The sequence below is a fragment of the Ctenopharyngodon idella genome, chromosome 7, assembly GCF_019924925.1.
Source record: "Ctenopharyngodon idella isolate HZGC_01 chromosome 7, HZGC01, whole genome shotgun sequence".
In the NCBI taxonomy this organism is placed as follows: domain Eukaryota; kingdom Metazoa; phylum Chordata; class Actinopteri; order Cypriniformes; family Xenocyprididae; genus Ctenopharyngodon; species Ctenopharyngodon idella.
In genome coordinates, this window is record NC_067226.1 from 22,958,844 (window position 1) to 23,205,326 (window position 246,483).

Below are 246,483 nucleotides of genomic sequence, written 5' to 3' on the forward strand. Positions count from 1 at the left end.
TCCACTGTCGGGCCTAAAGTGGGCGTGCTAGTGCGTGCCAGGGCCAGATGCGTTTCCACTGTCACTTCCGGGGCTTGATCGTGCCTCGTCGGGGCTTCCTCGGGGCCAGCGGCCAGGGTTTTTTGGCCTGCCGAATACCTTGGTCCAAAGTGGGCCAGCTCGGGCTTGAGGGAGTGGTTAATCTGTGTGTGGAGACGGAGGCGCCATGGATGATTACATGGAGGTTACCAGCTAACATCAGCATTAAAGACTTTTAAAAACATTTTAGCTCAAAACTCACTTTCAGACAGCAGCAAGTGTTTGAAATAACTTCTGTTTGTGATCCGATGTGGATTCTGATCACCAAGACTATGCGTGCTATTACCACAGTAAACATGGTAAATACGACGGCTTGAAGAAATCAGACAAATCATATACATAGGCTATCACAATCATGTATTTATTTTATCTGTCAGCACGTCTCATCTCTTAACGGACTGTCTGATATCCATATTTCATAAAATAAAACAACTCCAGTTTTTCGGGATTCCTCTGTTTCTCAGACTGAAAATATAACTGTTGGGACTGTCACTGGAGAGAGTGCTTAAGCTCCTCAGGTCGTATTTTTGGTGGAAAATTTGTATAAATTATCATTCTTAACAGAAACAGAAACAGAAACAGACGCGACTGAATAAGTGTGTGTGTCCTCTTTCTTTTGTGAAATAACAGTAAATACCACTTTATTTCTGTGACTAATGTTTAATCTTGACACAAATGAATTCATTATGATCAATTTGTTTGGTAAAACATCGATGCTTGGGTTTTTAAATCTTTAAGTAAACAACAAAATGCCAACAAACGCCTGCTTTTATCATGTTCACTTTACAATCTCGCTAGTTTCCAGTGATTTCTTTCTGATTATTTTTCTGATAAAACTCCCATTTGTTTGTGAAATGACAGGTTTGTGTGACGTTGTTCCAGAGAGGCGTGTTACGGGCGGGTTTTAGTGAAGCGCTGCGAGCTTCTGGCCCGACGGTGGAAATGCAGCGTGATTTGGGGCTCGGTGCTACAAGTCCGGGGCTATTAGCCTAGCCTGGCCCACTGAAAGCCCTGGCTCACACTGGCCCGACAGTGGAAAAGCGGCTACTGATGGAGAGACTCAAAAAGAAGTGATAACATGTAGAATGCAACAGGACGTTTCTTTTTTGTGACACTTTGCAGACTCTGCTCTGGCTGCGCACGTATTTTGGAGGAGGCGTGGCTTTGAAGAACGCTCTGAAGGGAGGGTAGGATCTTTTGTTTTCAAAGCTAGCTTGCTATTGCTAGCCTCTGCGAAACTGCACACCCTAGCTTTAAGATGAGCCTGGAGCACCTTGGCATTTGGCATGGGTAAGCTCTCTCGGAAAGAGTATAAATATTACAAAGCCAAGCAAACTTTCAGTCTACATTCATTACATGCAGAACTTCAACATCCACAAGGTCTGGAAATGGTCCAAGCATTTATTAAAAATAAATATGTTCTGCAATCGACCCTTTCATGCTTTACAGTATTTGTTCAATCACTAAGACTCTTATAAAAACATATAAATCAACCCTCCCCCAACACACCACAGCCCTTCATGAGGACATCAAGCAGTCAAAACATCCTTGCAAAAACACAACCATCAGCTTCAAAGACTCAACTCCCTCTTAGAAGAAGCGGAGCGCAAATAAAAGATAAAGCCTTTAGCCATCCCTGTTTATCATCGTAGCCTTTGATTCAATCTGGGAGCCGACTTTGGTGGGGGACGCAAGTCACCGGGTTTCCATAGAGATAGTGTTCTGGCTTCGCCTCGGAGGAAGTGACCTTTTTAGGAGCTGCTTAAAAATGCAGAGCTGCTGACCTGCGGCGGAATTACTGCATCCCTGTGGCCGCGGACAGCTTGGCCTCGCCTGGGCGCTGCTGCACAAAGGCTCTGCATTAGGGAACAGTGCTGCTAATCTACCCAAAGCTCCAGCACAGAAGCTTTCAGCCACAGACTCAAGGGTACAGCCACACTCCAGGGGTCTCTTTTGGCCCTTGATCAGACAGGCAAGGGGTCGGCAGGGGCCGCGCTGTCCTGTGTACCTTTGCCCTTGCACCAGATGCTGTTTTGCCCTTTGGGGAATGGAGTAGCTCTGGAAGGGGGCACCAAAACACCAAAACCAGGGCGAGAGAGGAGATGGAGGATTGAAACGTTCCACTGGGGGGCCGCTGACATTTTAGAAAGTGCTTGAGAGGGACTTACTGAATGATAGTCCCTGCTTCTCCTGTGCCTGCGACAGGTTTACAAAAGGAAGCACAGGCAGAGATTAAAAGCCCAGCTGGAACACCCAGGGGAAAGGTTGAGGGATTAAATCACAACAGATTTTTTGCAACTACTTTCCTGCTGTTTTGCAGCGGAATTATTTTAATCTGTATATTTGAAATGTAGATAGATTTGACCCACAGTGATCTTCTATCTACAGAATATGTAAATTGATGGTTATCTTGTTTTTCTTCTTTAGCTAGGTATTATTTTTTGAAAGAGGTGAGACAGTTGTGCCCAGCTGTATTTGATCTTTCAGGTTTCCTAACAGGTAACACATTTAGCCCCAGGGATTTAATTTCTCCTCTTTTAGGCTTGATTAATGCTGTGTTTATTTTGCCAAGCGTAAGACTTATGCACCTTTAGTTTGCTTTAAAAGGGAGATTTGTAGGTCTTTTACATACTGTAACAAATGACTCAGGCACTTGATAACTTAGCTATTATAACAAGCAAGTTGTGGGAGTTTGGGAATATCAAGTATGTTATACGCATTGCATTAGAATGACAAGTGAAAAGTTAGGTCAGTGCCTTACTCTTGATGATTTTCTCTCTGCCAGTACTTCAGCAAAGTCCTGTGTTAAACATCTGTTGAGGAGCAGTTGGGACTAACGCACTCAGAGGACACCTGGCTCTTGTATCTGCTGATTGGCAATCACTCCATGCATTGTCCTTAGCATTACAAACACTCAGCATTAAGAGGACAAACCATTAGCAACATGTTAATGAAGAGTGCCATTTACACTAATAAGAGCTGTGTGAATCAGTGCACTGTTTGTGTCTCATTTGAAACCTGCTTTAACTCTGGAAATGTAGTTCCATGCGACTCATTTCAATGCATTTGGATGTGCTGGTGAGCGTAAAGGCAGAATGGGGGGCTGAGAGTGTTGGGATCCTGCTGTTGTGGACTCCGTTTAACGGCTTGGTTCTTCCCAGGCAGGAACCCCAAATCAAAGCTCTTCTTACCAACCGGAGGTACCCCGACAGCGGCCTTGGCCCTTGTTGAGGAGGGTCACATATACTGTACACATGCAGGGGGATTATGGGATGAAAGAATGCCACTGGCTGTGAAATTGCCTGATTTTTATTAGGGTGCAAAGGGGAAGCAGCTGTGTATAATTCTGGGTATTAATCCCAGGGACAGGGACTAGAGTGCATTTTTGTGTGCAATTGTTTTCGTGGACCCATGGGCATCTGTTACACAAAAAACTGCGGGAACTAGGATTTTACATAAACTAGCAATTGCTTTTTTACCACAGACATCTGGAAAGGTTAGTTAATCAAATCAAATCACAAATCATAAAAAAGGGAATGGCTGACAAATGACGGAGGTAAGGTCTGGGTTTACCATCGGTTTTGCAGTCGACAGTGAGCCTCAGCTGGGTTGGATCTCTATCAGTTTGTGGTATTATGAGAGTATTGTTGGTGCATTTGAATCCTAATCCTGCCCTTCACTCCCCCTGATAAAGCTCTATACTTCAGGGAAGACTTAATCCTTTGTGTAGGGTTTATCATCTCTCTTCCAGCTTGAGAAAAGTGAGAGCTCCTGATGTTAATTTCCATAAGAGGCCAAGGACTAGCGGTATAAATAATCATATTTATTTTGGCAACTAACAGTGGTGATTAGATGCTGCCGATTGATATTTCTCTTGCAAGAGAACTGAATGAGATCTAATGTCATACAAGATGGAGGGTCTGCGTTCATCCCTTTCCTGTTCAGGCTGGTGGGGCATCTTTTATACTGAATGGAATGCTCTTATAGTTGAAGAAGGAATGTCAAAGCTTGATCCAGCCGTGGATCAGAAAGCCTGTCTCTTTCCCAGAGCAGCAGGTGACAGGCAAACACACGGCACAAATGCCACCAGGGCTGCAGGAGCCGAATCATCTCTGGAGGCAGAACTGGCTCATCCAAGCACTGCGGAGCAGCAAGGCTTTAATACATATTATTCACAAAGAGCATGATTGATAATGCAAATGTGTCCAGCTGCTAGGGTTGGCAGGCAGAGCGGGTTAGCAGCGCCGCTCCCGGGGTTTTGCCTCGAATCGCAGATCCGCATTAGATCCGTGTCCCCTGACACTGAAGCGGCGTGTGGGAAGACCTCACTTCTGTAGTTGCTTTCTCCCAGACGCTTGTTTGTGTCCTTACTTACAATCAGTGATCCGTATGGTACTGAGAGGTCCACTGGGACAATGGGATGTGCAATGGCTTTGTTTTTGTCTATCAAAATGCCCATCAATACAATATGAGAGATCTGCGTATACCGGAACACCGATTGCTATGCTTAGTAGCACAGCACCCCCTTAGGACCAGAACATGCAATGTAACAAAAATATCTTTAAAACCATGAGACAGAAAACATTAAAAAGACATGATCCTCATCATTAATAATTGTAGAATCTAAAGTTGAATGTTTTTTATTGAATATAAATTATAAATTTGACAACATTTTAAAGAAATTATAAATATATTGTGTAAATAATATTAAGTAAACAGTGGTGGTGAAGGCTACAAAAAGATCTTATATATATATATATATAATGCTATTAAAGCCTTGATAATTCAATCACCTTTAATGTTATAAGGCATTCAGTAAAAAAACAAAAAAACAAAAAGAACAAATAGTGGGATAGTAAAATAGTGCACAGTGGGATATGACTAAGAGTCTGACAGACTGGATATTAACCAACCCGATCTCATGAGAAAATGCAACTGTTTTACATGGTGACACTTTGAATTTGTACGAAGTGATTCATATGATAACGTATGATTTTTAGGAAAAAAAAAAAAAAAGTATGACGTTCCACCCCTAACCCTAAAGAATTTGGGATTGTACGCATCCATACAAATTAGACACAAATTGCCGTGAGATTGTTTTAATATTAACTACAATGTATCAGTTCCTGTTTAGTGCATTTCTTCAGAGCAGCATTCAGTGTTTCCTCAAACAGGATAACTGAAATAAGACCAAAAACAAAACAAAAAATCAATAAAGGACACATTGTGGCACTTACTGCATTACAGATGTGTCATGTTTTGGCTCACTATTCAATAAAACTTACAAACTCACTATGTGCATATTTTTATTTAAAGAAAATTATAAATGGTTTGTATGATACTTACTTTTACTTGTCTGCCTTCCTGAATAAATATAACTATTAAAAAAGAGCAGATGAAATATAAGTCAACTTACTGGGTAAAACAATCTGCTAGCTCAAAGTATTATAGTATAGCCTACTTGAGGAACAGTACATGTACAAAATGTCCCTCATACACTCACATTCTGTCCTTTAAGAGGTTTACTGTAGAATTCTGTGTCCAGTTGCTGGCTCGATCTTCGACACTCATTTGCAGACGCAGCTATACAGAATATATATATTCATATATACACACATACATTCAGCATCACAGGGAAACTTCCCCACCTCAGCCCTTCACTAAACTATCAGACACTTTTATCATGAGTATACAGAGCTTAGCAAGGGGTGGCTGGCTTTAGATGATACTCTGATAGTCACATAAATTGCAAAAACACTAGTACAGTAGCATAGAAGGTAATGTGGCTTCTCAAAGACTTCCAGACACAGAGACTAAAGGACTTGTGTATAAGCCATTCTTCTCACTAACAGGTCCCCTGAGACACAAAAGCCTCATTGCCACAGATATGGAGGAGACAGATACAGAGATAAAGTAACAGCAACAAAGAAAGTTTTTTTGCTTTCATGGCAGGGCACTTACTTGGCGTGTGATGAATGATGCTGATTTTATCTGATGGAGAGGAAAAAGGCCTGTTAACTCACATACTATACATTTCCATTCCGTCTTGCTTTCTTTTCTTCTGTTGTATTCTTACTGTAGTCTTTACATTAAGGTAGCTGATCCATGAGATGTTTTCTCAACTGATTGGCTCTGGCTCTATTTTGAGATTGATTAATTATTGTGCAGAATGAACAACACAAGCAGAGAAACAGGCTTTTGATGTCTGTCCAGTCAGAACTTATAATAACATATTTTTGTAAACTCTTGGAAGCATCAAAGAGAAATTTCTGGGGCCTTTGTATCAGACTTGAAGTCTTTTTATACACATATTTTATGAACGATTTATCTCAAATTTATCGAGCAGATGCAATAAACCTACCATAGACACTTTCATCATCCTCTCTGTTGCTGACGATGCTTTCCCTCAGTTGCTGTATTTTCTCCTGTGGAAAACAATTTGTTGAACAGGCTTTAATATGCACTTTTTAGGCACAAGGCACTATTCATGCCAAGAGGATTCAAAAATTAATTTGTAGGTAGTTTAAAGTAAATATAATGAACTATTATTTTGCAACTCTCATTAGAGTATTAGTAGACTGTTAGGTGTTATGGTTAGTAGAATAAGTTGACATGTACTTGCATAGTTACACTTAGTTGGTAGAATGTCTTTTGCGGGAACATCAAAATAAAGTGTTAGCAGCACATTTACAGTCCTTGTATATATTATATTTGTACCTGCTATATGTTGCATGCCTCTCTGTTGTCAGGTAGAAATGTTTTATTCCATTCTTTCCTTATGTTTTAACTTTAATATGACAATACAATTGTTTAAATGCAATTTGATTATAGTGTTTCTTCACCTACAGGCACTTTTATGTCGTAGAAGTGATTTGTATTAAAGGGTAAGTTCACCCAAAAATTAAAATTCTGTCATTAATTACTCGGATTCAAAGCTTTACGAATCAGTTATGTGATTTCAGTAAACGAGGCTTCGTTACGTCATAAAGCTTTGAAGCTTCATGAAGCAGTGTTTTGAAATCGCCCTTCACTAGATATTGTTGAATAAAGTCGTTATTTTGTTTTTTTGACACACAAAAAGTATTCTTGTCGCTTCATAAGATTAAGGTTGAACCACTGCAGTCACATGAACTGTTTTAATATGTTTTTAGTCTTTCTGGGCATTTGAAAGTCTAAATTAACTTGCTGTCAGTGCAGGCATCAAAAATATCTTAATATTAACGAAGGTCTTACGAGTGTGGAACAACATGAGGGTGAGTAATTAATGACAGAATTTTCATTTTTGGGAGAAATAAACCTTTAAAAGTTATTATTTTTTTGTTATATGAAGGTCTAATTAAAATTATCTAAGAAACTCTTTCCCAAGAAATTCAAGATAAAAATATGAATATATTATACAAGATTTAATATGTGATTGAAATGACATTTATTAAATATTATTATATTACTATAATACACAAACTAGTTATATTGTGATGCTTTAAAGAGAGATATTTTAAAAGACCACAGGGTCAAACGTATTGAAGAAACACCTAAATATGTTTTTGAAATAGATTTGCTTTCATCACCTGTTGGACACTGTCCGTTCCTCTCTGAAGCCTTTGCCAGTCATTGAATCGGTCCAGAGCATCATCTATACTTAGAGTGCCCATCTTTACCTCCTCCTGAAGTCTGATCAGCTCGTCCAGTCCTGGTGGCTGACTGGGCACAAAGGTGTCATAAGTGGACGAGATGCTATCCCTTTGCCTCGCTGTCACAATGAAGACCACAAAGCAGTTAAAATGTTAACTGTGTGATTTAACAATATTTAGTTATTTAAACACAGTAAGAAAATTAAAGGCTTACAGCACATGAAAACCATGAAATCTCATGTCATTTTATAGTGTATATAAAACTATTCCATTTTCAGACAAACAAATCTCACCCTGTCTTGTGGGAAGAGAGTATAGTGTTTCAGCATCTCCTTGGGACTTTTTCTTTTGGAATACTGTTAAAAAAATCACATAAATACAGAACTATTATAGTTGCAGTTATTGCTTCCACACTGCATCAGTGTACCAAACACATCTGAGAATGAGTCTGCATTATCCTGGAAAGTCCACAAGGTGGAGGCATGTGTTCAAAAACATTCAGCTCTCCCAGTATGACAACAAACAGCATGAATTCTGTTCCAAGATATGAGGCGTGACAATATTGGATAATAATCAAATGTTTAATTCTATGCCCCCAGATCAACATGAAGCATTCTCACAACTCTCATACGAATAGAAATAAGGCCCAATGAGATCAATGAGGGCAAGCACATGGAATTAAAGTGAAGGATGCTGTCATTGATGAAACTGATCAATATGCTGCATGCTTTCTGTGTCACACTGCTGTACAACTTCGAACCTTATCTTTTTGTCATGGTTCACGGTGGTTCTCAACTCAGCTGCTCTACACATTTTGTATATCTTCTTCATTTAACACACCTGATTCAGATCATCAGCTCTTTAGGAAAGAGTTCCATGAACTGAACTGAGTGTGTCATATAAGGGAAACATACAACCACAGAACCACTGCCTTATAACATACTAATGAAGAGCACCACAATGTCCCAGCATCCCATTCAACATAGATTTCAAAAGTAGCTGCAATAATGGAGAATTTTATGCGGCAATCCTGCATACTTGGGAATCCTTTTTTTTTTATTCTGTCATCGTCCCCTGAGAAAACCAATGGTGCTGGCTTTCATTCTCTGTTATCATGGGTTTCGTTACACTTGTGAAGTCCAAGTTGCTGTAGTTTGAGTCCAAAAGCACAGCACACACTGGCCCCTCCCCTGGAGGCTCTCTACCTCCTGAGTAGGCGAAGAAATCTGATCAGTGCGTAGGCGAAAGACCCTCTGTAGAAATGGATGGAAAAATCTTGCTTTCTTGCCCTTAGTATTTTCATGTTGTGGAATAAGAGAGATGGAAAACATGTGTAATGCGCAATGCTGACCCTACTTGGCCCCTACTCTGATTGGTTGCAGATGTTGTCATAGTGGTCTAACTGGTGGGTGGGTGTGTGTGTGTGTGTGTGTGTGTGTGTGTGTGTGTGTGTGTGTGTGTGTGTGTGTGTGTGTGTGTGTGTGGTGGGGGGGGGAGTAAATCCTACGTTACGTTTTTTCATCCCAATTAGGAAAACAGATTATAAATCATACAGAATGGTGTTTTTTTGAAAATGTAAGAATGCAGAACGTTTTCTGTGATGGTTGTGTTTAGAGGTAGGGTTTGGGGATAGAATATACAGTTTGTACAGTATAAAAATCATTATGTCTATGGAAAGTCCCCATAAAACACGTAAACCCAACGTGTGTGTGTGTGTGTGTATGCATGCACATATGTTGCAGTGAGCAGAGCTTAACCCTGATTTATCTTGTTATTACAATAATAATAACCTCTTTGTTATGTCCATTATTTTTTTGGACAGGTGAATGAGAGATGTGCATCAAATGGAGCTGTCACAATGCATCAGATCCTGTCCCCCATCCTCGCTCTCAATGTAAAGACCAGCTCATTATGACAACAGTATTCCCAGCAGAGAGACTCACTGATAAACTCTTCCCAACCCCCACTGAACCCAACATACACACACACACACACACACACACACACACACACACACACACTCATCTTGCTTACTGCAGCACTGCCACACAGCATAACGACAGGGAAATATGACTCTAAAACAGTAGCGGTCCGTACACCCTAAAGACTTGTGGCCCTTCAACAATCTGTGAACAGAGTAAATGATGTACTTGGTTTCTTCAGTTTCAACCACTCATGTAATGGGTTTAATACATGGTTTATGGAAAATAACATGCCTCGAGCTGTTTAATTTTGCTTTGAACATTGTGCACACTGTATTAAATGTGCTCTGATTATATATGTGAAATATATTAGGTAATTTAAACTGGTCCATGCTATTCTTTCTAATCTTTCGCTAAACATAAGTGGTAAAATGAACTATCAAGACTCCCTTCATGATATAAATATGAATGCCCTGTCAATATGAATTTGATGTAGGCCTATTGTGACGTCTGTGTCAGTACAAAAGGAGTTTGTTCATCAGAAGGAGGGGATTTCAGAGAGAAGCTGATAATAACTACAGTATACTGCAAAAATAGCACATATCTTTGACCTCCTTTTTTGTCCATCATTCCTCTTTGATGAAGAGGCTTTTCAATACCTACTTATTTATTCTCCTCATCTTTCAGTCGAACATGAAACCTTAGCCGAGATTTTGATTGTCAAAAAAAAAAAAAAAAAAAAATCAGTACTGAACTTCTAAAACAGATAATTCAAAATCTGAAAAAAGACAAAAAGATAGATAATTGTAGACAGACAGGCAGATAGGGACACTACTATAGATAGATAGATAGATAGATAGATCTGAATGTGAGTCATTGCAGTGCATATGTTTTCATCTACTCTGCATTAAAATATGAAATACGAGGCTATTACAAGACAGCCATAGCAACACTAGCTAGTTACCATCTGTTTCATGTAAAATAGCCTCTGATAGTGTTGTAAATATATCTTGTTGCTTTGCCTTACAGTGTCGTCCAAATGACACATACACTGGCTCATACTCACAGATACAGTTAGCTAGAGACATGGCTGTGGACACTTGTTAGAAGCTTGATGTGTCGTAAGTTTTAGTTGCTAAGCAATTGCTCCTCTGTGAGCGCTGGTCAAAGGTGATGTAGGAATTGTGTGTTGTATTGTTTCACAAAAATAAGGCATGAGTGCTTTCTGGAATCATGCTGTGAATTTGTAAGGAATGTCTAACAAGGATCGGATACTGTTGTTCATGAGATCAACGGATGAAGCTGAAGTGATTGTGATCTAGCAAGAGCACTGCTTATTTGATGCTTTACGAATACAGCTCCAGGAGTGCGTAAATGATTTATAAAGCTCTAACAATACAAGTCACTTGGCACCTTCATCTAATTGAATTATTAATGAAACTAAAATTGAACATTTAAGATTGCTGCCTGTGATGAATGGTCCATATTAAGGTCTCTTTTCTCTCAGTATAATAAAGGATTAGAGAGCAAATAACAGTCTGAAATGTTATTAAGTATTTATAAACACTGAGAACTGACTGAACTGGGCCAGCACAGCGACACCGTCCATTGTAATGGAAGCTCTGTGTTTTTATTGAAGAAATCATTTAGACCAGCTTTAGCTTTTAATACGTTTTAATGTCACAACAGACACTGATGTTTGTTAAAATGCTCACAAGTGCATGAAATAAGTGAATTTGCTGTCAGTATCTCCAATCCATTAAAGGTCCTCAACTGGCCAATGATTAGTGTTGGGGGTAAAGCATTACAAGTAACGCGATTTACGTAATCAGATTACTTTTTTCAAGTAACTAGTAAAGTAACGCATTACTTTTAAATTTACAACAAAATATCTGAGTTACTTTTTCAAATAAGTAATCCAAGTTACTTTGTTTTCCCATTTATTGACTGACAGCTCTCCTGTCCCCATGTTCAGAGAAATCGGGAGTAAGTGCAGAGGTGTTGTGTGCGCTGTATAAACATGATGGTTATTGTAGTTCTAGACTAAATGTGAGCATAAATTTACTCATTTACTTCTTATCCTGCATCCTATTCTTCTGTATTACAGAATAGCAGCACAGCTGAAAGGCTTGTTTGAACTGCGCCCTCTACTGTACAGGTGTGAATTTGCATTTCTTTCAGCCTGAGGCTTATGCTGGGTACACACTAAAAGATTTTTGAAAACTTATAAGATTTTCAAAGTGTGAGAGACCACACACATGAGGACAAAAAATCCTAGATTTAACCGATTTGCTCCTATAGTGTGTGGTGTGCCATGATGTGACAAACACAGCACACCACACACAAACAGATTTTTCAACCATAGTCCCGACTGTGAACATGAGAAATCTCGCAAAATCTCTCGAGACTCTCTTTGTTATGCTTCTGTCTTTTATCAGCTCGCTTTCTGATTGGATATTGTTTCGTTTCACGTCAAAATCTAGATAGCGTGCACGCGTTTGTCCTCGGGGTTCCCCCCACACTTCAGGATTCATGTTGAATATATACGATTCGCGATCGGGGCGCCTCCGACATTCTTCCGAGCAGATTCAGCCACTCTTAACACACCTCACACCACAGGAAAATCTGATAAGATAATCTGTAGAGCCATCAAGATAATCGGGACATACCTAGGAATGTCAGAAGGGGAGAAATCGACTCAAAATCAGCCGATTATCTTGCAGTGTGTACCCAGCATTATTCATTTCACTTTTGGTATAAAAGGGCCTTTACATTTGCCAAAAATAGGACTTTTTTGTTGTTACAAAAACAAACAAACAACCCAGATGAGAAAAAGTAACACAAAAGTAATGTAATGCATTACTTTTCATAAAAAGTAACTAAGTAACGCAATGTTACTTTTTTAGGGAGTAACGCAATATTGTAATGCATTACTTTTAAAAGTAACTTTCCCCAACACTCTGCCAATGACGCACACACACTGCCCAGAAGTCATAATTCAAATTGAAAATTCAAACCTTGTGCAATGAAGGGAGTCTTGTCCTCTGGGGTGGGAAGTGAATCAGGCCGTGGGGTCGGTGCAGGGGGGCGGTTCACTATTGCTACAGAGCTGCTGGATGTTAAGATGGTGTCATACTCTTCCTCATCTTTACCCAGAGGAGTATAGACATTCTCATCTTCACTGTTTTGGTGTTCCTCATTAGGATAAGCCACCCGAAGATTATCTGTGTAAAGAACAGCAGGGGTCAATTTCTTGTCTGTGCTTGCGTGTTCCAGACAGATGGTCAGTCTGTGCAATAGTGGTGGGGATTTCAACTCTTTCTACAGGTTACAAAGTAACACCAGTGGGTGTGGATAACTGACTTTATCTCTTCATTCACTAAACCAATTTATTCAAAACACTGATTCAATGGGCACACCATGGGGGTGCTTCTCATTTGGAAAACTGCATCCTATTGAGGCTGCGTTCTTCCTAGTCCAGTCCAGAGGCTTCTAGGCTAGATTGCTTCTCAGCATTTAACACTAGATTAAGACAGTGTAGTAAGTCCGCAGGCTAAAGGTTTATGCCACCCATGGTCACGGTGCAAAAACACTATTAAAAATGCATTTTGAAAAATACTTTATACTAAAAAAAATCTTTATATTATCTGACTTTCTATTAATATGATACAGTGAATGACAACCCAACCATCTGCCGTCTTACGGTAATTTACAAAATGGGTAGTTTAGCATTATGATTCATTTACAACACAGCAAAAGAACATATAATGCATTAATCTCTGAAAACATTTATTGACTGGCATTTCATAATGAACTTGGGCCAGCTGACTCCACAAATTCTTTTTCGTGACTGAAAAGTGTGTAAAGGATTGTGGGTTTTTTGAGGATGTGAAGGATACACTTCAAAATATACAGAATAAAGGAAGTGAAATGAAGGCTTCCTTTCAAGGACCCTCCAAATTGAGAAGGCCTTCTATGACTCTTGATTTTATGGCAAATAAGATATGCAGCCTTACTAAGACGCAGTCTTCCAACAGAGAAATACTCAAATGTCTGTCTTAATGAATGAGCCATTGAATCACTCACTCTTTCAATCTGTTCAAAAACGCTCATTCATGGTGAAACACCACTACTGTGTGTTGCTCAGAGATGAACAGCAGCTGTGGCTTCTTTTTTAACTATTTTCTCTGACAAAGCAAAAATAAACAATGTAACTGGCAATATTATGTATAAAAAGTGAATCAATTCTCAATTGAAATTTTCTCAAAACAATACGTTTCTTGTTTTGAACGTTTAGTTTCTTGTGTGTATTTTCTCAATAACTAAATGCACATGATTTTCTGATCAAAACTGACAAGTTGATTCTCAGTGAAATTGTCACATCTTCTAAACATTCTTTCGAGTGAGTCATCATCACATGCAAAATGCACATCCATTTAGTTGTCAAAATCTGTCAACATACATGTATAATCTATAAATATCTATGACATGGAATGTTTATGGTGCAAAATTGGCAAATGACTTGCTATTGTAATAAAATAGGAATCACAATCTTACCAATCAACCAATCAAGTCAATTTCTGACAATTTTTTGTTCAATACATGTAAAAGTAATACATGTATACAAATGTGTAAAATTGACATGCAAATGGGAATGTTCTGTGTACGTGTAACAAAGTAAATACTGTATACATACAAATGTGCATATTATTTTTATGTGTACTACAGTATTGACTTTTCCCAGTAAACTTTTACCTTCTGTTGTGATGCACAATATCATTCAACTACACGAAACTGACTACTTAATATACTATTCAAAAATATCAACAAAAAGTTCAACAAAAATTAAAGTTATATCTAAGAAACATTTCCAGGGTTGACTGCCATAGTGAAAAACCATTTTAACATTTTGACAAGTAAGAATCACACAATGACGACAAAAAACAGTTGTGACAATTGCATTGATAGTTAACTTTAGAGAATGTTAAGAAAAAAATATTTAAAAAAGAGCCAAAAGCAATTAAGAAAAACTAACTTTTTATTTATGGAACTGTATAAAAGCAATGTTACACTTGCTACTTGTCTAAGTATTGTTTAAGTATCAAAATATTCATCATATATTCACTAACATACCTGCTCTGCCCATCAACTCATATACACCGGTGTCAATGTTGCCATCATTGTCATCCAATACCTATGAGAACATTATTGATGACACGTGAATGAAAATGACAAAAATTTTAAATAGCATATATTTGACCAAATAGATAATTTTAAAATTTTAAAATGTTTAAACATCAAAGTAACATACTTTTTTTTTGCAAATGCTTTAGAAATCTTTAGAAGATAATCTGTCTAGTTTACTGAAAGACTGTAAAGTTGGTCTGTTCAACCAATTTTAAACTATTCAAACAATAAATACAAAATGATGAAAGTAGGCACACTACAAAGTGTTAACTTAAGTGTAATGCACACTTCTTTCTTACTGCCACTCTCTGTGTTCTGTTCCTTAGCAACCTGCTACCATTCACTTGTGATAATAGCCTCCACTTCTTCCCCTTCAATATTGATTATGCACATTATGCATTCAGTGTTATGAATATATTCATTAGAGTAGAAAGGGAGAATTAACAGATAGACAAGACAAACTAATTACGCATCACAAGTTGAGGGGTTGTGAAAGACAGCTGCTTTGATGTCGGACATGAGTGTAACATCATCATTTTTCCACAAGTGCTCTCTTGTTGTGATGAATAATTTAAATATTTTTGTGTCAAAGAAATAATCTGACATGTCAACGGACTGATTGACAGACAAGCAATTAAAAAGACCAAGCTGTGGGTTAAATCACCATGCTGCTTATTAAAACTATACTTTGGAAATGATTCAGATTCAGTGTTTAATAACCATGTTTTCAATTGCATGTTTATACCACTGCTCTTGTCCTAAAGTTACACACCTGATCTAGTGCATGACAAGAGTATAAGCTATAAAAATATGTCAGCTGAGACTCTAGGACACTAAATCAATCAGCAAAGTGTGTATAAGACAAATAAGAACATTCCTCCTAAAATTTAACAGATATAGATAATAATGTTTCAGTTTTGGCAAAAACTTTAATCCAAAGCAATTTATAGTGATTTTCCATAGGAATCAAGTCAAGTCATCTTTATTTATAATGCAGGTTGTTTCATAAATCGAAAAATCAAAGCCATAACCTTTGCATCAGTAGTACCATTCTGGGGTTAAATGGGATTTTTTAAATCAAAACAAACTTCTTTTACCATTTCTTTCAACATAAATCATGTTGTGTCACAACCCCTAAAACTTCATTTAAAGACCTCATTGGCATCACATCACACCAAGTTACACAAACTTATTCTGTTTCTCAACCTGTCATGAGTGCTTTACTGAGAATGAAAATGTATCATAATAAAAGCGCAGTATATTTATTAGCATGCACAAACGGTCATATTCAAGATCCCAATGCATCAAAAAGCCTACAGCTGAATTTTGATTAGACCATGTTAATATTGATTAGAACAGTCTGTCTATTTTGTGAATACGTCATTTGAGTGATTTGACTGCTATACACTAAATGAAAACCCCCACTGTTAAACATTACTGTGGAAGATGCTGTGAGGCTGTTATTCAAATATCAAACAAATCTCAGTGCCATGCCAGTATCCTGCTGGTAATAATGCATTCATTCAATGACTGTGCTCAAGCTGGACTAAAAACTCAATAAAATTTAATGGCTGTTTGATGAAGGATCATTAGTAAAGATGCGAAACACCAAGGATATTCAAACGTAAAGGGAAACGGATCTTTCTCTGGGAAAGTAGAGGATGTTTTTTTCTGTTCTTTTGTACCTATTTCTTCTTCTTGATTTTTTAAGGTGACTTCAGTGGATTTTTTTCACATTTCAAGGTTTAAATATTATCAATAATCATGGCGATGAAACGGTAACACTTTAAAATACGGTATACTAATATGCAATAACTGTATGACTCACAAAGAAGTAATTAACACTTAGATGTTGATAGGGAATTAATCAATGATGACACATTTAATTAAAGTGTCCCTATTATGCTATTTTAAAAGTTCTTAATTTTGTTTTGGAGGTCTCCTATGACAGGTTTACATGCATCAAAGGTCAAAATACACATTCATTTTCTCATAATATGCATTGCACGTCACCTCATTTCTTAAAGACTCATCCAAAGATTCAGTCTCTCTAAATCCCTCCTTTCCTCGAGCCTGCTCTGCTCTGATTGGTCCAACATGTTCTCCAACCAATACGACCATATAGGTCGTTTGTCACTTCCCTGAAATACGACCCATAGGAGCGTTTGCTAAAGTTGCGCCCTTATCGACAACAGGACATTTTCATTTTAATGCATTGTTCCCTTTTATCTGCATCATATTTCGGGTTTCGCGTAGCTTAATTGGCAGAGCATTGCAATAACAATATGCAACCATGCGATCGTGGGTTCGATCCCAGGGAATGCATGTGCTCATAAAGAGTATATGCACTATAAATCACTAAGGTTAGGTTTAGGGATGGGGTGGGTGTATTCGTTAAAAAAAAGTGAGTTTTGCTAAATGGAAATAGGAGAAATGGTGTAAAAAGTCCACACATTGCATTTAAATGAACATGCATTTTGATTGGTAACGACAGTCATACGTCATTTCATGACGACAGACGTAACACGACACTGTCATGATTTTTACGCCAGCTAGAGGGCGCATGACTTTAAAACGTAAATATAGGTCGTAATAGGGTGCTTGAAAAACGACCTATAGGTTTTTTTTTTTTTGGAGGACAGTCTCGATTGGTCAGATGGCCCAGTCTGTTGTGATTGGTCTACCACTTACAGCACGTGTCAGAAATGAACCGCCCATCACCATAGCTTAACGTCAGCTCTATCAATTCGAGCGTGAGTCTGATGATAAAACATTGGAATAACTAGTTATTCAAACCAAACCTCCATTGCAAGGATGACTTGAGCAGGACATTTCTCAGTGATAAGTGTTTGTTGTACATTATAAGATGTTGCAACTGTAATTCTTCTACATCAGCATTAACAAGTTTATGTTTCTAATTTATTGTGGTGCACATGTGGGAACTGTATCATTATCAGTACGGTGCATACATTAGCTAAGCATAACGTGAATAACTGATGTAAGATTAAAGTTTGTAAAACAAATCTTGCTCCATCCTTTATTATTACTCAAAGTAGTAAGAACAACAGACAATATGCATTAGTTGACACAGTTGTAATCGTGGGTCCACAGCTGATTAGCAGAAGTATTTCAGATTGTAATAACGTGAGTTAGCCGGTTAGCCAGAGACCTACACAACATAAAACACAAAATGACGTATTTTGAACACCCGGTAGAAAATATATACATCAATAATTAATCATACTTACAGACTGTGATTCTGAGGAGCAAGTGGGTCCAAATAAAGTGGGTACTGTCCATCTTTAATGGATAAGCATTTGGCAAATCCCGCATTGACTTCGCAGAGAGTTGAGTAGCAATTGTCAAAAGGGTATAGTACAGTTGTATCACTGTGGTAATTTTAACCACTGATTCTTCACATCCTCATCCTTTGGAAGTGTTTACAAAGAGAATTTGCCTTTGCAAAGCGGAAAACAGCATCTTCTCGACATGTACACAACAAAAAATAGCTATAGTGTTTCAGGACGGGTCAAAGTAGACATTGTTCGTGGGCAGCCAATGAAGACCATAGGTGGGCATTATGCAAATGTGTTATTGTTACGTGTGAATGTTATGGAAGTGAGACTGGAATTACTGACGACTCATTTCGGCAGTTCAGAATCGATTCTTTCTTTTGGGAGACATCCTATTTATCATGCACTTTGATCTATGAAATTTTGCAGACCTTTTACATTCACAAACAGCTATATTACACACTGCATGAAATGTAATATCTGAAAAAGCATAATAGAGGCACTTTAATAGTAATTCATATATGACAATCTATTAAACAGATAGACTCTTTATTAGTTGCTGATGCAGTAATCATTATTGAAAGGTGTAGTACTTCATGAGTCATACAGTATCTCAAGATTATCTATTCGTTAGTTAAGCATGAATTAATGCGTATTACTGCACCCGTATGGTAAAGTGTTACTGATGGCACTAAAGCCAGTTTTGTGCAATGTCACAAAACTCCAACACAGCAGTATTGATGGTTAATTTTATATATAAAAAACAAGGGTAATATATAACACAAAGTATATTCACATATATAAACATTCAATAGTGTGAATTAAAAGAGATGCAAATTTAAAGTGGAATGAAAAAATCAAACTCCATAACCTCCTGACCCCGTAATTCATATCACATGACTGAAAGTGAAAGACTCCACTAGTTAGGATGCTGATATGATCTGCCAAGATGACTTATGCTTCCTTTCAGAGTGCACACAGTAAAGTGATGTCAACCATTATTTATAAAGGGCCCTTAGAAATCAATCCAGCACTCTGATCAATACACCACAAACATTAAGCAATTCTCCTCCTTCCCCCTTTCCATTCAGGATTATTGAGTGCATGTCAACCCAAAGCTATGCTGGATTCCTGCAAAACATGACCACCTTATAAAATTGATAATATTCTTTTAATGGCAGCCTTAAACTTTAACTAGAGGTTATTCAAGATTTCTGATGTTCTTGGTTCTGTAGGTCTATCAACACTGTGGGAGTTGCACTAGTGTGGGATGTAGTGTTCTAGATGTGACATGCTAATGTAAAGCCCACACAGACTGAGCTGTCAGTGAAAGCTTACTGAAGTTAATTTAACACAATTTATATTATGTGGTGCATTAAGGGAGCTAGCACAGATAACACTTTCTCTAGTCATAAGAGACTGTCTTAAGCCATAACACTCCACCAAATGCAAAATGGAAAAATGTTGATTTTGTTTAAGCTTATTAAATGTGAGTAGAAGCACTGTGTTTGTTCATTTCTGGCTCATTTTTGAACAACACTGGTGAAGCTTACCCTGAAGGGCTTAAGTGCTTGGCCTGGAAATGGAGCTGACCTGATGTTTGTTTATGTGAAATGTGTGATGATTTATACAATTTGTGTACGAAGGTTTACCAACTAGAATGTCAAAGATATCTGGGAACCAGCCCTTGATCTATGGAAAATATGACAAGATAACAACAGAGCATTTGCATGGGAAAAATAATTTCTCAGCTTTTTCCCCAGTTCAAGACCTCAACATAACCCATACAGCACTGTATGAGAGAATTAGAGGGAAACACTTTAGAATACTGTTATTAATGAATAACTACACAGGAACAAATGAGTAACGCACTATTAACTAACAAGAAACTCTGTTTAACAAATTAGTAAGTAATAGCACTGCAGTAGTTCATTATTAGCTAAACAGTAACTGCTATTTTCATACCTCCCAGAGAACTACTAAGATACAGTTTCTTAATTAACATGAAACTTATCAATAACATGCCAATTAACATTTTAACCACTTTAACAATTAAGCACTTACATAATCAATACTTAATAGCAGACTTATGATTAGGGTAAGTTGTTCATTTTGTTCCATTTGAGTACATCAGTCCTGTTACAGACATTTTAACTATAGATAATTTGAAAAGAAATGGCTTTTTTTTTTTTTTTTTAGGTTTTTGGGACCTTAATCCTGTGTCCAATTTTCGAGCCTGGTCTCATTAGAAAAACATACCTGTGTTTTTCACGAGTCGCAAAATACGTACCAATACATATCACTGCTGTTTCAATGTGAAATGTCCACTGAGTGATGCTAAAAGCGTGTTCATTTTTTTGCCAGAACAGATAAACGTGAATATGGTATGTTTTTATGACATTGGTTTTATACGTATCACCGCAGTTCTGATTTGAAATTTGTCCGGTGAGTGACGCTAAAAGTGAAATGCGTACCACCAACACTACACCTAAATCTACCCGATAGTGTTAACAAAAGCAAATGTGAAGCAAATGTGAAAAAGCATCCATAATCGTGCCGTTTTAGCTTGTTTTGATCTCTCATCTTTGAGCTCTTTTACCGTGACTCGTTTTTCACAGGATTCGTACCCAAGGCTTCCTCGTCCTAAGTAAGTACAACTCCATACCAGCCGAACTACCAAGCAAGATTGTTATGTTGGAAAAGCGAAACATATGGAGCTAGTTCACCAATGCAAAGTCCAAAATATATGTGTTTACAAACCATGCACTTTGATAAAAAGCGTTCTGAAGTCATAATATAATATTGTGCAAGGAGACGTGACAACAAGTCTTTATTAATCCATAATCTGACCCTGTAATCATAGCTGTGTATGAAAACAATTAAAAGCGCTTGAAAATAAGTCTAAGTGACTGGGTTGTGGAGAGCTTTTCTGCGCAAAAACAAAACAAAAATAACGACTTTATTCAACAATATCTTCTCTCCCCGTCTTACTGCTATGCTGTTTACATCCAGCGCTTCCAGGTTCTACGTCAGAACGCCAACTTAGTATTGGACGAAGCTGTAACTGTCACGTAACGTATAGGATAAAGCTCACGAAGACGAGGAATAACAGGAAACAGGATCTTTAATGACGAATCTCAGGAAACTCTTTACAAACACACGTACACATTGACAAGATCGGACAAAGAACTGAAAGACACAGGGAGAATATATACTAGAGCACATGAGGAGTGATTAACGAGGCACAAGTGAGTGACATTACAAATTAGACTGAATGGGGAGAAACTAGGTCACGGACTAAACCAAAAACACAATGAAGGAGGGAGACACCGACTAAACATGTAACAGTAACACGTGAGCTGCGCCGGCCAATAATGATTCTTTGTGGCTTTGACCAAAGATCATCTGTGCACATTTTGGAAAAACATTACAAAATGTATGAGAGGATTAGTGTAAAAACTGTTTTGCATATAGTTAAAAATGGTGACTTCAGGGAATCATTGGAATCACCATAAATTAAGGAACATACTGACATCAAGAAAGTGAATATCGGACAATATTTTCAAAAGTTACCTTATAACTTTATTATATGAAACCTTATATGTTCTGAACGCTATGTCAAACTTTTCAGGTACCTTAAAGACATGCTGGAGATAATGTATAAAATTGTGTGCTGATATGTCAAAGCATTTAAAAAATATATCACACTTTATGACAAATTTCAATTATAGGTGATTTGTCCAATCCTGGCAAAATCGATATCGACGGATTCAGCATGAACCATGGAAAACGAACCTGTTGACACCAAGATTTTCTGATACACACCACTTCATGGTGCTGATGAAGTATACCAAGTTTCATAAGATCAAAGTTTTGCTGACATCTCTAATTTTGGATTGCACCTAAATTTCATATCTTAATAACTTCTTCATAACTTCATAACAAAAAGGAACATCGAAATTCTTTTCAGTCATTTCTGTGCGGCTCTGTCCAATGATCATCTGAGCCAATTTGGTTAAGAATAAGACAAAATTTGATGGAGGAGTAGCAAAATAACTACTGTAATGGACTGAGTCTTAATGTAAGATATTGAATGTGATCAGCAATAATCAGATGTACTAAGAATTTTGGGTTACACTTTATTTTAAGGTGCCCTTGTTAAAGTGTAATTATACAAATAAGTACTAAGTAATACTAATTAACCACATGTACTTACTGTATAATTAGGCTTAGGGTTTAGTTTAGGGTTAGTAGCTTGTAATTATGCATAATTTACTGTTATTACTATAGTAAAGTGCTACATGTAAGATAAGTAACAGCAACACTGAAATTAAGTGTTACCGAATTTTGTTTCTAGGACAAAAGGTTCAAAAGTTATAACCAAAACTGGTGGTGCCACTAGAGTTGGCCCTAGAGACCGCAAAGTTGATAAGATTTCTATTCAGGGCGATCCCAATGAGTGAGCCAAATTTAATAATTTGAAAAGGTATGGTTCATAGGGCTGCCATAAACTACAGTTGGAGAGGAATAAGGGGGGTTGGGGGGTACATAATGGGAAGAAAGACAATTTTAAGATTAAATACTAAAGAAAATAATTGTTAATGTGGTGAAGTTCTGCTGGCTCACTCTCACATTCTCACACAGCGGTGTAGAAGCAATTTGAAATTACAGGTGACATATTAAAACATGGATCTTTTGAAAGTAATGGAAATTTCTGGGTCCCCTGTAGCTATAATGATACATACACCCCCGGTTTCCCACCATCAGTCATGCAGAATGGCTTAAATGTTCAGTTGTCGTTACACTTTATTAAATCAATTTCTCAGCCATAAATGCTGATCAGATGCCACCCTGGAGACATTTAAATATGCTTTGTTGGCATGACTACCATTGACTTGTGGCTAGGTAGAGTAACTCCCAAAGTTCATCTATTTATAAAGTGTGTGATCACACTAGACTTTCACTGTCCCCTCTCCATTAACACAAGGCATTAGCATTATAAGTCTCAATTCTGATTCCCATACTTCTGCTCACAAGTTGCTCATTTCCTTGAATTAACATTTGTGTTGTAACATCTGTCATTTAAGCCCTAATGTCCAGACATGATTCAGCCTGTCCCATCACAGAGGCAATGACATGTTTATGAGTCTAAGCTGAAATAAGATCACATGGCAAATGTAGTTTGCTCACAATAGAACTGGAGCACACTGACCTTTTTAAATGGGTCTCTTTGATTTGCTTAAGAGTATGTCATTATGAACGGTATTCTGTATATTTGAACAGGGAAACTGGGAGAGGCTTTATTATTTATTAATAATGCAAAGTACTTACCATTATCGTTAAAGTCTACAAGGCTGCAATACAGCATATTTAGCCTTCAAAAGAATCAGAAATTATTTGCCCCACTGCAACTGACAAGAGTCACTGTGGCCTGAGGATACCTTCTCAAACTATTTCCTTCTACTGCGTGATGCTGACTAACATAACTGCATATAGTAAAAGTCCTTAGTTTGCTGATATTTTTGACTGTTTTTACAATGGAAAGCTTGTTATTTAGACCAGTGGCATTCAACTGATGCTGCTTCAGGACATCATGTGGTGAGCCAACACAGTACCAAATGTGTTAATTGTACAGAAATAAACAATTATGTCCTTAAAATCAAACACTGAAATTTATATTACAATGAACTTAATATATAAAATGGACTTCTTTGTGTGTCTCTTAAAGGTTGATGGTTTCATGCTCTTGACAGCCAATAATTTCCAGCACAAAACATATGGTTGGCATAAATCATGTTTATCCTCATTGCAAGTAAACCTTTATTAAATGTAGTCTGGGTTGTATTTTTTATTACCTTGTGTAGGCATGCCAAGAAACATGTCCATGTAAGCGTCTGGCTAATTTGGATAGATAAATTCAAGTGATAGATAGATTTGCACCAAGAGTTTGATTGGCCACATGGGCAAAAAAGAAAGCATTTTCTCTTCCCCAAAATTTGATTAATTTTCTATTTCTATTCGCCAAAATTTGATTGATTTTCTATTTCTAATTGCAGTTCTATTTATTTTTCTATCCCCATCTATGCAGATAAGAAGTATTTCGTCTCTCTAAACCCCTCCTTTTAGAGAATCTACTCTGCTCTGATTGGTCAGATGGCCCAGTCTGTTACCACATCTGAATTTCAGCTCCAGAGGATTGCTTAACAGTTGTAAAAACAGTGATACAAACAATAATGATTGTGTTGGTTTCACCATATTAATTCAAGCTCACGTCCACATACTTTTGAAGTGCATGCAAAGAGGAATTGCTTTCACAGCGCAGAAAGCAGCATCTTCTCGACATGTCAACATCACGAACCAAACTCTTCCAGGCTTCAGCTACAACTGCAGAGTTTGAGGGCAAGACAAAGCAGACATTAGCTGTGTCTCATTTTATTTAATTTCGAAGGCTGCATCCTCCAGAGGATGCATCCTGTGAAGGATGCGGTATACGTGCCGGTATAAGTGTCCTTAACCAGAATTAAACGATACGCCCTTCGTAGGACACATGGGCAGGGAAGGAAACAGGAAGTAGGCCTATCACGTTGCTTTGCCAATGCGTTCACATCAGTGTCGTCGCGCTCTCAGCAAATGAATGAAAATTATTTATAAATTTGTAAATTACGCCTTTCCTATTCAACTTATGGAACGAACGCGGCACCAGTTTCGTTTTTTTCCGTAAGTAGAATAGGAAAGGCGTATGACATTTAGCGTAAGCGTTTTGAAGAATGCGAAACCGGAAGTACGTTCAAGGCGATATTTTGTGTTTACAAAACATATACAGTTGTATTTTTTTCGAAAATGACAGATCGTTTCGCTAGATAAGACGCTTATTCCTCGTCTGGTATCAAAAACCTTAATTTCTTTTCGACTGAAGAAAGAAAGACATGAACATCTTGGATGACATGGGGGTGAGTAAATTATCAGGAAAAGTTTATTTAAAAGTGGACTAATCCTTTAAGAAGAACAAAGTTTAAAACAAAAATAAAGCTTGAAACTACTTACATTTAAACACATCTTCGCTTGTACGTACATCTGCCGGCGTCGCCATTTTTTTTTTTTTTCAAATAAATGACGGTTGTTAACAGCGACGAAAAGAATTGTGGGCTATCTGCAGCAGCAAAGGATACACCTCATGCATCCTCCGAATTCCTGTGAAAGAAGGGCGCATTCAAAGGTCGCATTCGGAGTGTCCTACTTACTTTTCTGAAATGATACAGCCTCAATGACGTATGCAACCTTCGAATGCGACCTCTGGAGGACGCAGCCTTCGAAATGAGACACAGCTATAGTTCGGGGGCAGCCAATGAAAACCATAGGTGGCATTGTGCAAATTTGTTACAAATTTACCTGCATGTAGGTTCAAGCATGAAAGGTGATATCTGAAAAAGCATAATAAGGGCACTTTAAATAAATCACGCAACACAATTTTCTACGATTTGCCATAGTCAGTACTGATAATGGGCTCTATTGTTGCCACAAAATGACCAACAAATGGCATGATGGACTGAATCCTGCAATGAACCTATTATGAAGTCAATACTCTTCATCAAACAGATTGACAATCTGAGGACAGCATGATTAATAGCTTGTTTTCGCAAGTGGATGACACCACTAATTGCTTGTCTATGAACAGTATATGACACACTGACTCAGCCAGCTCATGTTTCTTAGGTGACAATTAAAACTGCAACAATTGACAATGCACTATGGATATTATAGAGACACACCTGTCCCGATGTTTATGAAATAAAGATAACCACATGCAAGGTTTTACATAAATCAATGAATTAGCTGTCCATGTATCATAGAATGTTTATTAAAAGTCTAGAGGCAGAATACTGATGAGAATAGAAAGAGAGGGTAAGGGTATAGAGATGATGCAGCTGCCAAAAAAACAGAACTCAGTTAAAGCAGAAACACTTTTTAATAAGCTTTCTGTCTCAATGCTGTGCTGTTTGCAAAGCAAAACAAGTTTAATTAGATGGGTAAAGGCTAACGGGAAAGCCAGGGAGAAGCCATTTCTCTTTGACATTACTCTGGTATAAACCTTGATGGCAAATTAGCAATCAGCCCTCTAGAATCATTTTTGTTTTCTCTTGCATGATTAACCTCTATTGATACATTCATTAAATATGCATTGTAATATTGTTTTTTATTGTTTGAATAATGCATGATGGCAACAATAAAGGGAGGAGAGATTTGAAAGAAATGCCCTGGCTTGTCATTGTGGTTCATCACATTTCTACAACAAATCTGTTATTCTATTGCCAAGATTAAATTAAATTAATGTATTCTCATTGTTACATGATGGCAGGGATGAGGAGAGGCAAGAATCCAAATGCAAGCACAGTTAATTAAAAAAAAGGCACATTCAGTCACGGTATTGGACTCTTATTTTGATATTCTCTTCTGTTTCCTTCAGTTCATGTTTTCCTGCTTTGTTTAGTTTTGGTTTCCTTGGTTTTTGATCATATTCCTGTTAGTTTCTATGGTTAATTATAATCATCAGGTGTGTCTTATTTAGTTCATTGTTATCTCCTACATATACTCCCTGTTCAGTTCAGTCCTCTATCAGCAATTGTCTTTTTGTAATGTGTTTATCTTCTGCGTTCATTACGCAGTTTTGAATATTCCTATTTTGTGCGTGTGGCCTACTACACCAACATGTTACACAAACACAGATAATCCAGTCCCGGAACAGAACTATAATCCACACAAGGGAATCAGGAACATAATAAGAGAAACAGAGAAACCAAAAGCACAACTTAGAGCACACACATACAGGAACAACAACCAACAAAACACAACTCAAACAACGGGGTATAAAAACACAGGGATCACAAGGGCTAACCAGGGACAGGTGAAGGATATTAGTAACTATGGTAACAAATGAGGGTAACTATAGAAATTAACAAGGTAGGCAGTGAAAACAAAGGAAACATGAACTAAAAAAAGGAAAAAGGAACAATTAAACAATTAAACAAGACAGGGGAACACAGGCCATGATCATGACACTCATTATATAAAATATCACTAATTTAAAGATTTTATAAAAGTCTTTTTATCTTTTAGAAAAAAAAAAATTCTTATATTTTCTTATTGTGCTGTTTAATATTTTGTGGAGACTGTGATGTCACCTTTGGTCAAATGCATCATTGCTGAATAAATGTATTTGTAGTAGTAGTAGTCAGGATTATGTTGTGTTTAGTTGTCTTTTCATTCCTATGTCTTTTGTTTCTTGTGCTTCAGTTCAGTTTAGTCTTGATTATGTCCTAGTTAGTCTCCTTGGTTACTGATTACATTCAGCTGTCTATCATTATGTTTCCCCATGTATTTATACTCCCTGTTCTGTTCAGTTCATTGTCAGTTCTCCTAGATACTTAAAGAAGTTTTTTTTTTTTTTTTTTTTTTAAGATATTCTGCATCATGCGTTTACTTACTACCATCATATACTGTATGTAAAATTATTGTTATTATTATTAAAAATATTACTGATCCCAAACACTAGTGTGTGTTACAATATCAGTTTAGAGCAGCTTGAGAACTGCTTTTATGTTTAAAAATAAATGGCAGGTTCACAGCAAACCACAAGTAACCAGATTTTTAACAGAAGTTAACAGTCAGAAGTGAATAGTGAATGAATCACCCCACCATGAAACAGCCATCTGTGGCACACATATGTTTCTAATGCTACACTGGGTATTTTCTACAGCAGCACAAACCTCTATAATTTCATCATTATTGTTTTCATCAGTTGTCTCTAGGATTTAGAGTTTAATACCTATTATTGAATGAGAAGGGATTTAGAAACATCACTGTGCTTTAGACACTGATCATCTCAATAACATGGCAGTCATGGTGGATTTGCCCGTATGTGTGCTGTGTAACAGATTGTTGTCTTGTACATTTTAATGGGATTATGTATTAAGAGAGCCCAGCAGAAAAAAGGGCTTCCGCTCGGTTCAGCTAATGGATTCCTAGATACACATTTGGATACATACTGAATGAGGGTTGTGTCATTAGAAACTAAACGCTCCATGCAACACAATCCTTTCCTTCATCTTAGTCATATATAGAGGGTTAAACATAACTAAGCTTTCTGCATATTAGCATAATGATGGGAAAAAAAACACCATTAGTGAAGGGAAATCTATGCATTAGCATTCTCCCAAACCCCCCTCCGACCCTTTTAGCCAAGGAGTACAACATTCAGTGCAGCCAGGCATAAAGTAACCAATGCTGCAATGCACTGGGTATCTTTTTGTCTTTCTTCAAACATCTGTTTGAGGGGTTTTACTAGAGGAGAGACATGTAGAGAATGTTAATGAAATATGGATTGTAACCTTAAAGGGCTGCTTATTTAAAATATGCTTTGTACTTGAATACATTCACTAATATGTGGTCAACTTGAATGCTAAAGTAGAATGGAAAAAGAAAAAACAGGAAATATAATCTAACCTCACTGACCCTTATTTCAGGAGTCTTCTATCTGGTTTACTTGTAATAGCATGGATACATGCTCTTATGTATGTTAATGATCTCTTGTGTTTGATTTGTCATTTCACAGTAATTTTAACTTTGGCTTGAAAATAGTGCCATGGTTACAATAGTGTATGCAATTTGTTTCATGTTCATGGTTCATGTCTTTTAATTTGCAGTCATGATTCCTTTATTTCCTGGTTTGTCATGTGATTCCCTTGCTCTCATGTGAACCTGTCACATGCTTCCCTTGATTCATGTGTTGTGTTAGGTGTGTTCGACATCTGCGGCTGGATGTAAACGATCGGCGAGAGTTGCCGCTTGCAGAAAACGGAGACGTGAAGTCGGACACTTTCTGCTTCCTGTAGTGACGCTTACGCTGTGTTTGCATACTTTATCACAGCTGAAATGAAATAAATTTTGAAAAAAAAAAATGTCATTCAATACTTTATGTACTGCCTAATACAGCATTTGTTTGTACATATAAAGAATAAAGATCAACATAAGCCTATACTATTTAAATACCAATGCAGTGGGGTCTATACGTTTCATATCAGTTTTATTTTGATAAACATGACACAATATAACATTGTGACTACATGACAAGAGCTTTAACTGTTATAAAAATACAGATTTGTGAGCATTACTACTTTGATGCCTTACGTCGCAGTCACATGGTGTCGGCTCTGTCTCAAGTCAGACAAAATAGGCTTGTTCAACTTCATGCAGAGCTGCACACACTGATCGGTGGCTGACTTGAAGCAGTGCATGCCGGTAAGAAATTTTGTCCGACTTGAGACAGCGGCGACGCCAGGTGACTGTGACTTATGGCATCAAAGTACAGTGAGAGCAATTCAAGAGCAGCCGGCTGAGTCAGCCAGCGCAGTTTCTCAAGAGCAGCTGCACAAGCTCTGATGACGACACAGCTGTTCCACGATTGGCCGGATTCACCACATGACAACAATCACGTGTGTTTCGTGTTTATTCTCACACCTTCAGTTCCACTAATGCTCAAAAATCTGTATTTTTATAACAGTTAAAGCTCTTTTCATGTAGTCATGATATCAACGTATTGTGTCATGTTTATCAAAACAAAACTGATAAAAAACGTAGACCCCACTACATTGGTATTTAAATAATATATGCTTATGTTGAACTTTATTCTTGTAAAAACAGACTCTGTAAGCAGTACATAAAGTATTGAATGAAAATGAAACATCTGAAACATCTGTGTATTAGTCAAATATTGCATTTATTTCACTTCAGCTGTGATAATATGCAAACGCAGCGCGAGCGTCACTACGGGAAGCAGAAAGTGTCTGACTTCACATCTCCATTTTCAGTTCCTCAGTTCAGTTCCATTTTCGTGATTGGCTCATAAAAATTCACAATATTACTGTTTTCACTGTATTTTTTATCAAATAAATGCAGCCTTGGTAAGCATAAGAGACTTCTTTCAAAAACATTTAAAAAAGGTTAATGTTTCCAAACATTTGACAGGTACTGTATGTTAGACCCTATTAAGCTATTGAAAGAAATTCTTCCAGAAGTTGTCGATTCTCTTCTTAGCATTATTTATTCATCATTGTCATTAGGATATGTCCCCAAAACTTTCAAGCTGGCTGTTATCAATCCTCATTAAAAAACACAATCCTAGAGAATTAGTAAACTGCAGACCAATCTCAAATACCTTTTCCATCAAAAATATTAAATCACAAAAATATCCTCACAACTATGTTCTTTTTCAGAGAAAAATGGTATTTGTGAGGATTTCCAGTTTGCTCTCATCAGAGTTACAAATGATTTTCTTTTGTCATCTGATCGTGGTGTCATATCTCTATTAGTGTTACTGGACCTTAGTGCTAGCTTTTTAAAACAAAGGTTTTAATTATTGGACCAAAAACCTCTGCATGTAATTACCTAGAATACTGTCTAACTCTTGATGGCTGTTCTGTCAAGACTTCGTCATCAATTAGGAACTTGGGTGTGCTCTTTGATAGCAATCTTTTATTTGAAAGCCAAATTTCTAGCATTTGAAAACAAGACAAGCCTGACAAGACAAAGCTGCTTTGAAACCATTTCTATTGTATAAAGTGCTAAAAAAATGAAGGTGACTTGACTTGACTTTTGCCTTCTTTTTTGTATTTTTCAACAATGAGTTTTTGCTGTGGTCGGACTGACCCCAAACCAACATTAACCATGTTACTATATTGGATAACGGTTGCTTTTCTGAAAAGTGGCTTTACTTTGTGGCTGTGTAATATACGGCTGAAGCAATATCTAGTTGCTTTCTAGTAGTGCTTCTAATTGTATGAGTCAGTTTGGTCTGCTTAGATGACTAATACTTTATAATGTGGAAGACTTTTTCCTGTGAATCTGCAGACGTGACCTCTGTAGGTTAAAAAAATGTAGATGATCTTATGTTATAGCAGTTTCACTCACCAATGACTCCTGTAGGAGGATGTAGAGCTCCTTGTGTTCATGTACATGTGCAAGATCCAGTGGTGTATATCCATGACTGTCGGAGACCTTTAGGGCCTGCTGGGATCCAGGACACTGCAGCAGAGCACTGGCCAGATCTCGCAATCCATGCTGGGCAGCAAAATGCAGGAGAGTAGGAATGTCCTCTGAGCTACACTCTGGGGGGGGATCAACACAGTTTTGTCAGGTAATCTAAAAAATGTGCTCCATGTTGTAACATTTAATTTTACTGGTTTTATTTACTCTAACTTTGTCTAACTTACTATTTTAGGTTAAACCAAAGAAAGTCATTTACGAGGAATACATTTCCAAGTTTTACAGTGTAGATCTCATTAAAAGAGCTCCATTTAAATGAGTTGACATTCATTAATTAAACACAATGGCAAAGGTTAGCTTACTTCATGGTGTTAATAGCTCATCACTTCAACCTAATGAATAAGTGTCTTAAAAACAACCAACATGCAATGTTTATGTTCTGAGTGGGCGTTAGAGAACAAGAGGATTTGTAGAACAAAGCTAAACAAAACAAGTGCAGTAAATTGTATCATTTTTTAGGTAGATCTCTAAGATATATATAAGAATATTCATGTTCTTTTATTACTCCTAATGTGCGTTTACATCAGGATAATCTGAATAACATATTTGCTTATACAATATTACAATAACCAGGCTGTACAAGATTTAAAACAATCAAGAATCATATGATCTAACTGGCATGTGTATAACTGAGACTGGAATTAATAAAGACAATTAAACAGACAGGAAGTTTGAAGGAGATGTTGTCTCATAGGAAAGGTAATGCAAATTTCAGTCAAGCAGAATCAAAGGTCAATTTAACACTGACTTTATTTCCCTCAGCAGATAGATACCGCTTTCATGACATACCAGTGGGAAATTGGAAAAACTAATTATTCATAGAGCTTTTGAGAAAGAAAGACGGAGCAAGAAAGAGAGACAGAGGAAAGGCGTAGTATTTTTTAATTATTGAGTACAGAGAGCAAAAACCAGAGATAAAGATGAAAAAAATGGAGCATTGTGACAAAAATTATTATTATTAATAATAATAATAATAATAATAATAATAATAAAGGAAAGGCGCAACATGGGCTAAGTTTATAACCATATTATAACCATAATATACTTAAGTCTGCTTACACATAACAAACCAACAAACAAATAAACACTGGCTCAATATCAGTAAAAACTAAAATTTATAATAACAGTCTTCATAACACGAGGTCCAGAGACACATTTTTAAACGTTGAAATACTTTTAACTTGAGCGCCGCATTTTTAGAATGTCGTGCCATGCATGAGACACTGCAAAAGACATGATACACGAGCACAACAAGTTTACTTTAAAAAATAATGGAAAAGTAGTGCAGTGGAATAGAAAATTGCGTTCTGTGTGAACGGCCCCTTACTGTCTCATCAACATCGTGAATAGGATGTTAAAGTCAACATGCAACGCAGTTCACATCCCATTTAGACATCCCAGTTTACATCCCACTAGAGAATTCCGTAATCTAAAAGGTTCAATAAGAAAACATGTATGAGTTGAGCTTTGGCAGTTATTGAAATTAATGTCTTTAGAAGTTAAAGGTACAATTACATTAGTGAAATTTTGGTAAAAAATTGCCAGCCAAAAAAGGTCCATTCTCAATAGTGTAGGTTTTTTAAACAGTATTTTCAATGCACTGGTTTGAAGACAATATTTTGTGCACACACAATAACATTGCCAATTGCTCCATGTTAAACTGCAGTGGATCTGGGTCATGCTGTATTTATGTGGGCAGGGAGGCACATGTCGAAGGAACAAGTGCACAGTAAAGCACTTCTGTGGGCTGTGGCGGCTTCCCTCCATCATTTATTCATGCCTATAACAGACTGTAAAATAAAGTACTGGTAGCATTAGCCTTTTTGTGCTGATCTAGAAATTGCTGCCTGCAAAAGGTGGGTGAGACCTAAATTGGGTTAAAAGAGCTAAACAAAACTAGAGAAGCCCTTACCCCCAGCAGGAGACTGATCACAATGCAGGCCCTGGAAACCTCCTGTCGGCATTTTCTGCATCAGACAAGAAGCTAGAATTTGATCCAGCTTCTCCACTGAAGACACCTGAAAGGCCTTAATATAAACATAAGACATATTATAAACCTCAAAAATTCTTCAAAGCCAAAGAGTGTGACACTATATAATTCCCAAACACTCCACCATCTGCCATTGGTCAAATACTGACATGTTGGATGCTCAAACAAACAGACAAAAGTTTTTATAGCACAACAGAGCCACTTTTCAGGGGATTCTACACGTAGTAAAACGGTCTCATTTATAGTTCTTTCAACATATTCGGCTGGGATACAAGAAAGTATTTTAACATTAAAGAAATTATACACCTTTAAAATAAGATATACCTTTAAATTAAATCTGTTAAACTTTTAGAAATACAGTATATGCTTGTGAGTTACTTAAAAATATCAACCCAGAATACCAATAAGCATAAAATAAAAATTTATAGTTAAAAGATGACAGCCATCCTTAATAAAGTTACTTCATCAGTCAATACAGTCTAACATGCTTTACCATCCTTTAATACTATTCTGAATGTGTCTATATTGCATCCATCTTATTTCTAATGTGCAGTCAATTAGGAACATGGAAAAAGTGAATGGCTTAACCCCTAATATCCTGAAGACTGCAAAAGTAAAAAGGGAAGAGAACCTCTTAAATACACCCTAGAGATGCTCACATAAGATTAGAGCTTCAAGGGATTAGAGCAGAATATGTAATACAGGACTGATAAAAGAAAAGACTGATGATAATGGATGGTGTTCAATATTTTTTAGATATTAAACTGTTTTCTAAAAAATAAATGTAATAAACAAGCATTAGAGCTGTCATTTAGCACTTTGTATACTAATTTATACAATGGTCATGGGGCACAATAAACCATCTGCATGACTATAAAATTGTACATAGGCTTGCCAGCAACAGTAAATGTTTCTTTTAATTTGTTGTGGAAAACCCCTGTAGCATCGTTAAACCCTGAAAACCAGCAGTGGACAGAATCTAAACTGAAAGTGTGAAGTTTTCAGTTTTATAAATTATAAGTAACCTTTGCTGCAGTCTGTAAGTTTTGGCTCTTTGTCACCATCTCTGTTTGAAACCTGCAATTGCAGTTATTTGCGGAGTTATCATCTTTACGTGGGTTGTGCATCGGCAATAAATCGCGCTGTCAATGGTGATTAAATCTAACGATCGTTTAGCTTGGATCATGTCAAACCGTGCAAATTATTATTATTGTTATACTTTGTTCTCAAATTGTTAATGTTAACAATATCAGCATTGCGTGACTATGTGTATTTAGTGTGTATTAGCGTTACCTGTAGATTTAAATTTCTGTAGCCACTCCGCAATCCAAAGTCTTTTGCTTTTGACTACGGGTTAATCTCCAATTTTCACTGATGGTTGTCATTTGGACCTTTCTGGATTACAATCCGCCATCAAAATGATAAGTTTAATTATTCCAGCTGCTGTGAGAAAAGGCTATAAATGATCCGCTACCAGCTGCATCCTCACATGCCGTATAGCCTACTAGCTGGGACTCCTTCTTTACAGACGTGACGTAATGACGCAAAGACGAATGGCTGCATGCTCGAATTTCCCACGGAAACTTACCAGTACCGATTTTATTATAAAACATTATTACAAGCTGTAAATCGGGCTAAGGTAAGGAGAAAGTTTTAAACACTGGCTGGTTATGTACTTTATTTAAAATTTTTTTTTTTTATACATTTTAACCAAAAAAAGTTACGGACTGCAGCTTTAACTACAATTATATCTAAATCATTCACCCTAATAAATCCTGATTCACTTAATGGCAGAAGCTGAACATATTATTATGAATCAGTTTGTTTAAAGCCCAAAGTATACTTCTGCCGTCCGTGTTCTGCGATGTTCTGCGCACTGTCCAATGTCCGCATGAGGTAATTTTCGTCATTTGGAGGGTCCGCAGATGCCTGTGTGCAGCCCAATTTTTGTGTCTGCGCAGATGGTGCGTGCACAACAGCGCATGCGCAGGGTGAATGTTGAGACAGAAGAGTCCACTAAGTGGCAAAACGCAGTTGTGATTATTGCGCAGAAGTTGAAGAAGAGTAATACAAAACACGCTGTTCCAAGAACAGTAAACACAGCAGCATATCCTTCGCCATCATTTTTATTTGATACCCAGCTATACTTCCTTTTGAAAATGATGACATGCAGTCTTTGTTGGACTGTCTTGCAGAGGGGAGATGCTGGCTGGCAGCTAATTTTCTTTGGACCACCAGCATCTATTACACAGATAAACAACAATCTGGGTCCTTTATCTGTGAATTCTTATGTTCATGCTAGAAATCTGGGAGTCATTTTGATAACGGTCTAAATCTGATTAACAAATCAATTCAGGGTTGAAGAGTGGCTTTTATCATTTCAGATCCATTGTAAAATTGAAAGCATTTTTATCAGTAAAGGATTTGGAGACAGTGATTCATGCCTTTGTTTCCTCTCGGCTGGATTACTGTAACTCACAGTGGCTCGGTCCTCTTTATCCCACCTTCAAGTGGTACAAAACAATGCTGCCAAACTTCTTACTGGAGTTAGAATAGAAAACACATTTCTCCTGTTCTGGCTTAACTACACTGGTTGCTGGTTGAATATTGTGTTAAATTCAACTTGTATGTGTTTAAGGGGTTAAATGGCCAGACCCCACAATACATTAGAGATCATCTTCACCACTAATGTTCTAGGTCTTCAAATAGGTTGATGCTGACCATGCCAAGGTCTCGTTTGAAGTTAAAATGTGATTGTGCCTTTTCTGTTGCTGCTCCACACCAGTGGAATGATTTGTCGGTACACATTAGGCTGTCTTGTGATGTTGAAAGTTTTAAAACCTCACTGTATGTTATGTATTTTATTGTTTTATTTTGTCATACTGTACAGCACTTTGGTCAGCACTACATGTTTTTAAATGTGCTTTAGAAATAAATGTGCCTTGCCTTGCCTTGGTGCTTGTTCTAAACTTTGCATGCAATGGCTGCCATGAGTGATCCGCTAATTTTCTTTTTCTATCCTTCCGAGCGAATGTCCTGTAACTGACACAACTCAGTTCTGTCCTCTGATGTCTGGTCGAGTATATTATATATATATATATATATATATATATATATATATATATATAAAAATAACAATTGCACTGCGCATGTGTTGAACTCGTCCATCTGTGCTCATCCGCGGTTGAGTATACTTTTAAAGCTGTGCAGGCATGACTGTGTGCAAGTATACCTGGGCCTTAAGTATGTGGGTTAAAGCCTAATAACAGATTAATAGCCTTTTTACACCAAGACACAACATAAATGTGGTTACCTGGCACATAAACTTCACAGGATCTGCAGCCTGCTGGAGAAATTGGGCAACATCCCCCAGGTTGGTGTAGTACTGTAAGCAGGCATTGCCTTTAACCAGGCCTTTACTGTAAAGTGTCACAAGCACGTCTCCAGCAGTAAAAACTGCAAACACAGGTTATATTACTACCAAAGAATAATATTATGAATACTGTATATATATATATATATATATATATATATATATATGTATATATAGCCATTTCTTCAATGAAAGTTCACCAAAAACATAAAAAAAAAAGGATAAATAATTAAATTAAAAACTCTCCGTCATGTTAACAGATTGGTCATTATTTTCTGTGCAATTACAACGCATAGGCTTCAGACTTGTGCCGCGTGAGTCATAGGACGGTTCAGTTGTGTTCAGACTGTCAGTTTATTTTTTGTTTTGTTTTTTATTTTAACTTGAAAGCTTGAAAGCGTTATTTTCAATGTATGGTAATTGCACTGAAAATAATAAAAAATAAAGTAATACAGGTTTGGAATGACATTAAAGTGAGTAAATACTGACAGTCATCATTTTGCGTCATCTATTCTTTTACAATGCCAAGTCATGTCAAGTCAAATTTATTTGTATAGCGCTTTTCACAATATTCATTGTTTCAAAGCAGCTTTACAGAAAATCATAATGTTAATATTTATAATATCTTAACCCTCTGGTATTGTTCATTTGGGGGTCACACTTGTGTTGTTCACGGTCAAAAGTGACCTAACATCTGAAATGTAACTTTTTTTTTTTTTTTCAGTAAAATCAATGTAATATATTTTTGTTCAATAATATTTTTTCTTTTTTTCTTTTGTATTTTGAGAGAATTTTATGGTACTACTTAATATTTATGCATTAATTATGATCAATTTTTCCCATTGAAAATAATGGAAAACCTTTTTTTTTTTTTTTTTTTTTTTTTTTGCTTTTCAATTAAAGCTGTATTTCATGATAAAAGAGACAATGCTTTTACAATCAAATTTTTGAAGGCAGATTAGTGCCATCTGGTGGGAGTAAAAAAAGAAAAGCATCTGTAATGCCATGGTGTAACAACTAGATTCCTATATAGCTCCATATAAAAAGGCTTATAATTTTCTAGTTGTTTTTAGACATAAATACTTTTATCTATTAAGTTGTGGATTTGTATATAAATTTAGACATTCTCAAAGACTACTTTTTGCCAAGGTTTAGATTTTTTTTTTTTCTAAATGTTGATTTGAAGTGTCAGTTTTTGCATTAGCGACTGCCATAGGGACTACCTTAAAAGTCACAGAGTTTCGTACCATTCCAATGCAATTTTTAACATTTCCAAACATTTTTTTTTTTTTTTCGGTCTAAAATGACCGAGCAACACCAGAGGGTTAATATTTTCATGCAGCATAGTCACATTCAGCAGATTAGAGCTGCAACCATAATATTTTCTACACCCTTTCATTTAAAGAAACAACGAACAACAAAAGAAAACATCTATGTAGGCCATATTACCAGGTGCAGTGACACTCAGTGTGCTTCCATTCCAATTCACAGGCTTCACTCTCACTCGCTGCTTGTTCCCACTGAACTCCACCTCTGCATCTTTGCTGGCCATGACCTCCTGCAGAAGAATGAATATCTCCCCTGGATTCTGTGAAAACACACAGCATGGCAATATTCAGTCTATCTAACCTACATACTGTGAAGAACTCTAGCTCAGTAGATGGCAGTGTTAAGCATTCGCAAACATAGAGTGCTCGCAGAATTTAGGCTCAGCTGTATGAATCTTATCTAATGCTTGAGTGACAATTTAAAAGCCCCTGCTCTATCTGCCCTTGACGGATAGACTGGCTATGAATGACTTGTAAGGTACATAATAGCAGCATTTCTCAAACATTGCAACCCAGCATTTTTGAGTGCTCAAGATTCATATATACAATACTGCCAATGCAGTTTTATTATGGTTACCTGCGAAATGATTAAATGTAAATGCTTAAAGGGATAGTTCACCCAAAAATGAAAATTCTATCATCATTTAATCACCCTCACATCATTACAAACCCATAAGACTTTCATCTTCAAAACACAAATAGAGATATTTATAATGAAACCTGTAGACAGAGAGATTTCTGTCCATTCAAAGTCCATTCCATCCAAACTTTCAAGCTTCAAAAAGTGCTTAAAGACATTCTAAAGACGTTGTCTTCTGAAAAGACACAATCTCTTTGTATGATTAACATGTTTAACTTAGCCTTTTATTCATCAACACATATACATAGAGCACAACAAATACAATGCTGCGAAAAACAACGTGTGAGCCGAGGAGTATGTCTGAATTCATGGTGTTCATAAAACAGTAGGAGAAAAGTACCCAGATGACCTACTACTTCTGGTGAGATTCTGCTCATTCAATGGACACATTACTATCCAAAGAGGCCACAAGAGAGGATTTGTGAATGGAGGTGAAGTGACGCAACTGACACAGCAGGTCACGTGACAATGACAATATGGATGAAGTACATCCAAATTTTGTTCATACTACACACATTAATCCTGTATAGAACATACTTTTTTAATGGTCACGAAGTGAGTTTCAAACCAAATGTAAGTTTGGAAGCAAGTTTCAAACCAAAACCATGTAGCACTTGCTATATAGTATGCGATTTTGAACGCATTAATATTAACTATATGAAGCTTGAGGAATATAAAATCTCTCAGGTTTCATAAAAATATCTTAATTTCTGTTTTGAAGATAAACAAAAATATTAAGGGTTTGGAACGATATGAGGGTGAGTACTTGATGACAGAATTTTCATTTTTGGGTTAACTGTCCCTTTAAGAAGCTGAAAATATTTCAGGATTCAGAGAATTGTCCATAAGAAGGTAATTAAGTAAAAAAAAAAAAAAAAAATGTATGACTCACCTCACATGATACACGGCTGGGTAGGACCAATAAAGTCTGATTAGCGACAAGAGCACCACCTGACAATTTCTTCTCTACTTTCAGCTCCTGGACTGATTTTCCATCCGCTGCTGCTGCCTGTCCACCTGGAGAAACATGCTGTATTAATGAACTACTGCTGCTGATATAAGCTGAGGAAATATGAAGATGCTCACAGATATCACTTAAGATATTTAGTGCAATTTTTTCCTCTGTGGCAGGTTATGAAATTAATTTCTGTTATTGAACACGTTGCCTTACATCTAGGCTTGACTACTGAAATAGTCTTTTGGTTGGCTTGCCAACAAGCTCTATCAAATACTTACAACAAAGGATTGAGCTGTATAGAAGGCTGACTTGTTCTACACTTTAGAATCACATTATTCCAGAATTTAAAAATACAATGAAATCAATGGAATATTCATTATAAATGATTTATCCTTGCACGTCATTATTATTTTAATTTTTTATGTGTTTTCGTTATCTTTAATCAAAATAACCTGCCCTCCCACTTGCAATGACATCTCTTCTCTGATGACATGTTCACTGGCGTGAGGGTGGGACAACCTGTCACTCACATAAGATCACAGCAATAGCAAATAGGTGTTTGACTTCATGCAGTGCTGCGCAGACCGATCGGTGTCTGACTTAATGCAGTGCGTGCCGGTTAGAAATTTTGAGACAGCACTGTCACCACATCACTGTGACATATGGCATCAAAGTACCGGATGAGACAGCAAGAGCAGCTGCACGATGATGAAACAGCTGTTACATGATTGTATTGATTCACCACATGACAATGATCACGTGTGTTTGGTGTTTATTCTGACACCTTCAGTTCCACTAATGCTCACAAATCTGTATTTTTATGACAGTAAAAGCTCTTTTCATGTAGTTGTAACCCATCCTGTTCGAACCGCACACTCTAAGCGGGACTCGAACCCCGGGTCCGTCCACATGGGAGTCGGATGCTCTATTAAGGAAACTAAACACCACAGTCTCTAGTTGCTAGAGCGCCTCTTGAGGTTTACACACACAGCTCTTACCAGCCTACATCCGTTACATAGTCGCGATGTAATATTGTGTCATGTTTTTCAAAATAAAACTGATAAAAAAACAATTCAACATAATGCTTAATACAGCATCTGTTTGTACAAGAATAAAGTTCAACATAAGCCTATACTATTTAAAAAACTATTTCATTCACACCTAATGTCAACGATCCAACTATCCAATTTATTCTAATGGACAAAATCAAGCCCCTCCCTACATTTTTTCTTGTTCGAGAAGCTGTTTCTATTGTATATCACAGTAGGTACAAAAAGACTATCCAACTTCCATGTTGACTTTAAATCTCCTCACTAGTGACCTCTTATTCTTTTTAAAAAGTCTTTATGGTGTTTCCCCATACCTCTGCAATATGATTAATAAATACAGTATACTCCAGCTAGATCATTCAGATTGTCACGATCCCAGTGCTGTGGCTCTTGTTTTGTATAGATTTTATGTTTGAAGGGTATTCTCTGTTCTCATTGTTTCTGTGCTCTCTCCCTGCATTTGGTTTCTGTTTCTCTTGGTTACCGTGTTAGTTACCATCATTAGTTACACCTGTCATTAATTATCTCTGATTTCTCTGTGTACTTAATCTTGTGCTTTTCAGTGGTGTTTTGCTAGTTGTTGTTTGATCGTATCTGTGTACTAGAACAGGGGTTCCCAGATGTTTCTGTTTTTTCCCTCCTTGTTCTCTGGATTATATTCCTTTTTTTGTCGTGTGGACTATTTTCATGGTTTTCTGGTTTGGAAAACCTGTGTTTTTGCCTTTCGTCATTAAAGCATTTGATGACAAACATGATGCAGGGCAACAACTCACTATGTGATGGAGCCTATAAAATGAAGTTAGAATGCCTCTAAAATTCAAGATATCAGGGTAAAAATGCCAGTGTAAGTTTTTGTGTCGTATTATATCATATGATATAGTTCAGCAATATCACAAGAGTAACGAGCGCAATATCACACAAGTGCTGTTTTGTCCTGAATAGCACAAGTACAAATGTGATGTTATTGATTTTATACAACAGTTCAATAAATAAGATGTTAATATTGTGTTATTTTAGACACAATATTGTCTGTTTTTGCTCAATTTTGCCAACAAAAATATTACCTATAAAGCCAAAGAGAGCAGAACTGTGAGTCTCCAACCAACACACAGCGGTGTTTCGTTTCTGAATGAATCTAACTCTTTATATATATGAGCTAATCAATAATAATTTGTAAATTACAGTGACAATGAATGAATAAGTCACTATTTGTATATAGGCTATTATTATATGATTATATTAACAATGTAGAGTCTACAATATACAAACTATGAATTCATTATAAACTAATTGTTTACAAATGATTTGTAAGCACTGTACTATATACTTTCTATAAAGATTTTCCAATCTTTAAATTAAGTTTTGCTCACTAAACACTGAAAACTTGCAGGTAGTTTCAAGTACATTGTAAAATTTCTTTACCAGCCCTGTAATCTGAGAAATTAGTTTAAAAGCAAAAATGTACACTGTAAATAAATAAATAAAATCTGTAAAAAACAAACAAACAAACAAACAAAAAAAACAGATAATGTACAGGCAAAAAATGACCAGTATTTTTACGGAAAACACAACAAAGTTCAAAATTCTAAATAAAACACCTGTAAAAAATAAATACGGAAAATTCTGTCAGATTAATACAGTACATTGTGACCTATTTTTACTAGGGGTGCAACAGTTCAGATTACTCACGGTTCGGTTTGTATCACGGTTTTAGGCTCACGGTTTCGGTACGGTTCAGTATGTGCTATGTTCTGGTAAAAAATTACTACTGTCAAATTAAAATAAAGAAAATAAGAACAAATAATTAAACGGCACAAACAAATACAGTAAAGCAAAGATAAAAATAAATAAACCTTTTCAGGTTTTTCATATATCCAGTTTTCAGGTACAGAATTTGAATAAAGAAGCTAATAAAATTTAAAACAACATTGCATATAATCTTCACTGTATAAATTAAATAAAGATCAATCATTATTAATTATTAAGTTACTATTCAGTCATGAGCAATGAGTGATTTCCTTATATTTTGTTGTTTGATCAACATTAAAACACATTCAGACAGCAGGAATGCAAGGGCTGCTGTCTCTTTAAGACACAATGCACGGATCAGTACACTGATACTGAACACATGCGTTCTTTCTCGAGTGTTTAAGTTCACTTAAGACATAACCGACTATGCTTGCTAGGATACTCCCCAAGACGGGCATGTTGACATAATTTTGTGTGACTTGAAAGAGACCTCAATATTTGCATGCTGTACACGCGCCTCCGCGTGCGCGCTTCGGATGAGTGCACAAATCTTCTCACAGCGTAAGTTCTCTTTCGCGCCTTGCACTCGAATGTTTAAATTAGCAAGGCTTAAATGAGTTTAGTTTAAACGCAGATAGCAACGTGTGCTGTTCATGTCTCACCTATCAACACACGGGCGATGACGGCGTAAATGACTGGTCATATAGAGCATACGGCACTCGCATTGAACAAAGTTTAGGGGAAACCAGAATGCGTATCGACAGAAACATACATTAGTCTAACTCTGTCTGTCTGTTTTATTTATTTTATACAAACCATATTATAGATGCGTATGCGTCGTCAGATATGAGATGAACCGCGGTGCAAGTGAGAACCGTTTCACCCCTAATTTTTACGGATGTTTTTTTAGAGTGTATATATACATATTTACATAATTTTTTCAAAAGCATTTGTTAGAACTGCTAAAGAGAACCTTTACCTCATTGCAAAAGTGACCATTTTCACAGCAGAGTAAATTACTCCCAGTGGAGGCGATCAAGATTTACATATTCAGTGATAAGTACTGAGTTTGACGCATGAGGAAGTGCACACATTTGCATATTGTTTGCCCTGTGCTGAAGCATCCATCAGCAAAGCAGCACTTCTCATCACATGAAGCTGTTAAAGAACAGTGAACAGGCACTTTGCTGCATTTCTGTCATTATAATCTGAAAGATGTGTAAGGCTATATTTTATGAGTTATATGGTATGCAAAACTACAGCTGAAACTTACCACTTTGTTCTTTGCGAGATATCTATTCATTTGCATAACTGTTTTTTAAGATGGAGCTTCAAACAGCTGTACAAGCATTAAATGTGGTAAAGCTCTCATCTCCTTTACACATGAATCCCTGGTTTAAAAAAGGGTCTAAGTCTTCAAACTGATATAGCAAAGACACTATAATTGCACTCACCACTTCTCCCTCGGTGGATAATACAGTACACAGTGTTCTCATATCAACAAGTGGCAGACTTTGCACCGGTTCAGGTTCATTAATAGTAACCTCATGAGAGATGTGTTCCACTATTCGGTAGTACTATCAAGTAAGGAGCTGTGTGTAATACGCCCTGTAATTCATAGCATAGTGAGATAGTAAAGATAGTTTAAATCCAATCTCAGCGTCTGGAATTTCAGGTTGTGTCTAATGGTTCATCCAAATTGGCTAGCTAGACAGAAGTAAAAATGTACATTAAACAACAATGGGCTGTCTGTACTGTATATATGCCCAGTTCTGAAGTGTGTCAACTACATTCTCAAAAGAACTGCAGATTGTGATGTAGTCAAGGGATGATAGTAATTGCCTGTCAAGCTCTAGGAGGGATAATGAAGTCTCACATTTGCCAAGAACAGCTCAGTCTCTGGTCCTCTCCTCACACTATTCCATAATTACATTCTCCAGGACCACCAATTATAGCAGGAAAATGTGATGAAACTCCCCCCATAGGTGCTGCTTAACCTGCAACAACAAGCTATTTGTCACAATGCAGCTTCTGCATGGGGGGTTAATACTTTCAGCTGGGTAGACCTGCAACTCAATGTGAGCTTTCTTAGACAATTCTCTACAGTGTAAGTCCCACTACTATTATTACTAAATTGGAACTCCTTATGTCACACAGCAGGAATTCTGAATGCCACAAAATGAAACAAAGTCACAGCAGATTTACTATTGAGAGTTTCAATGGCAGAGCATTTACCTGTGAGATAATTAAGGTCCTTTGAGGGAAACATTTATTCATTTAGTATTAATTATTCAGTGTGACTGATGATACTTTTTACTACAGGGAGAGCCCCCTTGGAGCAATACCAAGCAACTTCTAAAAGCCCCCAAACCTTCACCTCCTCACCTTTGCGTACAATCTCTGCCACAGCCAGTTGATAATCCCTGGGCTCCTGCTCGCTGGAGATCTGGAGGCACTCCTCCCCCTTCAGTGGGACCAGCTCCAGCAGAGGATTCAGGCTCTCCACCCCACACAGGAGAATTATGACACGGGTCTCCGGTCGCAATACACGAGCCAGAAAGAACCGCCGGAGCTGGCATAGCCCCTCCAGCATGCCACGCGACAGGATAAGCAGCTTACATTTGTACTTTCCCAGTCTCAGTAAGTCATCCTGGCGACTGGTCACCATAGCAATATCATAACAACAGATGCCAGTCTCAGGAATGGGGCCTGTCAGGTGGAAGCGCAGGTACGATGCCCACTGCTCTGCCTCTGACTCATAGATGATCAGGAGATCTTCCGCTAAAAAAAGAAATGTAAATAAAATATGGGTCAATAATTCTGTTAAAAATGTAAAGAGTTTCATTTAGATTCTGAATTTCTAAACATTTGTGAAACATGTAATTATGTGAAATATTTAATTACTTGTGTTCTAGTTGGTGGTGCTTGCGATGCAAAGCATTATTATTATTATCCTGCATACTTCTTCCAGACAAAATTTCAGCTCCTAAATCGTCCCACACATTTGTCATACAACCATGAATGAGGTATCAAATATTTCGGCTTATAGAGGAGAGATGTGCTATGACTTTTATAAGCCATTGGGCGTACAAAGTTTATAGAGACATGGGGGTTGGCTTATTTGATTCACCTTGACAACTGTCTAGCCACACCCTAGCAACATGCGCAAGCCATATCTTGGCAACAGAACTGGACACAGTAGTTGGCTCTATTGTAATCAGGTCACCATGATTTTGCCAAGTAAGACATATTTTGTTGATCCTGGAACAACATTCCTGTCCAAAAATTTTGTCTTAACCCTATCCTGACCCATAAATCTAACTCTACCTATAACTTATCCCTAAAATCAGAGGGAAATGATAGGTGAATAACACTGATGTAGAAGCACCTAACCCTGTTTGAAAGCCTAAACTTGACATAAACTTGACCCTCAAATCTGATAGGTTGATTGGAATGTTGTTCCAGGATCAACAAAGATGTTAATCCAGGAACATGTAATTGGTCAAATCCCATTCACCATTGTAATCACTCAGAGCAACCAGTGCCAAGGGTTGCCATGGAAAGCACAACTCACATTTTCTTCAGAAAATTATTTTTAATTATCTTGTTTAAATATACTTTATAAAAGTATTTAGCTATTATGTAGATCATTTATATATTTTAAGATGCAGCTAGATGTAGTAATATAATACAATTTACAGCTTAGACTACTTTCCCCCCATTTTTAAATAGTTTAAAACAAGTGTCACATTTGTTATTTAGTTGTAAAGCATGTCATATCTGTATGAAACTTCTTGTGAGTAACAGACATTTACAACATATTTGTGAATATGTAAAAGTGGTAAAAACAAACAGCTGAACAAGTTAAAGACTAAAACACTATAAAGAAAAATAGGTAAACTTACATGTGTTGCTCATCTCTCTGTCTCTGTACCGATGTGTGCTGCTGTGTCCTGTGATGGGGAAGGTGTTTGATCAAACAACAGCACCATTGTGCCTTCTGACCAATCTCTCCACGCTCTGCTAGTTTCCGTGTAATGGAGGCACAGGTGTGTGAATAGTAAAGTTTTCCTTTTGCTTTCACACGCATGGTTATTTAAATATAGGAAGTCGAAGTTATAAATATATATATTATATATATATTTATACAGCATCTCACAGAAGTGAGTACACCCCTCATATTTTTGTAAATATTTTATTATATCTTTTCATGTGACAACACTGAAGAAATGACACTTTGCTACAATGTAAAGTAGTGAGTGTACAGCTTGTATAACAGTGTAAATTTGCTGTCCCCTCAAAATAACTCAACACACAGCCATTAATGTCTAAACCGCTGGCCACAACAGTGAGTACACCCCTAAGTAAAAATTGGGCCTAATTAGCCATTTTCTCTCCCCGGTGTCATGTGACTCGTTAGTGTTACAAGATCTCAGTTGTGAATGGGAAGCAGGTGTGTTAAATTTGGTGTTATCGCTCTCACTCTCTCATACTGGTCACTGGAAGTTCAACATGGCACCTCATGGCAAAGAACTCTCTGAGGATCTGAAAAAAGAATTGTTGCTCTACATAAAGATGGCATAGGCTATAAGAAGATTGCCAAGACCCTGAAACTGAGCTGCAGCATGGTGGCCAAGACCATACAGCAGTTTAACAGGACAGGTTCCACTCAGAACAGGCCTTGCCATGGTCGACCAAAGAAGTTGAGTGCACGTGCTCAGCCTCATATCCAGAGGTTGTGTTTGGGAAATAGACGTATGAGTGCTGCCAGCATTGCTGCAGAGGTTAAAGGGGTGGGGGGTCAGCCTTTCAGTGCTCAGACCATACGCCGCATACTGCATCAAATTGGTCTGCATGGCTGTCGTCCTAGAAGGAAGCCTCTTCTAAAGATGATGCACAAGAAAGCCTGCAAACAGTTTGCTGAAGACAAGCAGACTAAGGACATGGATTACTGGAACCATGTCCTGTGGTCTGATGTGACCAAGATAAACTTATTTGTTTCAGATGGTGTCAAGCGTGTGTGGCAGCAACCAGGTGAGGAGTATAAAGACAAGTGTGTCTTGCCTACAGTCAAGCATGGTGGTGGGAGTGTCATGGTCTGGGGCTGCATGAGTGCTGCCGGCACTGGGGAGCTACAGTTCATTGAGGGAACCATGAATGCCAACATGTACTGTGACAGACTGAAGCAACATGATAACTTCCCCAAACACACCTCTAAGACGACCACTGCCTTGCTAAAGAATGTCTCCAGACCTAAACCCTATTGAGCATCTGTGGGGTGGAGGAGCGCAAGGTCTCTAACATCCACCAGCTCCGTGATGTTGTCATGGAGGAGTGGAAGAAGACTCCAGTTGCAACCTGTGAAGCTCTGGTGAACTCCATGCCCAAGGGGGTTAAGGCAGTGCTGGAAAATAATGGTGGCCACACAAAATATTGACACTTTGGGCCCAATTTGGACATTTTCACTTAGGGGTGTACTCACTTTTGTGGCCAGCGGTTTAGACATTAATGGCTGTGTATTGAGTTATTTTGAGATTTTCAGTATCTCAGAAAATTAGAATATTGTGAAAAGGTTCAATATTGAAGACACCTGGTGCCATACTCTAATCAGCTTATTAACTCAAAACACCTGCAAAGGCCTTTAAATGGTCTCTCAGTCTAGTTCTGTAGGCTACACAATCATGGGGAAGACTGCTGACTTGACAGTTGTCCAAAAGATGACCATTGACACCTTGCACAAGGAGGGCAAGACACAAAAGGTCATTGCAAAAGAGGCTGGCTGTTCACAGAGCTCTGTGTCCAAGCACATTAATAGAGAGGCGAAGGGAAGGAAAAGATGTGGTAGAAAAAAGTGTACAAGCAATAGGGATAACCGCACCCTGGAGAGGATTGTGAAACAAAACCCATTCAAAAATGTGGGGGAGATTCACAAAGAGTGGACTGCAGCTGGAGTCAGCGCTTCAAGAACCACTATGCACAGACGTATGCAAGACATGGGTTTCAGCTGTCGCATTCCTTGTGTCAAGCCACTCTTGAACAACAGACAGCGTCAGAAGCGTCTCGCCTGGGCTAAAGACAAAAAGGACTGGACTGCTGCTGAGTGGTCCAAATCTCTGATGAAAGTAAATTTTGCATTTCCTTTGGAAATCAGGGTCCCAGAGTCTGGAGGAAGAGAGGAGAGGCACACAATCCACATTGATTGAGGTCCAGTGTAAAGTTTCCACAGTCAGTGATGGTTTGGGGTGCCATGTCATCTGCTGGTGTTGGTCCACTGTGTTTTCTGAGGTCCAAGGTCAACGCAGCCGTACACCAGGAAGTTTTAGAGCACTTCATGCTTCCTGCTGCTGACCAACTTTATGGAGATGCAGATTTCATTTTCCAACAGGACTTGGCACCTGCACACAGTGCCAAAGCTACCAGTACCTGGTTTAAGGACCATGGTATCCCTGTTCTTAATTGGCCAGCAAACTTGCCTGACCTTAACCCCATACAAAATCTATGGGGTATTGTGAAGAGAAAGATGCGATATGCCAGACCCAACAATGCAGAAGAGCTGAAGGCCACTATCAGAGCAACCTGGGCTCTTATATCACCTGAGCAGTGCCACAGACTGATCGACTCCATGCCGCGCTGCATTGCTGCAGTAATTCAGGCAAAAGGAGCCCCAACTAAGTATTGAGTGCTGTACATGCTCATACTTTTCATGTTCATACTTTTCAGTTGGCCAAGATTTCTAAAAATCCTTTCTTTGTATTGGTCTTAAGTAATATTCTAATTTTCTGAGATACTGAATTTGGGATTTTCCTTAGTTGTCAGTTATAATCATCAAAATTAAAAGAAATAAACATTTGAAATATATCAGTCTGTGTGTAATGAATGAATATAATATACAAGTTTCACTTTTTGAATAGAATTAGTGAAATAAATCAACTTTTTGATGATATTCTAATTATATGACCAGCACCTGTGTATATATATATATATATATATATATATATATATATATATATATATATATATATAAATTTATATTTTATAGAGCTTTGAAAAAGTTTTAAAGAAAGTTTCATAGATAGTTTCATAGATAGATTCCAGCTGCTTGGAGCACTAATGAATATTGAAAGATATAAGAGTTAGAATGAGTGAAGGAGAGTTAATCAGAGTGGGCACAAAATCCTCTAAACACATGGCCAGCAAGTGAAGTGGAATAATCACACACAATAAAGCAAGATAACAAAAGAAGTGATGACATCCCCTCCTACAACACTTGTGTTTTCTTGCCCACTGCTCTGCCTCCGACTCATAGATGATCAGGAGATCTTCTGCTAAAAAAGGAGATGTAAATAAAATATATGCCAATAATTCTTCAATTTTGTTAGAAATGTAAACAGAGTTTCATTTCAATTCTGAATTTCTAAACATTTGTGAAACATGTAATTATGTGAAATATTTATTTTTTTGCATTCTAGTTGGTGGTGCTTGTGATGCAAAGCATCATTATTATTATAATTATCCTGCATACTTCTTCCCGACAAAATTTCAGCTCCTAAATCGTCCCACACGTTTGTCATACAACCATGAATGAGGTGTCAAATATTTCTGCTTATAGAGGAGAGATGTGCTATGACTTTTTTAAGCCACTGGGAGTACAAAGTTCATAGAGACATGGGGGTTGGCTTATTTGATTTGCATTTACATGACTTTTTGCACTATAGACTAACCTGCACACTGTACCCACCCCACAATTTCGAAAATGTTTAAGATGACTTTACATCTATGTGAAAGGCCTGAAAGCTTTAGTCCCCATTCTTTGTAATTATATGAAAATAAGCAACAAGCACAGTCTTCAGAAATTCGGAATTAGAGAGAGAGAGAGAGAGAGAGAGAGAGAACCTCATCTCAGCAGACAATGTAATTAGTTAAATAAAAGTCCCTAGAGTCTTTAGTTAAACTGAGCTGATCTCTTATACACACTAGCTAACTCTGCTCGGTTACACCTCAACCGTCTTAGCTTAATGTGCAGAACAGAGTAAGTTTTCTGGGGCAGAACCACTTGGCTCTCAAAATGCTGAGGATATTCAAATATTCTTGTCATCACTTTCTCTCATTTAGTTTAGCAACCTGGAAGGGAAAGTAAAGGAAAGCTAATTTGTTTGTCATGTCATTCTATAACATATTTATCTGGCTATTCTTTCACAATTTTGAAATAATGAGAAAACTTATTAGACAATTTCTCATAGTTTAAACATGGTAAACATGACAGTATTTTAATTTTTTACTTTGTTTCATCAGTATGTAATCAAAATCAAAGTTTCAGTCAGACTAAATAAATGCATGGTTGCAAGTAAAAAATGCTAATTTATTGATTTAACTGAATATTTTAAAGGGACAGTTCACCCAAAAATGAAAATGTTGTCATCATTAACTTACTGTACCCCCAGGTTGTTCCAAACCTGTATAAATTTCTCTCTTCTGCTGAACACAAAAGAAGGTATTTTAAAGAATGTTGGTAGTCGACGGTAGCCATTGACTTCCATAGTAGGAAAACACAAAAAATACTATCAAAGTCAATGGCTACCATAAACTGTCTGGTTACCAACATTCTTCAAAATATCTTCTTTTGTGTTCAACAAAAGAAAGAGAATCATACAAATTATTAAGTTTCTCTAACTCAACATAGATTGTTATTTCATTCAAAATTGTCATAACTAAAAAAAAAAAAAAAAAAAATGATTGCAAACTGCTGCATTATGTTTTATTTATTTATTTATTTGAGCCAACACATTATTTTTTAGAGTGATGGACCTTGCTTTGTGCATAGAGGTATTGTTATGCTGTATAGAAAAATGACTGTCTTCAAATTGTTGCAACAAATATGCAAGAAAAAAAACTCTAGTAAATCGTATTGGTGTATAGCATTAAGATTGATTATTTTTATGAATTGTAAAAATATCTCCATTTTTTTAAATCAGAATGTTTCTAGACACATGCAGACCAGAACATCTGTGACAGCACACTTTTTATTTTGCCATGTGTGCCTAATAACAAGCAAAACTAATTAGCAATGTGCTTTACTGCACTTCTCATTTAGACATGTTTGCTGTTCTGGCAAAATGGAACTTACGGGTTGTTTAATAGAAACTGTAACAGCTGTCTACATGCTAATTACACTTCGGGTTAGTTTCAATTTGATTGTTTTTGTTTTTATTTTTATCTCCCACTTTGATAATTATTTGTTGTCAAACTAGCATCATAAGGATGAAAAATTACAAAAAGTTACAATTACTGTTTTAAATTCTCAGAGATGGAATCCAACATACAGGAGAGTAAATAAAAAATGCAACATTATTTACAATACAAGAATCTGCACTGTAACCATTTCATTGCTAAAATGTTAAAAATAGTGAACAGCAGGCAGACATGATGAAAAGGACAGAAAGTTTGAAAGGACTCTCAACTCACATCTCCAAAGGAGTTCCACAAACAAAAAACTAGTTATCATTTGTAGAGGGGAAAAATGATGACATCAGCATCCCATTGATCACAGACTGATCACATCTCCATTTTTCCTTTGTTCACTACATCCTTCATTCCCTAGACCTGTGTGATTGACCACCGATTCCCTGAGGCTCACCAAACCAGTTTTGTTGATTGGCCTGGTCATGTGGCAGGCACGACTGAGCAAGGAAAGGTCCAAAAGGAAGACAGTCTTTACAAACACAAACTTGAAGTCACTAATTGGACAGAAAACTGCAAGGAACACATTCTACACACACACATATATGCATCCAAGGAATTGTGCACATTCAGTGGAGACTGTTCCTGGAACGACAATCAACATAAGTTCACCCATCAACACTTGAATGAACAAACTGGGTGATACTTCACTGATTCCACCACATCATTTTTGGACTCTATGTTTTCAACACAATGCATCTGGGGGAAAAATGGATTTTACTGTCTAAAGGAGTCATTTTTCAATGTTAAACAGTATTGCAGTTGTGAACATATACATACTGTGTAGTAGAGTGCTGAAATTACCCTCTCAAGTGTGACTTCATCTGGAGTTGCCATGGCAATAGCTTCACTTTCTGTTACTCTAATGGGCTAACAGCTTCACATCTGTTGCTTCTTTTATTTGCAAATGATAGTAAATTTTAACAGCTTTAATGCACACAGATGCATTGGAAAAGAAAAGTGCAGGGGCTATTGCCTTTCCAGAAATTTGCATAGCACCGGCACACTTCACCAAGAACAACAGCGCGAACTTCAGACACATCTTAGAATAGCTCAGAAGATAACAACAAACATATTGTTCTCTTGTAATCTGCTATTGGTTAGTAGCTACTTTGGTGGCTTAAGCCCCTGATTATTGTCAAAGGCCCCTGATATTTGTGAAGATTCACTCATGTTATAAAGGTCAAATATAGATTTTATTATAAATTCTTGCACTTAATATAAATTCTTCACCCTAGCCTAGTAGTGATGAAAAAGAAGCTGTTTTCGTCTTGACCGTTGCACCACAACTGGGTTTTTTAAAATGGCATATCAAGTTAAAAGTTCAACTTTTAAAAACATGTCTCGACACCCTGCGCTCTTTTTCATTATTTTTGCGTTTATTAAAGCACAAACATGTTTGTTCATTTAGCTCACTGCAGTTTTAACTCCCTCATTATCTGTTCCGGCCAGTAGGTGGAACCGTCCATAGATATAATAAAAACATAGATGCCTATATGTCTATGGGACTTTCAGTCTGCAAGTTTTAATAAACAATTATTGATTCAAAGTGCTGATAAGGCAATAATAAAGATGTTCAAAGTAATTGATAATGTGCTTATAATGGTACAGTTTACAGTGTGACCTTTTAAATGTATAGTTTTAAGGTGAAATGGAAAATAAATAAAAATCAATAAAAGCAGGATATTTAAGTTACTGTATTGATGCACTTCTTAGCAAATTCTTAGCAACCCCTCTGAACTGTTAAGCCCCCCTTAGTGTAAGCTAAGTGTATTCTTCAATGTATTCAAAAAAGTGAGGCTGATATTCAGACTGAGCCTCAATTGCCTACAGCCATAGCTACAGTTGGCAAGGAAATTACACAGTAATAGAACACATTTGCATCTTGTTAACAAGTTGTTGACAAGTCAAAAATAACTATTATCATCTGTAACTTGCCTCTGCTTTCAGACTTCTGGGACAGTTTAAAAATTGCATTTAAAATGGATAATTCCAGTCCTGGTTACTTACTGGTTGATATAACCATGTTAAAAATCCCCTGTAATAGTTATGACATGAAAGCAGCATATCACCAATAGCAGAATAGCAGTGTTCCATTATAAACCATGACAACCATGTGGCATTCAAAGGTGCTATAAGTGGTTTAGCCATTCTACTTTTGCTAGACTAGCCAAATTACACACGTCCCTTATTTCTCCACCAATTTGACATAGTAGCCTACCTGTCAAGCATGCAGAAACCAATGCTGCATTCCAATTTACATACTATCCATACTAAATAGCAATTGAAAGAAAAATATCTGTCTCTGTAAGTCCATATAAAGTAAATGTACAGGACCTTCAAAGTTGATGCTTTAAAAACCACACAAAACGAACAAGACGGTAATTCACATGACCCGTTGATAAATCTTCTGAATAATACATAATAATAATATGTTTAATTTATATAGCGCCTTTCAGGCTCAAGGACACTTTACAAGGTACAATGATACAACAAATAATCAATACGAGGTAACAATTAAATGAAAGATGGACATTTGCCCAGTTTAGAAGTCATGGATAATGCAGTTGCATGATATAACAGAAGTTGTGTAAACTTTAAATCATAAAAAAGAAACATAACATTGTGTCACGAAGACAACACAGGCGGTAGGCAAAATAAACCAAACAAATACACAGTGCGATTAGTAGTATTGCCTACATTCTTGGTGATATCAGGTGAGAAATATAATTTAAAGAATAATACACATTATAACTGATAGTGTTGAGTGAACAAATATGTTTTGAGCTTTGATTTAAATTCACTGAAAGAGGTAATTATTCTGAGCGCCAAGGGAAGTGAGTTGCAAAGTTTGGGTGCCGTGACAGAAAAAGACCTGCCGCCCATTGATGATAAACGAAACCTAGGCACACAAAGAAGTTCAGAACTTGAAGACCGGAGTGAGCGGGAAGGAATATAGGGAGAGAGTAGGTCAGAAAGATAGGAGGAAGCAAGACCAATGAGTGACTTAAAGGTGAGCAGGAGAATTTTGAATGTAACACAAGATGATACAGGCAACCAGTGCAAATTTAATAGGATAGGAGTGATGTGGACAGATTTTTTAGTGGAAGTTAATATTCTGGCAGCAGAATTTTGAATGTAATGCAGACGAGAGATGGAGTGAGCTGGTAGACCAGAACAAAAGAGCGTTACAATAGCCAAGGCGACAGGTAATGAATGCATGCACTAATGATTCTGCATCTTTCCTACTGATGAAAGTACGAAGTTGCACAATACGACGAAGCTGGAAAAAAGCTGCTTTGGAGAGTTTGCTGATGTAGACCTCCAAGGTCAGTGATGGGTCTGATACCTACATTTCTAACAGTAGCAGATGGAAATATGATGTGGCATCAAGGTCAAACCTAAAAACATTTGGGGTTTTTTTTGTTTTTATTTGAGATGGGGAACCAGTTATTAAGATTTCTGTCTTACTCAAGTTCAAGTTAAGAAAATTAGAGTGTAGCCAGACTTTTAACTCACTGACACATGAAGATAATGAGGCAGTCGAGTGGATGGAATCTGTCCGGCAAGCAGTATAAATCTGGATGTTATCTGCATAATAGTGGTAGTTAAAACCATGGCGACAAATTATTTGGGCAAGAGGCTGAATGTAGATAATGAATAATAAAGGTCCTAGAACTGAACCCTGGGGAACACCCTGTTTGAGTGAGACAATGGAAGATTTGGAATTGTGCAGAGAGATGTAGTAATGCCTATCTGTAAGATATGCAGAGAACCAGGATAATACAGAGCCTGAGATGCCACTTTCTGAAAGGCGAGAGAGTAATATCTTATGACAGACAGTATCAAAAGCTGAGCTGAGTTTGAGTAATAAAAGAATAGAAAGATTGCATGAGTCACCAGAGAGTAAAAGATCATTGATCACCTTTACAAGAGCAGTTTTGGTGCTGTGCTTTAAGCGGAAACCAGACTGAAAGATAGCAAACAGATTGTTGTGGGCTAGAAATGACTGCAGCTGAGTGACGACAGCCTTTTCCATGATTTTTGAGACAAATGGCAAGTTAGAAATTGGACTGTAGCAAATTTGCAGGTAAATTTGCAGGATGGAAAGTAGGTGCAGGGTCTAAAGAGGGCATGAAGAGGAATTTGATTTCTGTATTATATCGCTAATTAAAGAAGGATTTGTCAAGGTAAAATTAGTCAATTGCTGGCTAGACTGAGTTTGCTCACAAGTAGAAGTAGTCGGCTCTCACATCTATCGTTTCGCTTTATGTGCTTTATGTGGGAAAAATATAGTATTTTAAACTTTTTAAACTATAATCCATTGCTTCCAGACAACTGTCATACACGGGTCATACTGTTCAGAAGTCAACTTGGGTCGTATGGATTATCATTGTGTTCACTTTTGCGATTGGTGTAACATCAACTTTGAGGGACCCATATACTTGCACTACATGGACTCAAAGAAATTGATTGATTTTTCTAAAAATCTTTGTTGTGTCCATGAAAGAAAGTCATATACCTGGTAAGACATGATGGTGAGTAAATGATGAGATAATTGTCATTTTTGGGTGTGGAGTATCCCTAAAGCAATAAGGAGCTTGAGAATGTACTGTACACAATTTAGCAAAAATGTACACAACATTTATTTATACCACTTATACTTGGCCTACTGCTTAAAGGTAGGGTAGGCAAATTTGGAAAGGCAAGCTTTGAAAGCATGAGATCCCACCCTCCCTTCAGAGAGCTCTCCAAAGCCACGCCTCCTTGAAAACATATGAACGCACACAGAGAGACAGCGTTAAATTACTTCATGTCTCAAAGCACATAAAATTACAATAATAATGAACGTATACAACTTACAGAGCTCTTACTTGTACCACCTGACTGCTGCAGATCAATTTCGGCGTCAAAAACGAACCATAATAACTTCTGGACCAACGGTCAGGAACCTATGGCTTACAAACCACACATGGCTCTTTGACAAAAAGTCATGTGACTTGCCAGGTTTCTCACCCATCACCAACATATGAAGAGTTTGGTTCCAAAATGCAATAAACGCCACTTAAAAAAAGTTCTTGCCAAAATCAGTATTGTATCTGGTCGGTATTGAAAAGTCAATTTTTAATTGCGATATCCGCCGTGTTATTCTGTGATGTTCTCTCCCTATTTTTCCAAACTGCGACAAACGCCAGTCTCCCTTCTCTGCAGAATGCGATATATCCGCTCAACCAATCACAGCGCATTGTAAACAGTAATGGCAGTGCTCTGAATACACCCGGCATCCTAGTTTTCCTTATCTACTTTGTACTTTGTTATCAACAAAAACAGAAAAATGAATCATTTTGACGGCATTGACGAACATGTGGTGGTTTCTGCAGTGGGTAAGAAATGTAAGCCATCGAAATCTAATCATTTACGTGAGGAGATTAAGAAGATGAGGCACTCGGGAGGAGGAAAAATGCTGGCGTTTGCTTGTTCCACAACAGAATCAAACTTCTGTCACGGTCCCCGAAACTGAATCATGAACAGTTTTTAAAAGCAGTTTGACCAAGAATGATTAATTCTCAAATCTGGCATTGCTAGTTTTGATTCTAAACATCTGATAGAAAAAAAAAAAACAAACAACAAAAAAAACATAACATGATTGCTATTTGAATGTTTGCAGTTTAGCAACGCCCCTGGGTAGTTGCAGTCAATTCCAATCTACTCTGCAAATGTGTTGTTTTTATTTTAACCGTGCGGTGGCGCCAGATACTCTTTAATCAGTAATGACAAACAGAGTCATAATTAATTTATAGCATTAGCAAGATGACCCGTTGAATGCATTTTGGGAGCAATGACTGAATGTATTTTTAGTCCAGTGCCTGTTTATATAAGATTAGTATTGACCAAGTTCAGAGGCTGTCATATATGTGGATCAACTTACTTTGTTGTGTATTTTCAACAGTTTCAATATGAAAAATAACTTTTATATTGATTCAATGGATTAAATGCATTTTAATTGCATTTTGGAAAAAAAAAATGTGTCATGGATTTTTTGGATTTTGGGAAAAAATAATCAGTTTTTATAAAAAATCTTTGAAAATCAAAATCTGGATTTGAATTTTTAATGTTATTATAACCTAAAGATGCTATGTTAAAGTTTGAAACAGACAATAGTGGTTTTCATCTTGCCACTTTCTTGGTAAAGAAAACACATTTTTACTCAAATTAATCAAAATGGATTTATAGCATTTTGGAACCAAACTCTTAGATCAGTTTCCTGCAGAAAACATAAAATTAGTTACAAATCCTTTGTTGTAAAAGCTACCGAATTAAAAGTCAATTTACGATAATATTTCAAGTTGCTCTGACAAATTTGCATATGTAGTGGCTGTGCACAACTTCAAACAATTGCAAACCACTTACGTTTCTATGGCTACGCTCACACTGTTTGGAAATGACAACCGCATTTACTTGCATATCTGGTTCTCAAAATGTTGTGTTCACACAGCAGCTTACAGTAGTGGCTGAAATACTTTCTGTATGACAAAAACGTCCATAAAACTGAAATTATTATCACCGTCGGCACAGCATGAGTTCACCATTCAAATCTTAAACAGCAGCATCTTTTATACCTGAGTGGAGAGCGAACGCAAGGACCACGCATTATGCAGCTGATGGAAAACTGAGACTGAATCTAAAACCTTCACATGACAGACACAGCTTATATATCCATCTCTGTAAGTGAAAATGAAAATGCCACACACACGAGACACATTTGTGTGCAGCACAGAGCAAGGGTGGGTATCTGCAGGTTGGAGTACGCTAATAGGCATGAGAAAAGTTTGGGGTGTGCCGAGAGGTAGTGGCATGGAGAAAGGTCTTTATCATTGGTCGCGAAAGTTGTCTGTCAGGGTGTGGGGTAGGGTTAGGGTAAGCCTCTCTCTCAGTGGCTCTGGGTTAGGGGTTAATATCTGTTGTAACAATTCACCTTGCCCATTACACGAACTTGCAACTATCCCTGTCTCGTGCAGAATGGTTCTTTCACACTGAATGACGTGGCAGACAACTAGTTGTCTAGTCCGGTTCACACAGCGGGGGTTAGCAGAGAATGTGGTTGTGAGTCCCAAAATTTTACAGGTGTGAGTAACTAAACTGTGTGAATGAAGCCATATTAAGGAATCAAATACAGGACTCAACCATATTCTATTGCTGTTTGAACATAGCTGTTGTAACCTATGGCACTCAGAGCAGCTGCCTAGCTTGTGGAGTTGGCCCCACCTGTCCACTCCACTCCAGTCGCCTGGTGGATAATCACTTGTTCATCAAACCTGAGAAGTGTGAATTTCATGTATCCACAGTGCAGTTCCTAGGATTCATCATCAACCCGGGCAACATTCAAATGGATCCTAAGAAAGTCCAGGCCATTACTAATTGGCCCACCCCCATCTCAGTGAAGGACATTCTATGGTTCCTTAGGATTTACGAATTTTTATCTCAAGCTTGTGTGCAACTTTAGTGCTGTAGCAGCTCCTCTTACATCTCTCACTAAGGGTAAATATTCCAACTTCATTTGGATTTCTGAGGCTGAGGATGCATTCCAAGATCTCAAGCACCATTTCACCTCTGCCCCCATCTTGACTCTCCCTGACCCAGAAAGGCCTTTTGTGATCAAGGTGGATACCTCGAATATGAAGGTTGGAGCTATTCTCTCTCAGCCAGGGGAGGACAAAAAGCTGCACCCCTGTGTTTCCTGTCAACACCTGGTGAGAGAAACTATGATGTGGGAGACCGGGAACTGCTGGCCGTCAAGCTATCACTTGAAGAATGGAGACAATGGCTTGAGGGAGTTCAACACCCATTTTTAGTCCTCACTGATCACAGAAATTTGGAGTATATCCAACAGGCTAAATGGCTTAATGCTCGCTAAGCTCAGTGGTCTCTGTTTTTCAACTGGTTTCAGTTTACTCTGTCCTACTGCCTGGGCTCCAAGAATCTGAAACCTTACACTCTGTCTCAAGTCTACTCACCAACTAATTGTGAACTACTACCTTTTTGGAACTATTAGGATCTTCTGTTTGGAATTACTTCATCATTTTGTATCAACTCCTTGGAACATTTGGAGTTTCAGTTTGGAATTTCTTTATGGATTGTTTTGGAAGTACTTTCTGGACTAATTAAAGAGATTTTAACTAATTCATTAATTGTATTCCCTGACTGAGCTCTCATTTCTGCAACTGGTTCTCCGCCTTCTCCTGTATTCAGCTCTCACAGTTCTAACCTTGGTCCTTACAACTACATAAGTTGACTGAGAAGGGGCAGAGCTTCAGGTTGAGTGAGGAGTGGCAGGTAGCCTTCAACCTAGGGCTGCACAATTGATCAAATTTCTAATCACGATTACGATTACGGATGCCACCACTACGTAATCATTCAAAGGTGCGATTACCAAAAAATAAATAAATAAATAAATAAATCCAGCCTATATACACAGCCTATATATTTACTCCACAAACTAACTCTACAAACATGGAAAACAGTGATAGATGGACCTCTCTACCTTACGCTAAGGAGAAAATCCAGCGTGACTTTGAGCGAACCAAGCGAAACATGACTATGTATTTCTGCTCAGCTAGCGACATTGGGCATCAACCACACAGCAAAATCTAATAGGCCTACTTTTTCATATACTGTCTATTTTCTTTGTATAACGGTTATATAATAACATATTAGACAGGACTGTTAAACAGATCATAAACTAATGAAGTCACATTAGTTAAAAGTCACAACAACAAACGCAGTTTACGTCACAGAGTTCCTACTTCCGATGCAAATGCAATCACGAAAATGCCCCATTTGTTTTTTGTTTTTATTATTTTAATTAAAACCAAACCAATGTACAGTTGACATTTGAGGCTTAATGCTATAAAAAAGCAATAAAAATGCTGGAATGGGTAATAGCCTATGCAAGTCAGGCCCTTACTAAATGAAAGCATACAGTAAATATGCAACTACGAAGAGAGAGCTACTGGCAATGGTGACTTTCACCAAGTACTTTAAAGGGTTAGTTCACCAAAAAAAAAATGAAAATTATGTCATTTATTACTCACTCTCATGTCGTTCCACGTCCGCAAGACCTTCGTTCATCTTCGGAACACAAATTAAGATATTTTTGATAAAATCCGATGGCTAAGTGAGGCCTGCATCGCCAGCAAGAACACTCCTTTTTCCAATAGGGGTGTAAGACAATACTGATACGCGTCAATATTGCGATATTATGTTTGGCGATACTGTATTGATTCTCAAAAACACTGTACCGATATTTATTTATTTACATCCAAGATTCGTGGCTTTGTGTTCGGTTTAATCCCAACCGCTAGTCACTAGATGGCAGTGTTATCTCAGTAAACTGACGCGGAGAAGCACAAGGCGCGTGCATCCCTAGCATTAGCAAACCCAGCTCACAAGACGATAGAATTATTCCGGCTCCCGCCACGGTGTACAAAGCTCATGTGGACTCATTTTGGCTTCAACTATAAAGAAACCAAAAGGAGATCGACAAGAGTCATGTTGTTTGCAAAATAGACCATGTTAAAATCCAATACTCGGGAAACGCATTGAATCTGACTGAGAGCTCATTTAACATCCCGACGCCATCCACGCGGCTGAGAGGCGTTCGATAGAATATGTAATGTGCACTGCACGCTTTCCTCTCAATAACAAAATAAACACACAACAAAAATGACAGCAGAAAGAAAGCATCTGATCATAGCTATGTGGATATGTCTGCACCAGCTCTGTTCAGCACTTCAGTGAAGGTACGTTTATTTAAATAGCACTTTATACAAAAGACTGCTTCAAAGCAAGCAGCTTTACAGTATCAAATATGAAAATGTCATGCAGCCATGGAATGGACTATGATGACTTTCTGTTGTTAAATACTTTAGAAATTAAAAACTGCTATTCTGTGAACCTTTAAAACGTATACCCCTAAATAATCCTGCAGTCACTTTACTATTTTCCCTTTACTTAGATTGCACAAAATAGTGATTTGTGATATAAGTGCAAATAATACTATCTTGATTAAACAAAGTTTTTTTTTTTTTTTTTTTTTTCAAAAATTAGATGATCTTTCTAAAAAAAAACAAGAAATACCGCAATATAAAGCCTTTCTTACAGTATCGCAATATACCACAATATATCGTATTGTAACCCCTGTATTGTGATGCGTATCATATCGCCAGATTCTTGGCAATACACAGCCCTATTTTTCAATGCTCAGAAATATGTGACTACAGTGGTCCAACCTTAATATCATAAAGCGACGAGAATACTTTTTGTGCGCCAAAAATAACAAAATAGCGACTTTATTCAACAATATCTAGTGATGGGCGATTTCAAAACACTGCTTCATGAAGCTTCGAAGCTTTACAAATCTTTTGTTTTTCGCCTCATTTACTGATATCATGTGATTTTGGTGCTCTGAACAACTGATTCGAAACAAAAGATTTGTGAAGTTTCAAAGCTTCATGAAGCAGTGTTTTGAAATCGCCCATCACTAGATATTATGGAATAAAGTTGCTATTTTGTTATTTTTGGCACAAAAAAAGTATTCTCGTCGCTTTATAATGAACCACTGTAGTCACATGAACTGTTTTAAATATGTTTTTAGTAGCTTTCTGGGCATTGAAAAAGGGAGTGTTCTTGCTGGCCATGCAGGCCTCACTGAGCCATCGGATTTTATCAAAAATATCTTAATTTGTGTTCCAAAGATGAACGAAGGTCTTACGGGTGTAGTCGACATGAGGGTGAGTAATTAATGATATAATTTTCATTTTTGGGGGAACTAACCCTTTAAGCATTTTTTGGTAAAGAGTTTGTGATGCATATGGACCACAACTCATTGAGATGGTTGCATAACTTCCAGGGCAGCTAGCTCGATCAGGGGAGCAATTGGCAAGTTTTCATTATAAAATTGTACATCGTCCAGGAAAGCAGCATGGCAATACAGACGCCTTGTCACGGTTACCAGCTTATGTGGGAGGCAAGGATCAGGAAAAATCTGCTGGCCATATTCTGAGGCCGATGTTCACTGTATGTACTGTTAGGGGGGGCCCCCAGGTGGTGCAGAATGAAGTGCACGTTGGGGGGAATGATTTGGTACAGACAGAGAGGATCCAGAACTGGCCCGCCTGCGATGAAGATAGACAGCTAGTAGGTACGGGTTGAGTGTGGGTAGGGACAGAGCGGTAGGAGTGCCACAGTTCCTCAGTGTGCAAGACACTATTGAACTGCCAACGTGTGCACTACTGGACTTTGCCAGATCTATTTTTGCACTATTGTTTGTTGATTTTTTCTTTTCTTTTCATTTGGCTACTGACCTAAAAGTTATTATTGAAATGTTATTGAAAAAACTTATATTCAGTCAAATAATAATAATAATAGTAAAATATTAGGTTTTTGCATTGGATCTTTTAAAGAAAATGCATAAACGAAAAAAGGTTCCCCACCCCTGTTCTAGACTTTCGTTCTGGCTCCAACTCAGCCATTTTCCTGAAACTCATTCCACTATCTTCACCAAGACAGCTGTGTCCCCCGAAGCTCCTGGCTGTATTAAGAAAGAATATACTATAAATACTTTAGATACATGAGCATTGTGTGCATGTACTTATTCCTAAGTAGCTTCAAATGAATTCTAGTATCACATAACCCTGGCTAGGTATTCCACAGTTCCCAGTTAGAGTTCAGAATCAAATCACCCCACAGATCAAATTTTCCAGTGTGGGTAGAATAATATGACTTGTCAACCACTCAAAAGGCAACTGCTGCTGTGCTAAGCCTTTAAATCTCTGACTGGATTATTGCAACATCTGACACTCTATTGAAAAGTGAGCTAGGCAACACTGTTATATCGAAAAAGCATTCTAGCATACTGTGGAAAATAAGGACAATGTCTTTGGACAATGTCCATACAGTAGTTAATGTTATAAACTATACTTGTTGCTTTGCTAGAACACCTATGTGAACTTGAAGGGAACTAAATTCATATATTCAAGTGAGTCTTGAGAAAAGCTCTATTATCATGCAAAGAAATTTATATATTTTTTAAATGTCTTTTAAGTGTCTAGATACGTTTTAGAGACACTGTAGATGGTCTCCCAGAGAAGAAATCCACTGGCTTCAGAATCATCTTTTACATTCCTTGTCAAATCAGGCTATTGTGGGTACAAATTACAACTCTAAATAGGAAAAAAGTAACGTTTTCAAGAGTTATATTTAAGTTTCAAGAACAATTTCAGTTTTCATAACAGACTCCTACAATCCACATTTTCTAAACTGGCATGGAACCTCTGCCACAGCTTACATTATACCACATCAGATTACAATGTATGCTTGACTTCAGTTACAGACACCAGGTCTCCCAACAGGAGAGGAGAGAAACACTCTGGCAAAACGTGCAGCACACATCCAGACATCTCTCCTTCTTCACTTCGCTGGTTATACAGTAGTCATAGTGGGGAGCCTGTGGTTTACTGCCACTCGCCCACGGCAGCACATCCATCTAAGAACCTAAATTTGCTGAGTAAAGGGGATATTCCACATCATAAGTCATAGTCATCACACAGCAGACACAAAACACGAGAGAGTTTGGGTGAGAGAGGAGATGATGTATTATGGGGCTCACATCAAGTTTTTGAGGTTTATACACAAACAGTGAAAGTAGGTTAATGTAATAAAATGGAATAAAAATTCACCCACTACTGACAGTGTTTGAACTTACATTGGTAAAGAAAGGGTGTACCCACACTAGGCACGAGTACACTTGTACCGAGCCAGAGCATGGCTATTCACCTTCCCTATTCGCCCGCTGGTGTGCACTCAGATTGCACTTTACAAATTACACGATTTTGTTAATAAAGCTTGCAGTCTGATTTCAAATCAAAATTTGATTCAATATCATTTCATTTGGATATACACATGGTACATGCTAATATTCTTCAAGGAAAAAATCTCATGTTGTAAACCATACTTTCAGCTAGTACATTATTATTAAAGGCTATAATTAACAAATGATTTGTAGACAATTGCATATAAGGTTGTTTTTATATAAATAACATTAAGATGTATATCTTTTTAATGATATAAGAGTAAAAATGTAATGAATATGAAATATAGTGCTTTTTTTCTTCCAAAATGCTCCTCTCTAGAGTACATTTTTCTCACTAACTATAGAGTTTATGTACATTGAATGGCTTTTCTGAGTTAGGAGGAGCAGGGCACAACCTAACCTATCACCTTTAACATACACCTTTAAAAAAACACTTAAAAGCGGTTCAAATGTTGACATCTTATCAAGATGTGATTTTGTAGGTAGTTTATAGGCCTACTCTTTACCATGTTTATGCTATGTACCAAGGTGGACATATTTAGACAGGCTGTGAACCCTATTTTGAAAATAAATCACAAACCACAGTGGGCCTGTTAGGCTATTTTGTACAGCTGTTATAAAAATAATATTTATAGAATAATTTCGAACTTTAATAAAAAAAATTCGGAACATTTCAGAAAAGGATTATTTCAATCAATTTTTGTGAAAATGACGTGACGCTAATTTTTTTGTGTCCATATAGTTTAATTACATTTAAAAGGGTAAAAATTGTAAAATAAATTTGTAATGATGGGTCGGCAGAGCGGGGATCCATTTGCAAGCTTTATTAAGAACAGTATTTACACAGGTAGACAGGGGCAAAGGCAGGAACATAAACAAGGACAGGCAATGGTCGAGGCAGGCAGCAGACAAGCAGTATCGGGTCACAGGCAGAGATCAGGGCAGGCGGCAAACAAACATAGTCCAGTACACAGGCAAGGTTCAGGGCAGGCAGCAGAGAATCACAAAGAATAAACAATCCGACGGAAACCAGGAAACAGTCCACAAGAAAACGCTTAGTAATGATCACCGGGGCAAATCAAGACTTCGCAATGAGGTGGTGTGTGTGTAAGTCCTTTATAGTCCAGGTAGTGTGCTAAGCTGTATGTGGCAACTGGTGATTGGTGTGGAGTGTGCATGTGATTGGCAAGGAGGATTATGGGAAATGGAGTCCAGGAACTGACAGGAACAGACAGTGATCGTGACATAACGCCCCCCTTCCGGAAGGCGCGTCCTCGCGGCGTAAATGGCACAGATAGGGAGGGGGGGGTGGGTACATTGGAGACCTGTTGGCAGACGGGAACGGGGTCTCCAATGCAGGTCCAGGAACTCGGGCAGCCACGGGGGGTCAGGTGCCACGGTCAGCCAGGGCGGGTCAGGTGCCACGGGCAGCCAGGGCGGGTCAGGTGCCACGGGCAGCCACGGCGGGTCAGGTGCCACGGGCAGCCACGGCGGGTCAGGTGCCACGGGCAGCCACGGCGGGTCAGGAGTGTCGGGAGGCCACGGCAGGTCAGGTAGCTTGGGTGCCCACGGCAGGTCAGGTGGTTTGGGCGACCACGGCAGGTCAGGGTCCGTAGCCGGCCACAGCAGTTCACAGGCGGTTGAAGGCCGTGGGCGTGTAAGGTCCCCACCCGCAAGCTCAAGCAGTTCGGAGGCCGCTGATGATCGCGGCCGTGCAGGGTCCCCACCCACAAGCTCCCCACCCTCAGGTATATAGCCCCCCCCCCCAAAAAAGTTCTTGGGGATTTCTACGGTGGCCATGGTGGGTTCGTGGGCAAGGAGCTCGAGCGACGCCGGTAGGGCAGAAAGCTTGGGTGGCGCCGGCAGGGCAGAACAAGGGGGCTCCATGACCATATCAGGGAGAGCGGGCTGCTCGGGGACGGCAGCGGGCTGCTCGGGGACGGCAGCGGGCTGACAGACTGGTCCAGGGTCAAAAGAGCTCGAGTGCAACCTCCAGGCACGCAGGACCGCCAAAACATAGAAGGTAAAGACAGCCCTCTTGGCCATGACAGGACTGACAGGAAGAGCATGCAGGGTTGGAGCGGATTCCCGGGCTGGAGCGGGCTCTGGAGCGGGCTCTGGAGCGGACTCACTGGCTGGAACGACCCCTATGTTCCCCGACACTGGAGGGGCGGCCATCTTGTCCATAGCATCCAGAGAATTTGAGGGCGTCGCAACCGGCGAGCTTGAGGGCGTCGCAACCGGCGAGCTTGAGGGCGTCGCGGCCGGCGGAGGCTTAGGAATGCCAGCCGCTCGTGCTGAAGTCAGCGGTGGATCAGCCACACTGGAACGCAACCCACTCCGCTCCCAAACAGATCCAGAGACGTAACGTGACTCTAGAAGAACAGCGGGGACATGACGTTGTTCTGGAAGATCAGAGGAGACGTGACTTGGCTCACGGAGGTCAACTGTGACTTGACTTGGTTCAGGATAATCAGCGCTGACTTGACTTGGTGTTGTTATTATGGTGGCCGCCATTTTGTGAGCGTCATCTGGCGCGGCGGCCATTACGTGAATGGATGAAGTGTCGCATTCCTCCACGACACCCACAGTAAACGGAGAGCCAACAGTCAATAAAGCATAATCCAAAAACAGACTTAGAGATGAGTTGTTTTTTAAGTGGTTGATTGATGCCCTCACAGAAAAAGTCTATGAGCACGCAGTCCGGCAGATCTGACCAATAAGCAATGTTCAAATATTCAGTGATATAATCCTCTATCGATCGTGTGCCCTGCGTGAGTCCTAATAACAATTGTGCGATATTCCTACCGGGCCATTGTTCTTCAGGAAAGCCGCTGGATCCATGTGTTGGCGAAGTCTTCTGTAATGATGGGTCGGCAGAGCGGGGATCCATTTGCAAGCTTTATTAAGAACAGTATTTACACAGGTAGACAGGGGCAAAGGCAGGAACATAAACAAGGACAGGCAATGGTCGAGGCAGGCAGCAGACAAGCAGTATCGGGTCACAGGCAGAGATCAGGGCAGGCGGCAAACAAACACAGTCCAGTACACAGGCAAGGTTCAGGGCAGGCAGCAGAGAATCACAAAGAATAAACAATCCGACGGAAACCAGGAAACAGTCCACAAGAAAACGCTTAGTAATGATCACCGGGGCAAATCAAGACTTCGCAATGAGGTGGTGTGTGTGTAAGTCCTTTATAGTCCAGGTAGTGTGCTAAGCTGTATGTGGCAACTGGTGATTGGTGTGGAGTGTGCATGTGATTGGCAAGGAGGATTATGGGAAATGGAGTCCAGGAACTGACAGGAACAGACAGTGATCGTGACAAAATTAGCAAATTACTTGCATACATTCTCTATTTTGAGGACCAAGTCTAAAATTTCTGGTTTTAATCAATTTTGAGAGAATATTTGGGGATTGATTGCAAAAATGTCAATGTGGTGTAACTGTAAAAACTTAGTACCAAATAATTGATCTTGTTTAAAAAAGGTGAAATTCTCAATAAAACACCATATCAGCTAGTTTGGCATCAGAAAAATTTAATAGTAAATAAAAATAAATTTAACACCATTGTTCTGAATATTATAAATAATTTGGGGAATCATGTGAGTCAAGTCAAATTCTTGAAGTGTCAAGGTGGTGTAACCACCATTCAAGGAGCCATTTTGTTAATATTGTGCAAGAAAACCATGTGACAGGAAATTATATCACAGAGAAGGACCCCTGGTGACACTAACTGCTGCATGCAAAGGTTAGTAACTGTCTTTAAAATATGAGATAATTTGACATTTTTAGGGTATGGTCAGGTATTCTTAGGTATACATGTCAAATGGTATGACCCCATGAATACATTGATAATTCATCATTATTATAAAAATGTGTATTAACTTTAAAAATTACATTTGAAATATTTCCACCAAGGCCATGTGCTTACATAGGTGCCCATGATAATACCTGTCAAATTTGATTTTAAATTGAAATGTCAAATGGTGTAACCGGTTATACCATTTGACGTCTATTACAAGCCTTTCTGTTAGGGGCAAATTTAGTCAAAATCACTAGTTTATGGTGCTGATTAAAGATGTAATATAAACTAACCTACTATTGGAACTATTTTCAAATGTTCAATGTTTTATTTTATTTTTTGTGGTGCTTTATCCACAACATTATTATTAAAGCTCTGTAAGTCAGTAAAATAAAATATAATTATGTTGCACAACATTAATATTTAGAACATTAATGTTTAACATTGAAATGTTTAGCTTCAATGCATATTTCTATTCCATTCACTTAAAAATGTAAGCAATATAAAATCATGGAGTGATTGCTAATGAGAGACAAGTGCGACAAACGTATCGAGAGCAGCAGAGCTTTTATTATGCCGCAGTCGCTGCTTCTGCTTCTTCAAGTCAAGCGTATGTGAGGTAAAGCCGCTCTGTTTTATCATATTAGACACATTTGTGTGTTGAAATTTGTTACAATGCTACACTGTGCGTTTGCTCGGCAGCTGCTATGAGACACTTGTTGGACACTGAAGTCAACTAGATCCATATTAGGCATGGTAAAACTTACTCACAGTAAATCAAGAAAACAAGATTTAAACAATAAGACTAAACGTGTTTAAACATGATTAGTTTTCTGTCGATGAATGTATCCAAACAGTTGCTCACCTGTCTAATGAAACACATAATATATTAAAGCGTCTTTGGTGTTTCCATGGTTTCTACAAAATAAAACCAGAAACCGAGGGTAACGCTGGTATGATGTCATTGATAGGCGACGCACAGACACGGCTCGTGTCCTGGTTATAATTTCATATTTCTCTAGGTTTAAACATTCTTGGAAACATCTGGCATAATATAAGTACACAAGTCAACAAAATATATAACATTGTTCAAGTGGTTTTTGGATATTTGAATCCAAAAGTCTTACATATTGTGCATTTAACCAAAGACTACAATTCACATCTATAAAATACAATTCATTAAATTTCTAGTATTTTATAATTAAAATGACATAACAGAGCCCCTTTTCTCCCAATAGATAAATTGATATAGTTTCAAGCAAGGAAACAGTGGCTCATCACAGAGCACAAGTGAATTCTGATCCTGCTATCAGATATTTTTTCTTAATTGTAATAACAATGCGAGACATGAGTTCACTATTCATCACTTTGATGATTTCTTGTTATCAGATATTGTTCCTTAAAGGGTTAGTTCACCCAAAAATTAAATTTCTGTCATTTATTACTCACCCTTGTGTCGTTCCAAACATATGAGACCTTCGTTCATCTTCAGAACACAAATTAAGATATTTTTGATGAAATCTGAGAGCGTTTTATTTGAATCTCCCATAGAAAGCAACAAAATGACCACATTCAAGGTCCAGAAAGGTTGTAGAGCCATTGTTAAAACAGTCAACGTGACTGCAGTGTTTCAACCTTAATGTTATGAAGAGACGAGAATACTTTTTGTGCGCAAAAACAAAACAAAAATAATGACTTTATTCAACAATCTCTTTTCTTCCTTGTCATCATCTTCACGCAGGTGACGCAGTAAGCACAGTAAAGGCTTCCTTGTTTATGTCCGAATGCCGGCTCAGTATTGGCCAAAGCTGATCATGTGATCAGCACAGCACATGCGTGTGATACTGACGCAGGACCCGGCCAATAACCTGGAGTTGCTGCACTGTGTTTACCACGTCAACAGCATAGGAGAATGACAGGGAAGAGACAAAATAGTTTAATAAAGTTGTTATTTTTGTTTTGTTTTTGCACACAAAAAGTATTCTCGTCTCTTCATAACATTAAGGTTGAACCATTGCAGTCACGTCGACTGTTTTAACGATGTATTTATTACCTTTCTGGACCTTGAAAGGGGTAATTTCGTTGCTTTCTATGGGAGATAAAAATATCTTAATTTGTGTTCTGAAGATGAATGTTGGTCTTACGGGTGTGGAACGACATGAGGGTAAGTAATTAATGACAGAATTTTCATTTTTGGGTGAACTAACCCTTTAACTGTAAAATATAGGAGACATGATTTCACTGTTCATTACTATGATTATTTCTTTTTGCCAGATGTTGTTTTTCATCACTGAAACCACTTAACTTGCTGACTGTCATGCTTGATTTTCAGTGTCAATTTGTTCAACAAACAATGGCCTTTTGCTGTAGAAGCAACATGGTCAGGTGGTGTAACTGGTTTGTGTCAATTGGCGTAACCAGTATTTTTCATAAAAATATAATTATATACAGAAACATTAATGTGGAATAAAATATAATCATCTAGTTTAGTGTGATAACATGGTTTTTAACAATTGTTACATAATTTGTCAAAGATTATTTAGAAAACAGATGTGTTTTCAGCATATGTCCCACCAAATATTGCAAAAACACATTAAAATTTACATTTAGAGATAACTAATAAAATTATTTTTCATTTGATATTTTAAATTGAAGTATATATTTCTATAAGTACGCTTACAGGCCATCTAGGTGGATAAAATATTTAAGATTTCTCATTCTTTGGCAGTTACACCATTTGACATTTTCAGGTACATTCATTCTTAACTTTAGTAAAAAATTATGCAAATGTCATTTTTATTAACATAAAATCAACATAGATACATTATATACATTTTAACGTACCTGATGCATGCTTTTAAAACAGGTTTTTAAAAGATTTTTGAATTTCTCATCTTGCCGCACCATATTTGTCACTGACCCTTTTACATTTTAATTAATCAAATATTTTAATTATCAGCATTGGCTGATATGTTTTTCTGTTTGGTCGATATGTTGGAAGCAGGACTTTTAATTTGACAGCATGTGGGATGTTTATTTTGAAAGCAATGAGAATGCCGGTGACAAAATATTGTCTAAAGTAGTCGTTAAAAGCACAGCACTGCTTTGTGTACAGTGGTTACCAGGGAAACAGTTCTATTTCTGCTCTTCAGTAAGCAAAATCTACTGTCAGAATGAATTTACATTTTCATTCTCTGATAGTAGCATACACACTGCTTGATTAGCCTATAACCGATCAAACAGCTAATAATTGTCAGTAAACACTGCAAAATGACAGTCTCAAAAGATATTAAAAATGCAACAGCATGTTTATTTACGTTTTAAGCAAGACGTTTTTGCTGGGAAAATCAAAAGGATTTGAAGTTTATTCATGCTCCCGAGAGCTTCTCTTCCATTCTCTACAGGACAAAAGTTGTCACAAATGACGCACTATACACTATATACTTATACACTATGTACGCAACCGTGTAGTGTATGAATTTTATAAGGTTATTTTGTCATTCAACATTGGCGTCTGATAGTCCCTTCCCCTCAGCTTTTACGTAATTAAAGTTGCGACAGTTGAGTGCATAAAGTGTCCAACATTCCACACATAGTTTTTTTCTGTTAATTAAAGGTAGGGTAGGCAATTTCGGAGAAGCTAGCAATAGCAAGCTAGCTTAGAAAGCATAAGATCTCACCCTCCCTTCAGAGCGCTCTCCAAAACCATGCCTTCTTCAAAACACAGCCAGAGCACAGTCGGCAAAGCACCACAAGTAGTGTTGGGAACCGAGAAGCGGTTCTTATCCAGAGCCGGTAGTATTTTTTGAAAAGTAACGGAAGCATGCAAAATTTCTAAGTTTCGGTTCTGAAAACAGATGGGTGTGCGAAGTGCGAGGAGCGTATCCTTTAATAGAGATGTCTCACCTCATGAATATAGCAATGAATGCACTTAAAAGCCCTCGCGCTACTCATATACGTCAGATATCAATGCAGAGAGAGAGAGAGAGAGAGATGCACAAAGCTGCACGATTAATCTTTAAAAGACTGTGTTCTCGATATCAACACTCACGCGATCTTATTCCTAAATGACAAACGATTCGCCCGTGTATATTAAACCTTTGACAAAAACAATATTGTGACATTCAAATTAAATAAACATCACTAATTTGGTCAATATGGAGTGTGCGCACGAGTATGAGCAATAAGTTAAAAAAAAATAATAAATTGAAAAAAAAAAAAAGTTGAAAATACCCAAAATGGCAATGGTGTGTGTAAATGTGTTTCGCTTCGTTTCTTATTGATCTCTTATCCTGTTTTTTAAGTTCTTCTATCCTGTTTTTAATCTGTTGTAGTCACGTACACCTTTAAGAAGTATTGTTATTTCCTGTAAGAGCTACACTGTTCTATTCATGCCTATAAGGAGTTATTCACTCCTTAATGCTTCTTTGATATGTATGATGAGACCATACATGAATTTAGCTTTCCTTTGTTTTAAGTTGGCCTAATGCCCTATATAAGTTACAGCGAGCTCAATAAACTTTGACTTTGAGTGAACAGCACTTCTCGTGTTTGTGTCATTCTTGGTCTCTAAAGATATTTTAAGTAAACATATGATAATCCATAAGTTTTTATCCGAATGAGCCCAGAGGGATGTAAATATAATAAAACACAGAAAGGCGTCATTAGTTAACAGGTTAATGTAACATTTCCCGTTTCAGGACTAGCAAAATAATGGCAACTTACTCTCTGTGGCCAAATCTGAAAGATAACGGAGGTGGGTGAACAGGTTGGTGGTTTTGCCAAGCGGCAACCTCCCGCGGTCTCTCTTGAAGCCAACACAGAAGTGACTTAAACTGCAATTCATCGACTGGCCGCTAGAAACTGAGAAATCTGTGTATCTCCCTGACGTTAAATCTCCCCCATGTTAAAATGCCCAAGTTTACAGCAGAAAAAATAAAAATAAAAATTACAGCCTGGTACAAAAAGTGGTTTTGGTACAACTAATTTTGCCTTTTATGACAACTGTGAGGGGGGTGATTTTTTTATTTTATTTTTATAACTCATCCGTTTAAATTATATTAAGTCTTAAACTTCTGCATAATTAAGCCACTTGAGTAACAGGTGGATTGCCGCTGCTGTCAGTGAGCTGTCATTACCTCAGCTAATTCCAGCCGCTGAACTTGGCATCTCTGCCGTGTTTTTTTTTTTTTTTTTTTCATACAATTAGCAAATAATATGGCTTGCTGTGCGGTTAATGGTCGAGACAGATGTGCGTCTGTGCACATGTGTACACATGCGGACGATAAACATAGAATATGCCTCTCAAGACAAATCCGACAAATTCCGACAGCACTGCTTGGATTATAACTAAACCTGCTGCACTATTTTGAAAAATTATTCTTTGGACGCAGGCTCATTTGTTTGTGAGAGTCCAATGTATATGATCGTATACAGTTTTACAACATAAACAGTGCTCAGATTGCATAATTTCTTGAAGAACGATGATGGAGAGCAGATCGTTCAGAAGAAATGTGATTCAAACAATGGACAATGTATCAATATCTCATGGATTTAACGCTTTTGTGGACAAACAGTGCTGTTGGATGTTTTTCAATGGACATTTTACCCAAGTGCAACGGATTGGATTCATCTCATGATCGCTAATTCATTACAAAGGTATGAAGTCCCATTTTGATTTTGCGTGTTGTCATTTGCACAAACAATACGCGGTGACGTGCTGCTAAGGTGGCGACAGCCGGCTCCACCCACTTTAAGCTTCAAAAATACTCTTCAGAAACCTACAGGTGATGTCACAGGCACAATGTCCATATTTTTTTACGGTCTATGGGTTTTGACCACTTTTGCGCTCACTGTTGATCTGCAAGTCCCGCAGACTAAGCTGATTAACAAGTAATTTTAACGGAATCCAAAAAACTTCCACACTGGTGACAGGGCTCTGAACCGGTTTAAGGAATGAAAACAAAAACTGAAAGCAAACGAAAGTTTAAAGATCCACTGAAGTGCCTTGAAACGTGCAGCATTATTCAATGTGTTGATGTAATTTCAACTGTAACAGGAAGACAGGGCATATCGAACAGCTCCCCCCCCTTTTTTAAAATAGCCAATAACATTTTGTTTATATCACAGCTCGGCCAGAGCCAATGAGCTTGGTAAAACCTCAGTTTCCTTCTAATCTATATTTTTGTCATTGTTTTGGAACACACCAGCTTATTCATGACCTTAATGCTAACATATTCATACTAAAAGCTAAAAAACGCAAATTTTGATTTCAGGGGGACTTTAGGAACATAAACACAACGAAAACGAAATCAAGTTTAATCATTCTGAACACAAAAGCTTATTTAAAATTTCCTTTAAACAGTTAACGTTATTTTAGTGTTGTTTAAAATTTTAATTTGGCCGTCAACCAATCATGAATTCAAATACGGCCTATGCAAATGTGAAGGTGATGCATCCAATGTGAGTGAAATGCCCGCACTCAGCTGTCAAATCATCGTAAGTCGCAAGGCAATGCGCTGGCATTAGCTGTTGGATCTCAGGAGTTTATCCGAGAATGTGTCACCATGGCAGGTTATATCCAGCATGGTGTGTTTTGAAATCAGCGAAAATTGCAGGTTAGTGTAGAACCTCCTAATATTCAGAATTTTTTTTTCTTTAAAAATGTTTTTTTTTTTTAAATGACTAAACAAATATACAAAGAAGGTACTCTGTTTATGTTCGCTGATCAATATTTACTGTATGTGTAAATAAAACTAAAGCCTAAATTAAATCTGTTCATCATATAAAGCGATTGAGTCTCTTCAGAAAATTTGGACTAAACCAATTCATATGGATTAGTTTTACAATCTCTTTACGAACTTTTTGAAGCATCAAAGTGTCAGTTGTGTAGCTGTCTACAGAAACAGAACACAACAGAAAGCTCTTAAATTTCATCAAAAAGATCTTCATTTGTGTTCCGAAGATGAACGCAAGTCTTATGGGTTTGGAACGACATGAGGGTGAGTAGCCTAATTAATGACAGAATTTTTTATTTTTGGATGAACTAACCCTTTCAGGTTAATCTTATATTCATAATAAAAAATCAGTTTGAACATACTCTTTTAAAAGTTAAGGGGATTTCCCATGACAGCTAGTCAATGCATTTGTCAGTAGCGTCTTATAAAGTGTTGATTAATGTAAAAATAATGTCCTTGTTTGCAACCTTGTTTCAGTCCCTTTCAATATTAGTCTTTGCTACTGACTCACTCATAAAGACAGTCTTTGCCACCATCTAATGGCGTAATAATGTAACTTTCACTGAAGTCGAAATCACAATCACTGACAGAGCCTTTCTCAATACCAAATACGGTATATTATTTATATAAAATACAATTTTATTGAACAACAATATTTACATTAACAATAATAGCCTTTTTAAAAGTACAAGAAGTTTGTACAATAGGAAATATACAAGCAAAAAATCCAGTCAAAAGTGCAAAAGCAGCACTGGTTAGTACAGGATTTAAGTTAAAAAATATAAAGTTACGAAACTTTGCCCTTAGCCAAATCGATTTGCTCTGGAACAAGTACCATATTGTTCCGATTCCGAATATAAGATGACCCTGATTATAAGACGATTATAAGCGTTCTATTAATGCCAGTGAATACAGTGAATGACAGCTGTCTGAGGACTCCCAGTGGCTTACATTATTGGCAGTTTAGTGTTAAATGATTAATTTACAGCAAAACAAAACATAACATCTATATTTTCATGTCCGAAAACATTATTTTTGTTTACATTTCATAATGAACACAGACGAGCTCAGTAGGCTACGGACTCTTTTCCGTCAGTTTATTTTGTTGAATTTAAATTTGTGCAAAGGATTGTGGGTCATTTGAGGCCGCAAAGGATACATCCGATGCGTCCTTAAAAACAGGCTGAAAGAAGGACGTGAAACGAGAGGGTGCTTCTCAATACTCAAACTTCCTCGTTTCCTTGCTCTTCCGTTCTCCAGCTCGTGACCTGGAAACTGATTGAGCTCAGCCATCTTGAAGGACATCTCAATTTTCTAATTGCACCGCAAGGAGGCGAGGAATGAGGAGCGAGGAAGCTTCCTAAGGAGTCATGAGCGAGAACACACAGGTGTATCCTTCCCTCGCATCCTAAGGGGGTGGAGCTAAGACTCAAGGAAGGGAAGCGAGAAATGCACAAATTAGAAATGAGAAGCACCCCATGGCTGCCTTCCAAGGATCCTTCTGTTTGAGATGGCCTTCAGTGACGTTTGATGACAGCCGGGATATGCAGCCTTTCGTTTGAGAAGCACCAATACTGAACGGATCATTGAATCAGTGAGTTGTTGACTCGAGAACAGCTGCAATCATATCAGGGTGCTTCTCATTTCTTATTTGTGCGTCCTCGTTTTCTTTCCTCGCGTCTCAGCTCCACCCACCTCATAGAATTTGGGTGCAAGGAAAGAAAACGAGGACGGAGGAATCGAAGGAAATGTTATTTGTATATTGGAATGTTCTTGATCACTCAAATGTCACTTCAAAGCGTCTTCAGCTGCACTCAAGGCATCTGCCCTCATGTTGTGAAAGTTTGGTTATTTAAAAAAAATCATAATAAATATTAATAATGCAAGATGCCCCTTTGAAATATGTGAGATGTAAAGTTTATTTAAACCACAAAAGTAAAGCACGTTTAAACTATTGTGACAAATATGAAGGGGAAAGAGAATGTATACGTGCGTCAGGTTTCTCGACGAGAAAGACTTCCACAAAGGATACACCTGTGTATCCTCGCACATATCTCCTCAGGAAGCTTCCTTACTACTCGTTCCTCACCTCCTTGTGGTGCAATTAGAGAATTGAGATGTCCTTCAAGATGGCTGAGTTCGATCGGTTTCCGGGTCACAGGCTGGAGGATGTGGGAGCGAGGAAATGAGGAAACATCAATTTTGAGTATTGAGAAGCACCCTCAGTCCAATTCGCAAATGAATAATTTAGTGCGATTTGCGAACCGGTTTAACAGGTTAATTGAAAATACGTTCGTTCAAGAATCGCACACTGCTATTGCGTCTCGGAGCACTTGACGATTTCTTCAATTCACAATAATGAGTAACGATATGTTTTTATGAAATGTAGTGGAGGTTAAAATTACGATATTATGCTTTGGAATGTAGTGAAGTAAAAGTAAAAGTTTCTCAAAATAAAAATACTCCAGTAAAGTACAGATAGCCTACTTGAAGTAGGCTACAGTAATGAAGTAAAAATCCTTACTGTCTGCCACTGGTTACCCAAAATGAATTATCTCTCATTTTTAACCACTATCTATGTAAGATCCAGTGGGAAATTCCCAAAGTACTGGCTGAGATAAAGCTGAGTTGGAGTCCACAGTTTCTACACAGTCTCTGTGTCCCTGACACTAACAATCAACGACTGCTAAAGAAAATAGAAAAAGAAAAAAAGGTTTTAGAGGACTAACTCTTGCATTTTGCGTTGCTAGGAATGTATCCATGGAGACCTTTTCTGGGAAGAACATTTCTTTTTCTGCAGTAAAGCTGCCATATATCTGGGATAACAGGTGCAAAATGTATAGGAATAGGTTATGCCTATACAGTATACAATTATTTATTCCTACCTTTCTTTTTTTGCCTCCCTATGGAACAAAGTGGTGTTCTTTTCATGAGGCTTTATAACCATGCAAATGTTTAACAACTGCTGTTTGAAACACACACGATGGCCATGGCTTTAGGGACCTTGATGACAAGTCTGTGATAGTGTCATTGTTATCAGTGTTTTCACAGCTCTGTGTGTGCAGGTCAGCTGTGATCCACGGTAACGTTCAGAGCATCCTCATATCTGAATGACAGTGTGTGCAACTGCAGGTGATCATGCTAGACCCATGTAAGCCACTTGCAAATTTTCACCCTGAAGTCAGGCAGGTAATAGGCCATAATTTACCTATACAGTGGTTTCGGAGAGATCTGCATCTCTATCTATCTATCTATCTATCTATCTATCTATCTATCTATCTATCTATCTATCTGTCTATCTGTCTATCTGTCTATCTACCTACTTACCTACCTACCTACCTACCTACCATGCACGCAAGTTTGTGTCAACAAGCTGTCTACTAAAAATTTTGAATGTGACAAGTTATAGGAGATAGATTAATGATAACCTCTGGGTTGAAAATAACAACCATATACCATTGTTTTTTAGCAGAAGTGCGTTTATAAATCCGTAACATTGACTTACATGATAGCTGCTGCATCATTTTATATATTTATATATACATTTTAAATTTACATTTTATTACATACATTTTATTTAGCCCTTTGAAAATTAAAGATAAGATAAATTATTTGTTGTAACTTGTTTTGTTAAGTAGAGAAAACCTAACGTTTAATGAAAATATATGTCGCTTTCTTTTTGACACACACAAACACATACACGCACATCTTTATTTTGTGGTGGGGCAAATCTGTTCAAATCTGAACTCGTTCGTTCAGTATTGTGGACCCTTCTCCCTGTATATGCAGTTTTATAGGCGGGTTATATTTGCAGTGACAGCAGAATGACTTATCAAGATAATACAAGAGATGGACGTCTGAAAATGTGCGTATGCAATACACTGATAGATTGCGTATTAATGCAATGCACTTATCTGGACATTAAACGTAAAGCTAACGAGGAAAAAAAAATATCCGCTGAGTAGTCGTACACATGTTAAATGAAACACTGTAATTATAGTCCCCTCCTCAGAGTCCAGTTCAGAATTGTAATATTACAATAATTACACAGACACTTATGAGTGACATCTCAGCAGACCATAGGGGAAGCGCATTTTCAGAGCGGGAGGGTCCTCTCCACCAATAAGTGGCGCTGTCAGAGTAGTGGGCGTGTCCTTTACTGCAGTAAGGCTTGGTTGTGTTCGCTGAGAACTTGATACAGTGTTGCAGTAAATCAGACAGAGCTACAGTAACAGCGTTGAAATTTGTCACCCTGTTGCAAGTATTTTTGGCCAGTGATACAAGCGATCGATATCACTGCCGTCTCCCGTTTGGGGAAGAGTTGAGTTGTTGAGCAAGGAAGTACATCGGATCGTTTTCAAAAACAGTTTCAGAGAGAATCGACACATATTTGACTGGAAATGTCTGAAAACAAACCGAATGATGATCCGAAGTTATCCACGACGGACAGAGTGGTTAAATGTAAGTAGAAATCCCATGCCACTCAAGAGCGATCGGGCTTATGGACTATTTGAAGTGAGAAAACCTTGAGATTTGAGTGTAAACGTGTACCTGGAATGAACAGTAGTCCTATGGTTTGGTAATGCTCTATAATATGAGATCTGCCCATGGACAAATGGGTGGTAGCCGGTCTGTATTGGTAAAAAGTAGGAAGTAAAGGTAGTTGTTATTATGACAGAGTTGGTTGCATGGCTTATTTGTCCAAAGAAACGCAATATAAAACCTAAATTTTCAAGTCAACAAACTGTTTATATATTCGCAACAGTTCGTGAGTTTTAATGGACGTGTTATTGCGCGCATGTTCTTTCGTACAAAATGTAGATATTGCACAATACTGACAGCTTGAAAGAGCCAACGTAACACGTAACGGGTTTAGGAATTTTGCATGCTCGTTTTTACTGCTTGATGATCATTTTGGACATGAGGCAGCATATGACAGGTTGGGGCCCCTGACTGTTTGGAAACAATCCCTCTCAGTGTGGCTCCTCCGTGCATTCAGTTCACCAGACACACTTGCCGTCATGTCCCATTTGTTGTTCCTCATCAAGGCAATTGCTATCATTATCATTTTGTTGTTACTGTCACTGCAGTGGATCTAATTTTCTGACACATAGCACTCTGCTGTACTTTGGTGTACCAAAACACACGAAGAGCAACATTATTGCACATACCCTATGAATGGCTATCAATGTTTTCATCCAAAATAATGAGCATTGAACTTCTGGCTTGTAATGGCTTTTGCAAACATCAGGCATAGCACTGCAGCAGATCCAGCTGTAAGGGATCCCACGACTCAAATGCTCTGACAACTCCCCTCCCAGTCATAACCATACAACAGCCTCCTACTCCCAACAAACATGTCCTCACTGAAGTAATTCAGTAGCCAGACTGGGGTTTTATAAGTGTGGGGATCTGATATGAATTGATTGCTCTCATAAAGGAGCCCGGGCTTCTCCGATAACTCACTTACTTTTTTTTCCTCCTATCAGCTTTTAGCGTGGCCCCTGTGAAACATCAGTTTCCTCTCACTGGTTAAAAGAAGGAAAGGCGAGGGCTGGGAGTGCCTTAGGAAGGAGTTGCACTTAAATGTTTAATGAGATTATTGCACAATGTGTCAGCTTGATAAGGGAAATCTAAGTAATGGGAGCTCCAGAAGTCCTAAATGTTCAGCTATGGTGTTAAGGGGTTTAGGGTGGTGGGTTTTAGATTAGGTCAGGACCGTGTTATTATCTGCAGCGCTTTAAGAAATTTATCCCTATAAGACTGTATGAGAAATAGTGTTTTTTTTTCTAATATACAATATGTTGTTCAGTCTTATATAGCCTATAGGTGAGATAACACATTGCATAGCACAGTTATTTCTCATTCTTTTATTCAACATATCATTCGACTCCTATACTTTAGTTTTAGTGTTTTTGTTGCTTGGGAAAATACAGTCTCGTATTGTAAGCGCTGCATCATTATTCAGATAATGTTTATTCAGCTGCCACAGCTTGGCTTTTCTCTTGTTTATGGTTTTGTTTTGTCTATTGACAATATCTTTAACATGTTCACAGCATTAACAAATCCTAGTGTGTGGATTTTTTTCTTTTTTTTTTCCTTTTCTAACTGTAATACCCTAAGAAGGGATTCTGGGCCAGCTTGATAAGATAGAGAAGCTGAATTTGAGTGAACAGTTTAGCGCTGATGATTTCTTTTGTAGCTTCTGACAGAGCAGTGCTCAATCAGACAGATCTATTATCTGCTATTCGCTCTAAGCTGTAGAGAGATGAAGCTTTTAGTCGGGTGTCCTTGGTTTTAAATGATCCTGACCAGGCAAGGAGCTTTTATGTAATGTTGTGTACTACCTTTTTTCACCCACTCCTAATGTTAATAGAGCCTTTATGTGTTCAGAAAGTGACTGACTGACAAAGAAAGAGGTACAGAGACAGACGGACAGTGGGAAAGACACTTCCACGTTCCTTGGGTTTGACTCAATGGGACGAATCGCAATATTTAAGCTTGTTGTACCTTTAGACTTTGTTTTTGCTCTTTCTTTTTAGCCCATTTCCACCTAAATGGTGATGGTTCTTGTACTGCAGTGCAAACCCCCCTGTTTCTATTGACTTGAGATCTAAAAATGACATGACTGACTGCACAAACCAAGAGAATACGTTTTAAAATCCAGAATAATTTTATTCACTATCTTTGTGCAATTGTCAGACTTTATAATGATTAATATTCCTAGCAATCAATTCACACATAGGATATTTGCTATAATCATTTTAGACAAACTGAGAAAATAAATTGGATGTTGCAACTGCATCGTATTGCCATATCTAGGCATGCACTGATATTAAAATTCTGTCCAATACCAATAAGCCCATAATGTTTGAGTGACCAATAACTGATAAATGGCCAATATTAAAATTCGATACTATTTTGTTTATATATATCAAAAATAAAACCCTAAAATCTAAGATCAACTGTATTAAATGCTACAATTAAATTTGGGCATCCCAACAATATAATGTATGGAATGAAAAATGGATATTTATTTTAAGATTTAAATATAACATTTAACAGTTATTACACTTTTTTTTTTTTTTCTAAGTAAGCATTAGATTGCGGTTCAGGTAATCTAAATGTAAAAATGGGAAATACTGATAGAATGAAATATCGGCTAATACCAGTAAATTACAGAAATACTCTATCAGCTGTTTATGGTACAGATATATACATTTGAAAGTTTAGGGTAAGATTATTATTAGACTGGTTTCTGAAGGATCATGTGACACTGAAGACTGGAGTAATGGTTGCTGAAAATTAAGCTTTGCTAACACAGTAATAAATTACATTTTAATATATATAATAATTATTATTTTAAAGCTGCATTACAGCACTTTAGCCTCTTTATCTCCATCTTGGTTTGAAACCTAAAATTGCAGTTACTTGCAATATGTTTTTAGAGTTTTTTTTTTTTTTTTTTAAACATGGGTTATGCTTCAGCACTGCTCCTCTGTGCGGATGAATCTGTGATCACCACATCAGAGAAGATCTGGCATTGTATATCTACATGACAATATGAAGTACGTCCTACTTGACATATATCCAAAGAAAAATGTGATCTGAAGAAGTAACATCTGCCGCTTTTGTTTTGACCAAATGAAAATGTAAATCTTTACAATATTGATGTATAGATCACGTCAGATCACACATTGCAAATTAGCTAGCTACATATTGAGCCACTGAAATGTCTTACCTGTTCAGCAGTTGCTTGCAATTTAAAAGTGTGCTTCAGTACAAACAAATCAGATTGTTTCAGGAGTATCAGGCACAGCTCTTACTTTGTGTTTTCAATGATCAGTGTTTTTAAGCATTCCCTAACAACAGTGTACCATGAAAGGACAATATAAGATGGTGCCTTGTTTACTTTTCACATCTCTCTTTACTTAGGTCAGGACTGTATTATTATTATTATTTTTTTTAGAGTATTCCACTTTTGATAAGGTTAGAAAAGGCTGTCTGGAAAGTAGACAACATAGTTTTTTACTTCTCCCTGTGAAGTCCATCTAAACTCAGCATGAGACCATTGTCTGTTGGTTTTATGCTGCAGTTAAAGACGGATAGCATGTGACATTTGACTCTTGAACGGAGGCGCGGGCACTGCACACAGCGAGGGGGGAACCACCATCTCGGTAGCTGATCCCTGCTGGATAGCTGAGTCATTTTTAGCAACTGAACCTTAAGTTCGACACGACATAGCTCAATGTTTAGACACCTGTAGAGTGACTCTCACTCACCTACACAAATACAGTTGTGCTATCAACTTTTTATTCTGCATCTTTAATATATGTAATCAAACCACTTTTTACTGTAGAGAAGAGGATGTTATAAATATTTTTTTTCTATCTTAAACCCCTTGCAAACCATTACCAGTACAATCCTTGGTTAGTTTGCCATGTATTCTGACTATCAGTATGAAGTTAGATTCTCTTTTCAACATTTTTACCCTTTTTTATGGTAAATGTCAGTGTCACGTCATTCATTTTTGCATGATTATGCCACTTCCATAAATAAAGAGCATGTGCGTTGGGAGGTGTGTTAGTTCTGGCAGCTTATAGCTTTAAAGGTGCAATAGGTGATTCTCTACAGAAATGTTTTTTGTTATACTGGTTGACTTGAAAGTTTCCTCATATCCTGATAGCAATCACTATGTTAAACAGTCTAAATGTATTTTTATAAATAAAAGGCGTGGAAGGCGTAGGACTATAAAATGTTCATCCAATCATTATATTCGGTCCAAATGAAATAATATGATGTCCTACCTGCCTGTCCATGTTTTTACATACCCTCATGTACCCTGTTCTCGCAGACATCATACGTCATAAGCGTGTTTCATGCTGTCAGTCACAGAGCACCGCAAACAAACAGCAGCCACCTTTTACAGTTCCCACCAAATCAAAACAATGAGCTTATGCTGCGTTCATGTCATAACTACCGTAATTAAGAGATGGCAACCCGTGACATTCTAACTGGAGTTATTCAAAAAGGCAACCATCTGAGAAATCACTCATTAAATGAAAGAAACTTTGTTCAGAGAAGAGCTTACAAGCAAAATGGGAAAGTAACGAAGTACAAAATACAACTGGTGTCAGTGTCGGATTGACTTTTCAGAGGTGGCGACTACTCTGAGACTTGAAAGGAAATAAAACCGACCCAGTTTTTATTCCCATGTCCCTTAACAGATAAAATATCTAACAATTCCTATGTTGAATGTCAGCGTTGCCTAACTATTGTAATATTATTTATTTTAAACTGACTGTTTTCAATGTGTTGAAAAGACATTATTTAGCCTATATACGGATATTCATCTCTTTATGTTGTCTTTTGAGCTTAACTCATTTGAAATGTTCCTTCGCAAGTTTTACACCTCAATTACCAACACAATCTCGTGGCAAAATTATGTTTTAATCGCTGTAGCTGCATATCTGTTCAAGCTGCAAAACAGAGCGCACGTGAACAGATGATCTCCTTGCCGCTTTACTACTAGTTATAGCATGAAATAAACATGAATGAACATCAGAAAGTATGTCGAAAGATGCAACTTTACTGAAATGTATCATGCCTAATGTAATTGTATTTATTTTAACTGCAGGAATAAAACGACTTGTGAACAACATGTCACGTAATGCTATTCACCTCAGAAAAGTCCACAAACTTGTTACTTCGCTAGAGAAATTGACTCTAGAGAGGACCATTTTTAAAGGAGTCCTATTATGCCCTTTTAAATTCTTGATTTTGTTTTGGGGTCTACTAGACTAGGTTTTCATGCTTGATTGTTCAAAAAATGCATTCTTTTTTCACTTATTTTACATTATTGCAGCTCCTCTCAGTCTTCCCAATATGGCTCAAATGCTCCATTTAGTTCCTGTTTTGATGAAGCCCCTCCTTCTGAAATACATAATATGGTCTGATTGGTTAGCTGGCCCTGTGTGTTGTGATTGGCGAACCGCTTAGAGCGTGTTCTAGAAATGTCACTCCCGTTACCATAACCACGAGTTTCATCTGCTCGGGTATAAATATTAATGATGGTGTCAATTTTGCCATACCAGTTTAACCCAGATTCAAACCCTGTAAATGTTTATGAATAAGAGGATCATGCAGAACCTTTGCTAGCACAGACGTTTCAGAGTGGTAAGTTCCTAAGAATCGGTGAACAGTCTTACAAAAGCGAGAGCCCCATAGCTAAACACTACATCAACACTGTAATGTTAGTGAGCAGGCTAGCAGAGCCAAACAGTTTGCCCTTTGTTTACATCGTAACAACAACATAAAACTTTTAATTGGAACTGTTAATAGAAAACACAACAACAAATAATAAATACTTACAGGTCATGATCCATAAACAACTGATTGTACTGACAAAATGGGAATTGCTCTTTCTTTCAGGAGAAGCTTTTTTGCACAGCCGGCATTGTACTCTCGTAGGTTCTGGAAGCTGTCCTTCGTAAAATGTGCAGCACACAGATAAAATAATACATTTTAACCACTGTTTTCTAAGTTCGGCCGCCTTAGGAAAGCCAAACAAAGGGGTTTTGGTACCAGGGTGGAAAAAACAGCGTATCTTCGACATGGCAACAACACGCTACTAAAGCTAGTGAATATCTCTCTTTGGAGTGGATTTTAAGCTTTGTAACCTTGCAGACATTTTTTTTTATGCTCAAACAGCAACATTACACACTAACTAAAGCTGAAAAAGCGTAATAGGACCCTTTATATATTCATTCATTATATTTTTTTTTACTTTTGGTGTCTTAATATATGTGTGAATAAATCTGTCTTGAAAATATTTTTTATCATACAGTCAAAAATTCACATCGGGACATCCCTAGTTATGACTACTCTTTGTATTGTGATCTTTTTGACGTATGGCATGTGTTTTATACTAACAGTTGTAGAGGAAGAGCCTATGGATGACAGTTGCTCAGGTATATGCCAACAGAATGTTTGACTTGTAAACACATTGCTCAGAGGCTTCAGGTGGGTAGGTATATTACTGGAGGTCTCCATTTACCTAGCAGTCAGTGGCAGGACATTTTCTCATAGTGTAGTGTCACAGCATTTTCATGTGGTGGAGGTGTTGGAAGTTTGTAACACTCTTCCGCTGCTGCCAAGATGCGAGGGCTAAAGCGACAGGCATGCGGAAGTCTTTCTGTCAGAGATCCACGGGCAGAGAAGGAGAGAAAAGAAAGATTTCAGAGCGAGCAGCCTTTTCTGCGTTGACACTTTCACCTAATGACAGTTCTCTTACTCAGTCACTGCAGTTCCAAAACAGTCCAACCTCAGCTGTGTTTCTCTAAAATAGATATGTACCCTCTCCTCACCTCTATCACAGCTCCACCAGAGTGTACTCAACACGAACATGGTGACCTTAGCTCACTCCCACTCAAACCAGTGTGCACTTTTCCTCCTGAGCCCTCTTGTAGAGCTGTACATAGTACTGTACCTTTCATCCTGTTTTTGGCCCTGGACAGAATGCATGAGGAGGTTTTTCCTCAGGCACTACATAGTCAGCCCAGGGGTCCTCCAGCGAGAGGAGGTTAGTCCATCTGTTCAGGCTGGCGGGATGGAGAAGTGTGTATCTGAAATTGCATAGCTGCAATACAGAATTCAGAGAAGAGTGCTTACGGTCACCAGTGTCAAAAAAACGTGTTATGTACCTTCCAAATGAGTTTGTGTTCTCAACAATGCTTGCGATACTCATGAGCTGTTATGAAGTATGCAGCATCACTGCAGATTTCAAAGCATTTAATGCTTTTGTTTCTTCATCCCAGTTCATATACTGTCCACTCAAAATAGTATCCGAGTTTAGAATTGATGGATTTCGTATTCATTCAGCAGATTAAAGCAGCTGCTTGAATACATATCTGTATGAATGAATTCAAAATCAGGTAACTGTAGCAACAGAATCAAAGATGGCGATGTCCACCGGGAAGTTTTATTGCAAATGACAGTGTATTATTAAATAAATGAGTCCAATTGAGGCATGAGTTCATCCATGAGATATTTAAAAAAAACAACAGCAACAAAGACTTTCAATGATTTGTAGTTTCTTCGTCTCTGTGAGTAAACTAAACCCCTTATAACCAGTGTTGGGGAAAGTTACTTTTAAAAGTAATGCATTACAAGATTGCATTACTCCATAAAAAAGTAACTAATTGCGTTAGTTACTTTTTATGAAAAGTAATGCGTTCTGGATTAAAGAAGAATAGGATACAGGAGAAGAAATTCTAAATCTATTCTAAAGTAATTTTTCCTTATTAGTATGGTTGAATTAGATCATTGAAGGTCAGCAGCAAAGACATTGGTTAATAAAGTGAGATTAAATACATAAAGTGTATTTATGTAATTTAATATAGTTAATTATTACAGGTTTGCATAAAATTCTGAGATTGCATTTCACTGTTTTTATTTATTTTGAGGAATACTCAATCTTTTCGTGCAAATGAGATGAGTAAATGCATGTTCACATTTAGGCCGTGTGTCCACCAAAGCGTTTTTAGCCAGCTAAAAACGCTAGGCGCTCTGCTTAAATTGCCTATCTGTGAGCACTTGAGAGCGCTTCGGCAGCGCAACGTTTTTTTTTTTTTTCATTTGAGACGCTTTGTTGATATGATACAGAATATCCGTGGCACTGTTACTTATAACTGATTTTGCAGGTAATTTGTTTCAGACTTAAAATGTCGACACAATGTAGAGTACTTGCTATGTATGTTTGGAGACCAGCAATATTAATTTCTCATCCATTTTGTTCCGTTCTCTGCTTGTTAATGTCATTGTACAGCAAGAATGTTTTGACAGTTGGTCGGTGTTGTATTTGTCCCGCCCCTCCTTCACTCTGATTGGACGGCTGGCTTAAAAGTGACAGTGATGAGCACAGCATTTTACTCAAAGTTGAACATTCTTCAACTCAAGGCGACCGGTAAAAAACGCAGAGCTCTCAGCGCTTGAGCGTGAAAAAGATGCTCAGTGCCTCGTTACACTCCTGCCATTTAAAAAACGCTGTGCTCCCATTGGAAACAATTGGAAAAGTACGTTAGCTGCTGGATAAAATGCTTTGGTGGACACACGGCCTTAGTCTAGAACTACAATAACTATCGTGTTTACACAGCGCACAACGCCTCTACGCTTTATTTTTCTCAACATGGGGACAGGAGAGTCGGTCAATAAATGTGAAAAAGTAACTTATTTGAAAAAGTAACTTAGATATTTTGTTGTAAATTGAAAAGTAATGCGTTACTTTACTGGTTACTTGAAAAGTAATCTGATTATGTAACTCAAGTTACTAGTAATGTGTTTACCCCCTTATAACACAGGACTTATAAACAACTTATTAGCATGATTTTTTTAGTTCAGTTTAACCTATTCGGTTGTTAAGTCCGACGTCACGCTGCAGCGCTTCCGGGTTCTTCCTGGTCTCATACCACAAGAAAACAACAAATGGTGCTAATATACACACACGATGTGGTGTAATACTTCCAAAAAATTATAATCATAACCTTTATCGCCATACCAAAATCCCAGATGGCCAGACAGTGATTCATCTTTTATAAATCGTTAAAATATTAATGTCTGTGACGCTGTGAGCACAGAGACTGTTGTGTAGACTGTAAGTATTTTAAATGTTTAACTTTAAAATGTTAAATGTTTAATATGAATAAATAGCACTCATAAACGGCCGTGGAGATGCCATTCTCAAGTGAGACGAGCCGGGGCTTGGACCCAGCAACGGCATTCCTTACGTCACGACTTAACAAGCGGATTGATGTCAGACAAAACAGCTTCAAAAGGATCCTCCTTTGTTTATCATTCAATTACTTTTTTATTTGCTGTTTTGATAATTTCAAAACTAGTGCATCCACTACTATTTACATGAGTTTTTATTTCTTTTTGGACTAAACTGTAACTTTCTACTTCATACCATAAAGATTGTGTACTCAGCCTTGTTGTTCAACCTATTAGTATGTCTCTGTGAGCTTAGCATGGCTTTAACGGTTGCAAGAGGTGTGGAATGTGTGCTAGTTTATGCATTTCAGCCTGAGGCTCTTCATGGTGGTTTGTGTCGCCCTGCAAATGACATCAGCAGTGTGCTGGAGCCCGCCTGTGGTACTGAAACCCCTCATGACCCTATTCCACACCCACTAATAGTGCCTGAGCATACCAGGAGCCCTTATTAGATTATGTTGCCATTACTTTAGCACAGGTTGTGGAAATGGAGCAGAGGAAAGCAGCAAGCCTCACAATATTATGGACCGTTTTAATGAATGAGAGTGCCTCAACTTCACTGGATGTAATGGGACCTATCTCCCACTAGCATTTACTAGCATTACCCTGTGTTACCCTGTTTTTTTACTAATGCTACTCTGATGATTGCTGGAAATTCTGGGTAAATGGGGTATATGAAAATGTGTCCTCATAGAGCTTGATTTGATATTGCAGAATGATGTAAGCCTGATAGACTATAGCTTCTTTTAAAAGTCTGCACCAGCTCTACACACAAATGGTTCATGCAAATGATTTCAAAGGAAAGAACATTTGGTTCAGCTCTGTGAAATATGATTTGTGCCCTGTGAATGTGTGCGAGTGTGCGTGCGTTTAAGACCCATCTATTTCTGTCATCAATCCACTATCAGTGGTGTCTTCGTCTCATAATCACTGAAGTGTTTAGGGCTTCTGGTAACTTGTCAGCTGCTTTGTAACTTTTCAACTAGTGGCACCAGTTGTCACCAAAATCCACATCATAAAGAACATAGTGTGATCAGCCCTGGTTCAGATGTGAACCAAGAATCATATTCATAAATATTTCAGCTAAAATTGCTCGTTTCCTGCAGGTCACAGTACATTGATCTCCTTCAGAAGAACCTAACTAAATTGACCTTACTAAATTACATTTATAGTAGATCTAGACAATATTGAATATCTGCAATTAATGAGGCACTGAAAGGAAAATCTTTGCAGAAATGTAAAATTCTGGACACACACACACACACACAATCATAAAACGGACGCTTGGCTAATAGAAGCACATATTGTACCCTACAACAAAGGACAAAATGCATAGTTTTATTTTCTGAATTAGTTCAGGGTTTAGTAATAGAAGTTCAGCAATGTGCCTAGTCAGGTTGAGACAGTTTCTCTTCTGATGTATTTTGAGATTTTGTGCAAAATAGTCTCTAAAAGTCTGCACAGGTGCATATTTGAGCTAATAAAGTGATCGCTTTTGGGAATAGGACACTTATAAAACTAAAGAGTTTTGTGAATACTGTGCTTTTGATTTTACTATTAATCTTCCTTGTGTTTCAGTGTGAAATCATGCCTTGGTTATTATGAATAACTACATTGTTACTTTTTATTTCTTATGTTAAATTGGGTAACACTTTAGTATAGGGAACATGTATTCACTATTAACTACAACTTTTCCTACAATAAACTCCTAATTTACTGCTTATTAATAGTTAGTAAGTTAGTTGTTAAGTTTAGGTATTGGGTAGGTTTAAGAATGTTGAAATAACTCATGCAGAATAAGGCATTAATATGTGCTTATTAATTATTAATAAACAGCCAATATTCTAGTAATATGCATGCTAATAAGCAACTAGTTAAAAGACCCTAAAATGAAGTGTTAAATTAAATTGTTTTAGAATTCGGGCTGCACGATTATGACAAAAATCATAATTGTCGAATATTTCCCTTGAAATTGTAATTGCGATTATTAATGGCGATTATCACAATTTACATTGAATAATGTTTTGAATGGCTTATACCATTGTTTGAAGCAACTGCATGCCATATTTTTATATGAAAATAAACAAGCTTTTATTGCTTTTCTATAGCATTAAGCTTCAAATGTCAACTATACATTGGTTTGGTTTCTTCTTCAAATAAAAAAGTAAAAATATGCATGGTATTATAATGGTACACTAAAAACAATTGAAAAACCCTTAAGATAACCTGTAGAAAGAAAAAAACAACACATCTTAAGCACGCAGAATAATGTAAGTGGTCTTTTTTGTGTGTGCCTTTGAACGATTATGTAATTGTGACATCTGTAACTGTAATCACGATTAGAAATTTGATTAATTGTGTAGCCCTATTTAGAATCTATTTGGTAACAATGACTTTTATTTGATTTGAAAAATCATCTTTTTAGCCATTTCATAGCAAATACATATTAGAAAAATATGTCAGTGTATGACTTTTTTGTGCAATTTTAAGGTTTAAGGTTAACATTCCTTGAAGGCTTTAGGCAAACATATTTCTTTCATAAAACTGGGCTAGGTTAAAACAGCCAGAATGGCTTTGAGTGAGTGGTTTCTGGCTGTAGGTTAATTCATGTTAGGACATGTTTGTTAGTGTGCAGTTACATTCCGTTTCAGCACACATAAAGAAATCATGTCACTGTTAATTATGGTCTGTTTTAACTACCTTAATTAATCTTTTAATTATATGCATATGTATTCTATATTTTTTATGTAGAGTGTGTGTGGTTTTTAATTTTTTGAGTTTGTGAAGGGACATTTCACGATAACAGTATAAATCACAGTATATTTATATAACTAACATAAGTAAAAAAAAAAAGTAGAAATAATAATAACTTAAGCTTACTGAAGACAATTAAACAGTCAGTGATAAAATAAGAACAAATAAACTAATTAGAAACGATAGGCCAAAATTGTCTTTATATGAAAAAATATGATTCCCAGTGTGCACAAACTTACTTCCTTTTTATTCATACATTTTCTTTATTTTTGAAGTACTGTAATATGATTACATAATAAAGAAGTTGAATCTAAAGTGTTTGTTTTGCAGATTTAATTAATTTTCAAATGATTTCAAATTTTTTAAATATTAATTAAAATAAATATAAATTATTATATAAGCTATATATCGGCCATCAGCCACCCTCCTCTCTAAGATATCAGCATCGGCATCGGCCATAAAAAAATAAAAAATAAAAAAAATCAGTCAACCAGTAGAATAATTAATGAATAAATACAACATAAATTGTATAAAGTAATCAAATGTACAAAAAACACTGCATAGTCTTCACTGTGTAAATTAAACATAAATTTATTATTATTAAAGTTACAAAAGTGATTCAGTCATGAGCAGTGAGAAATTATCATCTCTGGTATACTCTGCTGTCACTTTAAGACTGAATGCACAGATCTAATATACTGATTTACGTATTTTCTTTCTTAACTGTTTACATTCACTTAAGACATAACCAAATATGTTTTATGGGGATTTTGACACATAAGTGTGTGTATTTGACCTTTTAAGCCTAATAAGGTGCCAAAAACTAAGTTCAGTACTCACGCTCTGTCTGAGCTGCAGCTTTATGTGCGCGAGTTTCAGGTGTGTGTGCTCAGAAACCATCTCTCAGACAGCGCGAGCATATAACAAAATGAGTTGTCCTTCGCTGCTTATTGCGCTTGAACTGCAAGGCTTAAAAAGGCATTCAAATGATAAGCTTTCATGACAGTGCAGCACAGTAACGTCACTTGAGCATAACCCAATAGAGACGGTAATCCAAAATCTCTACCGGTTGGCAAATTTCTTTCAGTTTATCGCATCTACTGGTATATCGCCCACTACTATTTGTAAGTTCCAGAGCGTATTGTCTTGAGCAAATTATTATTTGCATGTAATATGCTTTTTGACGATGGCACTAATGGTTATTGTTGTTACTGAATGTATGATCTCTTCATGCGTGTGAGGTGTGTGTTTAGTGTGTGTGCGTGCAGTTCAGCTGAAGGTTGTCATGGCAGCTGTAGTGGGGGGAAGGGTGAACAGCTCATTCACATTTAGACAGACAGCAGAAAATTTACAACCTGAGGATCTGTGCAGGAAAAAAGATGCTGTTAAAGTAACTCGCATTGGACCATGAATTGCTTCAGCCGTGCACAGGTAAAAAGTTGCATGCAGTCATGCTACTAATGCTTTGATTAGAATTAAATTCAGATTTATACTGCCAGTGTAAATTAGGCATGAATGATATTGGATTTTTGCCAATATCCGATATGCCGAATTTTTGTATTAATTTTTTTTTTTAATTCTTTTGGCTGATATCCAGTGCTGATACCAATATACATATCTTTTGTCCTTTGTTTGGAAACAATACTTTCCTGTGCAGGAATTTATAAATTAATTATTTTTCATTTCAGTTAGTATTAAGCATAAACGATTTTTTTTTTTCATTCTGGTTTCAAGGTTCTGCAGATCTTACCATAAGGTAACTTGTAAGAGCTAAATAAATGTTCATAAAGTTCTTTTTTATAATAATAGCGCATTGAAAGCTTTGAAAATAATAATAAAGTCAATCACTGCTGACAGATGCAGTAGTAACCTAAATATTTTATTTGTGGATTAATATTTGTAGATGGTTTAAAGTATACTGGTATCGGTAGCGGGCCCGATACTGCGCTCATATGACAATGACAATGGCAAAAAACATGATAAAGGGCATGTAGGATGCTAGAGTTCGTAGTCTTTTGTGTGTGGCGAAACACTGCAGCTGGCTATCTCAGAGGGTCTGCTATCACAGCGCAGCATTGCGGTGGCTCTGGGAGTCGAGCACAAAATAATCGGCCACTTTAAACATCCCAACCTGGCATACTCTCAGTTCCTGAGTATTCAGATACTGCTTGGTCTCTGATTGAGCAGAAACGGGCCATTGGAGTATATGTGTCTGAAAATGAGCTCCCTGCCACTCTAACTGCAAACCAGTGGAATCTTATGGAGATGATGCAAATTATCTTGGATCCCTTTGAAGAAATGACTCGTCGAGTGAGTTCTTCAGATGCTTCAGTCTCAGATGTATTTCCTGCTGTCAATGCGCTACACAGACTGTTATTGAAACAAATGGATGGGGACCATGGGAACAGAACGATGAAGAGTACTTTGCTTGCTACTTTGCAGAAGCGTTACTGCATCACAACTTTACTCGATCCTAGGTAATTATTATTTGTTTATATATATATTAGGTTTAATTTGCTCATAATAATAATATATATATATATATAAAGATAAATTAAATCTATTAATGATCTATTGAAATTCTAAAATGTAAGAGTAATTATTATTTATTCATTTTTTTTCTTACTGCACAGAACGAATGCTTATATCATGTTTTTTTTTTTTTTTTTTTTTTTTTTTTTTCTCTCCAGGTATAAAGATTGATTCATCTCCAATACAGGCACTGCCAGGGAGGTCAAAGAAATGTTGATGCTGGAGCTGCAAAAAATACCTGTTGGAATGACAGCCACACCTGAGGAGCATGGGGAACCAGCTGTCAAAATGTCTCACAGTGACCAGACAGGTACCAGTCTGGGCAGTGTTTTTGAAGAAATTGCAGATTCTACATCTGAGAGCAGTGCTCCAACAGCTGCTACCACACAGCTGGGAGCATACCTTGGAGAGACCATTGTGCGTCGTTCAGACAAACCCTTCAAGTGTTGGGCAGTAATCTGCGATTTCAAGCTCTGGCTCAAATGACACAAACATATCTTTCAGCCCCATGCAGTATTGTGGAAAGTAAAAGATTGTTCAGCTCAGAGTGACATTCTGAATGAAAGCAGAACAGGCTTATAGCTGAGCATGCCAAGATGCTTCTGTTCCTTAAAGGGTTAGTCCAAAAATGAAAATGATGTCATTAATTACTCACCCTCGTGTCGTTACAAACCTGTAAGACTTTCGTTCATCTTCGGAAGGCAAATGAAGATCTTTTTTGATGAAATCTGAGAGCTTTCTGTCCCTCCATTGACAGCTACGCAATTGAAACTTTGACGTTTCAAAAAGTTAATAAAGAGATCGAAAAACTAATCCATATGAATTGAGTGGTTTAGTTCAAATTTTCTGAAGAGACTCGATCACTTTATATGATGAATAGATTTAATTTAGGCTTTTACTCACATATAAACATTGATCAGCGAACAAAAACAGAAGCTAAATGGAAACTGAATGACGCGCAAGAACAAACCTTTAGCGGAAGCTCAAACGTGCTGCGTATGACTTTTATACTTTTCATTCTCGCAAAATTATCAGAAACATACTGTACAACAGCTCTGAGAAACATCCTTAGCTTATATAGCTTAATTCCTATATGAACACTCCTACAATTACAGTGTCGCTCCACTTGATTAAACACTAGTCATATTTAAATTTATTACACTCTTGGTTGTTATCGTTACACAATGTTGTGTTATAAGCATTTGTACTGTTAAATTTGATCAAGCTTTTTGAGAACTTTGTGACAGACAGATAAAAAAATGATTAGATGTTTTTTTTTTTTTTTAATGCCCTTGGTTTGGTAGTGGAGGTTATTTAACACTGTGAAATTTGTTTGTGCTTTGACAAGAATATAAAATTGACTTTTAAGTCTTTTGAGTTACAGTTGCTCATAATCATAAAGAAATGTCCTGAAATCATTAGTCTCACTGCATTGTATTTGCAGGTATCGGTTTTGGCAAGTACCAGAAAGAAAATCGGTGCTCATACTCAGTCTTCGTTGGTGCATCCCCAACAAAAAGGCTCTTTGTTGTTGATGTTGCCCTCAGTCATCTGTGTTTATCACGTCTTTGCTGTTTTGGTTTGTTTTTGCTGATATGTAGGAAGTAGGAACACAGGGAATCCCTTGCACACAGAACAGTGATTTTCTGTTTTGCTCCAAACAGTCGTTCATTTCAGCACTACCACACACACACACAAAAGTATGCTTTTATGCCTGTATGCTTTTACACAATGGAATGTTTGAAAAAGAAAAATCTTTTTTCATTTTTTCATCTCTTTTTCATACATTTTTGGACATATAAACTGCAATTATAATGAAAAGAGCTTTGTCTTTTAATAAGAGTTGGGACAAAAAAATTGAGGAAGAGAGTGTTACAGTATATGTTATAGTTCCTAAAACAGACATAGAGCTGAATGAATCAGATCTCCTTCAGAAACTCCACTGCTGCAGGTTAGTCTACTACAAATGGACAGGGAATGTGACAGACGCCAGCCCAATGAATCAAGGCCTTAATGCCTCAAAAGAGCTTTTAAAACCTGAAGTAAAACAGAATTTTTAGCCCTGCCAGCTAATTCCTTTGTGAGTGAGTGAGTATGTGTATGTAAATCAGCAGAGAGCTGTTTGGAACTCATGCCAAACCACTACTGGTGTGGCAGCAGAAGAGAGGGTGGGCAGCTTTGTGCTCTGCAGTTTGTCCAAATTAGCAAGAGTCAGCAATTTATAATGGTAAAAGGGCAGTCAAATATCAAGTTTTAAAAGCACATGCCGGGAAGATACAAACCTATGCTTGTTTGAGTGCCCATTAGAACCCATATTCAACATAAAAAAAAAAAACTTTTCTCTTTGCTTATTTCCTGCAGAGGTCCAGTTGATTTCTTTTCTGTTGTTCACAAACAAACTTTGTGTTTCTCTTTGTGTATCTTTGTGTTCTGTTGAGTGTGGTAAATTGTGCTATTCTGGGCCAAGCTCCTGTTCTCAAACAGTGTTGCAACATGTCCATTCTGAGGCATTCCAAATGCTTCCTAGATCAGAATCTCAGATTTCCATTGAAGAAGTACATACTGAGCACTTTCGATATCAGTTTTTTGAAGTTTGCAGAAAATCTTGAAGTTTCATATTCTGAAAGAGGCATGTGTCTGGAGTTGAGTATAGGCTAGGGCTGAATAATTAAATTAAATAAAAGTGCAATTGCAATATGGTTTAGTGTGATAGTGCAAAGGCTATGATTTAATTAAATATGCACAGTGTGTTTTAGAAGGAAGGGCAGCACTGTGTTCATTAACACACACCCAGCTCATGATCCAGGGAAGAGCTCCCTGCAGTTTTTAGGCAAAATAAAAGCTTGACGGTTTAACGTTTGAAAATGAAGAAATTATGACATAATTATTAGTATTGTAATTTAAAAATACATTTGAATATTATCATTTAAAAATACATACATTTTAATACAATAAGTGAGTGTGTGTGTGTGTGTGTGTGTGTGTGGATGGATGGGAATGGCACATCGCTCTGACAGCATATCTGTGGAATGCTGAAGAGATTAGACTTAATGAGCATGTCATCATGGCTCAACTCAGAATCTGATCCAATTTAGATCACGTTTATACTTGGCATGAACATCTTTTTTTGTGATCAGATCACAAGTTGTCAGGGCTAAATACATGTGTAAATACATCCTGTAGGTCTAAAATGTTTGGTGATGATTGGATCACTGAAACCACATGATCATTCTGGGACGTGTTATATGAAAGCACAACAAAACAAGTGAATCAAACATTGTTGCATTTAATAACTATGAATAACCAATTTAATCATAAACCATTGATAAAACAATGTTCTTTGAACCATTTGGCCATTTTTCAATCATAATACTAGTATCTTGCCTTAGATAAAGTAGGTTGAATGATTTTTCTTGTTCGCAGTAAAATATTGAGCAGTTTCAATTTAATATACACTGATAAAAATGATTCTGTGGTGAAGTAAATACTGCATAAAATTTTTCATTTCTGGATTAAGTTCAGGCAAGAAATAAAATATATATATATATATAAATTCTATTTTAGTAGACTCAATTCAAGCTTGTAGAAACTTTTTTTATATTTTACTTTGAATTTTTTGTTTACAAAGATTCTTTAAAAATGTAATTAAGCAAAACATACTCAATCATGTTCCCATCATGCACTGGGGCATGAATAATTAATAAGGTTTCATTTTTCACTGTTTTCTATTTGTATTTACACTGTTTTATTGTTGCCTTTGTTGTTAGTTTTATAGTAAGTTGCTGTATTGTAACATCTGGACTTTGTTTTCTACTTAAAATAACCCATTCATACTCAAATTATCCACTGATTGTTAACGATATTGTGTATTGTATACCAAGTATTGAGGTCTCTTTGTTCGGTTGGGTACCTCATATTGTGTAGATATGTTGTCTTACAACATTAAAAGCATGGCTTAATTCAGTGCATTGTTTGAGTAAAATTTACAAACAAGAAGTGAGTAAAATGTATTTGAAACTGAGTATTGCAAAGTAAACTTCAAATGAGTAAGTAGAATTACTTAAACTGGCCAAGTTTATTTATTTATTGCTTTTTTCAGTGTACATAAGCCTCACTAAAAATGGCTTTTTGATTTTTCTCATTTTTTTAAGGCAAGTGGTTACACAAAATTAATTTATCTTCATTTTAACTTTTTTTTTAACTTAGTCATTGTTTTTTAGATGTGCGAGTTCAAATATATTGAGTAGATTCCAATATATTCAAGTCTAGTTTTTATTTATTTATTTATTTTTAATAAATGGAAAAGACCTGTTTGTATTTGATGTTCAGTTATGTTGTACAATTAGAAGACTGTCTGCAGCTCGCACAGCACAAGTAGGAAGATGCCTGTTACTGCAGTGGCATTAGCACAGCTATTGCTCATTTATGCGAAGCAACATGTATGATATTTATACATGCAGAAATCCATAACCTAACCATAAGCTGCTTTAGCTCAATTTAAGTAATTTGAACAAGCAGCAAAAATCTTTTTTTTATTTTATTTTTTTTTCAGTGTAGAAAAAGACAATGAATTTCAGTGAAAAAGTAAAGTTCCCAAAGCCCTTTAAAATATTTGGTAAATCTTGGTAAACCTAGAGGGACCAGTGAGCTGAAAAAAATGAAAAAGAAAGACGCACTGGATAGTGAGAAATAATCTGCATTCTTATATATCCCTTCAAGTCCTCCATTTCTTTTACTGTAGATCCAATCTCACATCCACAAGTCTCAGAAAGATATACAGCTAATGCCTGAGCTTTCAGCAGTGTGTCCATGTACAGTCATTCAAATTTTAGTCTCTCCAGTCTAATTAAGTTGCTCTGAAATGCCTAGTTTCAGTATAACAAGATGGCAGCATGCAGCTCTCGTGGATGTCAGTTGTACTGAATTCTTGTTGGGTTTAATGAGTGTATTTTAGGTGTATATTCATAAATTCACATATGTTTAGTTCATTCCTAGAGGATTATTGCAGACCTTGAGACCAATCTGACTACTTCTTGATTTCTCTTAAGTGCTGCTATCCTCTCACACACTATAAATTAGCTAAATCTCGGTGAAATTTCACAGGCAAGGGATGTATGAAGCTTAGGTCTCTCAAATCAAGCAGCTTCTGAATCCGCTTGACCAACTTGAACCCGTTGTGAAATCTACTTGTGGAAATCGTCACCTCGCAAAATTCACAATTGTGGGGATTCCCATTGAATTGACTGGATTTTGCCACTCGAAAATTTGCAGAACAACAGTAAATTTGACCGCATCCTTAAGAGTGTCTGTAAATCTGAAGCTCGTCGACATTGACATAAACATCTGACCCGGCTTCAGTTTTGCAGTGTGTGCTTGGCTTTGGACTACCCTTCTGTATTATTTACAACTGAGGGAACGAAATTAATACACTTAAACAATTTTAAAAATTCAGTACAATGATCTGGATTATTTGTGCTGTATTGTGAGAAAAAGACTGCAATGTATGATTGCATCAGCGCTAGAGATGTCAAAAGTACCAGTACTGTGGTACAGTGTTGATATTTAAATAAAGTTTTATGCTGCTTTATAAAATTCTCATGCATATTTCAAGAATCATGAAATTTCCCTATTGTTGGTATTGAGTACTGAAATTTATATTGTAACCACCGAACCGATTACAGATGTTATACATCTGTTGGTTTCCACATTCAAGCTTCCAGAGCTACATACTTCCAGTCTTCCGTCACCTCTAACCCTCAGAAGCTTATATTATTCTGCTCCATTACAGCTTTGTAAATACAGCTTCTGAGTCATATGTTATTTTATAAATTTTTATTGCACTGATTGCAACTTGATTGGCCTTTGTTTACATTCATTACACCTCTAGATGTGTGAACAGGTGTGCGCCTGCTTTCTTCATTAAACCACAAGCAGGATTGAGTCCTTGAAGGGAGCTTGCTGTTATAGTTTTTTTTGTATGCTTATGAATGTGTCTACATTGCAGGTTTTCACAGTTTGGTTGCTGTGACATTTATCATGTGCCAAACCCAACCAAAGTTGTTGCATTATTTTTTTTAAATGTCACTGACATGTTACGGGTTCTTTATGAAGGGCAACTAATAAAAGGCTGTACAAAATTGTTGGGCACACTTCTATGGCTTAAACTTCTAGAGGGTTATTTGGCTGATTTTTCAGGGCCATGTCTAGATTATTTTGAGCTTTAGAATTTTGGAGACAGCGTGTTGCTTATGGAGTTTGTTGACGCTTAAGATTTCAGGGTGATTATCCACAGCTAATTAAACTCTGAGAGTTGGCATGGAGTGAATAGAGCTGTTATATATGCTCTGCAGCAGAAATCTGTTCATATATTAAAACAGGTTTGAAAGTCAAACCTCAGTTATTTTGTATGCCTTTTAACTCTGTATAACCTTGACTAAATCAGCGTCACCCTTACTGAAGGAGGTGAACATTCACATCTCATCCTGGCATGGCAGTTAGCAGCAATGAATGCTGTTATGTATTTGGGCTTACTGAGAGCTTCTTTTTAGCATTTAGGACCTACCCTGGCAGACTCGCTGCATATCCTTATAGTAACATGACTTGTGGATTGTAAGTTTCTGTGAAGAACTTACAGTAAAAATGTGATAAATCAGGTGGCCTCTCTGGGAGTGTTAGATGTTAACCCACGCTAAAACCTTTGCCACAAAGTTGCATCTCTAATTTTGTTTAGTTTAAAACAACCCAAAGATAAAACTGTAAGCAAAAGTAGTCAACCTCACTAATTAATAGGGGTGTAAATCGGACGGTTCATCACGATTCGATACAATATCGATTCTCATAGCCATATGATTACGATACGATTCGATCAATATTTCGATATTATGAGCCTGTTTTACAAAACCAGTTAAATTTTTATTAACTCACAACTGCAACCAAAATATATAACAAACATTCATTTCAAAATTTCACCTGAACCCTGATTGGGACATCTACAAATAAAAAATTCACACAGTAATATAATGACAGCTTATGACATGATATCAGCTTATGATAACAGTCAAGAAAGTATTTTAATTCCGTGCTAAAATGTGTAATGTAAAAAACTGATAAACAAGGAATATATATATATATATATGCACACACACACACACACACACACACAATTAAAAGACATTTCTTTCAAATGTATATGAAGCAACAACATATTATAGGTAGGACAAAACAAGACAGGCTATTAATATTCTTTCATAGTGCAAATTAATTATAAAGGCTCCAGTACAGAGCGTTACAAAGCACTTATGCGCATCCCGTGTGCAGAATGATGCGCTTGAAGCAACACAGAGTCACAGCGCGCGACGTTCCTACGTAGCAGTTTATTGAAGTGTGTGTGAAGAACGATTCATAGCGCTCTGTTCTCCAGTGTTGTGCTCTAACAGACACTGTTTGAGATGTGCGCGCGCTGCTTTTTGCAAGGCTTTAAACACGAGCAAATTATAAACTTTCGTGAAGATTCAGCACTGGCCCGATCGGGACAGTGACAGTTCCATCTACTGTCCCGAGCGTCTTTCACAAGTTCGGAAAGGTAGTTTAAACGAGAATGCATCGATGCATCCTATCATTAGACGTTAGATCGATGTATCAGTCTATATCGATGTATTGTTACACCCCTACTAATTAAGTGGTTAAATGTTGTACTATGTGTTATCCATTATGCCCAAAGTAAACTTTGTTTTTATATGCAGTGGTTCTCAACCTTTTTTACTTTTTCATGTCTGTGTTTGGAGTGTCTGATGCCCATATGTACACCACTGACCCTCGCAAACTCGTCCAAAACACACTACTTCTGCGAGTCCTTTATAAAACACTCGCAAGACATTAATTTTGACAACTATGCAAATATATTGAAATGTATTCGTTCAAAAATACGATGTTATAAGGATCAGTGCACCAAGAGCACACATACTGTACATGGTTTGTTGGCACATTAATAATAATGAACACACACATGCCTAATGTACGACTCCCGTATGTGACTGTACTCATATTTACCTTGATTACAACCGTCATCAATCTAAACTTTACTAGCGTGACACTGGTTTGCTTTCTCCAACCGAGAGTTGTAGTTTGCGTACAGTGGTTGGATGTTTTGAGCCGCCATACAGTCTGTATTTCACACATTGTGATGAGAAACAGCTTGGGCTGATCTGAAATGATCAATCACAGAATACGAAAGAGGTTGTGTTTTGTTAATTTTTATCTTAACACATTAATAATAAAAGTAATGAATTATAGGAATATGGGTTATTTAAATTAAAGTTATCTTGTAGCCCCCCTGGAGGATCACTGCGGCCCCCCGGTTGAGAACCAGTGCGATAGGGTATGTATTAGTGTTGTCAAAAATATAGATTTTTCGATACCTATCAATACTGAAATATCTGAAACGTTAGGAAACTCATTTTTCACAGTATCGATACACTGACTGTACTTTCTCACTCTCTCTTTTTCCCTTTCGACAGCAAGTTGACATATAACCTCCCCCTCTCACTTGTTTCATTTGAATAGTGATGGTGTAATAAGGCCTGAATTTCAGCATGGGTATTGCGCATTATTTTACTCATTCCCACAGGTTTCACACTTACACCAAAAGCGTGCACACTGAATGCCACCTGTCAAACAGTTTGCGAGTACCAAATTGAGTTCTTTTTTACGGCTTATTGAGCTTAAACAGTCAAATACACAAATCATTTAAAAATTCCCGTCTTGGCAAGTATTCACCTACATGTGTTTTAGCGAGTGTCTGTATGATACATGTCACACTGGTTGTCCTCTGTGCCCTGGGACTATCGTGAGATCACGTTAATGTCTGCGTCAAGGATCATCTGATTTGTTATGAATTTTGCTACAGCAAATTAACTGTTTTGACCCCATGACCAGCCGCCTCCACAGCACATTTCTTAAAAGTAACCTACTCACTTTCAGCTGGGGTGCATTCCAGAGCTGTTGATTTGGGATGCCAATATCCTTAGAGATAACATAGTTGTCCCCAGATGCAATTCATGAGCCAAGCAATCCAGTGCTGTTGATTGAATGCCCACACTTGGGAGTTATGCATTTCATACCGGTCCAATCTGTGGTCTGTAGAGGATCATTAAAAGAAGGAGCTGGATATGTAATGGTATTCTGTGAATTCTGGCAGTGGCTCTGGTCTTAGTAGCAGAGGGAGAATAAGAGGCTGGCTGTGTGCTTGAGAGCCACAGAAGGTGAGATTGATGCCTGTATGTCTGTCTTCATCGATTAAACACTGCAGGGACTCAAGGGACCTGAATTCAAGGGACTTGAATGCCTCAGCTTGGGCTTTAGCCAGCTGCCTCCTGAATTTATACTAATGTCCGTTCAGGTCTGAGACACTTCTGAGACTAGACTGTAATAAATTTTGTTTGTGTTAAGGCCATGTCCCTATACAGCTGTGCAGCAAGCTAGAACTGAACTATAAATTTCAAATTTTTACACTGATAGACTAAGCATAATTTAACCATTTTATAATATTGCAAAGATAGTTTAACTCATAATTAAAACTATTGTGCTTTGTTTCATTCCAAAGTTAACAGAACAAGGGCCTGATTAATGCATTAAATGACATGACGATTAATGAGCAATATATTTTAGTGTTTATTAGGGGTGAAACAGTTCTCGGTAAAAAATGGAACCGTACCGTTCTGCACACTCGGTTCGGCACGCATTTGCACCGCGGTTCATCTCATATCTGACGACGCATACGCATCTATAATATGGTTCGTAGAAACTAAATAAAACAGACGGAGTAAGGCTAATGTATGTTTCTGTCGATGGATACGCATTTTGACTTCCCCTAAAGTGCCGTATGCTCTATATGACTAGTCATTTCGCCGTCATCACCCGGGTGTTGATAGCGCGCGAGCGCAGGTGAGACCTGAACACCACACGTTGCTATCTGCGTTTAAACTAAACTCATTTAAGCATTGCCAATTTAAACATTCGAGTGCAAGGTGCGAAAGAGAACTTGCACGCGCGCTGTGAGAAGATTTGTGCACTCATCCGAAGCGCACACGCGGAAGCGCGTGTACAGCGCTCAAATATTGGGGTCTCTTTCAAGTCTTGTGCTTGAATGGACAAATTCACACAAAATTATGTCAACATGCCCCTCTTGGGGAGTATCCTAGCAAGCATAGTCGGTTATGTCTTAAGTGAACTTATACACTCAAGAAAGAACGCATGTGTTCAGTATCAGTGTACTGTACCTTAAAACTGGATACATGAAAAACCTGAAAAGCTTTATTTATTTGTATCTTTGCTTTACTGTATTTATTTGTGCTGTTTGATTATTTGTTCTTATTTTATTTAATTTGACAGTAGTAAATTTTTACCTGAACATAGCACATACCGAACCGTACCGAAACCGTGAGCCTAAAACCATGATACAAACCGAACCGTGAGTAATCTGAACTGTTGCACCCCTAGTGTTTATGCTGTAATGTAATGCAATGCAATAAAAGCTGTAGAAGTTTTGATCATTGTTAGTTCATGTTAACTGTTTTTAACAAATGAAACCTTACTGTAAAATGTTACCTGTTTTATTTGATTTTTCTACAAGGTCTCTCAAGGACTTTCTTTTTTTTTTTTAGAAAACAAAAAGGTTCTATCTACAAAGAAGTATGGAATGCAAAACTTTTGAAGCTCAATATCTCAACTGCTCAGAATGCAGAGAGAACATTATAATTCCAAGGTGGCGATTAGTTAATGCATTACGTAAAATGAACTATTAATAAGCTGTACATTTTTGCAGCATTAATAATTATTATTATTAATCTTTGTTAATGTTTATAAAAATACAGTTGTTCATTGCTTTTTCATGTTAGTTTATGGTTTATTTATTAACAGATGCAATGTTTGATTTAGAAAATGTATTAGTAGGCTAAATGATTGCTGTAGAAGTTTTGATCATGTATATTGTATATAGTTCATGTAAATTAATGGAGTTAATATTAAAAAAGACCTATTATGCTCCTTTTTACAAGATGTAATATCTCAAGTTGTAAGTCTCAGGTGTCCCCACAAATACCCCGCAGATTATTTATTATACCATTTTGTAAATGGCCATTTTTGAGAGGAAGGAAAAACAATGATGTTTTCGTGCATGTATCTTTAAATGCAAATGAGCTGCTGCTCCCCACCCCACTTTCCAGAAGAGGGCGGAGCCATCTGTTTGGTTTTGATTATCTCTATCGTGGCCACGCTCACATGACATTGCAGTTCTTTATCATCATGAAAGTTAATTATTTGCATGCATTTTAAAGTCATGCAGTTTAAACTTCTGATATATGGTTTTCTGAGCGCACACATCCGAAGCACGTGCAAAGAAAGCTGGCTGTCAGACGGCGCATTCTGCGAGTATTAAACACATTTCTCTTACGCATCTTATTGCACTTACGTAAGAGTAGGGGAAAATCTGGACTGTTGAAGAGACCGTTTATGATTTATGGGGATTATAAAAAAAAAGGTGGGTGGATTTTTACCATTATAGCCTGGTTGTTTACACACTGTAGACACATCTGTTCAAACACCTTATGAAAATTGAATTTTGCATAATGGGCCCCCTTTAATAAATGAAACCTTGTCAAGTGATACTTTTTATTTTATACTTTATTTTTGTAGTTTTTTTTTTAATCAGAATAGTTTGTAATTTTAATTTGTATACAAGACTTGTATTTTTATCAAACACCAGTGCATTGAAATTAAAATATTGCATTGAATTCCCCATCACTAATCAAAGAAAACAACCTTTAGCTTCATGAGAAAATACAGTGCTTTATTTTAGATCCCCCTGAGAAGTAAAAATGAATTGTACAGCTTTGTGTTCAGGTTCCATGAGGCTATGAGGAATGTTTTGTGCAAGAACTCACAGTTAGAAAGTAGTATTGATCCACCAAGTGAATAGATCCAGTGCAAATTAAAATGATAAAATATAAAGCCAGATTACCTCTTTTTGGGACCATTGTTAAAACTCAATAGCTGGTTGATAAAAGAGAAAATATGTTATAAAAAATTATCCAAAACAGGGCTCCAGACAAACTTTTTCACTGGTTGCACTGGTGCTACCAACTTTCTTAGTTGGTCGCACCAGCACATGATTTGGTTGCACCTTTTTTTTTTTGCTACAACATGGGATTAATCAATGCATGCTAATGAATAGTTGTCTTAATCTGCATACCCTAGTCTTGAACTGATGTAAAAAGACTGACAGTGACATGAGACCTCATGTTGGCAAAATGTTTTAATCTTTTAACTGTCAAATCAAAAAACTATCGGTCAAAAACAGAACGGTCTGACTTTATCTTTGTGAAATTATATGCTACACACAAAAAAGCAGTAGACAGGCGGAATGTGACGCAAATTCACTCTCTGACAGCAGGTGGCGCTTATGGAAGAGAGCAGTGACACAGCGTTTCCTTGGTTACCGCTGTAAACAAAGCACTGCGTTTATAAATAGCAACTTTATTTGGAGGTAAGACGAAAATAAAATGCCACTGCCATCAACTTTTCTGAAGACAGTAAGTTCCCTTAAGAGATACATTCATATAACCCCTCACCCCCAATTCAATATCTATATTTTCTTCTTATATTTCGAGCATCATGAACAGTGAGCTGCTCTGCCTGCTACAGAATTTTCTCATCTTTGCGTCCGTCTTCAGCGTCTCTGGCCTCTTGTTAACGGCAGTTTACAGACTCGGGCATGATGTGGGCTATTTACCTTTATCACTGTCCCAGTAGCTCCCGAAAATAACAGAAAAATAAATACAGTACAGACACTGGAGAAATGTAATATATTTTTGTACTCATATTTCTGTTATTTTTGGGAGCTACTGGAACAGTGATAAAGATCTACCAGTTGATCGCGATCGACAGGTTTGCGACCACTGGTCTAAGCCATATAGAGTACCTCAGAGATTACGTGTTTTTGTATGCAAAACCGGAAGCGAGTTAGCATTTTAGGACTTCCGGTTCCATTGCCCTAAAGTCTATGGGTTTTTTGAATGGGTTTTTGCTAAACCGCCTAAAATAAGGTCTGTGGTTAACAAAGCCTCTAAATATTTTCACGTTTTGATATATGACATAAAACACACCAGTTATAACCCGCTTGTGATTTATTTATTTATTTATTATTATTATTTTTTTTATAAACCTTTATTGTGTCTTAAAAACGGCGGTTGCTAACAAGTTGCTGAAAGGGACTACTTCCTTTGGCGGGGGCTTTAGACGTCATCATTTTTGTTCAAATTTTTTTCATTCTGAACACCAAAAATTTACAGACTGCAGCAGCTGCTGATACAATGCTGTCCTGTTGCACACGCACGAATTTAACTGAGTGCATGACCATGCACTTGCACAAATGCTACCACATCAAATTTTAACTCGCACATTCTCAAAAAATGGTCGCATATGCCGCAGTCTGGAACCCTGCAAAATAATCGGCCTTGTAGTTTTTGTTATACAAGGTCGACAATGATTTTGTTTATGTCTGGAAATTCTTCTTGTGGTCGAATTCTGTTAAAGTTTCCGGTAATATATTTGGATGAAAGCATAAACATCTTGAAAAAGAGCACATTACTGTTATTTTCAGCCTGATTTCAGAGATAATTAGCAGGTCTATGACTGGAACTATGGGGTCTCAGCCCCCTTTACCTCCTCCATAATTTGAACATGGCTTATGGCTTTGCTATATATTTACATCCCAGTTATGTCTGACCCTTTGTTTGCCAGTAGGTCTGTGTAGAGATTTGTTGCGTTCAGTGTAATTAATGTGCTTGTCACAGATTAATTAGCTGTTCACTGTTAGCTGTGGGACTGGCAGGGTTGTGATAGCGGCCACTAGTCCATATGCTGAGATATAGCGGAGTGATTCGGCCTCACAGTGAGCGTGGGAGGGCTGCCTATAGTGAATGCAGAACAGTGTGGGCAACATCAACACTGTAGCCCAGCCTAACGCCGCAACACTCACTACAGAGATGCTTAAAGAGTACTTGATTCTAGTTCATTTTCTGGGAGCCCACGCTAGAACTGCAATTGATAGTATCGTGCAACAGTGCACATTCTAACAGTGCAAAGGCAGATAATGGATTTTACAGATTTTACGTTCACAGTCTAATATCATATGGCACACCCCTACAACAGGCCAAACAGATTTTATTCTTTTTAGAGACTGGAACGCTTATTCTGATTATGGTCTTGGCTCTTGGTCTTTGTAAATATTTTAAACACTTGTATGTTGTGATTGTCAGTCAAATAAAAGATATAGAGGTAAGTATAAAAGGGGGTAGTAAAGAACACTGTTTTAAAGAGATAAAGAAAGAAAGATTTCAAAGTACTGATTTGATCTGTTCATATGTGAGGATTAAGTGAATAAATAAGTGAATAAATATTTGCAGCAATTTACAACATTATAAGTGCAGAACTTACAGAAATGATTAAAAGTATGTGCTGCACATGCAATCCAGCACTGAAATTCAGGCCCTTTAGACTAATGCTACATTTACACAGTCAGTGCTTGGGATTGACAACTGTATTTACTAACTGGGGGACTTTTGATTTATCTTGCACAGGTCCTGTTTGGTTAAACCGCACCTGCCCTAAACCCAAGGTGCTTAACCACTCGTTATTCGACAGCTGTACTAATTTAATTACGTACGTGACCTGACCTGCTTAACATTAAGACCTTGATCTGATCCACACCTAAAATAAAATAAATCCACTACATCCAGTGTACAAAAACAGATATGAGGGAGCCCATTTTGGAGGGCTCCTGTGCAGTGTGGGTATCAAAAAAAAAAAAAAAAGAGGCAAATGAATACATTTGAGCTGCATAAAAGGTGTGCATAATATAAATTTAAATAAAAAAAATAGCCTTGGCTGTTTGACTCGTAGTACCCCCATGCTTATTGACTCCTGATCAGCACCATAAATGACAATGTAAACTTTTTTCCACCCGTTACAGCAAATATTAGCAGTTTACCTATCTGGTGCCCACCTATTTGCAGGACTCTGGCTTGAAGATAAATGATGATCCAAAGTTAAGCCCCATTTCTATTCTTTCTAAAGCCGTGAATGACGCCTTGTAACCACAATGACAGTTTTCATATTCCAAACAAGTTCATCCTTCAAGTCTTAATAATCCAACACCATCTTTACTTTTTTTTTTTTTTTCAATCAAACCCATGTTTGCGCACATTTGTGTTGTGCACAGACCGCACAACTAATGGGAGAAGCTTCAGTGGAAGACAGCTAAATTTTGTTTGACACAAAGATGATATTGCAACTTACTAAAACTTCATATAAACAAACATAACACACAATATTCTAGTTATGTGTACTAGGGGTGTAACAGTTCAAATTACGGTTTGGTTTGTATCATAGTTTTAGGGTCACGGTTTCGTATTGTTCGATATTTGCTGTGTTCAGGAAAAATAAGGAATACTGTGAACTAAAAATAAAGAAAATAAGAATAACAAATACACTAATAAATACAATAGAGCAAAGACAATAAATAAATTAAACAGTGCTTTTCGGGTTTTTCAGGTACAGAAATTGAATAAAGTAATCCAATGTAAAATAACACAGCATATAATCTTCACTGTCAAGAGCATTGTGTGATTTATTTGTCTTTTTGTTGTTTGATTAACATTAAAAACAGACAGCAGCAGGAACATTACACTGCTCTCACTAAGACTAATGCATGGATCCAATATACTGATACTGTACACACAACACACAGATACTGTCTTTCTCGACTGTTTACGTTTATTTAAGACATATTCAACTGTTTACTAGGATACTCACCAAGATGGGCATTTTGACATAATTTTTGTTTGAATTTGTCCATTTAAGCTCAAGATGATGACAGTGCAAGTGATTGTTCATATTGGAGCATATGGCACGCGCATCGAACAAGGTTAAGTGCGACTGTTTTGTCCCCATTTTTTTGCCCATCACTATTGTAACGTACTGGGAAGCCAGAATGTTCCCACACAGGAGATGTATATAATGCAAGCAGTGGCTCTATCAGAGACTTGTCTCCTTTGCTTGCCATGCTGAACTGCAATACACCAACACGTGAGAAACTGTGATGTCAACAACAGATTTACATACTAAGAGTTAATTGGACAGATACTCTCACGTGAAACGCATGCGGAGAATATCCATCGACAGAAACATTAGAGGAACTCTGTCTTGAATTAAAGCAAATGCTGAGGTAATCTATTCTCCAGGCCATATCTGTCAGTTTGACGGTGACCGCTCTTATTCCTTAATTGAGTTCTTCATAGCAACATATAACACAGGGGTCCTCAAATGCAGCCCTGGAGGGCCACTGCTTGTCAGATTTTAGCTCAAACCCTGATCAAACTAACCTATCTGTAATTTTTGATTAGCTAATCCTTGATTAGCTTGCTCAGATGTCTTTGATTAGGGTTGGAGCTAAACTCTTCAGGGCAGTGGCCTTGAGGAACCCTGATATAGTGCATCTGGGGTGAGTCCTAGATTTATACATGCTTACCAAACAGCTTCAGTGATTTGTAGGCAGTGGTTAATTGCATGATATAGTTCATATCTGTACTGCTTAGCCAAGCTAGTTCATTGCCACTGCCTTTTTTAGCATACAACCATGTTACATCATCCTGCCAAAAGGCTGTTACCCCCTTGCTAAGCCTATCCAGTGATCCTGCAGCTTTCACTTGCTTATTAATCTCATGTCTTCATGTCTGGATCTATAATCTTGAAGTTTGCACTCGCTAGTAACCCTTTAGTGTTTTGCATTTGGTTGTCAAGAGACTTGGCTTACCACAAATCTTAGTATTCCACAAATCTTAGTAAATCTTAGTATATAAGTTCAATGCTATTTTATTTTTTTTGTACTTTTAAAGTTGGCGTTTTTGGAGACAATGGTAGATATCGTTATGTCTAGTAACCCTTTTGTAGCTCATGACTGGTTACATTGCTGCTCGCTGGAGCAGGTAACTTGAGCTGTGGTTGGTATGTGTCAGGCCTGTGGGACGGCCAAATCCAGTTTTGGACTCTAAACTGAAGGATTGGATGTCCCTCTCCGCAAATGAACTTGCATACGTGTAAGACCACAGTAGGACAAGACACAAGCTCAGTGTTTATCAGAGGACACCAACCAACTTTATTTATAGTGCAGGGCTCGACAGTGTGAGCGTTTCACTCACATTTTCTACTAAAAATAGTAACCCTATAAACATGGCAGGCTGCGCTACTTTCTGTTTCTGAACAGTATTTAAATGTTTCAAACAGCCATTCAGATTTGTGTATTCAGTTTGTTGTTCATCTCAGCACCAAATACTTAATACTTAAAGACTTAATCGGCAATTTATTTTAAAACTTAAACATTTTTACATTTTATTATAGACTAAAACATGCCCTAGATATTGATTAACAATGTTCTGATTCTTTATTGTTGTTCGGTAACACTTTGCAGTAAGGTTATAAGTATTAGTTAACATTAGTTAATACATTAGTTAGCATGAACTAACAGTGAAAAATACTTCTGAAGCATTTATTAATTTTAGTTAATGTTAATTTCAACATTTACTAATACATTAAAATCAAAAGTTGTCTGTTAATATTATTAATTAGACCTGAGCTAATATAAACTAAATATGAACAGCTGTATTTTTATTATCTAATGTTAACAAAGATTCATAAAAATAGTTTTGTAACTTAATACCGTGATAAAAGCTTAAGCAATCATTGTGATATGAAAATGTTATGCCATCACATGCCTAATATATATTCAATTTAAAGTAGGCCTATGAATAATTACATGATTAAATACAATTTGAAGGAGAAATATTTGAAAACCTCTTTGTATACTAATAAATAAAATATTTTTGCTTGTAAATGTCTCCTTGTATACCTTTTATTAAGGTAAAACACATTTGATAAATGTGCATTGTCACATTAATAAATATGCAACTTTTTTTAACGCACTCCTAAATTTTTCAGTTTACAAGTACATGTGCTCCTTGGGGAAAAAAGTAAGCGTCAAGCCCTGTAGTGCACAATTCTAGGGGGTTTGAGGAAGGTCCACAGGGTCAGCTGTAAGGGTAAACCTGCCTTAGATCCTCTTCTTTCATTTAGCCTTGAGCATAAATAGGAGTTCAAGAATGAGACCAGTTACCGTCACACAGCTATTTGATCTATCATGCGTACCATTGTAATTTCACACATGTACAGCCATAAGACGGTGAAGGCATCGCCTATGTCAATTCTATAAAGTGCAAGAAATGCATTTAACCCAAAAAGCAAATCAACTGTGGGAGTATTAGTGTGTATCTGCAGTATGTGCATTTGTGTGTTTTATGCCTATGTCGCTAGCTCAGAAACAGTTTATTAACATGGCCCTTGGCTTAAGGATATTGTAAAGGGAGTCAATTTACATGCTGCCTTTCTTTCGTTTAAAATGCAACTTAATAATGGCGAATGCCTCTAGCAGTGTGTCAGGAGCCTTTAAATACTCTGCAAGTGAACTCATTTGCTGAGTCAGAGTAGAGGTCTTGCTGAGAGAGATTTCTCTCTCTCTCACCTTCAGTCTAACCTTCTATCTCTAACTGTCACTTTAAGTAAGCTTTTTAAGCCTAGCCATCTCTTGTTAGTCTATTTCTCTCGTTCTGGGTTTAATTGCTTTGGTTGTTTTTGTATCTATTCTCCTTTCTCAAGTTTTGTTAGGTTTTTTTTTTTCCATATATAAATACTAGAATTACCAGAAATGCAGCAACTTGAACGGTATCAACAGTGACTCCATCCATTTTGTTTAAAACCCTGAGTTAATTCCTGTGGTTCACATGGTGCTGTTCATCAATTATAGATTGTACTGGCTGTACCTACCTGATGATGTTTCTACAGAACAAAAGGTGCCTTGTCTGTTTTGGTTTAGTTCAGTAATTATGTACACCATACACAAAGCTGCTCTGACAGACATATTGTACAATATGTAGAATCTTTGGAACGTTTGGAGCACAACCTTGGAGCGGTAGTTGTGTTGGATCTCTGTAGAGGGACAGAAACCTCTCAGACTTCATCAAAAAGATCTCTCTCTCTCTCTCTCTCATATATATATATATATATATATATATATATATATATATATATATATATATAATGTATATATATAAAATGATGCCTGTCATCACTGTCAGCAGTGACCAGAGTCTGGGTTAAGAGTCATATATTGTACAGTCTGATATTAAAGACTTTTCTTTTAATTTCACACAGTCAGCCGTAGGCTTTAACCAAGATCTTATTGGGGTTATATACAAGATCAAAGGACATCAAAAGCACATAATATACTTCTGGCATAATATGGAAGAGATTTTTATAGTGCCTGGTTTGGGTGGTGCCAGTGCTCCCTCAATGCTAAGCACGTCCCAGCAGCTATATCAAGGCAGCTAACAGCTCTACTTTCCACCTGCGGTCCTCTGGGAGGCCTGTCAGTGACTGAGTGCTGTAATTACCTTAGCTGCTGTAGACACACAGTGGTTCAGGCTCTGCTTAATGTGGGTCAGTCACTGCGTGGGCTTAGTGTCGGGCCACTGTGGGCGCTAAGTGTGTGAGGCTAAAAGAGAGAAAGCTCCCAGTGCTATCCGCCGAGTCATAGCATTTCACACATACCAGAGGAGACACCAGGCTCAAGAGGTCCCTGTTCCTCAGGAGTTAACATATCTCTCTCTCTCTCTCTCTCTCTCTCTCTCTCTCTCTCTCTCTCTCTCTCTCTCTCTCTCTCTCTCTCTCTCTCTCTCTGTTAGTTCCTTTCTCTCTATTTTTCAGTCTCTTCCCACTTTCCCTTTCCCTCCTGCTGGAAAAGATCTGCTGTGCCTTAAGTTGTGAATGGCAGAGAAAATGTTGAGTGAATACTACCCACACAAGTGGTAACTGTTTTCGGAATCATCTGACTCATTTGTGACACGCCTTCTATCCATATACTAAGTCAATATGTCTAAAAAAATATTCAGCTGGGTAAAAAGCTGATAAATAGTACTTAAAATTTACTATTCTTATAGACTTATAATTATTATAGACTTGTAATTTGTAAAATGATTTATTTTTGCTGCTTTTGAATGAATTTGTACAGGAAAGTACAGAAAGCAGAGAGGATGCAAAGTGTTATGACTTCGTGTTATGATTTTTTGTCTTATGATTTTTAGGCTATCTGTAAGTAAATATGTTCTGATTATTTCACTAGCATGTGTCAAAAAAAAAATATATACAATTCAGCAATTTTCAACAGCAATTAGTCTTCATTGACACATGATCCATCATTAGTCATTTTAATATGCTGATTTGGTGCTCAAGTATTAATATCAATTTTGTCGTGCTGCTTAATATTTTTGTGGAATCCGTGATGCATTTTTTATTTTTTATTTTTTCAGGATTATTTGATTAATAGAAAGTTAATATGAACAGCATTTATTTGAAATGGAAATCTTTTGTAACATAAAACATAACATAAAGACAAATTGGTTACACATTATTTTGATGGTCCACTAGACATTCTACTACTTCTAAGTAACTTTGCAGCTACAATGTCTGTTGGGGGAGCATCAAAATAAAGTGCTGGCAGATATTAAGGAGACAGTCTACTAATACTTTAATGACTGCTGGTTGACATGTAGTTGCAAGGTTACTTATAGTTAGTAGAATGAATGAAAGTGAACCATCAAATTAAAGTGTTACACATAAATGGCCTTACCGGCCTTATAAGAAGTATTAATTTCTTTATAAAATTATTTTTAAAAAAGTATAAACATTTAAATTACTCATTTGATACAATGCACTTATTGTGTACATACATGTTTTTACATTGTACTTATATTTAAAAAAAAACAAAACAATGTAATTACAGCTATAAATATTTTCTGTAATTACATGTCTAATTACACTGTTTTACCCTTCCCTTAAACTTTAACCCACCCTTAATCCTAATCATACCACGAAACCTGTCCCTAACCTTACCCGTATCCCACCTCTTTGTATGAAATATGCATCTGGCAGTCAGAAAATGGACTGTAAAAAGAAGCAATATGGTATTTTGCTCAGAATAATTATATTTTGCTTTCATGTGAAATAATAAATTTAAAGGGGTCATAAAAAGCAGTTTCACATTTTAGTTTCTTGAGGTTAGTTTATAAAGTTTGCACAGTTTTTTGCACCAAAAAGATGTCCAATATTTGTAAAAATTAACATTTTCCATCATTTGCACTCTTTATGGAAAACACTCAATTTCAAGGAGCCTTACCTGTTGCAGAACGGAAGTAAACACCCACTGCTGTGATTGGCTAACTTCATCGGACCATAGCCACACCCTCCTTTAGAGCATGTTGTGTGTTTTGATACTCAGGATGGCAAGTGCTGTGATAGAGCTGTATATGTTTGAGCCTGAAAAACTTTTTTTTTTTTTTTTTTTTTTTTTTTGCAAAACTCGATACGCTTGGTGTCTAATACCAACGAAACGCTGTAACAGCGTGTCTACACCAGGCGCTAATGGCATGATGTGACAAAAGACAGTAGAACACATTATAATCAGTGATGCTGTTAACACTAAATGCGGCGTGACTGACAAATCCCCAACAGTCAACTGATGCCTCATTCTATTTATGACGTACTCCAAGCGCTCATGCTATTTATGACATAAAGGGCAAATGGATTTGGAACATTCGCTTTGTCTCGTCCAGTGTAGACTTTCCTGCTTTGCCTCCAAGTACAAAATGTTTTTTTTGGAGGTGAAGTTTCTTTACATTCACTGACGGAACAACATGCGAATTTGATGGTCTTACTCGACATCTTTATCCAACAGTGATCCTCTCGTGATAGATGGACAGACATGAGTTGTTCGGAGCACACCTATTTGATTACATACGACCATGACGCATGTTAAGGGGTGTGTCGAGGAGAACCGTCACGAAGGGTAGAAAAGAATAAACCATATTTTAAACTGGGGAAAATTAAATTAAACTGGGTTAGTTTTGTTCTGTTCTGTAGTTAGTTCTGAAGCTTGCAGAGTAAACTCCTATGTGTAAATATCAAGAACATTTTAATTCTCCATTTCATGACTCCTTTACGACTGTCAAGCAGAACGCTACAAATGAAAACAGTGTTTAATATTGAGCAAAACTTCCACTCAGCTTGAACAAAAATTTCACAGAGCTTTGTAGTCTAGTCCAGAATCCTGAAGAATTCTGAATTCAGAATCCCTTTGTTCTTGCACAGTAAGCAGCTACTGTGCAGGAACAAAGAGTATCCTGGGCAGGAGATATCTTCAGTCAGATACTAGATCTGAAGATGGTGACATTGAACAATGTTGTCTGGTTGACACTAAAATGTCCTAAAAATGCCAAAACTGTGACTTAAAATTCTGCAATTATTTTTGAACTGAAAGTAATGACCAGTGTCAGCTTTAGATAATGTAAGATAATAGTTTGATGAAGAAACTCTTTGTACGTCTCTAAATGGCTTGCTGGCTTACAGCAAAGTAATGATTTGGCGTAAGAAACTCTCTGACAGTTTAATTGGCAGCTTGTAGCTAAAATAAATTTATTGCACAATTTTATATATATATATATATATATATATATATATATATATATATATATATATATATATATTAGTAACAAAAATAAACGGATTATTTGATATATTATTTGATATGCATGAGAGAGAGAGAGAAAGAGCAGGAACACAAGCATACTCAAAGCTGCATGGTTTGCAGTGTTGCAGGAGTCCTAGATTGTGACATCATATCCTGTGTACCATATTCATTGCAGTGTCTGTAACTTTGCATGCTCAAAGCTAGGGCTGGGTTGAAAATATTATTATTATTATTATTATTATTATTATTATTTTATGAACAGATATCAATTCTTAAATCCCAAGGATCAATATTTTAATCTATGCTGTTTTCATTTGATGTGTGAACAAAACTTCATTAAACATTATTTATAGCGCACCTCCAACAAATCGCAATATGCTTTGTTACTTTTGTCTCAGCTTTCAGCTTTTTTTTTTTTTTTTTTTTGAATTTTATAATGAAATTCAAACAATAAATATAGCTGCAAGCAGCGATTGTGCATTTAAAGCAATTTTAAATTAATTCAGCCCCCATTACCAAACATACAATTTCAATTTAATTTAAATAAAACAATGCACTTAGAACATACATAGACACATCCTATTCAGATCATGTCAAGGGAGACACGCAGAGTGGTAAAAAAAAAAAAAAAAAAAAAAAAAAAATATTGATTAATAATTTCAGTCAATACATTATAACAGTAACAATACTTTAAAAAAGCGAAAAGAAGCAGGTTTTTGGACAGGAGATGTTATGTGTCTGCTCCTCTGTTTTCAATCAGATAATCAGATCATTTTAAACCGTAAACAGCTCTAATGCAGAGAAAACCTGGACGAAAGCAAACCAGAGTCGCGCTAGTAAAGTTTTGATGGATGACGATTGTAATGAAGGTAAAGACAATTACAGTTACATACAGCATTCATACATTAGGCACATGAGACGAGAGTCCGTTATTATTGATGCACAAACCAACCGTGTGTATGCAGCACTTTTGGTGCACTGATCGCTATTGAAAATTAGTAAAAACTGGGGGGTAGGGAGGCACCGTTGTGTACGTTGTGTCAAAAGGGAGGCCCACTATCTTTGACTTTGAAAAGATATAGACCAAAAATTCAAAGAATAGATCTAAAAGTAACTATGCCTTTTTTAAACTGATGTGTTAAACTGATGCATGTCATTTGGTGAGAGATTGTAGTGCTCGTAAAAATAATGAAAATATATCAAATGATAATTGTTAGTAGTCTCTAATAAGATTTTTGTGAGTTTGGATATCATAGGATTATAGTTTTAAAATACATCAAGGTGTCCCCAACTCTGTTGTTTGTTTGTTTGTTTTTTTTTCTCCGCTCATATTTTAATATTCATTTGTCTGAATAATGAGTGTGTTGTAGGTCTGTGTTTTATTGGTTGTTTTCTCCCCTCTTCCCACCCTCTACACTCCCAAATTTCCACAGCTTTACACGTCCATTTTTCAAGTCTTTCAAATCTGCAAAAACAGACAAAAAATGGTTAGAAAATTCTCTTATCAAAGCACTTACTGCACTCTCATAGCTAATTAGGTGCTAAGATGCAAAAAGGTCTGCACTCTAAAAAATACTTATATTCAACTGGGAGATTAAAAAAAAGTACAAACGTTTCAGCTGTTTGCCTTTGTCAGTGTAACAATTCACTTGTTCTTAATTGTTATACAAAAACACGCTACCAATCTTCAGGTGATCATAATCAAACAATCAAGCAATCAGTCCACAGACTCCAGTTTATCTCCATCTGGAACAACAATAAATGAAAATAATGATGGGAACAATAACACATCAGGCAAGAATGTCATTTATAAACATTGTGCCCAAAAAAAAAAAAAAAAATTACAAAAGCATGAAAGATCAAAATCTTCATTTAAACCCAAAGGAGACAGTCTTTAAATGAAACATCCAAAACACCTCTCTTTGTAAGAGTTTTTTTTTTTTTTTTTTTTCTCTCAATATCTCCTCCACGGCAGGAATTCATTACTTTCTCAATTTACTTACTTGTTTGATACTGTGATTATACTCAATGAAGTGTCTAGCAATCAGAGAGGTAACTTCATATCTGTGAATGGCTGATTTGTCCTCAAAGGTCTCTGTTTTTCCAACGTATATCAATAGACATGGACATTGGAGTAGATAATTCACGCCCTTACTCGAGCATGTTATACAGGATTTAATATGGTATACTCTCTTTGTGGAAGAACACATTAAATTTTTGCATTGTAATATAGAAGAACATGATGTGCAATTCTGACATGGAAAACAACCTTGTATGTATTCTTTTTTTTTTTTTTTGTCATCACGCACGGCATCTGATCTGAAGACGTGAAGTTTTGAGATCTTTTGTAAGTAAACCTTGTAGGATATTTGAAAACATTTCACTTTTAAAGGGTTAGTTCACCCAAAAATGAAAATAATGTCATTTATTACTCACCCTCATGCCGTTCCACACCCGTAAGACCTTCGTTAATCTTCAGAACACAAATTAAGATATTTTTGTTGAAATCCGATGGCTCAGTGAGGCCTGCATAGCCAGCAATGACATTTACTCTCTCAAGATCCATTAATGTACTAAAAACATATTTAAATCAGTTCATGTGAGTACAGTGGTTCAATATTAATATTATAAAGTGACGAGAATATTTTTGGTGCGCCAAAAAAAAACAAAATAACGAAGCATTATGGAGCATTGGAGCATTATGAATCAGCGTGGCGAATCAGCGGTTCGGCACACCACCGGATTTCAACAAAAATATCTTAATTTGTGTTCCGAAGATGAATGAAGGTCTTAGAGGTGTGGGACAACATGAGGGTGAGTAATAAATGACATTATTTTCATTTTTGGGTGAACTAACCCTTTAATGAATTATAATTTATTAAAAAAAAACAAATCTGTTGTGTTTCATAAATAAGAAGGTAATTGTTTCACCAATGGTTCTGATAACTTTTCAGTGAGTGAACTGATACTAGAAACTATAGTCGATAAGGAGGATCTGCAGTAGATTTGTGTATTTTAGGTAATGCACAAAGTATTGGGACAACTAGATGATTTGAATTCTTGTTCTGTTATCCAATTTTTTTTTAAAGCCTCTGTTTAACATCTTCTCTAGCTGGGATTTATATTTTACAGTGGGATTGAACATTAATTTTTTATAACATGAAGAATCGCTAAGCATTGTTTTTACTTTAACAGTATATTTATCTGTGTTTTGTATAAATATTGCTCCCCCTTTATCTGCTCTTTGAATCATGTTCGATTGCATTCTCTTCAAAAATAAAATGACTCCACTGCCTCTTCTGTGGCTCAAATGCTGGAAGTACATGAAGACTCTTGCGATAATTGTTTCGGCCAACATTTTAGATTTTTTATCACTGTATCTGAGACATTCTAGTGAGGATATAAACATGGTGGACAGTGTGCAGTTCACTCTAGGGAGGGACTATGCTAATAGGGCAGAGTCAATTACCAGTCATGGGTGGGGCCTGTTCCACTGTAATGTCACAATGGGTAGAAAACATGAACAATTAATTTTAGACACTGTTTCTGATTTGTGGGCAATCAAAAAAAGGTGTTAGTGGATTTTTACCAGTATAGGGTTGTTGTGTACACAGTTCGGTAAGTTGTGTTTTGCTTTGTAAGGTTGGCTCCAGTCAGGAAAAAGAATGTTATTCATCTGCTCTGCACTCATCTTTAAGTATTTCAGGTGGCCCTCATGGTCAAGTCGCTGTTCAGTGACAAGATGGAAATATGCACCAAATTATCTCCTGCTTTAGTTGACTGAGTGCACTCAAACACTGCATCGTCTTCGTAACCTTCAGAGCAACAGATAAAGGGCCATGGCCTTTTTTCTCTACAACTCGCACTACATGGAAAACAAAGAGAATGAACGGAAAGCCACAGTTTTGCTGCTTGCAACAAACGCTGCCAGTGTGAAAGCACAATGGGCATGTGCAGCTTCTGCTCTGCTTATGCGTCCAGTGTGAAACAGGCATGAGTCATGCACTGAGGAAAATATGTTTCACACATTAGGTTTAAGAAATTCATTAATCACTGCTGTAAAGTGACGTCACTGGCAGATGTTTTTTGTTTACTGTGTGCAAAGGAGATTAATCGATAATCAAATTCACTGTCAGTTAACCATGTAAAAATGTTGTTAACTCTAAGCCATATTCAGCCATACTCAAGCTGAAGTACATTAATTTAATACTGTACTTTATGTGTGTCCTATTTAAAAATGGATTATTTGGATTTTACATGCTTTTTAACTTGGTTGAGGTCCTGTATGGAATCTTACATTTCCTCATCCCGTATGATCATGTTACATCCACTGCCTCCCTTTGCTGTCCCGTGAGATGGTCGGAAGCTGGGGGAAACTCTTGGACACAACTAGATGCTGATGGGGTGAAATGTCAGGCTTCATTCACATGGCTGTGTGGAATTTAAGCATACTTGAAAGCAGAATTCTACCTCTTGGAAGTAGAGAAGGGAAAAGGGAACCTTGCTATTGTGTGTCACTGTTTTTGAAAGAGCTCAGTTTCCTTCAGCCCACTGCAGTATTTTCCCACAGTTCTATCTGTGATTTGATACATTTAATTGTACTATATTGTTAACATGACATTTAGAGTCAGAATAAAAATTTCTATTATTATTCAAGGCCTTAAAAGGATAATTCTCCCCAAAATTAATATTTTGCCGTCATTTACTCACCTCATGCCGTTTCAAACCTGCATGACTTTCTTCTGTTAGACACAAAAGAAGATATTTTGAAAAAAATGTCTGTTTATTTTGTTTATACAATGAGAGTCATTGGGCTCCATTATTGTTTTAGACCAGTGGTTCTCAACCTTTTTTTCCCCACTGGGCCTCATATAATCTCATGTGCCACAAATAATTATGACATCACCAATGCAAACCAAACAGATTTAATGTTAATATTATAAATATAATGATACCTTGATAATTACATTTATTATTATTATTATTATTAAAGAGTATAATTCTACTCACCATTATTGGGACACCTGATGTTGTCGTGAGCTGACCAATATGGTGAAATTCGGCTCAGAAGTAATAACAGCACAATGAAGACGCGCACGGAAACATGACTTGATGCCTAACATTGCAGAAAATGTGTGTTCGCAAATGTATGTTGATCCAAATATGGAAAGCACTATATTTGAGGTTCCATCCTGTTTCGCCACATTTCTGCAACTGAGAATGATTGCTGCCCGGTACGGGTGTTTCCTCTTGCCTGAACATCCATCAATTCATCTTCAAGTGAGTGGCGGGGCAAACCAAAAGTTGCAGCCAAGTCCTTGTTTTTTTCCCATAGGGAAAGTGAATGGCCCTGGTGAACAGCCTGGTGAAATGCCAAATTTTAGTTTCTCAAAATCTGAAAAATGAGAGATACAGTTTCCTTGCATTTGAGTGACAATCTTTCTCTCTGTTGTATGTCCAAAACACCCTCACGAATGTAATTTAGTAGTGGGAAGTTAATTAAATCACCATCTTTGAGTTGTGCAGTGTACAGTCCTAGCTTCATATTGAAACCCTCAACACAGGCCAACAGGTCATTAACATGTTTTCCATCACCTTGAAGTTGCAGGATATAGCTTGCTTAGGTGAACTGTGATGTCTGCAAGAAAAGCAAGGTTTGTTTTCCACTCCTTGTCTCTCAAGACTGGAAATCTGTCTCCCTCGCCGAAGTCATCAAGAAAGTGAACTATCTCGGGGAGTACAGCCAGAAAGAGATGTAAGACTTTTCCCTGACTTAGCCATCTCACTGCAGAACAAGGTCTCAGTAGCCACCATCGAATTCGACCAACAATGCAAAAAACTGGTGTTGCATTAGTGGGCGTGCTTGAATGAAGTTGACCACCTTGACCAAAGTGTCCATAACCTTCATGAGTTATCCATCAGCTAAATTGCTGCATAGTGGTTGCTGGTGCACAATAAAGTGAAAAGACAGTGTCAGGGGAGATTTTTTTGCATTTCAGCAACAAGACCCTTGTGTTTTTCAGTTGTTGAGGGTGCGCCATCAGTAGTGATGGAGACAACTGAGGATGCTGCCGGTATGTTCGTGTCTTTGCATGCTTGACTAAGTGCTCACCGCTTGTTCATTCATGTAGTGATTTCAATGCCAATAAATCTTCTGTAAGCTCAAAAGTTACTCAAAAGTCACACATCTCACCCAAATGCAAAGCTGAGTAACGTCTCGGATTCTGTCAGTCAAACTGAGTACTGAAGCAGTGGCTAGCTTAGTTTTTAGTTGTTCTGTCAAGTTCTCTGACATTTCTGAAATTTGACGCATAACTGTCATTACTGAGCTGTATGCTTTTTATCCTCACTTTGGTTGCTCAGATCATCAATAAAAGACATTGTGATTCCAGAAAACATCTTTTAACCAGTTCCCCATCACTGAATGGTCTGCAAAGTTTGGCAAGGAGCCACGGAATTTTGAACGTTGCTAATGTCACGGCCTGGGACACTTTTAAGCTAGCTCGTGTCGCATTCAGTTCAGCAATCACTTTTTTTTTTAAAGACTAGTTATCTTGAGAGCTCTGTCCTGAGATCCATATGGATATTTCCTGTTAAATGTTGCATGGGTGGTACCTAAATGTCTTTTGACACATTGTAGGTTTTGCATACGCCCAGCACTTTACTACAGAGCAAACAGAAAGGCTGCCCTATCTCGCTCATTGACAGCAAACTGTTTCTTCCATTCTTCCAGCACTCTTCTAACTTCGCTGCTGATGCTACAATTTTTCTTATTTGCATGTGTTCCTTCATTGGTGGGTTTTTTTTCCCTTAGCTTTTCTCCTCTAAATAACATATGTCCGTTTTGATCCCTAATTGTACCAAACAAATGGCAACTGATGACTTTTGGAATTCTGTCAAAGCGCGCGCTTGAAAGTGTTAATTAACTCGGTAATTGCGTCAGTACATCGTAGGTCTGCACATGTCTGAAAATAACATAACAAAAAAACGTTATAGACATCCTGGGCCGCATTTGCATTCGTGACGGGCCACAGGTTGAGAACCACTGTTTTAGACACACTAAGGAACCAAGAAAAACTTGTTTTATAAAACTGTTGTTTTATTACACTGTCTATCATTGTATTGAATAAATTTCGTTTATTTATTTATTTTTATTTATTTATTAAAAATTTTCAAAAACATTTGAGAATGAACTTTGTTTAAGGATAGCTCATTTGCAAGCTAAAACACAATGAATGAGCAGAGCTATTACAGACTTTTCTCAAAATATCTTCTTTTATGTTCCACAGAAGAAAGTGACTGAGTAAATGATGACAGAATTTTCATTTTTGGGTGAACTGTCCCTTTAACTCAAGAGCAAAAACTTAATGAAAAGGTCCTTTACATTGCCCATACCCAGTGGCATAATGGGTCATCTCACAAGCTGCCCTATTGAGTGCCCATCAGAAAACACTACTTGTCAGTGTGTGCACATTTCCTTTACAGCTTGTGTGTCCATCTGACAGTCTGCCCTCGTCAACCCAGACAAAGTCTTAGTGTCTGTGCTGGCCACATGAAACACCCTCTGTGCGCACAGGCCAAGTTCCTCTTTGACCCTGTTTGAAGTCTAATGGACCATCAGCATTTAAAGAATACTTTGTGACTCATTCGTACTTGATTGAACAAACACACAAAGCCTCAATGTTTTTTGTTGACTTATTATAATTATTACATTAACCATATTTATGTAACAGAAATAGTCTGGTTTGGTTACAAACTCATTATGTCAGAGCCACACCCACAGTGATTTGAGCTCCAGACTTTAAGTTTGAATCCGGAGAGTGTCAAATCATGATCCTGTTCTCCTTATATCTCCTTTTATTTTATGTCTCTAGGCTGCCAATCGCCCCAAAAATATTCTCGTTGCTAAATGCTCTTTGATTTTGTCTGTTAACTTCTCTTTATCTATCAGGTCTGATTCATTGTTTTGGCTGGTTCCACTGTACAAGCAGATTTTTATTCTCTGTCGTAATGTTTCCTAATCCTCTGTCACGGAATTGCGGGGAAGCTGGTGCCATGAAATCGGCCTTTCTTCCTTTCTATTCATGTCCGCAGGGCCAGACATGAAATACCCTTGCAAACACAAAGTGATTCGACAGTTCAAACATTTGTCTCCATGCATAATTTTCTTGAACACAAACCAACATACAAACCCAAAGCATGACTGCAGACTCACAAACCAAAACTCAAGAAATTTTGTCCGATTCTGAAATGCTGTCATGGATGAGGTAAGAAGCAGATGTGCATGAAGTCATGCTGTCAATCAGCAGGACAGTTCTAGTTCTTGTTAGTTTCCAGTCTGAGTCCCTGCTGTCGAGAGGGGGGTATTTATTGTGAATGTTTCAGACAGCACAGTGTACATCAGTTTTCTTTAAACTGCCTGCTGTATGCTTTCCTCAGCCGTGTGTGTGCAGCCAGTCTTTACACAAAACCAATTTCACTCCAATTTTCACTCCAGCTGTTTGTGTCAGGATGTCTAGCCACCCATTTTCATACATTTATTCATTCACAGAATATTTAATTTTTTTTGTTACTTTGCATTGATAGGCAATAATATAAAGGATTAACATCAGTACAACCTCACAGGTGTCCACTGATTTCATCATTGTTTCATAACAGCAGCCTAGAGCATTCCTGGTGGTACAGTAAAGTGTAAATACACTCATACTTACATATGTAGGTTGTAGCATGGATTTATTATATTTACAGCATACTGTATATGCTTGTAAATGAGAGATTTTTATCTGTGTGGTTTTTGTCGTAGTTTCCCATGGCAGCCATTTCACTCGAACCTCATTCACTCGATATGATGTGCCATAATTTCCAACACTTTATTGACTTATTTACCTTTTTTTTTTATATATATATATTAATTTCCTTTACCAGATGACATCGGGCTGAGCAGCAGGGGTATAGTTGGCATTTGGTGGTATACATTCATCATTTTGTTATTTTAAAGCTTGCAATCGAAAACCAGTGAAAATATTATATGGTGGTTTAAAAATGAGAAATAGGAAAAAGGATACTTCTATAGGACCTTGAATATGTGTAATTTATGTAAATATCAAACATTTGTATTTGTGACAAATGTTAAGTAATTTGACAATATTGACACATAACCTAGCTTATAAATCCATGTAAACAGGCTACCTCCTTTAATACTCCCGTGCATACAAAGTAAACCACATTTTATTTTATTTAATGGCAAGAATAATATAACATTGGATTCAGTGATATAGATAATACTGCACAACTGTTAAATGTAAAAATCAAAAATATGGTGTAGTAGGCTACTGTGTAGCATACAGTAAAACAAGCACAGGCTCACAGTCTTGACATTTACTATGCTGCTTGAATTGGTTCTAAAAAAACAAATGCACATAATTTCATAAGTACTGAATTTTCTCCTGTGAATATGAATTATTTTAACTACAGACTATTCATAAATTATCCACCGACTGCAACTGTCAAATCTAGCCCATCGGCACGGGAAGGTTGACTGCTATTTTCAAAAATGTGCTTTGATGCGTTCACCTGATAACTTGTAGAATTGTATGGCCAAAGTGCCACTTAGCAGTCAAAAGCTGCAAATGCATTTGCAGTAGAAGCAGCATCGGTACCCACGGTGGCAAAATACTTATTCTGGTTGAGTACTGTCTACAGGTACATACACTATTTTAGGCCACAAGAAAGTTTTGACAATGCCAGGAGTGAAATCCATGCAAAACATGCTCCATGACAAGGTCACAGACATGCTTGAGGGACATAAATGTCAGCAACAGAACTGTCTTAAGAGTCAAAAACTGTTCTGAGACCGATCCTGAAAGACCCTCCAGGACCACAGAAAGATCATCTTGCTTCATGCAGAAAGTGAGAAACAAGCTTATTCTTCCCCAAGGAAACACCTCCCTCCAGCGTGTGGAAAGCAGCGATAGCTGTTACATAGACCTTCAGTGTGGATGGCGCCAGCAAAAAACTTGAACCTCTATTGAGAGACCATGAGTCAACAAAGCACTGTTCAACGGCCAAACCCAGATGCTCCAAATCAGCAGGTTCAGATGACAAATTTTCCCCGACAATTGCAGCAACAAATCCGTCCTGATTGGAATTTCCTAAGGCAGAGTAATCGGGTCAGAAAACCACACTTGGGAGGATCAACGTGGAGTCACCAGCAGAAGATGCAACCTGTCTACCTGTACTCTGTTCGGTCGAAGCCGCTTGATCACCTGGAATGCATACAGGCGTTACCTTGGCCATGCCAGAGCCAGGACATCTATTCTCAGAGGCGCCGTGTCTGGCGGACAGAGAACCACAGAGGACAATGATCGTATCAAACGTATCTGAATGTGTCCTGACAAAGACGCGGTAGCATTGGAGCATTTGAAGGAACCGACTCAAGGCTAGATGAACCGCAAGCAACTCCAGGCAAGGCTGATTCTTGCCCCTCCAACCTCCAACCTGTCAGAGAGGCATCCAACGTCACCAGCATGTGACATCATTGAACACCCCCTGTGGAAACACCCTGGGACAAAAAAGACCCACCATGACGGCCTGGCCTCAAAAGAGACAGACAGATGCGAGAGACCAAACACTAGTGAGAGACAGCCATGAGTCTAAATCCCCTCCTAGAAAACAGTGTGCTGCTTGGGCAGGAGAGAGCTCTTTTGGAGGTTCATCCTTAGTGTCCCATGAATGTCCTGGAGTCTCAGTGGAGCCAGGGCAGCATCCATACACTTCGTGAACTTGCAAGGTGCTGACGCTAGGCTGAAAGGAAGCATCCAAAATTGGAATGCTTTGCCCCCAAAAAGTGAACCTAAGAAACTTCCTCTGTCTCCAGACAAACTTGAATCTGCGACAAGATCTAGGTGGAAGAGCATCAGCCGAGGCCATGCCGTCCTCCTCGGTATTCGAAGCAACAGTAAGAAGAACGTTATCCAGGCCGAAAGAGACCGCATTGCATGCTTCCGGGCTGAAACGTAACTCTTGCTGGATGAATTCCACGGGGGAATTTATGCAGGTGTTGCACTCAGGGGAGTGAGAGAGAAAGGGAGAATCCTGTATGTTCATTTTCCACAAACTTGCATTCGCTATCAGACCCCCAACCTCAAAAACAGAGTGACAGGGAGTATACGAGTCAGCTTTCAAGAACACAAGTGCAGCATCTTCAAGGGAGATCCTCACAGTGAGAGCAGTGAGAAGTAGCAAGCAGTGCTGCTCTAGCATGAGCAATGGCAAGGTTCTTCACACACCTACTGTGAGTGTCACCGCTGACTATGAAGCGGGAACTCGGAGCAGCGCACTTCCTAAAATTCATGATGTTTTTCGTCATGAGGAGAAAAGAATTCTGCTCAGTGTAAATGCTGAAGCACACAAAACGAACAAGAGCAAAGGTCAGAAAAATTACTTCTTGAAGAACAAGAAATCTGAGCAGTGATGCTTATATAGTGTGAGTGACACAGTATCTCTTAAAGGAGCAGCGTCTGCACCATCATATTCTATACCGGATTCAGACAATCGGTACCACCCACAGGTGTTCACATAGCATCAGCTACTGATGCAGCGTTGAATGAACCTATGAAAGAGAAAACAGATGTTAATAGGTTTTCTTATAAAATATTTTCCTGTTTGTGCTGGTTCTCTTGATTTGTGTTTGTTTCTACACTTCTTCCCTCTCACCCACTGAATTCATGCAACCTGATATTAAAATGTCCAGCTGGATAAGGTCCATTCTTCTGTTTCTCTCTAGTCTTTGAGTCCTTCACTTCCTCCTAACCTTAGTGTGCCAGGGACACCAACTGAGATGCATGTGGGTATTGCCTGACATTGGCACAGTTCTTTAAGCCAGCCTTCAAATCTGCTAGTGGGCATGCCATACTTTCTCTCTGTCCCTCGCCATCTCTCTCCCACCCTCCTTTTGCTTTGCCTGTGTGTTAGTTTGTCTCATTTCCAGTGTGATTAATGGTTAAACAAAACTCAAAGCCTCAAGCTTCAAAGCCCATCCCTATGAAAACGGTTTTGTCCTTCCCAGCCTTCAAGTTTACTAACGCATGATAAAAAGATCCAGGCTAGAGTCTAAATGACAGTTCTACACTTTGTCTTTGAGTTGGCCAATTCTGCAACATTCCGCTTCATACACAAGTTCCATTTGTGACTGGATTTCATGATTCTGTCCGTGTTTTCTGCATTGCGGAAATCATAGCAGGGCTCGACAATAAGGACTGCCCGATGGCCCTGGGCCAGTGTGAAAGACGCTCGGGACAGTAGACGGAACAGTCACTTGCCCGATCGGGCCAGTGCTGTAGGGTGTGCGATATATATCGTCTATGATATCGTAATTGTTGATTTAACAACATGAAATTATCTAGTATGTCCCTCACTTTACAAAAACCAAATAAAAACACACCCATTGAGTGCACGCATAAACTATGTGACTTAGTAGTAGGTTAGACTAGTGCGTGTGCATAATTAGAGTGTACGCATTCACTGTGTGACTTTCATATATATATATATATATATATATATATATATATATATATATATATATATATATATATATTTTTTAATATAGTTAACCAATATTACACAAAGAGCGCCGTTTTTCTCCAAATATCAGCATGATTACAAATGTGATACTGATTTTATACAGTGTACAGTTTAATGAACAAGAACTTAGTATCAAGTGACTTATATTTTAGACACCAAATCATGTCTTGCTCTATTTCGCCAATGAAAATAGTTCCAAACAAAGTTCACTGTTTTGCGTCTATTGAACAACACTTCCTGAATCAGCCGTTTGAATGAATCGGTTGAATCTCAATGACATTCACTGCCACCTACTGGCGGGTTTAATTTCACGTTTAAAATGTCTTTTCATTTTTTTAAATAATTTCAAATAACAGTATTTAACGTTTTATATTTTCAACATTTCAAAACATTATTTATGCATCTGTAACTACTCTTGACTGATTAAATTTAATAAAGCTTAATAATTTATATAGTTATACATTAGATTACAATTTCTGTACCTGAAAATCTCCTGTTTAAACCTACATGAAAAATTTGAAAAGCACCGTTTATTTCATTTATATTTTTGTTCTGTTGTATTTATTTGGTTATATTACTCGTAATTTGATTATTTGTTAATATTTTATTACTTACTGTTTATTTGTTTAACAATATTTAAAATTTATGTGAGTTAATCTAGTAGCTTTTGGTGTCATAACCCTATCTATTAAGGTTACATGTATCAAAAACAACAAAAACAATAACTAAGCTTATTTCATAGGCCCAATTTCTTTTCTTTTACTTTATTAATTTTTATTGTGGGGCAAGTGAAAATTTTGTGGGGCAAGTAAAAATTTGAACCACTGGCCCGACTGGGCCAGCAGAAAAAATCCTTAGCGTTGAGCCCTGCATAGGGACTCTACATGGTATTTGCCATGTTAAAAAGAGAAGGTTGTGTGGGTAAGGGTTATTTATTTTTGTGTTATTAGTAAGAAAGGTATGCGGTAAATGGAGGTCCCCTCTCAATACGTTCTGCATAGCACTCTTTATGGCCTTCAAATAGATGAAGCAATTGTTTCAGCTACACTACCGGTATTTGAAAAATACATATCATACGCAAAATTAAAACCGGCATATCAAACGGTATACTGCCCAGCACTAATTGTGCCTTAATTTCATGCCCTTAGTAGTGTTTCTGTGTCATAATAGCACTAGGAGCTGCAGATAGCTACAGGCTTTCATTTTGTGTACTTGTGTCATACAGAAATTTGAAATATCTTTTTTGCATATTGATATCCCACACCCAAAGTTAAAGGGTCATATGGTGGCTATATCTTTTTAAGCTCTTCTCTGTTATTAGTTATTATGCAATCCTCTGATTCTGGCTCTTGTCAGCAGGAGTCCTTTCACAGGAATTCAGGCCCTCAGAAAGAGGACTAAGTGAATATTTCTATGTTAAGCTGCTTGTGTTTTATAACAGTGAATGTGAAAATGAATAATGAATGTCTTTCTCCGTAAAAACAGGAACAAGCAAGTAAGATAAAGCCACAATCTCTAAAAGCCCTGTAGATTTAGATCTACATAAAGACATAAAATCAAAGATTCTCATATAGTGTATATGAAAGTTGTGTTTCTGTTTTAGGTGACTGGTGAATTAGTAAGACCTCTGGTTAAGGTTGCCAGGGTGATGTCAGGCAGACGGTGTTTATGGGTAGAGGGATTTGAAGAAGGATTACTGCTCATTTGTGCTTTGGCTTTGCCTCCCTTGTAGTTACCACTAAATGAAAACTGGCAACCGCAATCATTGGCTTAAATGTTCTACTAATCCTCTTTATATTATTCATATTGCATGTGCTACCAGAAAACACTTGTTGGGAAAGTAGATGGATTCTTGGAAAATGAGGGCTTTCCTAAGAATTCTTGATGTAACTTTGAGTCTGAGTATTAAATTTCAGAATTATTGATTGGGGAAATGAAAGACCTGAGAAGTGGTCATTGCAATAGTGGCAGTGTAGCCAAAACATTCCTACTATGGTCATCACAGAATAACCAATATTTGAGTTTGTATGAAAGTTTTTTTGTTGTTGTTGTTGTTTTTGGGTTTTTTTTAAAGGTAAGCATAGAGGACCAGCAGTTCTAAGCATATCATCATATGGGCACATGCAGCCACTATTAGCCGCTAATTCACCAAAACTAACAAAAAATAGTAATAAATTGCCATGAGAGTGTGTTGAGCCCTCTTAAATAAACTGAAACAGTATGTACCTCTGGTACTTTTTATTGTAATAAAAACAAAAACTCAAAAATATGATGCCAGTGCAATGTTGTACATCTGTATTTTTAGTGGGTTTTTTTTATTTTTTTAATCATTTTAAATAAGATTGTTAATATGTCTGTATTTATTTCTTATTGGCCCCCCTGGAAGTTTGCCTAGGCCCCCTAGTGGGTCCCAGCCTCCTGATTGAAAACCACTTTTCTAAGGCTTGTTGGAAAGTACATTTTGTGCTGTTTATGCAGACTAATTTCAGTGGTCCCTGTGCAGTTGTTTGGCTCTGGGTTCATTCTCTTTGAACGTTGTTCAGCACAGCTTAATTCAGTTCCAAAAATATGGCCTTATTTTTCAGCAAGAGACACAACAAAGCAGCAGCCCTTTTGGAGTTCTGTGGATGGATGTGTTCCATCTAGTATGTTTGTAAATGTGTGTTAATTCAGAAAAAAACAATATATAGATAATTTGTTCATATTTTATGTCCACTTTACATTTAATTTTTCTTTAAGTCAAGTATTTGATTTAAATTACAAACATTTTTGTTAGTCAGTATCTAATAATGATGTAAATAAACAATTGTTGCCAATTATAAATATGTTTCTATTTCATTCAATACTGAGAAGTATTGATGAAATAGTTAATCTAATTGCAAATTGACTTTTTACACAGCATATGTGTTTCTGCTATGTGGAATCACATTGTTAACATAGCAACATGCTAACATCAGACTGTTTAAGGCCCGGATATATTTTAATTTCAGTGTTCTGCAACAGCTGCATCAAGTCAAGCTCAGGTCAGTTCGCATACAGTGGTGTCAATGCAGGCAGATCAGTAATATTGTTGAATATTAAGTGTCCCAGACTAAGCAAGCCAGAGGCGACAGTGGCAAGGAACCCAAACTCCATCTGGTGACAGAATGGATAAAAAATCCTTGGGAGAAACCAGGCTCAGTCGAGGGGCCAGTTCTCCTCTGGCCAACAAATGAACAGTGCATGATTATGATTCAGGCAGCATTACAAGTCAGAAGTCAGATTGGGATCGGAACATTCAAAATATTCAATCCAGTTCCATCTGGTTGAAGATCGGATTCATCACGCCGGTATGGAGACTGGTTTTGCTAAGGATCTGTGCCGATGACTGTTGTGTTGATGAGGCCTTCACAGGGGATTGTCTAGTTGACCTGTTCTCTGCTGACGCTTCAGGGACGCTTCAGGGATTCAGGTCATGTATAGGCACAGGTCCTCCATCTGATCTGGATACGGCCCGGATCCGGCTGACTACAGTAAACCTTGGGATAAACAGAGACTAATATTAGCGTAGATGCCATTCTTCTTATGATGTAGCAAGTACATTGGGTGTTATGGGAAGTGTTCCTGGTTCCAGTTGACATCATTTATGCAGACTAACAATGGATATTGGCTCCATGTCTGCACAGCTTTCAACGTATACTCAACCGCGAATGAACGCAGATTTATGAGTTTGACACATGTGCAGTACAATTGCGTGCAGACAGTGCGGAACGCGGACAGCCAAAGTGTTCTGAGAAACAGCTCCAGTATACTGTGTTTTCAGGACCAAAATCATCTCAAAAAGAGTTTTTGCTCTTCCAAAATCTTTTTTTAACCTTATCAGGAGTGATTATTTGTTCTGTTCTTCTGAATCTTCTGTTTATTCTTTTCAAAGTGTTTTTCTTTCCGTAAAGACATCTGTGGAGTGTTCATCTGTTCTGAGGTTTCCAACAAACATTCTGACACTCTGTCAGAAATTATCCATTTTTAAGTGGTCATTGTTATTAGTGGCTAACGTCTTTACAGAGGAAAAAGTTTCTCACTCCCTCACTATTTCACGCGAGTACGTTTTTTTTTTAAAACATTTCCATTAGGGATGCACTATACCATTTGTTTTCATAACCGATCTTATTCCGATACCCAGATTCTGAGTATTGGCCGATACAGATCTCATAACAGTTTTTTCTTCATCATTGTAGAATATCTATACCTGTGTGTGTGTGTGTGTGTGTGTGTGTGTGTGTAACTGATGATCACTAATTAATGTGTTAAACACAATACAGTAAATACACGCTACTTCATTATAGAGAAAAACAACAAATGAATAAAAAAATTGTAAATATGTTTTTAAACTAGGTGAGTGGATAATTCAGCAGCAAAAGTAATTTTAGCAAAAAAACCTTGGTTATATTTGGTTTTCTTAAAGGGTTAGTTCACCCAAAAATTAAAGTAATGTCATTTATTACTCACCTTCATGTTGTTCTACACCCGTACGGCCTTTATTCATCTTCGGAACAGAAATTAAGATACTTTTGATTAAATCCGATGGCTCAGTGAGGCCTCCATTCACAGCAATGACATTTCTTCTCTCAAGATCCATAAAGGTACTAAAAACATATTTAAAACAATTCATGCGAGTTCAGTAGTTCTACCTTAATATTATAAAGCGACGAGAATATTTTTGTGCACCAAAAAAACAAAATAACGACTTTTCAACAATATAGTGATGGGCCGATTTCAACTCGCATGAACTGTTTTAAATATGTTTTTAGTACATTTATGGATCTTGAGAGAGGAAATGTTATTGCTTTGAAAGCAGGCCTCACTGAGCCATTGGATTTAACCAAAAATATCATAATTTGTGTTCCAAAGATGAATGAAGGTCTTATTGGTGTAGAACAACATGAAGGTGAGTAATAAATGACATTATTTTCATTTTTGGGTGAACTAACCCTTTAACATCTGGTAAAATGTTAATAAAAACTAAATTACTATTTGTTTTCTTATAAAATACATTGAGAAACAGTTTGTAGAAAATAAATACTATAAAATTAAAAGAGGTTTATTTTAAATGTATTGCACATCTTTTTAATGAGGCAACAAAATATGATAGATACGACAGAACAAGATAGGCTATTAATAATCTTTCAGTGCACAAAACTATGCTATAATATTAAAGGCTCAAATACAGAGCATCACAAACTACTTTTGCACGTCCCGGGTGCAGAATGATGTATTTAAAGCAATATGGACTCCCAGCATGCAGCTCTCTGCGTTGAAAAGTTCAGGGCACAAAGAGAAGAGATATTGTGCGCACAACTAGTGTATTATATCTATATATTTAACAGTTTTTGAGTATTTTTTTCAGTTACTGTGCGCTTGATGCCAATTCATGGTCCTCTCTACTCCACATAATTTAGAAACGGCAATAAACTCCAGCAAGATAAAGTATTTTAATGCAAAACCACAGACCTTTATCTACAGATCAACTGTAATAAAGGGACAATTGAATCATCTTAGTGTGAGTTTTAGCGTGCTGTCGTAACCGAGCGTGACACGCCATTTGAATGCTGAATTGAGTATGACTGACAGCCGCAGCAAAAGGAAGAGTTTCCATGAACTATGTAAATTTTCATCTGTCCCTTACATTAAGCTATTGAATGGCTTTAGAAGTATTGGAATATAGTGCATGAAACCTTTTATTGTGCTTTATATTGTTTTTTGCCTTTTGTGGAGCTTAGCAACCATGAGTACGCATAGTATCAGATTTGGTTCTGTCCTGTCTGACCGATACCCAATACCGCAAAACTTTCAGTATCGAACCTGATACCAATACTGAATATTGGATCGGTGCACGCCTATTATCCATATAAAATCATCATTTACAGGCAAAGCATTATCAAATTGATCCAATACAGTTTTCTTTGCAAACTCTCCATTACACTGTGCTTCGTTTACAAAACATTCTGCAGTCAAATGCTCCAAACAAACATATCCTCCAGCGCGTTTCGAGAAGCCATTAAAAATTTACCATTCGCTTGTACCTGATTCTGTGGTCCTTCTGAGGTCTGTGTAGAAACGCAAAAGAGCTGTTTAAACAGGACTTGTCAATGCAGACGTACTTGTGCTCTTCTATTTGGCTTGTTGTCAGCAGACTTAAGCACGTGGAGTATACTGTATATCTGTATACTGTATGTAGACAGCGTCAGTGTTTATAATGAGCTCTATTTGTTTTTAATGCGATGCATTGCTCACGTACGATGTACACTTGTCAGCTATTGGATGGGGTCTGTGGTGCAACAATGTGAAACGATTCATTGATGTCTTGCTCTAGAGACAGTCATATGCAAAGGATTTTTGCCTGTGTGACGTCACAGATCCCACAGGATCCAAATGAGCTGTTTTTGTAAATGTGTTTTTATAATGAGGGCATTTTAAGCTATGAAACTTACAGGATGTTGTACAAAGACCTCCTTATATGTCAAAAGACCAAGGAAAATTTTATTTCTCATGTCATGACCCCTTTAAATTGGCTATTCCCTTTTCTGTTGCAGCCATCCTCTGTCTTGTGCTGTTGTAGTGGGAAAGAATCTGTTTTTCCCTGCTTTTCCTTCCTCTGTCAGTGTGCTGGGAAAGTGCTGACAGGAATGTTGCCTTGCCAGCCTGGTGCCCTCACCCACGCCACAACCACGAGGCGCTTAAACTTCCCTCTGCCTCCGCAGCATTTCAGTCCTTCCAAAATCTGTTGGTATGGAGCTGTAAACACCCAACAGACCACAGCTTTCAAGAACATTTTTTTTAATTTAATCTATAGGCACATATAACAGCACTTAAGGATTCCTATGTAGTTCTTTATGTCTGTTTGTGTGTGTGTGTGTAGTGTGGTGATGGTGTCTTAAATGGTTGTTAAATGAGTTCAAATCAATGTGAAATGTATTATTGAGATTCAAAAGGATAGTTCACACACTAATCAAAACTCTGTCTTGTCATTCCAAGCCTATAAAACTTTATTTGTAACACAAATGAACGTTTCTAATATTCTCCCATCATATTCTGTCCATCTATTGAAAGTCCACACAACAAGACAGAACAACATAGACATAAACATTGAAAAACGCACAAACCTCATTGGTTTCTCGTGTGTCAAGCAGCTGATGTTTACCATATTTGATATGCTCTATGTAAGTGCCTTGAAGATGAACGAAATTCTAAAGAGGATGAGTAAATGATAACAGAATTTTCTTTGTTTTAATGGACTGTCTTATTTTAACTGTATTAAAGTGGTCATGAATTGAGAAATCAAATTTTACTTTGATATTTTGACATCAAGAGGTCATTGTACTATAAAAATATACTATAAGTTTTAGAGCTCAAAACTTCCTTGTTTAGTCAAAAACAGTTTTTATTGTAACCATGCTGCCAAAACGACTCATTTCGGATTTTGTGACATTGTCATTGCGCGACAAAAGGACGCCTCTGTAGAAGAAAACCAACGCCTACTTCTGCATTATGGCCTCTTTAGCCTTGCCCACAGATTCACGCATATCATATAGTAGTAAATAGGAGAGAGATGATAACACAATAGAGATGCCTCCACGAATTACAAATAGTTTTGCAGTGCCAAGTTGTGGAAAAACACAGTCTTTGCCTTGCCATCCTTGTGATCCTAACATTAAGAAAGCGTGGATAAACTTTATTTTTAACGAAGTTCCAGGTCGCGTCAGTAAGACACGGTTTGTTTGTTTGCTTCACTTTACTTTGGATTCGTTTTTAAACAAGACATTCAGCGCAGGCTTTTCAGAGAGACTGAAAATAAAAGATGATTCAGTGCCGACTATATCCGACAGCAATCTCACTACACTCAAGTGTAACAATTTTTTTTTACCATGTGTCCCTATTGCTTTGTCTGTTACAGATCGTTTGATATGTACTGTGTATTTATACTGTTGTGCCGCAATCAAACTATGAATAGTTGTGGTATTTGTGATTTGCTGTTCTTGCCTTTGCTTCAGCATATATGGATACGGATATGGAAGAAAGCACATAGAGAATGCTGCTTTTGTTATTGTTTTGATCTAAGCTATTTGCTGTAATCCTGAATAAAAGCTTCAGCGAGCAACATCATCTGTTTTGTCATCAGTAAGACATTGACTAGTTTGACTAGTTGGAGCTAAACTCTTTAGGAGTGAAGCTCTCCAGGACCGGAGTTCGCCACCCCTGTACTACAGGCTTGTATCGTACCAAAACCAACATTTTGGTTTTAGTCCAACCTAGTCTTTTGGTGTGCCTGGTAATGTCTTAGTCGTGTTATTCAGGAGCATGTTTGTCTTTCTAGGCGTTGTGCAGTAACTGTCAGTTTGTATCTGATGTAGCTTCTCCTTCTTAGACAAATCCTTGGGCAAAGATGATGTTTCAGTAGCATTAAAGTAAAGCAAATACATTAAAGAAGCTTCTCAGAATTCAAAAAAGAAACTGGTTTCTGGATGTAAGCTTAAATAACCTCTCTCACCTCAGAACACCTTTGATAAATGAATGAACTACTGGAAGATATACCATAAACTACTGCAATAAAGATGGCTGCTCTTTCTCCTGAGAGTGCACAAGCTGATTTGTACAGATGTGTACTGGTTCTCTAAGCTCTCCAAATGTCTGCATATTGTCACAGGTGCCCCTGATAATTATCTGACAGTTAAATTCCATGGCTTTCTGATCAGGACGATCCAGTGTGAAGCTAATAAATCTTAAAGCAGGTCAGCGAGGTGGGCATTCTTGCGGTGTGATTGCAGGATTTAGCAAATGCCTATTTGCTACTATGATATTTTATTATTATTATTACTCTGATGGCATGGCTTATTATTATTACATTTGGGATTTTGTTCTCCCAAATAAAATCCTGTATGTAGAGATTAGTGCACATGAAGAAACCTCATTTGCACTCAAAAACAAACATAGAGCCCAACCAGTGTTTTTTGTAATGTTTCTTGTAATGAATACACACATGCACACTCACACACACGTATATATTATTATTATTATTATTATTATTGTTATGTAGTATGGAGTTAGAACCAATTATAATACTTGCAATACTGATGAGATGATTAATCCTTACATTAAAAAATATTAATACAAAGTGTTTTAATTGTTAATTTATTACTTGTTAAACTGAATGTACAAAATAAACATTAAATAAACACAAAATAAACATGAGACCTCACTATACAAACACAACTATTATAAATCACCGCTAAATGTGACATTTCTTGTAATAGGTTATGTGAGTATTGTTTTAAGTTCATTTAAATTAAAAGTTGTTATACTATTATTTTTAGTGTTCTGTATTGGTTATAAATGATAAATAAAAAAATGTTTATTGTTTGGGTTTTGGCCTGGTTTTCAATTATACTGTAAATGGATGTAATTACTCATTTTATCCCCCTGAAAAAACATGCCTAGTAGTTAATGTCATGATGACTGGTACAATGACTGATACTGTTGTTATCACAAAATTATGTAAAATAACTGTTACAATGCTGCAAAGCATATTAATCACTAACCTAAACACAATGGAGACACACAGTGCCTCCCCGCCCCACCTGCCTGTGTTCACACAGTGCAATATGAGAGGGAGAAAGGCTGACCAAGCAGAGATAAACTACGATTTAACAGATTTGTGTATTTCCCCCGATTGGTCTGAATAGCTTTCTAGAAGGGATGCACCGATACCGATACCAAGCTCATGTACTTGTACTCGAACTCGTAAAAAAACCAAAGACCGATACCTCACGTGACGTAACTGACAGAATTTTCCGCGCACAGAGAAACCAGCGGCAGCAGCAGAAACACTGTCAGCCTCAGGGGTGTGGAAATATTTCAAAATTAATGATGGCAACCGACACATTGCAAACTGCATGCAAATCGCGCTGAATGACAGACCAGAAGCGTTTTCATGCGCGCGATCCCAGTTCTCTCACAGACAGCGCGCGATCAGTTCTTCTTGCGCCTGAATGGTCAAACGCACAAATAGTTGTCAAAATGTCCATCGTGTGGAGTATTTTACGTTAATACAGTCGGTTATGGCTTAAGTGGACGTGAACAGGTGGCTGAAAACAGGATATGTGTCAGTATAGTACATCCTTGGAATCGGTCTTAAAGGGAGAGTAGCCTAATTAAATATTTGTCTGTCATTAATGTTAATAAAACAACAAAAGATGTTAAATGTGTATATATATCGTGAAATAAAATTTTTCATATATTGCCCACTCGTTCTGTATTCCACATGAGAAATCTGGTCACCCTAGGTTGTTTTACATTGGTTCACAGTGTTATGTTATAAACATTTGTTCTGTGATATTTGTTTAGCACTTTTTGAAAAGCAGGTTAAATTTTTCTATTATGACTTTGGTAATTATGCCCTTTGAAGGTTATTGGACACTGTGAAATTTGAGCTTTAAGTTTGTGACAAGCACATAAATATTATTACTTTTTTCATTGGAGTAATAATAAAGAAGCTGTCCTACATTCATTAGTCTCACTGGGTTGTACTTGGAAAACTGCCACATCACCAAAAAAAAGAAAAGAAAAAAGAAATTAATAAATGTATAGGCATCGGTATCGGCGAGTACCAGAAAAAATATATCGGTACTCGTACTTGGTCCTTAAAAAAATGTTATCGGTGCATCCCTACTTTCTAGTTATCTGGCTAGTTTTGACAATCCACACTGGTTTCTTGAAAATTGACTGTTTTCTACAGATGCCACAATGTTTCATGTCTCAAATTTAGCAATATGAAGAAAATAATGTTCTTTTGTATTCAGCTGAGACTCTGATGGATTGCCTGACATGTACTAAAACAACATGGCATTATCTCATATGTTCTCACCTGATCTAATTTGTTATTAAATGCCCAGACACTCAAAAGTACATAGTGCTCTCTGCGATTAAAGAGGAATGTCTAAGAGCCAGTCTGGCCACAATGATAGCATGATATTTTATAAACAAGCTGCTGCTTTGGTTTGCAGTGATACGAGAGAATTTCCCTTGAAGAAACAGTCAGGGAGGAACAGAAGAGCATTTTAAGCCTCAGTGCCAAATACCACAGCCTGTGTCTGAGCTTTGCATTCAATTAGCATGTTTGTGTCTGTCACAAGGGAACAAGGACTGTTCTTTATATGACTTTATAAAGCATGGTGTATCAGAATAGCCCTCATAGTATCTGTTCCTAAACCATTGTGGATTAATAAAGCTGTATAATCTTGACAACAGAAGACATGAGGTGGTAGCCTATTAGAAACCAGCTTCAGTAATGTTTTCATATGGTACTGACGCACGACATTCACTCAGTTTTGACATAGTACTGTATTTTAGCCTATAGCCGTTTTGTGTCTGTTGATTAGAATGAGGAAAACTTCAATCAAATAACTCTCTTTTGATAGGTGTGGTTCTAGTTAGATAAAAAGAAAATGAAACCCAGTTGCTTAGAACACATTTCATTGAGCTTTTGGTCACCTCATGATGTGAAACTTCCCATAGATATTTTCATGCAGGCAGTGGGTTTTACAACAGAGATGTTGAAAATCTGCAAGAATGTCAAATACTTTTTTGTTCCAATTGTTCATTGTTCCTTTTTGAATGGGTATATAATTTGAGGATCTTGGGTAATTCCTGGCATCCATGGGAACTAACAGTTGGATGAATTGGCTGAAATTCTCTCAACACACAGGAAAAAATATTCTCTTCTCTTTTATTCTGAAATTCCTACTTGGGAAAGTGTGCTTGCTTTTTCCACATCCTCTGACAGCATTTTGGAAATTGGAAGTCATGGGAATGATGTACAAAGGGTCACAGTCATTCAATAATGGACTAGGATTGGACTAGGATTGTTTTTTTCTTATAGTCATTTCAGTAACATCAGTGGCACTCAGAACATTCCACAATACACAAAAAAAAAACAAAAGTAGAAGCAAAAGTAAAGTAAGAGAAACAAAAGTAGAAGCAACATTCTCAAAGAAATAATGCTGTTTTAAAAGCTGCAGTGTGCAATGTTAGTTACTAGTCTCACCAAATTAAATTGACAACAATCCTGATTGATTTCCCATCGAACCCCTGCACCTTTTGGTTGGACAGTTTAGTAGTAGTTTCTAACATAACAATATTTAAACAGGATTAGAGATGCAGCGGTCGACCAGACATGCAACTGTTTTTTTTTTTGTTTTATTTTGGTCGATCTGTGTTCCGGACTTACACAAACTTACTTAAACCATTTTCCTAAATGTCTTTTGTGTGGAAATATTACAAAATCTGTAAACAGAATGTTAACACAGGCCAGAGTTGGGGCACGCTGAATACAGATGCAAAGAGGAGAGGAGAGCACAGATGCACTGGCAGAGAAAATACTGTACCAGGCACAGCAAGCTCATTGTTTGCGGTTCTTGAAATATTGGAAGAAAAAATAAATATTGAATTGGGGGTTATATGAATCTCTGAAGGGAACTGACTGTTTTAAAAAAAGTTTCAATGGCCTTTTCTTTTCCTCTTACCTCTGTATAATGTCTATTGAATTAAAGTAGTGTTTATAAGCGCAGCTCTGCTTTGTGTAGAGTAGTAACTAAGGAAACTCTATATCTCTGCTGTTCCATAAGCGCCACCTACTGTCAGAGAGAGAGCATTTTCATTCAGTCTGTCTGCTGTTTTTGTTTGTTGTGCAGGTATGTTTAATGTAGCATAACTTCACAAAGCAATACAATTTAATTTAAATAAAAAAAATATCTGCTCATACCTACATATAGCATCTTTGTTTGGAATTTGATTAAAATGCAGTGGTTGCCTCTCATTTCAGACAGCTACAGAGATTTTTTTAAGGCCAGTTTGGCCTGTAATAGAGCAAATAAACAACAAATACATTTGCTTAAAGAAAAAAAATAAAAAATCGAGGATCGGAATCGGTCATGAAAAATCAGGTTTGAACCATACTTGTATATCTTTTTTTTATTTATTTTTTTATAGCTGCTGTAAAGTCAGCAAATGTCACCTATTAGACTTTATCTCATAGGGAAAGATTAAATGAAAAATCATGTAATAAAAGGACAAAGTTTAGAATCAATACCAATAAAATTTGTATCTGGATCATAAAGGTTCAAAATTAATGATGGACTAGTTCTAAAATGTATGTAGAAAGTTCCTGTTGATTTATGACAAAGACTACAATGTGGCTTTGAGACATATTCATTGTGCTTTGCGTATTAAAAGTGATGTATACTTGATGGATGGTAGATGCTATATTTAAATTACATTACATTATCTATATCACATAGGTTCGAAGGTCATACAGCCTAGCTCTCTGCCCAAGACTATAGTGATTATAGTGAAAGGTTTGTCAAGATGGTCAGTCAATAAATCGGGCCATTTTCTATCCAATCCATTCAAACTGAAAATAGGATGATTGTTTAACTTATTTCAATGTGTTCCACAAGCCCACATATCTCAACTATAATAGCATAAACCTGAAGAAAACCCTTTTTTTCTTTTTCTTTTTTTTTTTTTTGAAAAAACATTGGCCTTCAATGTTACAAATATCTTTTAACACATTAATGTATTCAGCTGGCCACTCTATGATTATTACATAATGGAGATGATGGAGTGTGCCAAGTCTTGAGTGTGGAGCAAATAGACACTTTCAACAGCAACATTATAATCAAACGTTCAAACTTAACTTCCGGTAGACTTCCACAAAGAATCAATAACAACAGAGTCCCTCTAGAGTAGATTATTTCTGATAACATGCCAAATAAATAACAAGTAAATTACATTAGCTAGCCAGTGTTATTTTGGGTTTCCAGTAGAAGAAAAGAACTGTTACATGGCCAAATTTAAATGTGACAAAGTTACTACCGGACTCGTTCAACAAACACAGACCAGAAGTTAACTTCGGGCCAGGCACATAGCCATGGCAATGCGCATGCATCTGATGAAACAGTCTATAAGACAAATCCAAAGAAACGCTTTTTCCCCAATTTTTCCCCAAATGGTGATGGTCAACCAAAATGGCTTCAAGACGTTGCAATGGTAAATTGCATTCTTCTTGTACCTGTAGTGATCTGAAATGAAATCCCAACAAAAATACTGAATAATACTGATAAATAGCTTTGTTTTTTTATTTGTGTCTAAAAAATATTGTCTTATTCACCGACCGTAGTGAAAATGAAATGAAATTGTTGGCGTGAAATTGTTGTTGTTCCCCAATACTTAGCTATTTACCAAAGTATTTTCTACCCATTTGTTATGAATAAGTGGAGGATAATTGGAGAGGAGGGAATCAGGATACAGATTATACAATCATTAATACAGAATATAGAATACCATTACAGCATAGAAAACAATCATCACTGTACTGCAAGAATCACCCGAATTGATCTTAGATGTAACATTTACATTTATGCTTACTTATCGTCAAAGCATTTTATTTAATTTATTTTCCATGATTGATCCATTGTTTGTATTGAGACAGAAAGCAGTGAGTCAGTTGTCAAGCCAATGAGGGAGGTTTTGTTTATGTTCTTCTCTGTGTCATTAATACAATTATTGCTTCCAAACCACACGGTGTTAGCTTTGCCGAATCTCCCATTTCAAAGCCCTAATTAGCTTCAGTTAAAATGCCCATTTGTCACTTTCAGTCGTCATGCTGCTTGTGTTTGGGTTTGTGTGTATTATTGTATCGGAGTTATCACTGTCAGCTGCATTTGTTTGTATAGTATTGATAATGTATTTCATTTCAGGGAAAAAAAATACTTATATATGGGTGATTTTTGATCATTTTTGCTAAGTAATCAATCATAATAACATCCTTTGGAAGTATTTCAGAATGACACATGAAATATAAATAAATGTCATAAATCTGAATCTAAATCTGATGCATTGACAATATCTGTATTTTTATTCGCACCTTAATGCATATTTTGTTAATTTTGATTAGACAATCATCAAGATTTCCAGCTATATAGAAATGTGTCCCATCTGCATATTAGGACTGGGTGATAATTTTGGTTAATCTATTTTAATCGGTCTTCATTTTGATTAACCAATATTGATTCTTAAGTTCCAAAATCAGTCTTATAGTCTGTGCTGTTTTATATTGATAGCGTGAACAAAACTTCAACTTCAAAAGTTAAACAGTTGAGTTTTACTGTTTTCGAATCCATTCAGCCAATCTCCGGGTCTGGCGGTACCACTTTTAGCATAGCTTAGCATAGTTCATTGAATCTGATTAGACTGTTAGCATCTTGTTAAAAAATTACCAAAGAGTTTCAATATATCAATTCAATATCAGCAGGCGTAATGATATTACGCAAGCAGGGGCTCACAGACGCTGCGTAATATCATTGCGCCTGCTGCAGCCATGGTACGGCAGCAAAGTTCCTTGATCATTACGCCAGAATGGCAGTATATTTCCTAGTCATATCGGCCTAGAAAATCACAACTTTTAATTTTCCTTCGGTCTTAGTACACGATGTAACTACAGAAGAGTCAAGTTTTAAATAGGAAAAATATTGAAACTCTTTGGTCATTTTTTAACGAGATGCTAACGGTCTAATCAGATTCAATGAACTATGCTAAGCTATGCTAAAAGTGGTACCGCCAGACCCGGAGATCGGCTGAATGGATTCGAAAACGGTAAAACTCAACTGTTTAACTGAAGGGGAGCTGGAAAATGAGCCTATTTTCAAAAAAAAAAAAGTGGAGTGTTCCTTTAAGGGACGGGTCCTTTAAGGCCTGTCAGTAAACGGACACTGTTATGACTGGCTAATGTCATTGCATATGAAAAACCATCAACTTCCCCCCACTATTGCATGCGAGTCAGTGTTTTGAGAACATTATCCATATAAAACCATTATGAAATTGTTTGCAAATTCTCCATTACAATGTGCCTCATTTACAAAACAATCTGCAGTCACATGCTACAAACAAACATAATTATATAATTAAAAATTTGATATAAAATTACATTTGCGTAATGTGCGATTTAAATCCCCAGCCATAACAGTTAAATACATGATAGGAAGAGATCTTGGTCTTGTGAGACTACAGAAAGCCTGAGTAACAAGAAAACCTTCAACAGACAACTGAATGACATTGTATTTTTTTTAACACAAAATCAGCGACGTGCTGACCACCCTTCTCTTTTAAGCATATCAGTAATGAAATGAATGTGCTTTCTATTTCTTTTCCTTCCAGCTGTCCCATTTCCCCCAAGTCACCGACTGACTGTGAAGGAGGTGTTTGACAGTGAGGGCAAACCCAAAGTAGATGTCCTGAAGGCCCACCTCACCAAAGAGGGGCGTGTGGAGGAGAGTGTGGCACTGCGATTAATCGGCGAGGGAGCTGCAATCCTCCGTTCTGAGAAGAACCTTCTGGACATAGAGGCCCCAGTGACAGGTGAGTGATTCTCCATCAGATTCTGTGCTGAGATGCTGCTGAAGATTCTAGAAGAGAGCCATTTGAACTCTTTTGGGTTAACTCTATGTATTACTCCATATTAATAATTGTGTATATGTGTATATATACATATAATTTATATAAATACACATATATGTTATAGTACAGTATATAGCACACAGTTTGCAAATTTTATATACAGAAAAGGCGCACTAAATGTCATGACACCAGCACAGCATAGAGATGCTTTTAGAGTATGATTCCTGTATAAATACACATCTGATCAGATGACATCTGTTTTAGAATTCTGCAATTGTTTTTGTTTGTTTGTTTGTTTTTTCCCCATATGTATATTTATATATTGTCTTGAATCATGACATATGTGTCATCATACCCTTTGTATCATGAAATAGACAGTGATACCCAGCCCTAATGTAACTGTTGTGTTGATGTTGTGAATTTGTCCTCTGTCAACTGCTGGTTAGGACACCCTAAAATGAAATGAAGAGCTTAGTCCTCCTGTTCAGAGATTTTTTTTTTTTGTTTTTTTTTTTGTCTTTCACTGACTCCATATTGCCCCTTCTATTCAAGACTTAATTAGACTTTCTGATGAGGCTTTTTGATGATTTCATTAGAGCAGAAGGACAACCCTTTGCTAACAATGGAAGCAATTATATTCATAAACCCACATGGCAGGCAGCAAGAAAATTTTTTTCCAGATTCATTATGTTGTGTTTTTTTTTTTTTTTCGTCTATGTAAGCTACATTATTTGCCCTCACTGTCAGCACCCCCTTCCTCTCTCATTATTGTCATTTCTTGCATAGCGTATGTGTGCAGATCTTTAACCCTTGACCTCTAGTCTGATGTGAATTATCTCCAGGGCTTCGTAGGCATTTATGCTGAATTAGATCTGGAGGTTTGAATCACTTTAATCTTGATCAGAGCCATCAGGGTGTCTCATAGATATAAGCAGTGAATTCAGAATTGGGGACATGTGTATCGCACAGTAGGAAAACCACCCAGTTAGGGGTGTCGCAAAATACCGATATTAGTGATAGCTGTGAAATTAAAAAAAATATATATATATTTATATATAAATTTTGTTTTAATACGACACATGCAGTATAATAATATCACAAATAATCCAGCACCATCTGTTTGACACTTCAAAATAGTAGGTGACAGTATTGCATCTTAATGTTGGTTGCCACCAATCATAAAATTGAAAACAGAAAAAGACGTGTGTAGCAGGTATTGCCACACAAAATCATGTCATACAATATGAAACAATGAAAGCGAGATAACTCTACCCACATCAGAAAAAAGTTAGCTCACCAGTATAGACATTTTTTTAGATTCCATAAAAAAGGCGTTAGACATCCCGGTCTGCAGTAAGTGCCGATCAACAATAAGTTTTTTTTTGTATGCAGGTCTTTAGAAGCTGTTTTGAGGTGGTCCCACATTCAGGCGATATTCATCCTCTTGTCAAATTGCTCACTAGTCTTCCTTGACCAGCCACGGCACTTTACATTCCGCATGGTAGTTGTCTCGCTGTGCTTTTAAATAATTCTGTGGATATTGTGACCATTCACATCCTGGACATGAGCGATATCCAAAACTGATTGACCAGATTTAGCCATTTTAACAATATCCTCCTTGGTTGCGGAGGACAGCTCCTTCCATCTGGCCATTTTTATAAATATTTTATGAAAAAGGTTAAATAAAGTGCAAAGAAGCCCATTTTCCTAGTTCAGACAACACTTTTGGCCATTACTGTAATCTGGTTTACAAGCTTCCAGACTGTAAACACTACTATAAACACGAGTCGTATTCATGTCAGGAAGACACATTAATATGCATTATCTTTTCAGCATGGCTTAAGATAAGGATGGAAATAGGGCCGGGCGATAAAAACAAGAACGATAATTATTGCGACATAATTTTCCTCGATAAAACGATAACGAGGGTTTGATAAATGTTTAATATAATGTTTATGCATTAAACGGCGCCACTCATCTGAACTCCGCTTTAATGATCATTTATCAGCTCGGCTCAAAGTTCAAACAGCAGCGCAGCATGAGCTTACTACAGCAGATGTGTTTACTCGCTGATTGGTCACGTGACCACTAAACTGCACAATGAGATCCAGTGAGAAGTGCTTGAACTCAGCGAAGAACACAAATGTCTTGGTAATTTAAACTAGTTTAAAGTCAGATGCTGACAAACAGGAGAAACACTGGCGCAATGATACAATCAGAAGGCTTTTCAATCCACAAATCACCATCATTAACCATGAATTTACTGTAGTAACACTAACTGCACCATGGTATTATGGCAGAAATTTGGGATATTCATATTGAATTTTATTATATTATTAATGTAGACATGTATTAAATGTATTAAAGGAGTAATGGAATATAATTACAGTATTTTTTGTGATTAGCCTAAGCTATAGCATTTATGCATTTATGCTAAATGTATTTAAACTGTGCTTTCTACAACTTTAACATTTATCGTGATAATTATCGATATTGACTGAAATTAATAATTATATTGTGATAATTTTTTGGCCGTATCGCCCAGTCCTAGACAGGAAACTGCTCAGGAAACTACAAACACAGCAGCTCAGTCTAAATTTGTCAATGACATGTTCTTCCCAAAGCACTCCTCCAGATTAGAAGTATTAGGAGGGTGTTCTCTATCTCTGCTAAACAGAGAGTTCAGCTGCAGTGCATCTGGACTTTCAAGTGCTTTCACTGGACCTAACTGTTGTATCTTAAATGTTTTGGTTGCAGTAATGGAATTATCTACTTAATATTAAGTCAACCTTTTCAGACCGTCTAGAGACACCAGATGGGCCTTGTTAAATGATGTCTGCCATAATTAATGGTGTGTTCTTAGTGGAAATGACAAGTGAATGGATGTTAGCCCTAAAGCTGCTAAAGAGATTAGCTCTAGGGCTGAAACTAAGGATTTTTCTGGGCTTTTTTGAGCCAGACCTTCATATTACCTTATACATTTTGATATACATATGGTGGGGATGATCTCAGTGAAAGCACAAACATTCTTCACTGACGTTCAATTAAAAAAAAAAAAAAAAACACTAAATGTGCAGCTGATGCAAAATACATCTGCCTGTTCATTTGGTTCAGAAAGCAATTCCAGTTATCTTGAGATTTCTAAAATGCTTTTTGTAGTCCATTATCCCATGAGCAGCTCTGTTAATACTGTACATATTAATGATCGATATATGAATGCAGTAATATAATGCACACATGTGTTTTATGAGACACACCTGACTGGGCTAATCTCTCATTATAACCTCTGAGACCACACTAATCAGATGTTTCGGTTTCAAATTTAATTTTTAAACCTTACATTGAACTGCAAAACCCTTGTAAAATATAATGTAAAATGAGCAAGAATTGATTTTGCTTGTCTTTTCTTTGTTGTACAAAAATAGAGTGAGTAACAAAGAAACTAAGACATGGATTGTTAAGTGACCACACTGGAGGAAATGTGTAATATATAATTAGGATAAAGTAAAACTGAAAACATTGAACAGCTTTTGGAGGAGATTATTGCTTAGGATGTGGATGTCTCTCAGAAGTATCAGTTGAATGTGCCTCCCTAAAGAGGGTTGATTATCAGTCATTTCATGCATATAGTAATCAAGTGCACACAACTTTCACAACCATACATAGTCAATTAGGATAACCCTATCTAGTGTTGTAGTCTTAAAAACAACCACAACACTATCTACGTTTATTGTAGATTGTTGTTTAATGCTCAAACAACATTGTGTTCATGAAATACTCTTTAGATGATAAGCTGGAAAAGGGCTTTTCACACTGAGTTTAACCCCAGGTTATCTTTGTTCTAAATACCTCTTTTAACCCTGGGTAAAGGAACGTTTCACACTTGTAATTTAGAAGCGGGATTAGCACTGCTTTTTACCTGGGGTTATGAAACCCTGCTCCGGAGCAGGGTTAGCATCGCTTTTGCGGTGTTAACCCCGCATTACGGTGCCAAACTTGAAACAATGTGGTGTTTTAATGTTACAGCTAGACGCTTAGCAACAGACAACCAATCGCATACTCATATTTGCCTGCTTTGGACAGTCACGAAAACACTGCGCATTGTATATAAACAGTAAATTGAGCGTTTGAGAGGAAAAATGTCAAATGCTGACAGAAAACGTGACTGTTTCATTCTTACCTTTATAGTCCGAAATGTCCATTCAGTATAAACTCGATAGTACAGTTGGCAATACAAGAATGCACAGTGCTAGAGCTATGTAAACAGGTCGCATGCTGTGTTTATCCAATCAATGACACTGACACCACAAATATGCAAATAAGAACGTTAACCCAGGGTTTAGGTACAATGTGAATGTCAGCTTATGAATACCCAGGATTAATTGTTAACCCCAGGTAAATTATGAGCAGTGTGAAATGTGAAGTAATATAACCCAGGATTTAGTTTACCCGGGGTTTAGAATGACCCAGGGTTAACTATTTCAAGTGTGAAAAGCCCAAAAGTGTGTTTGTTTCTTTGTTTGTTTATTTATGCAAATTTTATGATGTCATTATAATAACTCTTCCTGTGTCCTCGTGAAGCAAATGGCTAAAAAAAAACCCATAATAAACTGTGTTGTTGTTTTTTTTTTTTTTTTTTTTTCTTCATTTTTTTATTAAAAAATGCAGAAAGTTTTCTATGATGGGAAGGTTTAGGGGTAGGGTTAGGGGATAGAAAATTTGATTAGCTCAGTAAAAAAGAAATATTACACCTATGAAGATTCTCCATAAACCACAACCGTGTCTGTGTTCATGTATATGTGGTTTATGAAGACACAAATGTGTTATAATGACATGGGTATTACAACATAAACATGGTTTATGATGACACTTCCTGTGTCCTTGTAAACCAAATGGCTTAAAAAAACATACTAAACTGTTTTATTATTATTATTATTATTCAAAAAATGGCAAAAGTTTCCTGTAATGGTTAGGTTTAGGGGTCAGTGTAGAGGGATAGAATATACAGTTTGTACACTATAATAACCATTATGCCTATGGAGAGTCCCTGTAAACCACATATACGTACGTGTGTGTGTGTGTGTGCGCGCACCCCTGCGATGGCCTCATGTAGGCTAAAGCAAGTGGGTCTGTGTTGTGTAATGTGTTTCACCCACATTCTGGCCTGCTGATAGGTGTGCAGTCAGAACAATCTCTCAGCTTCCCTCTCATGTACTCCCACTCCCTCATCTCATGTAGGATCTGGTCGTGACTCCTGCTTTGTATGTTAGTATGAGTGTGTGGTCTTAACTCTGCCTTGACAATGTGTTATTACACAAACTGCAGCACTCTCAGAAGATGTGCATTTCAGTACCAATCTTTTTGAGTGGTTTTCTCATTTATAATATGTTTGTCACTTGTGCTTTCATGCTATGCATTAACATTACACTTTTACCAGACTAATACAAGGATGCACATCTATCTGCATTTGGCTTTTCTTTCCTTTAACCAGACAAAACAATTCAGAGTGAAACATTGATGGCGGGATATTACCTCTACCATGGGATGAATAACACTTTTTATCTGTCCAAAACAGCTCATTTACAGCTGGATCCTAGCCATTTCAGTCTTTTTGAGTGAGATTATAGACAAGCTTGTTTTGTACTATCCGTGCATTCTTATATAAAGCATTATAAAAACTCCACTGCAGGCTTTCTAAACAGCAGTACGGAGATCATGTGAAAGCATGAATGCAAAAAGTTGCAATGCTCGGGTGAACTTCATTGGTTGACTGTTTCCATGCCAATAAGCAATGTTTCCATGGTGATGGTAACCACTGGTTTGACTGCTATTGGCTAAGAGATCAAACATCTTGAGTGAGGTAATGTGTTTTGGCCTTGCAGTGTATTTATAAGAGAAAGTAAGAATTTGAAGATGTTGGTTTGGAAAAACTTCAAACTTAATGATTGAACCCTATATAATAACTGTTTTGAACAAAAATATTTAATCATTTTTTGTTTGACAAATAGAGTAGTCATATTTACACTTTACGCATATGCCCAAGCAATGCCATACTTTTTGTTGTGTCTGAAAATTTTAACTGGCAAAAATTGATAACACGCATTATCCTGTGAATGACTGCACCTTAACAAAATTTCACAGAATTTTCTTTAGATGTGTGAGTCACAATTTGCTGACATCAAGCCTCTTTAAAGAGTCTTTCTGTTAAAGGGCATGTTTACGGCCAGCTAGTCTGAGGAATGCAGATTCACTACAGATAGTGTCGTCTCTGGAGTCTCATAAGTCTTCCTAATTGCTTCCTGCCGCAGTCTCTTCAACAGATGCTAATTGGACGATTCAACAAGACATTTGACTGTTCTACTCTCCTGGTCACAGGGGAAAGCAACACACATACACACAGACATTTGCTTGTGTGCGGTTAAATAAATTTGTAGATTAAAGTTTAAAAATCTTCAACAAGTGACCAATTTGTATTCAAATGACAGCATATGTCATGGCTGAGGTCTCTTGTGCCCCATTTTCATTATTTCCTTTTTTTTCCTTCTCTCATTATTCAGATATGAAAACATAAAAAAAAACATTGAGCTCAGGAGTCTAGCCATGGAGGAAAGCAATATCGATGAATGTATGTGTCAGAATTTTTATTTTTTTTTTCTTAAAGGATTAGTTCACTTTCAAATGAAAATTACCCCCAGCTTTACTCACCCTCAAGTCATCCTATATGACTTTCTTCTTTCTGATGAACACAACCGTAGAAATATTAATAAATATCCTGTCGCATCCGAGCTTTATAATGGCAGTATGCATTATCAAACGAGTATGAGCTGAAGAATAAGTTGAAGATACTTTCTTCAGCTCATACTCGTTTGGTCGAACTAATCCTCGAACTAATTTTTATAGAAATTTCCGTTATCTTGCATTGTTAACAACCTTCCACTATCTTTCCTGCTTGGGGTTGCCAGATGTCATGAGAACAAATCCCCCAAACGGGTCTTTTCTCTTTAAAGGATACTTTTTCTGCCCAGTGTTTTACTTTATCGTCTCAATCTGACAACACCGACAAACATGTATGTTTGTGCAATGTTCTTTGTGCAATTTTGTTCAAATGAAAGTGTCATACAGCCATTCTGTGTTCCTTCACAGGACCATGTGTGCGATTTGCTGCTACTAAATCTGCGAGTGAACCTTCTCTGTGACGAACTGTAATAAATCTAAACATGATTCTTGACCATATTGTTTGCGATCATGGTTGGTGAAATAAATGTGGTCTGTGCAACCTCTGTGCTACAATACAAAGTAAAATTTAACATAACTTGGAGTTATGGTAGTGTTCCATTTACTCTAATAAATACAATTATAATCAATAACATTTTTTGTATTGATTTCCCATGTGAAGAACTATCATAGCTGGTTAAATGAAGTCCACCTATAGGCCTATTAGGTGAAATGTAGGCTGTTAGTAAAGAAGACGTGATATGTCAAATGGCCTTTATTCACCCCTTTTGATATAGTATGTGTACATATATATATATATATATATATATATATATATATATATATATATATACATATATATATATATATATATATATATATATATATATATATACATATATATATATATATATATACATATAATTCCAAATGAAAATAATCATGATTATTAATCGCAATTATAATTTTTGAGCAAAATAATCGTGTTTAACCATCATCGTGTAGCCCTATGGTGTAGTAGTAATTATCCCAGACAAATGTGTTATGAATGGATAATATTTACTAGGGATTTCCTTTTTCAAAGTCCGAAACCGATGTCGATACTACAACATTGGGTATCTATTGAAACCAATGCCAGTCTGGTTGCATAAACTGCTAAGACTACAAGTTAGCCATCTTTTTTTCTTTTCTTTTTTTTCCTTTTTTTTAAGTCAGTTCCATAAAAATGTAGATTGGCCTAATTTGATACCAAAAAGTAAGATCGCTTTGGGGGGAAAAAACAAATATTCCAACACCTGGACACTACAGCTAGTCAGCTACTGTAGTAGTGGTGCTTGTTGGAAAAAAAAAAAAAAAAAAAAGAATTTGATCTTGGGGCACATAATATCATAATAACTCTGTTTGTATGAGTTGCCAGAAAGCCTGCATAAGCTCTCAGTAGATTGCAGTAGCATGAAATACTTTAAATGCAAGATCCATGGTGAATGAGTCATGAATTTACATGCTCAAGCAAATGACATTAGGCATAATTGAGGAAGCGCTCTTTATAGAATTCATTACATTCCAATGAATAAGAAATAAAGAAGGAATGACTAATATTGCTGTTAAATTGACATGCAAACAAAGCAACTTCAGCACTGGCCGTAGTGTAATCAGAAGAGCAAAGTGTCGATGGAGCCTGTATCTGGAGACTGAGCTCTAGTAATTTGATATGGACATTTTGACAAGAAGAGTGAAAATGCTGATTGGTTGTATGAAGGGGAGAGACAGTTTTCTAAATAACATTTGCATTCCAAATTGACACGGTAACAGAACCCGGCGTTCTGCTCCGTTACCATGGAGAAATTATATCTCAGTGTCTCTCCGTGACAGTATGTTACGTCAGTCACAGCGATGTGCTGCTGTTGCATGCTATTGTCTTGAGGCTGATTTCACACATGTAATTTTATAGGCATAAATGATTGCCAGTGAAGAATACCAACAAATCAGACTGCATATTATCTTGAAGAAACACCTGAAAATTGATGCAGAAAAGTCATAATTGACTTAAACACCAGTTACAAGTATCTTGTTTTCAATTTTGCAGTTTTGGTCTCAGAATATAAAACATTTCCTTTTAGTTCACTTGGCATGGGTTTGGATTAAACTTGTGGCGTATCAGTCCACTGAGTATTTTGATTCAAAGTGGATGTGATCCATGTTAAACACTACTGGAAGAATATTCATAAATGTTCATCTGTAAATTGACAAAGTAACACTATATTTGAAATCAGATGATATCATTACTGTTTATTATCATGTATTATATTGCTATGGATGACATAACTTAATAAAATATCACATAAACTGTATTATTGTTTGGATCAGATTGAGATCTTTTTGCCCATTTTCCTCATTCATTTACTTTCCTCATACAGTATTTGTTTTATCCTCCATGTGACAGTTGTTAATAATAATAATAATAATAATAGTTCAATATTTTTATATATTAACATATTTTTATACTTTTAAATATTTAGATAAAACATATTTTAAAGGGTTAGTTCACCCAAAAATGAAAATTCAGTCATTAATTACTCATCCTCGTGTTGTTCCATACCTGTAAGACCTTCGTTCATCTTCAGAACACAAATTAAGATATTTTTGATAAAATCCGATGGCTCAGTATAAGGCCTGCATCGCCAGCAATAACACTCCCTTTTTCAATGCCCAGAAAGCTACTAAAAACATATTTAAAACAGTTCATGTGACTACAGTGGTTCAACCTTAATATTATAAAGCGACGAGAATACTTTTTTAATAACGAGAATAACGACTTTATTCAACAATATCTAGTGATGGGCGATTTCAAAATGATGCTTCATGAAGCTTCGAAGCTTTACGAATCTTTTGTTTCGAATCAGTGGTTCGGAGAGTGTATCAAACTGCCGAAGTCATGTGAACTATTGAAGTTTCAAAACACTTACGACGTAACAATGCTTCATTTACTGAAATCATGTGATTTTGGCGCTCCGAACCACTGATTCGAAACAAATGATTCGTTAAGCTTCGAAGCTTCATGAAGCATCGTTTTGAAATCGCCCATCACTAGATATTGTTGAATAAAGTCGCTATTTTGTTATTTTTGGCGCACAAAAAGTATTCTCGTCGCTTTATAATATTAAGGTTAAACCACTGTAGTCACATGAACTGTTTAAAATATGTTTTTAGTAACTTTCTGTGCATTGAAAATGGGAGTTGCTGGCGATGCAGGCCTTATACTGAGCCATCGGATTTTATCAAAAATATCTTAATTTGTGTTCCGAAGATGAACGAAGGTCTTACGAGTGTGGAACGACATGAGGGTGAGTAATTAATGACAGAATTTTCATTTTTGGGTGAACTAACCCTTTAAATACAAACACTGTAAAATAATTCCTCTTTCCAGTGCTGTGGACAGGTGCATAGCAGATCTGTTTTTGTTTTTGTTTTTTTTTGTTTCCCCCCAGCATGAGTTTATAGTGAGAGTGGTCTGAGTGCATGGGACACACAAACACAGTCACTGCTGGATAAGATGAAGTGTTATTGCCTTGCTTTAGGGCAGAGCAGCAGTGGTCAAAGCGAGGTCCCCAGAAGGGATTTGAACTTTCTTTTTCCTGTTTCCAGAGCTCACACCAACAAGCCTTTCTCCTCTCTCCACCTGCTCTATTAGGATGTCAAAAACTATGTTACTGGATATATTACCAGGGGCCAGCACACATGTTTTTACACAAAGCTGTCTTTCAGCCCACACAGTACATATTTATTTATTATTCATACAACAGGAGGCCAGGTGACACATTTTATTTAAAAAGCCTGCAGCAGTGTTGTTCAGAATGAGGATGGATTTCTGCTGCTGTACTACTGTGCCTTTTCCAAGACCTGACACTGGATGAAAATGTTTAGTAATGTGCGCAGTCCTGTAAGGGTTGGTGGTATTGTGCTCAAATCTGTATGATGTTTTTGTCAGCTAATGTTACAGACCCTTCATAATATGTACATAATTGTGTCAACACAGCACTAATGATGATGAAATAATACTAATAATAATAGAAATGCACAGAGAATAACTGTTTTTGTATGTTTCCTCTAGTTTGTGGAGACATTCATGGGCAGTTCTTTGACTTGATGAAGCTCTTTGAAGTAGGAGGGTCCCCAGCCAGCACACGATACCTTTTTCTGGGTGATTATGTGGACAGAGGATATTTCAGTATTGAAGTAAGTCACTGCTATTATCTGAACACTAAATAATGCACTTCATACGTTCTATTCATTTTTAATAGATTAAAAAACATTGACCTAAATCTGTCCAATTGTTTTCAGATTTTAATCCGCTTCAGGGGCGTATTACAGAAACTTTCTATCTTAAGTTAAGATCTGACAAGTTAATTTTGGATTTTTCACAAATTCGTGTTACAGAAGCAAATCTTAACTTGGATTCTTATCCACAAGCAGCTGCTGTGAAGTAAACTCTAGAGATTAAAATGGAGAAACAAAAATGGTGTGCTTTTAGTAAAGTGCTGCAGAAAGAGAAGTTTTGATAAGCTTGATAGAAAAGGCGAACCTAACACTATATTTTGTGGATGTCCGTAATTATTTGTGTTCTTCATCTTGTATCTTTAATAAGTGTGATGCCATTCTCAGACAGGGCTATTGTTATGTGATTTTTTTTATTGTTGGCTTTCAAATAATTTAGAAATTAGGACACCAGTGGGGTTATTCTAAAGTTAAGACCGTTTTTAGGATTTTGTTGTTGTTGTTGAGTTAGAATGCTTCTGTAATACCTTTTTCCTTTCCGTAGTTAAGATAATGCACTTAAAGGATTAGTTCACTTTCAAATGGAAATTACCCCAAGCTTTACTCATCCTCAAGCCATCCTAGGTGTATATGACGTTCTTTTATCTGATGAACACAATTGGAGAAGTATTAATAAATATCCTGACGCATCCGAGCTTTATAATGGCAGTAAGCGTTACCAAACGAGTATGAGCTGAACAAAGTGTCTCCATCCACATCCATCCATCATAAACATATTTCCACACAATTACGAAGAAAGAAAACTCTCGCAGTTAAAAAAGCTTAAGCTACGTCCTACGCTTCCCTATTCAACTTACGGAAAAAGTGTCACTGACGCAACGCCAGTTTACACTTTCTTCGTAACTTCAATACGGAAGGCGGTCTGGCAGAAGCTAGATATTTTACTTCATAACTTGTTAAATATGGATTTTTTTTTTTTTTTTACACAAACGCATCGCTTCGCTTCAGAAGGCCTTTATTAACCCCCCGGAGCAGTGTGAAGTACGTTTATGATGGATGGATGTGGATGGGGGCACTTTCTTCAGCTCATACTTGTTTAGTAACGCTTACTGCCATTATAAAGCTCGGATGCATCAGGATATTTATTAATATTTCTCTGATTGCGTTCATCAGAAAGAAGAAAGTCATATACACCTAGGATGGCTTGAGGGTGAGTAAAGCTTGGGGTAATTTTCATTTGAAAGTGAACTAAGCCTTTAAGAAATTTAATTCTGTAATAGTTTTGTCCTAAATGAGGTCCTAACTGAAATTGCCATGGTTACCAAACAGATAAGATAGGATTCTAAAGTTACGATCTTTCTTTAATAGTTGTATATATACTTTTAAATCTAATCATTGGGTTTTACTCTTGTTTTTTTGTGTCCACAGTGTGTGCTGTACCTATGGGCCTTAAAAATACTTTACCCCAAAACACTGTTTTTGCTGCGTGGGAACCACGAATGTAGACATTTAACTGAGTATTTCACTTTTAAACAGGAATGTAAGTATGACTGCCACATCACCATTAACCATAGTACATAAAACTTTGCATTTTGCCAGATATAAAACTTAAGTAAACTGTCACCCATAAGAAAATAAATGAGAGCTAGTTCTGGTCACAGATCATATACCACCATCTATTTTCTGGCATTTCTAGTTAGAAGTAAAGCCACTTCCTGGCTCAGTATTTGAAGTCAGAAATCTTAATGTTTACACATGTAAAAACTATTGCTTTTGAATTGGGCCAAAAAGCCTCATATTAAAGCCTCATTTTTTTTTTTTTTTTGGTCTATTGAAAGTGTTTGAATGACCTTTTTAGACTTTCCATCTAAGAGTGAGAGTGTGTGTTAATGTTTGGTTTAGCTGACAGTCATTTTCTTTTCCCTCCGTCTCGTCCTCCTTCATCCCCTGACAGGTAGAATTAAGTATTCGGAGCGGGTGTATGATGCGTGTATGGATGCTTTTGACTGTCTTCCCCTGGCAGCGCTCATGAACCAGCAATTCCTGTGTGTGCACGGAGGACTGTCCCCTGAAATCACAAACCTTGATGACATCAGGAAAGTATGTATATAACTAACTAGTGTCATTCCCCTGTTTAATGGACCAGCCTTTGATTTATTATTCCATTAACACCAGTGCTTTAGAGTGCTACATGTTATTGTAAGTAAAGTGAAAAAAAGAAAAAAAAAAAAACATTCCTACTTGTTAGTCCACTGAAAAGGGACTTTAACAGTATTAACTCTCATTGTAGACCTTGTTCACTTCCACAAAAAGGCAATTTTTGAAAACATTATATTCAGGGTCCTGCATTTCAGAGCACAGATGATGAATCTGGTATTTGTTCTTTTCATCACTGACTGTAACGTAGAAATTCTGATTTCAATAATCTGTTTCCTCTGGAGAATAAACTTTCAAAATGATCAGGTTAGTGCTCCCTACCTCTCTAAAGTGACTGCCCATCTCTCTATTATATGTCCCTATTTCAAAAGTCATTATTTTGTGTTTCTTTCTCTTAAATATGACTTTCATCTATAGGAGCAAAATTTTTACCTTTCCATTTTTACTCCCCTGCTAAGTAAAAAAAACAAATGATATTAGAAAAGCAATTTTCGAAAATATGAGGTGATTTAGTCAAAGCCCAGCTGCTATCATGGCTGAGATCAAAGGCTCTGATGATTAGGGGGAAGTCCTTAACCAATTCAGTTCTTATCTACACTGAGCTCTTAATTCAGTTTGGGTTTAATCTGAGGAGGATTTAGATTTATTGACCCACTAATCATGCAGTTCATCTAGATTCCTTTAAATGCAGTGGAATCTTTTATTAGATGTCCAAGCTGTTATCAAAAAGGACACAACATATAGATATAAAACATTAACTCTGCATTCGCAGTGACTGACAGTGTGTTAGGCTTAGTCCAACAGCAAATACCTTTTTAGTATATCTTTAAAGCATAAATCAGATAAAACTGAGGTAAAATGTGTTTTGGACTCTTTAATCTAGCAAAATGCCAAGTTTTTCTTATGTGGCCATTTAAAAAGGGTCTATAATATACAAACTGTATTTCTGTAATTGCACATGAGATTGATAAGCAAATTTTATGCTAAAAATAGTTTTGTTTACTTCTCTCAAAGTGAATTTAAAGGGTTAGTTCACCCAAAGATGAAAATTCAGTAATTACTCACACTCATGTCGTTCCACACCCATAAGACCTTCATTCATCTTCAAAACACAAATTAAGATATTTTTGATAAAATCTGAATGCTCAGTGAGGCCTGCATTGCCAGCAAGATCATTTCTTTTGCCCAGAAAGCTACTAAAAACATATTTAAAACAGTTCATGTGAGTACAGTGGTTCAACCTTAATATTATAAAGTGACGAGAATACTTTTTGTGCACCAAAAATAACTTTATTCACCAATATCTAGTGATGGGCGATTTCAAAACACTGCTTCATGAAGCTTCAAAGCTTTACCAATCATTTGTTTCAAATCAGTGGTTTGGAGCGCCAAAATCACAGATTTCAGTAAACGAGGCTTCGTTACTTCATAAGTGTTTCGAAATTTCAATAGTTCATGTGACTTTGGCAGTTTGATACGCACTCCGAACCACTGATTCGAAACAAAAGATTTGTAAAGCTTCGAAGCTTCATGAAGCAGTGATTTAAAATCTCCCATCACTAGCATTTATAATATTAACGTTGAACCACTTTAGTCACATGAACTGTTTTAAATATGTTTTCAGTAGCTTTCTGGGCATTGAAAAACGGAGTGTTATTGCTGGCGATACAGGCCTCACTGAGCCATCGGATTTTATCATAAATATCTTAATTTGTGTTCCGAAGATGAACGAAGGTCTTACGGGTGTAGAACGACATGAGGGTGAGTAATAAATGACATTTTCATTTTTGTGTGAACTAACCCTTTAAATGGATTTAAAATATCACACAAAAAGCTGTTAGTAGGTTGCTCTGTTTGTTTGTTTTTTGTTAATAATGATGCTTTATCTAACTTGGGAGTACTCTGTAGTATATAGTGTATTTACCCTTTCCAGTTAGACAGATTCAAAGAGCCTCCCGCATATGGACCAATGTGTGACTTGCTTTGGTCGGACCCGCTAGAGGACTTTGGCAACGAGAAGACCCAGGAACATTTCACACACAACACAGTGAGAGGCTGCTCCTATTTCTACAGGTACCAAAAGCACATTAAAGAGGAAACCAGAAAGCACTTCACAAAAATATGTTTTAACATTAAACACTATGCATTTCTAGACATGGGATTCATTGTAACAATTCTTGCAGTGTGTTATGTGAGCATATTGCATAATGAGATAAATTAGTGAATTGACACATGCAAGTAGACTGGTGTGTTAGATTAAAAAGATTGGGTATATTCAAATATTTCCTGCCTCCTTTACATCTTTTTGAAACCCTCCATATCACAGAATAGAAATGGCATACATGGGTCTATGAGCATGAAAGAACCATTATCCAGTGGTGCTGTATTGTTTGATTCTTTGGTGACTGTTATATAAAGATGATTTATGTTGTGTGTTGGCTTTGCCTCAATAAGGAGGAAATGTCATGCGCCTGCCTGCTATAGAATGGCAGCAGAATGAAATTGGCTGTGTGAATTCAGTTATCGAGCAACTTCGCCAACAGAAGGGCTGACGGAAATATCACTGTCTCTGTTGATAGAAAAATAGTTATTGTAGCAGATGATGAGCTAAGATTTTGAATAGGCTACATAGTTTCAATAGGTGTAAATGGGACTTGGAAGCTTGATATAACCTATAGTTGGCAATAGAAAAGATATCGCAAGCAGTAAATGCAAGAGAAGAATGGCAAGTTTATCTGTTACATCTGATGTCCACACATCAAATGACAACAAATGTTTGAAAAAATGTTGTCTTGTATGTTTTTTAAATCGTCAGTTAAATCGGCAGTTTATTAATATATTTTTTATTAATGAATGTACATAATTATTAGGCAAGTTGATAATATGATCAGATTATATTTTTTCCAAGCGCATTTTACCAATTGAAAACCACATCAATCTTAATAAATACTATTAAGATTGTATATAATTATTAATAGCCGATATATAATTGTTGATGAGGGCTTAACGTAAAAACACCTTATATTCAGATGTGCATAATTATTAGGCAGTTTTTTTTCTACAAGTAGATTTGGCCAAAAAAGAGATTTAACTTGCACTGAAAAGTCAATTTATGAAATGCCCATGAGCAGGATGCAATACTATAGACATTTTAAAATTAAGGCATGCCATTGGACAGCAAAATGCTCATTGGGTCAGCAGGGTCACAAAAAAACAGGTTGAGAAGAAAAGATGCATGTTAACTGCAAAAGACTTTAAAGGAATTAGTTCACCCAAAAATGAAAATTCTGTCATCATTTCCTCACCCACAAGTTGTTCCAAACCTGTATACAGTTCTTTGTTCTACTGTACACAAAGGAAGATATTTGGAAGAATGTTTGTAACCAAGCAGATCTCGCCCCCCCATTGATTACCATAGTAATTTTTTCTCCTACTATGGTAGTCAATGGGGGGCGAGATCTACTTGCATCTGCTCGCTATAGTAATTCAGTAAAATAGGCTATTTAATTGACCAAGACAAGTGACTATGGATTTGAAAGGTCCTGTTAACTGTTTAGATGTTATTACAGTCCCCTCTTTGAAGTTCTGCTAAAATTATATTAGATCAGATTAGGGGTGGGCGATATGACCCTGATATGATCATTAGGGCTGGGACAATATATTAATGCATTGCGATTCGTGGATCGATTCTGATATTTTTCAAATGCATCGCAAATCGATTGAGCTTAGTTTTTAACAGCAAATGGCGCTCTAGGCTAGTTTTTAACTCGCGAGTCTGAGAATCGCGATATATGCGGAAAATATTAGAATTTAGAATTAGAATTGTATGCACAATTTTATTTCACAATAACAATATATCTTATGATATGGGAGGAGACCGGGAAGTGTTGTAACTCGGGGTCAGTTGTAACACGACAAGTCAAAAAGTTCTCTTTCGCTGCTTATTGCACTTTAGTGGTTTAAAATAAGTTATTTAAAACTGCACCACTTAAAAACACATTAAAAATTTATGTGATGGCACAACATGGCAATGTCACGTGAGCATACAATCATTTACAATCAAATGATCAGTATTCATAAACATACATTTAAATAAAAGTAATCCAACAGTTTTGTTGCTCATTGAGGGAGGAGGTAAATTATAGCAAGGGGTTATGCACATTTTTTACATTCTTTAAACACATACAGTACTTTTAAATGTCCTTCCTGTGACAGTACTATGATGGTGTTCTTGTATCTTGAACATTATTAACTGAAATTGCACCCCAGAACCTTCATGCTGTATTTTACAACTTATTTTCTCTTTCCTCATTCTTGTAGTTATCCTGCTGTGTGTGACTTTCTACAACACAACAACTTATTATCTATCATCCGAGCCCATGAAGCACAGGATGCTGGGTAAGTCTGGCACAAAAGCATTTTTTTAGTAGCAACTGGTTAAATTTGAGAGACTGGAGAGTCGTAAACATTGCATTTTGAAATGTTCTTTTATAAGAATTGGTTAATTATGGTCCCCTGAATGAGATTATGCTCTGCTGTGATAATTGAATGAACATATTGACTATAAAAGGAAGATGAACTTGTTGGTGTTCTCTCACAACACACAACATTAACGCTGAAATTGATGCATATTGCCCACAGATTCATTTTTAAGTTGCCGTCCAGTGCTAACAAAGCATTTTTGTGTTTTTTACCTGATGAAAATGCTTTTAATAGACCTTAAAGCACTGTATTATGGGACAAGCCTAGCTTTTCCAGCTGAGAATGGCCCTGTTTGCTTTGGTCTTGCTGTCCAATTTTGTTGAGTCAGACTGTTAGAGCTTTCAGCATGTTCATTGATTATCATGGAGTCGTCGTTTGACAAGGCTGTACTCTGCCAGTCTCTTGGTCCATGATTATAGCAGCAGGGTGGTGAAAATTAGGGCAACACCAATAGAAGTTACATGCTGATTACTTACACTAGCTTACACTAGACTCAGAGCTACATATGGTGCACTAATTGCAGGGAGAGTCCCTCTAGTTCAGCTCTGGCCCAAGATGTCTTGCAGTTGAGGCAGAAGGACTGAGATGTGAGATCCAGACTCAGCGCTGATGGATCTGAAGTCACATTAGCAATGCTGCACAGACCACTACGCTACCAGCAAACTAAGAATAGAGCTCATATGAATGAAAAGTGAAATTAAAGCAATGCCGGGCTGGACAAATGAAGTCTGGATTTTGACTGTGACATTTTTGATGGAGGAAATGCTTATTGCTGGGTGATTATAGTTTCATGACTAATTGATAGCCTGAAGTTAGGCTCACGTCACAGTTTATTCTGGCTAAAACAAACAGCCACTCTGACAGGAAGAGACTGATATGTAAGTTTTCTGTTTTCTATTTTATTCTATTTTAAAATGTAATTTATTCCTGTGATGGCAAAGCTGAATTTTCAGGACCCATTACTCCAGTCTTTAGTGTCACAATATCCTTTAGAAATCTTTCTAATATGCTGATACATATTGTGATACATTTTTAAGCATTCTTTATTGAATTGAAAGTCCAAAGGAAGAGCATTTATTTTAAATAGAAATCTTTTGTAGCATTATAAATGTCTTTACTGTCGCTTTTCATTTTAATCAGTTAAAAATATATATTACAGACCCCAAACTTTTAAATGGTAGTGAGACAACTATGGTACCACATTAATAGGCAACTGATAAGCAATGCTAAAATAAAAAGTTAAAATGTCCCGGACGAGCCCCCATTTGTCATAACCCAGCTTAAAGGTTATGACAAAAAAGAGTGGGATGCAAGAATTTAATCAAAATATAACAAATTTATTTAACAAACGAAACAATAATTGAACACAAATGCGACAAAAACAAAACATAAGAAAAACATGCGTGTCGGGCCCACTCGGACTGCAGCCCCGCCCTGTTGAAACAAAAAAATAACAAAGCCACACAGCAGGCAGGTATGCAGGCCGTCACAGTAATTACACAGCATTTTAAACAAAAGGTCCAAAAATTCACTGAAGAATATGTGTTGAATGAATTTGTGATTAGAAAATGTCTGTCCAAAAATAATAAAGTCCTAATTATAATCACTCTGAGAAAACAAACCATTATGTAACTGCTTGTAAATATAAAAATAATAATAAATACAGCCACAAGCTGTAATCATCTAGGTCTAAGCACCAATGGCCCACATAGATGATTAGCGATACAATTGAAATGATATGGTTTTTAAAGCAAAGTCCATCTTGGGATCTTCACTGAAAGTTAGGGTTTGATGAAATGGGTAACAGCAACACAGGTGTCAAAAGCGGCAACTGATTTCACAACTTCAAGTAATCACTCCCTCTTATTGTTAGATTAAAAGAGGAAAAAATTGTGTAAAAATGTGATGAATAGCATATCACTGGACAATTTCAAATAAATTTGTAGATGAACTTTATTTTTCTGAGGCATTTATCTTAAGGACATTTTAAATTTTATAATTTATTTTTATTATGTGCCGTGTTCTAACCTTTCTTTTCTTCTAACAATTGCCTGTTTCTTTGTTTGAAACTTACTTGCTGAGTTACTTTATTTTATTTTTTTTTTTTTACGTGGGTTGTATTTGAGACTGCTCCTCTGTGCGGATGAACAAGTTACATTTCTGCCGCTTTTGTTCTGGCCAAGCATAAATGTTTTAAAATAAATCATGTTACTGACATTTAGATCTGACCATTGCTCAGTCAGTTCAGATCACACATGCAAATTTGGTACGTATTGAGCCACTGAAATGCCTTACCTTTTCAGCAGAAAAAAGCCATCTCTGTTTCAGTCTTCTTCAATCCCTTCAGATCTCAGAGTTGTCACTACCTCTCAAAAGCCATGCCGATATTTACTCCCATTTTAGCACGGGCTCTGTCGCTTTCCCTTTTGAATGCAGCCTCTTTGCAGAGGCTTGTTGGTTTTGACAGTAGGTGATTCCCCAGATGTCAACAATGATTGCTTTCTAGATTAAAAGCAGCCATCTAGATGACAAGTTTAAACCTCTAGGGTCAACAAACACGCCTGCATGATGACTTTGATTTTTTCCTGATAACAGTGTAAAAATCTTCAAATACTGTGTCATTTTTGGTCATACAGATAAGAGTAAGACATCATTTTAAACTAAACGTTTAAAAGGTCTACTTTTATTTGTGCACACTTACAAAAATGACAGTTCACTTTCTGCCATCTCTGTCTCCGGGAACTTCCTTCTGGAGTGTGTCATAAAAATGAGCTGAAACCCAGCGTATATGTTCCTTACAGACATGTGAAATATGTCTATAGAAAGCTTGAAATGTTTACTTTTAAATGAACCACTTTAAAACAAAAACAAATAATTATGTAATCCGTATGAAACCACCAAAAGGTATCCTGAGCACACGCCATATTGTAGTTGGGTCATCTTATTTGTGTTTACGGAAGTGACGTAACCACGCAAAGACAGATGACCTCAAAATGACATTTCCAGCAAAATCAGACCTAACAGCTCCAATTATAAATCCTTTTTATAAGCTTACAGTTGCCATTCAGGTAAGGTAAGAAAAAAGAATTTGTTTCTAGCCCTTACCAAAGTTATGACCCAAAATACAAATCACCGTGTTATAGCACCACCTAGTGTCGGATGGGTGTGTGTCTGTGCGTCTGAGTAGCGGTGTACGATTGGGACTATCTTGCCAGGTTTGGGGTCTGTACGATTTAAGGTCTCTGATGCCCGTATACTTTTAGGGCAGAAAAATAAGAAAATCAGTACAAACACAATAGGTTTCCAGCACCTTCGATTCTTGGAACCCTAATGAAGAAATGTAATCATTGTCTTGATGTTTATTCTGAGAACAGTGATGATGATGATGTTTTCTTTTTCTGCCCACAGTTATCGCATGTACAGAAAGAGTCAAACTACGGGCTTCCCCTCTCTCATCACTATCTTCTCAGCTCCCAACTACTTAGATGTCTACAATAACAAAGGTATTATGCACACATATCTCTGAATTGTGCATGTATGAGTAGACAGCAAGTCAGATGTCCAGATGTGGCCTGCAATGTTCCTGCTGAGCAACTAGATGGACAGACCCAAGTTAGTCAGTGTAATGGTTATGGCCAGTAAGGAAAAGGACAGAGGCAGCAAAGTATTGCAAGAAAACATTTCCAGACAGGAACTCACAAAATGTGTTTCAGTTAAAAAAAAAAAAAAAAAAAAAAAACATAAAGGAAAAATGAAACTTCAACAAAATGATTTAATAAAGAGTTGTCACTGCTTCTGCCTCTTATACTCTTATACAGCAGCGGTCTAACTACTACAGCATCTTTCTTCTAGGACAAAACATTAGAACTTCTGCACTCTTAACAACTTGAGGGGAATTTATATCTTGATGACCAGCACCAATTAACAAACAAAGTGGAACACAAAAAACTAAACTGGGTTACACTTTATTTTAAGGTGTCTTTGTAATGATACATTTAAGTACTGAGTAATATTAATTAACTACATTTACTTAAGTTAGGGTTTGTTTTAGGGTTAAAATTTACTGTTACTACTCCTGTAGTAAGTACATGTAACAAGGACTCTAAAATAAATTGTTACCATAAACTGAAAATACAGACTTCAAAACATAAATACACATCTTAAAGGTGGGGTAAGCCATTTTTCAAAAACACTGTTGGATATTGTTGATATTTGAAATCAACCCAAACAAACCCACCCCTCTCTTCATTGCTCTGCCTCCAAAACTCACACTCCAATCCTAACAATCCTTGTTAGGACTTCCAAGTCGGTCTCAAACCCCGGCCCGATCGCTGCTGGCAGGCGAGGCGAGTGCACTAACAATGACTGTTACACACGCAATGCGAGTGGATGTCTGTTTATCACAGCTGACGCGCAACAAAATGCTTCATGAAAATAAAGCGCAGATGATGAACGAAGGACAAGGAAGCACAAAAAATTAACATACAGTGCACAAGACTAAATACAAACAAGAGTTCGTTGTTAGTCGCCAACAGCACAGCAGCTCCAGACAATCAATGATACTCAAACCCAGTGTTACTCACGTGTGAAGCGGAATCAAAGAAGCATCCACGTCTATTTTCAGGTCTTCCCGCTTAGCTCTCTTCAGCGCTGTTTTTCTTCAAATCTCCCTCCTCGACGTCATACGCCCCCTAATGCTGTGCGTTTGTTGTTGGTGTCGGCCTGACTAACTTCCAAACAATGTTTTTGAAATATGACTTACCCCACCTTTAAATATTACTTTTAACTAGGGCTGCCAGTAGATTAATATGTTTAATTACAATTAATCGCACGCTTATTGTGAAATTAAGTACACACCATTTATCTTATCACGTTCATTTTGTCATCATTTGCTATATCTAGCAAATTAAACCATCAGATTAAAGTGGTTCTCACAAAACTGTATTTTCTGCTAATTTAGGTTTCTTTCCAAAAAAGGACACTTACCCCGGTTTCATAGACAAGGCTAAAGCTTAGTCCCAGAATAAAACGCATGTTTGAGCTGTTTTAACAGAAAACAACTTGCACTGACATATCTTAAAATATGTCAGTGCCATTGTTTTGTCTCAAGATGCACACCAGTAATGTTTTTTTTGTTTTTTTTTCTCCAAAGGCATGTTTTAAAAAGCTACTTAAATGTCATAATTGAACTGAGGCCTAATACTGGCTTAATCTAAGCACTGTCTGTGAAACCAGGCCTTGGAGTCTCCAAAAGGACACCAAATAACCAACCAAAATAAGAAGTTCATAGAATTAATACATTTATGAACACCAAAGCACCAATGGGGGGGGGGGAAACAGAAGAAAAAATGGTTTGCTTTAATCCAACCAAGAAACATGACATTCCGTTTGACATTCCGTTCAGTCTGTTTTTCACACAGAGTGAAAAATGCTGTATTATGCATGCCAGGCCATTAGCTGGCGATATCACTTTGTAAAGAAAAACTACGCACCTATAGAGTGAACATGTAATACACATTCGCATGACGTCACCATTTTGACAAATTCTCGTTTTTGTAGTTTACATGGAGACGATTACAGAAAAACTTGGACTTCAAAACCTGTTTTCAAAAGTTTGCATTTTCAGGCCCCCAAAGCACTGTTGCTTTGTAAATGAACGGCCAAAACACATAAAAAGTTTTCCATTTTTATTTGAAAATGGTGTTGTGTAAATGTCCCCTTAATTTAACGCAAACAATTAAGAAACATTTCTTGGAGTCCTCTCAGTGCCGAAAACAGTTGTACTGGCAGCAGCATCAGCCGGAACAATATATACAGTTGACGGTTCCGCATGAGAACCCCTTTTAGCATTGAACCAGCTCTCAGCGCCTTAACAACAACAACACATAAATTAATCATATATTATATTATCCACTATTAAATCATCCGTTAACAGAGTGTGCGCACATAACTCCAATGAAAGTTTAAATAAAGGCTATTAAACAGAACTCATGCTGTTGTCACATCTTTGTGCATTCATATTAATAATGGTTTAAACAGTAAATTAAAAAAAAAAAAAATAAATGAACTAATCAAATCTGGCGCATCAAGGATCCTCCACAGTTAGCACTTTCAGAGAAAAAGAGAGCAAGCCAGGGAGGGGGTGATTTTGCCAGGTTGCACCTTTGTCCATTTGCAGATAATGAAAAGGCGAAGATGGATCAGCCGGGACATTGCAGAGTGTAGTCTCTCACTGAGCAGAAAACCCACATATACACGCAGACCTTGATGTGAATATGTTTGGTGTCTGTTGCCATCATCTGCGTATTCCTCCCTGTGTCTGTAGGTTTTATTTTACATCCTCCTCCCAAAGTGTACATGCACTAAACGGTTATTTTCTAATGGTTGTTATTTTGCATAATGCTGAACATTTTAGTCTACTTTATAAAGAGAAAAATGAAAACAGTGGATGTAGAAATCTGGAAATGTAGACTTTTGCCATTTAGATGGGTACATGGTAATTAAAATCAACTTGAATTGCTGTTTGCAACCCATTTTATTTCCATAATGTGACACATTCCAAGTGAAAAAGAATATTCAACAAGAAAAAAATGCAGGCAGCACTCTATCCATCAGGAATAGATTGGCTTGGGAAAAGTGGGTGTTACATACTAGAATTAAGTGACTAGCAGACCTGGGGGATATTCCAGAAAGCAGGTTATGCGATATACCCGGGTAAGTTTACTCAGAGTAAACGGATAACCTTAACTTTCAGTTCCAAAAACGGAGGTAACTATCAGGGTCATTCACCAACGTGGCTGAACAACAGGTTTGCGACAATATGGTTTCGGGAAACAGTCATGACTAGCTAGTTGATTTGTTCAACGATGCATCGTACTAAGTTAGTGAAGCAGCAAGTTACGTTATTGTATGCGAAATGCACCCCAGGTTTGCTATTTGACTTGGTTAACATTATCAAATAAAAGTTACAAAAGGAAAGTAATTTCACATGATTAATAAATTGTACAAAGACAAAAAAAAATTTTTCTAACAAATACATTTTAGAATGTTCATTCACAATAAGACCAGGTGTGGAACAAAATGCCTCGTTGTTTTTTTGTTTTCGTTTTTTAAGAAAAGTTAAGATATGTTATTCTTGGCTCTCTCCTTGTTATATTTACTCCAGGCTCACTAATATTTCACCAGTCAAACATCTAATCCAGGCTTTGCTAATTCATGGCTAATAATGCTTAAATTAGCTTGTTGTGTATCACACAGAGAGGATAGAATTACTCCCCTCTTCACTGGAGAATAAAAGTTAATGACGTATTGCCATAATAAGATGCATTCCTGGAATGTTTGCTTTTTTTATAACCCTTGTCTTTTTGTATAATAGTGTTTTTATTTAGAAACTAACTTATTTAAGGACTGTTTGACTTATTTAGTTATGTGCATGCATACCCCTCATTAAGGACGTTTATTAGTCTTTTGTTCTGTTGCTATTTATATTTATGGGGATGGATCACTGGGATAATTTTGTTAAAGGGTTCATGGTTAAACTTAAAAACGAGTGCTACTGACTTATGTAATATTGTGAAATATTATTGTTATTTAAAATAACTGTTTTCTAATTGGATATATTTTAAATGTAATTTATTCCTGTGATGGAATTTTCAGCATCATTACTCCTGTCTTCAGTGTCGCATGATCTTTCGGAAATCATTCTCATATGCTGATTTGGCACTCAAATAACATTTATTATTATAATCAGTGCTAAAACCAGTTGTGCTGCTTAATATTATTGTGGAAACCGTGGTAGTTTTTCATGATTCTTTAATAAATATAAGGTCATAAGCATTTATTTTTGTAAATCTTACAGAACTCAAATATTTAAACAGTTGTGTATACATTTTATTTATCCACCCTTATTTTTTAGATGCATCAGATGTTAAGAAACCCAATTCGGTCGACCATTACTCATTTTCATAGGAGGATTTTAAGCAAAAATTGTGCATTTCAGTGTTGTCACTGTGTTTTTGGTCCCTCCATTTTCCTCTCTGAAGGCCAGTTTGACCAGCAAAAATTAATTACTTCTTTAAGTCTGAATTAAGCAGATGAGTGTGGAGGAGGGGTGAAGATCGAACCTTTTTATACACCAATTGAAGTCTGGACACGGGCGTGTGAGGAGATTGATGGCCAATTGGCTTCTGCTGTAACTCTGGCCCGGGGGGGGGGAAAGCCCAGATATCCATCACTCTCAAAGGGTTGCCAGATTGAGCCACTAGCCGTCTATCATGCTCTGACCATGAGCACCACAGCCCTGACTGTGCAAATAGAGTCAATCAAGCAACCCCTGGCAAGGCACAAAAAAAAATAATTAATCTGCAAGAACAACACAAATGACAGTCAGCTATTCACAGGTCTGGCAAGGTTTTCTAGCGTTGTTTAACACGTAACCGTTGTTTGGGTCTCATAATGGAGAATATAGCAGAAAGCAGCAGGATAATGGACACTTTCTCTACTGGCCCGCTGAGCTTATTCGGAGTATTGATTAAAATGCAGAGGGTTCCTTTATCTGTTGGCACAGTCCAAATAAGAAATTGTGCAGATTTTTGTTGAAATTGCCAGATGTAGGATATTGAAGAAAGCTGTAGATCCTAATGTTATAGTTCTGTATTTCATGGTATTGATTTCACCACTATTGTTTAAAGCATTTCTCCATGTTTTGTGGCCTTGATTTCATAGCATGGGTCATGTTACCATGACAACATAGCAGACAGTGCTGCGGACAAAACTGTTGTGCCTGCACATGGGGTCATGGATCACTGGTAAAGCTTGTGTGGGTTTTGGCACAGCAGGGTCAGTTGTGACCGGTGTGCAGGAATGAAGGGAAGGATGAAGTGAAAATGGCAGATGAAAGAGAGGAGAACTTTCCTCCTCATTCTGATTGTGGCTCTGAAATGGGAGTTCCTCACACCAGTGAATTCCCCTATAGGAACAGATTTCAGCAACACCGTTTTTATGCAGCTATGCAGTGATCTAACTGCTTATTTAAAGTCATGTTGATCTTATATGACAGGAGTATGAAGTGGAGCCTAAAATTATTCCCTTGAAATTTCATTATGAAAGAATTAAAATGTATGACCGTGTCTTTGACATCTGTAGATTTCATCAACCATGGACATCTTTCAGTGAGTGTATATTTAAAACATGACATCATATTCAATTGTGACAATATTCTATATTTAATCTGAAACACATTTTTTAAAACAATCATTTTACATTTATATATCAGAATATATTATCATATATCACACTGCAAGACAATGTAAGTGAAATGCAACAACACTGGATGGTGATTAAAATGGTGCATAAACAAAGTTGGTTTGTGATTTAAAATGTAGAGAGACATCTAGTGGTAGTGGACTGCACATCTAATTTTCTTTAATTTGACTTTTTCCTTTTCCTCTTCCCTTCTAGTTTATTCCACAGAAACATTTTCATTTTTAAAGTTTGTGAGGTTGTTTTTCTCTCTCTCTGTCAGGCACAACCTCTGCTGTTTCTGTGGGTGGACTTTAAGGTCAGCTTTTCGAAAGCATTTATGGTGTGGACCGTCACCTAATTATAGACTGAGGAAAGATAATATTTTATGTAATTAATAGCAATGTTGCATTTTCTGGTAATACATTCTTGGCAGTAGACCGTGAGTGACATTTAAGGCGTGTTTATGTTCAGTGTACAGTATCTTCAGGTCTTTTACGTCTGGTATTTGACATGTGATTGACACCTGCTAGCCCCTCCATGTTTGACGACCTGCTATTCTCAAACACCACTAAGAAGATGGGACGGGAAAGTCCCCCTCCATGAGTTGTAATGTGTGGTGTCGACTTTCGACAGATCTAGGGCATGGTCGCCACAGCGACAGGATTGTTGATCATATGATGTGAGCCACCTCCAGAAAGTTTTCATTAAAAACACACAACACAGAAGCTAAAAGTAAAATTCATTTTCTGGTTTGTCAAATGATATGTGGAGATCTTTATAGTCTTTATAGTCTAAGTGGCTGTACCTTGAAGAAGTAATGATAATAACATGGTACTTTTATATTTTTTTATATATATATATGCCACCCATGTTACTTAATAATTTCTATGTTCATATACTATAGCATTGTTTAACTATTGGATCATGTCCAAAAATGGTAATTCCATAGTACTATTTTCATTATTTTGAGAGATTCTCATTCCTTAGTTTTGGTAGTTCTGGGAAAATTCATTCAACCTCAAAATATGTTTTGAAGATTCCACATCTATTATAGAGTTTTTTGAGTCCCAAGACATGATGGGTGAAGGAAAAATGGAAAAATCAAGGAAATTTTGTTTGTGCAGGTTTGTTGCTTCCAATCTATTAATTGAGTTATGTGTATTTAAGAAACATAAAATGCTTAGCACGACAAAAGAATTGGCAGGTTTTTTTTTTTTGTTTGTTTGTTTTTTTTGGTTTTTTTTTCCCAAAAATGAATGCTATTTCCACCACAGAATGTTATCAAACACTATACATCATTTGAGATGTGGTGGAAATGGCACTGTGGTGGTTTTTTGATGATTGATTTAGAAATTACAGAATTCCAGTTGTGCATGCATGTCCTCCACTTATATGATATTGATATTGTTAATGTACTAATTAAATAGCAAGTGTGTGAAAATTGTGTTAGAAAATTGTGAAAAAGAAGAGATAGCTGTAGGGGGAAAGAAGTTTCACGTGGCTGCCTCTAAATTGAGCTGATGGACTCTTTGAGGGAAAATAACCATTTAAACAGATGCTTTGGTGTGTGTGTGTGTGTGTGTGTGTGTGTGTGTGTGTGTGTCGTACATCTGAGACAGTGTTGAATTCTGATGAAGCATTTGTCAGATGTAGCAGCTGTATCATTTCTTTAATTTAACTTACCCATTCTCTCTCTTTATGCTTTCCCTTTTTCTTGTACCTCTCTTTCTACAGCTGCTGTGCTGAAATATGAGAATAATGTCATGAACATTCGACAGTTTAACTGTTCTCCTCATCCTTACTGGCTGCCTAACTTCATGGATGTCTTCACTTGGTCTTTGCCCTTCGTTGGGGAGAAAGGTAAGCTATTTACAGTTAGCTATTTACCTACAACAGTTTTTATGTTGCATGAAATTCTCAATAAGTGCAGCGAACAAACTCTTTCTTGTTCCCGTAGTGACTGAGATGCTGGTAAATGTCTTGAGCATCTGCTCCAATGATGAGCTGACCACTGACGAAGAGATAGATGGTAAGAAATTCAGGAGTACGCAAGCACTCATGCACCATCCAGTTTCTTTGTAGCAGTACGAGAAGTTTGAAAGTAAAGTGCATGGTTGGGTTCACAAGGGGGCGCCCTTTGTCTTTTTACCCTCATAATAAATCTGGAATATTACCAGACCTTTTGACCTTAAGCTATTTAGATGCTGCTGGTCTTACAACTCAAAAGGACCTGATTCTTTTACTATCTCCATATTGGAGAGAAGGCTTTGTCTGTGAACAAGGCATTTCATTTGCACTGTTCCTGCATTTAATGCACTGTCATTTACATTTGGGTAAAAGTGTGTGCTAAATGACAGTCAGTAGCTAGCTGATGTTTAAATCTTGTGCAAAGCATACCAGCAAGATGTTAGATGGTAATAGATACACCCGTACACATCAGCAGAAAAATGGCATCACTCTCCATATGGAGTGCCTTTCTGTTCCTAACAGCTTTTTTGTCAAATTGTAAAGGTACATTATGTAAAATTGACAGCTAGCAGTTGAAATGGGTACTGCAGTCCAAATTCCAAATATTGGAGAGAGTTTTTTCCCTCGTGCCCTCCTCCTCTTCAGATTCCATGTACACGCAGGGTGCCAGATTGAGAAGACTTAACAGGAACGAGCACAATTGAAAATGGAAAGCGATGAGCCTTACACTGTACATCGATCAGCTAATGTATACGTTTGCCATGTTTTTATTGACAAGGCTTTTTAGGTCAGGTAGAATCTGCGATCTCTGACCCAGTTCGTTTGCTGGCTTTCATGGCTGCAATACACTGTGTTTTCCACCAACTGGCAACCCAAGGTGTCGAAATACTATTGAGTAAATTGGCTGTGGGTTGGATCACACTGACCAAAACAAAAACACACATTCCAAAAAGGACAGCACATTTCAAAATAGAATAACTGGCTGTAGCATTGTTTTTCGGAGAAACAAGTATTTGAACTTGCCGCGTTTCCTAAATCTCAGCAAAATATTATGGTAAATTACATACAACACTTAAATATAAGCCAAATGAGATTCAATAGGACAGATGGTAAAACAGGAACAGAGTATGATAATATTTAGTATGTTATAAACACATACATTGGCTTCCAAATGTCTGAGATCACTAGTGTCTGAAATACTGTTTTTATTTTTAATTTAATTGAATTTTTTCAATACATAATTTTGTCATCGGCATAATTACAGTGAAAATTTGATTTAAAAATTGTTTAATATCAGAATTTATTAGTTTTTTTTTTTTTTTTTTTCTTTATTGACAGCAGTGTGTGGAAGCAAGAACATCTGAGTTAGAGATGTTAGTGCAGAATTTTAAATATTTCTTATTAATTCTCTTATAACATTACTTTGTTTGCATTTTTTAATTACAAATTTCAAAATGTATTCAGATTTTCAGTGTGGTCTCAGACTTTTGAATTAAATAATCAAAAAGAAAAGACTTGGATTATTACATTAAATATAAGATTTTGTTTTTATCTTTTTCTACCACACAGTCATGGTAAGAAAAAAATTCTTAATTAATCAATTAATTGCTATTCAAAATAAACAAACGGTCAGATGACAAATAAAAGATTGACCAGAAATCTTCAAGGAGTTCAAGCTTTGGTAAAGCACACTAACATCCCATCATGCTGTGATGCTACACTCTCACTCTCTCCAACTTTTTTTTTTCCTCAAATATCCATTAAATATTCTTTATTTTATTTCTCTTTTCTCTTCTTTTTCTCACTCATTTTGTCCATCTCTCTCCCTCTCAAATATTACTTCTGTTGCTTCATCTAATGAATCTCTTTCTCTTTTTTCAGACTTCTTTGAGGCATTTCTTATTTTTTGTTTCTTTGATGGATGTGCTTTTTTGCTCTCTCTTTGTCTCCCTGTCACTCCTCAGCCATTCACTGATCATTCTTCTGTTCTTTTTCTGTTTCTTCTGGGGGTGTATCTTGAGAAGGACAGCTAATATATGGGCCAAAGAAAGGTACAGCCTCCCACAATCCAATGCGGTGTGCAGTCCTGCCTCTTGTTTGTACCTTTTTCTAGTTGGTTGATTAAGCTAACACCAAAAATACACTAATGAACGTACTTATAATTTTCATAGATACTAATTCTTATGTTTCAAGCACCCTGGTCATCCAGAACTGGATGAATTATTGACGTTGTTGTTTCAAACTATGAAAAGGCCATTGCTAGTTGTGTGTGAATTGCTTGCACTGTTTGAAAAGTCAAGAATTTCATTTACTAAGTGAGGTGAGTATGCCACTTATCAGGCAGACCACTAACATTGTTCTCAAATTAGAGCACACCGATGTGAGTAAACGAGTTTGCAGAGCACAGTGCCTTCATCTTTTATATTCTATCTCTCATACCAATTCACCTGACATTGTTATCCTCCCCTACCATTTTTTGCCATTTTCCATGTTTTCCACCTCTGTATAAATATAGTGATACCAAAAAGTATTTAAACTAGTGATTAATACTTCAAAAAACAACTACTCAGTGAGTTGAATGACTGGTAAACTAGTATTAAACAAGCCCTGGATATCCAGGGTGGTCAACCATGGTTTTTAGGGGTCCTTTCCATAAGTTTTTATGTACTGGACAGAGCTCAACAGTATATAACAGAAAGCAGGGCTCTAGAGAGAGGAACTCTTTAAATCGACACAATGAAGTTGACACAGCAGCCTAAGATGTCTATCTGAATGTCTGTGGCTGTAACCACTGCTTAAAATATCAAAACCATCTAAAAATCTAAAATGAATTGACCTCACTAATCAATTAGTCATTTTTTTGAATGATGTGACTCCTAATTTGGACACAGAAGTACTTACAGTATGTATTTGTGAACTACACCTGTGTGAAACTTTTGAGAAACACCTTCATACATCCACTAAAAATCACTTTGGGATGAACTGGTGAAAAGTGGTTCTATTTTTTTTTTTTAATATTTTCTGTGTGACAGTCAAATCGTTTTAATAGTGACTTAAGTGTCCAAATACATTTTAGGGCCGATGTATCAGCAAAGCTTAAACAAATGTAACATTCAGTCAAACGCTCAAAAGTCTGAGCTGCAACCTGTTCATACGCAAGACACTCCCTCGTATTGTTATTTTCTCATCACACTGTTGTCTATAATCTTACCTTGATGAACTAGGTAGAATCTCAATTAAAACCAACAAGGTTCTTCTCTTTAGCATCTGTAATGGATGGCACTATGATTAACCTAACCATATCCATGACTGCGAGGATCGATAGCAGGCTAACAGAATGCTTAGCATGCATTTCAGTCCTGAGGTGTGGGCCACTGTGAGGATTTCTATTGATCTGCCCTTAGTGTGCTGAGACAGCACGTTCTGCCAACTGAGTTTCCCCTGCAGTCACCCGTCTGGGTAATTATACTCCAAAGGAAGTGTTCACCCAGTGTAGTCATTTGTCTTTCTGGACATTAAAGTCAGGATGTAATTATGGCTTGTGAACGTTTGAAGTTGTGAGGTTTGGAGATGAAGTGGCCGGTTGCGTTTTAATGAAGTGACTTTTCAAGCATGTTTTTAAGGGTTGTTTTAGTTTGTATACTGTTATGTAACACTGACACCCGAATATGTGCGTGTGTGTGTGTGTGTCTCACAGGTGCCACAGCTTCTGCGCGCAAGGAGGTAATCCGAAACAAGATCCGTGCCATTGGAAAGATGGCTCGAGTTTTCTCGGTTCTTCGGTAAGATGACTTTGTGTACACGTGCAAGATGAAATTAGACAAATGCGCACATTCGGCAGGCAAAAAGCTCAGTGAGGCTGCTCAACCACAGAAAATAAAATAAAATAAACGGGAAAAAGTTGGCACACCACAATATTTTTTTTTTTTTTTTGCATGTTCTCACCAAATGTGATGTTTTGAGCCATATGTATGTTGGCCGAAAGAGCTCAATGCGCTGCAACTGAAGAAAACACATGCCAATAGAAAAAACACCAGCAAATTCAGAAAACTTCTTCATCAGTTTGACAACACGTGTGCTGCAAATACTCATAACGCGACCAAATACAGAAACGCTGCCAGTACTCACAACTTGCATATAATCAGTCATCAGGTCAGCGACAACACCACGGACCAGTAGACATTGAACATTGGGACAAGCCCAGCCATTTTTGTCACTTGTTGGGTCCCCTTGAAACATTTCCGTTGTGGCCTTTGCAATTTGCAGTGTGTTTCTGTATTTGGTTTCGTTGTGAGTATATGCAGCATATGTTTTCAAACTGATTGTTTTTTTAATCTGCTGGTGTTTTTTCAGTTTGAATGTGTTTTTTTTCAGTTGCAGCGTGTTGAGCTTTGTGCTATTTGCAGCTTATTTCTGTATTTGGTTGCATTGTGAGTATTTGCAGCACGTGTTGACTTAATGTGTTTTCTTCAGTTGCAGCACGTTGAGCTCTCTCGGCCACCGTACATATGGCTCTTGATCAAACAATGAAATTATTAGGCCAGTATATACATCAGAGTATTACATCACATGATAGACCACATGACTACATCAAATGGTTTTAAAAAAAATAATATATGTGTTTGTACCATAATGATGTGAACAATGACATTAAACAAAACAGCTAAACTAGACTGAAAGTGAAAACATCAAATAACTAGAACAATAACCATATCTAACAACAAACACCTTATTGTAACCTTACTGCACCCAAACAGAATATCACAAAATAAGACACTATAAATTATTAAAGAGAAGAGCAAATATCAAACTCTTCATTATGACTGTTAGGTTATACTGTGTCCAAAGTATAAATCCAATAAGTTTCATGCTTTAAAACCAAATTGTTAATTCCACACCCTCTTCAAGGTCATTTTACTGCTTCTGTGTCAGTATACAGACTTGTGGAATCCAAATGACTCAACTTAAAAAAATGTTTTGCTACTGGATTCCTTAGGGCCATGATGTCTGATAGCACTTTGATGTTCAGAGATACAGATTTTAAGCAGTCTGCTAGTTTTTCCAATGTAGCAAATTCCACAAGGGCAAGTCTTACAGGAAATCATTCCTCGGATCTTAAATGTCTTCCAAGTAAGAGGATGATAGAAGGTTTGTGTTTTGTTTTTGGTGATAATGTGCAATAATTAAAAAAATAATAATTTCTGTATTTATGGAGCTGAGGTGTGCCAACTTTTTTCCTTTTTGTTCAAATGCAAAATGAAAACTAGTGTCAAATGCGAGTAGAAACACATTAGATTAGATAGTTTCTTTGCTAGTAGCTAATAACTTCATATGGAACTGCATCATAATGCATGGTTTAAACTTGAGAATGATTGTGAGAATGATAATCTGACTCTTGCTTATGTAAGTGAAGTCAACAACCTGCAAACCATCTGCTAAAGAAAACATCTGTCACAGCTTTTACCATTGTGGAAGCCTTAATCCACCTTTTCACTATCTCGGACAATCAGCTACGATTGTTTCGACTAGACTACTAGTGATTTGCACTGAACTTTCAAATTGGTTGTAAATACCCACCACTTATTTAAAACAAATGACTCATTATTATGCAGTAATTATAAAATACTTATTTAGGACATAATTATTCATAATTGGCATTTTTACAGAAACAGTGTTAAAAATAATTTTTAGTGGGAAAATATTGGGAAAATATAGAATGCATCACATTCGGTCAGGCAATCGCAAATGGTCTAGCCACAAAAGTTTAAATATTTCAGACCACCTGAAGCTCAAATCTCATCATAATATTCCGCATATGCAAATTCTGTACTACTCTACATTAGAAATGAATGGCTTCTGGTCTGTCATTTGTCAGAGATAGTGAAAAGGTGGCTTTATTATCAGAAATTTATCTAGGAAGGTTTTTTTTTTTTTTTTTTTTGCTTTTTCCCAGAACATGTTGCAACACATTTTTCTCTTTAAAAAAATATGAGAAATGAATCTGCTAAATAATTGTTTTTGTACTTGGGGCAAAGATATATTTTGAAAAAAAGTTAATTAAAAAAGTTTATTGATCGTTAAGTATTTACAGATTTAAAGATGACTAAATTCTTTTGCCATTAGCAGTTATGTGTGTGTTTGTGTTTTTTAATCTTTGTGTGTTAGTATTGCACATAACAACATGTTTCTGTTATAGAGAAGAGAGTGAGAGCGTCCTGACTCTGAAAGGTCTCACTCCAACTGGCATGCTGCCCAGTGGCGTTCTATCTGGAGGCAAAGAGAAACTCCAGAATGGTAAGACGCGTGCGCACACACTCAAGGTCTTGTGGTCAGGAATATGTAGATCACTTTAAACTTTCTTTCCACATCAGAGCTCTTTCCATGGCTGTTAATTTTGCAGTATTAATCAGTACATTTAGAGATAATTTACATCTTTTAATTTCCCCAGGTAGTGTTTTCACATTTAAAACCGAGTCTACTCTATTTCATATGTAATGTTCAAATATGCACAGTCTGATATTTTTATTTAATGTATACTCTCTGCACCCCCTGGTGGTTGTGTTATAAAACTTATATTCTTTCCTCTTTGCTTCTTTTGGCTTTTATCTCTCTCTCCCTCTCTCTCTCTCTCTCTCTCTCTGTCTTTCCAATCTTTTTCAAATATTGTCTCTTCTTCATTCTCCTGTCTCCCTAGAAACCGCAGGTATAATCAGTTGTGCAAGTATAATTCAGATCATCTGTTCTTAAGAAACATAGTTTCACTCTTTTCCACCATTTATTCAAAGGAGCCCCAAGTCAATCAACACAAATGCTTTCGTACAATATAGAATCATGATTCAAGGAACATGTTCTCAGTATAATTTTAACCTTAGATTCACTGCGTCCAGATTTAACACCGCTTTTGGTGGACAAGATATCAATAAGGAATCCTAAAGATTGATGATCTCTTAAAGATCAGAGAATATGGCTGCAATTAACATAAGAGCAAAACTAGCACATTTAGACTTATTGATTGCTTTATAAGAATAACAAGACTCTTAAAGGCCACACAATTAAAATGAAATTAGTTAATGAATTCAATTTGTTTCTCATGTCATGAGACCAGTTGTCTCAAATAGTAATAATATTTCACAATATTACTGTTTTTACTGTATTTTTAGTCAAATAAATGCAGTCTTGACATTAAAAGAAAGACCTTACCGACCCCCCCAAAAAAAAAATTAATAAAAAAAAACATGATTTGCTAATATCTATAGTCATTGCAGGTGGTATTAGAGGAAGAGGACAAATTTATAAGTGTTAAATTATTATTTTTAAAATGAACTTTTCCACTTTTTGGAGTGCACTAACATATAGACATTCTAACAGATATGAACTAAAAACACAAAACTGCTTTTGATTTAGTGGGGTCTCCTTGTAATTATTTAAATAAATGACAGTATTGCTGTGTGATGCTGGACATAGTGAATCAGAAAGGGAAGAATGGACCTAAAATACACAAAATACATTTTTAAATGCTGTTTTGTCATCATTACACAGAGGCATGAATAATTATGTAATTTTTAGCACACTGTCAAGTGATTCTTCATTAAGGCTTAACTTATATCAGTAACATCATGCCCATTTACACAGAATACACAAAACTGACAAGATGTGAATGAAATAAGGATAATTTAATAATTGGTCTTGTCTTTCACAAATCAAGGCAGAAATCAAACTTGCTCTCGTCGTACTGGCATGTTCTGTCTATTACTTTACTCGGAAACACTTGATTCTATACAGTAATTTCACTGCTTATGCTTTCCTTTAGATTTAGATTTTAAAAACTATACAACATGTTACCCAAATTTGATATGAGTGGCCATGTTTGCATGTGGCTAGATGGTATGGGAACATGCCAGAGACAGAGTGATGTCAGCGATGTTCTGCTACAGCATTGGTAGAATCACAACAGATGCCCCGCTTTTGTCTATACATGGACATCATTGTGCTTTTACTGCAATGTTGTGCCTCCATCACAGCTGATGTCTTTAGCATTTAGCTTTAATGTGTGTGTGTGTGTGCTGTTCTGAACTTTTTTCAGTGTATTCTTGTGGTTTTATATGATTACTTGTGATAATTGTAAGTTGAATGTAGATGGAGGTAAGTTGAAAATAATCATAAACAAAGCAAGGATGGTGGTTTTTCTGAATCTGTAAGCTGACACAACTTCAAAGAAAGCCATTGTTTTTACCAAAAAACACAAAATCAGTCTTACAAGTTGCTGTTAAAAACCCTTGAACCCAGCTTTTGGGTCACTCCCCCTTGCTTTGGTGTTGCCATTCACAATAATGAAATGTAGTTCTCCTGGTTCATTATACAAATTTTAAACCAAAGCAATGGAAGACACAATCATTGATCTCATTCATATCCCTTTGATTGCTTTGACTGACCATAGTCTGATGTACTTTGGCTTCCTCATTAATTTCCAATTCTCCCAAACTCATCTCTCATAGTGAGAGTCAAATCTCTATGTGTCACATTGCCTCATCTGCAACTAACTACCCATCATTCGTCCTGCTTTCTCTCTCTACCCTCTTATTTCCCTACGTCCTGGCCTTGTAGTGGGCCTAGTGTATTTATAATAATGTTGTGTGTCCATTTGGGCTCTTTTGCTGTTCATCTGACTGGACAAATGTAACCTGTTCTGCTCACCTCTCTCACTCGTTTTGAAATCCCCCCTCTTCTTCTCTTCAGCTACTATTGAGGCTATAGAGGCAGATAAAGGTAAATAGGTCTACAGCCCCTTCCCCTCTTTCTGTTGCATCTGTGCAACAGATAAAGGGTTCCACTGGGTTCATCCATGTCAATGTAGCTTGTGTAGTGTGTTGGGTGTTTGGCCAGATTACACTGTACTGTTAGTGTGCTGAGCAGAAGTAGGAAAAGAAAAGATGAAACACAAAAAAAAAAACTATGATTGTTTTAAAGGGGATCAAACTGTTGTGGACGACACAGGTTTTGTTGATAAAGCTGTGATCAGACAAATTACGGTAACACTGCATCAGATTGAAAGCACAATAGTTATATTTCAAAATACGTTCCAATAGACAATATTGGTGTATTTACAATAAGAATATATATTCTGCAAACACAGAGTGCTTATATGTGGCACAAACACCATGATGGCCTATTCACAAGTCTCACTGCAAAATTTTATTTTTATAACCCTAAAACTGTCTGGACCTCTTTAAAACAATGAGCTGATGTAGTTGTCCTTTGTTCTTGCACAAATTTTCCATTTAAATTGCTGAACATTAGCTCTAGACTCAAAACACTCACACATTTGTGGGTCTCCCTCAGTTAAAAAGAATAAAAAAGCAAGAACAATGTCAGCTGCTTGCTAAATAGCAGGTTTGTAACTGCTATTTACAGCCTAAGTGTTCTGTGGTTGTTCTTGAACATTTCTTCTAGAGGAAGAGGTGCCAACTGTGTTGATACTCTCATCCATAATTTTTTTCTCCTTGTGGTTACTCTGTGACTGTGTTGTGTCCTGTGTTTCTTCACCGTTAATAACCTGTGTCTGCCCTGTGCTATGCAGCAACACAAATCTTGTTCATTGTACATAGGAGAGCCTCTGCTAAATAACTGGAGAGTTATACAATTCACAAAAACCAATTTGATCTTTGTATTTCTTTGTAGTTTGCTGCATATTTTTCAACAGGTGTAACGTGGTTCCCTTTCAGTGGAACTCAACGCTGCGTCAGAATGTTGGGACTTTATGGAAACGCTTCTGCTTGACCGGTTTCTGAAGAACGTGTGAAATCACACTGATTCTATTGGCTGCCAGTAGTCAAATGACATGAAATGGCACGTCGCATAACTACAAAATGGTGCCTGCATTGAACATCATCAGCTTCTTTGTCTTCAGGAAGCGCTATGTGTGCTTAGCTCAGTTTCTTCTGATCCCACCTGACAGTTTCTTCTGATCTGAACAAGTTTGGATGTGGTCAGCATCAAGGCAGGGGATTTAGAAGAATCGCCATCCCTCTCCCCGCTTATGAGGAGTTATTGGAGGTTGTAACTTGAGCTGTGGCTAGAATTGAGTCTTGACTGGCCATATTAAATATTAAATTAGATGAACGCTTCCTCTTTCTAACCTGCTAAAAGAACTGGATGTAAGCAAGGTAATTGGGCCCAGAGGGGGTGAAACAACCCCTTAGAGAGCCTGGGGGTCGAGACAACGCTCTCTGCTGCAGTCCTCCAATACAGGGCCAGAGTCATTTCCGCTCTGAGAACTGCTGGGAAGAAAATCTGATGTCACCATGCTCAGGGCTTCGGGGGCTGGTCCCCTCGAGAGTGGTTGGCCCACGCCAAGTCTCAGTGTGCCCGATCACTCTCAGTTCCCTCTGGAAATCTATCTTCTAACCCCGCCACCTTCAGTGTTTCAGGATGCAGCAGTTTCCATCAGGCTAGTTACCCAGTATCTGCCTGAGAACAAGGCAAAACTAAGAGGCGTTTTTGTTGAAAGAGGCCATAGAAATTGTTCCTCTTCCCGAAATCAGGCTATTACAGCCGGTACTTCCTAGTTCCCAAGAAGGATGGGGGGTTGCAGGCTGAGCCAAGCCGTCACTGTCAAACAGTTTCAGAGACTGTTAGGACTCAACAGCAGATGCGTTAACATGATTTCTTTGGACATTTTATATATGAGATCATTACAGTGGTGGCTCAAGACAAAGGGGTTTTCCCAGAGGGGCAACCCATCTGCATCATCAGGGTTATGTGCAAATACTTACATTCCCTTGTGATGAGGAAGAAACCTTGGTTCTTGGCCCAAGGTCCCGTGATGCTTCCCTCACAGGCTGGGGTCGGCCAGACGGCTGCTCGGATCTGGGCCTTGGGACTGGATGCCATGGTGCAGACTTGCCCGAGGCTATGCCTTTATGCATTTTCCCAGATCGCTCTGCTCCTGGAGTCCTAAAACGGGTACACCAGGATGGGATTAACTTAATATTCATAGCCCTGTTATGGCTGGCCTGAGTTTGGTTTTCTGACCTAATATCTCTCCTGGATGGCCCTCCATGAGAGATTCCAGTCTGGAGGGATCTTCTGTCTCAGACAGGGGGCATAATTTGTCACCCCGGACCCAAGATATGGAGACTATGTGTCTGCCCCCTTAGGGGGACCAACTCCTAGGTATTAATGTTTCAACTGAGGTTGCTGAGCCCATCCTAAGCGCTAGGGCTCCATCCATTAGGAAACTGTACTCCTTCAAGTGGAGGCTGTTTTCCTTGTGGTGCAGAGAGCATCACCTGGACCCAGTTAACTGCCCTCTTGGTTCAGCGATGGAGTTTTTGCAAGACTGATTTTCTGAGTTGACCCCATCTACAATTAAGGTGTATCTGGCGGCCATTTCAGCTAGCCACATACCCATTGTTGGTGCATCCCTGGGGAGGCATCCTTTGGTGTCTTGTTTTCTGAGAGGAGCAAAATGTCTTAGGCCTTTTTGCCAGTCCAGAGTCACTTCTTGGGACCTTGCTGTTGACCTGGAAGGTCTGGCCATGGCACCATTTGAGTCAGCCTCTGAGAAAGTTCTGACTCTTACAGTTGTTTTCTCCTAACCATTAATTTGCTAAAGAGAGTAGGGGATTTGCAGGCCCTGTCAGTTACCTCCTCCTGCTTAGAGTTTGCTCCGTGTGGAGTCAAAGCTATTCTACATACTAGGCCTATTTATGTTCTAAAGGTTCCATCCTCAGTTCCATGATCAGTGGTCCTTCAGGCCTTCTGTCCTCCATTTTTTCAATCTGCAGATCAGGAGAGGTTGAATCTTTTATGTCCTTTTCGGCCCCTTTGTATTTATGTCCACCACTGTGAGGGCTATTTCTGAGGCTTATGAGGTGTATGGAATACCTTCACCCCTAGTCATTAGAACCCAGTCTACTCGGGGCGTGGCCTCTTCTAAAGCTTTACTATCTGAGGTGTCTTTAAAAGATATTTGTGATGCAACACTATGGTCCTCCCTTCACACATTTATAAAGTTTTACTGCCTCAATATGAGTTCTACGGGCTCTCAGGTTCTTGCTCCTTAAGTTTGTGTGCAAACGATGTAAATTCTTAAGAGCAGGCATCCTTTCAGTATGGCTTAGTGGGTATTGACATTCCCATAGCATCAACATTCTGACGCAGTGTTGCATTCCCTCAAAAGGGAATTTCTCTGGTTATGACTATAACCACGGTTCCCTGAGTAGTGAACGACACTCTGCGTCTCGTTACCATACTTCCTGCATGCCTGTGTGTCATCTATCAGCCAGTCAGAAGCTGATGACGTTCACTGCAGTTAGCATTTTATAGTCAGGCAACTATAAGCCGTTTTACGTCATATGACTTCTGGCAGTCAATAGAATTGGCTTGATTTCATATGTGCTTCAGAGACTGGTCACACAGAAAAGTTCCTATAGCATCAACATTGATGTAGCGTCTCGTTCCCTACTCAGGGAACCGGGGTTTTAGTCATAACCCGAGATGTTAGCTTAGCGCCAAGTTTCCTTGTTAGTGTATATTTGGTAAGTCAGTCATTTATTTACATATTATGTCATTATTTTTTTTTTTTTTTTTTGTCTTATCAAGATTTTTATTTGGTTACTCAGATGATTTCATCCTCTAGCTTTTCATTTATACATCCTCCTTGAAATTTTGTTTTTGAGCGTGGTGGGAAACTCTGTTCTAGATAGCCAGAGAATGCTCAGGTTTGTGCAGGATACCTTGAAAACGTTCGCAGTGCCTCATTGAGTGATACAAAGAATGCTACTTCATTCGAAGGCCCTCCAGAACCGAGACCACCCAGCACTGCCCCAGTAGTCCTACGATTGGTGACCAGTGTGGATATTTTGTTTTCTTTTCATATATCTTATATATAATAACACCTTTTAAAGTACTTTGCAAGAAGTGTTGCTTTTTCTAAATATTGGTCTGTCTATGTGACATAGACTGTGTGTGTATATATGATTCATGATTATTCATGTGCACAATGTATATTGATTGTTGAAGTAAAGTTATAAAATATCACACTTCTAAATCTTTTTTTGTAAAGAATTTGTAAGAAAAGTGCAACTTGGCTTGAGTGAAACTTTGTGTCATTGGCTTACGTATTACAAATATATTATTATAAGTACTGTGTGAATTTAGAGCAGATACTTGTTAAACCATCTTTCTTCTTTTCTACTACAGCAATCAAAGGTTTCTCACCTCAGCACAAGATCAGCAGTTTCGAGGAGGCCAAAGGGCTGGACCGCATCAATGAACGAATGCCACCCCGCCGAGATGCCATGCCCTGTGACGCCAGCCTCAACTCTCTCAATAAGGCTTTGTCGTCCGAAACCAACGGCACAGAGGGCAAGGCCAGCAGTGGCAGCGGCAATATCCAGTGATTCTGCATCGTTCCCACATGGTCGCCGCAGCGATTAAGCCCCTCCCTATCTTTTTCCATGCCATATTTGATGGAGGGAAAGAAAGGAGTTGGAGTGTAGAGGAAAGTTGGAGTTAGAGGAAAGGAAAAAGGAAGAAGGACAAGAGAGATAAAGGAGAGAGGAGGTGAGGGGGAGAGCAGCATTTCAAACATAATTCAGAGTGACACTCTTTGGATATGCCTTTAATTTCTTTTTTTTTTTCTTTCTTTCTTTTTTTTGGGGGGGGGGGGGGGGGGAGGGGGGGGCATAAAAACTATGAAAAGTTGTCGCGGGAGGGAGGATTATCTGGGTTTCGGCATAAAGAATTACTGCAGGCGTCTGAGAGATCTTATGTGAAAAGGCCTTTACTTACTGGATATAAGATTTTTGTTTGTTTCTCTTTTTTGTGTGTGTAACTTCTTACTAAATATTGTACGTTTACAAAAATACAGCACTAAAAATGGACAGAACATAAAAAAAAAGTTTTTAACATAAAAAGGGTGTACAAACTAAGTAAGGATTATTTATTGATACCTTTTTTGCTACTCTTATAAACTAGCTCTATAGTAAATTAGGCAGTCTTAAAAGAATGTTGCAACATTGTTATAATGCCAAAAATGGAACGTTTTATGGTTTTGTACAGATTATGCTTACCTCAGGTTTCTTTGGTGTGTGCTTGGATCCTACTTTCTGTGTAATTGCAAGCTAGCTTGCTGAATATGGATTTTCTTGGAGTTAAAAACTGGAATTTACATTTATTATTTGCATATATGTCTTTGTTTTCATTTGGGTGGGCTGGGGGTAGACTTATTGTGGCTTGCTGGAAGTTCTGTGAATATTTTTTTTTTTTTTTTCTCCCCTGCTTTTCAAACATTGAGATCAAACAAAAAAAATATATAAAGCACCTATGTTCTGTAAAAAAAAATAAAAAAATAAAAAAAGAAGAAAAAAGAAAGAATGAGAAGGAAAGTAAGAAAGAAAAAGGTGATTAATAGAAAGCATCTGCCTATGCATGTTTTATAAGACTTAACTAAGAATATTGAATTACCTTAGCTGCCAAGGCCTGTTTTTACCTGTAGTGACCTTAGTGGACAAGTCCTGGAAATGTACCGCCATTCTTAGCTATAACACTTGGAAAAGCTTCAGGCCTTTAACTTGTTTTGTAATCAAAGCATCTACTATTAATATGGATGAGGAATCATGGTTTTAAACAAACGCTTGCATGTAGACCAGTAGTCTGAATTAGCATGTTTAGGTGTTCACGTGAACTAAGTTTGTGCTATGTCAAATTCAATGCATGATAGCTGTTAGGTTTAGATTTTTTTTTCTTTCTTTTTTCTTTTTTCTTTTTTTTTTCTTTCTTTTTTTTTTTTTTGTAAAGTTGCCACAGACAAAAGTGTAATTTGCATATTATTATTATTATTATAATTAATTCTGCTTTGTATATCAGTTTATTATTGCTAAATACTTTACAAAAAACAAACTCCATCAATGTTTTTTTTTAACAAATGCTTAAGTGCCCAAGTAATTCACTACACAAAATGAAGCCTTGCTTTTATAATTTAACTTTCAAACTGTTGGCAGATGACGCATGCACTCGCAACTATGAAAAGGTATTTTATATTACTGTTCAATAAAATTGTGCATGAAATTCAGTCTTGTCAACAGCTTGTGTGAGTTTTTTGACTAGGAATGAACAGCATATGATTGTGGACTTCTTTGGTACCTTCGCCATAAAAGCATTTCTGTAATGCACTTAAACTAATATTGAGCAGATTTTTGCCCTGAGAAAAAAATTTAAATTTTCCCACTAAATTTTAATTATGAAAGTGATATTGGTTATTGGTTTGAGTTTCCAGACAGACAAAAAAAGGAAATATTAACAGTGCATTCATGGGATAGATTTTGCATCTGCTAAACAGAAGCAAATTTGGCTCAGGGTCCACAAAAACACTCCGAAAGCTGGAGGCCATGAATATTGGACCAGTAATATCAACTAAATAGGAAATGAGCACTTGGCAGCCTCATGACCATAAGGTGTTTCCTTTGAAGGACATGATTAAGTTCTCTGATAAAAATCTGGCAACACAAGAGGATGCATTTCAAACTATTATGAAAACACCTTTGCTAAATTGCTAAATGGGTTGAAAGGAAGTTTATGTGAGGTACTGCAGTCTGTTTCCTTTAAAAACAATTGCTGAAGGGAACATCAGTGAATGTAATTTTAAATTTCAGTCATTAAAAAATTAATAATAAATGGCATCAAGTAAGACCTGTAATGTAAGTTCATGGGAGCCTGACCTTGGATTGTCTCTCATCTGTAAGGTGTTCCATTTGAAAATATTAATACTGATGATATGCATTGGACTTTCACAAAGATAAGAGCAGCTTGTGAGTCTTTAGTGTCTTAAAAAGGCATTGGGACCAAAAAAAAAAAAAAGAGAGAGAAAGAAAGAAAGAAAGTTAGCATTTCATTTAAAAAAAAAAAAAATGAAAATATGGTACATTAAATATTTGGTTTTTTATAGACTTTTCACATGTTTGAGAACTAAAATTTCTGACCAGTTCTTCCAGGAAAAAACAAAAGAGGAGGTACAAGTGCACATTGACTGGTTTGAGATGAATGGAGCTGATGAAATGTTTTATCGTATTTTTTTAACATGGTTCTTTGCTTTGCCTATAAACATGGATCTTCAGGCTTTGCAGAACATTAACTGTTTACTTAGAAGGAGAACAACTGAGTTTGTTTTTTTGTTTTTTTCACCTTCCCTGTATATTTGTGAGACACAATAGAGCAGGAAGGAAATAGATTCTCACATCCTGTTTTGGGATAAGATGGAATGAAGCAAAGTTCTGGTAAGGAATCAACATTGACTTCCTAGGATTGGTGATGTGGCCATTTAAAAATTAATAAATTAAATGGATGACAAAAGTTAGAAAAGGAAAAGCTGTAGAATTGCAATCTTTGAAAAGTAAAATTAATTTAATTCTTTCCTACATTTTCTGACTTTTATTGGTTTGATTTAACAGTAAAAATAGAGTCAAATCTATTTGTCAATGGCAACTATTCATCTACCAATAGAACTGCAAAAAGGCAAAAATATTTGCCCTAACTTGATTAAAAATTGTAAAGTATATATAATGTTTTAAGCAGTCTGACACTGTTGCAACTATCAGCAGGTAATCATAGCCAGGGTATCATCATATGCTCCAAAAGTGTGATAAGATTTGCGCGAGCCGTTCCTGTAGTGAAGCTGATGATAAAATGTGTGACCCATTTGAATTCTATTGAGAATAAACCACTTTAAAAACTCTATGGAGAAAGTCAAACATGATCTAAAACAGCCACATAAACTAAAAAAAAAAACTGATGAAAAGAGGAGGAAAACATCATCTTGCACCAACATTAATTAGAAAGCTTTTTTATGACCACCTTTACTAGAATTGATCACATTTTATAGGCCTATTTATTGTGGTCAATTTTGATTAACTTGTTTTAGAATTTATAATAGATAATCTGTTAAGAGAATGGATTTGCACTATAGATTTATATTAAAACTGTGGCATGTTGTAGCTAGTTTCTAAATGTGTAGGATGCTTTTTTTCCATAACAAATGCTATAGATTACTGAAAAAGAAAAAAAAAAGAGTCAACATTGGCCTAAGCATACTGAGGAACCATCAATGGACCTGCAATTATTGCCTCATTTTACAAAAGACCATTTTTGCAAAAATAAACAAACAACACCCTCCCATCCACCCCCAATATTCAAATCAAAACTATGCCCTTGATCACAGCTGTACTGATATTCAGAGCAACAGCTTGATTGTGAGTGTAATATTGCTTTTATACAGTAATGTTAAATTCTGTAATCATTTACTTACCGTCATGTCATTCCAAACACATAAGACTTTTGTTCATCTTCTGAACACAAATGAAGACATTTTTAATATTCTCTCATTTGTTTTTGTTCATCCATTGAAAGTAGAAAGCAAATTTTCTTTTTTTAAATACCCATTAACCGGTTAATAAAGTTATTTTATCGTTCTGTTTAATATTTTAATTTGGCAGTCAGCCAATCACGAATTCAAATAGTACGGCCTTTGCAAATGTGACGTTTGCGCATCTAAGGTGAGTGAAATGCCTTTTTACAAAAGATTTACGGTTTTGAATGATGTCTTGCTTCTATCTGCATGACAATAAATTACGGAGTAACAGTTTCCTCTCTTAGAAGGGGAAAAAAATCCAGTGATCGCGCCGGTGCCTCACGCGCACACACAACATATTCCAGCATTGTTAACTTGACATTGCAGCCTGTTCATTATCAAAATAAAATACAGTCAACCAAATATATAGAAAGTCACACTGCTTAATTTAAATAGTCTGTAATACAGTCTGTGCCATTTAGTGTGACCAATTCACTGTGCTGTTATATGTTTTACGTCGATAGTTTAGCTACATAATAAATAATACTTTAGCATCCTAATATGTTGCGAATATGGAAACATTTGGATTTGTGCCGAATGAGAGGTAGGCTTCTGTTTCACTTTAAATTAATTCGTTGTGGCTTTACGTTTGTCACCATTAGGTTCAGTTTGTTTTCAGTTCATGGACTTTTAGTTTGTTTTCATTAGTTTCCTGTTTCCCTTTGTTTGATTTTCCAGCCCCTCCTTTGTTACCAAGGTCACCGTCATTAAGAGTTTGTTTGGTTCAGTTGTGTTTAATTAATTAGCCTTGCATGGATGTGTACTTAAGTTCCACCTTTTCCTAAGTTCAGTGTCCAATCTGCTATTACGTTATATGTGTTTGCAGCTACTCTCTGTGTTTATTTGTGGACTTATTAAATATTGTGTTTAAACTTTCTTCATCTGCCTGTCTCCAGTCTGTGCTACAGCCTTTTAACAACATTTACATAGCCTGAATACTGTTAACTTTAGAGGATTTGTTGTGGAGTGATTGGAACTAAAATAGCTTATAGTTTTATAGTGTTTATAATGTTTGTAAACATTTTGCTTCATTTACCGGTATTTTACATGATTTATGAATGTAATCATAAAATGCAACGTATATGCGACTTTTTTTTTTCTCAAATGCAATTTTATACGAGTAGCATATGTTTTTAAAGCATGCTGCAAACATTTTAAAATATCTTGAAATGTAATACATTAATTTCTTTAAACCATCGACAGTTTTTCCTTTTGTTTAATACATTTGGACAAAATCTTGTTATAAAAGATAATTGTAAAAGATGTTGCAACTACCAGACTAAGACTAGCAGAGACTGGAGACCTTGGGACATGACACAATCCAGATCATCAAACAACAATTCCTTGGGGACCGAGCTCAGTGAATGCACCTTAGTGACAGGAGAATGGGCAGGGCTCCAATCCACGCCATGGAACTCTACTGACACACCCTCTGTGATGGATGTTGGTGCCGGCTCACACAACTGGTTAGACTCTGTGATGGGCTCGGACTCCAGGACGTAATTGGCCTCTGCTGTTTACTCTGGTTTCATAGCAGGCGCAAGCTCTGAATCTGCATTGGGCTCTGGCTGATGGTCCGTTGTGGGTGTGGCTGAAGGTTGGCTGGTCACAGGGTCCATGGTGGAGTCGGGGCTGGTGTTGTCCTCCTCTGCAGGGCAGATTGTGAACAGGTACCAACACTGCACCAGCACCCACTCCACATATTCCACAAAGCTCCCTCGAGGACCTTCCGTGTTGTTGTTTTTTTTTTTGACCTAACAGCCTACGTGGCAACTGGGGGGTTCAGTTTTAATTCAATTGACATACCAGCAATAACTGAGAGAGCCATATGATACAGTATGTGGTTCTCGATCATTTTTGTAAACAGACTGTGTGGTCACCGTTATGAATATGCAACTACTGACATAAACTCCTCATATTTTATTTTAACAGTCTGGAGAATAATTAAAAGAAAAAAATTAGTGAATAGTGGTTAGCAAGTGTCAGAAAGCTATCTGTCAGTCAAGTCCGAAGCAAGACGCAAACCCCTAGCAACAACATCTCAGACTGTCTGACATCACACCTTGAACAGGTAAATAAAGCAATAAGCCCCAAGAAGCCGTGGTTTCCAGTGAATATATAAAAGCTAAGGGGCGTTGTTAGCTGTTATAAATTCATTGTAAACCATGGCTTCACGGGGCTTATTGCTTTTATAAAACGGTTACCACACAATACAAATATTAAAGCCAAAAAATATGTTTCAATGCAACTTTTGTGAAGTAAAATCACTAAAAGCCTTCCTTTCGCTGGAAAAAAAAATAGTCCCTGACCGTGACCAGCAACAGAAGTTACATTTATTACGCCATTAGATGGCGGTGAAGATTGTCTTTATGAGTGTGTCAGTCAGTCGCAAAGACTTTTATATTGAAACTTGTGAACACGGAACAAGACGCAAATGACAAATGCTTTGACTAGCGCTGTCAGTCACAGGAAAACCCCTTAACTGTTAAAAGGACTGGATAATACATCGGACATTTAAACAGATTTTTTATTGTGAACATAGGACTGACCTGAAGGAAAATGCTAAATCTGAATGCAGGTAATACACTCGGTCACTCGATATCTCTCTCATACTCTTCTACATAATACAGTAAGCTTCAATGAACAATATCAATGATAACAAACATATGTTTACGTTGCTAAGATTGCTAAGGGTGTTGTGTAGTGATACACAGAACCGTTGGGTGAAGCGGTCATAGCAGTGTTGTATTTATATATTTTTTTATAAATAATAAACAACAGCTACTTTTTGTGAAATACACAATACATGGAACCGCAGCAACACAGACATTGGCACAGTAATACTGATGTAATGAGGTCACAGGTGTATGTTTGTAGAGTAATTTACGATGTCTTCGAACGCGGCTCAACCAATCAGAATCAAGGGCTGGAACTATCCGTTTTATAAAATTACTTTTACGTTCTGTCCACAGCAGTGGACATCATGCATCAGAGAGTTTACTTAATGCTGCCTAACTTACTTCAGTCTAACACAGCCATTTAGAAAAAAGAAGAACATTTCTTTTGGATTTAATGTTGTCCCTCCAGAGCAAACAGGTTAGTGGCTAGAGTAGAAAACACTATCATAAGAAGTTCCTTACCAAAAAAAAAAGGAATTTCAGCCCTTAGCTGAGCACCAATACTCAAACACAACCCACTTCCACAGCTACGCCACATCTCCCGGTTCCTAGTCCTCCACCCTCAGTAGAAGCTGCTGTTTCCTGTACCTCTTTGTCTAAGGGAAGTTCTAAAATACACATCAGAGTGGCTGGATACACATCTCTTTCTCATCACTTTAGTGCACTGCTCTGAAGCAACGGTCTTTTCTGGTTCTTTTTGGCAATTAGAGAAAAACTACACCATGGTTAGAAGGATTTCATTCTTCGTCTGTTCCTGTCTCCTCCTCCACTGGACAGGTGAAATAAGCTTTTCCTTTATAGCATGCTGGAAAGATTAGTGGGTGTTTTGAAGTTCCAGGGAGGTTTTGAATTTGATCACAGCTTTTTATATGATGATGTACATATGGTATCTTTAAATTATGGTCTTCCTTTATAAAAGTTGCAAATGATTCGACATGGTATATAAAACAACTTTTTATATTATAACATTTTGTACATGATACAAAGCCTGTCGTACTAAATGCTGTGGAGGATTATATTTAAGATGTTTCACATTTTTTATCCATGTTAAATGTATTGATTTAAAATAAAAATAAAACATTTTTATCTTAAATTTAATAATTCTCACTTAATTATCATTTTTAATCATCTGCATCTTATTTGTCAAGCCTGAATCAAACTTACTTACTAAAAAACCTTTCAAAAAGTTGCATGCACACAACTGTGACATAAGCATTAGACAATATTACTGAATCTGAATATGTATGCATACCATGCCAACCTCAAAGGAAACTTATTACTAAGGGTGCTTCTCATTTCTAATTTGTGCATCCTCGTTTCTTGTCCTCACGTCTCAGCTTAGCTCCTCTTAGCATGCGAGGGAAGGGCGCAAGGAAAGAAAATGAGAATGGAGTAATCGAAGGAAATCTTATTTGTTCATTGGAACATTCTTCTATATGTTGTCATCATCAGCTGCACTTAAGGGATTTGCCCTGAAGCTGTTGAAGTTTGATTATTTAAGAAATTCATAATGAATAATAATAAAGAAATATGCACTGTTAAAATATGTTAGATGTATGATTTATTTAAACTGCAAAGGTAAAGCATAAATTTAAATTATTGTGACAGATGTGAAGGGGAGGAGAACGTATATGTGCATCAGGTTTTTAGACAAGAAAGACTATAAGATACACCTGTGCATCCTCACTCATAGCTCCTTACACCTCGTTCCTCGCCTCCTCATAGTGCAATTAGAGAATTGAGATGTCCTTCAAGATGTCTTTCTTTGATCGGTTTCCAGGTCACATGCTGGAGAATGGAGCAGTGAGGAAACAAGGAAGCATCAATCTGATAATTAAGCAGCACCCTAAAAGTTAGAGTCAGAGTGAAGCTGTGTAGGATATAACATTAAAGGGGTCATGACACAGATTTTTTATTATTTTAATATGTTCCTTAAAGTTCACTTATAATGTTAATAGTTTTTTGCCCAAAAAAAAACAAAACAAATATATATGTAGAAAAACGATTATTTTCAACCCTCATTTTGACCCTCTGTCAGAAATTGTTTTTTTTTTTTTGTTTTTTTTTTTTCACTTTCAAATGAAAATTAGCCCAAGCTTAATAAAGGCCTTCTGAAGCGAAGCGATGCGTTTGTGTAAAAAAATATCCATATTTAACAAGTCATGAAGTAAAATATCTATCTTCTGCCAGACCACCTTCCATATTCAAATTACGAAAAATGCGTCATGTCAGTTAAGCTTTTTCCGTAAGTTGAATAGGGAAGGTCGTAGGACGTAGCGTAAGCTTTTTGAACTGCAAGAGTTTTACATTTTCTTCGTGAGTAGAATACAGAAGGCGGTCTGGCGGAAGCTAGATATTTTACTTCATAACTTGTTAAATATGGATTTTTTTTTTTTTTTTTTACACAAACGCATTGCTTCGCTTCAGAAGGCCTTTATTAACCCCCTGGAGCCGTGTGGAGTACGTTTATGATGGATGGGTGTGGATGGAGACACTTTCTTGAGCTTCATACTCGTTGTTTCCCATTCACTGCCATTATAAAGCTCGGATGCATCAGGATATTTTCTAATATATCTCCGATTGTGTTCATCAGAAAGAAGAAAGTCATATACACCTAGGATGGCTTGAGGGTGAGTAAAGCTTGGGCTAATTTTCATTTGAAAGTAAACTAATCCTTTAAGGCTTGTTAGTAATTGGCCACTGTTATGATTGGCTAATGTCAATGCATAGGAAAAAGTATCAACGGCCCCTTGCTTTTGCACATAAGGCTGCATTTGAAATCCCATACTCTCGTGAGAAGTTACTTATTTTGAATAAGTAATTACTTAACGACTGCTAAAAAGTATGTTCCATATAGTATGAATGTGTGAAGTATGAATGTAATCCAGATATACTACATTCACCAGTGTTATGACTCCAGATGTTGTATAGGGTTGGAGAATGTAACATTTAATAGAAAGTAATTGTGTGTGTGTGGATGGCAAGAGACAAAACATGGACAGAAAGAATGCAAAAGAATTGAGTTTATTATACACAAGCAAAAAAAAAAAAAAAATAGCAAGAGATGGGAAATAATGATGATACTGGAAAAAAATATACTCATTCACTCACTCCTAACCTAGTGTATCTTATAAAACTGAAAACTCTGTTTTGCACAAAACAAAACAGTAAAAGTAAAAGAACGACACAATAGCAACAAACAATAGCAAAAGGTTAGGATGAATAATAGTTACAAACAAAAAGCAATCAAAATCCGAGAGTCAAAGTCGACTAGCGTGCTTTTGCATTGTCTTATTTAAAACCTAGTGGAAGACTCAATGGCAACACGAGTAGTGATGTCAAGTCAAGTCACCTTTATATACGCTTTTTACAATGCAGATTGTTTTAAAGCAGCTTTATAGTGATAACAGGAAAATAATTTTGGCTGTAGCAGTGCTAGAAGAAAATAGTGTCATTGTCCAGCTTAAGTAAGTTCAGTGTTGATTGATTTCCGTTGTAGAAATTAATTTAGCTAATTAATTTAGTTATTAATTCAGCTAATTTATCTATACAGCAGCTCTGGAGATAACAGTGATGCCATCATCTAGCTCAGTTCAGTTCTCTTACAGTGGTGTCAATGCAGGCAGATCAGTAATATTGTTAAATATTAAGTGTCCCCGACTAAGCAAGCCAGAGGCGACAGTAGCAAGGAACCCAAACTCCAGAATGGAGAAAAAAACCTTGGGAGAAACCAGGCTCAGTCGAGGGACCAGTCCTCCTCTGGCCAACAAACGGATAGTGCATAATTTATGATGTCACACAGGTAAATGTAGATGGACACCTTACAGTGTCAATAGCAGACATCGGGGTGAGCCTAAGAAAAGACAGAGAATGAAAGAGAGAGGAGAAAAAAAATGTTTTGCCTACATTTTTATGAGTACCATGAATTCAGACACATTTCTTTTATCACATACTGTTTTTCGGTTACTATATATAGTAGGGAAGTGTGCGATTTCGGATGCAGCCTAAGTGTTTTGAAAACATCCATATAAGCCGTAATTTAAAGACAAAGCATTATGAACTCATTTGCTTATGGTTTGTGATGCAGCTGCTGTCAGATCCAATACAGTGGACTGCTTCATCTTTAAACAAAAGTTTCTTTGCAAACTCTCCATTAAACTTCATTTTCAAAACAAAATGCTCCGAGCAAACATATAATTCTCCAACACAATCCGGGATGCCATTAAAATAAACCATCCACTTGTTTCTGATGCTGGGATCCTTCTGAAGTCTGTACAGAGACACAAACGAGCTGTTTAAACTGGATGATTCAAAGCGAATGTTCTTTCACTCTTCCATTTGTCCTGTTGTTGGCAGACACCAGTGCATGGAGTATGTCAGAAGTGGAACGTGTATCTGTATACTGTATCCAGTGTAAGCAGCATCAGTGATTATAATGGGTTCTGTTTGCTTTTGAGTCGACACAATGCTCACATCTGGTGTAGACAAATGTCAGCCATTAAGCGACTGAATGCCAGTGGGCGGGGCCTATGGTGCAATGATGTATAACTGTTCGTTGATGTCTTGTTCTGGAGTAAGGCATATGCAAATATATATTTCCCATAATATCCAAACAAGCCATTTTTGGAGCGCAAGGGGGAAGGGAGAAAGATAAGCAAGTCCGGCTTGACGCCATGTCAATCATGCTGATAAAATTGAGCAATCTAAAGACACAGCATCAGTCTCTAGCTCTGCTCTAATGAATGCTCAAAGTGATACAGAATCACAATGGTTCGACTCATACCCTAACTTCGACAATGAAATTGTTGTTACAACCCTCTCAGACACCCCACAGAAGCTGGGACCAAATAATAATATAAAAGCATAATGAATGTTATGTAATGAACATATTTTCAAAATTTTTCTAATGGAAAAAAAAAAAAAAAGGTTAAATTCTACTAGGGTTCATGATGAATGTAGATTGGAGAAGGGCATGGCTTCTACCAGACTAATTTTGCATTTCTAATAAGGTTAAGGAAGTCCATTTTAAACCCCTTCATTAAATGTCTCCTGTTTATTCTTCAATTTATTCAATTCTTCAAAGAGGATACGTAAAATAAAATACAGTGCAATCAGTTCGGGAAAATACTTTGTTTGTGCAACTTGCAGGATGTTTTAATGGTAAAAAAGACCTCTTATATGTCAAAAGGCAAATTTGATTTCTCATGTTATGACCCCTTTAAATATACTTGGCAATGCTGAGGGTAGGAGGCTAAATCTCCTAAAGTGGCATTAAACATATGAACTTAACTAGTGAGAGTATAAGTCTAGATATTTGTATGCTGTGTGTTTTAGCAGACAGGGCAGCTGTTGTGACAGTACAGCAAGTGTCTGCTTTTATTTTAGCTGTTTAGATGCAGAAGTCAAGAAAGGGTCACAAAAACAGACAGAAAGAGAGCAGAAACTGTGGCCATGACAGGAAATGTCAGCAGAAAGGTCCCACACAATCCCCCAGCAGACAGATGTCTGACAAAGGAAGCTTTTTTAAAAGTCTTATCATGTGTAACAGAGTATAATGTAACACAAATAGATGTGAAGCTGTCATACTTAAAACAAGTAACATAATCTTTTAAACTTCCATATCAGAAACCCATGAAAAAATGGGTTGAAAGGCATGAAAAAATCTGTTTTTAAAATCTATGTTTTTACAATGCTTATCCTGCATGTTCAATAAATGATGTTTTATACAGGTCCAGGTATTGGTTCAGGTCCTGGAGAAACATCTGAAGTGAAAACTTCTTCACGTAAGTCTATGTTTTTTTTTGTTTGTTTGTTTTGTTTTTGTTTTATGATTTAAAAAAGGGAAGGCAATACACCTATGCTGCGTCTCATTTCAGAGGCTGCGTCCTCCGAAGATCGCATTTGTCGGCCACATACGTCATCGAGGCGGTCTCATTTAAGAAAAGTAACCATTAGATTGCAAAGTAAGAAAGAAGTACAGTATTTTACACCTCACAAGAAATAACAGTCAATTTTATTACAGTTACTTTTCTTAAATAAGACATCCTTGATGATGGATGCAGCCTACAAATACGAACTCCGGAGGACGCAGCCTCTGAAATGAGACACAGCACTAGTTATGATGTGTAGAAGGAACGGTAAAACATCTTTGTGCTTTTTATGTTCTTTCTCCTTTTTTTCCTTCTTTTTCCATTAAAAAGAAGTGTGCATAATTGTGTTGGATGTGCACTTGTAGTGTGCTTCAAATGTTAAAAGTATATTTTTAAAAAACTGTACTTGCAGAAAATATAATATTAAGGAAATAAAAGGCCACTTAAATGTATTTAAAGGGAAACTTCACTGCTGGCGGGATGGGCTTTCAATAAAACTTGGCTGCCTATACAACACAAAGGTGGGGGAAAAAAAATTGAAATCGTGCTACCTGACTAGAGAAAACAAAGAAAGAAGGTTGTCTTACCTTTTGCCAAATAGGTAGTAAAACAAGGCCACTCCCACCAGTCAGCTATGGATATGCAGGGTCAAATACTGCCTTTTTTCAGTAGGAAATACTTCTTAGGAAACTTTTAGTCATAATGGTGTCAGATTGTATTGTTCTTGGGTACAAGAATTCAAAGAGCAAACATTTAGTTTGTGCCAACCCTGGGTTTTAGGCACCATGAAAGTGGCTTGGGCTTTTAGCTGTGTTTTCGCTATAGTAACTTATGCTCCATGTTCTGGGTAAGAAACCGAAATTGGACCAATCAGCTGTGAGCGAGTGACATATTCTGACGCAATAAAGTCACTCTCCTTGTTTCTACTACAAATTAACAGTCACTACTTACAAAAGATTTTTAAAGACCATATTGTCTGGCTTTCAGCTATGATTATTTATAACAATAATTTTTGTACAATTTAGATATCATTTATGTAATTATTATATTCTTAAACCATTACACATGTAGTTTAGTTTTGTTTAGTTTTGTTAATTATTATTAAGCGCTTACTTTAAATGAATATAAATACATAATGTTTATACTGTACGTAAAAAGTCTTAGGCATGTTAGTATTTTCACCATAAAAACAAAATGGTTTTAAGCCAGTTACATATTTTGCTGTAGTGTGTCAGTAGGAAATATCAGTTTACATTTCCAAACATTCCTTTTGCCATTAATTGTAATAATTGTAATAATCCAGTGGGATTCTTTTATGCAAAACAGCCAGTATGCTCCACACGCAGATCTGATCTCACCATCATCGAGTCCGTCTGGGATTACATGAAGAAACAGAAAAAACTGAGACAGACTAAATCCAAAGAAACTGTGTCAACTTCTCCAAAATGCTTGAAGGAGCCATACCTCCAAAGCTACAAAACTATGTGCAAGTGTACCTAGGACAAAAGCTGTTTTAATCGCAAAGGGTTGTCACACCATATATTGATTTGATTTAATTAATAGATGTTAATTGATAAAATCTATTTATGACATTATTTTTGAAAGCATCCTCACTTTACAGCATTTTTACACAAGTGCCTAAAACTTTTCACAGTACTGTAGCTTTGGAGGTAGGTTTCCTCAAGTGTCTTGGAGACGTTGCCTCAGTTCTTCTGGATTTAGTCTGTCTCAGTTTTTTCTCTTCTGCATGTAATCCCAGATTACATCCCAGATCCCAGATCCACACTACAGCAAAAGATATAAATAACTTGCTTAAAATTTTTTTTTTTTTTTTGCTTTGGATTTAGATTCTTAATATTTTTCCATCTTAAAATATTCTGCCAAAGCGAGAAGTGAATCGCACTGACTCTCTCACAAGAAATGAATCGCAGTTTCACTGTTACACATCATGTGATTGGCTGTTCGCTGTTAGCTGTCACACTTTCATGTGCAGATGTTCCATAGTTATTCCTAAACTCAGGATCAAAGCCTGAGCTGACAGAGGAAGTTGATGATCAGTGTCATGGTACCAACAAAGCTTGATTGTCTTGTATCCTCATCTCAGGGAACCGAGATTACGTTTAGTAACGGGAGACGTTCCCTTTCGATTTCAGTTCACTTAACATTGCGTCTTCTGACTCTCTGGGGAATGTATAAAATCCTGCTATGTTACTGCGAAGGGTTGCTTTGCGTAAGCAAAGATAATGGCCCATTTGAAGTGCTTCACAAACAGGAAGACACTGTGTATCTTGAACAATAGTTACGTCCCATTAATATAAAAGACCCATGTTGATGGGCCCTACCGGACACTGCAATGACAGGGGTTCAAAACAGGTGCTTCATATTCAGGGAAATATCATGTTTAGCTGAAATAAGTTGTACGGACAGAATACTCAAGCGATAGCCGCGCTAATATAAGTCTGAGTATTTTTTAAATGGGGCCTAATGTAGGTACTTCATAAAAGGGGAAGACACCCCATTAGCTTAGAAATGAGTCATACAGACAGAGCTAGGCGACAGTAGTTTCACTGATGTAAGCAGTGAGGCCTTTCGGATCTAGTTGAATCACTGCTGTATCAGCGGTTCGACAATGAGGTCTATGAGGCAGCGGCAGCTCTGTTGTGACATAAAAGTCTAGTGGACCTAGTTGAAACACAAGGAAACCTGTCAAAGCTTTTAACACCAAAGCCAGGTCTGTGGGGCTGTAGAAAGACGCAATGGGTTAAAGCAGGGGTTCCCAACCACATTTCTGGAGGCCCCCCAACACTGCATGTTTTCCATGTCTCCTTAATCAAACACACCTGATTCAGATCATCAACTCATTAGACTCCAAGACCTGAAATAGGTGTGTCAGATAAAGTAGAGATGCAAAACCACTGGGTTAAAGGATTAGTTCACTTTTAAATGAAAATTAGCCCAAGCTTCACTCACCCTCAAGCCATCCTAGGTGTATATGACTTTCTTCTTTCTGATGAACACAATCGGAGAAAAATTAATAAATATCCTGACGCATCTGAGCTTTATAATGGCAGTGAACGGGACCAACGAGTATGAGCTGAAGAAAGTGCTCCATCCACATCCATCCATCATAAACATATTCCACACGGCTCCAGGGGGTTAATAAAGGCCTTCTGAAGTGAAGAGATGCGTTTGTGTAAAAAAAATATCCATATTTAACAAGTTATGAAGTAAAATATCTAGCTTCCACCAGACCGCCTTCCGTATTCAACTTACAAAGAAAGTGTAAAACTCTCACAGTTCAAAAAGCTTACGCTACTTCCTACGCCTTCCCTATTCAACTTACGGAAAAAGCTCAACTGACACAACACCAATTTACACTTTCTTCGTAAGTTGAATACGGAAGTCGCTCTGGAAGAAGCTAGATATATTATTTCATAACTTGTTAAATATGGATATTTTTTTTTACACAAAAGCATTGCTTCACTTCAGAAGGCCTTTATTAACCCCTGGAGCTGTGTGGAGTACGTTTATGATGAATGGATGTGGATGGAATCACTTTCTTCAGCTCATACTCGTTGATCCCGCTCACTGCCATTATAAAGCTCGGATGCGTCAGGATATTTATTAATATTTCTCTGATTGTGTTCATCAGAAAGAAGAAAGTCATATACACCTAGGATGGCTTGAGGGTGAGTAAAGCTTGGGGTAATTTTCATTTGAAAGTGAACTAATCCTTTAAGTTTTCCTCGCGCCGCATAGAAATTTAATCACCAAGTCATTGGGCGATTATCTATTTTGCTATGGTGCGCTCTGGCGTGCTCCGTTCAACAAACATGCAGATTCCACAGCTCGGGTCTGGAATGCCAGATTGAACCTCCCGCCTGAGAGAAGAGGTCCTTCCTCAGTGCGGGTAAACATGAGACAGTCTGAAACAGACACTCCGATTTTACAGCCGGCTTTAACGTAAGCAGCACTAGCCTTCACTCCCTTATGGAAGCAGCAACACATCAAGTGCTTTATCAAGAAAAGGCTATGAACAGCATATAACAACAAATAGCGCAAGCAGCACTGCACATCCTCATGAGAACAGCGGCACAGCCGGTGTTTGTCATGGCAAGGCAATGAACAGCAGCAACACTGATGAATATATATAGGGGTTAGCGTAAGCAACACTACACGTCCTAATGAATACAGTGGCACAGCCGGTCAGCGGCGGGAGGGCTGGAGTTCATGGCGGTTAGTATAAACAGCACTACTCTCTCTTAATGAAAACAGTGATGTTATCCACTTAGCCGGTGTTTATACAGTAATTTATACAGTTTATACAGTAGTTTATACAGCTCGATGGGACTCGCACAGGCGCTGCACGACTTGCTTTATGTCATCTACGAAGTTCTCGAAGTTCTCACCAGAACCCTAAAGGCTGATTTATACTTCTGCGTCAGAGCTACGCCGGAGCCTCTGTGCCGTAGGCTATGCTTCTGTTTTCATTTATACTTCTACGTCGTTGTCCGCGTCGATGTGCATGCAGACCACTAGGAGGCAGTGTCTGCGGTCATGTTGAGGATCAAGGCAAAGGCCAAAGAAGAAGCAGCTTGTCATGTACGTTGTCAGAGAAGCTTAAATAGAAGCGGCAGAGAAGCGGCAAATAGGTAACGACTTTTGTTGCAGTTTGACTGAATGTGTCCCCTGAAACAGTGTGTTTTTTCATTCCTATGGAAGTTGAAAACGCTCGCTCTTCTCTGAGTGTTCCGCACCAGTCTTTTGACCTGAGGGAGGGGTTCTAGCAAACCAATCACAACGCTTGCGGTCCGCATAGAATTGACACGTTGTTACATTTTTGAAGAGGTGCACGTCAGGCTACGTCGTAGGCTGCGCGTGGTACACATAGCCTACGCCGTAGCTACGGCATACACTCGACGCAGAAGTATAAATCAGCCTTTAAAGCGCTGTGATTGGTCTGCTAGAACCCCACCCTCAGGTCAAAAAACTGGAGTGGAGCAATCGGAGAAGAGCAAGCGTTTTCCACTTCCATAGGAATGAAAAAATGCTCTGTTTCAGGGAAGACATGCAGTCATAATGCAACAAAAGTCGTTACCTATTTGCCGCTTCTATTTGTAAGCTTCTCTGACAACGTCGTACATGACAAGCTGCTTCTTCTTCGGCTTTTGCCTTGATACTCAACATGACCGCGGACACTGCCTACTAGTGGTCTGCTTGCACGTCATAGCGGCCAGCGACGCAGAAGTATAAATGAAAACAGACGCAGAGGCTCCGGCGTAGGTCCGACGCAGAAGTATACAGGTGCTGGTCATATAATTAGAATATCATCAAAAAGTTGATTTATTTCACTAATTCCATTAAAAAAGTGAAACTTGTATATTATATTCATTCATTACACACAGACTGATATATTTCAAATGTTTATTTCTTTTCATTTTGATGATTATAACTGACAACTAAGGAAAATCCCAAATTCAGTATCTCAGAAAATTTGAATATTACTTAAGACCAATACAAAGAAAGGATTTTTAGAAATCTTGGCCAACTGAAAAGTATGAACATGAAAAGTATGAGCATGTACAGCACTCAATACTTAGTTGGGGCTCTTTTTGCCTGAATTACTGCAGCAATGCGGCGTGGCATGGAGTCGATCAGTCTGTGGCACTGCTCAGGTGTTATAAGAGCCCAGGTTGCTCTGATAGTGGCCTTCAGCTCTTCTGCATTGTTGGGTCTGGAATATCGCATCTTCCTCTTCACAATACCCCATAGATTTTCTATTGGACCTCAGAAAACACAGTGGACCAACACCAGCAGATGACATGGCACCCCAAACCATCACTGACTGTGGAAACTTTACACCGGACCTCAAGCAACGTGGATTGTGTGCCTCTCCTCTCTTCCTCCAGACTCTGGGACCCTGATTTCCAAAGGAAATGCAAAATTTACTTTCATCGGAGAACATAACTTTGGACCAATCAGCAGCAGTCCAGTCCTTTTTGACTTTAGCCCAGGCGAGACGCTTCTGACGCTGTCTGTTGTTCAAGAGTGGCTTGACACAAGGAATGCGACAGCTGAAACCCATGTCTTGCATACGTCTGTGCGTAGTGGTTCTTGAAGCACTGACTCCAGCTGCAGTCCACTCTTCGTGAATCTCCCCCACATTTTTGAATGGGTTTTGTTTCACAATCCTCTCCGGGGTACGGTTATCCCTATTGCTTGTACACTTTTTTCTACCACATCTTTTCCTTCCCTTCGCCTCTCTATTAATGTGCTTGGACACAGAGCTCTGTGAACAGCCAGCCACTTTTGCAATGACCTTTTGTGTCTTGCCCTCCTTGTGCAAGGTGTCAATGGTCGTCTTTTGGACAACTGTCAAGTCAGCAGTCTTCCCCATGATTGTGTAGCCTACAGAACTAGACTGAGAGACCATTTAAAGGCCTTTGCAGGTGTTTTGAGTTAATTAGCTGATTAGAGTGTGGCACCAGGTGTCTTCAATATTGAACCTTTTCACAATATTCTAATTTTCTGAGATACTGAATTTGGGATTTTCCTTAGTTGTCAGTTATAATCATCAAAATGAAAAGAAATAAACATTTGAAATATATCAGTCTGTGTGTAATGAATGAATATAATATACAAGTTTCACTTTTTGAATGGAATTAGTGAAGTAAATCAACTTTTTGATGATATTCTAATTATATGACCAGCACCTGTAAATCAACTGGGGATCGCCGCAGAAGCGTCGTCCGCTATAGACGCTGAATCAATGACGAGACATGGTTCTTGCATATATTTTCTTGAAGGAGTAAGATTCTGAGTCAGTGTCGCTCAGTGCTGTTTTATATAACTAGGAAACGAGCACGCCCCATTTTGCAGCCATTGGCCATTGTGGAACAACTGTGATTTTCAATTAGGCTTTAGTATTTCTCAGTGAAAAGGAAACTTTTATTAGAATTTGACTACTCATATTTCTTTCACCAGTTGTGTTAAAAGCCTTGAGTTGTGCAAAGGGTCACAAACACAGACAAGCAGATAGCAGAATCTGTGTTTGGGCTCAACAGGAAATGTCAGCAGGAAAGTCCCACAATGCCCCAGAGAGCCAGACACAGGATGCAACTATTCACAAATCTGTTAATATAGAGAGAGAAGAGTCATATCCGAGTACCTAACCGATGATTTGTCAAGTCTGACCCCCACCCAACAACCGCAAAGCAATTAATTTAGCTAAAACTCTTTTGGGAAGAGCATTAGGAGCATTATGTCAACAAATGTTGCTTATTAATCTCTGTATATGAAATATTTATCACTTATCATATAACCAAAGCTACAAGTTGCCAGTTTACACATTTATTTCCCTTATTTTCTGTTAGTTTATGGTTAGTAAGCTAACCCAGTGTTTCCAAACCCTTTTTCTGAAGGGAAAACCAAGATTAAAACTCCAAAACCAAGATTAGTAGAGATTTAAATGGATGGGTCAGATAAGGGATACTCCAGGAACAGAGTTGGAAAACACTGAGCTATCCAATTGACATCTTAATAGACTAATTATATTAGAAAATAAGAAAGGCAATTTGATTACCTATAGAACAAGATCTGATGTGATAGCTTCTCCTTCTATTATATCTATTTTCCCTTGTTTTCTGCTAGTTTATGGTTAGTAAGCTAACCCAGTGTATCTTAACCCTTTTACTGGAGGCACACCAACAGAAAACATTCTCTTTTTTTTCTTTCTAATCAAACACAACTGGTTCAACTTGATCACCTAGAGCAGGATATGATGTGATAGCTTCTCCTTATAGTCTTGTGAGGTGGGGTTCTGACAGGGGAAAGGATTTAGCACAACATCAGAATACACCCAGCTGCCAAGTAGCAAGTTGTTAATGTAACTGCTAGCAAAAAGCCACACATGGACCACTTTCTAGGCATAATGAATAATTGCTTCATCTTATAAATAGTTCAAAGACATAAAAATGACATGAAAAAATCTTCATGTGTTTTTTACTATGCTTTGCTTGAAAATATTCAGTAATTGAAGTCAGTGATCACAAGACTTTATATCTTATGCAGCTACAAGTGCATCACAGAGATCACACGTATCTTCAACTATTGGTGAGTTTGCCATACAATCTGCAAAAGATGAACAACTCTGATTTTCCAGTTTATTTTTATTTATAAAAATGGCACCAGTAATTGTCTCTATACCAGAATCGCTTTTCACAAGTCAGATCATACTATATACAGTAAACTGCTATATCAACACACAGACAGTACACCACTTTGCAGACATGATGCATTATTTCATACACACTTGTTGTTATATACAATTGTTTTAAACACATTTTATAAATAGTTTAAAGACATGAACATCACAACATGTTCTGTTTGAGTATGTTTCTATCATGCTCAGCTTGAATGTGTTCAATAAATGGTGTCAGTGACCATTATATTGTGGTTTATATCTGTTTCTTTGCAGCTTCAAGTGTAGCAACACATCCTACCACCTCTGCTTCACCACCCAGAAGTGAGTTTGTGTTTGATTTGTTACAGATTAATGAAATCATTGTTCTTCTGCTGATTGAGTCTGATTTTGTAAAATGGTGGCTTATCCACACCGCTTCTTTATTGAGAAATAATTTAAGATGTACATGTATGTTTTTGTAATTGGAAGCGGAGATTATTGCATTTGAGTTTTAAAATCAAGGAACATATCTATTTTCCCTTGTTTTCTGCTAGTTTATGGTTAGTAAGCTAACCCAGTGTATCTTAACCCTTTTACTGGAGGCACACCAACAGAAAACATTCTCTTTTTTTTCTTTCTAATCAAACACAACTGGTTCAACTTGATCACCTAGAGCAGGATATGATGTGATAGCTTCTCCTTATAGTCTTGTGAGGTGGGGTTCTGACAGGGGAAAGGATTTGGACAACATCAGAATACACCCAGCTGCCATATTAAACAAGTAGCAAGTTGTTAATGTAACTGCTAGCAGAAAGCCACACATGGACTACTTTCTAGGCATAATGAATTATTGCTCAGACATCTTATAAATAGTTCAAAGGCGTGGAAATAAAAAAAAAAATCTTTGTGTTCCTACTATGTCCTGCTTGAAAATATTCAGTAACTGAAGTCAGTGATTACAAGACTTTATATCTGTCTTTTGCAGCTACAAGTGCACCATCGAGTTCTGATACTTCAGATAGTGGTGAGTTTGCCATACAGTCTGCAAAAGATGAACAACTCTGATTTTTTTTTTCTCCAGTTTGTTTTTGTTCATAAAAAAATGTTGCTTATCATTCATTCATCAGTAACTGTGTCATCTATTTGTCAATATTCACCAGATGTGCATACATGCATGTTAAGCTAGACAGTTATGCAAAACGCTAATGGCATTCGTTTAAATATCTAGTTAACTTACTTAAATGCCTTCAACAAAACACTAAATATCTTTAACTGTGTGTGTGTGTGTGTGTGTGTGTGTGTGTGTGTGTGTGTGTGTGTGTGTGTGTGTGTGTGTGTGTGTGTGTGTGTGGAGCGTATTCTAACACAGACTTTATAAATAGTGGAAAATCAGAGAAAGGTCATGCAGAATCATACTTCTACATGCATGTAATCTAAGATCCTTGTTTCCTGTCTTTGTTGTTGCATAGGGATTTTGGTAACACTTTAGAATACTGATCCTTCATTAAACCCTTAATGCCGAAGGGCCGCTGACAGGAATAACACAAAATAGGTATCATTTTATAGCTTAGAAACTCAGCTTTTTAATGCACCATTTTGTTCAACTCTTAACAAGTGCTGAGTTATCACTCTAAAACGGAGTGTACCGCCAGCGGGCACCACCTAGCTACAAAAAAATTAATAATCATATTTTTCAAAACTCCTGCCTTAATCATCACAAAATAGGTGCACTTTACAACTTTACAAATAGAACTTTACAATGAATGTTGCCACTTTTGAAATCCTAAGTACTGCTGAGTTATTTGCTGAAAAATAATTTTTAAAAAAATCATACTTTATGATTTTTTTTGTACGAAATACTCCAATGTGTCAAAAGCATCATACAGCTCAGATAATCATGTGTTATATGTCATTTCAAAGGTCTCATGGAGTCGAATACAATGAGTATAATTGTTTTGGGCTTTGACTAAACTTGAGCGAGTTTTTGTACGTGAAGCCCCTCAAGACCCATATGTAAATAATAAACCAATGCAGCATTTATGTCACCTTTTGGCTTGTAACTTCATGAAACATGCTCAATTGTGGAAAGTGGGACATCATTATTTACAACAGATTATCACGATTAAAATGAGCCCAACATCAGCATAATCCAATAAGCCGTTCACAAAACATTTGCCCACAGGTTCACAGACTAAAACTAAAATTGAGCTATCACGTGGCATTTTAGCTTATAACTTCATGAAACATCCATAGATTGTAGAAAATGGCACAGCATTACTTACAGTGGATGCTACCGATTGAAATGAGTCCAAGATTAACAAAATCCCATGCGTCAATCACGAGTTACTCAACGTGAAAGTACGATTTTAAAAATGTCCATCAGGGGGCGCCAATGGCTAAACAAAAAGGCTACCTTGGTTCCAAATGCTGTAACTTTTGATTTCTTTGTGCGATCACCACAAAATGTGATCCTGATACAGCTCACATATTGAGGAACATAACCAGAAAAGAATTGTCCTCCTACCTTATTTCCTTTCTGAGTTATTGCATGTCAAATATGAAATGTATGTAAAAACTTCCCTTGAGCAAACTTTTATTTTTTGTCTTTATCAGCAGTTTCTCAGCATGAGAATGTCCAAATTTAATTAATTTTTTCATTTAAAAATGTAAAAAGTTTTCTTTCAAACGATACCAACCTTTTGACTCTCCTTGCTACAGTTTTGGAGTTACGAGTCTTTACTTTTTTGTGTGTCACTCAGAAAAAAAAACTCTGAAAATACCCTCAGGGCTTAAGAGGTTAAAGAATAACTACACAGGAACAAATGAGTAATGCACTATTAACACTCTAGTAACTACTATTAACTAACAAGAAACTCTGATTAATGAATTAGTAAGTAATAGTGCTCAGTTGAATGAGGTAGTTCACTATTAGCTAATCAGTAACTACTGTTTTTTCATACCTCCCAGAGGACTACTAAGAACTACTATATACAGGTTCATAATTAATGTGAATAATGCATAATTATTAATAAATTAAAAAGTGAAGATCATGGTAACCCACTAGTAATGACTGAAGTATTACCAAATCCTTCAGAAGGAATTACTAATTATTTGGATCAGTATTCTAAAGTGAGAAACATAGTAACTACTTGGTTCCAAATGCTAGTAACTACTGGAGTCATTGTAAACTTTTGAGGTTTTTGTACAGTTTTGTACAGTAATTCCTTCTGATGTATTTGGTACCACTTAATTACTAGTGGGTTACCATGATCTTCACTTTAGAATACTGATCCAGATAAGTAGTAGTTCCTTTAGAATTATGTAGTAACTCTTGAGTTATTACTATCCAATACTTTACAAAAACCTCAAAAGTTTACAATGACTTCAGTAGTCATTAGTCAGAGTTTCTTGCTAGTTAATAGTAGTTACTAGAGTGTTAATAGTGCATTACTCATTTGTTCCTCTGTAGTTATTCATTAATGAAGGATCAGTATTCTAAAGTGTTATCAGGATTTTATTTTTTTTTTTTTCACAAGTCAAATCATACAAATATACAGTAAACTGCAATATCAACACACAGTCAGTACATCTGTTCTGTTTGAGTATGTTTCTACCATGCTCAGCTTGAACATGTTCAATAAATGGTGACAGTGACCATTATACTGTGGTTTATAACTTTTTTTGCAGCTTCAAGTGTAGCAACACATCCTACCACCTCTACTTCACCACCCAGAAGTGAGTTTGTGTTTGATTTGTTACAGATGAATGAAATCATTGTCCTTCTGCTGATTGAGTCTGATTTTGTAAAATGATGGCTTATCCACACTGCTTTATCGTATCCGAGTTTTAAAATCAAGGAACATATTTATTTTCCCTTGTTTTCTGCTAGTTTATGGTTAGTAAGCTAACCCTTTTTGGTTATGGTTAGTATCTTAACCCTTTTTCTTGAGGCACACCAACAGAAAACATTTTTTTTTTTCTAATCAAACACAACTGGTTCAACTTGATCACCTAGAGCAGGATATGATGTGATAGCTTCTCCTTATAGTCTTGTGAGGTGGGGTTCTGACAGGGGAAAGGATTTGGACAACATCAGAATACACCCAGCTGCCATAGTGAACAAGCAGCAAGTTGTTAATGTAACTGCTAGCAGAAAGCCACACATGGACCACTTTATATGCATAATGAATTATTGCTCAGACATCTTATAAATAGTTCAAAGGCGTGGAAATAAAAAAAAAAATCTTTTTGTGTTCCTACTATGTCCTGCTTGAAAATATTCAGTAACTGAAGTCAGTGATTACAAGACTTTATATCTGTCTTTTGCAGCTACAAGTGCACCATCGAGTTCTGATACTTCAGATAGTGGTGAGTTTGCCATACAGTCTGCAAAAGATGAACAACTCTGATTTTTTTTTTTCTCCAGTTTGTTTTTGTTCATAAAAAAATGTTGCTTATCATTCATTCATCAGTAACTGTGTCATCTATTTGTCAATATTCACCAGATGTGCATACATGCATGTTAAGCTAGACAGTTATGCAAAACGCTAATGGCATTCGTTTAAATATCTAGTTAACTTACTTAAATGCCTTCAACAAAACACTAAATATCTTTAACTGTGTGTGTGTGTGTGTGTGTGTGTGTGTGTGTGTGTGTGTGTGTGTGTGTGTGTGTGTGTGTGTGTTGTGTGTGTGTGTGTGTGTGTGTGTGTGGAGCGTATTCTAACACAGACTTTATAAATAGTGGAAAATCAGAGAAAGGTCATGCAGAATCATACTTCTACATGCATGTAATCTAAGATCCTTGTTTCCTGTCTTTGTTGTTGCATAGGGATTTTGGTAACACTTTAGAATACTGATCCTTCATTAAACCCTTAATGCCGAAGGGCCGCTGACAGGAATAACACAAAATAGGTATCATTTTATAGCTTAGAAACTCAGCTTTTTAATGCACCATTTTGTTCAACTCTTAACAAGTGCTGAGTTATCACTCTAAAACGGAGTGTACCGCCAGCGGGCACCACCTAGCTACAAAAAAATTAATAATCATATTTTTCAAAACTCCTGCCTTAATCATCACAAAATAGGTGCACTTTACAACTTTACAAATAGAACTTTACAATGAATGTTGCCACTTTTGAAATCCTAAGTACTGCTGAGTTATTTGCTGAAAAATAATTTTTTTAAAAATCATACTTTATGATTTTTTTTGTACGAAATACTCCAATGTGTCAAAAGCATCATACAGCTCAGATAATCATGTGTTATATGTCATTTCAAAGGTCTCATGGAGTCGAATACAACGAGTATAATTGTTTTGGGCTTTGACTAAACTTGAGCGAGTTTTTGTACGTGAAGCCCCTCAAGACCCATATGTAAATAATAAACCAATGCAGCATTTATGTCACCTTTTGGCTTGTAACTTCATGAAACATGCTCAATTGTGGAAAGTGGGACATCATTATTTACAACAGATTATCACGATTAAAATGAGCCCAACATCAGCATAATCCAATAAGCCGTTCACAAAACATTTGCCCACAGGTTCACAGACTAAAACTAAAATTGAGCTATCACGTGGCATTTTAGCTTATAACTTCATGAAACATCCATAGATTGTAGAAAATGGCACAGCATTACTTACAGTGGATGCTACCGATTGAAATGAGTCCAAGATTAACAAAATCCCATGCGTCAATCACGAGTTACTCAACGTGAAAGTACGATTTTAAAAATGTCCATCAGGGGGCGCCAATGGCTAAACAAAAAGGCTACCTTGGTTCCAAATGCTGTAACTTTTGATTTCTTTGTGCGATCACCACAAAATGTGATCCTGATACAGCTCACATATTGAGGAACATAACCAGAAAAGAATTGTCCTCCTACCTTATTTCCTTTCTGAGTTATTGCATGTCAAATATGAAATGTATGTAAAAATTTCCCTTGAGCAAACTTTTATTTTTTGTCTTTATCAGCAGTTTCTCAGCATGAGAATGTCCAAATTTATTTAATTTTTTCATTTAAAAATGTAAAAAGTTTTCTTTCAAACGATACCAACCTTTTGACTCTCCTTGCTACAGTTTTGGAGTTACGAGTCTTTACTTTTTTGTGTGTCACTCAGAAAAAAATCACAAGACTTTATATCTGTCTTTTGCAGCTACAAGTGCATCTTCGAGTTCTGATACTTCAGATAGTGGTGAGTTTGCCATACAGTCTGCAAAAGATGAACAACTCTGATTTTTTTTTTTTTCCAGTTTGTTTTTTGTTCATAAAAAATGTTGCTCATCATTCATCAGTAACTGTGTCATCTATTTGACAATATTCACCAGATGTGAATCCATGCTAGTTAAGCTAGACAGTTATGCAAAACATGCTAATGGGCATTCATTGTTTAAATATTTAGTTAACTTGCTTAAATGCCTTCAACAAAACACCAAATATCTTTAATGGGTGACATTACCTTGTACGTGTGTGTGTGTGTGTGTGTGTGTGTGTGTGTGTGTGTGTGTGTGTGTGTGTGTGTGTGTGCGTGTGTGCGTGTGCGTGTGTTTTTGTGACATATCAGGACACAAATTTGTATAATGACATGGGTATGACATAGGTATTACAAGAAGAGGGTGACTTATGAGGACATTACCCCATTACGCCTATGGAATGTCCCCACAATTCACAAAAACAAACCTGTGTGTGTGTGTGTGTGTGTGTGTGTGTGTGTGTGTGTGTGTGTGTGTGTGTGTGTGTGTGTGTGTAGCGTATTCTAATACAGACTTTATAAATAGTGGAAAATCAGAGAAAGGTCATGCAGCATCATACTTCTACATGCATATAATCTAAGATCTTTGTTTCCTGTCTTTGTTATTAGCAGCAGAGATTGTTGCATAGGGATTTTTTTGTTTTGTTTTGTTTTGTTTTTTGTTTTTGTTTTTTGTGGATGACAGCATCATCATGGATTATGTCCTCTCTTATCACTACTAGAGCAACATGCAGTAATTTGGTATTAGCCCTTGTGCTGTGTTGAAAACCCTATAACACTCGTGGTGTTCCCGGCCATAAATGACCGGCCTGCAAAAAATTGCTTATAAATCTCTCATTATGCTACTTTATCACCAAATATTGGATTCAATCTTTTTGTCAGCTTGTTTTCTTTCAATTAGGACAGGTTTTGTATTTATTTTTGGAACTGTTTGATCGTAGGCCTTATTTATCTGAGCTTATGTTCCTCAGTTTTTGTGTGAAAAAAACTGAGGTTCATATTGGGTAATAAAACAGCATAACAAGTGATTTATAAGCCATTTTGACCAGGAACATCACAAGTGTGACTTTGTGCCATTGTGTAATAAATAAAGACCAAACTAAAACCATTTCAAAACAAATTTCCTGGTTAAACATTAAAGCACACTAGTGTGATAAACAGTGCAAATTTTTTTTTTTTTTTTTTTTTAATTTACATAATTTATTCACAAAAAACACTTTTTTTACTCAAAAACTGAGGTGCATAAGCTCAGATCAATAAGGCCTACGATTTATCAGTTCCAAAAATAAATACAAAACCTGTCCTAATTGAAAGAAAACAAGCTGACAAAAAAATTGAATCCAATATTTGGTGATAATGTAGCATAATGAAAGATTTATAAGCAATTTTTTGTAGGTCGGACATTTTTTGAGCGGGAACACCACGAGTGTTACAATGTGGAAAAACCCCCCAAAAAAAATTACAAAAAGTATCAAAAAATTTTTGTCTCTATACCAAAATCGCTTTTCACAAGACAAATCATACAAATATACATTAAACTGCTATATCGACATACAGACAGTACACCACTTTGCCCACCTGACAAATTATTTTGAACACATTTTATAAATAGTTTAAAGACATGAACATCACAACATGTTCTGTTTGAGTATGTTTCTACCATGCTCAGCTTGACCGTGTTCAATAAATGGTGTCAGTGACCATTATACTGTGGTTTATATCTGTTTCTTTGCAGCTTCAAGTGTAGCAACACATCCTACCACCTCTGCTTCACCATCCATAAGTGAGTTTGTGTTTAATTTATCACAGACGAATAAAACTGTTGTCCTTCTGCTGATTGAGTCTGATTTTGTAAAATGATGACTTATCCACACTGCTTCTTTATTGAGAAATAATATAAGATGTACATGTATGAAGCAGAGATTGTTGCATCAGAGTTTTAAAATCGAGGAACATATGTAAATACATATGTCTACTAAATGTGTAAATGCAAATCTGTTTCTTTGCTAAGAAGAAGGAGCAGTACACTACTGTTACAACATCCTTGTTTATAAATTCTCACGTGAGAATGAATCCATTTTGATTTCTCTCAGAAACGTTACAATGGTGGTTACTGTTTTTAAAATATACTTCTGTTATATATTTGACGCTAATGTGTAGGCAACAATGACATTTCTAAAATATGCTTTATGATTTTTGTTTTCTGCTTTCTGTCAATACAAAATGCTTTGTTGTTTCTTCCACAAATACAGCAACAGCATCATCAAAACAAACCACAGTTACTGTAAACAACTGGACTAACAGTAAGCTCATTTTTACATATAAAGTCTGAAATATCTTTTAATTTTTTCTATTTAGTCTATTGTGAAGTAATATTTAATATGCTGTATTGTAGCCTCGTCAGCAACTCTAGAGCCAAATATCACAAATTCTCCCACTGGAAAACAAAGTCACAACAAAACTTCTACCAGACATCCTACTTCACAACCAGCAACATCATCAAAAGCATTTCCTGGTGAGCTTTTCTTCAGTTTGCAAATTTTCAATGACAATCAAATATACAGTAGGTTTTGCAATCGTGACTTTCGTAAAGGGAATATTCCTGAATGAAATCTACTAAACACAAAACAAACAAAATGACAGCAGTAATTAAAATACAACAATTTAAAAATTGTGTTTAAAAATGTGTTTATTTTCCTATTAAAGGACATGGTGATCATGCAATGCTTGCAAGTTCAGGTATATTAAATTCCATTCTATTTAAGCTCAATTGAAAATCTTTGGAACACTTGTTTGGTGAAAATATATCTTTCATTCATATGGCTCCTGTGAAAAAAAAAGCAGTCACAACACAAACAGCTGTCAGTATATTATTCAGTGGAATGCAGTCATGATCATCTTTCTCTTCACAGAAAAAAAATACTTGTGGATTCTGGTGCCTGTTCTGTGTATTGCACTGGCAGCAATGATATATTTGAAATTCAAGGGTAAAAAAGTTCAGAATCGGCCAGGTGACTAAATGAATCCTACATGCAATATTACCTTAATTTCTGTCAGTAACTCCATATATGATAATCATATATTTTCCCTCTTTTCAGAAATGGCTGACATTGGAACAGAGAAGTGAGTTTATCTGTTTTATGTCTTTGTTTACAGAATCTCAATCTTAAAGGGTTAGTTCACCCAAAAATGAAAATTCTGTTATGAATCACTCACCCTCATGTCGTTCCATGCTCGTAAGACCTTCATTCATCTTCGGAACACAAATTAACATATTTTTGATGAAATCCGAGAGGTATATGACTCGCCCATTGAGAGCAATATAATCAATACTTTCAAGGTCCAGAAAGGTAGTAAAGACATCGTTAAAACAGTCGACGCGACTGCAGTGGTTCAACCTTAATTTTATGAAGCGACGAGAATACTTTTTGTGCGCAAAAACAAAACAAAAATAACGACTTTATTCAACAATATCTTCTCTTCTATCATTCTCATACGCTGTTTGTGTCCAGCGCTTCCAGGTTCTACGTCAGAACGCCGACTCATTATTGGCTCCTGCGTCAGCATCACACGCATGCGTCGTGCTTCTAACGTGTACAGCTTTGGCCAAATCTGAGCCGGCATTCGGACGTAAACACGGAAGCCTTCACTGTGCTTACTGTGTCAACTGCATAAGGATAATGACAGGAAAAAGAAGATATTGTTGAATAAAGTCTTTATTTTTTTGTTTTTGCACACAAAAAGTATTCTTGCCGTTTCATAAAATTAAGGTTGAGCCACTGTAGTTGCGTCGACTATTTTAATGATGTCTTTGCTACCTTTCTTGACCTTGAAAGTGTTGATTATATTGCTGTCTATGGACGAGTCATATACCTCTCGGATTTCATCAAAAATATCTTAATTTGTGTTCTGAAGTTGAACGAAGGTCTTATGGATGTGAAATGACATGAGGGTGAGAACTTAATGACAGAAATTTCATTTTGGGTGAACTAACCCTTTAAGATTGTAAAGTTTAGTTATCATATAAAGATGGTGTGCAGCCAGTTAGTAATCTGTTATCAAATATTGCACAAACAAGAGTGTGCAATATTCAGCTGAGTGTGAACTGGAATTCATTTTATTCGCATATTATTTAATCAGAATGCTATTTTGTATTAAAAATATAAAATGCCACACCCTGTTTTAAAGATGAACTGTAAATGAGGTCATGTGACACCAATGTAGTTATACTATTGTTAACTATTGTCACACTTTTTGGGTGGGTCGTATACAGTGTTGCAGTAGTGTATGCTGTTCAGTTCTATACATTACCCTCGTCTAAAATCTTAATTTTACTGAATTGCTAAATAAAATTCTTAGCAGTAAGTGTAAGATGTATTGTTATATTTTGATGGCTCATGAGGGAGGTTATCGTTTTCAATGGTGTTTCTCTTCCATGTTGCTGTGGGACACTCAGTGCTTCTTTCCAGAGGACGGACAGTAACAAAGATGGTGTTATGCTGTTAGGAGTCAGTAAGACATCAGTTGGAGAGGACAACGGTATGTCACGTACTTCTCTATCTGTGATAATCACTGCAGAAATGTTTGAGAACACAGGAATATGACTTTAAATAGTCATGTTTATAATGGGGATGTATTTTCTACTAACAAATTCATAGTACCAAGTATATCAAATAAAACCCTACATAAAGAATCAGATAAAACTCAACAGCCATCTTTCTTAAGAATCTTGCAAAGTGGTCTTTTTTCTACAAGATGTCATTTTTAAAACTCAACTTTGTATTGTTCCAAACCATTCACATATTTATCTTCTGTGAAACACAAAATAAGATATTATGAAAAATGCCTTTTTTTTCTTTTCTTTTTGTTTGAGAAAAACTGATGAACATACAGGTTTGAAACAACATGATCTTGAGTAAATGATGACAGAATTTTCATTTTGGGGTGAACTGTACGTTTAAGACATAAAAGCATTGCTATCAAAAGCCTGAATATTTATTATTACATAACTTCGCTCTTCATTTGTGTGTTTGACTTGTTTTTAGTGTTAGTGTGTAGTGCAAACAATCCCAGCTACAGATTAGATGCAGTGAGATTACGTTTGTCAGAAGCCTCTCCCAGGCAATAAAATACAGATCCAATCCTACTTTTTATAGCCAAATTGTTCCCTTCTCCCTCTCATCTGTCCACACCCTTTCCTTCTCGGCATTCCATCGCATTCTCCATCTCCAAACACTCAGAGGAAGCAAAAGGCTTTGAATATCTCATTGTTGATGACTGGGAAAGCTGGCGGAACAGCACTGCAGTGCAGTGGAAGGTGCTTCCTCCCATTTATCGCACCTCCACAACAAGCATTCCCCTGGCTCAGACCCCTTTTCCCTAACCACAACCCAGTAAAGATAATAGGGAGATCAATGATAGGCACTTCCACTGCTTTAAAACACAATCACTGTGTGACCTTAGAGACCCGCAATGTCATTGTGTATAAACACAGACTTTAATATGGCTTTTTCTCTGCACTGCAAGCTCAGGTCGAGTCCAGTGTGTGGTTAAAATCGTGCAATTTCATTTGACATGGTCCCTCCAAGCTTCAAACCATGATTACGAAGAAGGAAATGCTGTCGATTGTTTTGTTGAAAAGAAAGCTTGAATGAGTGCTGTGGCTTTGGACAGCTATTGTGTCCAACATGTCAATGTGACAATGCGTTTTGTTCCTGTTTACCCACTATTAATGTATTTTTATATAAGTACCCTATAAATGTGATACAATTTATCATTATGTAGCGCAATCTGTGTTTACCTCATGAAAATGTTAGACACAGAGATTTCGTATAGAATAGATAAAAAGTATAAAAAGTGTAGAATATATGATAGACAAAGAAAAAAATGTATAGTGAGCAACCTAACCTCCTCTGAAAGATTTTTTTTTTTTTTTCTTTTGGGATTTAAAATTTCTGTTTAAAAAAAATCAGCCTAATTGTCATTAAACTTGACAATCTATTTTACGTGAATAGTCGGGCGTTATTTTGAAAATGTTCTCATAAAAGCTGATGAATGCTTGCGTATAGCTTGACGTTTGTAGCAATGCATTTGTCAACTTAAAGGTGCAATTCCACCCTCTAGTGGATAAATGATTTATTACAACTATTCTGAGAAGTCTTGTTATCAAAATGTATGGGCAATTTGGGTTTTTGTTTCTATATATTTATTGTCTCTATCACCATTTAATTCAGCTGCTGCAAGATAAGTGGAGTCCTGCAGGAGAAGAGGCTCTAATGAAGAATAACGAGAGAGGAACTAAAGAGAAAAGGAGTGATGAAAGCTTGCCACAAACACAGCAAACAGGAAATATACTTTGTTAGGACATACTCCATTAGATTGTAAACTCTAATTCTGCACAGCTTTGCAGCTTTGCTGTAGTGTAAATGAAAGTTGGTCACAGAGTGTGTTGCAGTATTTTTTACACATCAATTTCCAATTTGTAATATAATTAAAAAATGCCTGTTTTAGCATTGAACTAACTGAACTGATTGGTAATTGTTTCACTTTTTTATTGTATTGTATATTTTTGGTTAAACTGTGCATTACTTTTTTTTTTTTTTTTGGTGTGTGTAATTTGTTTCTTGACTTCTGTTCTGTGAGTGATGCAGTTCAATACCTGCCATATTAACTATTACTGTAGTTTTTATTTGTTTTAAAAATTTGATAGGCTGAATATTAAAGCGAATAATGCTGTTTTTGTACCATTTGTATGCACTGCTACCTAAAATTTTAAAAGATTATAAGAAGTTTAAAACTTCAAATGACAACCTGGATTCTCACTACTGCCACTGAGTTGATAATGCGCTGACTGACTGCACTTATTATTTAGGGGTCAATAAAATATAGAGAAAATGATGGTGGAGTCATTATTATTTTATTTTCAGTTAAAGACACATTGGTTTCTTTGGTTTCTAAAATTGACTGGGCTGTTTTAGCAAATATTTTAACCAATGTGAGCCATTATGGATAATATACACCTTAAATGTTAGTGCCAAACATATTGAAGGCCAGATTCTTGTCAATATAACATGCTATAGGTTATAATGTTTTTATCAACATAGTTGAATCATTACAAGGCCAAGGATTTGATCACTACACTGTAAAAAATTATTTTCATGATTTGTTATCACAACCTTTTTTCTCTTGTCAAATCAACTTAGATAATTAATGTGGGTCAGATAACATGATTTTTTGAGTTTCTGTTGATTAAATCAATTGCCTTCATTGTATTAACTCAAATTTTTAATTTCAATTAACTCAAAAAAAGTAAGTTATCTGGTTGCCTTAAATTTTGAGTTAAACCAACAATTCTTTTTTACAGTGTAAATGATATGGGCTTATTTATTAATATTATATTATATTTATAGAATTATAAAGGATAATTAGCTACATTATATCACATAGACCTACATGTTAATGTAGGGTAGGATGGGGAAAATTGTCCCCCTTAAGAACAATGTAGATGTACTTTTAAATTGTTACATATTTAGATATAAGTTTAGCATATGCATGATGATGATGCATGAGCCAATGTGTTATTATAGGAAAGAAATAGAAACATTGGCTAATTTAGTTGTTATAGCACAAAATGTCAAATATTAAAAGAGCAGTAAGATGGCCCCTACTGGGGTAAATTGGCCCCCTACCTGAGGCAAGAATCCTTCATTAACAAAAAACTTTGATATTCAACCTAATACAATGTCATGGATCACTATTTTCCAGAGAAATAAAATTAGATCAATTAACGTCAAAACTGAAACAGAAATGCTACCAAATCTTTATCCACTTACAGCAGCCCTAAATCCACCTTTTCAGGTAAGAGCGGGTGCAGACATTTGTAAATTTAATGTGTCTGGCATCCTTTGTCATTCGCTTCCAGTTATTTTTAGCTGTACAAAACAGCTCATTATGCTGCTTGATATTGCAAACTGCTATTTTTTTACCATATTACTTTAGTGTACACCGATCAGGCATAACATTATGACCACCTTCCTAATATTGTGTTGGTCCCCCTTTTGCTGCCAAAACAGCCCTGACTCGTCGAGGCATGGACTCCACTAGACTCCTGAAGGTGTGCTGTGGTATCTGGCACCAAGATGTTAGCAGCAGATCCTTTAAGTTGTGAGGTGGGGCCTCCATGGATCGGACTTGTTTGTTTAGCACATCCCACAGATGCTCGATTGGATTGAGATCTGGGGAATTTGGAGGTCAAGTCAACACCTCAAACTCGTTGTTGTGTTCCTCAAACCATTCCATAACCATTTCTGCTTTGTGGCAGGGCGTATTATCCTGCTGAAAGAGGCCACAGCCACCAGGGAATACCGTTTCCATGAAAGGGTGTACATGGTCTGCAACAGTGCTTAGGAAGGTGGTACATGTCAAAGTAACATCCACATGGATGGCAGAACCCAAAGTTTCCCAGCAGAACATTGCCCAAATCATCACACTGCCTTTGCCGACTTGCCTTCTTCCCATAGTGCATCCTGGTGCCATGAATTCCCCAGGTAAGCAACACACAGCCATCCATGTGATGTAAAAGAAAATGTGATTCATCAGACTGCCTTCTTCCATTGATCCGTGGTCCAGTTCTGATGCTCACATGCCCACTGTTGGCGCTTTCGGCAGTGGACAGGGGTCAGCATGGGCACCCTGACTGGTCTGCGGCTATGCAGCCACATATGCAACAAACTGTGATTCACTGTGTATTCTGACACCTTCTATCAGAACCAGCATTAACTTCTTGAGTAGCTCGTCTATTGGATTGGACCACACGGGCCAGCCTTCGCTCCCCACATGCATCAATGAGCCTTGGCCGCCCATGACCCTGTTGCCAGTTCACCACTGTTCCTTCCTTGGACCACTTTTGATAGATGCTGACCACTGCAGAGCTGCAGTTTTGGAGATGCTCTGACCCAGTTGTCTAGCCATCACAATTTGGCCCTTGTCAAACTCTCTCAAATCCTTACGCTTGCCCATTTTTCCTGCTTCTAACACATCAACTTTGAGAACAAAATCTTCACTTGCTGCCTAATATATCCCACCCACTAACAGGTGCCATGATGAAGAGATAACTAGTGTTATTCACTTCACCTGTCAGTGGTCATAATGTTATGCCTAAACAGTATTGTCTTAATTATAAACACACTGGTTTGTAGTGCAAACAGTTTTACAGTTTACTGCACTTTGATATTCTTCTTGTTATTTCCCTATAGTGGCTAATAAATCAGAAATCTCACACATTAACAGAAGGCACCTTACTTCTGTGTTGAAAAATAAGGTGGATAGAGTTGTTCCAAAATGGTGACTGTAAATTTAGACAGAGGGTTCTGGGTAAGCTGGCTCTTATCATTCATGAAGTAGTTTGTATATATATATATATATATTGTGAGAAAGAGATAGATTGAGCGAGTTTATTACCTGCATTCAGATTTAGCATTTTCCTTCAGGTCAGTCCTATGTTCATAATAAAAAATCTGTTTAAATGTCCGATGTATTATCTTGTCCTCTTAACTGTTAAGGGTTTTCCCGTGACTGACAGCGCTAGTCAAAGCATTTGTCAGTTGTGTCTTGCTCCGTGTTCACAACAATTCAGTCTTTTCAATGTAAAAGTCTTCGCTACTGACTGACACACTCATAAAGACAGTCTTTGCCGCCATCTAATGGCGTAATAATGTAACTTCTGTTACTGTTCTTGGTCAGGGACTATTTTTTCCGGCGGAAGGAAGGCTTTTAGTGAAACTTTACTTCATGAAAGTTGTATTGATACATACTTTTGGCTTTAATATTTGTATTGTGTGGTAACCGTTTTATAAAAGCAATAAGGTATTCGAGGCTAGTGCTGTATCGTGAATAAGTCACAGCTTCATGAGTTGTGCCTAACAACGGCCTTCAGCCGTGACTTATTCACGATACAGCACAGCCTCTCGTACCTTATTGCTACCTTCTAAATTGCTTATCAACCGCGACCAGCTGAACAATACAAGGATAGACATAAAACTACTCTTTTAATTCTTTCAAATAAATAATATGAAATTGCATAAATTATTTATGTCCTAACCAAAGTAATTTAAAGGGAGAAGGTACCATTTATAAAAACATAAATTTTAATTAGACATTAAATTTTGATGTTAAATCCGCTATGGTTTTAAATAGAATTGTTCTATAGTCTATGGATCAGAAGTAACTGTAATTAAATTACAGAAAAATTAAGCGTAATCCCTTACTTTACTTTTTCATGGAAAAAGTAATGAAATTACAGTAATTAATTACTGTATTAATTACTTTCCCTAAATGTATTGCACTTAGTAATGCATTACACCCAACACTGATTGTGTTTTAGTTTGGTTTTTCCTGTTCCTGCTTGCCTGAGTTGCCGTTCCTTGTATGTTTCCAGTGGTTCTAATTGAGTTACACACTTGTTCCCTGTTCTGTTAATGATCTTCCCTTGTGTATTTAAGTCCTTGGTTTTCCTTATTCCTGCTCCTGTGATAATGTTATGCGAGTTGTTTGGTGTATGCTCTTGCTCTTTGTGTTAATTAAAAAGTATCTCATTCATTCTGTGTCCCGTTCCTTGGATTATACACAGCAACCCTGACATTTAGTAACTGCCATTTTTTGTGGACTTTAAAAACATGTCTATAATTTAATAAATTTACCTATTATTTTACTAACTCCCTCTGTTTCTCTTTTCACACTCTTCATTTTCGCCCTCACTCTCTCACTGTCTCTCTCTCTCTCCCTATTCAGCAATGTCAGCTCCCCCCTGCTTGTGTCAGTCTCTATGAGATGCACTGTGCTAGCTAATGCATGTGACTCTGTTTTCTTACCAGGATCTTGTTCATGCCATGTGACCAGACACAGATCTGCCTGAGGACGGCTGGATTTCATTAGGCTACTCTGCCAGTTCTGTGTACGTGTTTGTATGAGTCAAATTTCATGGCTGAAACAACGTTCCAGTGCTGTGTGGTTTCTAAATACAGTTGAGCTCAAAAGTTTACATACCCCTTGCAGAATCTAGAAAAATGTGAATCATTTTAACAAAATAAGAAGGATCATGAAAATTGCATGTTATTTTTTATTTAGTACTGTCCTGAATAAACTATTTCACATAACAGTTGTTTACATAGTGTCCACAAGTTTTCACCCCTGACTCTTAACGCATCATGTTTCCTTCTGGAGCATCAGTGAATGTTTGCAGCTTTTGTAATAGTTTTGTCTGAGTCCCTCAGTTGTCCTCAGAGTGAAAAGATGGATCTCAAAATCATATAGTCACTGCTGAAAAGGGTTCAAATATGCAGAAGATGCTGGAAAAGTGAAGAATCTGCAGGACCTGAAGGATTTTTCTGAAGAACAGAGCTCAGTTTAACTGCTCAGAACAAACAAGGGACTCATGAACAACCATCACAAAACAAAAGTGGTGGATCATCCAGGTAACCACACAGTATTAAGAATCAAGGGTATGTAAACTTTTGAACAGGGTCATTTTTATAAATTGTGCAATTTTTTTTGTCTTGTAAACAACTGTTATGTGAAATAGTTTATTAAGGACAGTACTAAATAAAAAATAACATGCAATTTTCATGATCCTTCTTATTTTGTTAAAATGATTCTGCAAGGGGTATGTCAACTTTTGAGCTCAACTGTCTCATGTTCTGTAACTTTTGACACAATAACATGGACATGTAGGCAAGCATGCACAACAACAGCTTACCAAGAAGGCCATAATCTCAAGTAATCATATATCATTTTTAAGCTATAGCTTAAAGGGCACACTGAACATATAAAATTGCATTAAAAAATAAATAAATAAAATGTTTAAATCAATGTCGAAATAACTGGAAATCAATAATAATAAGCTGGATAAAATGTATCCAATGCATGGAGCCAAATAAACTGTTTCCAGCTCACTCATGCACATGTACAATCCACCTCTCTTTTCCACATGAAGGGATACCACTCTTTTTGACCTATACATTTAATTTACTTTTCCACCATGTTTTGCATGTTTCCTGGATAATGTTTTTTAAATCATTTAACAGACATTGCATTCACAAAGAGCAGCTGCTTATTTTCTTTCTTTTCTTTCCTTCACATAGACTGCATATTGTTATGTATGTTGTATTTAACTGTATTGTAATGTGTAGACTATGTGTGCTACAGAGTTCTTCGCTGTATTGTTGTTTAAAAAAAAAAAAAAAAAAAAATCAATCACTTTTTTACACCTGGAAATCACACTTCCTCAGTATTTAAAGGTATTTACACAACGCACTAATTTTAGCAGTGCTGACTGTAGGCTACTGGAGTTCATTGACCCATATTTTGTTTATTTGTTTTCAACAGTTTTCCAAATCTTACATTTCAGAATTAAAACTAAATCCTGTGAGCATAATTTCCTTGTCCCAAACGGCTGTCAAGGTATCAGCAAACTACAGTTTAGTAAATTTAAAAAATAAATACATTTTTGAAAGAAAGAAAGAACCATTTAGCAATTGGGTGAAGCACTGGTACATGTAGCAAATCAGAATCCTCGAAACAAACAGTCGTGGATCTCAAGAGCCTACAGCGCGAACTGGTTGCCTGGTAGAAATCAGTAAGTTCTAGAATGTAAAACGTGCGCTGATTGGTCGGTGATGTTTGATAAGCACGTGGGTATAGAGAGGCTATAAATACTGCTCGAGCCTGCGGCTTCTCGTTTGTGTGTACGCGTGAATGGCGAAGGTGCTGTGTGTGTGTGGGTCTTTGTGCTATTGAAAGAAAATTTTGTGTGAATAATTTATTTTTAAATTATATTCGTTTTACAAGGGTAAGTATCATATATTTACGTTTCTTATGTCCATGGTTAGTAATGTACCTCTGGTTAAGCATCTCTTTGAATGACTACAACTAAATAAAAAAGGTGTGCATTTGCTAGTGATTGCAGCTATGCAATATTATATTTATTAGTGTTTTTGTTGTAAATCTCGACCTGTGTAAGCTTTAATCAACGAGACAATGAAAATTGAGCTTTAATACATTTGCTTGAATATAATTTAGGCATACGTTTTGCATCGTTTTTAATGTTGTATGCATATACATGCAGCATTTAATCCTGAGTCTTTCTCTTTCAGCACTTTATACAAACTCAAAGGATTTTCACAATGGTTGCAACAAGCACACTAAACAGAAACTCGGAATGCCTTTCTGAATTTGCTGATAGAGGATATGACCAGACTTGCATCGATTATGGTAAGATATAAGATTCTTTTCATGTATAATGTTCAATATCTGTGATTTGTGGAGGCTAATGTGGTTTTCAAACAATACCACTGGACTTGAGTGCTGGGCTTGTTTACTGCGCTATTGGTGCAGAGCTGCAGCAGTGATGTCAACACCGATGAAGTCATTCTGTAACCCAGATCATCTCCTTTGTGACTACGACTTTAGGTTACAGCAGTATTTTTTTTCTTAGTTGTTACTGCGTAAATTAGTTATTGAAAATTAGATAAATAGCAGGATAATTACTTACTACCACCATACACGTTTTTAATTGCTAAATGCATTTATTAATAAAAGCATTTCGTTGTTTCGTTCCACTTGATGTTTTCAGAGATTTTTGAGCTAATTTAAAGGTGTACTAAAATTTAACAATTTATGACCACTACTGATAACTGGCACAAGTTATAATATTGTCAAAAAAACAAACAAAACAAAAAAACAATAGTTTGGCACACTCAAATTGTGATGTCTAAATTAATTTAGGAGCCAATATCTATTCAATAGATATCTATTCAAATAAAGCCTTTTAAATGTGGGATGAGGTTGGTCTTCTATTAGCCTATAGAGGAGTGTGTTAAAAAAATGCTTTTTAAAGTGCTCTTTAAGGGGTTTCATCTTGGTTGTAATCAATTTCCCTTTAAGTTGGTGCTAGATGTTGGTAAATATAATCTGAAAATAGGTGGAACCAAGAATCCACGATTAAATACCCAATATCAGATGAAAAATATCCATGTTGATCAAAACCAGTAAATGAATAATACGTTTTTGATATATCCCTCAGTCTAACCTCATATCTCTTCTCCTCTCTCTCCAGAAATGGACTTTTGGGAACGGTGTTTGGCAGAGCCTTACCTGGGTGCAGAAGTGTGTGAAGAACAGACATGTCAGCAGCTCGCCCGGCTGCTTGAGGGCTGTCTGTCGAGGGCCAAAGCCAGCAAGCTGCAATGTGCCCATTTGCTGGTGCCAGAGACTCTCACCCGGCGGGTGGCACGGGATATGCTCAGGTTGGCAGCAGGGGAGCCGTGTGGGTTGCGGGGCTGTGTGCTGGATGTGCATCTCGAGCTGGAAGAGCAGCAGCACCGCTGTGAGAGACTCGAGAGACTTGCTTGCGACTCAAGTGTGGTGCCAACTTTTGAATTGACATTGGTTTTCAAACAGGATGGCGGTGGCTGGCCGAGCCTGCGGGATTTTTTGCGCATTGGTACGTGTTTCCCACCTGGCACCCGCAGCGCACTTAAGCTCCGCCCTGGGTTTAGGCTCATTAAGAAAAAACTGTACTCCGCAGCTGGAACTGTAGTTGAGGAGTGCTGAGATGGAGATGAAGGTGGTGGGAAGGGCTGAAGTTTAAGGGTACATTTGAATGCACTCACTTTCTCATGAATGTAAGAGTCTGCTGAAGAAGCAAACTCATGTTTTTGTAAGCTTTTTTTTTTTTTTTTTAATCAATAATAGAACTTATTATTTTTGTTTTTTGGCACAAAATGACATTGGAACAAAATGGAGAGTTGATGTAGTTTTTGTAAGCATTGAGGATAGTGTTTAATAGTGGCCTTGACCTTGTGCCAGCCCTTATCCGAAATGGTCATAATTATGCTCAAATGAACGGTACACAGTGTTTCCTTTTTCTTTCACACAAATTCATTCATTATTAGATGTGTTTTCAAAGTGGAGTTATCTGACTGTTGAAGTTGTAAATTAAGTACAAGAAAGCATCACTCTAAAGGGGGCCATATTTCTGAATGTATTGTGTCTGTGCTCATGAACATGCTGTTCGAAGTCTTTCAAATGTAAATGTAAAGATTTCCAACTGGTCATGGTTTTAAAAAAAGAGACTATGGATAGGGTACTGTGTGAATTTTTTTTTTTTTTTTTTTTCTTTAACCCCTGTGTGAGTTCACCTGGTAACGTTCACTGCGCAAATGTTCGTCTTTATCCTTCTACACTTGAGCTTTGTTTAACTTGTCTTCCCAACTGAATACACTTCTATATTTTGCCTGAACTGCTGGTACAGCAACTGAACACTTTTCTTTATAAAGTTCCTTTTATAAGAAGTTGAGAGCCTTGTCTATTTTGACAATAAACTATATTTTCTAAAAACGTTGCAGGTCCTTTTCTTTTTGTAGAAAGTGTTTCACATTTTTAAATATCTAAAATAGTTGACTAATGTCTTGCATGTGTTAAACCTTCCAGATAGGGAATTTTTTTTTTTTTTTTTTGTATCATATCACCTACTTAAGATGTCACTGAACACAACTGGTCTTACCCACAGACAAACTTCATCTGGCCCAAAGCCCAGTTTAATTTAAAGTGCTAAAAGTTGCCTTTTTATGGTTGTCTGGTATCCTGAAAGACTAAAATTAAGACTAAAAGTTTACAAAACTAGCGAGCACATGCATATTAACATACAGGAAATATCTTCAGCACTTGTTATATTTCACCTCTAATGTTAAATGAATTTCCTGCATGTTGGTGTAAAGAGGAAGTCATTTTATTTCTTACCCAGCAACTTTGAATTCTTGACAACCTGAGATATTTGTAAATGACTTGGTTTAACTACTCTTACAGGGACATCTTTGCAGTAGAAGTGTTGTATGAGCAGGAGCATTTTTTTTTTTTTTTTTTTTTTGCACTCATTCTGAAAATGGACAGCTGGGTTTGCAAGGCACATTTTGAACAAAGATCATTAGATGCTCTTCCCTGATGAGTGGCTGCATTTTTTTTTTTTTTTTATGTAAGAGAAACATTGAAAAGGATGTACACTTTTTTTTTTTTTTTTTTTTTCTTTTTTTTTTTACTTAAACCCTAATAGGGAATGTTCCTCTGTAGCACTTGCAGAATTGGTGCTACAGAGGAACAGATATTTTAATTGTTAATCTCTGTTACTTTGAAGTGAAATGTTTAAGCAAGCTCTAACTGTAAGTCAATAACAGTGTGCCTGCGAGTTGGCAGGAACTTTCTCGTAGTCATACAACAAATTATTTGAAAGTCTCAGAATGCATTTGAGCAGAGCTGTGTTGTGAATTCCCAGGCTCAGCGATTCTCTGGTTTAGTCATATGACAGGCTGTTTAAACGGTCTTGGCCAGAAAGAATTGTAACCCATAAAAGGGCTTCTAAGAAATATGACAAACATTCAGTTGTTATGTGGAGCAATATATTATGTGGGATCTGGCATGAAAGATATGTTCTATAAGGAAAAGCAACAAAGACTTCCTCATTACTTTTTATTAACTAATAGACAGGCTACATGTATATTCAGCGCAGGACTGTATGAATGTAAAACCAGCTGAGATCCAGAGGCCCTCAAACACAATGCTTTTCTGATGTTTGCTGTCCAACTTACTACACACACAATTTGAAATAACATGGTTGAGGCTTTAAGCGCCATATCTTGTTGCCTTCATGCTTCTCTAGTTAAAGGTCATTGGCTCTGACAGTAAATAATTTCTAAAGGTGACTGTTGACTTTTATATAACATGGTTGTGACCTGTTGACTTTTTAGATGTGAGTGAAGAGAACTTGAGTTTATAATGTGAAAAGTCTCTTCTAAAGACTCACACCCCTGGTTGGACAGACAAGGCTTAAGCCTAGTCCTAGACTAAAATGCATGTTTGAGCTGTTTTAACTGAAAGCAACTTGCACTAACATGTCTTAAAATATGTCAGTGCCATTGTTTTGTTTAAAGATGCACACCACCAGTAATGTTTTTTAATTTTTTTTTTTCTACGGCACATTTACAAAAGCTCTTTAAATGTCCTAATTGAACTAAAGGACTAATCCTGGCTTAATCTAAACCCTGTCTGTGAAAGGGTTGTTTCACAATGTTAGTGAAGACATCTCATAGACTTCCACTGTTTTTAGGTTAATGAGATGTCCTATCCCAACCCCTACTTGTAAACATAATCCTTACAGAAATGTTCTCACAAGGTTGTCAAGATATTTCACTATATTAGTATAGCCAAACATGTACACAAGGCTTGTTTGAGTGTCGGAAGCTGCAACTGATGATAGGTGCTAATTCAGCAGAATGTCTCAGAGAACCACACAGCAAAAAAAAACTCTCTCTCTCTCACACACACACACACACACATACACACACCTTTAACACTCTCCCCTATCCAAATCATAAATATATCTATCGTGTGGTTTTTACAGCAAAGCCTATCTCGAATTTTCACTGGAAGGAGCAAGTGACTTTCAAAAAGAAAAAAACTTCCTCTTACTGTTAAAGAGAAGTCTAAAAAAACCCTCTGTAAAAATGTTTACTGTCGTAAGATATGTGATCATAATATATGTTGTATATGTGAGGACTCATATTAAATATTTAAAGATGTTTAAGATGAGTTGTATGTCATAGGACAATTTCAAATGAATGCAAAGAAATCATTTGCAGCTCAAAACTTTATCTAAAGCATCTTTTAATTTTTATCATTTATTTCTATAATATGTGTGGCCTTCTTACCTTTTTAAATCTGTGTGTTTATGTTTTGTCCTAATGTTATAATTTTTGGAACTCGGACAGTTACTATATGTTCTGTGCAATTGTTTTGATAAAAGTGAAATATCTAAACTCTTAAAACACAATGGCCCGGTTTCACAGACAGGGCTTAGGCCTTAGTTAAATTAGGATATTAAGTAGCTTTTATAAACGTACACTAGAAAAAAAAAGAAAAAAAAAAACATTACTGGTGTGCATCTTGAGATAAAACAATGGCACTGACATATTTTAAGATATGTAAGTGCAAGTTGCTTTCAGTTAAAAACAGCTCAAACATGCATTTTAGTCTGAGACTAGCTTAAGCCTTGTCTGTGAAACTGGGGGAATATGTATTAGCTGTATATGCTACATTTGGTTTTCGACCATTAAAAATGGATAAAATTCAACAAACTTTGGGGGGAAAATGTGGAAAGTGATTTTTCCCAATTTTTAACTGTCACCATTGGCATATAATCTAACAAGGATTGCTAAAGTCAACTAAATTTACTAATATTTCTATCAATCTCTATGTAAAAATAAAATGCTGCTTATAAATATGAACAAAATCAAACATTTTAGCCAGAAAAGTTTCTAAAATGTGGCTAATTTGACATGGATTGACCCAGTAGGCACAAGTCATTCAGTTCTGGGCATCTCTTAGCTTATATTACCACTTGTGACTTGTAAATAAAACCCGCGAAACTACATATCCCACAAACATTGGCCCCTGAAATTTATGTTCCTGCAATATGGCCATGGTGTCCCAGTACCCATGTGCTATTCTCATCATCTGTCCACAGTGCAACACATTTTGATATTCTGATACTCTCATTTAGATGCTATTTTGTATCAATTACAACAACTAGTGTAAAATTTTGATCCTAAAAAAACTTGGTTGATAAATCATACAGCCAATCATCATACCTCAAAATATGACTAATAAGCAGAAACTTCCCAGGAGGTGTTGAAGACAGTATATTATCTTATATATTAATTGTCATAAATTACCATCATCATAACACAGCTTCTCTTACCATGGATATACATACTCTATAAATGCACAGTCAAACAATGTAAAGAAAATAATAATAATAATATTAAAAATTCCTTACATTTATATAGCACTTTTCTGGGTACTCAAAGCACTTTACATACGGAAGGGGGAATCTCCTCAACCACCACCAATGTGCAGCATCCACCTGGATGATGCGACGGCAGCCATATTGCGCCAAACGCCCACCACACACCAGCTTATTGGCCAATGACCTCACTTTGAGGACTGCAGGACTGTCACTATGATTAGAAACAGGTTTATGGTAAAACCTGCTGGGCATTATTGCCTGACGTACCTCCACCTGTACCAAATTACCAGCCACAGGGTCATCAACTGGGAGCTACCCTTCAATGATGTTTCACCCCTTTAGTCCCAGAACATCTCAGGGTGGTGGGGCAGCAGACAGGTACATCTCCCTGCGGCTGGACTTTGATCTCAGGTCCTTATGCCTTGAGGCTTCTCAGAACCCCAGCTCTTGTCATTCCTCCTCAGCCATAGCCAAAAGCTTCCTCTCTCCACCTCTTCGGCAAGATCTTTTAAGACCTTCATGACCTTGCCAGAGCTGAAGCCGTTGTCCCTCAGGAAGCAGCTGAACGAGTGGGCAACAAAGCCATGGCAGCCTATCTCCACTGGGTATGTTGTTGCTCTCCATCCCTTTTCCTGGCATTTCACTACCAGGTCGGCATACCGTGACTTTTTCCGCTCGTACGCCTCCTGTACTGCTTCCTACCAGGGCACAGTCAGTTCCACTAGCACCACCCGCTTTCTCGTCTCAGACCACAAAACAAGGTGTGGTCTCAATGTAGTTCGCACAATAGGAGCGGGAACTGTAGCCACCTGTCCAGGTTTGCTCGTAATGACCAGTCCCTGCCACTGGCCAGGATTGATACCTTGTGCCTAACCTTTCTGCACTAACTCTCCTGCTCTCACAAATTGGACAGGCTGACTCTTAAGGCTCTGGGGCCTCTTGTTTGCCATCGCCCTTGCTCTTTCCGTGCATTCTGCCAACTTCCTTAGCATTGGCCTGGCCTTGTTGACCTTGGCCAACAGATTTCACAAGAAGTCTTTCCTCTTCCAATCTTGTCACTACACCAACCAATTGTTATGTGGCACAACAAGATCAAATTTCACTGGACACTGTGGAGTGGTAATTTCCTGGTCTTATCATCATAAATCGGCTGAAAACTATATTAGCCACTGTCTATTTAAGTTTTTAACAAAGGTAAATAGAAAACAATAGTATTGATCTTTACGGTCCAAATGGACAGAAGAATTTGCATTTGTGGAGAGATCTGGATCTGTGGTTTGTCTCATTTTACAATTGAATTGCATTGTTTAAAAATCGGATGTGAGCAATTGAGGAACTCTCTGCACATCCCTGCTCTTTAGGACAAAAATAAATAAATAAAAAGAAGTAGAAAAATAAAAGACTTACTAGTTGCACAAGGGTAAAATCTTTTTTATTTTTTTTAATGAAGACCTGCAAGTTTTGTGACAAAATTGTTTGGTACTTGGTGTACTGCCCCAGTCCCAGCTAAAGGAGAATGGTGATTAGTTCATTACAAACCGTGCCGTGCCCTATTATAAAAGGGTGTGCACATTTATGCAACCAGGTAATTTAAGTTTCTCTCTCTCTCTCTCTCTCTCAATATTACATCTAAGGTAGAAAAAGATCTGACATGATTTTACGTAGATTTATTTTTCACATCTCAAAAAGCTGCCATTTTATTAGGGGTGTAAACATTTTATAAACACTGGATACCAGATTCTAATGATCGTGTAAGACCCTAGACATTTTGAAGAGAAATTCTAAAAATGTATAATTGAAATTAGTTACAAAAAAAAAGTCAAGTTACAAAAAAGAATGTGTTCTATTAATTAACAAAATATGCTAAAACACACACAAAAAAATTGTTAACCATATGCTAACAGCATAATATGTATTTATTAAGTTCAAATGATAAATGTTAGACTAGACACATTTACAAACAAAAGTGTTCTGTACTAATGCTTTTAACATTTATAAACAAATAATAAATACATGTGCAGTACAGCCAAGAGCATGATGAACACATTCTTTGAGTTTCCAAACATCTGGCAGTTACCTCATTTGACCTTCAGATTACTTGGTTCTCATACACTGTCCTATCTGGAATGAAAATACTTGGCTACATGGCCATATTTTCCTGGCAGTGTTGGAGTGGGCATTGGCTTTCTGTTTGACCTATCAGGTGTGTTTGTAAGAGTCACTTCTGCATACATCACAACCCTGATAAACAGCTGATTGTCCAAAAATATCAAACCACAGTTGTGTACACAAGTCACACAGTGATGAAATAATGTTGGAAGAAGACAAAGTTTTCTCCAGTTTCAACTGCAGTTTATTCATAGACATAAGTTGAAGACCAACAGCTAGAAAGGTTGTGTTGCTGAACAAAAGCCTAACTCCATGTTTTTCACAGAAAATATATATGCAATTCTGGAAAACTTCTTTCTTGACTTTTTAGTATACATTAGCTCAAATTTTGCTGGCACCTTTATCAGCTGTACTGTTTTCTCTAGAAGTTTTCTTGGCATAATACTATCCTATACTATATACTACCCCCAGAGATTTTGTCAGGAATGAGTTAATCCTAGCTGGCACTAAATCTAGCCTCAAAGTCAGTCAGCTGGTTGAATTTATCCTGTGTGTTAATATCCTAATTGCACCTAACCAGTGAGGCATACTGGCCATTCCACAATATCAGCTGTTCTGTTGAACTGTTGCAGTCCGTTCTTTTTTCTATGCTCTTGTTTAATAGCAAAGCAATATGTATACAGTATATATATACACATTGTGTTCCAAATTATTATGCAAGTGACATTTTGTGCGTTATGATTTCACTACAATAAACATTCAGATTTTAGTTTTTCAAAGAAAGTGTTTGTTTGTTTTATTTCTCATATCTTTCTATCTATCAATCTACCAGTTATCTAAAAAGACATGAGAAATAAAACAAACACTTTCTTTGAAAAACTAAAATCTGATTGTTTATTATACTGAAATCCTACTGATATGTCACTTGCATAATAATTTGGTGTGTTTGTACATATTTTGCAATAGACTTGTGATAGCTATGTGAGCACTATTACAATGATATATACACTATAATGCCAAAAGTATTGGGACACTCCTCCAAATAACTGAATTCAGGTGTTCCAATCACTTTCATGGCCACAGGTGTATAAAATCAAGCACCTAGGCATGCAGACTGCTTCTACAAACATTTGTGAAAGAATGGGTCGCTCTCAGGAGCTCAGTGAATTCAAGCGTGGTACCGTGATAGGTTGCCACCTGTGTAATAAGTCCATTTGTGAAAATTCCTCACTACTAAATATTCCACGGTCAACCGTTAGTGGTATCATAACAAAGTGGAAACAATTGGGAACAACAGCAACTCAGCCACGAAGTGGTAGGCCACGTAAAATCACAGAGCGGGTCAGACCTCCAAAGTTTGTGTGGCCTTCAGATTATCTCAAGAACAGTGCTTAGAGAGCTTCATGGAATGGGTTTCCATGGCCGAGCAGCTGCATCCAAGCCTTACATCACCAAGTGCAATGCAGAGCATCAGATGCAGTGGTGTAAAGCACGCCGCCACTGGACTCTAGAGCAGTGGAGACATGTTCTCTGGAGTGACGAATCACGCTTCTCTGTCTGGCAATCCCATGGATGAGTCTGGGTTTGGCGGTTGCCAGGAGAACGGTACTTGCCTGACTGCATTGTGCCAAGTGTAAAGTTTGGTGGAGGGGGGATTATGGTGTGGGGTTGTTTTTCAGGGGTTGGGTTTGGCCCCTTAGTTCCAGTGAAAGGAACTCTTAATGCTTCAGCATACCAAGACATTCTGGACAATTTCATGCTTCCAACTTTGTGGGAAGAGTTTGGGAATGGCCCCTTCATGTTCCAACATGACTGCGCACCAGGGCACAAAGCAAGGTCCATAAAGACATGGATGAGCAAGTTTGGTGTGGAGGAACTTGACTGGCCTGCACAGAGTCCTGACCTCCACCTGATAGAACACTTTTGGGATGAATTAGAGCAGAGAATGTGAGCCAGGCCTTCTCGTCCAACATCACTGCCTGACCTCACAAATGCACTTCTAGAAGAATGGTCAAAAATTCCCATAAACGCACTCCTAAACCTTGTGGAAAGCCTTCCCAAAAGAGATAAAGCTGTTATAGCTGCAAAGGGTGGGCAAACTCCATATTAAACCCTACGGATTAAGAATGGGATATCATTAAAGTTCATGTGCATGTAAAGGCAGACGTCCCAAAACTTTTGGCAAAAATAAGTGTCTCTTATTTTGCTGTCTTTATCGTTCTTCATCTGATTCAACTTCATCATCTGATTCTCCTGATCAAGGTCCCTGTAAATATAAAAATCTGCAGAATTATGATATCGGTAACAGGGAACTCCTCACCATCAAGTTAACCCTAACTCCTTGAGATACCATCCACAACTAGAACAGCTTCCTGCCCTCGGCAGAGTACCTCCAAAACTCCCTCCCCAGCCAGGCATGGTATGATGATCTGGGCCACATGTGACGTGGAATGATGGCACTTGGGCGGACCGCTCCTGTTTGCCAGATCTGATCCGCAATCAGGCCATAGCAATGGCACATTTCAGCCAAGAGCAAAGACATAAACCAGAATTGGACCTTATCTGAGCCACAAAACCTTTATATATTATTTATAGAATCCACTTAGCATTAATAAGCCTGTTAACAAGCAGAATCACTGAAGGAAAGAAGAGAACAGGAAAAAAAAAGAGAAAAACAGAAACACAAGAGCTACAACTGACTGCAGTCACAACCTTAGATCAAATCAGCTGAAGATAAAAAAGACATTAAATCTCTACAGATCTCAGCAGAGGAGGATTAAACATTTGCAGCTTCACAAATTACTAACCAGATTGACTTAGTTCTTATTGAGAATTAACAGAAGTTTAAAGCTCATGTTTGTTTCAGTTGAAGTCACCATAATGGTGATTGGTGTTTCCATTAGTTGGGCTCTTAACTCTAATAATATGTTTGTCTCCTCTGGCTGTTGTAACAGTGTGTTTGTTAAACACATTTGCAGTAGCAAAGAAAGTTGAAATGAGCTCAGGTTTTATAATCATCATGAAGTAGCTTGAATCACTGATGTCATTTGAATGTAATAATTGTGTTGTGAAATTAATACATTCAAATTACAAACCCTGTTTTAATGCAACATGAAATTATATTGTATTGCAGAAATCAATTAAAAATTGCAAATAAAAACCATGAGCAGAAAACAAACTACAATGCCAAACACAAATATGAGCAATCAGCATATGAATCTCAACAATGGTGACAACAAAATATTCAATCAGACAATCACATCAAATCTGGATATCACAAAAAGCTGATAAAAACCACAGCAAAAAATAAAGGCAAATAGTTAGATTTAAAGAAAATAATAGGACAATTCAGCTGCGTATTTTATTCATGCTGTGATGCATGCTGGGAGTTTTGTACTATTGTTCCCAGCATGCATTGTGGCATGACTCTTTTGATTATCATTGTTGAGATTCATGTGCTGATTCTTGATGTATTTGTGTGTCAGCTTAGATTTTTCTATTAAACAAATTTCCATAATATAGCATATAATATAGCATGTCATTGCAGTAACAATAATGTAAATGTATTACACTGCAAAAAAAAGTGCTTTTCTTATTTAGTATTTTTGCCTTGTTTTCAGTCTAAATAACTAAAAGCTTTTAAAAGTCAGTTGATTTTGCTAGGTAACGTTGTTTTTTTCTTGTTTTTTGGAAAAAATCTAAATGAAGTTTTTGCTTAAAATAAGCTAAATTATATGCCAATGGGGTAAAAAAAATAATTTTGTTTCTGTCTCAGAAACATCCTCCTCTGCTGAGATCTTGAAAGATTTAATTCACGTGGTAAGATTTGGTACTGCATATTTATAAATTTATTGAACATAAGCTAGTAGTGTGTCACAGCCCTGCAGAGTTTAGCTCCTACCAGCTCCAACTCACACCTTCTTGGAAGTTTCTAGTAATCCTGAAGACCTTGATTAGCTGGATCTGGTGTGTTTGATTAGGGTTAGAGCAAAACTGCAGAGCTGTGGCTCTTTAGGAATTGAGTTTGAGAACACTGATATAACTAGTACATGATTTATATGTTATGAATTTTAACATTATGTTTTACACATTTAGTTAACAATAGCACAAGCACACCTGCATGTACAAACCCTGCAAACATGCCCCTGCAGGGCCCATACTGGCTTTTTGCAGGAACAGTGGACTAAACCCAACCCACACCAAACCTAAACAGGCCCAGTGCGAGCTTGCCCAGGCGAGGCCCACAGCCTTTTATTCTCTATGAGCAGCCCACACTAAGCCCATGATAACCCAGAGCAACTTTTGGGCCCATAGACATGAAATTGCCAGATAACTTGAAGAAAAAGAACAAAAAAAGATATTTTGAGTTTCTTATTTATTATATGTGTTTTCAGCTTTGTGTTTATTTTAGACTCACATAAACATCAGGAATCAGCTTATGATCCTCAACAATGGTGACAATAAACAAAAAGCTTTTTTTGTGATGTCTTCAGAGTTGATCTGTTGAGCTGAAAATTTTGTCACCATTGTTGAGGTTTATACACTGATTCTTCATGTCTGTGTGTCTACATGATCTGTCCAAATATTTTCTGCATAATAACTTAATGTTCAAAATATTAAAACAAGACAATGTTATTGTGCTACCATAATGTGAAGTTGTTAAATCTGAATAATATCTTCAGAGATCAGACTCTCTTATATATATATATATTTTTTTTTTTCACAACTTTTGAACAAACAAATGTACTTGAGAAACACACAGTTACAGCAGCCAGAGAAAATTTAAAATTAAAAAGACAAAAGTTAAGAGCCCAACTAAAGCAAATGTTTACCTCCATAACGGTGACTTCAAACTTATTATTTTTAATAAAACAAAAACATCTAAACCTCAATTTTAATAAGAAGCTATGAATGAAAGAAATAAGTATGATAAAGTCATACTGTATTGTAATAAGTGAAGATGCTGAGTTATAGAGAGATGTGTTAGTGTTTAATGTTCTGTTGTCTGAGTTTTGTGAAGTTACCATTGTGCTGAAGAGTAGACTAAAGAGTAGCCTGTGCTTTAGTCAATGATGAGCCTAGAAACACTGATGTTATGCTACATACATAGCTAATTAATTAAAAGAGATTTACGTTTTATAGAGGATGGTTTCGGATATTTTACTTTAATTTTACAGTTATTGTTTGGCAGATGCTTCTGCCAGTCATTGACCATTTCTTTTTTTAACAGTCTTTAACCATTATTTTCATTAATGGTAAACGTTTGGCACCCTGTCCTGCCAGATTTATTGTTGTAGATTAATAGTACAGGCCCTGTGTGAGAGCTGCTCATGCAGAGCCAGCACTAAAAGGCCAACATTTCACCAAAAAAACAGTTCTCAGGAGCCCTTACACTAGCCCTAAGTGGGCCAGTGCAGGCTTGTTTGAAGGGAAACCATTCACCAAAGAGCCAATCATAATCGTTCATGTCTTTACCTATGTTTGTAAGTATTTCAACCAAACCACAGGCTCTACTCTTCAGCACAATGGTAACCCCAAAAACTCATACCAGAAACCAATTTAAATTCCAAAATAATAGAACATTAAACACTAACAGATCTCCCCCTATATTAATATTGAACAAAACACATGAAATAACTTTATGAATTTTACATATAATACTATTGTGTCTTCATGTCTAAATATTGTATCAATTTATAGCCATACATGGTCAATGTATATATTGTAGTACATTGAAAAATATAAGCACTAATTTTCCATACATGGAAATGTATTATGTAATATATCACATTATATCTTGCAGTATATTCCCATATATTTTTGCTATGTAAGAGGATCTATGGTTGGAAAGATACTGCAGGTTGACCGCCTGCAGCGATCAATCTGAAGCTTTCACCTGCACACCCACTGAAGCTAAGCAGGGTTGAGCCTGGACTATATCTGGATGGGAGACCTCCTGGTAGACTGGGTAGCTGTAGGAAGAGGTGTTAGAGAGGCCAGCAGGTCTGATCAACCTGTGGTCTGAGTGGGTCCTAATGCCCCAGTACAGTTGCAATAAGCTGTACTGTATAAAGGGTTAACATAAACATCAGAATATAAGGGGTGTAACCCTGGTAAATAATCCATACAGTGGCCCAATTAGACATTGGTGGGCACAGCTAGTGTAAATAGCGATTGCCAACAAGGGTTGCACTTAGTATAAATAGACACTCCGCAACGGCTTTCACCCACTGTGATCGCGGTAATCGGTTTTAGTCACAATAGATAAAAGAAGGTGATTTTATGGATGCCAAAATGATATTAGAGGCACTAAATGCCATGAGTGATGAGTGCTATTTATTTTATAATAAATAAGCAGAAGCTCAACCTAACTTGAATAACCACAAGAGCAAACCTCTTCTGGAAGCTCAAACGTGCTGCGTAACCAATGAGGTTCAAAGTGATAGTTACAAAAGCAGTCAATGGAAGGAAATCTGACAGTATTCTTTCATCAAAAGATCTTCATTTGTCTTCCGAAGATGAACGAAAGTCTTGCGGGTGTGGAATGACATGAGGGTGAGTAATGACAGAATTTTCATTTAGGGGTGAACTAACCCTTTAACCGTCATTGAAATGATATGAGTCATTGAGATCTCGTAACCGAACAAAACTGACCATCATTGAAATCTCGTAACGGAACAAAACCAATTTAACGGTAAAATTGTCATTTAAATCTTGTAACCAAATTAAACCGACTGACACTGAAAACCAACTGTCATTAAAATCTTGAAATGAAACAAAACCGTCAATTATTGATATCTTGTCAAGGAACAAAACCGACCGTCATTGAGATCTTGTAAAGGAAAAAACAGACCATCACTGAAATCTCGTAACGAAACAAAACCGACTGTGTCTTTGAAATCTCGTAAAAAAAAACAAAGAAACAAAACCGACTGTCATTTAAATCTCGTAACCAAACAAAACCGACCGTCATTGAAATCTCGTCACAAAACAAAACCAACAGTTTGAATCGTTTCAAACTCGACTGTCTTTGAAATCTCATAACGGAATAAAACTGACCATCATTGAGATGTCGTAACCAAACAAAACAGACCATTATAGAAATCTCGTAACGGAACAAAACCAACTGTCATTAAAATCTTGTTAGGGAACAAAACCAGGTGGCGTTGAAATCTCGTAACGGAAAAAATGGCCGTTATTGAAATCTCGTAACCGAATAAAATAGACTCATAACGGAACAAAACCAACCATCATTGAAATCTCGTAAGGAAACAAAACCGACTGTTTTTGAAATCTCGTAACAGAACAAAGGAACAAAACTGACCGTCATTAAAATCTCATAACGAAACAAAACCAACCATCATAGAAATCTCGTAACAGAACAAAACCAACTGTCATTAAAATCTCGTTGAGAAACAAAGCTGGCCTTCGTTAAAATTGTGTTAGGGAACAAAACCAAGTGGCATTGTAATCTCGTAACTGAACAAAACTGACCATCATTGAAATCTCGTAATTAAACAAAACCAGCAGTTTGATTGTTTCAAATTCAACCATCATTGAAATCTCATAACGGAACCAAACCAACTGTCACTGAGATCTTGTAAAGGAACAAACTGATTGTCATTGAACTTTCGTAAAGAAACAAGACCAACCATCTTTAACGGTAAAAAATGAACTGTCATATAAATCTTGTAACCAAATTAAACCAACTGACACTGAAAACCGACCGTCATTAAAATCTTGTAACGAAACAAAACCGACCATTATTGAAAACTCAACTGTTATTGAAATCTCATAACTGAATAAAACTGACTGTCATTGAAATCTTGTAATGAAAAAAAAAACGACTGTCATTAAAATCTTGTAAAACAACAAAACATACCATATTGAGATCTCGTGACTGACAATGAAAACCGGCTGTCATCGAAATCTCATAATGGAACAAAACCGACCTTCATTGAAATATCATTAGGGAACAAAACCGAGTGGTGAATCTCGTAATTAAAAACTAACCATCACTGAAATCTCGTAATGGAACAAAACTGACTGTCATTGAGATCTCGTAGCCGAACAAAACTGACCGAGACCCCATAACCGAACAAAACCAATGGTCATTAAAATCTTGTTAATGAACAAAACCGCCCTTCATTAAAATCTCATTAGGGAACAAAACCGAAGTGGCACTGAAATCTCATAATGGGAAAAAAAACGGCCATTATTGAAATCTCGTAAAGGATCAAAATCGACCGTCATTGAAATCTCATAACCCAGCAAAACAGACCGTTATTGAAATCGTATTGAAATTTATTTATATTTATTATTGAAATTTATGGCTGCAAAACCTTAATTCAACCTTAATTGATTAAGCCAATCAAGTCCTTCAGGATTATTTGAAAACTACAGGTATGTGTGTTGGAGAAGGGTTGGGACTAAACTCTTCAGGATTGTGGCCCTCCAGGAGCTAAGTTTGGCACCACTGGTCTATTGTGATGTAGCCGTCAACACATGAAGCACAGGTGGTATGACTTCAGTTGAAGAATGCATTTAGCCTCAGATAAAAAAATCTAAAATTCTTTTCAAATAACTATTCAAGTTATTTTCATCATCTGTTTGTAAAAAAATAGATTACAGATAAATAAAGCAGATCAAATCCTCCTCCTCTACCAGAGGGTGCCTCATGGTACCTCAAGGTGCACACGCAGAGGTTTCTAGATCTGGTCCTTTCACGACAATGTCAGCCTCTGGGGGACTCTCTGTCTGTCCCGTATCAGCCAAGGAGGCAGTTTCTGAACTCTCTGCATGTCTCGTATCGACCTAGGAGGACATTTCTGATTATTCTGCCTTTCCCAATTCAACAAAGGAGGCAGTTTCTGAACTCTCTGCTTGTCCCGTTTAGGCCAAAGAGGATGTTTCTGAACTCTCTGCTTGTCCCGTATTGGCCAAGGAGGCTGTTTCTGAACTCTCTGCCTGGCCTTTTATGGCCAAGGAGACCGTTTCTAAATTCTCTGCCTGTCACATATCAGCTAAGGAGGCAGCTTCTTAACTCTCTGCCTGTCCTGTCACGGCCAAGGAGGCCGTCTCGTAACTCTTTGTCTACCAGTTCTTCAAAAAATGATCTATTCTAATATAAGATTTTTGGACATGTGAGTAAAAGGAATAATCCCTGTCCGCAGGGTGTTGAACTTTCCAAATGTCCACTAAAATTCTGCATTTAAGGAGGTTGTTTAAAACCTGTACCGACACGATCCCAGGAGGGGGACAAGTGGATAATCTATCTAAGTACCCTGCAAACATGCCCCTGGGCCAGCCCACACCAAACCTAAACAGGCCCAGTGCGGGCTTGCCCAGGCGAGGCCCACAGCTTTGGGCACACTCGGGCTCTTTGTGAGCAGCCCACACTAGCGGACTGCCCACATTAAGCCCATGATGGACCAGTGTGGGCCAGTCCATTCGGGCCCAGAGCAACTTTTGGACCTTTGGGCCCATGCAGGTTTTGTGTAGGCAGCCCACTTTCATTTCCCATGCTCTGTTTGGTTGCTTTTTAAAATTTAAATTTGTGAAATTCAATAAGACCTTCCATTTATAACTCTGCACAGAAGGAATAAAAAATAATGTCAAATTACAGTAATTCACATTTTTATACAATTTTATTAAACTTACTGTATTTTGAGATTATTAAATCTAAATAATGTCCACAGTGAATCAAGCCACTATATGAAGACTAAATTACCAATTAATAATCATCACCATCTGATCAGTTTTGCTTCTCACAACTTTTGCTATAACAAATGTTCTTCAGAAACGCACAGTTAAAACAGCCAGAGAAAAAATAAAGTTAAGAAGTCAAGGATCAAGAGCCTAACTAAAGCAAATGCTTACCTCCATAACGTTGACCTCAAACTTTATTTTTTCAATGAAACAAAAACATCTAAACCTCAGTTAATTCTTAATAAGAAGCTTTGAATGAAAGAAATAAAGTCATGCTGGATTGTAATAAGTGAAGATGCTGTGAAATCTAGAGAGATCTGTTAATGTTTAATGTTCTGTTGACTGAGTTTTTTGAGGTTACCATTGTGTTGAAGAGAGCCCGTGCTTCAGTCAATGATGAGCCCCAAAACACTGATATTATACTACATATTGCTTTATTTAAAGGCAATAACTGTGTAGCTGCTGATGGAGTGACAATTATATCAGCACATGCATGTATACTGTTGCTAGCTAATTGTTAATTAAAAGAGGTTTACTTTTTACGGAGAATGATTTAAAATATTTTGTCTTAATTTCACAGTTTTTGTTTAGCAGATGCTTTTGCTAGTCATTGACCATTTAGTTTTTAACTATCTTTAACCATTATTTTCATTAATGGTAAACGTTTGGCATCCTGTGCTACCAGATTTACTGCTGTAGATTAACAGTGAGGGTTCTGTGTGGGCCTAGTGAGGGTTGCCCATGCAGTGCCACCGCTAAGGGGCTGACGTTTTGCCACTAAGCAAATTCTCAGGGACCCTGCGCTGACAGCCTGCTGGGGGCCCTTA

The 246,483-nt window shown here is 37.1% G+C and overlaps 4 protein-coding genes across 14 annotated transcripts; 3 read left to right on the top strand and 1 right to left on the bottom strand.

Moving 5' to 3' along the window:
• Nucleotides 1-1,129: 1,129 nt before the first annotated feature.
• Nucleotides 1,130-46,301, bottom strand: LOC127516682 (B-cell scaffold protein with ankyrin repeats-like). Its single transcript, XM_051901502.1, has 16 exons — nucleotides 46,202-46,301; nucleotides 44,682-45,077; nucleotides 39,433-39,557; nucleotides 38,022-38,160; nucleotides 36,513-36,655; nucleotides 33,122-33,236; nucleotides 31,075-31,271; nucleotides 14,765-14,825; nucleotides 12,649-12,855; nucleotides 8,003-8,065; nucleotides 7,647-7,828; nucleotides 6,440-6,503; nucleotides 6,040-6,069; nucleotides 5,582-5,661; nucleotides 5,425-5,456; nucleotides 1,130-5,257 (listed from the first exon to the last, which is right to left on the bottom strand). The coding sequence occupies exons 1-15, from the start codon at nucleotides 46,212-46,214 to the stop codon at nucleotides 5,427-5,429; spliced, it is 1,845 nt and encodes a 614-aa protein (XP_051757462.1). The 5' UTR covers nucleotides 46,215-46,301; the 3' UTR covers nucleotides 1,130-5,257; nucleotides 5,425-5,426.
• A 32,818-nt stretch (nucleotides 46,302-79,119) lies between these two features.
• LOC127515598 (protein phosphatase 3 catalytic subunit alpha) lies at nucleotides 79,120-189,672 on the top strand. 4 transcript variants are annotated; one of them, XM_051899432.1, is made up of 15 exons: nucleotides 79,120-79,405; nucleotides 145,518-145,718; nucleotides 156,583-156,707; nucleotides 158,175-158,286; nucleotides 158,701-158,846; nucleotides 160,837-160,976; nucleotides 163,224-163,301; nucleotides 166,794-166,888; nucleotides 174,363-174,488; nucleotides 174,586-174,657; nucleotides 176,621-176,647; nucleotides 178,294-178,378; nucleotides 180,793-180,890; nucleotides 183,333-183,362; nucleotides 187,800-189,672. In XM_051899432.1, exons 1-15 carry the CDS (start codon nucleotides 79,345-79,347, stop codon nucleotides 187,997-187,999), a joined length of 1,596 nt encoding a protein of 531 aa, XP_051755392.1. In that variant the 5' UTR covers nucleotides 79,120-79,344; the 3' UTR covers nucleotides 188,000-189,672. The 4 variants fall into 4 exon arrangements, with proteins under 4 accessions (XP_051755392.1, XP_051755394.1, XP_051755393.1 ...); XM_051899434.1 differs by lacking the exon at nucleotides 183,333-183,362 and having other exon boundaries at nucleotides 79,121-79,405; XM_051899433.1 differs by lacking the exon at nucleotides 176,621-176,647 and having other exon boundaries at nucleotides 79,121-79,405.
• A 5,569-nt stretch (nucleotides 189,673-195,241) lies between these two features.
• On the top strand, nucleotides 195,242-221,883 carry LOC127516239 (putative protein TPRXL). Of its 8 annotated transcripts, XM_051900659.1 has the most exons (16): nucleotides 195,242-195,458; nucleotides 200,411-200,464; nucleotides 208,622-208,663; nucleotides 209,028-209,075; nucleotides 209,719-209,757; nucleotides 212,421-212,468; nucleotides 213,063-213,101; nucleotides 214,891-214,929; nucleotides 216,722-216,769; nucleotides 217,239-217,289; nucleotides 217,382-217,501; nucleotides 217,693-217,725; nucleotides 217,899-217,997; nucleotides 218,085-218,109; nucleotides 219,443-219,525; nucleotides 221,220-221,883. In XM_051900659.1, the coding sequence occupies exons 1-16, from the start codon at nucleotides 195,404-195,406 to the stop codon at nucleotides 221,231-221,233; spliced, it is 837 nt and encodes a 278-aa protein (XP_051756619.1). In that variant the 5' UTR covers nucleotides 195,242-195,403; the 3' UTR covers nucleotides 221,234-221,883. The 8 variants fall into 8 exon arrangements, with proteins under 8 accessions (XP_051756619.1, XP_051756621.1, XP_051756622.1 ...); XM_051900661.1 differs by lacking the exon at nucleotides 214,891-214,929 and having other exon boundaries at nucleotides 195,245-195,458; XM_051900662.1 differs by lacking the exons at nucleotides 212,421-212,468; nucleotides 213,063-213,101 and having other exon boundaries at nucleotides 195,245-195,458.
• Nucleotides 221,884-227,686: 5,803 nt separating this feature from the next.
• LOC127516622 (DNA damage-inducible transcript 4-like protein) lies at nucleotides 227,687-230,379 on the top strand. Its single transcript, XM_051901399.1, has 3 exons — nucleotides 227,687-227,830; nucleotides 228,135-228,252; nucleotides 229,097-230,379. The coding sequence occupies exons 2-3, from the start codon at nucleotides 228,165-228,167 to the stop codon at nucleotides 229,591-229,593; spliced, it is 585 nt and encodes a 194-aa protein (XP_051757359.1). The 5' UTR covers nucleotides 227,687-227,830; nucleotides 228,135-228,164; the 3' UTR covers nucleotides 229,594-230,379.
• Nucleotides 230,380-246,483: the final 16,104 nt, after the last annotated feature.

Excerpts from the sequence above, each read along its gene's own strand:
- LOC127516682 (XM_051901502.1), bottom strand. Across the intron at positions 8,066-12,648 it reads GACTCCCTTCATTGCACAAG|TATTCCAAAAGAAAAAGTCC; the intron begins GTTTGAATTTTC and ends TTTTTTTAACAG. Across the intron at positions 6,070-6,439 it reads GGATGATGAAAGTGTCTATG|ATAAAATCAGCATCATTCAT; the intron begins GTAGGTTTATTG and ends CCTCTCCATCAG.
- LOC127515598 (XM_051899432.1), top strand. The coding sequence starts at position 79,345 with ATGTCTGAAAACAAACCGAATGATGATCCGAAGTTATCCACGACGGAC. Across the intron at positions 79,406-145,517 it reads GACGGACAGAGTGGTTAAAT|CTGTCCCATTTCCCCCAAGT; the intron begins GTAAGTAGAAAT and ends TTTTCCTTCCAG. Across the intron at positions 158,287-158,700 it reads TTTCACTTTTAAACAGGAAT|GTAGAATTAAGTATTCGGAG; the intron begins GTAAGTATGACT and ends ATCCCCTGACAG.
- LOC127516239 (XM_051900659.1), top strand. The coding sequence starts at position 195,404 with ATGGTTAGAAGGATTTCATTCTTCGTCTGTTCCTGTCTCCTCCTCCAC. Across the intron at positions 200,465-208,621 it reads TGAAGTGAAAACTTCTTCAC|CTACAAGTGCATCACAGAGA; the intron begins GTAAGTCTATGT and ends TATCTTATGCAG. Across the intron at positions 212,469-213,062 it reads CTCTACTTCACCACCCAGAA|CTACAAGTGCACCATCGAGT; the intron begins GTGAGTTTGTGT and ends TGTCTTTTGCAG.
- LOC127516622 (XM_051901399.1), top strand. The coding sequence starts at position 228,165 with ATGGTTGCAACAAGCACACTAAACAGAAACTCGGAATGCCTTTCTGAA. Across the intron at positions 228,253-229,096 it reads CCAGACTTGCATCGATTATG|AAATGGACTTTTGGGAACGG; the intron begins GTAAGATATAAG and ends CTCTCTCTCCAG.